Source organism: Saccoglossus kowalevskii, chromosome 5, assembly GCF_978046115.1.
Source record: "Saccoglossus kowalevskii chromosome 5, keSacKowa6.1, whole genome shotgun sequence".
In the NCBI taxonomy this organism is placed as follows: Eukaryota; Metazoa; Hemichordata; class Enteropneusta; family Harrimaniidae; genus Saccoglossus; species Saccoglossus kowalevskii.
In genome coordinates this window covers 6,292,181-6,499,190 of record NC_140645.1, presented here as the reverse complement: position 1 = coordinate 6,499,190, position 207,010 = coordinate 6,292,181, and the positions used below count along the sequence as shown (strand labels likewise).

General features: G+C 36.3%; 5 protein-coding genes and 2 long non-coding RNA genes across 15 annotated transcripts; 1 reads left to right on the top strand and 6 right to left on the bottom strand.

Annotated features, from left to right (window-relative positions):
- Positions 1–9,683: 9,683 nt before the first annotated feature.
- Positions 9,684–10,927, bottom strand: LOC144356795 (uncharacterized). The gene is made up of 2 exons (XR_013421530.2): positions 10,696–10,927; positions 9,684–9,717 (listed from the first exon to the last, which is right to left on the bottom strand). It is a non-coding gene; the product is annotated as an uncharacterized LOC144356795 (long non-coding RNA).
- A 26,284-nt stretch (positions 10,928–37,211) lies between these two features.
- Positions 37,212–138,377, bottom strand: LOC102803116 (neural cell adhesion molecule 2-like). Of its 9 annotated transcripts, none has more exons than XM_085499086.1 (21): positions 138,153–138,377; positions 78,784–78,945; positions 78,106–78,246; positions 77,579–77,716; positions 72,004–72,054; positions 69,026–69,163; positions 68,747–68,899; positions 67,900–68,162; positions 65,887–66,043; positions 65,172–65,356; positions 64,833–64,929; positions 63,113–63,280; positions 62,151–62,273; positions 51,823–51,950; positions 51,398–51,623; positions 46,802–47,024; positions 43,086–43,211; positions 42,252–42,332; positions 40,839–40,910; positions 39,812–39,898; positions 37,212–38,320 (listed from the first exon to the last, which is right to left on the bottom strand). In XM_085499086.1, exons 1-21 carry the CDS (start codon positions 138,208–138,210, stop codon positions 38,242–38,244), a joined length of 2,856 nt encoding a protein of 951 aa, XP_085355212.1. In that variant the 5' UTR covers positions 138,211–138,377; the 3' UTR covers positions 37,212–38,241. The 9 variants fall into 9 exon arrangements, with proteins under 9 accessions (XP_085355212.1, XP_085355213.1, XP_085355215.1 ...); XM_085499087.1 differs by having other exon boundaries at positions 46,802–47,003; XM_085499089.1 differs by lacking the exon at positions 40,839–40,910.
- Positions 138,378–154,594: 16,217 nt separating this feature from the next.
- LOC146745464 (uncharacterized) lies at positions 154,595–155,413 on the bottom strand. Its single transcript, XM_085499487.1, has one exon. The coding sequence runs from the start codon at positions 155,411–155,413 to the stop codon at positions 154,595–154,597; it is 819 nt and encodes a 272-aa protein (XP_085355613.1).
- A 7,020-nt stretch (positions 155,414–162,433) lies between these two features.
- Positions 162,434–166,186, bottom strand: LOC146745463 (uncharacterized). Its single transcript, XM_085499486.1, is given in 1 exon segment — positions 162,434–166,186. A coding segment is annotated over 1 exon segment (3,753 nt).
- A 31,552-nt stretch (positions 166,187–197,738) lies between these two features.
- On the bottom strand, positions 197,739–198,662 carry LOC102810090 (uncharacterized). The gene has a single exon (XM_006814455.2). It carries the CDS (start codon positions 198,660–198,662, stop codon positions 197,739–197,741), a length of 924 nt encoding a protein of 307 aa, XP_006814518.2.
- Positions 198,663–198,866: 204 nt separating this feature from the next.
- On the top strand, positions 198,867–199,964 carry LOC146745462 (uncharacterized). The gene is made up of 2 exons (XM_085499085.1): positions 198,867–199,503; positions 199,632–199,964. Exons 1-2 carry the CDS (start codon positions 199,422–199,424, stop codon positions 199,874–199,876), a joined length of 327 nt encoding a protein of 108 aa, XP_085355211.1. The 5' UTR covers positions 198,867–199,421; the 3' UTR covers positions 199,877–199,964.
- Positions 199,965–199,968: 4 nt separating this feature from the next.
- Positions 199,969–201,461, bottom strand: LOC146745461 (uncharacterized). Its single transcript, XR_014929401.1, has 3 exons — positions 201,350–201,461; positions 200,659–200,727; positions 199,969–200,195 (listed from the first exon to the last, which is right to left on the bottom strand). It is a non-coding gene; the product is annotated as an uncharacterized LOC146745461 (long non-coding RNA).
- Positions 201,462–207,010: the final 5,549 nt, after the last annotated feature.

The following is a 207,010-nucleotide window of genomic DNA, read 5'->3' as shown; positions in this document are numbered from 1 at the left end:
TTTAGCTTTAGGAACCACTTGCAGCATGATTTCATGCAAAAGTATTTTTGGAAAACCCTTTCATATGAACCTTGTATATTTTTATTGTTAGTAAGCAATTTACTAAAATTATTCCCACAGCAGTAGGGTCTACATGAAGTACCTTTAACACGGTACCCTGTTCTCAATGTGACCAGAAACACTATTTCATTTGTTACTTTGTAGCAGTTATGTAGCACTTTTGATGTACAATACATGTTTATGAAAAATGATAAAACATGACTCATTGTGCATGTATAACACAGAAAGAAATCATGCCTATTTGAAACTCTGTGATACTCACTGGCCAGGTTGTAGTGCACTGTGGAGGCTGTCGCATGTAGCATACATTTTCCCTCTCTGTAAGCATCTCTTGACAATTGCTACAGACACACCAGCTGGGTTTTTGAGAGTCTGGGGATGGATGAGATCCACCTGGATGTGGCACAACTGGTAACAAAAGATTAAACATCAAGCCTGGATGTACCTCCACCGCTTAAATCTTTAATTTTTTCCCCATGTCATTTCATCAATTATAGTCTGAAACACAAGTGAAAAAAACAACTTTTTAATTATATGCAAGACTTGAAAAACTGTAGGCAAAACCATTATTTTTATAGCCGCTGTTCTCATTTGCCAATGGCCTCTGTCACCTATTTAGAGAATGGAATGATCTGCTTATCAATAACCTGTCAATAGGTTTTCCTTCTCATTGTGAGCTAAAATTTTATCTCCTATGTCTGCATATCCACTGCTCAATGCTTTCATGTAACACTCAAACTATAGGAACACACAAATTGAAATCAAATCCTTTTTAACTATGGTTATTTTAAAATGTGTACATGTTTAAAAAACAATGCAGATGGCAGAGTGTCACACGCAACGTAATATTACCGTAATTGGTATAAAATGGCAACAGTAACAAAAAGACTTCCCTGGCGGCAATTATAAAATACGAACACGGAGCCAACAGATGATGTTTCAACTGGTACTGGTATTATTATACTCTGCAAACATCAAGTACAATAACGCGGTAAAACTCCACTACTCCAATAACTAGATACTTAAACTCCAATACAATTCAACGAGATCTCCCATCTGATCTCAGTGCTGAACAACTCCCCTATATATACCCACACTGTCCATAAATAGACCATTACTACAAATTTCTAGAATGTTCCATTACCTTCTATTGCCTCCTACAGTGTTCTATTACCTATTCAACCAGTTTCTAAAAATTCCACCCAGACACAGTACGGTTCTAGAACATTCTCAGTCACACGGAAGTGGTAAACAAGTCGTATGCGACACAGAGTAAACAAAAATTGTTAGCATATATTTTTGTTTGTACGGTTGTAGCTTGTACATGTGTTTCTGCCAGTTTTCTTGCCCCATGCTTGTTTGACCACTTAGCCTGTGCTACGAATGCTTAATTAATGTTGTACACAAGTTAGGTAATTTTCATAAATGAATAATCTTATGTTCAAGTTTTTTTTTTATGACTTTCTTTGATTGCTTGTTCACTCCTAAATGTTTACAGTTTTTATGTATTACTACACTGGGCTTTATGAAGGCGAACATTTATAAAACATTTATCCAGAAAGATCCTTGCACTTCATTCCAATTCAAAGAAGATGATTTCATGTGCTGTAGAAACCATTTGGTAATGCCAATACCCCTTGAATCTTGGCTATGAATGCAAAGTGCATTTCAAATCAAAATCAGTCTGCACTTTGTTGGGTTATTTTTTTATATTTTGTGGCAGCTTAAGTACACATTAAAATAGCATTTGCCAAATAAAATATATGTTTCTGTCTACGAAAATATACTCACTCGTATTCTGTTCTTTTTTTGAAGAAGAAGAAGCCTCAAAGCATCATGAGCATTTCTCACAGTTTGGCCTTGCCCTCTACAACGTCCACCTCTTCCCCTTCCACGGCTACGACCTTTATCTCTACGCCCCCTTCTACATGGAACTGGCTCACTTTCACCATTTGTTGTGTCCAGAGAACTGCTTGATGCCTGTAGAAAATGCAGTAGTAATTGTTTAAACTATCTGACCATTATTTGAGGTAATACTGAACAGATGATTCTCTGAAATCAAGCAGCCTGTCGGCTGAGACAGGTCCACTGCTAGCAATGCACATTTCAATTAAAGAACTTAAGATATCATTAGAAAATGAACAATATGTATAGTAGCAAAGCAATCGGACTTGCTGTTTTCAACAAGAAAATATCACTTTCCACCAAAACTGACAAAAATATTCATCAAAATTAGATAATTGAATATATCATCGTGAAATGAACAAATCTGAGAGAGGTCCACATGTAGTACCTATATGTGTATGATATCAAAGCAATTGGACTTGTGGTTTTTATCAAGAAGTCAAAAATATTTTTACGATGGACAATCACTAATATGATAAGCTTAGATAAGTTTACAGCTTAAAACCAGCGAATATGTTTTTCCCCATATTATACATTCAACTCATTAAGAATCAATGAAAATAAACTCCATACAAAAGCTTAAACACCCAGAACATATATATTTTTAGCGAAAACTAATTCCAGCTAAAATAAAGTATTTTACATCATAGCATTGTTAGGTGTGGGGATTTACAGTTTAATTTTCAGCCTCTTTTGTTCAGATCATCCTTATCTGTGTTGCATGTACAAATAATTTGGGGCCTGAATAGTAGGATTTGGCAGATAATGTAATTCATGCAGAATAGTGACCATGACCTTCACATAAAGTACATGGTTTATTTCATAATCAAGTAAACTTTCTGTCCATAAAATGTATGTACTAAATATAAATAAACCACGGTTCTTCTAGTAACCATGACTAAACAATGGAGTAGTATGGTAACGTATCATAACGATAGCAGTGAGTTATAATTGGTGACCACCGAACTCGGCCGGATTTCTACTCGGCCAGCATATATGTTAATGGTTTGTCAAAGGGTGTCGATCTCAGTGATGCAACAGCGAGCGCTGTATTACAGACTGCCAGTAGTAATCTTCAGTGGAAATGAAATACAAGAGTTTTGAAACTATGCCATGTTATTGTATATACAAACCGGTAGGCTGTTGGCGATCCACTCCACTCAAACAAGCAACATGTTGCCATGACGATCCGGTCCTGGTTTGGACGATTCAAAACAGATTGGGTATAAATTATATTCGATATGCGTTCATATTTAATGTTAATATATTAAATGCACAACGAATGTATGACCATCTTACTCACAGCTTATTTTTCGTCTTTTGCAGGGCATTTTCACGATTTAACACCATATTTTACACAATGCAGCAGATGTTTTTTTTATTTACTCGCCACCGCCTTTGTACTAGACACCGTGCAGTGGACCTGCGTGGCTCGCAGGCAGATAACTAGAATACACATCTAATACAAATCCGTTTCAGTCAGGGCTCGAATGCTCATTTATGGTTTGTCGCGTGATGAATTGAGAACGTTGAAGGAAAGAGGAAAAGAGTGTAGCAGTTTATGTAGGCAGACAAAATAGTCTGTATTGGTCTATCAGTGAATAAACAAATAAACTGTTTCTTTGCTCGTTGTGCTTCTGGTTGTTGAACAATACATTTCAGGGTTCGCATTTTTGTGGTTTGTTAGGATGTGTTTTCATGGGGAATTACGTGAATAAATTAAGAACTGAAGTCGGAATGTAACAATGTAGCAAGATGTCTCACTCTGTCGCCAAGTTAAATGCCCGACTTCTTGTACTTTATACGCTAAATTGCAAACAATGACCTTTCGGTTGGCGGCAGATCATTGTTTAAAGAAAAAAATTCACGGCTTAAAGTGCCTGTGCAATGCCCACTCTCACGTTTCCCATTTTAGATCTGTACCCCACTGAAATGGGCAGTTATTGATTTTTTTGCTGAAAATGATTACTCGTATCCAAGTAAATTCGGGATATTTCTCGTGTTGTAGCCACGCCCACCTATCCTGAAACGGTCGACTGTTACCGGATTTCCGACTCTCGCCGAAAGTGCGCCACCAAATGCCAAAATGTGAGAGGAAGTCATACCCTGCGCCGTAATAACACTGGTCATTCAGTATACTTTTTAACGATATACATTTTTTAGTCGGAGTTTTATTTCTTTCTTTTTTTGTCTATTTTCTTTTTTTTGAGAGAGAGAGTTTTTAGATGTTGTGTTGTGGGCAGTTGCAGTGAAACGTATAGTCATAGTGTAAGTATTCACACGTTTCTAATCGATTCGAAGGTGCGACATCAGTCATGGACCTTCCATGCATCAGTGGACGAAAGCCACTTAACCTCAGATACATTTTTTAGAAAAACTGTCCTCGCCCATAAAAAAACAACTAGGTTTAAAGAGAAACGCCGACAACATAAACCTGGCGCAACACTTTTGAAAGAAATAGATTCCGGACCAGCCCATGATGAGAGAGGGACGTCCTGCAAGTGTTTCAAATGAGTTGACTTTTTTGCGATCCTGATTATCGTTTTATAGAGACCATTTAGTCCCTGTTAAGTAAAAGGTAGCAATAATTTTGACAGTGACACGAAAACGGTGATCGGTGCGTAAAATACTTCATAGCTACAAGCGTGGGCATACTAACTTGTAATCGACAGACATGGATGAATAAACACCTCGTGCGAGGCGCGATTAATGTTAGAAGCTTTCCTTTGTTTTAATGTGACTGGTGGCATACGACAGGGGAGCTCTTCTTTAACAAGTCGGTAAAAGGTGTGACCACGTGTAGTTATCAACAGTATTTCCATTGTGATTTTTATGCCAAATATGTCCATTCTTTTATTGAAACACAACTTATTACTGCTGGTTTATATTTTATGGGTTGCGTCGATCTCTCAAGAAAACATTAAACACAAGCACTCATGATATTGCCAGGTTGTCCCGTGACTTTCAACTAAAATAGAATTTCCCCTATGTACAACAACTTGTACCTTATAAGCGCGGCGTAATTGCACTTATTTACCAATAACTCAAATCTTACAAGAACGATGTATTTGCACTTATTTACGAATAACTCGAATCTTACAAGAACGATGTATTTGCATTTATTTACCAATAACTCGTATCTTACAAGAACGATGTATTTGCATTTATTTACCAATAACTCGTATCTTACAAGAACGGTGTATTTGCATTTATTTACCAATTGCAGTGTTCAAATTTTCCCAAATAATACTATTTTTTTGAAAGTAACAAGTAGTGTAAAGGAGTTTTCATTCCTTGCAGAATTTGGCAAAGAATTATGCTTATGGCTATCCGCCGCTAGAGGGCGCAACCATGGCTGTGAACGTTCCAATAAAACCTGGACGCTTTGCCAAAATGTTTTTGTTATTCCTTGGAGGTATCTTATTAAATCCATGTTTTTTTCCAGCGATTAACCGTTATAATGTTCTTATTATTTTTATTTTCATTCATATATACTGCTCCCCCAGCTACAGACAATATATATGTGCGAGTGTAATCACACTGGGTGAGAAAAATGGTATAGATGATGTAATAATCTGGTAGTAACCGCGTTGTGTTTTTAAATATATAAGCAATGTATACATAGCTTGGTTCCGTGCATGAAGCATTGTAGCCTTTTCCTGTTTGCCAAGCACAGTGACAAGTTAAAAATAAAAAACTTTTGGTGAGTAAATCTTGCATAAATTTTGTTTAATAAACAACTACCCACTACAAAGCCATCCGTGAATCGATCTAAAACACTACTGCCTTAGTTCATTTAAACACACCATGGGTTAGGGCCGATTGTGAATCACACTTGTAGCCTTGTCAAATGGTTTATTATCACGGTGACATTAGTCAAGACGCATGTGAAACGTACTCGAGCATAGTCCATTATTATATATACTAGTAGTTTATTTTACCGTAAGTCACCTAGTCTACAGACATAGAATTGTACCACTATTCCTATTATAATGAAGGCCTACCACCACATGTCTACAAAATAATTACTACACCTACCTGCATATGATAGACCTGTAATAATTTCATAACCACTAGTATAATGTGTTCGCAGACAATAATCGCGCTCTCGTGGACCTAGTCTGCAGACATAGTAATGGTACCACTATTCCCATTAGAATGAAGGCCTATCATCACTACATGTCTACAAAGTAATTACTACACCTACTTGGATGTGATAGACCTGTAATAATTTCATAACCACTAGTATAATGTGTTCGCAGACAATAATCACGCTCTCGTGGACCAGGTCCAGAGTTTATCTATAACAGAAGTGATTTATTAAATGCAACTCGTAAATCTTCACAATATTTTGTAATGGATCTGAAAAATAAAATGTATTAAGGATCACACAATAAAATGTTGCGCCATACAAAACTGCTACAAATTGAAACATTAGTTTTAGTGTTTTTACATAGCAGAGCTTTTTCTTTAAAAACTTGCGTCACTGAAATCGACAACAGTCGAGGAAACAGGAGCGTTTCTTTTTTTGTGCGTTGTGTTGTTACACAGCGTAGCCAGACGGTCGCCGATGTGATGTCTGTGATTCCGATGTAATGTCTGTGTTTTTTTCTTTGAAAAGAAAATTTGCGTCACTGAAATCGACAATGTTCAGCCAATGTTGAAATCAACAACTTGAACCTGTCGGAGAACCAGTAGCGTTTGTGTGTGTATGTAAACTTGCGTTGTTGAAATCGACAATAAAACAGTCGCGGGAGTTAGTCAAAAACAGTCGGTGAAACGGATGCGTCACTGGGTGTGTTGTGTAGCATATAACATAAATAAAATGCCGCCACGGCAACTGACGTGAAAGAAGGTGACAATTGTTGACCAATGACCAGTTTACACCTCGACATTCACAACTGGCCGAGTTGTGCATTTTTTTTCTTGGCCGAGTTGAAATTTGGCCGAGTTCGGTTGTATTCTTATAATTCATCCTAGGCTGTTGCAGCATACTCAATTTCTATACTTCTATATACAATTCCATGTCTCCACCCCTTCCCATCGCTAGCTACACAGTGGCAGCGCAGCGACCAGTGAGCTAAATAACGAAAAAATTTTAGTCGACTTTCATTCCAATGCTTTTAATAAAAGTCACTAATGTCTACACATTATTATGTGATAACTCGCCGAGAAATTCAATTGTATGCACTGGTTTGTATACGCGTCATCTTAGGCAAACACAATCGGCGTACAGTGTGATCGGGGTCGCCAAAAAAAAACAGTGAAATAGGTCGAGTGAGAACAACATGGCAAGAGAAAATTCAACTACAATAAAAGTTGTGCCGGTTTTCCTTGGAAAACGCAGCGAAATAGGATGGTTTAACTTACCGCGGAATACACACTTGAGTCTTCCATTGTTTGGTAGTTCTTAGAGTGAGATGACGTCATTCAGAACTCTTAGGAATGTACGCCGCAAGTTGGCATTTAAATCGATGTCGCAATCGTCGGAAAACCATTTTTCGTTCGCGCACGGTGAACTTACGCTATTTTCGTCTTTATGTTCAGCATATTCTCATTTAACACAACCAACATATCATTTCAGCAAATTTCAGATGGATTTAAATTATAACAAAAAAGCTTGAAAATGCCGCTAATGGCCCTTTAACCCTTAACAATCTCAATTTCCTTATTTTCAAACTATGTTGTATGCATTTAAACTTATATAAATAAAATATATAAAATAAATACAATGTAGCATGTATACTAGTATTTTTCCCATGCACATAGTACATGCTAAACATAACCATGTCACATGCACATAGTACATGCTAAACATAACCATGTCACATGCACATAGTACATGCTAAACATAACCATGTCACATGCACATAGTACATGCTAAACATAACCATGTCACATGCACATAGTACATGCTAAACATAACCATGTCACGTGCACATAGTACATGCTAAACATAACCATGTCACGTGCACATAGTACATGCTAAACATAACCATGTCACATGCACATAGTACATGCTAAACATAACCATGTCACATGCACATAGTACATGCTAAACATAACCATGTCACATGCACATAGTACATGCTAAACATAACCATGTCACATGCACATAGTACATGCTTAACACATTGTAGACAGTAATAGTTTGGTGAGAATAACAAAATCCAACAAAAATGGCTACTGTTTAGAAATGTAATTTAAATTGATTGATCATAAATGTTTGTTCTATAAAAGTGTGTGTAGAAGCTGAATGAATATACGCTGATCGTGCCAGCAGGCAATTTGTGCAGTTTTTATCAATTAAAATATACTACAGCATTAAATTTGTTCTGCTCTTGTGCACGATACAGACAATTCATTTCTGGAAATGTGATTGTAGTTTCATTTGTCATGAACTAATTTAACAGGTCGATTTTTAAGTACAAATTAGGTGCCAGTAATTATAAAACAATTTGAATTAATGTAATTTGATATCTAGCAAATTAATATCAGCTTAACTACTTGTATTCTAGGGCATTCAGCTTCATGACCAAAATTCGTCAATTGGGTGAATGAAGTTGACAAGGAAATGTCTATTTCAAAAGCCATGAGATTGCCAGATGAGGCCATCTTTGACTCATCAATATGTGTAATAAACGAAAGTTTTCTCTTTGTGCATAATGTATGTCTATCGTGCAGCCGATGATCCGAGTCGATACACAATATACCTAATGATGAACGGAGACGATAACCATTATGCCATACACCATTACAAACATCGATAATTACAAACTGCACATATTACAGATTGGCATATTAACGGAATGTTGTTGGTGAACATAATTCGGCTCTTATGCACAAAAGGACAGCAATTGTAACAGCATGCTCTATTAAAATTTATAATAACAAAACAATCTAGAAATATTTTTGGGAAAAAATACTGTACATATGAACAACAAACGTTTAAAAATAGCACTAAACACGTACCTGCTTTGAAGAAAGTATTGGTGATGCTAAAAAATAAATAAAAAAAATGACCTTTCATCACTTTCAACGCAAAAATCACTTTTTCCTACTAGAAAATAAATCAAATGATGTATTTTCATAAAACATGCATGTTGTTAACGTCCTCGTGCAACAATATTGAATCTGGAAATCGTTTATAAAAGAAAAACGTTGAAAATATATAATAATATTTCACAAAGTGAGATATAACATTTATCAAACAAAAAGTCAATGTTCAGATTTGTTTATCAAATAAACATTTGTTGGCGAATATGACAGACAAATGATAAAGCTATCAAACTGACGAAACCCAATCGATTTTGAAGTTCGTCCAGTGAGAGCAACAGATAATAGACGTCTGCTCAGACAGTAATCACATCAAGTATCAAATCAATCGGCATGCTTGTTTGAATCTAGTTCATGGAATACCACGTTTTAACATAGCCAATAATATGCTCCAAATAATTACATGCATGTTTTGGCTACACTCTCTACATATATGGTGGTTTGAATTATATCTATAAATGGAAAATATTACATTATAGTAATAGATTGTATTTACTTATTCACTGTCTTGTATTTGTATTTAGTTTTTGTATTTAATATAACCATGTAGTATAACTTTTCAAATGGAGTTTTGAGCATTTCAATAATGTTACTTATATAAAGTATATGTGTATTGTTTACCTCCCATAGGCAGACCTGTGAACATATTGGGCATCCTAAACTTTTTCTTTTTTCGACTTCGACGGCGACCTGTAACTAAACATGAAGAGAATTGCAGCCTTGCCTGTGTATGGAATTAAGATGTGAGAGGCGAGATATTGTTCTACTTTTGTAAACTCAACACAGATTTACTGAAAATACATATATGACAAACTTCGCTATATGAATGATACAGTGATACAAGTTTTTATCTACATGAGGTTTTGGTAATGATGAAATTATTTTAGCTATGGTCACTGATATGTTTTTCCAAGCCAATTACAAACTAGCTTAGTCTCTTGGTAAACAAGGACTCGCTCATTGTTTATTTTGCATGCTCATTATAACACCGACCAATCCCTAAAACAACCGCTGGTACACGAGTGATCACGTACACATTTATGAACTCAGGAATTGTTGTCAATGAGTCGCACCCTAGTTATATTTAGCCTAAGAGAAATTTGGATGAATAAAATATATATTTTTCATATTATCTATAAAAAAATATATTTAAAATTCCTGTAAAGTATTACATTTATTGTCAGATTACCTAACTATATTCAGTATATAGAATCAGTTTATTTTCTCTAATTTATGACAATTCACGATTTAAGTCTGATAATTGAGTGGTATGTGATAGAACACACCCTATAAACATCCAGAGCTCACCCTAACCGCATGTACACAAAATAACACAAGATTGTCATCTCAAAAGCACATGAAATGTACATTTCTAAATGAACCGAAGATGAAGCTTATCCCAAAGATACCCAATTGAAGTACTTCCTTCTTTTACCTGAAACCACATCCACAAAACACGCCAAACACACCCGATTCGCACCCTAAAATCCAAAATTCCCGCTAAAAGCTTCTAAATTACACCTCAAACATACACCGATTTTTGTCCAGAATTGTTACTGAGGTTAGTGTTTCTTGTTCATGATTTGAATGTTACTTTAAATGTACGTGTTATGACAACACATGAAATCATGGATAACATTTAATTTCAAAAGATGCAATTAAAATTATGCTTACCTGGTACTGGTCCTTGTCGGTTGAGGTTTTCCATTTCCTGGGACCAAGCACCCAACCCCAAGGACGATCCCGCAACCCCCTCCCTGGCAGGTACCAACGAACCTCCATCCCTGACCCTCCCCCTCCCCGCATCAGGCCCACACCCATTACCACCCGCCCCACTAACACCATCAGTCTCAGTCTTCCCCCCCCCCTCCTCTCATGCCCACTCCCAGCCCCACTATCCCTCTCACTACTATTAATATTCTTTGCCTAAAAAACAAAATAAAAAATACAATAATTAATTATTTAAAAGCATCAATATACAATCATTATGGGCTTTGTGTTGCATATAGTTTTCTAATTTTGTATACATTCTTATACAATCAAAAATTAATAAAACACGCAAAAGAAATTGTGTATTACAACACATCCTACAAGAAACGTTTCCTTGAGTGACAAATGAATGAATGCAATTGAAGGTATTGCAGCATGATATACCAGTAAATAGTTCTGACTGCTAGGTCCGACTGCTAGGTCCGACTGCTAGGTCCGACTGCTAGTTGGCAATTTTTAATGAAATCACAAAATAGATGTACATGTATATCCCCTAAAAAATCGACAATCGTACGCAATCTATCATATTCTAACAACTGCACGCACACAAAGGAATGGACTTGTAGCGCCACAAAGCAAGTCCCAATAGAAAAGGAAATATCCGGTAATAAACCATCTATATAGTAAACCAGTAATTACCAGACATAACTGGAAAATTTGATAAACATGCTCAGTTTTAGGAGAGTCTTTAAATTGTAAATTCTAAACTACAAAAAAATGCAAATTATAATTCATGTCATTCCTGTATTAACAGATGCTCGAGTAATCCAGAATATTAAACTCAAACTGTCATCTTAAATGTTATTGTTTATACAATGTAAAAAATGAAGTTATTCATGCATAATAATTGAGGGAAAAGTAAATAAAAACATGTTATAAATATGTAGAATATTTCCCGCCACTCAACCAAGTTCAAACGAATCGCCCCTGACATCATGCATACACAAGCACGTAATTCACGGGCAAGCGATTGTGCGTTTTTTTTTTTTTTTTTTCAATTACGCCACGTTCTTTTTTTTTGAAAAACGGGGGCTCGGAAGCTTAATATAGCACCGACACGTCCTTTCATAACACAGTGTACTGGCTGTTGTAATTATAACTTTAGGGAAGCATGTTAATTAAAATGCGCTACAGCTGATACTGCAGTGACGTTGAAGAGACGAGCTATTCGCACCCACGCGACACAATGTAGCGAAACCAGGATTCTGTATTTTATGCTAATCTGAGGTTTCAAAATGACTCATAAAACGTATACTGTGATAGCTTGCAATTACGTGTGAAAATGTGTAGGAAAGTCAGAATAAATTCGTTTACGGAGAGAAAATAAAAGACGTCATGCTTACCGTAACTATAGATTTGTTTGTGGCGTCTGTATGTAAATTTTGATGAACTCAGCAGAAGAATTTACACGTGCCTTTGCACAGCTGACACAATGTGTGGTCGGAGATTGGCCGACTACTAAAGTAGCATTCATATAGTAGTAATAATTAACTCCAGGTGATGAATTCAGTGGACAATCGAGAGTTGTTCAGTATGCAGTAGTTTTAAAACAAATGTCGATGTGTGCATCACCATATTGACTGTCAGTGAGCAGTGAAAGCCCATTTCTATTTCACTGCCACATGGCAAATCAATATTGGTCACGTGTTCGCCACTTGTTGACACCATCTGACCAACGCTCGATTGCGACTTGTTGAGACTAAGTTAACCACAGGTTATAGTTAACACGTTCGGTAGTTGGTGTGTAATAAATACGTTTCGGGTTAGAGTTCACGTGAAATTGTCAATGCCACAGTTATTGCCAGTACCAAAACGAGCAACACTGTTTAGCAAATCCAATGCAAGGCAGTATAAAACGGTAGATTCGTCGGCCAACTTGAAGATTATGAATGTCTGTTATTAATACCATCTAGGTCAATGACAGAAACAGAATGATTTTCACGGTGGCGGTTTCGGTGGAAAATGCGTGTATATCGGTTTATTTGAAAAGCGGAATATATTCAACATTTGGAAGCGTTATTTTCAAAGTGGTAAGTGGCACACATCAGACAAACTCACACAAATCGAATGTTGAACGTTGAGTGGAATACCCGGCCCAGTAACCTCGGAAGCATGAAAACCCAGGAGATTTCAGAAAGTAGTTATGAAAACCTCTGAAACAATTTAAACTACAAATTTATAAAACATTTCTATTTCCTATGAATGGGCAGTGTATAAAACCGTTGTCTACTGATTCAAGCGACTGGATATATAAATAAAAGCGCCCTCTGCGTGCAGAAATGCTTTTTTTCCAATAAATGCGTGTGTATTGACAAATAAGCTTTGGTATGAAGTGGCTAGTTGGATCAATCACGCTGTCAACATATCAAAGTACCGGAAAATTAGTCACTAAAGGCCATGGTCACATCGGGCGGACTAACATACTTATTGACCTCTGCGCTGAAATTTGGCGGCGTCAATATTTAAAGGGGAACCGCTCAATCCCATGGATTGCACCAAAGAATCATGGGACACTACTGTTTATGTTGTTTACAAAGTTAATCTCTCTTTTGTTGTCCATTGTAATTTTAATCCAGAAAGTAAATTTGCGGTGAGATTAGACTCAACTGGAAGTGCCCCTTTAAAAATCATTCCGTTTTAATTCCGCAAAGTCATAAATCTCGTCTTTTTCTGATATCACCTAATTTTGTGAGCACGTTTTTCTATCCATGATGTATTAATTACGTCTTGCATTGGTAATATTCAACAACAACAAAATGGTGTAAATGTATACACAATGGTTATACGCTATATGTTTTGCTCAATATTATTAAATCTGTTTTGATAATTGTAAAAATATTTTCTCTCTCTTATTTGGTATTTATATTCCCGAGACTGTAGCATTAAATTAGCTTATATACCGCCCTCTACGTGCACAATCGACTTCTACTAAAATAAACATGTTTAACAAAATACACAATAAATAATCCATAGTATATACCGTCACACATAGCAATTGCGTCATTTCAAATTACGTCATATTTGACTAAATACACCGATATTCTACACATAGAAATGTGAGTATGTGCATTATTACATATGTACTGCAGTTTATTTTGATTCGTCCCTGAAATCAAAATCGGTATTTCCACAACCCATATGCAAATGAGGTCTGAGAGCAAACAAAGTAGTCCCTTCAGGAGTACAGTTTTTCGAAATAAACAATATTTAGAAGTACGATATTTTCCCCTTGTGGCACATGAATATACTTGCGGAGTGAAATGAAATTTGAACAGTAATGGTACTTTCAGGCAGTCACTTATTTTGGCCCAAACTAATTTGCATATCACCCATGCAATAATGTTTTCGGTATTTTCACGGTCGATATGCAAATGAACATGGTATTTTCATTGGCTACCGAACTATTTTTATTTTGTAAACACATTTTCGTCTGCTATTTTTATCCAGTTCAAATCGTTCAACAACATTTTTGGCATGTCAGGTGTACATTACATGGAATACTACGATTGGGAGAACTTAATGTATGTTGACCACCTGGAAACTGAGTTTTATAAACCTTGAAGGGCTCTCAGAAGATCCACCAGCAGTAAACTCAGCGATTACTATGCAGCCGCAACATCAGCATCGAGATACCAGGTTTCTGCTGGCGACGTTGCGGCGTTACTCAGTTCCAAATAAAAAATACCAACGCCAAAAGAGCAACATTTTAACCGGTAATCAAGACTCAGTCAATCCACGACCAGCAAGCAACATCACACACGAATTTGTAGCGTGCAGCTCAGCGACAACCGCTGTCGACGAAAGTCATCCCGTCAGTGGAGTACCGCAGTTGCACGGCATGTTTGTCAATGCACAATTCTGTGGCGGAACTTTTAACTTCAACATAAACTGTGTATCATAGTCGTCCAGTTCAAGTTCTGATTCTGCCGTGGTCCCAACTAAACGTCAACGAGTTATTTATTCGGACAGTGACTCAGATTTAAACGTCTGATTATTTTAATTTCAAACAAACAGTGACACGCGTTCTCCGGGCGCGTTCTACACTGACACGCGCTGCTAGGGCGTAACACTTATATTGGAACATATTAATGGGCAATGGGGTTCCCCAACCTAAATTCCATCCCGGTTTGCACGTTCTTTCTTTAATACGAAATAATCAAGTATGGAACATATGTAATAACAAGTAACCTGTAAAATACTGTGTGGGTAATTTTTTTTATATTGATTTTTGTTGCATTTGCAGCAAATAGTTACCAAACAATGAGAAATCTATAGGATTGAATATACCCCACAGCTGGCTTCACATGCATTGTTCATAGTTCATATGGTGCTTACACCAGGATTTAATTACAGCACCTAGGCGGTATGTGGTTACAGCTTAATGTTCCGAGTAATCGCAAGAAATTGACATGACAATAAAAATTCATTAAAGACTGGCACTCCCATGCAATTAACAGCGAGTGAAATTCCTGGGATTGAAACATATATTTTGAAGTCACTGATGTAGGCAACGAATAACTGCAAGTTGACATAAAGACGAGGTAGTTTATTTAATCAGTGGTCAACTAGAGGCTGAAATTATAATTAATTTGTTTATTTCAATTTCTCCTGACGTCAAATAGAATACACTGGTGAAACACGGTAGTAACTGTGGGTGAAAGGATGTTTTGGGGTGTATTTTACATTGTATATGGAGTGGTAGGGTCGGGTGTAATGTGTTCATTCCCAACTATTATGAAGTCACGTAGAATTTCACTTAATTTATTTTTGCTGACATGTTTTCAAGCATTACATGTGAATCCAATTTTCACTGCGCTGTTTCTCAATAGAGTATGAGGGAAATGGCATATTCACTGGAATTTATTTCAGGGGGAAAATGTTTTCAGTGATAATGAAGTATTATGACAGATACCCTCCCCGTGGCTTTTATTGCGTGTGGAAGTTATTTTCACGAGTGATGCGGTGTATCCTGCTGCCGTACTTTCACGAGCGAAGCCACGGGGAGGGTGTGGGGTTCTGTTATTATACATATGTCCCATATTTGATTATTTCATATTAAAAAAAGAACGTGCCATACGAGGCGCGGAATGTAAATTTATTATTTTTTGTATACTAGAAGAAAACGTACTAATAATTCAAAATTACGTACGTATTGGAGGCCGTGGCGTGTGTGTTTTAAAATGATGTGTGCATTTAAAAAAAACGGCGTGACTGTGCGTTTTAATGGTATGTGCTTTAAAAAAATCATGTGTGTATATTAAATGGCGTGGGTGTTTTAAAAAACGTGTGTTTTAAAAATGACGTGTGTGTTTTTAAAAATGGCGTGTGTTAAAAAACGACGTGTGTGTTTTTAAAAATGGCGTGTGTTTAAAAACGACGTGCGTGTTAAAAAATGACGTGTGTGTTTTTAAAAATGGCGTGTGTTAAAAATGACGTGTGTGTTTAAAAACGACGTGTGTGTTTTTAAAAATGACGTGTGTTTAAAAACGACGTGTGTGTTTTTAAAAATGGCGTGTGTTTAAAAACGACGTGCGTGTTAAAAAATGACGTGTGTGTTTTTAAAAATGGCGTGTGTTTAAAAATGACGTGTGTGTTTAAAAATGACGTGTGTGTTTTTAAAAATGACGTGTGTGTTAAAAACGACGTGTGTATTAAAAAATTACGTGTGTGTTTTTAAAAATGGCGTGTGTGAGGTCGAATGAAAATTTCGTGTGTGTAAAAAGAAAAAAAACGCGTGCATTAACTTATTTACGCCTGTGGGGGCGCTGTTTTGAATGATTTTTTTTTTCGTGTGTGTGTGCAAAAAAAACGCGTGCATTAATCTATTCACGCCTGTGGAGGCGTCGTCTCAAGTGGTAGTCATTTTCGTTTGTGGATTTCTATAGCGTCAATAAGATACGTAAAAAGGAACTTGTCCAGCACGAACGTTTTATTCATTTTGCCCTATAAATTTACCGACACTGTGTATAACTCAGAGACCTGGTGATTTATTTGTGTGGTTGGTTGCTGAAGACAATGTGTGGACGTCTGGTACAATGGGGCAGAAGAAAGTACTCATACTGGTCTCACAGGCGTTCGGAACGTTTCTTGGATAATAAAAAATGACCTAAAGTAGGCTCGGCATATTTAGTCAGTCGCCGGTACATTTGCCTACCACTCATATAAAAAAAGTCGATCGATTGTTTCTACCGATATCATGCTTGAGTTGTGTGAAGTTTCGAAATACAATTTTGAAAATCGTGTTATTTTCGGACAATTTCGGTGTCATGGTGTAAACGCTTTCCTACATTGTGTTATCATATGAGTAGTAGGCGAATGTACCGGCGACTGATTAACTATGCCGACCCTACTTTAGGTCATCCAAGAAACGTTCCGAGCGCCTGTGAGACCAGTATGAGTACTTTGTTCTGCCCCATTGTACCAGACGTCCAAGCATTGTCTTCAGCAACCAACCACACGAATAAATCACCAGGTCTCTGAGGTATACACAGTGTCGGTAAATTTATAGGGCAAAATGAATAAAACGTTCGTGCTGGACAAGTTCCTTTTTATTTCCTTATTGACGTTATAGAAATTTTATTTTCTTTATTGACGTTATAGAAATTTTCTTTTCTTTATTGACGTTATAAAAATTCACAAACGAAAATGGCTACCACTTGAGAGGACGCCTCCACAGGCGATTTTTTTAACACACAAACGAAATAAATCTCTCAAATAGCGCCCCCACAGGCGCAAAAGAGTTAACGCACGCGTTTATTTGCACACACACACGAAAAAAAAAATCTATTCAAAACAGCGCCCCCACAGGAGTAAATAAGTTAATGCACGCGTTTTTTTCTTTTTACACACACGAAATTTTCATTCGACCTCACACACGCCATTTTTAAAAACACACACGTCGTTTTTAACACACACGTCATTTTTAAAAACACACACGTCATTTTTAAACACACACGTCATTTTTAAACACACACGTCATTTTTAAACACACGCCATTTTTAAAAACACACACGTCATTTTTTTAACACACACGTCGTTTTTAAACACACGCCATTTTTAAAAACACACACGTCGTTTTTAAACACACGCATCGTTTTTACACACACGTTATGTTTTTGAACACACATTATTTTTAAAACACACATTATTTTTAAAATACACATGTCCTTTTAAACACACACGTTATTTTAAATACACTTAATTGTAAAACACACACGTCATTTTAAGACACACATCATTTTTAATTCACGCGTCATTTTTAAAACACACGTTTTTTAAAACACCCAAGCACATACCATTAAAACGCACAGTCACGCCGTTTTTTTTTAAATGCACACATCATTTTAAAACACACACGCCACGGCCTCCAATACGTACGTAATTTTGAATTATTAGTACGTTTTCTTCTAGTATACAAAAAATAATAAATGCCACAGACCGGGATAGAAATTTAGATCGGGGAACCCAATTGCCCATTAATATGCTCCAAGACAGTGCTGCGACCTAGCAACGCTTGTCAGTGTAGAACGCGAGTCGCTGTACGTGTGAAAATAAAATAATCAGACGTCTAATTTGAGTCATTGTCCGAATAAATAACTCGTAGATGTTTAAGCGCGGTGGTCGTAGCGCAGCGCGTGTTCGAATATCATGTAAATAAACAATGTATTTTACACGCGTTGTATACGTCGCTATGAGTCCCATATCGAACAGGACGCGACACGACGACTGTCGCCCTTTAGTTGGGACCACGACAGAACCAGAACTTAAACTTGGCGACTACGATACACAGTTTATGTTGAAGTTAAAAGTTCCTCCACAGATCTATGCATTGGCAAACATGCCGTGCAACTGCGGTACTCCACTGACGGAATGACTTTCGTTGAAATCGGTCGTCGCTGACTCGTGAGCTGCACACTACAACCTCGTTTGTGATGTTGCTTGCTGGTCGTGGATAGACTGAGTCTTGGTTACCGGTTAAATTTTGCTAATTTGGCGTTGGTAATCTTTATTTGGAACTGAGTAACGCCGCAACGTCGCCAGCAGAAACATCATGGTATATCGATGTTGATGGTTGCGGCTCCATATTAATCGGAGATTTTACTGCGGGTCCAGGCAGCGGGTGGATCTTCCGAGAGCCCTTCAAGATTTATAAAACTCAGTTTACAGGTGGTCAACAAACATTAAGTTCTCCCAATCCTAATATTCTATGTGATGTACATCTAACATGCCAACAATGCTGGTGAACGATTTGAACCTGACAAAAATACTTGAAATAGATACCAGGAAGGGGAGGGGGGTAAAAGAAAAGTTATATAACATTTTATTATTCAATAATTTATTAAAATACATAAGTTTGTCCAACTCCCTGTGATACAACACCTCAGACATAGCTCATTGTACTCGGCTTGAGTGTGGGCAAAAAGTTACTATTTGAATTTTTGATATCTTTTTTCATTAATGAGAAAGTTGACCCCGAAGTTAGAGTAACTGTTCAGCAGGAATGGCTTTTTAACTCTTCTGTGATTTTTTTGGCTTGGCTGATTGTGTTCATACTTGACAGGCAGGTCGTACCACCACTCATTGGAAAAACAATCCTGACCCACCGCTACCATGGCAACAGCCAAAATCTGTTTTTTGAATACTTTCGCCAAATTTATTGCCTCCTACCAGTCTTGTAGTAGCAGTGCCCAAATGATCATGCCTTTTATTTTGGCTACGTTGCGCACTGGTAAGAGATCACCGGCGCCGACATTGTTACCACTGTCAATGTAATCCCAACGCAGCTTTGAACTTTGAATAAAATGTAAATGCTGCCTCCAATCTAGAAAATACTATCGCAAAACGGTTGGAAATAATACATTTAACGGCTGAATACGTCCTAACAATAAAATAAAGTGACTTCTAATGACTGCCATGTTATTTTGCGAACCTCGTATAAGGTGCCCGGTTTTAGTTATAAACAGACGTTAGCTTCACGTTCATGTCCTTCCATGATAACAGCCGAAAACATATTGCTTGTTTTTTACCGGTTTTCATTGGCAACCGAAGTATTTTTATTTTGTAAACAAATTTTCGTCTGCTATTTTTATTCAGTTCAAATCGTTCAGCAACATTTTTGGCATATTAGGTGTACATCACATGGAAAACTACGATTGAGAGAACTTGATGTATGTTGACTGATTTTTATCATAGTACGAAGTACCAGGAAGTTACTCAGTTCCAAATAAAGATTACCAACGTCAAATGAGCAACATTTGACTGGTAATCAAGATTCATGTAATCCATGGCTAACAAGCAACATCACAAGCGAAGTTGTAGCATGCAGTACTAGTAAGTCATCCCGTCAGTGGAGTACCGCAGTAACACGGCATGTTTGCCATCAGCATTGTATTCAAACGAATCACGTGGTGTGCCGTTCTCGTTCAAACCCGGGATTCGATCAATAGGGGAGTCCCAGTAAAAAAAACAACATTGCAAATCATGCAAGTTCAACATTTTCAAACCAATATACTAAAACAGAAACGCTCAGAGATGCAAATGAAGGATAGATATTACTTTTCACTATACACATCTCTGTTGATACTATCCCTCACATATTCTACTCCCAATTACTCCTGCGTAAAATGGACTAGCCTCTTTTCATGTTGACATTCAGAGTAAAATCATGTGACAGGCTGTTAAAATTGGCTGTTGCATACTCTTTCGCCGGTCTGGAAAATGTGTTTAATTAGCTTACATTCAAGCAACAATGCAGATTTCCCAGTGGGAGTGAGACTATTCGACTCTGCCACTAAAAAATAGGGGTGTTTTCAGCAAAAAACGAATAACCCTGGAATACACACAATATACTGAATTTCGGAACAAATTGTGCATTACTTACAGCAGCAGAATACCACAGAAATATCAGACGAAACATGAAAACACTATATATTGTATTTCAGCCTGAACCCTCTATATTGCAATTCAAGGAATTAACCCCATATGTGCATCCATTTCCCACCTTGGTATCACCCACCCCTGAAAACAAACTCTTAATACCACGCTGAAGCGTTTGGTAATAACAGAACCCCACACCCTCCCTGTGGCTTTCGTTGCGTATGGAAGTTATTTTCACTCGAGATGCGGTGTATTCTGCGGCCGTACTTTCACGAGCGAAGCACTTTCACCGCATCTCGAGTGAAAATAACTTCCATACGCAACGAAAGCCACGGGGAGGGTGTGGGGTTCTGTCATATGCATTTATATTCTACATTTGTATACTCCAATACAATAATGTAACATCTCATAAAATGAACGAAAAATCCAAATTCCATCCATGGTTTATTCATTATCATAACGTGTAAAAACATGTACTTTTACTATTGTTACCCGAAATACATTTTTTTTTATCCAGAATTCATTTTTTGTTGAGTTAATTTTATTTTCACTTTTATAATTCCAACAATCATTTATAATTTTAATTTGTCAAAAATTAAAATGCAATTTTGGTTTTAACTGATCAAACATGTACTAAGCCTTACTACTAAGTTTTACACTAAATAACTTACACAAACTGAAAAAAATGAACAGTTTACCATTGATAGTCATAGTCATGGTTGGTTGAATTTCTTTATGAGTTTAAAATAATGGTATATGAGATGTCTTTAACGAGTTGCATGGATTTATGTACATGCTATATATAGATTTTTTTAAAGAATTGCACTGGCTGATATTTTTTTAATATTAACCATAAAGGTCAACTAGTATTGAGTGATTCAAAAGAACGCATCGACAGAATGGGTAGGGATGCAAGAAAATTGTTTTAGCAATGGAATTAAAACCTGATCAGTATACCTGACTATGTTAAATTACTCAACACTAAATATAGAATTCCCGCCATCTTATATAAACAAATACATGATGAACTGATATCATGGCATAAGAGCTCGACTACAAGAAGGACATGTTAAACATGCTTTAAATGCAAAAAAAATGCTAAAAATTACTCAATTTTTCAAATACGTCATATATGTTTTGTTTTGAAATTTAAGGATTTAAGAATGTGAACTTTCACACACTTATCCCACACTCAAAATAACGGTAAATAAAAACCAATAATTCACTTGCATTTTACTTTATCAACTAGAAGGAATATTGTGGGGGAAACTGCCACAACAGTATAGGATCTTTAAATCTCACCAGATAGACTGTAGATACATCAAGCAGTAGACGGTATACCAGTGTGCAATGTTCTAATGGTGAACACGCATTTATTCAGTCGTACAGCAACGAGATAGAGCTAGTTGAAAAACTACATACGCTAGGACGATTTGGAACAATGTATCACTTGGAGTACAAAGGATGAAGTCTGTCTTAATTAACACTCTTTGTCAATTTAAAGACAAGGGTGGATTCACACCTAGAATTTTAATCCTTGGCGTCAATTAATATGATTGGTTGTTTTAATTGAGCCAATCAGGGAGAACACACTTATGTAAACTGATAGAAATGGCTGAATACAGGCCAAAGTGTGTTTCTTTGCGTCACGAAAACAGCAATCAATCTATAGAAACTTTGACTACAACTACTCAATCTTGACAACATAACTGGAGATAACACTGATAATCACATACAACAATGAAATAAATCCGATAAAAAGAAGCGAAGTTATGGTTAAATAATATGAAAAATATATGTATCCACATGGTAATAACGATAAATATCCCATCAAAAGCACATGTGTACATAAAACCATGAAAAAGTTGAATAATTTAAAATCGTTAACAACTTCACGCTGATTAATCATTTATAAATTAAATCAGCAAATTTATCTCCGAAAACAATGAAAACAAGTCAAAATAATTATGAAATTATGTGAATGCGTAAACTAGCTGTTGAGTTCCTGATATGACGTCACAGTCATCAGTTTTTATAATTTGATCATTGTTGTTATGACAATGAATACTAACTCTAAGATGTATCGTTAAAACGTGTTTTTATTTTATATGAACTTCAAGAACATCAAAGTTTCAAAGAATAGGAATATTTATCGTCAACTAATACTTTTAGAAGGTCGCGTGGTTAGAATCACGTAATAAGGCCGCCAAACATTACTATTGTCCAAAAATCACAGAAACAAGCAACTGGAATATAAATGCTTCATTGTATAAGCCTAAAAGCCAAAACTAGCACAATTTATTATTTTCTGTTTGATTAAATGCTACTATTTCAAAATTAATGTTCGCATTATTTATTAATATTTCATAAACTTCATTACTAACTGGGATATTAATTAATTATTCAATATATTTCTTTTTTTATAATCTAATTTAAAACGTGGAGATCCCGGTACTGTAGTAGATTATAACTACTCAACTTATCCCGTGTTTATGGAATATGTTTTACGGTGACAATAACTTCTTAAACAGTCTGCATGTTCGTTACAAGGCACGTCATAGTGTTACCCCAGACCATTCGTCCCGGTGTTATCGCTATCGCCACACGAGACTCCAGCTTGTCTCCTATACAATTTTCCTTCCGCCCACTTAATTTTAATATTCATATGACCTTTGCACTGACATCGATAGCCATTCGCATTCGACCGCGGACGTCACTCTAAATAAACAACTGAATAAATTAATATACCATATTTGGAAGATAGCGGGTAAATTCAACGTTGTTGGTGTGTTCCTTCGGGTTCCGAAGTCGCACGAAACGAGTTCATGTTCCGTTATCTTTCGCAAGTAAAACAGGTCGATATGTATTAAACATGGCATTTGTTTTCTTGTTTTAACCCCCTTATTACGCAAGCTTCCGTCGAAGTGGTGTTTTTTTCGACGATTTGTGGCATGTTGCAAAACGAACGAAACATTGCGGCATTCTTAGCGGTGGATAAGGGATCGACTATGTCGTCACATTTATGTCTCGTTTGAAAGAGAATAAACAACCGCTCAGAAAAATATGTTGCTAATATTTAAGTGCGGTGCCTTGAAATCGCCTGTGTTGGACATCGTTGATCCATCTTGTAAAATACAAGGCTAGACAATGAATCGAAGTGATCTATGCGAGTACTTTATTAACAGATAACACTGAAGAACACAACGCAAGGAATTGTGGTACAACTCATTAATTATACATGACATCATCTCCTCAGCCAATCAGAAATCACATCTAGTATTATATGACGTGTACAAAGTGAACAAATTAAGTTTATCCTAACACCCCCTCTTAAACTTAAATTGGCTCTAAGTTCAAAACATTCAACTTGGCCTTTGATACTGGTTTAGTAAATACATCAGCTATATTATTACTGGTTTCAACATAAATAAGTTCAACATTATCATTTTGAACTTCAGATCTCAAAAAATGATACTTTATGTCTATGTGCTTTGATCGTTTATGACACACTGGGTTTTTAGCTAAAGCAATGGCACTCTGGTTATCAACAAACAAAACCGGCCTTCCGACTGACTGTCCACCCATGTCAGAAAACAACTGTTTCAAGAACTTTATTTCTTGAACAGCACTGGCCAATGCAATATATTCTGCTTCACAGGTGGATAAGGCAACACACTGCTGTTTACAGCTTTTCCATGAAATGAGTGGCCCGCTTTCACTTAACAAAAACCCATAGCCAGAAATACTTTTTCTGTCATCAGAGCCTGCCCAGTCTGAGTCACAGTATCCAAATAAACTTGGCTCAGAGTCTGAACGACTGTACCTTAGCCCTAAATGCTGTGTTCCCTTTAAGTACCTTAATACATGTTTAGCCATACACAAGTGTTTCTGTAAAGGCTTAGACATAAACTGAGACAACTTGGTAACAATAAATGAAATATCTGGTCTAGTTGCAGTCATCAAATAAATTAAACTGCCAACTATCTCTCGGTAAATTTTATCATTTGATAGTGGAGATGACTGTTCATTTATAGCTTTACAAGCTCCCATATCACATGGAGTGGGTTTTGGCTTACAATCACTCATGTCAAATCTGTCTAGCATGTTTTCCACATATTTTGTTTGTTTCATTGTTATAGTGTCCTCACGGCAATCAAATTCAATACCCAGAAACCATGACAAAACACCTAAATCCTTCATTTTAAACTTATGACTGAGTGATTGTTTGATGTTCATTAAAACAGTCTCACTATTTGCTGCTATTATAATGTCATCAACCCAAACAATCATTACCACTTTACAATCACCAATACATTTTGTATACACACAATAATCGACTAAAGATTGCTCAAAATCCTCACTCATCAAAAATGTATGCAACATCTGATTCCACATTCTCCCGCTTTGTTTCAAGCCATAGATAGACTTGTTGAGCTTAAGCACCAAATTTTCATTATTTTCACCTGTTACAATAAAACCCTCTGGTTGTTGCATATAAATAACACAATCAAGCGGGGCATGTAAATATGCTGTTTTTACATCCATCTGATGTATAATAAAATTCTCATACAATGCTAACTGCATTAACATTCGCACTGACGTCATACGTGCTGTTGGGGCAAAAGTCTCATGGTAATCAATGTCCTGCCTTTGGGAAAAACCTCTAGCAACATATCTGGCTTTATGTTTCTCAACACCATCTGGGCTCACCTTCAAATTAAAAACCCATTTACCACCAACTACATTTTGGCCTTTAGGTAAGGTAACCAAATCAAATGTATCATTTTCCTCAAGAGCTGACATTTCCTCTTTCATAGCCTTTTGCCACTTGCATTTGTCAGGCGATTCAATAGCTTCCTGATAAGTGTTTGGTACATTACAGACTCTATAACAATAGTCAACACAATTATTTTCATTGTCATCAGTGACTGTGACATAGTCCTTAAGATACTCTGGCCTTCTATACAATCGTTTTGGTCTAACTCTCACTTCCCCTTCACTTTTCGTGGCATTTTGCTCACATTCAAGCTCACCAGCTTGAGGTTCATTTTTATCATTTATAATATCATTTTTTCTGAGGAGAAAATCGTTATCATGAAGTACATCACTAGTGTTTACATCATGTTCAAACTCGTTTACAAATTTTACACATCTGACCCTTCTGATCTTATTAATTTCCTTGAAATACACCAAATAGGCGGGACTTTCCTTGTCATACCCTACAAATATACCCCTGGTACACCGAGGGTCAAGCTTTGTCTTTACCTGAACATAGGCGTAACACACAGATCCAAACATATTCAAGTTACTCAAGTTGGGTCTTTTCCCTGTTAAACATTGAAATGGAGTCTGATTTGTCCGTGGATTATAACATCTATTACGAGTGTAAGCCGAAGCCATAACTGCATAAGTCCAAAACTGTTTAGGTAGTTTGGACTCAAATAAAATACACCTGCCCATTTCAAACAATGTTCGCCAACTGCGCTCAACAGTGCCATTTTGATGGGGTGAGTATGGAGCTGAAAACTCTTGACTAATTTTATTTTTGATCATTAAGGACCTAAATTTCTCTGAGGTAAATTCAGTACCATTATCACATCTTAACCTCTTAATTACACCATAGGGTGCACTATCAGCCAAAAACCTTTCTGTTGCTGCAACAGTATCGCTCTTACTAACAAGAAAATATACAAAAACAGCACCTGAATAATCATCAGTAAAACAAATAGCATATTTAAAACAATCTCTAGCAATAGGCTCAATTGGCCCCGCTAGGTCACAGTGGACAAACTCCATTGGCTTTGTAGCCCGTTTATCAGCTTCTCTATTGAAGGTTTGAACCATTTCCCCCAAAATACAGGTGTCACAGTTGAAATCTTGTTTATCAGTTATTTTTAACCCATCAACTACACTCTCTAATTTAATAATATCTTTGACATTACAGTGTCCCAAAATTTTGTGCCACTCTTCTAATGTTTTGGAAACAGATGTACAGGAAACTTTGTTTAAAAAATATAATCTACCATCCTTTTCTACATCAAAAATTGTACCATCTCTGGCTTTCATATTGGCACCATTTGGATAAAAATTTACTGATACTCCTTTACTTGTAGCAGCCTGAACAGAAAAAATATCCTGCTTGTAAGATGGTACATATAGAGTATTTTCTAAAATAACATCATGAGCATGACCATTTACATCATATAATACAACACAGGCATTGCCCCTGCCATAAACTACATTTGTACGGCTGCCATCAGCCAGCTCTATCACATGGCTTTTCGTGTCAAAATCTCTATCAAAACTCACAAATTTTGCTTTATCATTTACAATGTGTGTAGTTGCCCCACAATCAACCAACAAGCTGTGCTGTTTAGTTACAGAGTTACAAAAATTATCATGACTGAGCGCAAAACAAAATGAGTGTTCATTTTCGTCATTACTGCTTTTGACCGCATCTTTTCGTCTGCACTCTTTTGTCACGTGAGTCGTGGATTTGCAGACGTCGCACCACTTCTTAGGCTTTGCCCAGCAATCTGCTATTTTATGCCCCATCTTGCCACATCGGTAACATTTTGTTCCCGTCTGTGAAGGAAACTGGCGTGCCCGCTCTCTGTTTGAAAAATTTTGGCTTTGCGTGACCTTCATCACACCATCTTGCACGGGTACGTTTTCCCGCTGCTGGCCGCATTTATCGGTCTCCTCGTAGCTCTTTAACGCTACTTTAAAATTTGAAAATGTTTGCTGCTTCTCCCTCTGAGTTATGACGGCAACAAATGTTCTGAATTGCGGGGGGAGTCCCTTCAACATCATGGCGATTAAAAGACTGTCACTGATCACCTCACCTGCAGCCTTGAGTGACGTAGCGGCACTTTCTGCTCTGATTATATAGTCGGTCACATCCTCGCTGTCTTTCATCAACAGTGTCGTCAGCTCATTGTATAAAGCGATAACTCGAGGTTTGCTTTGCCCAACGTAATGTTCGCGTAAAACTTTGAGAGCCTTTCGTCCGTCGTTGTGTGCTTCCCTTATAACTAACGATAAACTCTTATCATCGAGGCACTGCACAAGCTCGGCATACGCATCCTTATTTTTACCCGCTTCTGGTTCTTCGGCGCCATCTTGGGCTGGTGCAATCACTTCATCCAATTTTTGTAGGCGCATATGCCCGAGGAATTTCACCTCCCAAAGTTCATACTTCGATTCATCACCGTCAAACAGCAACCGCGTCCTGGGCCCATAACCTGTTGGACATCGTTGATCCATCTTGTAAAATACAAGGCTAGACAATGATCTATGCGAGTACTTTATTAACAGATAACACTGAAGAACACAACACAAGGAATTGTGGTACAACTCATTAATTATACATGACATCATCTCCTCAGCCAATCAGAAATCACATCTAGTATTATATGACGTGTACAAAGTGAACAAATTAAGTTTATCCTAACAGCCTGCCCGACGTCCAAATTTCAAAAGGATGTTCGATTTGCAATGACGACCGTTCATATGTACTAGGTGACGTTACTAATTACTACTAGGGTCGGTGTTTGCATTAAAAATTATAGAACAAAAGATCAGCAAAGCGGTGCTTTTTGTCGGCGATTTTGTCAAAGGGAATATTGATAAAATGTTGCAAAACAGAATCGCGAGTTGGGTGAAAAATTGCGCCGGCGACATTCTCAGCGATGGCGACACCCGAGAAACACCGTGTCACGGTGCATTCGTGCATCAGTACACCGAAGAAATACATACATATTGTTGCGGACGACTATTGTAGACTGTGTTCGTGTAGTCTTCGAGTTTGTGGACAGTTAAAGTCGTGTGTGAATTTATTCAAGCCAGGAAAAGCAGGAGGGATAACTTATGGAAATCGTCTTTCCAATTTGATCCAGTGCGACGTTGTGAAAGGAGCGACTCTGTCGTCTCATCTATGTCTAGTTTGTAAGAGAAAGATTGATAGCGCAGAAAAATCCGCCAATAATGTAAAACAGTGGCGTGAAATTGTCAGTCATTCTAATATCTCCCAACCTGTGAACGAAAGGGTTAAGCGTGCTGCCTTGAAATCGCCTGCCAAAACTAAAATGGCGCGTGTCACGTGACTTTGTTTACTAAAGATAGCGTGGGCGTTTGATTGACACTCAACTCATTAGTATTCCACCAATCACAGCTACATCTACTTTCTGGATGTGCGCAGTCAAATTGTATAGGAGACAAGCTGGAGTCTCGTGTGGCGATAGCGATAACACCGGGACGAATGGTCTGGGGTAGTCATAGTGTATGTGGTTATTCAATAAGATAGAGGCAAGGTTTGTATTAACATTATTTTCTTTCAAAGTTGCTTCTAAGATTGGGTTTTGGTTTTCACTGAATCTACATGAAATTACAATGATAACTGCAAATAACGTTTGCGCCAATCGCCGTTAAAAAGACGAAACAGAAACAGCGCTGCGCTCATCTAGAAAATAACAAAAAAAACATTGTCATTTTACACTCAGTGTAACCATCATTAGTTAGTGCAAGGAATCTAGCTTCTTGACAAATAGCTTTATCTATCTGCCATTTCAGATGGCCCGTGTTGTTTTACCATGAGATTGAACACACTGTTAGAACAACGGGTATATTGGTTGATATAGTCATGTCACTGTATAATTTTGTAGGTTCGATTTGAATCAGGACGCTTGCGTAGTCTCAAGCATAGTTCAGCGTGAATTGTCAATCTTGTTATGAACATGACCTTCGTGTTCGGGGAACTTGGTCTCTTGGTACTTGTGACAACAGTGGATGTGAACATGACCTTCGTGTTCGGGGAACTTGGTCTCTTGGTACTTTTGACAACAGTGGATGTACTTGAAATATTCTGAATACAACACATTACGTAAATGTGTGTTTACGTTCAACATTGGTAAATGGTCCGACAGTGAAGTCACTGTTTATTGTTTTAACCGCGTTATATGCCCCTTTTTAAAAACAATTTAGTTTTACGCAACAAAATCTTTCGAAAAATGTAATTCATCAAACATTATCGAAAATTTAGATTCTGCTATCAGTTGTATTGCACATCAAATAATGTTGTACTGACGAGACAAGAACAACCCTCCTGGTTTACAACGATAATGCCGAGTTGGGAGTTCAAGACTCCTTAGATTCTCCGGATGCCTGGAACTTGCCCCCATCCCCACACATATAAAGTAGGAAAACTTATTTTAAGCCAAGTGAAAGTCCCGTATATTACTAGATTGCCGTATGAACTGATCGTAATATGTTGGAACCACTCACAGTCGGAAAGCATGTCATTGCGTACATCTGTGTTCTGGTGGCATTACTCTTCTAGATTTTTTTTGTAATTATCAGTCAGTGGATCTTAGTGGTTTTATTTTATTATTCTTGGCGCATCAACGGCACTCCTTTATCTTTATAAATCTTTATAAATTTCGATGGCAGTTGAATCAAACCAGCCAATTAACGAGCACAGTGCGCAACGACGTCATTTCAAAACGTTCCACTGTTATTCAACCGGCCAATAGAAACTTCTGTTGTAGAAAAATTTCCTTTGCAAGTTTGTAAAAAAATCACTTAAATTCACACTTGTGTTCCCCCTGATTTTCTTAGTTAATATAATTTGTTACGGAAAAACTTTAAAATGTCAAAACACTTCTGATTCTGAAGCGAATATTCAAATTTCGAGTGAATCTCTAGAAAAATTTTAAACGTTAAAGTGCCTGTGAAATGGCTGCTATTTTCACGCCTAAAATTATCAATTGATACATAAATATTATTAATTTTTATGTTTCTAAGCATGAATTATTTGTTTTAAGTGAAAAAATGTGTTTTAAACTCAGTCTACGGCAACTTTATTTTTGTGTATTTTAAAACGAGGCTCCTTATTTAGCTTCTCATTTGCATACAAAAATTCCCCCTGTGACGTCAGAAGGGGAAGTCGCATGGCAGCTTGCATTGCCGATACGTGTAAATAAGGCAAATTTCTTGTGCAGTTTTCTCGTCTTTGACTATATTGTCACTTATTTACTTGTTCGTTGAGGAAGAATGCAGGCCCGTAGTTTTTTTAATTATCGTTGTTTAAATCACTTGACTCCGTGATGTAACTATCAGAGTGGTGTAATGAGTAATGCATAGTAATGAGCATTTAGGTGGCAACGAGCTTTAAATGTCAATCTTGAAGTTATGCTATCTCAACTCAACAGCAGCCAACCAAAACAGGTTGTTATAAATAGGCATCTTTTATTCGTTTTTTCCGCGATGGTGTAATGAAGATCGCGTTCAAGCACCTGATGTTAAATATTAAAACAACATTGAAACAATAATGTAATAGTATTCACTATCTGAATGATGTGGTGGTCCTGAATAGGGCAGTTTGTCTTGTGCTAATGTTCGCTCAGTTAGTAAAGTGTGGGGATCGAACGGGATTGACACGACAACACGACACTGAATGGACCATAATGAACACATAGTATCAATTTTTGTTGCATGGGGTTGAGTTAGATGCGAAATATGTCCGTTCTGGTGTAGCTGGTCACCGTGATCGTCACCGACACCGGCGCACGTTTGTACACTGTCGCTGGACAAAATAGAATTTGACGTCGGAATTATCTCGTTATTTAGCAGGTTACTAGGCACGTCACTACACTGTTTTATTTCATCGATCGTCTGAGTAAAACTTTCAAAATTAAAATAAAAGAGAACATATTTTGACATTCTAAACATTAGACCATGGTGATCACTATAAAATAATTTAAAAAACGACAAATAACAGTTACTAAATAAATGACAGCCGCGTGGAAATAAATTGACATTTTGTTGAAATAGGTGAACGCGTCGGGTCACGGCGAGGGCAAGTGCGTTAAAAGCGGCGTTTAATTGGATAACAAAAATAATCGAGATCGACACACATACAGATAAATTCAGAGTGGATTCGAGTTATCGTGATCCATGGCGTGATTGTCATAAAATCATATTAAAACTTTATTTGGTGGAAACACATTGACCAAGCCCGGATTCTTATTTCATAAATTATTACGCAGATCATGGAGCTAAGCTCCATGCGCAGATAAAGCTGCAAGCATGGAGGTAAAAAAGAACAGAGGTGTGAATTCGACATTCAACACCAATCACCAAACAATTCAGAAACTTTTATCCTTCGAAAATGAAAACAGTTAACAGTGTGTAAGGGCTGTGTAATTTCCGGTTTGTCTGACGCTTCGTTTTCGTGTCACTGTCAAAATTATTGCTACCTTTTACTTAACAGGGACTAAATGGTCTATATAAAACGATAATCAGGATCGCAAAAAAAGTCAACTGATTTGAAACACTTGCCGGACGTCTCTCTCTCTTCTGAAATCCGCCTCCGTGATCATGGGCTGGTCCGGAATCTATTTCTTTCAAAAGTGTTGCGCCAGGTTTACGTTGTCGACGTTTCTCTTTAAACCTAGTCGTTTTTTTTATGGACGAGGACAGTTTTTCCCCTAAAAAGAATCCAAGTGATGTCGCACCTTCGGATCGATTAGAAACGTGTGAATACATACACTATGGCTATACGTTTCACTGTAACTGCCCACAACACAACATCTAAAAACTCTCTCTCTCTCAAAAAAAAAAAAAAAAAAAAAAAAAATAGACAAAAAACAAGAAAAAACGCCGACCGAAAAATGTATATCGTTTAAAAGTATACGTAACGACCAGTGTTATTACGGCTCAGGGGTATGACTTCCTCTCAAATTTTGTCATTTGGTGGCGCACTTTCGGCGAGAGTCGGAAATCCGGAAAAAGTCGACCGTTTCAAGATAGGTGGGCGTGGCTACAACACGAGAAATATCCCAAATTTACTTGGATACGAGTAATCATTTTCAGCAAAAAAATCAATAACTACCCTTTTCAGTGGGACACAGATCTAAAAAGGGAAACGTAAGGGTGGGCATTGCACAGGCACTTTAAAGTAGAGACGCAATAGTTCGCAGAATCCATCAACAGCGAGGTGATTTACGGGCATGAAGATTGCAGGGTGGCGCACCACAAACTGTAGACAGCACAGCGCCATCTGCGGCGAAACACGCGACAGTTCAGTTGTCTGCAGTGACTTGCTCTAAGCATGCTGCCACAAAATTTCAATTTATATTTTTTTTAAATTAAAAATCCTATTTCAGTTTCTGTCTGGAAAAAATCTACATCAAGCACTTTCCACTCTTAACAAGTCATTGAAAATGACACAGTCCCCGTTAATTGTTTTAAAGTTCTCTTTGTGCTCGTCATATTAAAGCGGAGGGGTTGTCGCGAGCGTGTCCTTGAAACTTGAGTTCTAAGTGGCGTGTACAACAGATTATTTATTTACATCAAAACACGTGTTCTGTGTAGTAGTCATATGGCCAAAAATAAAAACGGCCGTTATTCGGCCATCTTTGATCTGACACTGATATGTATGATGTATGTGGCAAATACGAATGAAAATGGTACATAAATTGTGGAAATATAGTAGTAAGGTCAAAAAGTCAGATGGCTGTCAATCGGCCATCCTTGACCAGATTTTGAAACAAATTGTCATGGACATGCACCCTAACATGTATAAAGTACATGTATGTGCCAAATTTGAATGAAAACTGACAGAGCACGTCAAAGATGCCGCATAAAAAAACAAAAACAAGATGCCTGCCAGTCGACCATCTTTGATCCAATTGCGAAATAAATCGTCATGGACATGTATCCTAACATGTGTAATCTATGTACCATGTTTGAATGAAAACTGACAAAGCATGTCCAAAATACAACATTTTCAAAAAACAAGATGGCTGCCAGACGGCCATTTTTAATCAAATCGCTAAACCACTGCATGTGCATATGTCCTACATAAAGTACTAGGCACATGCAAAGAATAAACGAAATCGGTCCAAGGGATTCTGAGATGTGACTCCGGTCGCACGAATGGACGGTGACTGAATTATAAGTCCCTGTTTTCGGACTTCTGAACAGGGACTAATAATCATAAGAAATAAACAAAAACGATCTTTTACAGCGAGTCTCAGAAGTATTGGGGCAGTCAATTTGCAAACTTGCTAGCTCTTGCTTTTGACTTAATGTTACCCCGATTTGTAGGAAACTGTTTTTCAACTTTTTAGTTTCAATCAATGTTCAAGATGGCTACCCCATATAAATACAAGTGGATTAATCGCATTCATCATATTATCACATGTACGCCAGCTGACCAGGGAAACTGCTTTTTACATTATCACGCCTCACGTAACAAAGAAAATCATTCAGGGTAATCCAGAAATGTACCAGGCTACGTAAAAGCATTCTATGTCCCCTAATTCAATATAGACTCGCCCAGATTGGACACGAACACAAGTCTGCGGCAAAACCAAAGCAGTTAGCAAATTGACTGCCCCAATATTTCTGAGACTTGCTCTAACCACTGATGGGGGAAACAGCTTGTAACATACACCATATCTAGTTTGTATTTATTTTCACTGTCTGGAAAGAGGTTATGGTCTGGACTTGTATCATATTGTCTTGCATTCCACAGCAGCATAGAAGTAGTCAATTTAAGTTAGTCAACTTTAGTCAATGGTTGTAGTTTGGTGACCCCATGATATTTCCTTTAAACTTATTAAACCAGGTTTTGCAAATCGCAAGAACATGCATGTAAAGGTGGTACATTGCATGCACACACACATATTGTGACCTTTAACCTTGATTACACAAGAAACATGTGCACTAAGTTTGAAGGCAATTGAGTCTTTCCTTTCTCAATACATCACGAACACGCATACATCACTAGCTTGTGCAGGTAAACTCATTGATTAGTTCTGATCTTACTTTCACAAGCAAATTTTTGTGTTTTTACATTTTTATTTCATGAAAGAAAGATGACCAAAAAAAGTTGACAATGGCAGGAAAAGGAGTTAACAGTATTATACATCTCAATTAATTGTCATGCGGGGGCAGTATTTATCTCATAAAACAGAAGTCACTGAATCTCATCACTTTTACAAAAAAATCAGACTACTTTAATACATCTAGCATTATCTATAATTCAATGTACAGTTATTTTGAATACTTTTAAAGCTTTTTTTTTGATAAATTTCATTCATAAATCTTAATTGAGGGAAAACACTGAACGCAAATACAATACTGAATGGGATAACAAATGAACATCAATACTATTTGTACAGACCATGTAACACCACCTGCTCAAGTACAACAATATTTTTATATAAAAAAAACATTTACTTGACACCAAATGATGGAGTCTGTTGGGACTGCAGGTACATTCACAATCTGTACAAAAGCAATGCATTAACTGGAGACGCATACCAGAATTCTGTGTAGCGTTCATTAACTGGAGACGCATACCAGAATTCTGTGTAGTGTTCATTAACTCGCTTATTTACATGATACAAATAGAATGCAGTAATAAAAAAAATACAAATGCAAAAATACCCCCCTCCCCTGAGTGGTCAACAGAACACAAAACCATCACCTTAATATCTCAAAGTACATTAAAACAAAGAATTATACAACTAAGAAATCTATTTTTAAAGCCATGAAGCAATATATGCCCTCTGACACACGATGATACTAAATGTTGTTCAGATAATATTTTGCATGCATTAGTATGAGGAACAATGATTGAGATGAGAATAAATGTCAACCATTCATAGTCTCAAACAATTTCACCAAAGTCTCTAGTAGCGTTGATGTTGGGGGAGGGGGGCTGTTGTCTCTAGTAGCGTTGATGTTGGGGGAGGGGGGCTGTTGTCTCTAGTAGCGTTGATGTTGGGGGAGGGGGGCTGTTGTCTCTAGTAGCGTTGATGTTGGGGGAGGGGGGCTGTTGTCTCTAGTAGCGTTGATGTTGGGGGAGGGGGGCTGTTGTCTCTAGTAGCGTTGATGTTGGGGGAGGGGGGCTGTTGTCTCTAGTAGCGTTGATGTTGGGGGAGGGGGGCTGTTGTCTCTAGTAGCGTTGATGTTGGGGGAGGGGGGCTGTTGTCTCTAGTAGCGTTGATGTTGGGGGAGGGGGGGGGCTGTTGTCTCTAGTAGCGTTGATGTTGGGGGAGGGGGGGCTGTTGTCTCTAGTAGCGTTGATGTTGGGGGAGGGGGGCTGTTGTCTCTAGTAGCGTTGATGTTGGGGGAGGGGGGCTGTTGTCTAGTAGCGTTGATGTTGGGGGAGGGGGGCTGTTGTCTCTAGTAGCGTTGATGTTGGGGGAGGGGGGCTGTTGTCTAGTAGCGTTGATGTTGGGGGAGGGGGGCTGTTGTCTCTAGTAGCTTTGATGTTGGGGGAGGGGGGCTGTTGTCTCTAGTAGCGTTGATGTTGGGGGAGGGGGGCTGTTGTCTCTAGTAGCGTTGATGTTGGGGAAGGGGGGCTGTTGTTCAGAGTTTGGGTATTCAGATTTGTTATTTCTTGCAAGTTAACGATTCATATTCCATTCAAAAGTTTCCTTAAAATATACCACCAAGGGAGACATCTCCAATTCACTTTTATCATGCAGCGGTCATTACTTAAATATTTGTGTTCCAAGCCAAGTTTTCATATTGGCAGTGAATTGTATATGAAATATGTCTAGAAGGTTTACACAGCAGTGTCAATTTCATTTCTTGAAAAAAATCACAACTGAATTATATGACAGTTTAAATATATCAAATCAGAAACATGAAAATAAAAAAATCATATCTTATTATGCAAATGAAATTTAATTAAAAAACCTGACAAAAACTAATTGCAATTATAATGTAGCACCATCATTACATTTGAATAAAACACAGCAAAAAAACTTTGGTACTGAAAATGAGTGAGTCCATATATTTGGGTACAAATGAGGAAAACTTTCACACAAAAAAAAAGGGGGGGGGGAAGAAACTGGATTGTAACGCTTTGGTTGTGATCTTAGCTTACAAGCTACAGTTGAGGTAGTATGCATGCAACTAAACTTATATTCATATATATCATTGGTTTAAACACAGATTGCATCACAACTGTACTTTTTAAATCAAACAAACGTGAAATACAGTTTGAATATCAAGATATACTGCCAAGCTGACAAGTTAAAACGACTTACAAGATATCTCTCAGTGGCTTTTAAAAACCCCATAATCTCGGAAGACTGTATTAAGCCAATCAAATGCTGTGTAACAAACTACAATACAAACATGCCACTACTAAAACATAGCCATGTAGACAAATGCAATACGGTGATTTTTACAATTTCTATGAACACAAATAGTTATGAACTCCAGACATCTGTGACTATGACAGGAGTATAATACACTAATAATGTTAATTTTAATTCAGTCAGGAATATAATATTATTCTGCAGGGTTGGGCAGAAATAGTCTATTCCTTCATACTGAACACAGGGAGTTGGACAAACTTATGTATTTTAATAAATTATTAAATAATAAATGTTATACAACTTTTCTTTTACCCCCCTTCCTGGTATCGATTTCATATAACATTAGCGCGTAACAAAGTTGTGATAAAGGAAAGAGTGGTATAAACAAAAAGGGGGGGGGGGTAAAAGACCAGGAGGGGGTGGTAAAAGAAAAGTTATATAACATTTTATTATTTAATAATTTATTAAAATACATAAGTTTGTCCAACTCCCTGTGATACTGAATTAATTTTTTTAAAACAAAACCTACTTATTCTTATGTCATCAGAGATATGCAGATTTCACATGTCTTCCTGAGGACAATGATGTAAACTTGATTTAATAAATTTACCACAGACCAAATGGTCTTTGTTATCACAGTGCATTGTGGGTATTAGATATGAAGAACAGGGTGAAAGTACTTGATGCTGCTTAATTTGCATAATCTCACAGGACAAAATAAAGAGACTCAACAAACCACTCATGCTAACAAAATAAATAAGAACTGAAAAAAAAAATGTGACATATTGTAATCATCAAGTTAAAATAATTTTTTTAAAAAAAACTATAAATTGGGAAAAGTAAATAGAAACAAAATAATGAAATCAATAAATACAAAATGGTGGGATTAAGGCTATTTTTCGGAACAGCCTTTAAAAAAAGAACTTTTGGAGCATAATTCAATTTATAACCATGGGAATGCAATAAAAAGATTTTAAAAAATTATAAAAAAAATAACATATATACATGCGTCATATTGCAGGATGACAAAACAACGCCATTTTAAAAATTGTTGCTGCAAAATATACTGCATTACCACTGTACATAAACTATTAGAAATTCATGTTTACATTCAAAATTCATACTGCACTGCTATGTCTGTTGGAATAAAACAAAAGCTGCTTGATTCACAGCTAAGAGCTTAATATTTAAAAAAAAAAATCACTTCCCCAAAATATTGCAACGTTCTGAAAGAAGTCTGAACTTACAAATACAACATGAAAATCTCGAAACTGGTTGCCACGGAAACAGTCTGCATCATTACAGGACAGTATCCTACAATCGTGCTGGTCATGGTGACTATGGCAACACTTTTCAATGAACAGCCTCTTTCTAAAAATCGCTAGTATTCAATTTACGACGAGAGTAAACTTCTTTGGGGAGGGACAATAATTGTTCCAACAGCCAATGCACTCTAAGCTTGTACTTCTTTCTTGACGTCCATATCAATATCATTCAAATCGGCTTCTCGTGATACTTCATAATCTTCGGGCCTAAAAAGATAATTTTTTCCAGTTTTAGCATTGTTACATTTATTGATAATATTTATTTTATTTACAAAACCAACCTAGGAAAGATCAAGACAAAGTAATTAACACACACATTGTTATTTGACCCCCGTATCCAGCTGGTAATTATCTGGTGTATTGATTGAAAGGACCAGCTGGTAATTATCTGGTGTATTTATTGAAAGGACCAGCTGGTAATTATCTGGTCTATTTATTGAAAGGACTAGCTGGTAATTATCTGGTGTATTTATTGAAAGGACCAGCTGGTAATTATCTGGTGTATTTATTGAAAGGACCAGCTGTTTTACCTTAACATGCAAATTGATTTTACAACATGCAACACTGGGTGAAATTAGAGGGATAGGTACTGGAAACATTCAACATCACAAACATGTATATTCTATGACAAAAGAAATTAGGTTAAAACAGAAAGTAAGAAAGTATTTGTCATCAAAAATCATTAAGTTGACGTCATCACATTATGTATAGATTCAGAAGAACACTTAAAGTCATTGACCTTTTACACTCAGTGTGTTATCCCCCAACTTGTGTATGCATGGTGCTATGTACTATTATATTCAATGTTGCCATCCAGTGTGATTTTCTGAGTGATTTGCGAAATGTTTTCAAATGTAAAGTTCCCTCTAAAATAAGATCAAAGTCAATTTAAAGAAACAAATTTATGGTATTATAATAATACACAGTTTACTTACTTAACTGTATCATAATTCTAATGCAATATTCATTAAATTAACGAGCCATATAAATCTTTAATTTCTATTTAGAGATTGAACTTCTATTGCACTTTATAGTTTCAAATCTACTGTAACAGTCAGAAACCTAGACTCATCAACACGGGGGGATACAGTTAATAAGTGGAATGGCCCATCATCAGATTTTGGGAAAACACAATTATTAATTAAATTATTCTAAACATTACATCCATCCCAAAAAATATTCCACCCAAAGTATGTAAAGATGCTAAATGAACAGAGAAACTGTAACATTAATGCAATAATGTTTGAATGTAATTAAAAATACTGAAAAATACTGAGCTGAAATGCTTTTAAGACATCTGTTCAAATTACTGTGTGTCATTTTAATCAAATATTTCTTTGTTGGACTTTCTAGATCAAAGCAAAATGACAAGGCATAGCATAGAAGACATTAGTCTGGAATATTAAATCTAATCTGTTCACCTTACAAAATATACTACAACGGTCGTTATAACAATCATACTTATTAATATGGAGATGAGTCAAAGAAGACTATACAATAAAACTATGAAATTATATTTGACATGACTACAATTCGTAACATTGTTAATTTTCCAATCTTTAACCTAAAGGTCAAATCACACTGGTAGTTGGCATACGTTGAATTAATTTGCATAAATTAAAATATAAATTATGAAATAGAGGGTTGTTAAGGTTATTTGCAATCTGCAATCATTGATAGAGTGAAGAACACACAGACCCTTTCTTAGGTTCTTGATCAGGGGTCAAGGCAGGATTCTCTCGCTGTACTTCAGCTGGTTTGGCGTCGGGGTTATTCTGGTCCTTCCTGTTCATACACACACACACCATATGAACAACGTACAACAATGGTATGATCATGGTAGATGGGTGGAAGGAGAAAAAGTAGGAATGATAGAAAGAGAAATGAGTATCTAATAAAAAACTATGGTCGTCTTTTTAAAATATGCAGGCCCTCATAGGTTAATAAAGTTTAGACATAAATCCTTGTTGAACAATTATCCGCGATTGAAAAAACATTTACATGGTATCTTGGTAAAAAAACAATCACTGTAAATGTACAACATTATTAATCAGACAGAATCATATGATTATACACAAAGGTCTAAAAAAGCGAAATGACCAAACTTCATGTGGTCAATCATGGTTTTATAAAATGGAAATTATATTTTTAAATGTGCTCAAACCTATTAGTATTATAAATTATGTGAGTGACAAGTGAATAGTAGCAAGAAAATAACTGAGCACGACTACACAGACACATTTCACAAAATTGTCCACATTGTCACTTTTTATGCACTATAGATTTTTAGACAAAACTTAACAGCTGTGAAAATCACGATTGATTTTTAGGAGTGATATTAAATGCAGTACAATAATATCACAAAAACCAAAAACAAATTATAAATTAAATCAAATATTTTTTTAAATAATGTAGAAAAAGCCAGGCAAAACAGTATGCTCCATGTTTTTGCGACTGAAACATTCCGATAATATTTGACAAAGATTTATAGAATAGGAAATCAAATTTGAAAGTTTTATGAATTGTACATACAATAATAAACAATGCCAATGAGAGTACCTGTGAAAGAAAGTTTGATTCAAAAGTGATATTTTTGTCTTTCGAAAAGATTGATAGTGTCACTAATTTCTGTCTCAAAAATCTACAGTCACCAACAACACATTCATAGGATGGTAGTCACCAACAATACAAGGACACATTCATAGGATGGTACACAGTCACCAACCCTTTCAAGAGAGACTCCTTCTCATCATCCCCTGTCTCATTACTTTCTTTCCTCTCTTCCGGATTATCCTTACTGTCAATGGTTGTTGGGATGGTAACAGATAGAATGGATGCAAGGATGGATGGATGGAGAATGAGTGTACCATTAGTAACGTAACAACTTCAAAATAAGACAAGTATTCAATATTGCCATATATCTCAATGAGTACATCTAAAGGAAATTTAATGAGAATCTCAGCAAATGTTGTGAATATTACTATAATTGCGTACAAGTGTAATGTTGAAAAAAAACATGCACAGCACTTTTTCTTTTTTTAACTAATTTCAAATTGTTTTCTGTAATATGAGAAATTAGATTTAGCTCCAATTAACAAACAAATCAGTTTCTATTTTCTCAGACGAGTGTTATTTGCAAATATATACATGTATATTGGAAACAATAAACCCATGTATGTAACATGAACTAGTTTTGTTTTGTGAGAAGCATACAAGTTAATTTAAGAATACATCCCAATGTATTTAACTATTAGCTTTATGCATAACAAGTTGATGCGTCAGTACAGTGATGTTTCATATAACATTTTCATATTGAATAATTCCTTATATGGCAATATTGTTGACAGAATCAAAGATTTTGTTTAAATTTACTGCAAAGTTTTTAATGAGTTCATAGAACATGCAAGAATAAGCAAGAATGGAATCATTAGAAAGAAAGAAACAATGAGGGGGATGAAATGTCAGATGCAAATTATAAAATGAATATCTACCCCACCCTTATTGCTACCCTGAGGACTTGACATACAGTAGATATCATCAGATACAGTGCAGTACAACAATATCCAAAGTAGCGGGCAAAGATCCACATGTCTGACAGTGTTTTTGCCAAGACTTGGGAATGCAGCAGGTAACACAATTGAGGAACATTAATAAATTTCAGACTCCACTCCCCTATCACTCATCCAAATCAAGATCCCAGAAGAATTAATTATTACTTTCCAAATTATACCATTTTGAAGTAATTTTAATAACACAGCTCCCCTAATCACTCATGCCACTGTGTTCAGGAGAGCTGATTTTTATTTCCCAGGCCATATTCAAGGCCTGAAAAATTCATATGGAGAACAAGTTTAATGGACTCCAATACCTGCTTATTGCCCTTAACAAAAAAAAGTGTCTGACATGCACACCACACAGACGACACAGACATGACAGACTGCAGTACCAGTATATACACCAGGAAAGATACCTTAGTTTATAAAGAGGCAGGTAAGAATATTTATTTGACATCAAATATAATCAGTGCAGCAGTAGTTATTTGTGCAGCAAAAGAAAGGAATGTTGTTAGTGATTATTATGCCACACAATGCAAGCAAATTACACCTAGAAAAAGACGTAAAGCATTAATTGTACAAACTCTGTTAGCAGGTGGTCACTTTCCAATGGTTCTGGTTCCTCCTCTTTCAACTCCTCATAATTGTGAACATCCTCCTCTTTGCTATTATTGTCAAGCAGGATTAGAAATGAAACACCAAAAATAAATATTAGTACTCAACATTCAGCTTTCAAGCATGTGCTATGTATTAGGTTACAGTACAGGTTTGTTTTTATTTGACAGGAAACACAGTTATGGGGGAATTACACAATTAGGTAATGTGAGGGCACAAAAGTATTGTCTAGATTACACATTTGAGAACAGTGGGCACAAAAGAATTTCAAAGATCACAGACAAGAACAAAAACATTGAAAGTTTTAATTTTAAAAACAAAAGAACTTTATGATAACAGTTTGAGGGCGCTATTTGCGGCTTTACTCATGTTGATGTTTTCCCAACTATGTATGTGCAAACAAACTAATAAGCATCACACTTGGATGTCATGTGATCACAATCAAAATTTCCTGCTTTTTTTATCGTCTCTCACATCTATGGTCTCATAATAATTAAACAAGACATGCACATCATTAACAACATTTCAAAATTGAGCATATTACGCCCTAACACCTAAAAGGGTGTACATGTTATGACACGAACAGAAAATCCAAACTACCTTGTTGCACCAATCAAATGTTAAATAAACAAAAAGAGCAGGTGTATCAAGGTTTTTTTTCATGAACAAGAACGTCGACGAGGAGAGGGACAACAATAACCAAAGAAAATCCAAAAAGAAATGTACATAAATACATTGGTTTTGAAACAAATAGTAAAATAACAACCAAATACATGCAAACGTATATAAAAATTGAAACAAACCCCTCAGAATCAAAACTATCTTCCGGAGGTGGTTTTTCTGTGGAATCTCCGTCAGTTTCAATCTTTTCCATCGGCATGTCATCCCCCTTAACAGGAGTACCATCAGGTATCTGATCATCACTGGGTCTAGATAGAAAGCTTACACCAATAAACTTGTGCCATGGTTAAACATAAATACTTAACTTGACCAGAAAAGGATCAAAATCAAAGTATTTTATAAATAACTAATTAATTGCAGGATAATATTTAGTGTTATTTAGATTTATTTCCAAAGCTCCATCTTTATCAGAAATTCAAACATGTTCTAGAGCTGGAAGCTTTGATCAAAATAATTTAGAACATTTAAGACAAGCTTTGTGTCATCTCAGAATTGTTGTACATAAATTATGCACTGAGTGTGATAGAGGAATAAGAAAATCACCAAACTGATAGAATTTGTGTAAAATATAAAAGATGAATACCATATCTGTATTATTTGTCAAAAATATGCAGATCTTAAAAAATTCCACATTCCTAAGTACAAATACATAAACCCTATGAAAAGTTTTTCTCTTTAATGCAATCACAGGGTACAATTGTATTACTTAAAGCGAGGGAGTCATCAGATGGCCATAGCGTGTCATTGTTTACAAACAATTGTTGTTGATGTCGCTTGGGACTCGATTCCCACGTGTGCGCAGGTAACAACCCTCTCCCTTTAACTTGTCTAAATTTATTTTCTTTGTTATTAAAAACATGTTTGCATAAGCAGATGTGTTTGAATTTTGATTTGTTTTGATAATATGTATTTGAAATAAAATAAATTATATATTCTGTAATATAATATTTAAATGAGGTTGTTAAAGAATGGTTTCAATACTTGAGATGTAAAGTATATTGTATTTAATATTTATTTTTTTATTTAATGGTGATCAGTACCCACAAGACTTTTGAAGGTGTATCTTTGAAACTTGACGAAATTTATGAGTAGAAACAAGTTTTCAACAATTCAAATTTGAATTTTATTGAACGATAAATGTTATTACTTTCAGAGTCAGATACAAAATAATACCAGACATAAACTAATCAGGCCACAGCATTGTTTTCGTAAATGTGCAAAACAGGAAAGGCATCTACATTGATTAATATAAGTATTTTAAAATATATAAATCAATCAGAACACCAATGTTAAGGATATGGGCTAAAACACGAATAACTAATTATTTAATCATTTATTAATTAATCTTTCATCCTGGATATCAAGTCAATCTCCCAATCTCTCTTGTTCATTCCCAGTAAGCAATTGACAAAACATTTAAACATGAAGATATATTCTTATATATTCAGCATATTAAATTAGTCAGAGTTACCTAGATTTAGTTTCAGGGTGTAAAGTTATGCAAGGTACATAAAAAAAAGGTGCATTTTAAATTAACAGTCCAGGTTAGATAATCAACAATTGTCTACAGTAAACAAGATTCTTTGACCCAGGAGTTGCATTGCAAACTCCTTGCATAATGTCAAACCTCAAACAGTGTGGTGCTAAGTGTACACATACATATACTACACATATTGTCAAACCTCAAACAGTGTGGTGCTAAGTGTACACATACATATACTACACATGTCAAACCTCAAACAGTGTGGTGCTAAGTGTACACATACATATACTACACATAATGTCAAACCTCAAACAGTGTGGTGCTAAGTGTACACATACATATACTACACATAATGTCAAACCTCAAACAGTGTGGTGCTAAGTGTACACATACATATACTACACATAATGTCAAACCTCAAATAGTGTGGTGCTAAGTGTACACATACATATACTACACATAATGTCAAACCTCAAACAGTGTGGTGCTAAGTGTACACATACATATACTACACATGTCAAACCTCAAACAGTGTGGTGCTAAGTGTACACATACATATACTACACATGTCAAACCTCAAACAGTGTGGTGCTAAGTGTACACATACATATACTACACATAATGTCAAACCTCAAACAGTGTGGTGCTAAGTGTACACATACATATACTACACATAATGTCAAACCTCAAACAGTGTGGTGCTAAGTGTACACATACATATACTACACATGTCAAACCTCAAACAGTGTGGTGCTAAGTGTACACATACATATACTACACATAATGTCAAACCTCAAACAGTGTGGTGCTAAGTGTACACATACATATACTACACATAATGTCAAACCTCAAACAGTGTGGTGCTAAGTGTACACATACATATACTACACATAATGTCAAACCTCAAACAGTGTGGTGCTAAGTGTACACATACATATACTACACATAATGTCAAACCTCAAATAGTGTGGTGCTAAGTGTACACATACATATACTACACATAATGTCAAACCTCAAACAGTGTGGTGCTAAGTGTACACATACATATACTACACATAATGTCAAACCTCAAACAGTGTGGTGCTAAGTGTACACATACATATACTACACATAATGTCAAACCTCAAACAGTGTGGTGCTAAGTGTACACATACATATACTACACATAATGTCAAACCTCAAATAGTGTGGTGCTAAGTGTACACATACATATACTACACATAATGTCAAACCTCAAACAGTGTGGTGCTAAGTGTACACATACATATACTACACATAATGTCAAACCTCAAAGTGTAGTGCTAAGTGTACACATACATATACTACACATAATGTCAAACCTCAAACAGTGTGGTGCTAAGTGTACACATACATATACTACACATAATGTCAAACCTCAAACAGTGTGGTGCTAAGTGTACACATACATATACTACACATAAATTGAGTTATATAATTAGCATGCGTAGGGTGATAGAATGCACAGTGATGTGAGTATCATTTGCAGCATTGAACATTCCATGCACTGCATTGTTATTACTCTAATCCCAAGACACCTGCAAGTTACAACAAACACATGCATTATGAATACCATAATTGCTTTATTAGTAGCACATATATTTATGTAATTGACAAAATGGTCAAATAAGTCGTATTTTGATGTTTCTGTATATGTACACATGCTTCCAATGTAGCAATTATGGTAATATGTGCAATTCTAGCAAAAATATATGCTAATGTAATTCCATATCTTAGAACCTGATCTTTAAACAAAATAGTGCATTGATGAATATTTATAAATTTTCTCTTTAATTTATTTGTATTCTCCTTGGTTCTCAAAATTCAAGTTATTAGGTAAATTAAGCCATGGAGTTATTAATACACAAAATAATCAGGTACAGATGATCACTACATTTCGATATCAAGCAGTGACTATCAACTTTTATAGTTTGAAGTTGTATAATATTCTTGAAAGCATGTGAACTGAAACTAAATACTTTGTTAAAATTGAAAACTTTGCAAAATAGGAAGAAAAAACTGGTGATAACAAAATTGTCGTGGTTAGTGGAACGAGATGTGCATATGCTTACAATGTAAAAATAAAACAACAAAATTGTTGATAACAAAAAAGGCTTTACCTAAGAAAAAAACATGCAACATCAGATTACATTGATGTACCCTCTAGTGCAGATTAGTGTGCCCTCTAGAGGCAGAATTTAATACCATGCATATTCACTTAAACTGTGCAGTTAATAAATTAACCTCAATTCAGTTCAAAACAGTTCAATATTTCAAAAATCCCCTGATAACTGACAGCAAAGAACAATTTGTACTGAATCTCAAATTAAAACTTACGGTACTTTGGTGCGACCCTCCTCCATGTCCTTCTCTCCAACTGGCGTCTTGCCACACAGGTTGACACACAGACACATCAGGATACCACAGTCGTTCATACAATAGCAAGTGACGTCAACAATGATGAGAAGAAGAAAGAAAATCGCTATGACGATTCCAATGATAGCACCGGTAGTAAGTGCAGCTGTACCAATCTGTGGGCCTGGTTTTATCGTATAGTCAACTGATTACAACGAAAGGAAAAGCAGATTATGAGGTGACGTGGTTTTGGGTTGTTATTAAGAGATTATGAAATCTCTGCTTAAATCAAAATCAACAGCTATACATAGACTATAAGCTGTTGTACAAAGTCTACCATTATTAGTATTCATAGGGTTCATACGCCTCTAATGAAATAAAGTTTTTCTGTATTTCATCACAACTTTATTCAGTAGATTTTAATGCAAATTGTTCAATTTTCCAAGACTTTGCAAGACCCCTGTCAATTCCATGACCATCCAGGACTGTGTGAATCATGTACTCTGTAGAAATTTACAATCAGTGTATTTTACATTTCTACATTAACATACCAGTATCTTTAAAATGCAACAAACAATAACATTTATTTATTTCTATTCATAGTTTAGAGCATAGTATAAAGCACTATAAAATAGACAATCTAAAAAAACTACAGAGAATCTTTTCAAAAAGTTATGATCAGTCATGCTGAAAAATGTTAATAGCAAGCTAATAATATGTACTGAGCTGTTGTATTGAAGGACTATGTAATTTCTCAGGTTGAAATTGAAGCAAGTAGACTTTTAGACTTCAGACAACAGTTACTGCAGCTGTGTATGGATTTCATGTAAATGAACAACACATTAGACTGGCATGTGTATATATTGCTATGTGGTGTGTTCAGTCGTTGTGCATATAATTGATATGGTACATTCAGTCAAGGTGATTCATCCAATTGGGGTGACGTGTTCAGTCGCCCTGGTGCATTCAATTGGGGTGACGTGTTCAGTCGCCCTGGTGCGTTCAATTGGGGTGACGCGTTCAGTCGCCCTGGTGCATTCAATTAGGGTGACGTGTTCAGTCGCCCTGGTGCGTTCAATTGGGGTGACGTGTTCAGTCGCCCTGGTGCGTTCAATTGGGGTGGTGTGTTCAGTCGCCCTGGTGCGTTCAATTGGGGTGGTGTGTTCAGTCGCCCTGGTGCGTTCAATTGGGGTGACGTGTTCAGTCGCCCTGGTGCATTCAATTAGGGTGACGTGTTCAGTCGCCCTGGTGCGTTCAATTGGGGTGGTGTGTTCAGTCGCCCTGGTGCGTTCAATTGGGGTGGTGTGTTCAGTCGCCCTGGTGCGTTCAATTGGGGTGGTGTGTTCAGTCGCCCTGGTGCGTTCAATTGGGGTGACGTGTTCAGTCGCCCTGGTGCGTTCAATTAGGGTGGTGTGTTCAGTCACCCTGGTGCATTCAATTAGGGTGGTGTGTTCAGTCGCCCTGGTGCATTAAATTGGGTGGTGTGTTCAGTTGCCCTGGTGCATTAAATTGGGGTGGTGTTCAGTCGCCCTGGTGCATTAAATTGGGGTGGTGTGTTCAGTCGCCCTGGTGCATTAAATTGGGGTGGCGTGTTCAGTCGACCTGGTGTGTTCAATTGGAGTGGTGTGTTCAGTCGCCCTGGTGTGTTCAATTGGAGTGGTGTGCTCAGTCGACTTGGTGCATTAAATTGGGGTGGTGTGTTAAGTCGCCCTGGTGCATTAAATTGGGGTTGTGTGTTCAGTCGACCTGGTGTGTTCAATTGGAGTGGTGTGTTCAGTCGCCCTGGTGCGTTCAATTGAAGTGGTGTGTTCAGTCGCCCTGGTGCGTTCAATTGGGGTGGTGTTCAGTCGCCCTGGTGCATTAAATTGGGGTGGTGCGTTCAGTCAACGTGTTGCAATCAGTTGATATGGTGCGTTCTTTTGATGTGATGCATTCACTCGTTGTAGTGCATTCAGTCAGCTGGGCACATTTAGGTGACGTTGTGTATTAACTATCTATACAAGTAATAAACTCTTATTAAGCATCCTCTTTTCAGTATGCCTGGTAGACAAGAGAAAGACGAGTCATGAAGGTAGACCATTAGGTGCAGCGTGCAAGCGACAGTTTGAGTCTTGCACACAGTAAATATTTATTTTGATTTGAAATTTACTTTTGTAGCTACCATGACTTTTAATAAGTGCACTCTTAAATTAAGTTTAATCTGTGGACAATAGACCTCCAGTACTCTTGAAATAAAATGGGCTGGAAAAAGCAAAAACATAAAATATATTTGTTTAAGCTTGTTTTGAGTGTGTTTCATATATTTGTGTGAATGCAACTTTAATTATTTCAAACACAATGCTAGAAGAAAAAAAAATTAAATAATCTGTAATAATGAAATGGCAAGAATGTTAAAAGTTACTGTTGATATCATGCAATTGCTGACAGGAAGAACGAGATAGTGTCAGGCTATCAACTCATTTATTTAAAGTGCAAAAATCTCCTATGATTATGAACAGTGCCATCTAGTGTTCAAATATTAACTAATATTAAGAGAAAAATGACAAATTTATTTGGTGAGGATTGTGCTCATAGCGAGGGTTATTTGGTGAAGTTGATTTTGACAGTGAGGGGTGAGGACTTAAACATCAAATTTCGCAATAATAAATATGGTTTTTCATTTTCCATGACAGTATTTAAGGAAACTGAGAGTGCCCTACTTATGAAAAATGCCTATTGATACAGGGCGCTGCTAAAATGAAATTTATTTGGTTTACTTCTATTATGTTCTGAATGCAAATCATTTCACAGAGAGAAGCAGGGCTCAAGTTTTGTGGATTTTTACTTTATTCTTATTTTGTTTTTTCTTCTGTCCAACACTTTGTAAATCAAATCAGTAATGAACCCCACCCTAATGAGCCAACCGCTAACCAATTTTTGTCATGTCTTGTTTGAAAAAAAAATATAATCTTAACACAAACTCCCCTCAAAATAAGAACCCAGATAATTCACCAGTGTCCCCTCTAAGAAAACAATTTGCAGCCAAGTAGTCTTCAGACTTGGGACCTCATGAAATAAATACTTAACACTTAACACAAGGCCTGCTAATTTTTCAGTTTTTTCCCCACTCATTTTTTGCTTTCACCAAATGACACAAAAAAACCTGAATATAATGATACTCCTGGATACAAAGTAAGTTAGATATCTGAAAATATTTTCCATATACTATGATTTTTTTCTATAATTTCTAATTGGCAATAGGTCTTGAAGAACAGGTATAAAAAATGATGTGTGTTCATTTTGAATAAGTAAGAAAAAGATTACGAAGAGGAAACACTGGTGTTATATTTGAATTAAAACTATGGTGATAGATTGAAATGATTGACTTACACAAAATGTACACAGATGATAAGAGGAATGAGAAAGAGAAAATACATTGTTATGATTAGTGACAATAGAATGTGCGCCCTCTATAGTTTGAAAATCACAAATCTTTATATAGCCCCCTCTACAGGTACCTTTAATGTGTATTAGCCCCCTTCCCCAACCGAATAGGAAATGTGATTACAAGGCTATAATTGACAACATGCAGAACACCAAGTGACTATTTTCAATTGAAAGTTATCAAGAACAAGCAAGTCTTCTTACAAATCATTCATCATACGTACATCTCATTATTTTATGGATATGTGATATGGGAAGTGATTAAAACTGTTCACTAATTATTCTTTTAGGAAGCAGAGTAAAATAGAAAATTCAGGAGAATTTTGCATTTTCAAAATATCAAGGTAAAACCCTGCAGTATCCATTTTAAACTGATGAGCATGTGGACAACTTTTTTTAATTGACCTACTAAACATGCAAGAGAATATACAATGTTTACTAGGTGGAATGAAAGCATTACAGACAATTTCATCAGGTTATTTAGTTGCACTGCTGAACCATACAAAACAGAGGCCTGAGATCACTACCTGTTTGCAGGAACAATCCAAAGACCAACTAATAAATTGGTAGATATTATACAAAGGTGTTTGTATCAAGTTGCATAGATCACAAGAAATGTAATAGAAGTGTTTGATCTAAACAAATGTTCAAATGTGATATAAATAATCTGGAAAGTAAACAAAAATAGCTTTTTACCCAATGAATGCTAAATTCCTTTGTTTTTTTAATAATTTTTTTTCTGAGTGCAAATGTTTTTTTTTTACTCTCTGCTCCTTCATATATTTCCAAATCTTTACAAGAGACATACAAGGAGTTATAAAATTTCCTAAGAAAGTCTCGAACATTACAATATAGCGTGCAACTTTCTTATTGGCATTATTTCTTATTGGCCAATTAATTTTAAACTCATTAATTTTTGTCTCAGTCTGTTTTCATATTAAAACATTGTTGTGCCAATACAAAGGATTAAGTTGTGAATTATTCATACAAATCTTATATGCGGTCTTTTCAACTGTCTGGCAGAAAAGTTGCAAGTTCCATGTACGAATGTTGTTTGCACCTGCTATAATGTTAATACATCCCATCAGTACTAAGCAGAGGAATTAATGTGTAAACAGATAACAGTGCTAATGTTAATATGTAAATATTGCATACCTAATCTAGGCTTAGTAGGTCCTACAGTAGGAGCGGTCCTTCCAGTAGAAATGGTTAGAGCAGCAACATCACCTCTGCCTATTGAGTTAATAGCTAGCAATTCAACGTCATAGGAGGTTTCTGGTTTTAAGTCTTCTATTAAGTAGTCTGTTGAATAGTTAGGGATGCCACTCTTATCTTTCCAGAATCCACTGCCTTGTGGACTACCATCTTCGGCAAAGAACAACTGCAAAGAAAGATTCAAATGATGGTTGAAAATAATTTTACCAATCACAACAATGCAGCGAATGCATGACAGTTAATCAACCTACGATTGGAAGAAACCTGCAGAGACTCGTAGTTAATGGGGGTTACCAAATGGCTTCTAGCCAGTGAAAGCAAGAGTGGAGTTCCAGCATGATCAGGTCTTGATCATTTAAACATACCTCTCGATATTTTAACTCATAAAACCTGATTTCCATTCCACCGTCTTTAGGTGTAATCCACTGTAGGTTGTATTTGGTGCCCATCTGTGTAGTTGGAGCACTAGTGATGATGGGAGCATATGGGTGACCTGTTGGGTATAAAAATAACCAGTTACTATCAGACACAGACATAGAATAAATTCAAAGAGTCAAACAACCACTCAAGAATTAGGTAGCACATCATGTTTGTCATTTGCACTCCGAAATCATTGCTGAGGCTTTGTTTGTGTTCTGGGACTATGAAACATTTCATCGTTTGAATTTGTGTAAATTACAAAAAATTTGATAGTTGAATTTGTGTAAATAAAAAAAACAGATTTGATGGATTGAATTTATGCATATAAAAAAAAACAGATTTGATGGCTTGAATTTATGCAAATTACAAAAAACATTTGATATTTGAAATTGCATATTAAATTACTGGAAAAATTTGAATTTGTGAAAATTACAATAATTTGTGTGCATGCAAATGTACTTTTGGCTCTTCGTAGTCAATAAAATGCCAATAATTTATTAGAAGTTATCTCAGAATGTAACTTTCATAACTATTTCTATATAGAAATGTTTATGTTTTAAACAACATTTGTATATGTATCATCAGTATTCTCCTCAGCAGCTTATGTTCTGCTTGTTATGCTATGGTAATGAGACTTCAATTCAGTGTTGTGTGTTTATATTTTCATAACTGTTTTCACAATGTGACATACCGGTAGTAAACAACTGTTTAGAATGGCAAGGTGTTATAGCGTGGTAATGAGTGTTGTGTGTTTATATTTTCATAACTGTTTTCACAATGTGACATACCGGTAGTAAACAACTGTTTAGAATGGCAAGGTGTTATAGCGTGGTAATGAGTGTTGTGTGTTTATATTCTCATAACTGTTTTCACAATGTGACATACCGGTAGTAAACAACTGTTTAGAATGGCAAGGTGTTATAGCGTGGTAATGAGTGTTGTGTGTTTATATTTTCATAACTGTTTTCATAATGTGACATACCGGTAGTAAACAACTGTTTAGAATGGCAAGGTGTTATAGCGTGGTAATGAGTGTTGTGTGTTTATATTTTCATAACTGTTTTCATAATGTGACATACCGGTAGTAAACAACTGTTTAGAATGGCAAGGTGTTATAGCGTGGTAATGAGTGTTGTGTGTTTATATTTTCATAACTGTTTTCATAATGTGACATACCGGTAGTAAACAACTGTTTAGAATGGCAAGGTGTTATAGCGTGGTAATGAGTGTTGTGTGTTTATATTTTCATAACTGTTTTCATAATGTGACATACCGGTAGTAAACAACTGTTTAGAATGGCAAGGTGTTATAGCGTGGTAATGAGTGTTGTGTGTTTATATTTTCATAACTGTTTTCATAATGTGACATACCGGTAGTAAACAACTGTTTAGAATGGCAAGGTGTTATAGCGTGGTAATGAGTGTTGTGTGTTTATATTTTCATAACTGTTTTCATAATGTGACATACCGGTAGTAAACAACTGTTTAGAATGGCAAGGTGTTATAGCGTGGTAATGAGTGTTGTGTGTTTATATTTTCATAACTGTTTTCATAATGTGACATACCGGTAGTAAACAACTGTTTAGAATGGCAAGGTGTTATAGCGTGGTAATGAGTGTTGTGTATTTATATTTTCATAACTGTTTTCACAATGTGACATACCGGTAGTAAACCACTGTTTAGAATGGCAAGGTGTTATAGCGTGGTAATGAGTGTTGTGTGTTTATATTTTCATAACTGTTTTCACAATGTGACATACCGGTAGTAAACATCTGTTTAGAATGGCAAGGTGTATATAGCGTGGTAATGAGTGTTGTGTGTTTATATTTTCATAACTGTTTTCATAATGTGACATACCGGTAGTAAACAACTGTTTAGAATGGCAAGGTTTTATAGCGTGGTAATGAGTGTTGTGTATTTATATTTTCATAACTGTTTTCACAATGTGACATACCGGTAGTAAACATCTGTTTAGAATGGCAAGGTGTTATAGCATGGTAATGAGTGTTGTGTATTTATATTTTCATAACTGTTTTCACAATGTGACATACCGGTAGTAAACAACTGTTTAGAATGGCAAGGTGTTATAGCGTGGTAATGAGTGTTGTGTGTTTATATTTTCATAACTGTTTTCACAATGTGACATACCGGTAGTAAACATCTGTTTAGAATGGCAAGGTGTTATAGCGTGGTAATGAGTGTTGTGTGTTTATATTTTCATAACTGTTTTCATAATGTGACATACCGGTAGTAAACAACTGTTTAGAATGGCAAGGTGTTATAGCGTGGTAATGAGTGTTGTGTGTTTATATTTTCATAACTGTTTTCATAATGTAACATACCGGTAGTAAACAACTGTTTAGAATGGCAAGGTGTTATAGCGTGGTAATGAGTGTTGTGTGTTTATATTTTCATAACTGTTTTCATAATGTGACATACCGGTAGTAAACAACTGTTTAGAATGGCAAGGTGTTATAGCGTGGTAATGAGTGTTGTGTGTTTATATTTTCATAACTGTTTTCATAATGTGACATACCGGTAGTAAACAACTGTTTAGAATGGCAAGGTGTTATAGCGTGGTAATGAGTGTTGTGTGTTTATATTTTCATAACTGTTTTCATAATGTGACATACCGGTAGTAAACAACTGTTTAGAATGGCAAGGTGTTATAGCGTGGTAATGAGTGTTGTGTATTTATATTTTCATAACTGTTTTCACAATGTGACATACCGGTAGTAAACCACTGTTTAGAATGGCAAGGTGTTATAGCGTGGTAATGAGTGTTGTGTGTTTATATTTTCATAACTGTTTTCACAATGTGACATACCGGTAGTAAACATCTGTTTAGAATGGCAAGGTGTTATAGCGTGGTAATGAGTGTTGTGTGTTTATATTTTCATAACTGTTTTCATAATGTGACATACCGGTAGTAAACAACTGTTTAGAATGGCAAGGTGTTATAGCGTGGTAATGAGTGTTGTGTATTTATATTTTCATAACTGTTTTCACAGTGTGACATACCGGTAGTAAACATCTGTTTAGAATGGCAAGGTGTTATAGCGTGGTAATGAGTGTTGTGTGTTTATATTTTCATAACTGTTTTCACAATGTGACATACCGGTAGTAAACATCTGTTTAGAATGGCAAGGTGTTATAGCGTGGTAATGAGTGTTGTGTGTTTATATTTTCATAACTGTTTTCATAATGGGACATACCGGTAGTAAACAACTGTTTAGAATGGCAAGGTGTTATAGCGTGGTAATCAGTGTTCTCCCCAGAAAAATGTATCAGAGTGGCGGCTAATTTGCATATAATTTACATATCATTAGCATTTGTCTGAAGATAAAGAAAACAATAATGACAGGCTTGCATGGATGAAAATGTGTCTTTATTTTTTAACAAATTTATGTAGAAGATTAAATGAATCTGCTGCTGTGTGATTTCTATGTAATGTTGATTTTTCGGACTTTCATGGAAGCCCAGTGATCTGCAGCTTTTGAGAATGCCGTGATTTTCTTTGCTTCCCACTTCTATTAAATGACATGGCCTTCTTGTGCATCTCCGAGTGTGCGTGTTTATCGATAGCATATTTCGTAATAGTTATACATGGCATAGAATTCCATACCAAAGAACTATTTCTGGATGTTTTTAAGTTGAATTTTCCACATATGTGTCACAGCATTCCTAAAAGATAAGAAATAGGAGCGAATCAATACTTGTTTTTTAAAAAATATCGTCACGATCAACACGAAAATAAACAAATTGCCGCCATTTTGAAAAGTCGCTAAACTTAAAAATTGCCACGATAAACTTTACCCAACTATTTCAAAACACAATACTAGTATTAGTTACTTTGATAAATCGTAGCCAACAATTTTTGAACTTCCAGAAAGAAGGTCGTTTCCAAAAAAATGTTTCGACGATCGGCAAAAAATGAAGCCATACAAAAATTTACTAAACTAGGTCAAAACTCGCTTCCAAGTAAAACGCTACAAATAAATACTTTTTTTACCTTTGCCATCGGATGTTTCTCTCGGCCACGTATATTTTGTTGTCCATTGTGCATCAAATCTAGAGTTTATTTTTTTGCACTTTTCGTTGTAACATCATCTTGGACACGTTTAGTACCACTGCCGACAGGGGTACCGGTGACCGCGTTGCTGGTGGGTTTATCGCTCGCAACCAGGGGCCCAGCAGGGCGTTCTACGCGGAACCACAACGTAATATTTCTGCTGTTTGACATCGTTGCTTCTTCCAGCCAAATATGCTACTGAGAAAATACTCGCTATTACCCCAATTAAATAGGGCGAAAGTGTTTATTGTCGAAGTACGAAGCTGTATTAGTCCATTGTCTTTGCGTAATCACTGACATGTTTCCATTCACACCTGATTTGGCTCACAGTACCGGACGCTGATGACGCTGACTAACAGATTCGCACGTGTATTAACAAGCTAAAACAAAGAGTAACAGGAAATGCCACAGAGTAGCGGGCAATCTCTCAGAGTAGCGGCATAAATAATGGAGTAGCGGCCCCGCTACGCTAAAATGCTTTGGGGAGAACACTGGTGGTAATGAGTGTTGTGTGTTTATATTTTCATAACTGTTTTCACAATGTGACATACCGGTAGTAAACATCTGTTTAGAATGGCAAGGTGTTATAGCGTGGTAATGAGTGTTGTGTGTTTATATTTTCATAACTGTTTTCATAATGTGACATACCGGTAGTAAACAACTGTTTAGAATGGCAAGGTGTTATAGCGTGGTAATGAGTGTTGTGTGTTTATATTTTCATAACTGTTTTCATAATGTGACATACCGGTAGTAAACAACTGTTTAGAATGGCAAGGTGTTATAGCGTGGTAATGAGTGTTGTGTGTTTATATTTTCATAACTGTTTTCATAATGTGACATACCGGTAGTAAACAACTGTTTAGAATGGCAAGGTGTTATAGCGTGGTAATGAGTGTTGTGTGTTTATATTTTCATAACTGTTTTCATAATGTGACATACCGGTAGTAAACAACTGTTTAGAATGGCAAGGTGTTATAGCGTGGTAATGAGTGTTGTGTATTTATATTTTCATAACTGTTTTCACAATGTGACATACCGGTAGTAAACCACTGTTTAGAATGGCAAGGTGTTATAGCGTGGTAATGAGTGTTGTGTGTTTATATTTTCATAACTGTTTTCACAATGTGACATACCGGTAGTAAACATCTGTTTAGAATGGCAAGGTGTATATAGCGTGGTAATGAGTGTTGTGTGTTTATATTTTCATAACTGTTTTCATAATGTGACATACCGGTAGTAAACAACTGTTTAGAATGGCAAGGTTTTATAGCGTGGTAATGAGTGTTGTGTATTTATATTTTCATAACTGTTTTCACAATGTGACATACCGGTAGTAAACCACTGTTTAGAATGGCAAGGTGTTATAGCGTGGTAATGAGTGTTGTGTGTTTATATTTTCATAACTGTTTTCACAATGTGACATACCGGTAGTAAACATCTGTTTAGAATGGCAAGGTGTTATAGCGTGGTAATGAGTGTTGTGTGTTTATATTTTCATAACTGTTTTCATAATGTGACATACCGGTAGTAAACAACTGTTTAGAATGGCAAGGTGTTATAGCGTGGTAATGAGTGTTGTGTATTTATATTTTCATAACTGTTTTCACAGTGTGACATACCGGTAGTAAACATCTGTTTAGAATGGCAAGGTGTTATAGCGTGGTAATGAGTGTTGTGTGTTTATATTTTCATAACTGTTTTCATAATGGGACATACCGGTAGTAAACAACTGTTTAGAATGGCAAGGTGTTATAGCGTGGTAATGAGTGTTGTGTGTTTATATTTTCATAACTGTTTTCACAATGTGACATACCGGTAGTAAACATCTGTTTAGAATGGCAAGGTGTTATAGCGTGGTAATGAGTGTTGTGTGTTTATATTTTCATAACTGTTTTCACAGTGTGACATACCGGTAGTAAACATCTGTTTAGAATGGCAAGGTGTTATAGCGTGGTAATGAGTGTTGTGTGTTTATATTTTCATAACTGTTTTCACAATGTGACATACATGTACCGGTAGTAAACATCTGTTTAGAATGGCAAGGTGTTATAGCGTGGTAATGAGTGTTGTGTGTTTATATTTTCATAACTGTTTTCACAGTGTGACATACCGGTAGTAAACATCTGTTTAGAATGGCAAGGTGTTATAGCGTGGTAATGAGTGTTGTGTGTTTATATTTTCATAACTGTTTTCACAATGTGACATACCGGTAGTAAACATCTGTTTAGAATGGCAAGGTGTTATAGCGTGGTAATGAGTGTTGTGTGTTTATATTTTCATAACTGTTTTCACAATGTGGAGGTATGTAAATGTGTCGAAATGGGCGTAGTGCGAGTGGTTAGTGCTAGTAGCACTAATCCGAAATAGTACTAGATCTAGTGCTGAAATGGCACTAGATCTAGCGCTAAAATGGCACTAGATCTAGTGCTAATATGTACATAGTGCGAGTGGCATTGATATCGCATTGTCAACGACGTCAATACATCCCGTAATTGTCCGAAAATGAATTAATATTTATGTAAATTGTTGTATCTTTCATTCATTGGAAATGTGCTGCAGTGGGAAAATTGAGAATGTACATGAATGTCATTGTCCACGTTTGTCGTAATCACGGTTACTAAAAGAGACCTTTGAAACAACGCGATCGGCCGGGAAACTAGCTCCACGGACAGTGAAACTACAGGTCAAACTTCGCAATTTTTACAAATTGTGAATAGATACACTGTATGAAATCGTATTGTGTGGAAGTTTGTGTTTTCAGCTTCGGTGGATATAAACTTGTAACTTGTATGTAAATGGGGGAATTCAGCGTTGATTTTTTTTAAATCGCTGACGTGCCGTTTTATTTCTAGTCGGCGCCACATTTAATGAAAATAGATCTTCAATGAAATTATGATGCCATATATGAACTAAATAAAAAAATTGTATACTCCTAGTCTAAGTCCCGGGTCCCTGTAAAACTCGGTGGATTTTGTGTGTACGGCGACCTGTGAATGGGCATGTCGCTCAGTACCGCTGGGAACCAGACAGAAAATGAACCGTTGTCTGGTTGTCATGACATTGACCTTTGCGGACATAATCAACCAATGATAAAAGTGGATTCACACAATCCTGTTGTTACATTGTACCAAGGAGCATAGACCTTAGAATGTCTATGCAAGGAGGTACTAACGGAAGCAGCGACAACCCCTCTCAAGTGGCCATTTAAGCCTCTTAACTGACTTATTCCCCTTTGTTTCAACCCAAGTTAATCCTGACAAGGACACTGTCAAGCTCATCTTTACACAAGTAACCAGTTAGCGGAATATGATATAACCTCGCCGATTTTTTAACATGACCATATAATATATGTCTAGACACTTTCTCAGCAATAGTATTTTTTAGGAGTCCTATTATTTGTTCTAGACTCTCGAAATTTTGTTCTTGTTACAGTTGCTAATAATTAAAACATGCGAAATCTGTGAAGTTACAAGTTAGTCTGTGGAATTTCCGGTTGTGAAATGCGTATTTTAACCCTTCACAGCTAAACAAACCCAGTGCGCATACGTGATGACCGTAGTTTTGTATAGCGGCGATTTTTCGGCAGTTTTTAAATATTTTGGCGTAATTTTTTAGACATTTCAATCTTTCCGGACGCCTAAAATAGTCTATTTAAGCACTGTCCCTCAACACGGACGGTGATTTAAATTTTTATTCAAGAGCGTGTTTATTGTCACAAGCGTGAATGGGTAAGCTTCGTTTGGACAAAGAGCTGCTATCACTGTAAACAATATTAAATTATTCTTCTGATGCTCAGTTCATCTTTTGAAAACAACTATTTTTTGACTTGAAAAAAAAAATCATGCCATTTTCCCATCAAAATCCAAGCCAAAATATCGTACTACAACATCGGCAAATCTCTTCCGCGTTGCGTTCAACCTATTTAAATGAGCTATGGTGATTTGAACACATGGGCATCCTTCAGCATTTTGATTGGTTAATTAGCGATTTGACCTATTAGCTCAACTCATGCAAAAGAAACATGGCGGATACCCATACAGCATCGAACGTTTATATGCGATCGGAATCATTTGCTTACGATGAAACTAAGTGAATTTTATTTGAATTTCATAACAATTCAACGAATTTATTTTTTGTGCATTATTATAATCACTACTGAATAATATTCAACAATTGTGAGACGCAGCATGACCGGATTGCGCAACCATAATCATTTGCTACTACTACTGAGTACTACGCAATGCAGTTGTGTTCGTTTTTATTTGAAACTTCGTTGAGAATATACTTTCGTTACCAATAAAATAAAAACAAATGTATTTGAAAAATGACACTGGGCGATATTGTAATGAAATTGCAGGCGGTCTACTTTTTAATTCAACAAGAATTATTAATTATTATTGTTAACTCTGCAATAGTTTCTTTCGTCTTAGGTGGCCCAACTGACGGTGTTGAAAGTCTGCGTAGTTAGATACTTCAATGATGAAAATGGAAGTCCCCAAAAAATATTTGATGATTATTTTTTGAAATTCTGAGCCCAAAATAAGTGCCCACCAGCCGTGAAATCCCCAGGGAGATTTTCGGATGGCTAATTTACGACGGCATATAAAGAAAGTATTATTATGGATATCTCGCGTATATTGCCGATGTTTTATACTGTTTGTAGTTTGAATATGAAAGTGGTTGTTGATGCCCCTCCTATTATTCGACGTCGTTGACAATGCGATAACAATGCCACTCGCACTGTGCACATTTTAGCACTAGATCTAGTGCCATTTTAGCACTAGATCTAGTACTTTTTCGGATTAGTGCTACTAGCACTAACCACTCGCACTACGCCCATTTCGACACATTTACATACATGCAATGTGACATACCGGTAGTAAACATCTGTTTAGAATGGCAAGGTGTTATAGCGTGGTAATGAGTGTTGTGTGTTTATATTTTCATAACTGTTTTCACAATGTGACATACTGGTAGTAAACATCTGTTTAGAATGGCAAGGTGTTATAGCGTGGTAATGAGTGTTGTGTATTTATATTTTCATAACTGTTTTCACAATGTGACATACAGGTAGTAAACATCTGTTTAGAATGACAAGGTGTTATAGCGTGGTAATGAGTGTTGTGTATTTATATTTTCATAACTGTTTTCACAATGTGACATACCGGTAGTAAACATCTGTTTAGAATGGCAAGGTGTTATAGCGTGGTAATGAGTGTTGTGTATTTATATTTTCATAACTGTTTTCACAGTGTGACATACCGGTAGTAAACATCTGTTTAGAATGGCAAGGTGTTATAGCGTGGTAATGAGTGTTGTGTGTTTATATTTTCGTAACTGTTTTCACAATGTGACATACCGGTAGTAAACATCTGTTTAGAATGGCAAGGTGTTATAGCGTGGTAATGAGTGTTGAGAATTTATATTTTCATAACTGTTTTCACAGTGTGACGTACCGGTAGTAAACATCTGTTTAGAATGGCAAGGTGTTATAGCGTGGTAATGAGTGTTGTGTGTTTATATTTTCATAACTGTTTTCACAATGTGACATACCGGTAGTAAACATCTGTTTAGAATGGCAAGGTGTTATAGCGTGGTAATGAGTGTTGTGTATTTATATTTTCATAACTGTTTTCACAGTGTGACATACCGGTAGTAAACATCTGTTTAGAATGGCAAGGTGTTATAGCATGGTAATGAGTGTTGTATGTTTATATTTTCATAACTGTTTTCACAATGTGACATACCGGTAGTAAACATCTGTTTAGAATGGCAAGGTGTTATAGCATGGTAATGAGTGTTGTATGTTTATATTTTCATAACTGTTTTCACAATGTGACATACCGGTAGTAAACATCTGTTTAGAATGGCAAGGTGTTATAGCATGGTAATGAGTGTTGTATGTTTATATTTTCATAACTGTTTTCACAATGTGACATACCGGTAGTAAACATCTGTTTAGAATGGCAAGGTGTTATAGCATGGTAATGAGTGTTGTATGTTTATATTTTCATAACTGTATCTTTCATCTCATGCGACTACACTAATGTAAGTTACATCTCATTGCTATTCAAATTAAATGCTTCAATTTAATTTCACTCATCCACCATTACTTCTTGTTACACAAGTACTGATCTCCACAAAACAGTCATTTAAAATTTATGCTGCTTTCTGAATTGCAGAAACAAATATAGTGACATACGGTAATCCAGTGTTTCAAATATTATGGCTTCAGAGAAAAGACTGTAACCGACAGGATTATGACAAGACACCATGACTTGGTATGCAGTGTTTACTTTCAGTCCCTTCACATCAATGGTTTCACCTGAAAAAAAAAAAAAAAATCATTTTGGTAATTTAAAAGGCACTAACTTTAAAAAAAATTCACATATGAAATCAATGTGAATCGTCAAGCTTTGGATACTGATACATAATGACATACCAGTACAAACTCCTACCCCCCCCCCATGTCATTATTTGCTGGTATTTTTTTAATTCAATAAAAGTTTTTTCGATAACGGTAACTCCATAAAAAGAATTACATAGATATATGCAGCTGCCTGGAACTTATATTACAACTACTAAAAGTTACAAAGTAATAATATGATGGATACTGGTCTGTTTTCTGCAATGGACTTCAAGTTTACGTGATTCAGGAAAACTGGGTATGTGATTTGATCTCCTTCATCTCCGTGGTATAAATATACCTTTTTTCTGGAAAAGCAGATGGTTGTATAACACTGGTAGAGAGATGTCACCAAGTATAATTTCATCAATTGTTGGCTGTCTACACAATCCCACATCTTTTTTTATATCACACCAACTTCTATATTCCCCACTCTGCCGAGTCCTCTCATTATATTCAAACAACCATTGTCTAATGGTGTAGTCTTCTGATGTATTAGATTTCTTTTTTTCCTTTACATATTTCACTACTAGTGTTTATCCCTACATGTCCAGTCTTGTTAGCATTTCATTAACATTGTCTTTTCATTTTTCTTTCATTACAAGATTTGATACCAGATGAAGCTCTGACTTCAGAAATGTAACAACACAAATCTTAAAACAACAAGACTTTGTGATATGAATTTTTCCCAAGTTTATGTTACTTGTATGTTTCGCCAAATACAGTAGGAAGTAGCTTTCGGAATACTAGGTACTCACCTTTCACAAAAAATTGGTTTTCAATTTTTCCAAATTCTCCTTGGCGCACACCAACTTTATATCCATCTATGGGCCATCCTCCTGTATTCTCTGGATCCATCACACGCAGTATTATACTGTCTGGGAATATCTCTTGACTCTCCACTTTTTTGGGAACGTCAGGCACAACTAAAAGACACAATGTGTTGTGAGTTTAATAACTGCAACGCTTTGGAGAATGCAGAATATTATCTCATAAAATACTGGTGAACTAGATGTGTCACACACTAAGGTGGAAGCCACCTTTCTATCAGAACTGAAATCAAGTTAGCAAGCAAGTGCCAACCAACTTGACATGTGTAAAGATGTATAATACTAAATGAGGAAGGTGAAACTGACTAAACTCAACAACCATAATACAATAATATAATCATAATAGGAGTGTCATTGATTGTTGATGTACCGTTAAAGTCCTATTATAAACCGCGATTTATATTACAATGTATCAATTTAAAAATAGGGATCAAAAGCTCAAGTTCGGGGTGCGGTTTCTATTACGTACATATTGCAATCACTAAATGGGCGTGGTCATTTTTTGTCCACAACACATGCACAAAACAAACAATACACCGTACAATCTCTTGAATAGGCGTCGGGGAAGAGTGAAAGGCCTTATTTTGGTTCTAAAATAGGCGTTACGAAATGTTGAAAAATTACAGTCAATCAAAAAAAAATTCCACATGATACAAAAAATACTCAGTATTTTTAATGTAATATGCATTTATTTTTTTAATTTTCTTGGTAACGAAAAGTATATTCTAACAGAAGTTTCAAATAAAAACACGAATGCACTGCTTAGTAGCAAATGATCACATGTAGCTCGATCGGGCCATGCAACTTACTTGTTTTCGAAGTGTTGATATTGGTGATTATTATTTAGTAGTGATTACAATAACGCACGAAAAATAAATTCGTTGAATTGTTATAAAATGCAAGTAAAATTCAACTTAGTTTCCTCGTAAGCGAATGATTTCAGTCACATGTAAACAGCCGATACGATATCCGCCATGCTTTTGAATGCTCACGTGACGTATTATTGACCGGATAGGTCAAGTCGCTAATTAACCAATCAAAATGCTGGATTGTGCCCACGTGTCTAAATTACATCGCTCATTTAAATATGTTAATGACAGTTCAGCGACCTCATGGTGAACGCAACACGGAAGAGATTTACCGATAATGTAGTGCGATCTTTTGCCTTTGATTTCCATGGGAAAACGGCATGATTTTATTTTTAAATCAAGAAATTATTTGTTTTCGAAAGATAAATTATTCTTCAATGCTCAGTTTAACACTTTTACGGTGATAAAAGCTCATTGTCTAAAACTTACGAAACACAGACGTATTCAGAAAGAGTATTGACAGAGGTTGCCGCCAGAACAAAAGCAGTTTCATTGCCTGTCTGACATCTTATCACCGCTGAACAATAAATAGGTGTGAATATTTTTAGGCATGTTGTCGAAACAAATGAATAGGATTAGGAACAATGCCGTTTTGGAACAGCTGGTTGAAACAATGAAGTCAGTCACGGTCTTGTTGAATTGGGGTGCGGTTAGTAATAGGTACTTTTCATGTTTTCAATTTATGTTGAGAACTCTTTAACCCCGAAGCCGGAATTGGGGGTGCGGTTACTATTACATATACGGTTTATATTAGGACTTTAATGGTAGATGTTACTTACAAGTTTCTTCCAGTGTCACCACATAGCGGACATATCCCAGTCTGTTCTCTGCAGAGCATCTATAGTCTCCAAAGTCGTTGAATCGATCAGGTATAATCTAACAAAAGATATGGTACAATTTTCATTAATTAAAGACCAACTCTAAGTTGTACAATACAAATTTTGACCACTCTAAGATTTGAACTTTAAGAATACATTGAATGAAATTGTCATTACACCCAAAAACTCTGCTTTTGGTGTATTTTGATAATTATTCCCACATTACCAAGGTCATAATTACTAACAAACAAACATAAGTATGCCAAGTACCAGGATGTGAAACTGATTGTGAATACTTACAAAAAGTGATGTTTCAAACTGAGAGCTATAAACTCTATGGTCAGTTCTGTTCAACGGCCAAGGATTCCTATCCCATTTGTACTCTGCCGTTGGATTCGACATAATAACACATGTTATGTTGGTAGGATTGCGACGCCACGATTTCTGGACACTAAGAGTTTTTGTTTCTTCAATCACTGGTTCATCTGTAATTGTACACAAAATTTTTTAAATACAGCTGCATTTCAAGCTTATTAAGGCCAGACTTTTTATTTCTTGTTTCTCGAGTTGTTATAAGGCAATTTTTTTGAGGAGGGCATAAAAAAAATAAAATTAATTCTTTTTTCCCCATTAGATTTGTGTGATTCTCAAAGAATTGTAAGTGAGATTATTGATCGGAGAGAAGAAATGAAATAAAATTTTATTCCATGTATAACCTTGTTTCTCATCTGTGCAAGTGTGTGTATTTTGATCATGATACTCCCACGAAAATGCAACTTGGGGTTGTTATGCGGCTGGCAGAAAAAAAATGAAGATAAAAATATTTTTTTTAGCAATTTTTTGCACTTACAAGTGAGAAATTACGCTGAAATAAAATTTTATTTTTATTTCATTTTTGGCTCCTGTTCATTCGGCGGGTTCGTGAAACAAGGGATAATAAAAGTCTGGCCTAAATACTATCTATAAACTATATGTAAATTCTACGGAGTATAGTTCTGCTCTTATCGTTACTTACAATATACATCTAGAAGTGAATCTCTTTCATCTGTTCCAGCAACATTCTCTGCCTCACAGGTATACACACCAATATCAAATCTATTCAAATTATTTATGGTCAAGACCAACTCTTGATCCTGACTATTAAAATTCACGTTGATTCGGTTGTCATCCGGCTGCAAAAAACAACATTATTAATTATCATTATACATCTGTCATGTAACGTTACAGTGTGCCGTCCGTAACTTTGCATTGCACTGGGTATTTTCATCCTACCATATAAGAAAATGCAAATTCCAAATATGGAATGATTACGCACGTAAGCGTTTTCTAATAAAAAACAAACACAGACCTGACACAAAGAAGTTCACTAAATCTGTTCTAAAAGTTTTGGATTTCGGCATCCCATGATGTACCCTCGAAAGGAAAGGGTGCATAATAATAACTAAAGGTTAATACGAGGATACCTCAAAGTATGTACTCGGAAAGTACGCTGTCGGTCGATACTCCCACTGTACAGTCTTTGTGCAATACTTTTCGGCATCCTCATAATAACCTTATATTATTATTATTTGATTCAGGGCTTAAACTTAACAGAAGCATCAAATATAATTAATTGTCTTGATGCTCAATGAATCTGCCTTTAAATACTTTGAAAGATAAAGATATTTCAGAATGTTTCTATGAGTATATCTCAAGACAAATTAATCAAATTTGGCCTTGAAAGAGGATCAAAGACAATTGCCTTGATACCCAACAAGTTTAATATTGTTTTAATGAGCTAATTTAAATACAACAGTCATCATTACTATGTTAACAGGACATTGAAGCTGAACTACTGCTCCTCCGACCTATTAACAGGAGCTTATCTTCAATGTGTTTACACAGTCTAACGAGAGCCAAAATCTGCCAGAGTTCAAATCAGTTCAGAGTGCCCTCAAATAATTAGTAATTATAGCAATAATAATAATAACTTTATTGCATCCTTAGAAGTACAAATGTTCTATTGGTTTACAGCAATAAATATATAAGTGATTAAAATAATAAATAAGTATGATAACGTAAAAAATAGAAAAAATAATAGTAATGGTAATGATTTCTTTGGGGAATAAAATACTGGAAATAAAATCATTTCTATCTGTTTGATATCGTGAGCAAACTAAAAGAAAGTGTAATTCGTCTTCAACTTCCTGTAATGGGCATTGTTTACAAATTCTATTTTCTAATGGGGTTTTTGGATTGGTATGTCTTTTTCAATGGCTAGATTGTGACTACTTGTCCTGAATCTAGCCATTGATATTCTTTGATAATTATCCAAAACATTAATGTAATTTTCCAGATTGTAATTCATTTTAAATTTAATGTATGTTCTCAGTTTTGTTTCTTCATTTGTCATATTCTCTCTCAAGTATGCTATGTATTGTTGTTTAATAGTGCTGCTAATTTCCTTAATATTTTGATGTGATAGCTGTGATGTTTTAGAGAGGTCTGCATCTTTCAAGATATTTTTGACTCATGTTTCCCATTGTGCTTTTGACAAAGTCTGATCGCTTAACGCCATCTTTGTATAATTATGTTGTGACTTGTCTGTGACACGGGACCAAAACTTAATCATATTGATTTTCACTTCAGTTATCAATGGAAATGCTCCAATTTCACCCGCCATGTATTTACTAGTATTAAGCCCAAGTAGTTGTTTAATGAATTTTAGATGCACTTTTTCTGTTTTAGTTTTGTTCCAGTTAAAGTTACTCATATTTTCCATTCCCTAAATTTCAGATCCATACAGTAAAATTGGTTTGATACATATATTAAACTGATGAATGCATGTTTTACAGTCTGTTTCTTTTGGTAAAGACTGCTTTAGTGCATACATGGCTTTGATTGCTTTATCTGCTAGGTTACCTCTAGCTTCTGTAAATTTACCATTTGATTATTCCAAGATAATTATAGGAGTTGACACAGCAAAGTTAAAACAATTGGTATAAACGCTTGTATAAACGCTGAATGAAAATATAAACGCTGCCCTTACCTGTTCCCCTAGTTCGTAGTATTTTATCCCTCTTTTCCATCGAAGCGTTGGGAATGGAGTACCACGTATTACCATACACGTAAACGAAACAAAATCATCTTCATCTCTCGTCTCGTTTTGCGATGGTCCAAGCACAGGAATAACATTGACAGTAAGATGAGCACTATCTGTAACAAACGCCACTCTGTTTTCAGCCCGGCAATCATATTTACCACCATCAGATTCTTCCAAGTTCTGTATCGACAACGTCCGTCCATTTTCACCTAGGCAAGCAACAAAGACAACGTCGATTAATAATGCTGCCCTTTTTTAAAAAAAAACAGAAATCAGAAAGTGACAGGTTTTAGCATCTGACTCCTGTCATATACACATTTTTTAAATTAGACCCCCAAATAATTTACAGAAATTTTTCAAATAAAGATACTAAGAGGTTATTACAAAGATACCACAAAGTATTCACAAAGACAGTACAGTAGGAGTATCAACAGACGCGCAATGGAGGTGCACACTTTGCAGTTTCCTCAACCTTATTTATTATACATCTTTTCCTCTCAAGGATCATGGGAATGCTGAAATCCAAAAACTTTAGAACAGATTTTGCGAACTTCTTTTAGTGGGGTCTGGTAATCGTTCCATATTTAGAATTCACATGTATGAAAATATCCAGTGCAATATCACAAAATTATGGCAAGATTGTAACTTATGGCGTTGCGGTGACAGATATATAATAAAAAATTAATAGTAAGTTAGTAAAAAAACTTATTTTTGCAGCAAGGTTAGAGTAATCTACACATGAATCACTATATTTTCTGAAAAGTATAGCGCCATCTATGTCAGTTTGGCTCACCTATTTGATACTTGATGGGATTTTCTACAGGCGTATCATGGAAATACCAGACGACAACAGGAAGGGGGTCACCATCAGCGTGACATGTAAATCGTGCAGATTTTCCCTCATCCCCAGTCGTGTTTTGAGGTCCCTGTGTGATGACTGGAGGAACTGGAAAATAAAAATAAATCAATTGGACACTGTTTTTTGTATTTTTATCTGGAAAAAAAACTAATGAGGTAAAGTAAAATCATGACATTGCAGAAACACTCAATATTCTTATTCTCTAACCCTTACCCAAGACGTCCACAAATATTTCCACTTTCCTGGTATATCCCAACGTTGGCATTCGTGCACGACATGTGTAAGTGCCTTCGTCAGTCAAGGCAACATCAGTGATCCCAAGACCAGTCCCAGCCTTAGGAACGTATCTCGCTGCGACAGAAAGGGAATAAAACATTAAATCCATAAAAACAAAAACAAAAAGGGTTTCAATCTGTTTGCCTGGAATTCATTTTATATACTATTTGCATTTTGACTGATATCTAATAGTAAAAATATACAGAAAAGGATTTTCAATATTTTGTTGATTTCATGCGACCTTGAAAAATGCAAAAATAAATTCCAAGCACCTAGAGTACACAACAATTTATATGAGCAAGAGAATAGCATGTATCAACCGTGTTCAATCATTTTTTTTTTTATTTCTAATTGACATGCTAAAAAGTATGTATTACCCTCAAAATGCTTAAAGTAAATTCATTTAGCAGCCATTAAGGTTTTAATGCATTAATCCATTGTCACTACATTCTATTAGGTAATGAACACAATAAAACATTACACGCAAAGATGACGGCGGATGGCGACAGTTCCACTCAGGAGACATGAATGAATAAACAGGCGCACAGCTAATGTAATGTCTTCATTTAGAGGGTTGGGGAGATCTGAATGCGATTTTATATACATACATGTATGGATGTTTTTTAATGTTTGTTCGGTATGTTCTATTGTGTGCAAATTTCATTTAGAGGTGGGGGTGAGTGTTATTTTAATTATCCACAGCCCCTTATGAAGGATTGTGTATTTATTTAAGAATAATTTACAGACTAAATTTTGAATATATAGTCAGTTTTACTATTCATACAGGACATACCAGTATATGATAGAGTAACACAAGTTTTAACAGTGCATAACATTTCAGGACAGTCTAGTCCTTGACTTTCCAGATAGTGAAATTAAGAGTATTCTATTATAACATCATCAATCAACACATATTTAAAGCCAAATAACTGCAGATTCCTTTTGTAGAAGGAGACAATAGTTTGGCATCCAAATGTTAAAACATTTAGTACACATTGTATATACATATATACATTAAGGTGAAAATTATCCTTTCAATACCAATACTCTCTTTATTTTTTATAAATATCATAAATTTTACAATATAACTTTTGGGTGATGAAATGAAAATGGAATACAGTGGCCCCTCGCTAAGTCGCGGGTGTTGGGATCCAAGCAAAAACCGCGACTTATCGAGGGCCGCGACTTACCGAGGGACGTCGTGAAAGAGGGAGGTCGTGCATTTAAAAACATATAAAAAGCACATATAAACCCTCGGTTTAGTTAATTGATGTATCATCACATGTGTCAGGCAGTATTCGAATAAAATCATGATTATGTTTGCTGTAAACATTGCGTTGATTATTTTGTTTGGGTCTGATATTATGTGGGCCGCTTGCTGTTGCTTGCGACTTCGACGGTAACAGCTTCCAAAATAAACCAGTTTCATCGCAATTATAAACATGTTCGTCAAAATAACCACCTTCATAGATAATTTCTCTCAGTTTTTCGGGAAAAGTTCCGACAGCGTCAATGTTCCCAGATCGAGCTTCGTCTTGGATTGAGACTGCGTGTGTCGATAGCGTGTCTTCTGAGTTGTATGCTTTGCATTGGGTGATGGGACCAGATAGTGGAGTTCCGGCAGACCGTTCTTAAAGAAACGTAAACAGCTTTATCGGTGTCATCATTGTCGGACACTTTCGCTTGTTTTTCTGTTCAGTCCCGCCTCTTGGTCAACTTTGAAAACAAATTTACTTTTCATTTTTTACCCACCCACGAATAGTGGGCTCAACCACGTGCAACCCTTAACTTGGTTTGACACGGTCGATCGCCGTGAGTTTATGGCGTACGAACAGGCTGTATACATGTAGCTTTCGCTTTGACATGCTGCTCAATTGAGAAATAGAGATCAGAATTCTATGAATTCAACTCATTGTAGCGAGTTTTTGTAAAGGTATACCAAAATGGGACCGGCCAAGAAGTACGTACGGTCACTACTCGACACCCCTGTTGACACCTTGAGTAAGGCTGCCGTCACCCATTGCGTCTCAGCAATTGACGGACAGTAGGTGTTAAGTTGTCTCTTTAACGGTTAGTTAAAAATACTATGCCACGAAACATTAGTCTTTGTACTTCAAAACTGCTGTCAAAACACAATAGAAATTTTGGGAGCCATCCAAGTACCCGCGACTTAGCCGAATCGCGACTTACCGAGGCGCGACTTAGCGAGGGGCCACTGTATTTTCAAATGATGGGATTACAAAGAATCTTCATTTATTTGCAATTGAAAGTTTAATACAAATATTTATAAAGATGACCAGAATGTTGTGTCAAGATACAAATTTTGTGTTTGGGAGAGAGGCTAACCGATATCATTACATCTTATTTTCTTGTAATTGTTTATTCTTTATGAGTAAGTCTTATATAACATACACCAATTCATTTATTTCAGTCTCCATAGAAACTGACTTGCACCATTCAGCATCTATCAATATGGCCACTGCTATGAATTCAAAGCAAAACTAGAATGAGTCGTAACAAACAGCGCTATATAGCAATGAAAGCTCAATCTAGCAATAAAGAAGTTAGTCAGCACAATTATTTCAACTACTTGTTTCATATCACGCATAACAGCAAGGTCAAGATGCCCGAGTTTTAGTTACTAGTAACCATGTGAGTAAAATAAAAGGAAGATCACATAGTCTATTATTAACAATACAATAACACGTATAGCATGCTTAAATCAAACAGTTTCACCACCATCCACTGAGTTCATGACCTACAAGACCTACCACATCAGAAAAAACAGCTGCAAACTGCAGGTTTTCAATAAAGCAATATTAAAATTTACAAGAAACCATCAACTCTGTTTAGCATTTATTTATGATGTACTGGTATGGCAATGAAAAAGTGAAAATGTTGACATGCTAACATACTTGAAGGATCATCTGTAGTTTGCGGCTCCTCGTTCATCGGTGTGAAGCGACCTTCGAGTTGAGGCAGAGAGTGAAATTGAAATGAGAGGATGTGAAATGTTAGTTTAAGTGAGTGGAAGACGATAGAAACAGGTGTTGTCTCAGGAATCTGAGAGGTTAATAAAGTTGATAACTTATTATTAATTTCGTAAGACAAATTTTCATCAATTTCATCAGTCAAGAAAAATAGTTTCACTCAACAAGATAAGGGAATCACAGTGACTTTCGTGATATGCATACAGGCTTAACCTAAATCTTCAAATTGTGAAATTTTTTCGGGAAACAAATCTTTAACATTAAACATTGCCAGTTTAGAACAAAACAAATTCAAATTGCCTGGCCAATTCTATACACTGATAGCTATCAATAAAATATTAACTTTATTAACCTAAGAGGTACTTTTGTGTTTTTGAACAGTGACAGGAAATAAATGAAAGTTGACATGAATGAACATACAATAACACTTCTCATAACAGCCAATATTTAGGTCACATTTTGATATTTACATATTTACAATCTAAATAAAATAGAATTACAGAATTTTTGGCAGCTTTGTTGATTTTGATTATTCTCATAATTATTAGCGGCCAAGCAGGTACCAATAAATTGGTTTATGAGGATAACAGTTTCAGTACCTGCTGTTAACCTTTTCACCACCAGTTCCCTCTTTTCATCACAATTCACAAAATAGTCCGTTTATAGATTGGGACAAAAATAGCAAAATTTGTTTTGTCAGTTGGCTCCAAAGTTAGGGTTTATTTCCAGAAATATTGAAGAAAATACAAAAAAAAAAAAAGTGCAAAAAAATTGTGGTGAGAAAGTCTGGTGGTGAAAAGGTTGAGAAATATTAGTTAATTTCAAGAAACAGAGAGGCAGTAATGGTGAATATTGTGAGAAATTTAAATAGCTTGGTATATTCAAAGAAGAGCAGAATAAATCTATATAACTCCATAAGACATCACATAAACAAACATAGAATCGAAATAAAGAAAATACATCATACTGTATAGGCAGTTTGGGAGTTGAGGTGCTAGATTAATAAAATATAACTTAGTCCATAGAGAAGAAAACCAAGAAAATGATTAGTTATATTATTATTACTACATATACCATATTTACTCTATTGGAAGTACATTTTCAATAGAAGTGAACACAAACTAAAAACTACATTCACTGGATCATTAATATAAAACTTATTTTGTTCAAGTACATGTACTACTAATAGAGCAAATACAGTAATACTGCTACTGCTAACAAAAAAAATCGGGAAAGTATGAAGTATGTGGAAAATTGTTGGGAGAAAGTAAAATCAGATTTCATCAGTGAATCAACATTGGTGAAAACTGCCTGACTTGTCAAAATGTGGAGTGCAAATTGTCCTAAATTCAGCAATTTGGGGAAAGTAGATGAATTAATAACATGTACCAGCCTTCATTAACATACATTAGCCATATTTTGTGCAAACTCACGAGGGCAGTCAACCACGTGTGTACAGTACAGTTCTCGCGGAAGCTTTGGCTTTTGTGGCATCATTGTCGCATACGCATGGCTTCATTGTCGCCTCAGCATCGCATCATTGTGGCATCAGCTTCGCGTCATTGAAAATTGAAGCTGTGTTCGCCTCACTTATTTTGTGACATCATCGTGGCCTCAGCTTCACAGTCTCATGGCATCAACATGGCATCAGCTTCAAAGTATTGTGACATGAGTATGACCTCATTATTTTCACATGGAAAGGCAGTAGAGAAAAACAAATGTACAGAAGTTCGATATGTAATCGATTTGAAATTCAAAGCAGTAAGGGGTATAAAATAATATGACCAAGAGTAAAATGACATTTTAAAAAGATATCTTGTTTAATTATTTAATGTTGCGAGTATTGGGTACCAAAAACTATGTGAAGTACATTGCAATCTGCAAGGTGACGAGAGTCATATTGACTGCAAGGAAAGACGTGACAAATTTAAATCACACGATGCAATCGTCGTTCGGAAACAACACAATTTGCTATACGAAATGAAACTGTTCTTGTTATAAAATTACCTTATTTTCGTTCATTTTATTTGCTGGGAAGAGAACAGATTCAGATTCCTCATTTTGGTGGTACTTTTCTGTGTTTTGTTTAGTTTTAGCCGAGTCCGATCCCATGCCCGGACTACTAATACATGCAAAACACATGAACGCCGCCCGACGTTGTCGCCTGCCATCTTGATACAAAGTTCCAAAACAAGTGCGTACATTTCCAACTATGATTGGATGGTTGTGGTGGCGTCGGTCTGGTAAAATTTTACATCCAAATTAAGTCACGATCAGTGACCTGAGCTCGATCTATACGTACTTTAAAAGTATTCTCACAAAAAAAATATTTTCTAATAAAAACGAGCCACAGGCCTGGTAAAAAATCGAATAGCACTTGAAGTGCAGAAATAATTTATTGGGCTTCAGAAAAAAAGTGTTCATTTAGTTGTAGCCGTAAATATTTGGTGACCAGTCGATGAACAATTTGAAACTCGTTGTACACACGAAAGTCCTTCGATACTGAATATCATCGACCCCAATCTGGTTTACCTTATTTCCCAACTGATTTGTATCTCAGCCCAGTTTTCCTTTTTTCTTTTTTTGAACTGAGGTCAAATCCCAGTCGTTTGTCAAAATATACCGATGTTTTTCAGTGAATGATTGTAAAGCCTGTCACAGCACAGTGAATCGACGCCGGAGATTGGACAGTACGACGACCCTTCAATTAGCGTCAAATATGCTTTGTTACAACATCATTGATTTGCTGAAAGTTACCTGATCGGAGCACGACCTGGGTCACAGAACCATATTTGTCTGTATTATCAACGGGACTTTGCGAGAGAACCACACCCACATTTTCAACCATTTTTAGTGCGGAAGTTGCCAACAAATGTCGATAAACTCGTGAATTTTATGGATTTGAATAAAACAAGTCATTGTCAATGACACGTCCCCGTTCCGTTCATATTTGAGTGACATATACATTCAAAGCAGATCATGACCGAAATGCACCTGCATATGTACAACACATTGTGCTAAATCTGAACAAAATCCATCCATGCATGACTGAGATCCAGTTCTGGAATTGTGAAAATATGTGATTTTGATTCATTTTCGGCCTTAAAATGGCCATCATTCCGCTATTGTTAAGCAGATCATGAAACAAATGCACATATCTATTTGTGACATGATGTACCATGTGTGTGTGAAGTTTGAACTTGATCAATCCAGACATGTCTTGGATACGGATCCAGAACTGAATTCTTTAAAACAAAATGGCCGCCAGTCGGCCATTTCGAACTTGATCCAAAAAAAAAATGACGTGCATCAAGGTCCTATTATGTTTAATGTATGTACCAAATTTGAACAAAATCCGTCCATGCATAACTGAGATCCAGGTCCGGAATGGTGAAAATGTGCGATTTTGATGCATTTTCGGCCTTAAAATGGCCGCTATTCGGCTATCGTTAATGAGATCATGAAACAAATGCACATACATATTTGTGACATGATGTACCTTGTGTGTGTGAAGTTTGAACTTGATCAATCCAGACATGTCTCGGATACGGATCCAGAACTGAATTCTTTAAAACAAAATGGCCACCAGTCGGCTATTTCGAACTTGATCCGGAAAAAAAAATGACGTGCATCAAGGTCCTATTATGTTTAATGTATGTACCAAATTTGAATGAAATCCGTCCATGCATAACTGAGATCCGGGTCCGGAATGGTGAAAATGTGCGATTTCAATGCATTTTCGGCCTTAAAGCGGCCGCCATTTGGCTATCGTTAATGAGATCATGAAACAAATGCACATACATATTTGTGACATGATGTACCTTGTGTGTGTGAAGTTTGAACTCGATCAATCCAAGCATGTCTCAGATACGGATCCAGAACTGAATTCTTTAAAACAAAATGGCCGCCAGTCGGCCATTTCGAACCCGATCCAAAAAAAAAAATGACGTGCATCAAGGTCCTATTATGTTTAATGTATGTACCAAATTTGAACAAAATCCGTCCATGCATAACTGAGATCCGGGTCCGGAATGGTGAAAATGTGCGATTTTGATGCATTTTCGGCCTTAAAATGGCCGCTATTCGGCTATCGTTAATCGGATCATGAAAAAAATGCATGTGCATATGTCCCATATAAGGTGTGATGTATGAGTGAAGTTTGAACTTAATCGGTCCATGCATGTTCGAGATACAGGTGATCACGGACGCACGGACGCACACAGGGCAAAACATAAGTCCCCGTTTTCGGACTGCGTCCGAACGGGGACTAATAAAGCTAGCGATTGGTAAGACTGGTTAATAATATATCCCCGATGCCCTTCGAATTTTTTTAATTTTATTTCAAGGCGAGAAATGGATAATTGAAGTTCCATCGATTTCAAGGCGACTGTTTCACCGCGACAACTTTACGCTGTGTTGTAGTTTCACGAGGTAAAAAAATATATATAATAAATAGTACATGTTTAATTATTTGGTTTTACAGCCCGCAAATTACGGGACAAGATCCCCATGAATTACGATAAATAAATGCTGATTGTGTTGAATAATGGACGTCGGGACCGTTTGGAGAAACCAACGGGGATCGATATTCCAAACAGATTATTGGGACACAGTCGGTAGACATTTCAAACAAATGAAATTATTAACGAAAGACGAGATTTTTCCAGATATTTACGAACATACTGTCACAACAAATATATGCAAAATTGACAAATACACAAGGAGATATTAGGTTTTATTTTAACCTTAGAAATATTTTTTTTCACTCAGTCCATGCGTGGGACTTCTATTTAGCTTCATGGTCATTCAGCTTGTGTTCTCCTTGGGGGAAATAAAAATAATTATACAAATCGTAAACTCAACACAGTCAGGAGAAGAAACCCGGACAATCATGTCGTACTTCTGTTGAAATACATTTTGTAGCAGTGCGTCACGTCAGAATATTGTTTAAAATAAAATAGTTAATCTCAGCCAAATCTAGGTCAAAGGGTCAGATTGCGTGCATATAATTATAGATAGTTAAAACAAAAAGTATTTGAACTTTTGACGGTTGTTTAACATCTATGCACGGTTATTAAACTAGTAACCGTGATCTATGAAAACCAGAAAATTGTTAGTAGTCCGAATTTTTGCACAGTCGAAAATAAAGCGGAAATTCAACAAGTGGTCGCAAAAGCGAGCGATTGAAAAGCGGAAACGAGTTCTGTACTTCTTTGTTTGATGAAGCGATGCTGATGCCACATTGTCGCCATAATGAGGCCACAATGAAGCGAAGCGATAACCGCCTAACTTTTTAATGTCGTGACATTGAAGCGATGCTGAAGCCATAACAATGCCATAATGACGCGATGCTGAAGCGAAGGTGAAGCTGAAGTGAAGCCAAAGCTTCCGCGAGAACTGTACTGTAAGTGATTTTTTCACTTTTACAATGTGTGTTTGGCATCTTTATAGAAAAGTCTGGGGAAAATGACTTTCTAAAAATTCAGAGAGACTAACTTACCATCATTTGGCAGTTCTTCATCATTAAATTTCCACTGTACAGTAGGCATTGGGTTTCCTGTGACAACACAGGTTATAAACCCTTCCTCACCCACGGTAAGGAACTGCTCTTCTTCTGCATCTTCAAACTCTATACCTTCTACATGGGGAGACAAAAAATGGGATAAATGTGGAATTATCACTTTTTGAAACAGTGCCCTCTAGTGGTGATATAGTACCACCATACTGCCATGTGCATTTATTGATTAATTCGATCCCCTTGGTCAAAAACCAGCAACTGAAATCAGATATATATACCAGTAGATTTCACTAAACAAAGCAAATTATTTTTGCTCTTGTAATATTAACATAGTAACTGAACTAAACTAAAAACAAGAACAGTGAAAGGCAGTGAATAATTAAAACATTTAATCAAAGTTTTTTTTAATGTTTGTTCCATTTTTCTTTTTTTTTCTTTTTTAACGAAAAATTCACTGAAAACTAAAAAAAAAAACGATCACTATAAAATACAATGAGATGCAAACTTACTATAAATTTGTACACTAACTGTTTTTGAGAGACTACCAGCTCTACAAGAATACGATCCTGCATGGTTTTCTTGGATATTATCAAAAAATAATACGATGGCGAATTTACCGTCCTGCTCAGTATACCGCTCCTGACTACCGCCTGTAACGAACATCATTGTTAGATTGAACGGTTGTTGTGATAAGCAGAGCCACAAATCATGCAGTTGTAGGTATCCTTGAAAATAAGTTATTATTTGTAGATGCAAGAATCAAAATTAAGGCATGTCTAACTGTCTCAGACTTTAGCACAGGTGAATAAAGATGGATAAATTTGACCAAATTCTAATGTCCAGAAAATTTCTTTCAGAATTTTTAAGAATTTTTAAGAATTATGAAATGATGAGGCAATAATTGAATCTGAAGCTTAAGACCACATGTGTTTTTTTGCACTAATTTGTTTATTTTTCTCTAGCAATTCAACCATCCGGCTGGGAAGGCAAACATCAGAGAAGGGCTTAAATTTCAGTATTCTGACAACACCAAATTTCAAGACCAATATGGCTTCATTTTGGAGTGATATTTATACAATTGCCTTCATGAATTATGCATCCTGTTTGTGTTATCTGTGTTGATTCAGGTTTTACAGTTTCACATGATCAACTATTATGTGTACATTGATAAAGCTAGTTGTATTTACCTGAACCTCTGTCATATACTTGGTTTCCCTGTGGATCAATCCAGATAGGATATTCATATTTATTGGTGCCTATGCTTTCACATGTAAATGAAAATAATGATCCTTCTTCAAGATACTGGTCAGAACCCGGTATTATTTCTAATTGTTGTTGACTGTGGCATACTGAAAATGAGAAGAAGAAAAAAATATGAGGATACCGGAAAGTATGCACGAAGACAGTACAGATTAGAAGACAAGCTGGAATCGAAATTTTTGGAAGTCTGATGGGTTAACAGTTTTAAAAGTATATTATTATATGGTATTATTTGGTAGTCAATCTGGTTTTCAAGGTACTTTAGAGCCATGCAGAAGAACACAAATAGAAATAAATGTCATTTTGCTTGATTTGTGAATGATATCCGAAGTTTTGAAAACTAATAATTGGTTTATTTCAAAGTAGTCTAAGAGGGCTACTACATTTTAAAATGGTAGCCCCAGGACAAGTTTTACTAGTCTGAGTGTCTTCAGCTACTGTTAATTTAGAGCCCCGACAATAAAACATCTCTTTTGCCTGTAAAATTATTTGGTGTAAATTCACTATATATATTAAACACGGTAAACAGCAAAAAATGGAACTTAATTGGGCTACAGCGCCACCACCATCAAAATCTTGTATTAGATGATCCAAGTTTTAATTCTGCAGTCCATTTTAATCTTTGCGTTCTCACATAATCTCTTTGGGATTAAGTCAGAACAAAACTCTCTTCTCTCCACTCTGAATAAAACCCAATTTATTGCATATTCAGCAGTAATGTTAGTAAGAAAATACAATTATATATAAAATGTCAGTTATTGTTATTTCTGATTTCAAATATTTTGTATAAATATCCACTGGCTTGGATTATTAATATGTAATTGCAGTCATTAATAGTTGATTCTGAGATGTATTTTATTAACATATCCCAAGGTTTGGATAAAGTCATCGCTCATTTTTCACATTTCCTATGCAATAATGTGAGTAGGCAGATAAATTGGATTCTTTCACACAGACTACTTAGGTAGCTAAAGAGACATTAAGGACAAGAGTAGACAGCTATATTTAGTCATCAGACAGCTTCAGAGGAAACCATAGAATATTTGTGCTCAACTGCTAGAAATGTTATAACCTCATAGGAAATACTGATGCAGTAACCATAGTGACCATGATGTGCTGTAAACCATCTTAGTTGTACATTGAACACCAAAGTCAATTTGTATCACTTTACAAAAATATTGAAACCAGCAAACACAAATTCCTTATCATATTGCAGAATTTGTCCAGAATTAAACACAGAAATTATACACAAAAAATATAACCAACATTTGGGGGGTTGATGTTCAAAGGGTTTCAAAATCAATGAAAGGAAAAACACAGACTGTTGTATCCACTGAATTAGGTTAATATGATTAAATATTCAGATTATGTGTGGTTCAATGCAGTCTTTGCTATATAGAGATCAGTATCAGTGACTTTCACAGAACCACTCTTCAAGAGATTCTGAAACAACATAGACAGTAATAATTGCATATGCCCAAAATTTGTGTGAGTGAAAATTTATAAAATTTTATGAACTAGAATATTCTATAGGGAAATTACCCAAAGATTTATTTGTACGGATAGAATGAGTGCATAATCAAAGCCCTGCAACATAGTCAACACATTGCAAGATGCTGAATTGTAGGAGTTACAAACATTGACTTACAAAAACTAAAAGCAATGCAACATTTTGTTTGTTTGCTTTAAAATTAAGATTGAATTCCATGGAAATTACAGAAATGTGAACAAATTTACCCTTAATTGATCAACAACAAAAATTTTTGATCAAAAGGTTAAAAATACAAATTTCTAAAATTCATTTCTTAAAAATTAGGATTTAGAAAAATAAGTGTAAAAATATCCGTTTCAAGGTTGGAAGTTCATCTTATCCTTTAATAGCAAAAATCATCTTATTTGCCCAGATACAAATCGGCCTTGGTGACTGGGAAAGTTAGAGGAAACTTAGTAATTACTGAGACTTTTACTGAAATAAACATGAAGAGAAATTTACTCCATGGAGAGTGGCAGTGTGGTACTGAACTTGATCCTCAGAAAGTCAGTGCATAACAAATTGTTACCAGGCAGGGAAAAGTACTAAAGTAAACAAACACAGCAAGACATTTCAAATGGCATCTCCAGAGAGTTATGGTAATCACTATCAAACAGAAAACACTAGCTAAGGTCAAACATACCAAGTAATGTCAACATTTTTTCCACCAAAAGATTTGTTATCAATTTCTATTATTTTTATTTTTTACACCTTTTGTGAAATAAAGTTATAATTATTATTATTACTAAAACAACTAAAACATTGATTTTTTTTTTTGTAACCAAAGATTGAAAGATTGCTATCCCCACATGACTGACCCTCACAACCATTCATCAACCAGGGTTCCTAGTCATATTTCACATTAATTAATGAAGTTATTAAAACATGATAAAAATTCACAAAATAAACAGCAACTTTCAGTATTCTCACCACACATATTTTGCTGCATGATTTAATTTTTGTCCAAGTTTTTTTTTTACTCTCATGAAACAAATTGTCTCACAAAAGTGTAAGAAAATACAAGTGACAATTCATAGAACTGGATACACTGTCATCACTATATGGGGGACAATTTAAAATATTTCGTTTACTTCTCTAGTTCCACATGGATAGATAATTGTCTCATACTTTCTAAACTGATGGAACAAATTCTACCACACATTGTTTAATTCCTGATGAGAACACTGATTTACACACATCTCTTTGATAAATACAATAGACCAAGTATTCTTTTTAAAACACAATCAGAAGACAGCTTGCAAGAAACAAGTGTAGCAGATAAAATAATCAAATCCATACAGTAGGATGCAACTGATTATTATTATGAATATTAGTTTGAAACAAGTTACTTTTAATTGAATTCTCTGAATACCCAAGTCAGAATAAACAAGTCATTGTCAATGACACGTCCCCGTTCCGTTCATATTTGAGTGACATATACATTCAAAGCAGATCATGACCGAAATGCACCTGCATATGTACAACACATTGTACTAAATTTTTAAAACTAGCGCCGAAGGCGCATATTAGTTTTTATGTTTATATAAGAGATTGCATACTTACCTTTGGTTAATGAAATTTTAATTTCATAAACAAATGGGATAATTGCCAATTATCATATAATACTGGTTAAATAAAATCGAAATAACAGTGGATAGCTCCCGTAGGGGGCGTCCTTCCCCTGTCATCTGATTTGCATACTTCCAGATCTTTTTGACCACGATATTGATTCGTAGCTATTTATCTGGGGTGGTTTTGGGTGGGAAGGTAAGTATGCAATCTCTTATATAAACATAAAAACTAATATGCGCCTTCGGCGCTAGTTTTAAAAGTTTATTACAGAGTATTGCATACTAACCCCTTTGGTTAATGAAATTTTAATTTCATAAACAAATGGGACAGATTACCAGAGAATATCTCTTGGCAGATAAATACTACCCCACCTGATTATGGAATTGAAAAAATTCCATCCCCCCAACTGTATAACTCCCGCTAACTGAATAATTCTTGCAGTTGCGGAAAGTTACATGCCCTATTGTTTCGTTACAACTTGGCCTGTCACTAGGTAGCCTAACGAGTGTAGGCCCTGTGACTCGGCCGCTAGGTCTTTCAGGTAATAAGAGAGAAAAGTGTTGCTAGTTTTCCAGGACCCGGCTGCTAGCACCTGGGCTAAAGAAGCTCCGCTAGCAAATGCCAGTGTATTACCTATGCCTCTTAAGTCATGCATCTTGGCAGTGACTTTGCCTGCCTCTGTGCTCAAATACTTATCACTATAAGCGTGGTAAACTGTCTCTTTTACCCATCTCGCTAACGTGAATTTCGACGCCGCTGAGCTTTGTTTACCTTTTTGGTAACAAACGAACATTGACCTTTGACCCCTTCTGACCCCGGAAGTACGTTTCTTATAATAAGCTAGCGCACGTACCGGACAAAGAATTCTGTCTTGTTTTTCATTGGAAATATTGCTCAGTGCCGGGATAACGATCGGAGTCGCCGTCTCGTGCAGTTTCTGATTTTTTCCTCTGAATTTTACTGATGTCATTAAAATCGCTTTATCGGGATAAAACACCGTAAAATTGTCTTCAAATGACAGAGCGTGTATTTCGCTAACTCGCCTCCCTGAAGCGAGTGCTAGTAGAAAAACAGTCTTTTTCGTCCAGTCCTGTAGTGACGCCAATTCCTTCGGTTCGTATGGGAATTGTCGTAGCGCTTCAAGGACTACTGACAAGCTCCATGCAGGTGCTTTGTACCTCTCAATGGGGCCCGCCTGTGTAATAAAGCCCTTGAACAGATCGGAGATTGTCGGGTCATCCGAAATGTTTTTGTCTAGGCTTATGCAAGACACCAATTACGAAATTTTTCCCAGTGGTATTGATACAATCCATTTGAGGAATCCCTAAGCCCGGCCGTCGTTGTTTGCGACACTTGGCTTGAAAACCCTTGCGCAATTCTAAATTGCTGGATAGTTTCCACACGTGAAGTTGGTACAGCTCCGGGTTGGTTGGTGTATAACCGCCGGGTTGTGTCAACGTGATTTCTTGTGGCAGGCTTCTCGGATGGTCCGTTAGCAGAGACAGCAGTAACGGAAACCAAGTCTGAGACGGCCAGTTCGGTGCCACTAGAATCATGTGCGAGTTCTCCGATTGTTCCAGTTTTTGTAACGTTCGGTGGATCAATGGAAATGGTGGTAATGCGTAACTGAACATTCCGCCCCACTCCATCTGAAGTGCGTCCCACGTCAGTGACTGTTTGTCCGGATAACGCGTCACAAAAACGGGACGTTTTTTGTTTTCCGGTGTTGCAAACAGATCTACCTGGGGTTCCCCCAACATGTCGAACACTAGGTTTACTGCCGTCTGTGACAGCTCCCATTCTGTGTCGTCGTAGGGTTTCCCCCGGGATAGCGAGTCCGCTACACCGTTTTGGACTCCCGGTATATGTTTGCACATCAGCTCGACTTTGTTTTGTGCACACCACTTTAGCACTGCTACAGCATGGTCGTTTAACGACTGTGATTTCGTTCCCCCTTCCTTGTTGAGGTAAGCTACTACAGTCTGATTGTCGGATCTTATTAACACGGCCCGGTTTTTTACCGCTTTTTTGAAGGATTGCAGGGAGAACTGCTCCGCTAGCATTTCCAGTCGGTTTATGTGAAATTTCCTTTGTTTTTCGTTCCACTGACCGTGTGCAATCCCGTCCATGCAGTGCCCTCCCCAGCCCGTCATGGATGCGTCCGTCACCAACGTTACTGTCGGTTTCGCCTTGTCCATGGGAATCCCCGCCGTGAGGTTCTTGAGGTTGCCCCACCACGGAAGTGATTCCAGAAAGGCCGGTGTGAACAGTACCGGTTTTTCGTATTTTATCCCGTCCTTTGATAGTCGCATTTTTAACTGTGCGTCTAACACTAGGCGTTGGATCGGTCTGGACTGTAGCGCCGCTCTCGGTACTAAGCCCCTCATCGAAGTTAACATCCCCACGAGTCGCATTACCTGGCGTAGTGTGGCTTGTTTTTGTTTTAGAAATGATTGTATCATTTTTTGTACATTGTCGATTCTGTGCTGGGCTGGTCGGATCATGCCTTTCTCCGCATCCAGTTCCATGCCCAGAAAGACTATTTTCTGCGTCGGTATTAATTCTGATTTTTCCATATTTATCAGAAAACCTAGCTTTAACAGTAGACTGACAGTCCGCTCGGTTGATTGACAAATCAGGTTCCGATTTTGACTTTTTATCAGCCAGTCGTCTAAGTAGGGGTTGACGTCTGCTGCGTTCTTGTGCAGTAACGCCACCACTGTGCGTAGAACTTTTGTAAACAGAAGTGGGGCTGACGTCAGGCCGAAAGGTAGGACGGTGTACTGATACGTTACACCGTTCACCACGAATCGTAACAAGCGCCTGCTTTCTGTGTGTATTGGTATGTGCAGGTAAGCGTCGGTCAAGTCGAGGGACGTCATCCAGTCCCCTTTTTGAATTGACGCTCTCACTAGTGCCGGAGTTAACATTTTGAACGTTTCTTTCTTCACAAATTTGTTCAACTCCTTTAAATCCAGCACCAGCCTGTACCCACCGTTGGATTTCTTGACGGGAAATAACCTCGAGATGAAAGAATTTTTCGGGTTTTGTACCCGCTGAATTACCTTTTTTTCGAGTAGTATTTCCACGCTTTCTTTCAGTATTGTTGACTGAGTAGAGCCCGGTTTCCCCGAAATACATGTTCTTTTTTTTGCATTTCGGTTCTTTTATCAACGGTATTCGATACCCGTGTGTTATTATCGATATCACATACGGATCGTTTATAGTTTCTTTCCACCGGGGAATACATTTCTGCAGACGCAGTGCCACCGGCGTCGAGGGACTCACCAACCCTCGGTCGCTTGTGGCGGTATACATTGACATCGCCGATTTCTCCATTTCCCCCTGGAGTGAATGCGGCGTTATATCCCCGTTTAACGTCCTTCCCCCCCTTTTTTTCCAACCTGGAGGGGAGTAGGGACTCTGCCTTACGGGTTTCTGTTCTTTCACCGGTCTATGCGTCATTCTCCCTAGGTCCACGCATTCGGCCGGTTGTTTGTTTATACAATCGCCCACCGACCTGAGGTGCGGCCGACCGTGTTTTTGTTGTGCACGATTGAGTTCCCGCCATCCTGGGCACTGAACAAAATCGCTTAATGCACGATGTTTTGCACGACTTGGTTCCCGCCGACCTGGGCACTGGACCGAATCGTTTAATGCAAGTGGTATATGTGTAAGGGGATCTGTGGTTTGATTTGTTTGACAAAAATACTCGGAGACTTGAGTAATATTTGACATGTTTAATCGCACCTTGTTTTGATACATTACCATATTTGCTGACGTATAGTCAGGAAGACTTTTTAGTGTTACCAGTCTGTTTCGAGAATTGTTTATTCTGTCGCTGCTGGTTTTCACTTTTTCCTTTTGCCTGATTCGGGTTTGCCTTTGCGTTTCCCTTGGGCTGACCCGTAGTAGCTTGGTTAACTGGCTTCGCCTTGGTCGCGATGCTCTGTTTGTTATTAGCGGCTTGCTTGGCTTTAAAGGCGCCTTCGATCATCACACGGTTAACTTTTGCCGCTGCTTTCTCATTCAACTTAGAATTCACAGCGCTGAGTTTTCCGTCGAATAATTTGGTCCCTCTGAAATCGATCGTCGCCAATTCGTTCTTGATTTCAGCGTTGGCGGCTGTCTTTAGCATAGCGGACCAAATTGCTGCACGGCGAGAGTGTTGAATAGTCGCTCGTAACTGGAGGTGACTCTGTATTATGTCAGCGTCGACGACGTTAGTCGCGACCAACAGCGGCTCTAATGTGCTAAACAGTTCATCCTTGGTGATGTTGCCTGTTTTGAATTTCGCTAACTGAATTTGTGTAGTAGTAGTGAAAAATTCTCTATGGCTTAATGCAAGAGAAGTGTCCCAAACGTTGTTTTCCAATCTACATAGCGTTGACTGGGACAGGCAATACGGGATGTAAACTTGTGGTTTGCCGAGTGGATGTTTCGTTATACTTCCTTCGGCGACCATTTCCCGGACGCATGGCTCCAGTTCTGGTGGTTGTACGCCGAGAGGTCGTTCGTGCAGGCTGGCGTCGGTACCGACCGGTGTTTTCCACTCATCAGCGGGCGGTATGACTTTTTGGTAGCGTCTGCTCCAATCGTCCCGGTTAGTCCCCAAGAAGTCGTCCTTGGTGGCTGTAGCGGTTTTCTCGGTAACTTCACGATCCCATTTGCCTCCTCCGATCACGCGTTGTGTTATAGCAGCGCCCTGTGTCAGTCGGGGAGACCATGGTAGCATTGCTGAAGTCGTAAAAGTGTCCTTTTTCGGCAGTGTAGACAAACCGATCGAGAAACGTGGGGCGTCCGCCATCGGTGGAATCGGTAGAGGTAAGATTTTCTTGACCATAACCGCACCTTTCGTGATAGCATCGGAGCGGATTTTGAATTCGGGGTCCTCCTTGTCGGTACCACTCGCTGTTGTGGTTTTCGACGAGCCGGCCTCCCCCGCGTTGCTTGTAGCATCTTCAGTAGAAAAAATCACGCCTGCCTCAGCCAGTGCGTCTTCAACATTTTCTCGCACCACTGTTGTGTAGGATTTTTTCTTTTCCGCCTGGAGAGCGCTGACACTTAATGCTTTTGGTGGTACCTCTTCGTCTACTGGGTTTTCCAAAACTTTAATTTTTCTGGTCAGTAGATCCACCTTGTTCTGTAAATGAGCTATAACACTTTGCTCATTGTCAGTCTCCTTTGGACGTTTTTGGCTGGGTTCGTCTGCCAATAGTTCGTCCTCAGCGTTGGTAGGTACCGATGAAACCGAAGACTCCTCCAAATGACGTTTTTTTGGATTTCTTCTTTCCTGATTTTCCCGTTGACTTGCGTAGGCGGGAATCCCAGTTCCAAGTTTCTATCGGCCAGGCGAGGCAAACACCGCAGTTGATGTGCCCATTACATTTTCTGCCACATGGAATGCAAATACGGTGATCATCGTAAGTGAGCATCGATATATGGCACTCTTCACACTTTCGTCCGAAAGTGTTTGAATCCGAAGTGCTGGGGGATGAACGGTGTTCAACTCTCCGGTATCCATATTTTCCGCCATCTTGAAACTGAAGGCGGGCTTTTGAGTTTCGTTACTAAAACTACAATTTTTTACTCAAGGTGACTAAGTACGAAGTTCTTGATGTCCACAAGAGCTTCCTGACACACTAATAGTTCGGTGGCTGTGTTGATGGGTGGTAACAATGTATTTCCACCGCAAAAACAATGATATTTTGGCAAGCCCAAATTTCAACCGTGAATCAATCTCGTGGTTAAAAATGGAAGTATGCAAATCAGATGACAGGGGAAGGACGCCCCCTACGGGAGCTATCCACTGTTATTTTGATTTTATTTAACCAGTATTATATGATAATTGGCAATTATCCCATTTGTTTATGAAATTAAAATTTCATTAACCAAAGGGGTTAGTATGCAATACTCTGTAATAAACCTGAACAAAATCCATCCATGCATGACTGAGATCCGGTTCTGGAATTGTGAAAATACGTGATTTTGATGCATTTTCGGCCTTAAAATGGCCATCATTCCGCTATTGTTAAGCAGATCATGAAACAAATGCACATATCTATTTGTGACATGATGTACCATGTGTGTGTGAAGTTTGAACTTGATCAATCCAGACATGTCTTGGATACGGATCCAGAACTGAATTCTTTAACAAAATGGCCGCCAGTCGGCCATTTCGAACTTGATCCGGAAAAAAAAAAGACGTGCATCAAGGTCCTATTATGTTTAATGTATGTACCAAATTTGAACGAAATCCATCCATGCATAACTGAGATACGGGTCCGGAATGGTGAAAATGTGCGATTTCAATGCATTTTTGGCCTTAAAGCGGCCCCCATTTGGCTATCGTTAATGAGATCATGAAACAAATGCACATACGTATTTGTGACATGATGTACCTTGTGTGTGTGAAGTTTGAACATGATCAATCCAGACATGTCTCGGATACGGATCCAGAACTGAATTCTTTAAAACAAAATGGCCGCCAGTCGGCTATTTCGAACTTGATCCGAAAAAAAAAATGACGTGCATCAAGGTCCTATTATGTTTAATGTATGTACCAAATTTGAATGAAATCCGTCCATGCATAACTGAGATCCGGGTCCGGAATGGTGAAAATGTGCGATTTCAATGCATTTTCGGCCTTAAAGCGGCCGCCATTTGGCTATCGTTAATGAGATCATGAAACAAATGCACATACATATTTGTGACATGATGTACCTTGTGTGTGTGAAGTTTGAACTCGATCAATCCAAGCATGTCTCAGATACGGATCCAGAACTGAATTCTTTAAAACAAAATGGCCGCCAGTCGGCCATTTCGAACCCGATCCAAAAAAAAAAATGACGTGCATCAAGGTCCTATTATGTTTAATGTATGTACCAAATTTGAACAAAATCCGTCCATGCATAACTGAGATCCGGGTCCGGAATGGTGAAAATGTGCGATTTTGATGCATTTTCAGCCTTAAAATGGCCGCTATTCGGCTATCGTTAATCGGATCATGAAAAAAATGCATGTGCATATGTCCCATATAATGTGTGATGTATGAGTGAAGTTTGAACTTAATCGTCCATGCATGTTCGAGATACAGGTGATCACGGACGCACGAACGGACGCACACAGGGCAAAACATAAGTCCCCGTTTTCGGACTGCGTCCGAACGGGGACTAAAAAAATAAGGCAGAGGAAAAAAGTAATCCTATGTTTACAGTAATAGGGTAACAAAATATTGGGTAGGCAAAGTACAGTTAGGATTTTATTTACTTATTTACTACCACCTTTGTAATAAACAGGTTATTTCTATCACAACCATTTATTAATACCAAATTAAAACAGAATTACAACAAAGTTTGTCATTATATATAATGGATTTTTTTAATCATGTTTTTGGTCATCCACTACATCAAAAGAAGTAAATGAACAGTCATATTTTTGAGTAGAATGTTTAATTTGCATAAAAACAAAATAAAAATTGACTAACATGCATAAAATAAAAATTGGAATTTCACCAAAAATAAGGGTAGGTATGGTTATCAGAAACACCCTGCCCTCCCTTGCTCTAGTAAACCTGCATCATGTTTTCCATTATGGCTCTTTTGTCAAAAGATGATTAGGCCAGACTTTTTTTATTCCTTGTTTCTCGAGTTTTAATAAGGCAATTTTTTTGAGGAGGGCGGAAAAAAAATAAAATTAATTCCTTTTTTCCATTAGATTTGTGTGATTCTCAAAGAATTGTAAGTGAGATCATTGATCAGAGCGAAGAAATGAAATAAAATTTTATTCCGTGTATAACCTTGTCTCACATCTGTGCGAGACTTCGGTACTTTGATCATGATACTCCCACGAAAATGCAATTTAGGTTTGATATGCAGCAGGCGGAAAAAAAATAATCAAAAAAAGCTTAGAAAGAACTCCCATGTGCTGAGAGTATTGGAGACACATTAAATATAATTCAAAATTACTTAGCTGAAAACTAATTATGCAAATCAGAAAATTAATATGACTAGATTTGAGTGTAAAACTAATATGGTCTGCGCAATGTAACAGAAAATCTATGTCTCCAAGTTTAATTGAAATGTGATTAGAACCAAAAAATTATGAATTATTATGCTTATTAGGGAATTAATATAAACAGATTTTTACCCAAAACTAATTAGGTTTGTACATTGTCCTAGAGCATCTTTGTAGTAAGTTTCATTGAAATGGAATAATTAGTACTTTAGATATCAGTGTGAAAGCTTAAAATTGGTTAATTATGCAAATTAGGTAATTAATATGTACCGATTTAACCCACAATTATTCAAGTCTGTCTATTGTCCTACAGCATCCATGTACATTCATTGATATGTGATGTATAGTACCTGAGATATCAGTGTGAAAGTTGGTTAATTATGCAAATTAGGTGATTAATATGCACAAATATTTACCGAAAACTAATTGGGTCTGCATAATTCTAGATTCATTGAAATGTGATGATTAGTACTTTAGATATCAGTAGAAAAGCTGAAAATTAATTATGCAAATTAGGTAATTAATATGCACAATTATTTACCCTAAAACTAATCAGGTCTCTGCATATTCCTAAAGGATCTATGTACCAAGTTTCATTGAAATGCGATGATTAGTACTTGAGATACCCGTGGAAAAGCTGAAAATTAACTAATTATGCAAATTAGGTGATTAATATGCACAAATATTTATCAAAAACAATCAATCTCTGCATAGTCCTTGAGTATGTAAGTATCAAGTTTCATTGAATTGTAATGCTCACTACTTATATCAAATGCTGAAAATTAATTAATTATGCAAATTAGGTACTGATATTACCATAAAAACTATCAGGTCTGTGCAGTGTCATATGACATCTATGTACCAAGTTTCATTGAAATGTCATGATCAGTACTTATATCAAATGCTGAAAATTAATTAATTATGCAAATTAGGTAATTAATATGTACTGATATTACCATAAAAACTATCAGGTCTGTGCAGTGTCATATAACATCTATGTACCAAGTTTCATTGAAATGTGATGATTAGTACTTATATCAAATGCTGAAAATTAATTAATTATGAAAATTAGGTAATTAATATGAACTGATATTAAAATAAAAACTATCAGGTCTGTGCAGTTTCATATGACATCTATGTACCAAGTTTCATTGAAATGTGATAATTAGTACTTGAGATATCAGTGGAAAAAACGAAAATTTACTAATCATTATGCAAATTAGGTAATTAGTATCCACAGATTATTACCAAAAACTCAAATTCTAGCATTAGTTCAGAGCATGTATGTACAAAGTTTCATCAAAATCCAATGAGTGGTTGTTTAGATATCAGTGAAACAATCATGGAACAGCTTAAAATCAGCTAATTAACATGCAAATTAGGTAATTAATATGCACGGATTTTTACCAAAAACTAATCAAATCTGCGCATATGTTCAGAGCATCTATGTACCAAGTTTCATCAAAATCCAATGAGTGGTTCTTTAGATATCAGTGGAACAGTCATAGAACAGCTAAAAATTAGCTAATTATCATGCAAATTAGGTAATTAACGAGCATGGATTTTTACCAAAAGCTAATCAAATCTGCGCATTGGCCCAGAGCATCTATGCACTAAGTTTCATCAAAAACCGATGTATGGTTCTTGAGATAGCAGTGGAACAGTCTGACACACAAACACACACACAGACACACTAACTGCAAAGACTCCCTCCCATTATGTGCTCCGCACATGGGAGTCAAAAATAAAAATAAGTTTCTTTTAGCAATCTTTTGCACTTACAAGTGAAATTACGCTGAAATAAAATTTAATTTTTATTTCATTTTCGGCTTCTGTTAATTCGGCAGGTTCGCGAAACAAGGTATAATAAAAGTCTGGCCTAATTGTGAATAATTTACAGACATTCTCGTATGGAATAGAAGAAAACACATAAGAACATGCAACATCATTTCATCTAAGATGATTTCGTAACAATCGCATAAAAAGAGCAATTACATAAATACCAGCAACTGCTGTCAACTAATCATTCAGAAATAATATTAAAATCAAAGAAAGCTTAGAAAGAGAGTGCTGAGAGTTTTGGAGACACATTAAAAAATAATTCAAAATTACTTATACTTGAGATATTGATGGAATAGCTGAAAACTAATTATGCAAATAAGGTAACTAATATGAACAGATTTAGGTGTAAAACTAATAAGGTCTGCACAATGTACCAAGTTTCATTGGAATGTGATTAGAACCCAAAAAATATTAATTATTATGCTAATTAGAGAATTAATATGAACAGATTTTAACCCAAAATTAATCAGACTGTTTATTGTCCTAGAGCATTTATGTACCAAGTTTTATTCAAATGTGATGATCAATACTTGAGATATCAGTATTAATTAATTATGTTAATTAGGTGATTAAGAAGCATAAATATTTACCAAAAACTAATATGGTGCATAGTCTTAGGTTCATTGAAATGTGATGGGTATTCTTTAAAAGTTTCATTGAAATCCAATGAGTGGTTTTTAGACATCAGTGCAACAGCCATAGAACAGCAAAAAATTAACTAATTATGCAAATTAGGTAATTAATAGGCACAATTTTTTATCTCAAAATTAATCAGGTCTCTGCATAATCCTAGAATATCTATGTCGCAAGTCTCATTGAAATGTGATGATTAGTACTTGAGATATCAGGTGAAAAGCTGAAAATTAACTAATTATGCTAATAAGGTGATTAATATGCACAAATATTTACCAAAAAACTAATTAGGTCTCTGCACAGTCCTCAAGTAACTATGTACCAAGTTTCATTGAAACGTGATCATTACTACTCAAAATATCAAAAGCTAAAGTTAATTAATTATGCAAATTAGGTAATTAATATGTACTGATATTACCCTAAAAACCATCAGGTCTGTGCAGTGTCATAGGACACCTATGTACCAAGTTTTATTGAAATGTTATGATTAGTACTTGAGATATCAGTGGAAAAGCTGAAAATTGATTAATCATTATATAAATTAGGTAATTAATAATATTAACAGATTTTTACCAAAAAACTAATCAAATCTGTGCATTAGTTCAGAGCATCCATGTGCCAAGTTTCATTGAAATCCAATGAGTGGTTCTTCAAAAATCAGTGGAAAAGTCATAGAACAGCTTAAAATCAGCTAATTATCATGCAAATTAGGTAATTAATATTCATAGATTTTTACCCAAAACTAATCAAATCTGCGCACTAGTTCAGAACATCCATGTGCCAAATTTCATCAAAATCCAATGAGTTGTTCTTCAGATATCAGTGGAACAGTCTTGGGACAGCTAAAAATCAGCTAATTATCATGCAAATTAGGTAATTAATATTCATAGATTTTTACCAACACCTAATCAACTCTGCGCATTATCCCAGAGCATCTATGTACCAAGTTTCATCAAAATTTGATTAGTGGTTCTTGAGATAACGGTGGAACAAAAAAAGTGACATACATACATACATACAGACATACAGACAGGGTAACTGCAAAGACTCCCTTTTGTGCTTCGCACACGGGAGTCAATACCTATTTGTAATCATATTTGTAAAACTAATTATAATCGAACAAATTGATTTTTCTTCAAATTATTACATATTTTATTGTTTTATAATTACCAGTCATTGGTTGAAAATGGGTCATTTCCTGTGAATAGAGTCATTTGTGACCTTAATCTATTTTCAACTATAGTATTACTCTACCTGTGTTAAAGCAAATGTAGACTGGATAGACAGAAGTGAGGCGTTCAAGGAGTTTTTTCACATATGTCATCAAAATTTTTAGTGGAATTTATTTTTATCACTAGTAAATGGGTTTTGAAAACAATGACACATATTACAGAACGACGGTGACACGCATGCAAGATATATGGGTTTTTATATAAACAAAGATGGTGGCATAGATCAAGGAATACAAACTAAGATGTTAGCAAGCTTTGATTAGGTATTTTTAGGCAATTTGAAGATATCGAATGAGTCACCGGTGATAATTGTTGCAAGTCGCACCCAGGTCAAGCCTTGTACTTGTCATTTTGCATCGGATTGGGGGAAAATCAAATGTCGCACATGTGCGGAGCAACAACCACCACCCTTTGACTAGACCATGATTCAAACGGTAGCTGAGATCATGTGGAGAACGAGATGACCAAGAGCCATGTTTATATCTCAAATAGTGTTCCAATTCCCCCCATTACCATGAGAACTGTTCTTATTTTTATAATTTTGTCAAGGAAACAGTTGGTGACTAGAGAGAATAACTTGTGAGTCAGTGGACATTTGCATACAAGGTCTTTTGCGTAAAATGATTTATTTTCATTGGACTTTTAAATATTGAATATCATAATAATAAATAACAAAGAATTACATTACATTTTGTCAAATAGATGATAATAAATCTTAAACAAAAGGTCTTTCAAAGGAGCGCATTAGGTACTTAGTGGAACAAGAAATTTATTTGTAAGTGATAGTTAAAGTACGTTATTTCTCAAGGTAAGATTTACAAATTTTGTGTTAATGTTATTTTCATGCCTTAGACGCATATTAAATACACGCTGATGTTGGTTTGATATTTATAATGAATTAATTTATTTTGGAATATTTTATGTTAATTTCTTGTTTTTTCTTGGTCAAATGAAAAATTGCTAACTTAGACTGATAAAATCTGTGGCATATTCATTTAATTATTTTGATATTTGGTGATATAATGGAACCCAGGAGATGTGCTTTTAGTAAAGCAAACAAGTCAACATGGCACACGCATTAGAGTTGAACAAAACAGGTCAGATCAAATGCTACTGTTGAAGAGCATGAAATATTAGGGTTGTACAAACCCTTTTGTTTACCTAATCATACCTACCAGAAAGTCCGTGGAAATAATAAATTCCATTTATTACTAGTTAGGCTTAACTACAGATTACAGCCCCGAATGAAAACTATTATGGAATATACCCTGTTCACAAAGAACACCTTAGGGTATCATTCCCTATAGAAAAAAGGCCTCTCCTGAGGGGTCACCCTCAGGGCACTTCAGGCGCGCGAGGCCAGATTTGTTCATTATCAGACCATAAATAAAATTTGGACAAACATTATGACAAGATAATGCACTAATCATGCAGAGATAACTGTACCATAAGCAGACCACTGTAAGAACTTGATTAAATGTTTACTAATATTCATGGTGTGAAATAATGTACTAAACGAGAGATCAGATATAATTCAGTAAACATTATTCACACATGGGTGTGCACCCATGTGTGTGCATGCCGAGGGAGATTTATTCTGATTGCAATAATACTTATGAAACTAATTATGAAAACTGTATCTGATTAGAAGCACATCTCAAATATAAAAGCAAATGTAACATAAGCCAAAAATTGCATTTATTGTAAACTGGATTATTACAATACGCCTCATTTAAACTGTTGACATGCCTCTGTTATTTAGGTAAACATACTGATAGAGCAGTTTACTTAAATTTGTAATTTGATTGATTATTCAGACTTCATTTGATTTCAGAGTGGGTGTGGCACTCCAGAGACTTGCAATGTGCTGCCACATATCAGATACAGTTTCCTGGAGTCACAGTAATTGAGAATACAGACATTTCTCTCATCAACAATGACAGGGCTCTAATGAATCATTACACATTACTGTGACAGATGTGTGTGAAATATTAATGCAACAACATGTGTAGATAAATATTTACTTAAATACTGCCAGGTAAGGATAAAAAGCAATGCAGGATATGGTGGGAATCAGCAAGCCAAATTAGAAGTGTTTCGTCTTGTGGAGAAATTTAGTGCCACGCCCATTCCTACAAGTATGTGCACAATAATCAAGGCTATGTTTTTCAAACTATCAGGTTTTACCAACTTTTCCTGAACAGATAAATTAACATGCACTGTATAATTCTAAAAAACCTCACATTATTTTAAATAACTTTGAAATTATAAATGCAGTCAGTCCAGTTAATTTACCATGACTAGTAGTATGACTTGTACTTCACTAGGATGAACAATGTGCATATTAAGTGACGAGCCATAAAAGGAAGGAATCAAGAAAAGCAATTAATTTTTGAAAAATGCAACTGATAGTATACTTCATATATACATGTATAGTGTGTGTGTGTGGAGCGCACATCAAATAAAAATAAAAAACAAGAATAAAGATTTCATTTCATCATTAAAGAATATGAATTGATGGCAATCGCTAATTATTTTACAATGAGGTAGTGGTTTTGATGGGAGGGGGTAAATATTTAATAGTGCAGATTAAATCAATTCTTCACTACATGCACTGGCAAAACAAGTGAGAGGAAAGGATGCACAATTTTTGTTAACATGTAGCTAAGAACATTTTTCAATAGTTGATTAGAAATGCTTAGTGATCCATACGTCTAACTATTCTCTGGTTACATCAATATTTCATACAAGTAGTTGAGAATTGACTACTATTCTTTATTCATAATTTGAAAAAAGTAGGACAATTTGATTGGTTATCACCACCTGCCTACATGTCATTATGGACAGGCACAAATTGATTTGACAATTTGATTGGTTATCACCACCTGCCTACATGTCATTATGGACAGGCACAAATTGATTTGACAATTTGATTGGTTATCACCACCTGCCTACATGTCATTATGGACAGGCACAAATTGATTTGACAATTTGATTGGTTATCACCACCTGCCTACATGTCATTATGGACAGGCACAAATTGATTTGACAATTTGATTGGTTATCACCACCTGCCTACATGTCATTATGGACAGGCACAAATTGATTTGACAATTTGATTGGTTATCACCACCTGCCTACATGTCATTATGGACAGGCACAAATTGATTTGACAATTTGATTGGTTATCACCACCTGCCTACATGTCATTATGGACAGGCACAAATTGATTTGACAATTTGATTGGTTATCACCACCTGCCTACATGTCATTATGGACAGGCACAAATTGATTTGACAATTTGATTGGTTATCACCACCTGTCTACATGTCATTATGGACAGGCACAAATTGATTTGACAATTTGATTGGTTATCACCACCTGCCTACATGTCATTATGGACAGGCACAAATTGATTTGACAAGCTAAATTTCTTCAAACCTGTCAACTTTTGAATATAAATAAGTCTGTGGCTACAACACAATCTTGTGATTAAATATAGTTATTTGACAGTCACTTTTTGTGGCTATAACTTTGTTTTGATTGTTCTATGTGCATTTCTATTAAAACTGACGCCACATTGGAAATAAATATCGGTAATATAACTAGCCGAACTTGATGTCTATTTAGGATTCTGCTTACAAATAATTTAGCCAATCATAGTACGTTAATTTTAGCCAATAAAACAACCTCATTAATAGTTATTCACCTATCAGCTCGTCTCCCTATTACCCAATCATGTACAAGGCCAAAGTCACTTTCCACCAAAATGCAAGGAATGTAAACTTGTGTATATAAGTGGGTGCTTTGACACATCACGGCAGGAGTTTCAATAAAGTCATCTGTTATAGTGTACACCAGTTAGTCTCTTGTTATCCACCCCTGAACCTTATCTTAACAATTACACACAATTAACCCTGATAGCTAAACAAGCAGCCTGTCAGCTGAGATAGCTCTGCTGTTAGCAATGCACATGGCAATTAAAGAACAGAAGATATCATTAGAAAATGAACAAATCGAAGAGAGGTCCATATGTAGTAGCTATATGTATAATATATCAAAGCAATTGGACTTGCGGTTTTCAACAAGAAGTAGAGAAAATCACTTTTTACCAAAAATTACAAAAATATTCACCAAAATTAGAGAATTAATGATATCATTACAAAATGAACAAATCTGAGAAAGGTCTACATGTAGTACCTATATATGTAATATCAAAGCAATTGGACTTGCGGTTTTTAACAAGAAGTCAAAAGTATCACTTTTTACCAAAATGACAAAAATATTCCCCAAAATTAGAGAATTGAAGATATGATCATAAAATGAACAAATTTGAGAGAGGTCTACCCAAGGTACATATACACCAAGTATCAAAGCATTCAGACTTGTAGTTTTCAAGAAGAAGTCGACGACGGACGATCACTCATATGATAAGCTCCGCTCGACAAAGTCGACAGCGGAGCTAAAAAAATCCCATATTCGATTTGACAGGTGCAAGCAGGCCCGATGAAGAAGGAATGTTTTTCTGACTTATCCACTCCATAAGATGTCAACCCATATATAGAGGCATGTTACTTTACAGAGTTTTAAGTACCGTTAAAGTCCTAATATAAACCGCATACGTAATAGTAACCGCACCAGCAATTCCGGCTTCGGGGTTAAAGAGTTCTTAACAAAAATTGAAAACTTGAAAAGTACCTATTACTAACCGCACCCCCAATTCAACAAGACTGTGACTGACTTCATTGTTTCAACCAGCTGTTCCAAAACGGCATTGTTCCTAATCCTATTCATTTGTTTCGACAACATGCCTAAAGATATTCACACCTATTTATTGTTCAGCGGTGATAAGATGTCAGACAGGCAATGAAACTGCTTTTGTTCTGGTGGCGACCTCTGTCAATACTCTATCTGAATACGTCTGTGTTTCGTAAGTTTTAGACAATGAGCTTTTATCACCGTAAAAGTGTTAAACTGAGCATTGAAGAATAATTTATCTTTCGAAAACAAATAATTTCTTGATTTAAAAAAAAAAAAATCGCACTACATTATCGGTAAATCTCTTCCGTGTTGCGATCACCATGAGGTCGCTGAACTGTCATTAACATATTTAAATGAGCTATGTAATTTAGACACGTGGGCACCATCCAGCATTTTGATTGGTTAATTAGCGACTTGACCTATCCGGTCAATGATACGTCACGTGAGCATTCAAAAACATGGCAGATATCGTATCGGCTTTTTACATGTGACTGAAATCATTCGCTTACGGGGAAACTAAGTTGAATTTTACTTGCATTTTATAACAATTCAACGAATTTATTTTTCGTGCATTATTGTAATCACTACTAAATAATCACCAATATCAACACTTCGAAAACAAGTAAGTTATTCACTTGTGACCCGCAGCATGGCCGGATCGAGCTACCGTTATGTGATCATTTGCTACTAAGCAGTGCATTCGTGTTTTTATTTGAAACTTCTGTTAGAATATACTTTTCGTTACCAAGAAAATTAAAAAAATAAATGCATATTACATTAAAAATACTGAGTATTTTTTGTATCATGTGGAATTTTTTTTTGATTGACTGTAATTTTTCAACATTTCGTAACGCCTATTTTAGAACCAAAATAAGGCCTTTCACTCTTCCCCGACGCCTATTCAAAAGATTGTACGGTGTATTGTTTGTTTTGTGCATGTTTTGTGGGGAAAAAATGACCACACCCATTTAATGATTGCAATATGTACTTAATAGAAACCGCACCTTGAACTTGAGCTTTTGATCCCAATTTTTAAATTGATACATTATAATATAAACCTCGGTTTATAATAGGACTTTAACGATACAGAGTTGAGAAAGCACTCATCTACATGTATCATCACCAAATGAAAGGGTCTTTGCAAGCACAAAAGTTTTCGTAAATGTCAGAAGTGTGTCATATTTTTATGCTTCACTATACAATAAAAAATATTTTTTCATTCATTTATGCTTTTTAGAGATGCACTTCTAATAGAGATCAAAGAAAGCTTAGAAAGAACTCCCGTGTGCTGAGAGTTTTGGAGACACATTAAAAATTAATTCAAAATTACTTATACTTGAGATATTGATGGAATAGCTGAAAACTAATTATGCAAATAAGGTAACTAATATGAACAGATTTAAGTGTAAAACTAACAAGTCATTGTCAATGACACGTCCCCGTTCCGTTCATATTTGAGTGACATATACATTCAAAGCAGATCATGACCGAAATGCACCTGCATATGTACAACACATTGTGCTAAATCTGAACAAAATCCATCCATGCATGACTGAGATCCGGTTCTGGAATTGTGAAAATACGTGATTTTGATGCACTTTTGGCCTTAAAATGGCCATCATTCCGCTATTGTTAAGCAGATCATGAAACAAATGCACATATCTATTTGTGACATGATGTACCATGTGTGTGTGAAGTTTGAACTTGATCAATCCAGACATGTCTTGGATACGGATCCAGAACTGAATTCTTTAACAAAATGGCCGCCAGTCGGCCATTTCGAACTTGATCAGAGAAAAAAAAAGACGTGCATCAAGGTCCTATTATGTTTAATGTATGTACCAAATTTGAACAAAATCCATCCATGCATAACTGAGATACGGGTCCGGAATGGTGAAAATGTGCGATTTCAATGCATTTTCGGCCTTAAAGCGGCCCCCATTTGGCTATCGTTAATGAGATCATGAAACAAATGCACATACATATTTGTGACATGATGTACCTTGTGTGTGTGAAGTTTGAACTTGATCAATCCAGACATGTCTCGGATACAGATCCAGAACTGAATTCTTTAAAACAAAATGGCCGCCAGTCGGCTATTTCGAACTTGATCCGAAAAAAAAAATGACGTGCATCAAGGTCCTATTATGTTTAATGTATGTACCAAATTTGAATGAAATCCGTCCATGCATAACTGAGATCTGGGTCCGGAATGGTGAAAATGTGCGATTTCAATGCATTTTCGGCCTTAAAGCGGCCCCCATTTGGCTATCGTTAATGAGATCATGAAACAAATGCACATACATATTTGTGACATGATGTACCTTGTGTGTGTGAAGTTTGAACTTGATCAATCCAGACATGTCTCGGATACGGATCCAGAACTGAATTCTTTAAAACAAAATGGCCGCCAGTCGGCTATTTCGAACTTGATCCGAAAAAAAAAATAACGTGCATCAAGGTCCTATTATGTTTAATGTATGTACCAAATTTGAATGAAATCCGTCCATGCATAACTGAGATCCGGGTCTGGAATGGTGAAAATGTGCGATTTCAATGCATTTTCGGCCTTAAAGTGGCCGCCATTTGGCTATCGTTAATGAGATCATGAAACAAGAGCACATACATATTTGTGACATGATGTACCTTGTGTGTGTGAAGTTTGAACTTGATCAATCCAGACAAGTCTCTGATACGGATCCAGAACTGAATTCTTTAAAACAAAATGGCCGCCAGTCGGCTATTTCGAACTTGATCCGAAAAAAAAAATGACGTGCATCAAGGTCCTATTATGTTTAATGTATGTACCAAATTTGAATGAAATCCGTCCATGCATAACTGAGATCCGGGTCTGGAATGGTGAAAATGTGCGATTTCAATGCATTTTCGGCCTTAAAGTGGCCGCCATTTGGCTATCGTTAATGAGATCATGAAACAAATGCACATACATATTTGTGACATGATGTACCTTGTGTGTGTGAAGTTTGAACTCGATCAATCCAAGCATGTCTCAGATACGGATCCAGAACTGAATTCTTTAAAACAAAATGGCCGCCAGTCGGCCATTTCGAACCCGATCCCCCAAAAAAAATGACGTGCATCAAGGTCCTATTATGTTTAATGTATGTACCAAATTTGAACAAAATCCGTCCATGCATAACTGAGATCTGGGTCCGGAATGGTGAAAATGTGCGATTTTGATGCATTTTCGGCCTTAAAATGGCCGCTATTCGGCTATCGTTAATCGGATCATGAAAACAATGCATGTGCATATGTCCCATATAATGTGTGATGTATGAGTGAAGTTTGAACTTAATCGGTCCATGCATGTTCGAGATACAGGTGATCACGGACGCACGGACGGACGGACGCACACAGGGCAAAACATAAGTCCCCGTTTTCTGACTGCGTCCGAACGGGGACTAATAAGGTCTGCACAATGTACCAAGTTTCATTGAAATGTGATTAGAACCAAAAAAATATTAATTATTATGCTAATTAGAGAATTAATATGAACAGATTTCAACCCAAAATTAATCAGACTGTTTATTGTCCTAGAGCATTTATGTACCAAGTTTTATTCAAATGTGATGATCAATACTTGAGATATCAGTATTAATTATGTTAATTAGGTGATTAAGAAGCATAAATATTTACCAAAAACTAATATGGTGCATAGTCTTAGGTTCATTGAAATGTGACAGGTACTCTTTAAAAGTTTCATTGAAATCCAATGAGTGGTTTTTAGACATCATAGAACAGCAAAAAATTAACTAATTATGCAAATTAGGTAATTAATAGGCACAATTATTTATCCCAAAATTAATTAGGTCTCTGCATAGTCCTAGAATATCTATGTCGCAAGTCTCATTGAAATGTGATGATTAGTACTTGAGATACATGTATCAGGTGAAAAGCTGAAAATTAACTATTTATGCTAATAAGGTGATTAATATGCACAAATATTTACCCAAAAACTAATTAGGTCTCTGCACAATCCTCAAGTAACTATGTACTAAGTTTCATTGAAACGTGATCATTACTACTCAAAATATCAAAAGCTGAAAATTAATTAATTATGCAAATTAGGTAATTAATATGTACTGATATTACCCTAAAAACTATCAGGTATGTGCAGTGTCATATGACACCTATGTACCAAGTTTTATTGACATGTTATGATTAGTACTTGAGATATCAGTGGAAAAGCCGAAAATTGATTAATCATTATGTAAATTAGGTAATTAATAATATTAACAGATTTTTACATAAAACTAATCAAATCTGCGCATTAGTTCAGAGCATCCATGTGCCAAGTTTCATTGAAATCCAATAAGTGGTTCTTCAAAAATCAGTGGAACAGTCATAGAACAGCTTAAAATCAGTTAATTATCATGCAAATTAGGTAATTAATATTCATAGATTTTTACCCAAAACTAATCAAATCTGCGCACTAGTTCAGAGCATCCATGTGCCAAATTTCATCAAAATCCAATGAGTGGTTCTTCAGATATCAGTGGAACAGTCTTGGAACAGCTAAAAATCAGCTAATTATCATGCAAATTAGGTAATTAATATTCATAGATTTTTACCAAAACCTAATCAACTCTACGCATTATCCCAGAGCATCTATGTACCAAGTTTCACCAAAATTTGATTAGTGGTTCTTGAGATAACGGTGGAACAAAAAAAGTTACATACATACATACATAGATACATACATACAGACAAACACACAGGGTAACTGCAAAGACTCCCTTTTGTGCTTCGCACACGGGAGTCAAAAATATAGTAAAAATAATATAGGGAATATCTGAACATTTTTTTAAAGTTGGCAAAACAAAATTAACTAAATGACAACCAAACAGGTAAAAATACTAATAGGAATTTCGGGATGTATTTAAACAGAGAATATTGATTATTACTGAGCCATGTATACTGTCAGTACTGTATTCCCTGTAGACATCAATATGCATCACTAGTCATTTCAGGTATTTTTCGCAAGGACTTCACGTATCTGTGTCTGATTTACCATTCAATCCCAGTGAAACGTGCAAAATGAAGGTCACTTTGGCCTTTTAATATATACGACATGCAGGGGCTGGAATTAAAAATTATGGCTGTCCAAGGACAACTGAAATGGCTGGAGAATGAATTAAAAGTGTGTGTCCTTAGCAAGGTAAAGCTAAGACATTATTGGAAATTAAGCATTCATTCTAGGCTCTCTAAAAGCAATTTTATGGACAGCAGCAGCTTTTGGTCACCCTCATTCATTAACATGTGCCATCTAAAACCTGTGTCTGTGACAGGTGAACTTGGCTTAATTTACCTCAATTCACAATTAACCAAGAAATGAAGATAATATATATTTGATTGAAATGACCCTTGGGCTCAAAGAAACTGGATACATTCCCATCAAAGCTTACTCTATGATGCAAGCTATACTTCAAGGAAAACCCAAGTACAACAAGAACAGTGGATAAAACTGATAATTGTCTGGTTGTCAACCAACTTTGTCATGGGGCAACCAAATATGAAAATTACTTGCCTGTTGAGACAACCATGAACATAAATTCAGAAATTAAATAATTTAGTACTATCAAGGAACAATTTACCTACAGTTTTGATGAAAAAGACATCATTGAGCAGTTGTTTAAAACCAGTCATTAAATTCTCAAATGCAAGCTCAGCACAATGTAGTGTTTGAACTTAAAGTGACTTCAAAAAATTCAAATATTTCCAATATGCTTGTATTGTACGATAATTTTATAGGACAAAAGCTACATGCTTATATATAGAGCTAATTATTTGAAAAATGATCACCATTTTATTACTTTAATGTTTACAGTGTTCTCTGGAATCAAAAGGGGCCAGGACATAAAATTCCTTTCAATGAATACTGTAAATGCATTAATTATTCACTGGGTTTTAATTTAATAATTTTTGTTGATAAAAAAAATTCTGCTATATTAAATCTATATGAACATGTAAAAATAATAATAAACCTAATTGTTTTAGTGGCAAATTCATTAACTTGAAACACAATGAATATGCTCGTAATAGTAAAATTAAATTACAGTGAAAATAAAGGATTCTACAGTAAACATCAGCAGTATATATGTTGAAAGGCATTTATTTTATTTTACATAAAGAAACTTTCAATTGTCATTTGAATGGTTATAAGATATAAACTAAAATAATTTTTTTTCAATGATGTTTTCTCAAGATAGAAGAGCTAAGTACTTGTGAATGCACTTGTCCTTTTCAATTTGACTTGGTAACAGCCATTAAAACTCTTCAGATCAATACTCCCAACTTGACATCAGTTGACCTATGATTGACCTGAGAATTATGCATCCCATAATATTCCCCTTCTTCATTGTTACTTAGGGGTCTAATAACAGATAGGTCATTGCTGATAGTTAAAAATAGCCATCACAAGTATTCATGGAGGATTTAATTTGTGGTATGGCAGGTGCAGATGAAAGCAAGGAAAGGGATGTTACAACTAAAACATTGGGGATTTATCATCAAAGTTTTATATTTTATGTGGAGGACGTAGGGAACGCTGGTTCAGAATGCCAGAAATGATGAAGCATGCAGATAAGAAAAATTAATACAGTTTTTTGCATTTTTGTCATTATTCATCTAAAGTTAAAGGATCATATTACAACCTTGTCATATGACCCTCAATGTGTAAACAGTATTAATAGTACTGTCATGTTACAGGGTATTAAAATAGCATGCGAACAGCTGAATATAAGTGTTTATTCAAACAAAAATTAATTTTTTCCAGGTGTGGTATTTTGGTATTTGTATTCATGTTCAATGGTAAAAATAATGTTATCTTCAGCAGCAGATCAGAATTAAAGTATGCATTGTCAGTGATAATGAAGAACAGTGTTTCTATGAACAAGATTTATAATGTTATATTTATGTTAACTTGACTTTTACAAGTTCACCTCCATTGGCATAGGTTGTAAACCTAAATATTGTTTATTTTTTACTACAATTGGCCCATCAATCAATGTCACTGAGAGACTACACAACCAGAATTTTTGGAGGTACTCTGCCATAACAGAATTCAAAAGTCAGTCATCTCATCATTTTATGGATATAACTGATTAATAAACATTACAAAGAAATGAACATGCCCTAAAATTGTATAATCCAATCAGCTATCAGAGCTAGTTTCTTGATCTGAATTCATTCCACATGTGATTTTATTGCGTTCAAATATGTTTTATTTTAAGTTTACTATGGATAGAGAAATTTAATCTTTCAACAAATGTTATACAGGCTTGATTTTGTGCAAAATGTAATAAATTATGAATAACAATAATATTCTAAATATTACTAAATATTTCACTGTCATATGTAATTTAAAAGCAACGTAAAATGTGTAAAAAAAAATGAAATATCTACTTCATATATAAATAGGTGTTTTGGGGGGAAATAATAAAGTAATATTTTAATGATTCAGTATTAAACATGTTCCAGTTTTGGTTTATAAGCGATAAAGCAAAGGGATATTTTAGAACATAATAGACAGTGTCCTATGATGATATAACTAGGCCTCCAACTCCATACACTAAATTTTAGCGATTAAAATTAATACCTCCACATAAATACAAGTATACATATGACATTTGCAAACACACAAATGGAGGACCATATTTACCTAAGTCTCATTTTTAATTTTGTAATGATCCAGTATATAATAAATGCAATTTTTTGTCTATATTTGTCTATTACTAGAGATGCACCTTTAATAGAGAAATATGAAGCAATTTTCATAAAACCGGAGTCATAGACTGAAAATGCATATAATAATTTGATTTATAAAGTGAAATTCTATTATACAGCCCACTCAATACTGCATTATCTCAAAGATTTTCTCAACAAAGAAAACTAACAGGTGAAAAACATAACAATTTTTTAAAACTAGCGCCGAAGGCGCATATTAGTTTTTATGTTTATATAAGAGATTGCATACTTACCTTTGGTTAATGAAATTTTAATTTCATAAACAAATGGGATAATTGCCAATTATCATATAATACTGGTTAAATAAAATCGAAATAACAGTGGATAGCTCCCGTAGGGGGCGTCCTTCCCCTGTCATCTGATTTGCATACTTCCAGATCTTTTTGACCACGATATTGATTCGTAGCTATTTATCTGGGGTGGTTTTGGGTGGGAAGGTAAGTATGCAATCTCTTATATAAACATAAAAACTAATATGCGCCTTCGGCGCTAGTTTTAAAAGTTTATTACAGAGTATTGCATACTAACCCCTTTGGTTAATGAAATTTTAATTTCATAAACAAATGGGACAGATTACCAGAGAATATCTCTTGGCAGATAAATACTACCCCACCTGATTATGGAATTGAAAAAATTCCATCCCCCCAACTGTATAACTCCCGCTAACTGAATAATTCTTGCAGTTGCGGAAAGTTACATGCCCTATTGTTTCGTTACAACTTGGCCTGTCACTAGGTAGCCTAACGAGTGTAGGCCCTGTGACTCGGCCGCTAGGTCTTTCAGGTAATAAGAGAGAAAAGTGTTGCTAGTTTTCCAGGACCCGGCTGCTAGCACCTGGGCTAAAGAAGCTCCGCTAGCAAATGCCAGTGTATTACCTATGCCTCTTAAGTCATGCATCTTGGCAGTGACTTTGCCTGCCTCTGTGCTCAAATACTTATCACTATAAGCGTGGTAAACCGTCTCTTTTACCCATCTCGCTAACGTGAATTTCGACGCCGCTGAGCTTTGTTTACCTTTTTGGTAACAAACGAACATCGACCTTTGACCCCTTCTGACCCCGGAAGTACGTTTCTTATAATAAGCTAGCGCACGTACCGGACAAAGAATTCTGTCTTGTTTTTCATTGGAAATATTGCTCAGTGCCGGGATAACGATCGGAGTCGCAGTCTGGTGCAGTTTCTGATTTTTTCCTCTGAATTTTACTGATGTCATTAAAATCGCTTTATCGGGATAAAACACCGTAAAATTGTCTTCAAATGACAGAGCGTGTATTTCGCTAACTCGCCTCCCTGAAGCGAGTGCTAGTAGAAAAACAGTCTTTTTCGTCCAGTCCTGTAGTGACGCCAATTCCTTCGGTTCGTATGGGAATTGTCGTAGCGCTTCAAGGACTACTGACAAGCTCCATGCAGGTGCTTTGTACCTCTCAATGGGGCCCACCTGTGTAATCAAGCCCTTGAACAGATCGGAGATTGTCGGGTCATCCGAAATGTTTTTGTCTAGGCTTAGTTTGAGTACAGAGTTGATCGCCGATTTATAGTTTTCTACTGTCCCCGGTTTCAACTTTTTTTCGTTGATCAAATAAGAAAAAAACTCCGCTACTTGGGGCAAAGAGGGATAGAGTGGATGTATATCCCCTGCAAGACACCAATTACGAAATTTTTCCCAGTGGTATTGATACAATCCATTTGAGGAATCCCTAAGCCCGGCCGTCGTTGTTTGCGACACTTGGCTTGAAAACCCTTGCGCAATTCTAAATTGCTGGATAGTTTCCACACGTGAAGTTGGTACAGCTCCGGGTTGGTTGGTGTATAACCGCCGGGTTGTGTCAACGTGATTTCTTGTGGCAGGCTTCTCGGATGGTCCGTTAGCAGAGACAGCAGTAACGGAAACCAAGTCTGAGACGGCCAGTTCGGTGCCACTAGAATCATGTGCGAGTTCTCCGATTGTTCCAGTTTTTGTAACGTTCGGTGGATCAATGGAAATGGTGGGAATGCGTAACTGAACATTCCGCCCCACTCCATCTGAAGTGCGTCCCACGTCAGTGACTGTTTGTTCGGATCACGCGTCACAAAAACGGGACGTTTTTTGTTTTCCGGTGTTGCAAACAGATCTATCTGGGGTTCCCCCCACATGTCGAACACTAGGTTTACTGCCGTCTGTGACAGCTCCCATTCTGTGTCGTCGTAGGGTTTCCCCCGGGATAGCGAGTCCGCTACACCGTTTTGGACTCCCGGTATATGTTTGCACATCAGCTCGACTTTGTTTTGTGCACACTACTTTAGCACTGCTACAACTTGGTCGTTTAACGACTGTGATTTCGTTCCCCCTTCCTTGTTGAGGTAAGCTACTACAGTCTGATTGTCGGATCTTATTAACACGGCCCGGTTTTTTACCGCTTTTTTGAAGGATTGCAGGGAGAACTGCACCGCTAGCATTTCCAGTCGGTTTATGTGAAATTTCCTTTGTTTTTCGTTCCACTGACCGTGTGCAATCCCGTCCATGCAGTGCCCTCCCCAGCCCGTCATGGATGCGTCCGTCACCAACGTTACTGTCGGTTTCGCCTTGTCCATGGGAATCCCCGCCGTGAGGTTCTTGAGGTTGCCCCACCACGGAAGTGATTCCAGAAAGGCCGGTGTGAACAGTACCGGTTTTTCGTATTTTATCCCGTCCTTTGATAGTCGCATTTTTAACTGTGCGTCTAACACTAGGCGTTGGATCGGTCTGGACTGTAGCGCCGCTCTCGGTACTAAGCCCCTCATCGAAGTTAACATCCCCACTAGTCGCATTACCTGGCGTAGTGTGGCTTGTTTTTGTTTTAGAAATGATTGTTTCCCCGAAATACATGTTCTTTTTTTGCATTTCGGTTCTTTTATCAACGGTATTCGATACCCGTGTGTTATTATCGATATCACATACGGATCGTTTATAGTTTCTTTCCACCGGGGAATACATTTCTGCAGACGCAGTGCCACCGGCGTCGAGGGACTCACCAACCCTCGGTCGCTTGTGGCGGTATACATTGACATCGCCGATTTCTCCATTTCCCCCTGGAGTGAATGCGGCGTTATATCCCCGTTTAACGTCCTTCCCCCCCTTTTTTTCCAACCTGGAGGGGAGTAGGGACTCTGCCTTACGGGTTTCTGTTTTTTCACCGGTCGATGCGTCATTCTCCCTAGGTCCACGCATTCGGCCGGTTGTTTGTTTATACGATCGCCCACCGACCTGAGGTGCGGCCGACCGTGTTTTTGTTGTGCACGATTGAGTTCCCGCCATCCTGGGCACTGAACAAAATCGCTTAATGCACGATGTTTTGCACGACTTGGTTCCCGCCGACCTGGGCACTGAACCGAATCGTTTAAGCAAGTGGTATATGTGTAAGGGGATCTGTGGTTTGATTTGTTTGACAAAAATACTCGGAGACTTGAGTAATATTTGACATGTTTAATCGCACCATGTTTTGATACATTACCATATTTGCTGACGTATAGTCAGGAAGACTTTTTAGTGTTACCAGTCTGTTTCGAGAATTGTTTATTCTGTCGCTGCTGGTTTTCACTTTTTCCTTTTGCCTGATTCGGGTTTGCCTTTGCGTTTCCCTTGGGCTGACCCGTAGTAGCTTGGTTAACTGGCTTCGCCTTGGTCGCGATGCTCTGTTTGTTATTAGCGGCTTGCTAGGCTTTAAAGGCGCCTTCGATCATCACACGGTTAACTTTTGCCGCTGCTTTCTCATTCAACTTAGAATTCACAGCGCTGAGTTTTCCGTCGAATAATTTGGTCCCTCTGAAATCGATCGTCGCCAATTCGTTCTTGATTTCAGCGTTGGCGGCTGTCTTTAGCATAGCGGACCAAACTGCTGCACGGCGAGAGTGTTGAATAGTCGCTCGTAACTGGAGGTGACTCTGTATTATGTCAGCGTCGACGACGTTAGTCGCGACCAACAGCGGCTCTAATGTGCTAAACAGTTCATCCTTGGTGATGTTGCCCGTTTTGAATTTCGCTAACTGAATTTGTGTAGTAGTAGTGAAAAATTCTCTATGGCTTAATGCAAGAGAAGTGTCCCAAACGTTGTTTTCCAATCTACATAGCGTTGACTGGGACAGGCAATACGGGATGTAAACTTGTGGTTTGCCGAGTGGATGTTTCGTTATACTTCCTTCGGCGACCATTTCCCGGACGCATGGCTCCAGTTCTGGTGGTTGTACGCCGAGAGGTCGTTCGTGCAGGCTGGCGTCGGTACCGACCGGTGTTTTCCACTCATCAGCGGGCGGTATGACTTTTTGGTAGCGTCTGCTCCAATCGTCCCGGTTAGTCCCCAAGAAGTCGTCCTTGGTGGCTGTAGCGGTTTTCTCGGTAACTTCACGATCCCATTTGCCTCCTCCGATCACGCGTTGTGTTATAGCAGCGCCCTGTGTCAGTCGGGGAGACCATGGTAGCATTGCTGAAGTCGTAAAAGTGTCCTTTTTCGGCAGTGTAGACAAACCGATCGAGAAACGTGGGGCGTCCGCCATCGGTGGAATCGGTAGAGGTAAGATTTTCTTGACCATAACCGCACCTTTCGTGATAGCATCGGAGCGGATTTTGAATTCGGGGTCCTCCTTGTCGGTACCACTCGCTGTTGTGGTTTTCGACGAGCCGGCCTCCCCCGCGTTGCTTGTAGCATCTTCAGTAGAAAAAATCACGCCTGCCTCAGCCAGTGCGTCTTCAACATTTTCTCGCACCACTGTTGTGTAGGATTTTTTCTTTTCCGCCTGGAGAGCGCTGACACTCCATGCTTTTGGTGGTACCTCTTCGTCTACTGGGTTTTCCAAAACTTTAATTTTTCTGGTCAGTAGATCCACCTTGTTCTGTAAATGAGCTATAACACTTTGCTCATTGTCAGTCTCCTTTGGACGTTTTTGGCTGGGTTCGTCTGCCAATAGTTCGTCCTCAGCGTTGGTTGGTACCGATGAAACCGAAGACTCCTCCAAATGACGTTTTTTGGATTTCTTCTTTCCTGATTTTCCCGTTGACTTGCGTAGGCGGGAATCCCAGTTCCAAGTTTCTATCGGCCAGGCGAGGCAAACACCGCAGTTGATGTGCCTATTACATTTTCTGCCACATGGAATGCAAATACGGTGATCATCGTAAGTGAGCATCGATATATGGCACTCTTCACACTTTCGTCCGAAAGTGTTTGAATCCGAAGTGCTGGGATGAACGGTGTTCAACTCTCCGGTATCCATATTTTCCGCCATCTTGAAGCTGAAGGCGGGCTTTTGAGTTTCGTTACTAAAACTACAATTTTTTACTCAAGGTGACTAAGTACGAAGTTCTTGATGTCCACAAGAGCTTCCTGACACACTAATAGTTCGGTGGCTGTGTTGATGGGTGGTAACAATGTATTTCCACCGCAAAAACAATGATATTTTGGCAAGCCCAAATTTCAACCGTGAATCAATCTCGTGGTTAAAAATGGAAGTATGCAAATCAGATGACAGGGGAAGGACGCCCCCTACGGGAGCTATCCACTGTTATTTCGATTTTATTTAACCAGTATTATATGATAATTGGCAATTATCCCATTTGTTTATGAAATTAAAATTTCATTAACCAAAGGGGTTAGTATGCAATACTCTGTAATAAACGTATGATAATGATTCTAACCGGAATGAATTTAAAAATTATTAACAAATTTAGAGACAAATTTGACTTAAATAATTCATATCTACTGCCATGACAGACACTAGGGCTTTTTAAAAAGTCAGTCACATAAATTCAGATTAATTATTAACGACATTGATGTATCCACTAACTAGCACTGAAAAAGAGCTGATGAAAACACCTAAGGTTGTCAAGTATTAGTAACCAGACACTATAGCTTTCATCCCAGGAACTATTGCTCCTAGCACCAATTAACAGGAGATTATTTGTTGTGTGTTTATACAGTTAGGGATGAACGAAAGCAGAATTTGTCAGAACCACATGGAACACTCCCTTTATATATTTTTAATATTTGGAAATCTGTTTTAAATATGTAAAGCAACATCTATTGGGTTTTCAGTCATGACAAACATTCCTTGAGAAACAGGTATGCTTGTAGAAGATGAGTAAGAAAGTAGCAATTTAATTACATGTATGACAAAGATTTCATTTTGCCAATTGCCACAAATGAACATTTTCATGATCGAGGGGGTTGCAATTTGGTCATCTACAGTTTCATAGAAATTACTGATATTGACTGCTGAGAAGGCGGCAATGGAGAGTGCGTTTTCAGCCCTGATCTGTTTACACCGTCAGGGTCATGCCGTTGGCATTTGATAAAACGCTGTGTCAGGTGAATGAGGCAAGTAATACATGGTCAGAGTCGGAGTCAATTATAAATTGAACATACTACACATGAATTTCAAACAGTCTGCGAAGGATGTCTCCTATAATAAGGAAATTTGTAATTGGAAGTAAAGATTAAGCAGTTTTCTGATTGATTGAACTGGAGCCATGGATATCACTATGACAGAGACAAATAGACAATAATTTTATAAGAAATGCTACAACAACAAAATGTTGCAGTCATTCTTAAAACAACAGGAGACCAGAAATTAAAACCCTGATTAAGAGGGCGAACCAGTTGAGAATTGGGGTTGAAAAATATTATTGGAAGGAGAACTAAGTACATTTACTGAAGATACTCTCTCCTATAGGAAAGAAAACTCTGAGGTTAGAGTGCCACGCCCACTTTTATGTCAGGATTATTTTAGAAGAGGAAACAGAGATGTTCTCTCCTGCTTTTATTCAAGAAGAGCTTCCTAGAAACATTCTAAAAATAATTATATAATGCACATTTACAATTTACAAATATAAATAAATAAAAATGCAATTTATAACTATGTATAAAGATGTTCTTTGAAATAAGAGTCATTTTATATGTGAAAGCAACGAGACAGGAGTTAATCAGAATGTCATCTAAAGCAACGAGACAGGAGTTAGTCAGAATGCTATCTATAACGATTCTAACACGTTCTATGCAAAAAATAAACCTAATTTAACTCCACAGTATAAGTTGTGGTAAGGATTGTACATGATGCATGCAATCAGTATAAATACCACTGAAACCGATCTATCTAAACTGACAAAGAAAACTATCTTAATCAGTCTCATCATCAAATGACCTATTTAATACACATGAATAATGCAAATAGTGGCCAGGAAAAAAAATCTGTTTCTTGTCTTAAATTAGATGCATCCATCATCTTCCCTGAACAAAAACAAACTACCTCCCCAATTTTAAATTCCAAACAATTTTTTTCTTCTTCTGGCAGTACATTTTTTTTAATTGATGACTCAGGGGATTCAGAGCTTTGAATGATTATTTGTCACTACTAAGATTGCAATCAACACATCCAACTGTGGGATTACAAACCAATTAATTTCTACCACTTCCCTGACACACATGTGTACATAAAATTGATAAAGATAAATTACCATATTTATTTCTTGCACATTTTTTTAATATGAACCACATACATATATGATATTTCAGCTGTAATTTATTATGACTGACGACCACAGTTAGATATCTCGGAATTTAGGACTAAAGAAACATTTGTTGTCAGCAATTTTCTGTATCATTGGCATTAAACTTTACACGATGAAAATATATGACAAGATGAAGAAAATTACATAATAAATAAGAGGTGAAGTTCTGTTCACTATCAGATTTTGTGTATTAAGTGGAGAGTATTTAAATAATTAAAATCATATATAATCAAGCACATATATATTCAGGTTATGAGCAAAATCAAACATAAATGCAGAACAAAGGTCATACTGGCTTCAAAATATCATGTGACCTTTGACACGCATGAAAACTTAGTAGGTATTTTTATGCTTAAGCATTTCCACCACCATTTCCCTCTTTTCATTAAAAAATCACAAAATAGTCCCATTCATAGTCTGCACTTTTCTTCAGAAGATTAGACAAAAATAGCCAAATTTGTTGATGTTGCCAATTTTGATGAAGTGAGGGCATCTCAATGCCATGTCCCACTTTTTAAGATCAACATTGGACATTGAGCTATGAAAAAAAAAATTAACTTAATATCAAAACGTTCAATTTTTGCAGCAGTGTTTAATGCATTATGGGAAATCGCGAAGTGAACAGTAAATCATTTATCGGCTCAGAAATGTTCAATTTGCGGAGCACTAATTGCTTCAGTCAATTGCAATAAGAAGTAATATATATTTTGATTCACTAGAATGGTGCATATTAATTTTAGAAAAGAGTTAAACCATGGACAAATACAAAAAGACAAGTATAGTAATTATTACAGGAAATGGGAATAACAAGTCATGATTTAGTTGCATATGACCTGTCAAACATATCAGTGACTACTGTTGGACTAAACCATTTATAGGAAAGGGTGTAAAAACCCTCATTTTACGCTACCTGGTACCTCTGACAATACTAACATTTTTTTTTCACCAGTCAGTCATTTTACAATATTTAGAATGATCAATGTGTCAGTAATTCTATATTTTATATAAACTTTTCTCTAAAAAAAAATGTATCAAAAATGGCAGTAATTTTATCTGCTGAAATTTTCACCTAGTTTCAATCACTTTTGCATTTGTTTTTGTTATTTTTTGCCAATAAAAATGCTGGTCTAGAAATCACTGCTTAAAAGCAGCTGGTGATAATAACAAACTCCAGGGAGGAAAGAAAGACAAATTTCAGACCCTGTCGGGTTAATAATTTATTACTCTTTCCTATTTCGCTACTAGAAAATGTATAATTACTGAAAAGGCAGATCAACACCACTAGAGTTTGTAGGGAATTCTAGTCAAAAACATGTAATTGAATCAAAATTTTTATTTTTCGTATGCATGCAATCCTCTCCTCCCTGTTCTCATTCCCTCAACACAGTACCAACTGAATAATCCATTCATAGTTTCACTAATGACAAATCCCTATTATTACAGCAAGAATAAACATGTCTATACTGTTTGTTTTCACTGGGACACACATCCATCAACATTTCATTATTTTTACAATGCCTACAGACATAGCATAAAAGTGACCCAGTTTTCTTGGGAAATAGGTTCTGCTTCTAGTCATCTTATTAGGTCAGTTTAAAACCTGTGCCTTGCTCATAGTTTTGTCAATTTTACATTTCGGTGTCGCATATGAGAGAATGACAATTCAAACCTTTTCACCAATACTTTCTTACCCCAAATTTTTCTGCACCTTTCCCTTAAAATTTTCAATGTTTCTGAAAATGAACCGAAATTTTAGTGCCAACAGACAAAGTTTGAGTCAATTTTCAGTTTTTGTCCCAATCTTCTGAAGCAAAGTGTAGACTATAAACAGGACTATTTTGTGAATTTCTGATGAAAAAAGGGAATTGGTGGTGAAAAGGTTAATACTTTTATTCAAAAGCAATAATTAACAAATGTCAAACGTTAAATATGCATCTTGGTACGGTATTAATTTAATGATCTTAATACAAGAATTACACAAAATATCAAAACTGCCTTATTTTTTTTTAATTTTACATAGGACGAGAAGCAAAATCTTTTTTTTTTTTGTCTCATCACCTCTTCCCTCACCCCCACCACCATGTTGAGATTGGGGAGAGAGCAACTGGACTGTTGAGGATTTTATATGTAGACACATAGAAAGGATTTTATGCAGAAAAGGAAGGGAGGACGCTGCGAACATCTAGTCCGTCACTGTCATCACCTCCTGGAACATTTACCACAGTTTTAAAGAAATTATCTTTAATTTTATGAAAATTCAATGTTAATTTTTGAATCATTTAAATAGAGTTGTGATGGAAGAGACTTGATTGATGGAAAGATTTCAAATCAAGAATAAAACCAAGTACTCACATCCCAACGAAGATAATTTTAAATAGGTTAATTTTATGAAAACATTCACAATGGCAATGAGATTTGTTTTGAAGTGAATATAAATAAAATATTTCTCTATAATACGAATAATAGTCCATATCAATCAAAATAGCATTTATTGTATTCTAACCATGGACACGTGCACATCTGTCAATTAATAATTGCAAGCACATGTGCTACAATATGCCTAGTAACAGAAATACCAGAATCGCTTTCAACAGAGTTGGATCTAATCGTTTGATGATGAACATATGCATCTAACAGAAAAGTGACATCATTACTCTATGCTGATTAATGATAGGAATGTTGCAAGAGGCTTTGTCAACATAACGCAAACTCTTAGAAGATGGGAAACATTCTCAGGAATGCTTTCATCTACAGCTCTTAAAAGAAAAACCATTAATAGAGTCTTGAATGTAAATTTTATTGCATAATAATTTGATATTTATGGCGACCTTGTTCCCAGATGTTCTCATTTAAGGAGAATACAGGGCACATGAAACTTTTAAAGAATTTATTCCTTTACGCGAAGGACATTTCCCAATCTATTTCCACCAAGCCACTGACAGGCACTTAGGCAGGCCATGTTCTAGCAATTATTAATAAACGTTCCTAAGTACTGCATTTGCCTTATCAGTGGCACAGGCTCTTACATAAATCACAACAGGCTCTATAGACAAAGTAGGTCATATTTTAATGATTCAGTGTACGAAAACACAAGATTTATAGTTCATAAGCAATTGGAGATGCGCTTTTAATAGAACAAATATGGTACATAAATTAAACTATGCAACAATATTCAATATAAAGTATAGAATTCTGTTTCCAAAAGATAACAAATTTTACAGATAAAACAATAATCTAACAATCTTGCCAGAGAATACTATTCACCACTGAATCATTTGACAGGAATTAAAACAGTACATCTCGCAAACAATTTCTTCTCAGTACACATGATATAGCAGAAAATTGAAATACAGACCCAACCAATAGTAGTTGCCATAGTAATAACATTTAAATGCCACAATTTATTGTATTAGACTTTTGTGATTCAAGTGACTACTATAAATGTCATCACAATTGTTTTGTATTATGCAAGCATCATTGCCATAGCAACGACATATGCCATTATCACATTGTTGAGTTACACTGGATGCCCCGTTCACTCAGAAAACCACAGGGCTTCCCTTTATCCAGTTTCTGTGTTAAGAACATATCAGATCACACTAGCTATATATGTATGGTCTGAAAAGTGCACACCCTTCCGCCTCATGTGACTTTTAAGTTTTGTAGCTATATACCCCAAAGGTCTGTTACAAGGTCAATAAGCGAACAAAGTTAATCTTGAATAACCTATACAAAGGCAAGTAGACATTGTTATACACATTCAATTAAAATATACCGGTAGAATAAAATACCATATTCTATTATACCAATTCATCTTGCATGTACAGATTGACATTTTGGTTCAATCAAAGAAAGCTTAGAAAGAACTCCCATGTGCTGAGAGTATTGGAGACACATTAAATATAATTCGAAATTACTTAGCTGAAAACTAATTATGCAAATCAGAAAATTAATATGACCAGATTTGAGTGTAAAACTAATGAGGTCTGCGCAATGTAACAGAAAATCTATGTCTCCAAGTTTAATTGAAATGTGATTAGAACCAAAAAATTATGAATTATTATGCTTATTAGGGAATTAATATGAACAGATTTTTACCCCAAACTAATTAGGTTTGTACATTGTCCTAGAGCATCTTTGTACTAAGTTTCATTGAAATGGAATAATTAGTACCGTGAAAACTCCAAAATTTCAACCCCTCTAAAAATTCGACCGCCTATTTATTTGCCGGGTTTCGGTGTTTTATTTACCTCCAAATTTTCGACTCCACTAAAAATTGCCGACTCATTCTTATTCGAAAATTGCGACCAGTTTTAGTTTTCCCCCAAACGAAAAAAAACCCGATGTGAGCGTTCAAACGGGACCTTCCTCAAAGGCATGAATTCGGGTTTCTGATTGACTGAAAGATTTTTATTTTATTGGTAACGAAAATATATTCTAAATAAACGAAGTTTCAAATAAAAATGAACACAAAAATCTCGGCATGCTGCGTTTCTGAATTGTTGATTATTACTGTACTCAGTAGTGATTATAATAATGTACACAAAATAAATTTGTTGAATGGTTATGAAATACAAATAAAAGTCAACTTAGTTTCATCGTAAGCGAATGATTCCGGTCTCGCATAAACGTTTGATGCTGTAGGATATCCGCCATGTTCTCTTAGGTCAAATAGGTCAAATCGCTAATTAACCAATCAAAAAGCTGGATGATGCCAACGTGTTCAAATTACCATAGCTTATTTAAATATGTTAATGTTATTGAACGCAATGCGGAAGAGATTGATGTTGTAGTACGATATTTTGGCTTGGATTTTGATGCGAAAACGGCATGATTTTTTTTAAATAAAAAAATTAGTTGTTTTTAAAAAATAAACTGGTCATCTGAAGAATAATTTAACATTGTTCACAGTGATAACAGCTCATTCTCGAAAGGAAGCTTACCCGCTCACGCTTGTCACGATAAAAATCATACACGTGTACTCTTGAATAGACAGACGTCAATGACTACGGTAAAACTTAGACTCTATTTTAGCCGGCAGGATTGATTGAAATGTCCGAAAAATGACGCCAAAATACACCTTAAAAGTCCCATTTTATTTTCTTAAATCCCATTTTAATTTTTAATCCAAGGGCGAATTTACGGCAGAATTTGGTCCCTCAAATAAGGGACACGTGAGCTTTGATTCTAACCGGATACATTGCACTGGGTCGGGGAGATCGTTTGCTAAACTTCCATGTATCTTTTGTCCAATGGGTACCTGTACTTCGAACATTCGCAAGTTTTCCTAGGTAGTGCGAGACAGCTTTGTCTTTTGACCTATTAGTTTTGTGCTGACCTCTTCTCCGCGTCTTGATGTTTTGTTTTGCTTGTCATAATACTCACTGATTGATGACTTTGTTTAGATTTTGAGTTACAACTCGGCCACGACCTTTGCTTTTACCGTGAAACATGAGGAAGTTTACGTCAATTGACGGACATTGCATTTTTTAAAAACTAATGAAGCACACTGTCTATCATCCCCATTTTTTTTTGCTGATTTCTATTCTGAAAAATTCGACCGTCCGAAAATGCACCTTAATTTTGACTCTAAAAACACGTCACATTTCTAACACCAATTATTTAAAACCGGTCGAAATTTTTGAGTTTTTACGGTACTTTAGATATCAGTGTGAAAGCTTAAAATTGGTTAATTATGCAAATTAGGTAATTAATATGTACAGATTTTAACCCACAATTATTCAGGTCTGTCTATTGTCCTACAGCATCCATGTACATTCATTGATATGTGATGTATAGTACCTGAGATATCAGTGTGAAAGTTGGTTAATTATGCAAATTAGGTGATTAATATGCACAAATATTTACCGGAAACTAATTGGGTCTGCATAATTCTAGATTCATTGAAATGTGATGATTAGTACTTTAGATATCAGTAGAAAAGCTGAAAATTAATTATGCAAATTAGGTAATTAATATGCACAATTATTTACCCTAAAACTAATCAGGTCTCTGCATAGTCCTAAAGGATCTATGTACCAAGTTTCATTGAAATGCGATGATTAGTACTTGAGATACCCGTGGAAAAGCTGAAAATTAACTAATTATGCAAATTAGGTGATTAATATGCACAAATATTTATCGAAAACAATCAATCTCTGCATAGTCCTTGAGTATGTAAGTACCAAGTTTCATTGAAATGTAATGCTAACTACTTATATCAAATGCTGAAAATTAATTAATTATGCAAATTAGGTAATTAATATGTACTGATATTACCATAAAAACTATCAGGTCTGTGCAGTGTCGTATGATATCTATGTACCAAGTTTCATTGAAATGTGATGATTAGTACTTGAGATATCAGTGGAAAAACCGAAAATTGACTAATCATTATGCAAATTAGGTAATTAGTATCCACGGATTATTACCAAAAACTAATCAAAACCTAGCATTAGTTCAGAGCATCTATGTACCAAGTTTCATCAAAATCCAATGAGTGGTTGTTTAGATATCAGTGGAACAGTCATGGAACCACTAAAAAATAGCTAATTATCATGCAAATTAGGTAATTAATATGCACGGATTTTTACCAAAAATTAATCAAATCTGCGCATATGTTCAGAGCATCTATGTACCAAGTTTCATCAAAATCCAATGAGTGGTTCTTTAGATATCAGTGGAACAGTCATAGAACAGCTAAAAATTAGCTAATTATCATGCAAATTAGGTAATTAACGAGCATGGATTTTTACCAAAACCTAATCAAATCTGCGCATTGGCCCAGAGCATCTATGCACCAAGTTTCATCAAAAACCGATGTATGGTTCTTGAGATAGCAGTGGAACAGTCGGACACACATACACACATACACACACACATACACACATACAGACACACTAACTGCAAAGACTCCCATTTTGTGCTTCGCACATGGGAGTCAAAAATGAAGAATTTCATGTACAGCTGCAAAGTGCATATATTCACCTTGGCCATAAAAAAAATTACAGGGTTGACCTGGAAATTTTAGGCAAGAGTGGGTTGCCTGAAACTTATTTTTTTTGTTATTTGGCCTCATTCATCATTTTGAAATGTCTTTGTATTGTCAAGTGGCATAACATAATGAAAAGAAATACATTTATTTTGCTTATCAAACTAAAATTGATTGCCATGGAATGTCATTAATTTTGTCTCAGTCTGTCATCTTGATTGGCAACTATTTCAATTTTGACAGGCAACATTCGATTATTTTTTTCTTGTCAATTTTGTAAAATATAATGCCCAAAATTATCCTGTCGCACATTTTTGATGGGCACTTTCAAATTCTTGGCTAATACTCAAAAGTGAAATTATGCATAATTAGTACATAATTGTTGGTCAGTCACAAAAGAAAACATTTCAAGAAATATTAAAACTTGTACTGTATGATTTGATATCGTTTTGCTTTTGACTAACAACAGTTATAAGATAACATGGTTTTCATTGTTGATAAACTAGATTTAATTGAAGATATTTTGCTTCATTACCTACTGTCCATACCTATCATAGTTTCCATCAACAGGCTGTCTATGCTGCAGACAATAAGGGCGTGTCATAGCCATTGTTATGACAGCTTAGACTGCCTCTCATCCATGTTGGCTTTGGTTCAATAATTATAGCAGTCATTTTATGCAGTAAACACAAGATGACAGCGATTGAAATATTTACTAGCATTCACTTGGTTGGCTTAGAGGATTACATGTACCAGCACTAAGACAGTGGAACATGTACTAAATACTATTACAATCCATCTTTATTAACACTTAACTCAATCCCAAGAGAAAACAAATCAGAACAAAAAAAAGAACATCAAGAGACAATGAACATGAAGCAAAACTAAAAAAAACAAGCCATGCATGGCACATGTCAGGAAAATGATTTTTTAATATTAAAATGATTGACATTTGTATCTGATCGTCAAACAAGTACTTGTCCATATTGAGAGATACTGCTCTGGAACAGCATTCAAAATCAGCCATTTTGAATACATATATATATAACATGATGTATAACGAATATATAAAATTTGAATATAATCAGTCAAAGCATTTAGGAGATATGGCTCTAGAAGCTCAATCATTAAAACAAAATGGTCGCCAGTCAGCCATTTATTTTTGAAAAATAAAATGACGTGCATCAGGAACCCGTAATGTCTAATGTATGTACCAAGTTTGAACGAAATCCATCCATAAATGCAAGAAATGCTTGATATTTGATGATTTTCTAGCACAAAAATGACCACTTTTCGGCCATTTTGAATAGGATCGTCAAACCAATATTTCTGTTTATCTATGACATGATGTATAATGAATATTTAAAATTCGAATACAATCAGTCAAAACAAGTCAGAGATATGGGTCTAGAAGCCCATTCATTAAAACAAAATGGCCACCAGACAGCCATTTTGAATCCGATCTGAAAAATAAATGCTATGCATCAGGAACCTGTAATGTCTAATATATGTACCAAGTTTGAACAAAATCCATCCATAAAGGCCAGAAATGCTTGATATCTGATGATTTTTTAGCACAAAAATGGCCACCATTTGGCCATTTTGAATAGGATTGTCAAACCAATATATCTGTCTATCTATGACATGATGTATAATGAACATTTAAAATTTGAACATAATCAGTGAAAGCAAGTCAGAGATATGGCACGAGAACCACATTCATTAAAACAAAATGGCCACCAGTCGGCCATTTTAATCTTATCTGAAAAACAAAATTATTTGCATCAAGGCCCTATAATGTCTAATGTATATACCAAGTTTGAACAAAATCCATCTGTAAACAGCCGAGAAATGCTTGATTTTTAGGATTTTTTAGCACAAAAATGGCCGCCATTCGGCCATCTTGAATCAGATTGTGAAACAAATTGACGTGCATATGTATAATATCATGTATGATGTATGTGTGAAGTTTCATTGTGATAGGTCCAGGCATTTCTAAGATACATGTCCGCATGCACACACGCAGGAACACACGGAGGTCAAAACATAAGTCCCCGTTTTCGGACTGCGTCCAAATGGGGACTAAAAAAAAATTCCCATACCATGCCATTACTGACCTACTGTGCTACACCAATTAAATTTTTATTATTAAGAAGAACACAGAATTGTTCTTTTGTATACCTGTTGAACTATTGCCAAGGTTTTCTATGTGTTTACTTATCTCTAAAATACTATAACTTTTTTGGCAGCTAGAATTTGCAGTATTTTTTATTAATCATGGAATGTATTCAAAATTTTGCACATGCATAAAACGCACACAAGGTTTCAAATCTACATGCACAGGGTGAAAAATAACAACCATGCAAGATATGACCAAGATTAAAAGAGATGCCACAAAGATTTGACTAAGGACATAAACAGATTCAGTCAAGGTTGATATTTTCTTATCAGATATACATGTATGATGTTACCACAAGGCATTTAGCCAGCCACTTGCAAACATGTCATTGTAGACAGACACTCAACATTTTAGACACATGACAAATTTCATTTGACAGGCAACATTTCTACAAACCTGTCCAATTTTGATTAACAATTACCCGTAAATAGCTGCAGACTGCTATTTTCCATTTTGATAACGGTTTTAGACAAGCACTTTCTATTTTTTGGCTATAACTCTGGTTACCTCTCATTTCCTGAATTAGTAATTTATTTGTTCAGTTGCAAATATTTTATATTACAGCACATACACCAACTATGCATAGCCCTTAGATTAAATTTAATGATGAAGAATAAAAAAAAAAATATCTAGGTCAAGTATCTAGGACAAAACTTAATGTAACATAAAAGACTACAGCTTGTAAGCAGACACACTAATCTTGTTATAAATAATGAACACTTTTTTTTTTTATATAATGAACACAAACAAACGCAAGGTATTATGTGATTCATTATAGTGAACACTTCACTATAACAAACCCAATGCATTATGTGCTTCATTATAGTGAACACTTCACTATAACAAACCCAATGCATTATGTGCTTCATTATAGTGAACACTTCACTATAACAAACCCAATGCATTATGTGCTTCATTATAGTGAACACTTCACTATAACAAACCCAATGCATTATGTGCTTCATTATAGTGAACACTTCACTATAACGAACACAATGTATTATGTGCTACATTATAGTGAACACTTCACTATAACAAACCCAATGTATTATGTGCTTCATTATAGTGAACACTTCACTATAACAAACACAATGCATTGTGTACTTCATTATAGTAAACACTTCACTATAACAAACCCAATGTATTATGTGTTTCATTATAGTGAACGCTTCACTATAACAACAATTGTGTAAAATACACTTTGGGAGATATACAAGTGTTCGCTATAACAAATTTGTCTCCCAAGTAGTTTGCATTGACAAACCCCTCACAGCAACATTAATTAGCAAATTAGAACAATAAAAACCCTGTCAACTTCTTCAATACAAAAACACTAACAATGCTATCAGCAGAGTTCAGATTTGATTGGTCAAGTGTCATATGACATCATATATCAGGAATGGTGTATCATTAGTGGGTGGGGGTCATGACCTTTACAATCTGATAACAACTCTAGTTTCTACTCAGCAAGATTACAGTACCATAACATACTACTCTGGATTTCAAAGCAATGTTTTATTCTTAGAAGCTTTGATTGGCTCAGTAAAAAGCATACATGAAAATTGTATTTTATTTTTGAATAGTATTTGAAAAATAGATGATAAGACCTAACATTAGAGATGAGAACAGATGGTTAAATTGATGCCTCTCAGATAAAACAGAAGCCTTTGTCTGAGTAAGGGAAGAGTAGGAAATCAAACGGGCGGTGCACCGCGGTCATTACTGCGGTGTACCGCAGAACGCCGAGGAGAGCCGCGGACTGCTTATAATTAGGGGTCTCTACCGCTGTACTGGTCTCTACCGCGGTCCTCGGTAATGTGTGAAATACGTACTTAACAGTTTCTTTGTGATTCCACGAGTCATTGTTTTAAAATCCGATGCTGTAAATGAATACGATATGTGCGCTTGTTTAGTATTTAGTACATGTATTTAGCGTAAATTTCCAAAGTGATGCGATACAATTTTTCATGGTACATGTAGGTATACCTTTATTACACTGGAATAAAGTTTACAATTGAAAAGAGGACGATTTACAAAGTTTCAGCGTATCCAAGCCGTATGGTTCTTGATTGATTTGGCAGTATCATGTTCCCCATTTGTGTCACACTCCAGAAAAAATGGCCAGCAAACGAGAAACGGACGAACTAATCAAAACAGGTCAGGCTGTCTGCATTGCACTGACAATGACATGATTATTTTCTGTTTCGTTTCATAAATCTTGCCTTGCGCATGTATTCTTGGTTGACAGAATCTTTTTTAAACAAAAGACATTATTTTTCTGTTACATGTTCGTGTTCCATGGTACTCGTAAGTGTGAAAGGCATTTTGAATAAATAATTATTGAGTTTATGATACCGTACGATAACGCTAGCTGGCTCGATTAGAATTTCATTGCGTGTGAACCGCTGAGGTCATTGCCCGTTACTGTGCCAACCGCACGTAGTTCAAAAGCACCTGACGTTGTTTTGTTTTTTTTCACTCGAAATTTAAGCGATCGAATACTCTGCATTCAAAGTACACTGCCCCGAGTTTGAAATTACAGTAAATTGTAACGCATGGATTTTATTTATATGAAATTTAGTTTATTTCAAAATGATATAGATGTCAAACCATAATTATTATTATTTGAAATGTTGTTTCTTGACTTGACTTTTCTGGCTTTAATGTTTTGTGTGTGCGTGTTTGTTTACAATATCATTATCAACAACAGTTATTCAGTGGCCCCGTCTCTGAGGCAGAAAGTCGCGGTTTCGACTAAGTCGCGTAGTTCGATGGCTCCGGACGATTGTATTGTGTTTTGCCGTCAGTTTTAAAGTAGAAAAACTAAGTCTGGTATTATCGCGTATTTAATTGCCCGCTCAATCAGTTGGAGGTGACAACTTAACACCTACAGACCGTCAATTACTGAAATAAAAATGGTGATAGCAGCCTGACTCGAGGTGTCGACAGGGGTATAAAAAATAAGTTTGCGTCATTATTGCAAAGGCAACGCATTATCAAGTCGGCAAAGTTGAAATATTCACAGCCAGTACGTAAACAATGAAAAACAAGTTTGCGCAATTATTACGAAGCCAAGGCATTATCAAGTCGGCAAAGTTGAAATATTCACAGCCAGTACGTAAACAATGGAAAATAAGTTTGCGTAATTATTACGAAGGCAACGCATTATCACGTCGGCAATGGTGAAATATTCACAACCAGAACGGTAACAATTTTTACGTAGACAACGCAGAGCCAGTAAAAATTTGCGTAATGGGATGTGTATAATAAAAAGGTCAACGCGCGGAGCGCAAATGGTCACCAAGGTAACAACCCACTTGTTCAGCGCGTGACTTGGGGTTAAACTTGGGCCAAGGTTTATTAGATTAGTCAGTTTCGCCAAGAAGTGCACTATTTTTTTCGCTGAACACCCAGTTATTGTAGTATATATTGTAGCACCAAGTGTGTGACACTCCCTCTTCGACTTCGGCTTGCTTTTCCTACTTAGTGCATGGTCTCGAGGTAACGTAAACTGCGGCCTCTCATCGAGTATTTTACACTTGGAATTTATACTTCGCCCGATTATATTGGCATACGCGAAACATTAATCTTTTAAAATAAATCCTGAGACTATACATGATGTAAATTCAAAATAATGTGATATTATTTTACATTATGTGGGGTCTACATTATTCTGGGTTGCTTTGCGATGTTATACCAAGACTCGTGAAAATAAAATAGTGTTCTTCTGCGAACTAACAGAGACGATTTTTCCAATCTTCTGGTACCACTCGATTTTTATTATTTGAACTTGGCGGCAAGTAACCTTTAGTTTCCCAGTCTATTGTGTCCATTCATAGTCTTAACAATAGGGTGTAAATTGCCATGCGAGCCTACCGCACACGACCGCGGTAAACCGGAGTCCTGGAATCTATGCATAAATTTGCATAAAATGCGGTCGACCGGCGAGCACCCACCACCACCGCGGTCTGTCAAAACAAACACCTACTTTTAATTAACACATCAACTAGTTTTGTGTTAGGGACCACCTATAGTTATATCAAATTTTTTCTACTCAATTGAAAACAAAATTACATCTACACTAATTATACCCTTGTTATAAGCAATACTGCAAATATATCCAGCAGATTAAAATGAAGATTCAACTGTCTTCATATAGCATGTCACAAGCTGCTTTGTCTGAATTCACATAAATAATCTCAAGCATTTATATAACACCTGGAATTAAAGAAAAAGCTTTTTGCAAATTTCACTTGTGAGACACAAAGATAGACATTGATGCTGAATGCAGGGATTTATTTCTTTGCTTCGTCACAAAAACAGTTGCCTTAAGGTAGCTCACAACTAATCACAATAAATCATGCAAAAAATGTTGTGTAATTCTTCACATACACGTCATTTATATTTAAACTTTTTCCCGAGAAAGAAGGAAGTGTTTCCAAGAAAACATTAGCAAAATAATCTAAAAAGTGGCTGGAAACATTTTACATAGGATTCCATGTAAACATACTATTTCATGAAGAGCATTCTCCCATTTTTTTTGACAGCTATTTGTAGCCCTCCTAGCACTATACATATCATTTTTTTACCATAGGTCACTAAACAAAATTTTTGAGATATGATGTAATGTTTTTCTCATTGGAACTAGTTGTAAATTATTCAAAATTATTCGTAACCCAAGCCCTTAAATTCTTGCTGGATTTAGAGGATTCCTGAAGATTTTTTTAAATAGTAACAAAGTACCTTGCTTGTCAGTTCACTGGTTACCATCATTTAATGGATATACATTACATAACATTACCCTGGATAAGGTTATATATTCCACAATTGTTATTATGGTTGTTTATGTAACGGCAAGCCAATAAAGTAGATAAAGACATAAATTTAAATTCATGGGGTTTATAAATGCTTTTCTGTCAAACGTAAACATCATCCAGAGACACACAAATGTCAATCATGTCCCAGGACAGTCAGTATATTGACGCCAGTAAACCCATCCCCAACAAGACACTCATTCCCCATACATTTCATCATAGACTTGGCTACTTGCCAAAGACTTGGTACACTAGCAACATAGAAATCTATAATAGTATATACGCTGAATTTTATTTTCAATGAATCATTCCTTCAAGTGAAAAATAGCGAAAATAAAGTATTTTACAGTATATAATAAAAAAAATGTATAGGTAAAGTGTCTGTCGAATTAGTGAGCTAACTTTCTCAAGCAAATTTTATGTTTACATAAATTTAGCCATTTACTCACTAAAATTATTACGTAAGACTTCACCTGTCAACAGGGAAGAAATAATTTCTAAACTCATAGTTGCTGTCGACATAGGAAGTAAAGTAAGCAAATAACACCAAATAAACGGCAAGGTAAAGACTATGTCTAATTATAGTAAATACGTACTGCGTGCGTGACTCGAACCGGCGAGTCACGTACGCAGTACGTATTTACTATAATTAGACATAGTCTTTACCTTGCCGTTTATTCGGTGTTATTTGCTTACTTAACAGGGAAGAAAATTTGTGCAACCACCTGTCCATAGTAAAATAATGACCCTGCCATAACAAATTATACCGTATATAAGTGAATTAATTGAAACTCTATAAAAGGATTGTATTCTCATCAATGCAGCTACACTGTAATAACTATCCCATTTTTGAGCTTATCCAGATTTATTTTATAATGCAGGAATAAATAAGACCTCTAATCAGACAGTCTGACTGGATAAATCGCAGCTGATAATCAGTTTGAACAGACTCTATACCCCTTATAATACACACTTCAGTGATTTTAAATATCAGTTACATTCCATTCATGGGACACACAATGTGGTAAAATCAACTACCACAGTCTGGTCAATTGTTGGTTTTAACCACAGAATAACCCTGCGGCTGTAATTATTAACCAATCAGTTGTCAGCTCTCATATAAGCCAGTCTATAAGCCAATATTATGCTATCCTGAAGTCTTGTAATCGTAGCTGGGAGCACTGTGACATTTACTGGTTGGTATTAAACTGTCCTGCACGCATAATAGCACAATAACAAAGCACATGTTTGGATTGGAGGCAAGTGAACATGTATGCTATTGACATATACTACGAAAACAAATTGAGATTTGGGATCTGTAGACCACCATTTTAGTCGTGATACACGTGCGATGAAGACCACAAACGAGAGGGCACAATATACACATATAGACTTCACAAATTGAGATTTGGAATCTGTGGATCGGCATTGTATTTATGATAAAAGTTGTGATAAAGGCCACACGTGGGAGATCCCAATTACATGCCAGGACACCCCCTATAATGAACAGATTATGTAGATTTCATTCATGCACAAGTGAATAGCGCTTCAATTTTTTTTAAATTGGTCTTGTCACATAGGAATAACACAGAAAACCTTTGAAGGACACCAAGGCAAACAGTGACACTAGTAGGACATCTTGGTAACGCTTTAAATACTTCTGTGCACCTTGGACCTTCAGGGGGGGTCGTAATTTACACCTACCAACATGTCCAAAATAGGCAAAATTTGGCTGGGACAGGTAAATGTACAAATTGTCCACAGGTGAATAATGTTTTACTAACTGGTCAAATGGGGTGGTCCAAAGTTGCTAATATCTCAAAAATTGCTTTCAAAAGTTTTAGGACTTGAAATGATGATGACGAGTCAATAATTAAAAGTTCATTTTAAATAATTTCTTCATTCATCTTGCAAAGGACATGTACATCATGGGAAGGTACTTTTATTCACCAACCTGCCCGATGAACAGGCAATATAATTTTTAATTTCATCACAAGACCATGAACTAACAATGACTTATTGCCCTCAATAATATTCCAGTACTTCAAACATATGATAATGAATGTCAAGGTGATCCTTCATAAAATAAACAATTTTATTTACCAATCTTATCATGAATGTTGTGCCCTCAACCATGATAGAATAAAGTCTCATACCAGTTTGCTTTGAAAGGCAGGCTGGCGTTTGGATAAACCTTCCAACTAGAATCTGTGCAATGTTGAGTAGTTTTATTTTTAAACTGAAATTAAAAAGCTGTGATAATGTTGGCTAAGCATTTTTAAAATATTATGGTGTGCTAATAGAAGAAATAGTCACAGAATGAATTCAGTACAACTTACTCTAGTTAGATGCTAAATACAAAAGTAGACTAAGTATTTAAAGTAACTTTGGAATTTCACTGAAAAAAACTTTGACAGATTCAGTCCTTTGTAATCTCTCTTGATAAAAAATAACATGAAGTCAGTCAGCTATAATCCCTTCTAGTAATCTTAAACCTGAATACGGAAACTTTACAGCTAAAGGCTTAGCAAAAACAGTCAAATTGCATTCAGACACTCAGTGACGCTCTGGAATTAATAACTAACAAATTATTAAATTTGTTTTTACTGCCTCTGGGGAAAGCATGAGAGTTGTCCAGCCATTACTTGCCATATAGTGAGCACACAAATGTTTCCTGAAAAATTTAAATGAAAGGCCATTACAAATAACAGTATGGTAGATACCATTTTCTAATGGTCAACCTCAAAATAGCCATTAGGCTGGTAACTTAGTTTTTTCATGTTCATGGGGATATACCTCACAAATAATGAATCTGACTAGAAACAATCATGCTGAACGACAATCCAAACTCTCACATAAGGACAATAAATTCATAAAACATTGTCACTATATTCAACATTCTATTCCACTACGTAATCAAAGCACAGTATCCTAACTAACACTCCAAGATTTTCAGTAATTTTCTGTCATCTTTGGTTGGACCTATCACTGACATTAATTCAAGAATATATATTTGTAATAGATTGGCAAATTGACAGTATCATTGATTCTGTTATTACAACTCCAAATGTACATGCCTATCAAAGTCAAGTCCCTGTTTACACTCGAATACCAACATTCATACCACCAACTGTTAATGTTGTTGTTCTTAGCTGTAATTTAATAATTACCTATTTGTTCTTCAAATAATTACAGTACTGTAATATTATAAACATTTTTTAACCATAATTTGGGGAATTGGCAACATTAAGCAGAAACCACAATTTATTTTGGAGTTATCTACATATATATCATAATCGATAATTCTGTATTTCCAAAAATCAACATAATTTATAATGCTTGTAAATTGAGGTCAATTTTTTAGATTGAAAAACAAAAATTATATAACTAGTGATAAAAGTTGCTAGCCAAAAGTCAAAATCCAGTTACAGTGCATCATAAGAACAGTTGCCAAACATAAAACCAGAACTCTGCTATGCCTAATGAAGAGGAAAACCCCATTGTTGAAACCATAAAAGTTGTCATAGCTGAGTGATCTAGCAAGGGTCAGTGGAGCTGTCACACTGTAAGATATATTTCCACCCATATTTAACACTATAAACCACACACATAAAGAAAACCAAATGGTTCATTTCACAGCTCTGTGTAACTGTACACCACTAGATGTTTACAACGTGCATGACTTCAGCTATAATTCTTTCTCTAATGTTTACAACTATAGGGAAATCTTTTCATATCAAACTTCACATTTTGAAATCCTTTCTCACTTTATGTTGCTGGATTGTGTCTCAAAATAAATAATGATTGCTATGTATTTAGTATTAGATTGCCAGGAATGCATTTCTAGAGATTCTGAACATTTTAATCCCATCTAAGGGGTTAATGAAGACGAGAGCATGCAGCTTCTGTTGTAGAATGTACTGCTGGTCCTAGTATATTATATTACCAATGGATTTCAGAATGCACAAAACAAATGTCATTCCACTTAGATGAAACGACTCTGGTAATGATTTTCTACACCTGTTTGTCCATTATGACACATCCGTAAGCAGTACTAGTCTGACGAATGACGGTACTACATGTACTATTAGATTACCTGGTGTTGGTTAGATATTGGGTTATACTGACATGGTCACATTGTAATTACTGTAAAATACTTTATTTCACCTGGAAATAATTTTCGCTGAAAAAACTTTACTGCTGTTTCGTATGGAATTTATTTTCACTGATTTTTGATGAGTTGAATGTAAAATATAAGAAAAGTATATTCGCTAGATTTTATTTTCACTGAATCATTCCTTTAGCAAAAATAGCGAAAATTAGTTCCAAGCGAAAATAAAGTATTTTACAGTACTATAATTACTACACATTCATAGAGATTTGAGGAGAGGAGGGGGACTTATTGACAACAGAGCTTATTCAAAGTTGATAATTACAGACAATTTTTCAATGGACTCTCAAATCGCACGTCTATTGAACTATCGTTTCACATGCCTATTCTACAATTCTCCATCAAAGCAAATTATAATCCCCAATCACCCTCAGTATCAAACTGCCATTTCTCACGTACACAGACAAACTTCGTCTATGATGAAAGCTGTTGCCTTGATATCAGTTGCTGAAAGTAACAAAGTGACTAACGACAGTAATTACCTCATTAATCTGAATGCATTACACTGGTTAAATCTGCATGTCTGCACACACACACACACACTCTCCCAATCACATACATGCGACTAAAACAAATAAATCACACCATGTACAAGACGCAGGCAATGCTATCTGATAGAGTACAGTAAATCTTATTCTAATCACATTGGGGAGTTAACCTATCTTGGGAATGTACAAAACTCTAAACACTCAGCTTAACTCTCAGAAACACTGTTATATATATATATATTCACATCGGCAACTGCCTTGAACACATACCTAGCTGACACTGTTATATATATATATATATTCACATCGGCAACCGTCTTGAACACATACCTAGCTGACACTGTTATATATATATTCACATCGGCAACTGTCTTGAACACATACCTAGCTGACACTGTTATATATATATTCACATCGGCAACTGTCTTGAACACATACCTAGCTGACACTGTTATATATATATTCACATCGGCAACTGTCTTGAACACATACCTAGCTGACACTGTTATATATATATATATATTCACATCGGCAACTGTCTTGAACACATACCTAGCTGACACTGTTATATATATATATATATTCACATCGGCAACTGCCTTGAACACATACCTAGCTGACACTGTTATATATATATATATATTCACATCGGCAACCGTCTTGAACACATACCTAGCTGACACTGTTATATATATATTCACATCGGCAACTGTCTTGAACACATACCTAGCTGACACTGTTATATATATATTCACATCGGCAACTGCCTTGAACACATACCTAGCTGACACTGTTATATATATATATTCACATCGGCAACTGTCTTGAACACATACCTAGCTGACACTGTTATATATATATTCACATCGGCAACTGTCTTGAACACATACCTAGCTGACACTGTTATATATATATTCACATCGGCAACTGCCTTGAACACATACCTAGCTGACACTGTTATATATATATATTCACATCGGCAACTGTCTTGAACACATACCTAGCTGACACTGTTATATATATATATTCACATCGGCAACTGCCTTGAACACATACCTAGCTGACACTGTTATATATATATTCACATCGGCAACTGTCTTGAACACATACCTAGCTGACACTGTTATATATATTCACATCGGCAACTGTCTTGAACACATACCTAGCTGACACTGTTATATATATTCACATCGGCAACTGTCTTGAACACATACCTAGCTGACACTGTTATATATATTCACATCGGCAACTGTCTTGAACACATACCTAGCTGACACTGTTATATATATTCACATCGGCAACTGTCTTGAACACATACCTAGCTGACACTGTTATATATATTCACATCGGCAACTGTCTTGAACACATACCTAGCTGACACTGTTATATATATATTCACATCGGCAACTGTCTTGAACACATACCTAGCTGACACTGTTATATATATTCACATCGGCAACTGTCTTGAACACATACCTAGCTGACACTTATATATATTCACATCGGCAACTGTCTTGAACACATACCTAGCTGACACTGTTATATATATATTCACATCGGCAACTGCCTTGAACACATACCTAGCTGACACTGTTATATATATATATATTCACATCGGCAACTGCCTTGAACACATACCTAGCTGACACTGTTATATATATATTCACATCGGCAACTGCCTTGAACACATACCTAGCTGACACTGTTATATATATATATATTCACATCGGCAACTGCCTTGAACACATACCTAGCTGACACTGTTATATATATATATATTCACATCGGCAACTGTCTTGAACACATACCTAGCTGACACTGTTATATATATATTCACATCAGCAACTGCCTTGAACACATACCTAGCTGACACTGTTATATATATATTCACATCGGCAACTGTCTTGAACACATACCTAGCTGACACTGTTATATATATTCACATCGGCAACTGTCTTGAACACATACCTAGCTGACACTGTTATATATATATTCACATCGGCAACTGCCTTGAACACATACCTAGCTGACACTGTTATATAAATTCATATCGGCCACTATCCAATGAGAAGTTCAAGGTGCTTAGGTAGCAGTAAAAGATATGTTTTCACATGTGCTGAATGTTGTTTTTACTAATTATGGAAAAGCAGTTATGAATACCTATATGACCATATTTGCTCTTTTAGTGGCGTATGTGCTGATGTCAATGGTGTGTCTATGGCCAAAAAAACAAATTGATCAATTGAATGATCTATTGATCTATACAATTAGTTGTTTACATGCACTTTTATTAGATACACTTCTAATAGAGCAAATACGGTAAAGATCAAAAACATTCACAACAATTTATAACCCCGAGAAAGTTTTTACATCCATTCGCTAAATCCTGGAGATCCATAGCTGTCACGACTTCATGTTTAATTTCCCATTGAAACGGATCAGAGCGTGCACTGTTGTATTTGATTTGAACAGTGAATATAGTTTTATAGTGGGAAGGTATAATCGCAAAGTGATGGCCTAATTAATTAACCTTGGCTGGCAAAGATGTTTACACCCAGAACCAGATGTTCTTTGTTTTTAATTTAATTTGGTTCATGTTCTCATTGGGTGTAATTTCTATATCAGTCACTGACCGGACAAAGACCTGTGAGGCTGAATACGTGGATGCTGGTAATATTCCCCCATAGTTTGAGTATTTAGAATAACATAATGTCTGTGTGAGTACAGAAGGTTAATTACAAGACATTACACTTTCTAGGCCTAACTATTTTACAGTTGCTGAAATTCCTCTTGAGTACATAGATATGTTCAAGGGGCTAAAAGGGAAAGGTTTTACTGGAATTAAATAAATACAAGGACAGGTTTAAATCCATGTCTTTTGAATATCTTGTCCCGAGTCAGTCAAATTTTTCACACAAAGTAAGATTTTTGTAATCTTCAACCAAGTCCCAGATACTATATTAGTATTTCTATCAGTTTAAATCAAATTACAGTAGTGCAGTGAGTTACCATTTGTTGTATACAGAAAACACAATGACTAACTAAGGCACTTTAAACTGAAAACAGTAAGCAATATCAGGGCTCCCACCATCTATTCTCCAATAACAAAAATTATTGGTGCCTGACTAAACATTGTCTATTTAGATTAAATATTTTTTTGGTAATATGGTAGGATTAGATTTTCTTCATGAGATGCAAGCTTTGTGAGCAATTTGATTGAAACATTTTTCAACTTACAGAAGGCCATGAAAATTCTATAAATTTGTTAAAAAATTAATATTAATTTAAAATTACGGATATTATTTTCAATGATTTTTGAAAAACTAAAACTGCTCAAGTTTTGTTTTATTACTCCCAACATTGACAAGTGAGAAACTCTCACCCACCTTACCATAACAAATCGTGTTTGTGAATTAAACTATCTGCCCTAAATATTAAAATAAAATGAGCTGCGAATTAAGAATCAAAACAAAAATCAGTAATCAGACAAGTACTGAAAAGACATTCAGTTTTGCGAATAACATTAAATTCAAATCTCATAGCTAATGTATTCTATTTTAATAAATTGATATTCAAATTTATATTAAAAGGATAGAAGCACATCGTGCAGTACGTGTTCTAATTTTACATGCGTTTTGTACATCATTATGAGTCCCATATCAAACGCAACACATTGACCATCGCCCTTTTAAAAGATTCAGAAAACAGGACATTAGTAATTTGCAAGTAAAATCATTCACATGCATTCAAGCATTTTTTCAAAAGATCATTTTTTTGAAAAAAAAGGGCAAGTAAAACATGGTGACTATTGATCTCAATTTTCCAGATATTTTCAATATAACACAGATAAAAAAAAAGTCTTCCATCATGAATGTAGGCGTTTATACTAATATAAACTATGTTATATCAAGCATAAATTACAAATATTTTAATAATAAATATATTTTGAAGAAATGTTGACATAAATATTTCTCGCATTTCATTTTTTTGTGAGATGATTCCATGTTGACCAAATCCTGCAATTAACACTCAAGCAAAATCAAGAATTTTATAAACAAATTCATAGTTATCCTGAATTTTCATTCTATTTATAGGAACTTAGGTAGTGAATTATTTTGTAAGTTCATTAATGGTACCATATTTGCTCTATTGATATTGTATACGCTTATGTAAATGTCAGAGAAAAGGTGTGTCTATGGTCAAAAGATTGTATTTTAGTGATTTACCATACAATAAATATTATTTTTTATGTTTATGCACTTCTATAGCAAACATGGTATGTTACGAACCAATTAGCTTTGGATTTAGAGTGGGTTATTTCACATTTTTAATTTTTTTCAGACTTGGACATTGTCGATTGTCCATTTTTACAGCTTTCCCCCTTTTTTGCCTCAGTTCATGTCATGTCTCTGGACACAACAGATGAATAAAACCTCAGATACTCCTACAAACTACATGATTTTCAGTCCAAGTAAAAATCCAGCAAATAATTTTTAAATCTGGAAGTACTGAGTTATTGCTAGGCGAATTATTATCACATTCTTGTGAAATAAAACAACCGCTACTTAACCTATATCTGGTCAAGTCAATGTAAAAGTACATGGGCTGGCCGGATAGGAGTTAAAGTATTTTTACAATTGGTCATTGATTGAGAACACAAGTATCCCCTTCTTCTAACTGTGGTATCATGCAGTTTGGAGATGTGAACCACAGCTATACTAACCCCCCCCCCCCCCGATTTCAAAACAAATTGTAAGCAAGCAAGTTTCATTAGAAACTGTCAATTGAGTCAATTAGTTGTGAACTTTCTTTAAGGACGACCATTGTCTACAGTTTAGTTTACAAAGCTGTGTTACTAAATGACATAACATTTTTTCATTTATTTCAATGTACACTTGGAGAGTGTTTTCTTTTTGACTGTAATCTCAGAAGTGCTTTGTTCAATGAAAAGACGTGTAAACACAGTGATTCAAAAAACCACACAAACAATTAACATTGTCCCAATCGCTGGTGGGCAGCGAGTTTTCTCTCGGGAGAGTCAAGATTCGAATAACAGCAGGGCCCATCTGCTGTCCTGTGGAGATGAGAAAACGAAATAACATATGTGCAGCCATCGATGTATCAAGACGCTGTCAAGACGTTCACAGCAAACTGACAGCTCACACGTAAAACTAATAAACATCGATTTTACGACAAAACCGACAGAGGCGGAATTGTAAATAAGATTTGTCTGACAGTCCCGATAACAGAAGTGAAAGCCTTGAAAATACAGATAAAAATTAAAAATTTCAACGCAATAAATAATTTTGGATTTTGGCGGGAGTTTTTCACTGCAACAATTTTGAAATAGATACGAGTTCAAGTTAGTCATGTTGTATGATAAGATTCGTGACATTTCACAAAGATGGGCTTGACATCATCTATGTGACCATCCTAAGGTAAGAGATAGATGATGTTATCACCATCGCATTATGCAGGATAGATGTGAATGAAGAATAAATTGATGTGACTTCTTAGGCCGTGCTACACCCAAGATCGACGATGTCCGTATAACTAATTACATAAATTACCTGTTTATTTCTTTCGAAAAATACAGCTATTTTAAAGAGAGGCGAGATACAATCATATTATAACTCAGGACCCACTGAGCTATGAAAATGTATATTTTCAAAATTGAAATCAGAAGAAAAAATGAAAAATATCTTGAAAACGGCATGAAATTCGTAACATAACGGCGACATTTCACTAGAGTTATTCTTCAACACACGGGACGGAAATATGACTTACCCGCAATAACAGCGGCAAATATAACCACAGTCGACCACGACCGCAAAGAGATATTCATCCTAGTCCTAGTCTATGATAATCCTTCCAAATGCTCAAAAGTCCAGAAAGAAAAAAATCCGACAGATTCTCAAATTTTAATAGAGTAATCAAGATCCCAACAGCCTCCGTCGTCGCTGAAAACAGATCATGTAGAACGACGAATTTCCCTCCAGCCTCTGAAACACACAGCGTAGATATCACTCCGCACCGGTGATTTCGAGCATTTTCAAGGTCAGATAAAATCGCTTTGAATCAGTTCAACTTTCAGAAGTCGAAAATTGACACAATATTTATGTTGCTTTTCAGTCAGAATCGTGCGGGTGGTATTTATTATTTTGGAACTCAGAAGCACTATTTTCATTGAGATCGGCAGCGCGTTGAAATACTATCGTCATCGATTAATTATTAATTTATGCAATTTATTCACGTGTTTTCGAGGCTACGCTAGAGTGGACTTAAATACTTAAAGTAAACAAAGGCGTGTTACATTTCTCATTTCATGAACAGGTACAAATTTAACATGTACACCTGATCTAAAAATAAACATGAGCGAAGTGGTATCCTCTCTGCTTTTTTTCTTTCAGCGAAACTCCTTTGACAGGCACTGTTGGGTTAACACAGTTATGAGCAAGTAAGTGTAGCAATGCAATACGTTGTATAAATATGGACTAAAAGTTCGGATATGAAATATAATTCAAATACGAAATTAAAGTGATGATAAATATTGTGATTAAAATAACATGGGTACATTGTTTCTGTCATCACTGACAGAGACGAACAATTTCGAATCACTGTGATGGGTTTGGAACAGAACAATTCTAGGCACCTTGAACGACTACTGAATAATGTTACTGTGTTACAACCGAGTTAATTTCAAAATAATAATAATATAAGCTAAAATGGACTTGCACAGCGACAGAGTAGGTTAGTTGTTTCTCAACATCCACTCTCCCCTCTACCAATTACCCCCTCACGAAATAATGAATTGTCTATATTATCAGTGTCTGTACCAATATGCAAAAAAAAAAAAAAAAAAAAAAAAAAAAAACGTAACTAGTTTGTATTTCATCTTGCAAGGTAAACGAAACAAGGTTAAATGTTCAGATATCACTTGGGCTGGAAAGTTTGCTGAAACGAAAATGTAATTATTACGAACAAATCGATCGCGACAAAGAAGGAAATTACCTATAACACAAATAAAGTCAATTATTCAAGCAGATCGTATTTGAACATGGTGCAATGAACTTGTCATGGTCGACTTAAAAATGCTTCAAGTATTTACAAATGAATGTATGCAGTGTGTGTTTAACAATGACTACCAGCTGCCAGTGAGGGGCTTCTGTCGATGTTTTCTTAACTGTGCACCAGTGAAGTGTGTGTGCTCGGTTACCCTTTATATACATTGTCATGTTTAGAGGGTGCAGGAAACAAAAACAAGAAAGCCCACGGGGTAATAATCATTACTGATGGGTGAATAAACGGTATTATTAGAAAAGTCGCCGAATATCACACACATAGCTACTTCCCATATTGGTAAATGATGTTTTGCAGAGCGAAATTTAAAGTGGACGGGGATCGCTCTTCCCGGTGGGATGGGGGATACTCACAGGAAAAGTATACGTTATGTGCCTCCCAAATGGGTTTCCTTTTCTCGAAAACTCAGAAAACAGAAAAACTAACAAAAATTACCGGTATGCTTTTTCAGGAAATGACGTAATTTTACTAAAAACTGTCCTTTTCTTACCGTAATTTTTATAAGGCTTTGTCAAGTTCAGACTAAAACATTTCATCATTTTTCAGACCAAAAAAGTCCTTTTTGCGTGAATGCGGCTTCGCCCGACACATATTTTCGAATAGATTCTCCTTAGGGCTGACCAGACGAAATTCGCTCTAAATATGTTGGTTTGTGTTTTACGTACACGTCAGTTTCGTGATCACGGTTTGAATTGGTTTGATATGGCACTCGATTATTCTCGTCTACTTTACATGCGCAGAGAAACACTCTTTTTAAATAGGATTGTCTCTCGGTTAGAGCAATGTTTCTTAACCAATGATCATTTCATCCGTGATTTTTTTTTCGCGTTTCCCTACATTCTGGAACTGCACAAAAATTATCCTGAAATATTCATATGTAGTACCATGATTATATCACCATGGTTAAATATTACAAATGAAGTTCAGTTGCTTTTATAGCGATTAATATTCAGTGAGTGTAAAACAAATTAAACTTTAGTGTTATGCCCATATGTGCTACCACATATGCACAGATAGTCTTCACTTGTGATTTGTGTATTTTGGAAAAGACTTATGATTTTTAAAAATATTTTTGACGACAATATTTGATTATAATCTCAATCTTTTACATTATGCAGGCGTACATTTTTATTTGCTTTCTGTTCAGTTTATGAACGTTAACACAAAACCCACCATCTCCCAGTATTCAAACGCTAATAGCTCGATTCCGACTTTCGGTACATACGTCAACAACAGTGAAAATAAGTCATGTGACCAAATCCTGTTACGTCATTGGATAAAAGTATAAAAGTATTACAACCAATCAGGCACCTCGTTTCATCGACGACCTACACAGTTTCAAAAGAACTATAAATTTGAGCGTTCGGGTATTAGATCTGAGCCGATATATATATGTTATTTATGACAGTCGTATTTGGGGAAGTCGAGAAGTGGATGACGTAAATATGACGTCTTTTTACCGAAAATTTATATCGATTGACTTAAGGTGTCAATTGATTGACTTAAGATGTTATAGACAAAAAATCCCTTAATCTGAATCCAATGCGACGGCGACAGTCGTGTTACTGTTGCCGTCGCATTGAATTCAGATATGGGCAGACAGGAAAATAAAACGACGTGTCCCTTATGCAAAACAAATGCAACGAATTTGAGAACGTGGGAACGATGTACTGAAAAATACTTTATTTTAGCTGGAATTAATTTTCGCTGAAAAGACTTTTTGGGTGTTTTGTGTTGAATTTATTTTCACTGATCTTGGGGTTATTGTGAATAAAAAAATCTGAACATATCTGACGTGCACGATCCGATTAAAATCTTGACTTGAGGAAAGACTCAGTTCGCCGGACTTCCGCGAAACCGCTCGTTTGAATTGTCAGATACCAACAAATGCGTCGAGTCGGCTAGCGGACTAGAGAAATATTCCTAATATTCCTGAAGAAAATTATCAAACAAACAACACCAGCTCACAAAGTACCCATTTTTACCCCACGTTGGGTAAATGGGAAATGTCTATGTTTTAAAGAATGTGAAAAAAGGATGAAGAAATTACACATCGGTAAAATCATCGGATCAAATTCAAAATGCAGAAGACAAATTCGAATCTACCGGTGTGGTACATATTATTTTTAAATTTTTGGATTGACCATTACATTACTATGTGGCGGGTATGTTAAATTTTGCTTTCATCTATAAATATGGATCAATTTTTTAGATCAATATTTATATTTTTCATGCAGTTTAAAGTGTTTTTCTCAGTATTTCCTTCGTTTAAATATCAGAAACCCTTTCTTTTTCAAAATCACCGCCTACGTTTAAAAGGACAACGCCTTCAATTTACATAATGTTTGACCCAGAGTTCACTTGTCAATGTGGCGAACACTAATCCTGTAAAGGTAAGAGTACTCCTAGCCGTATTCCCGTGATCTAAGCGCTCGTGATGCATGTGTCAACGCAGCTAGTCCTTGTCTTATAAAAGGTCAGCATACTTTAGAGGTCGCGCATCAACAACTAAGTAGTTGATTAGGTATCACATAGTAAGTCAAAACGGTTTCAGAGGATGGTTTCTTCTTCTATGATATCGTAGGCACCTGGCATGGGACAACCCATTTGAAATCTGGGGGAGTGGGGGGGGTGATTTTTGGAAAAAAATAATGGTCACTGAAAAAAAAAAATTCCAGAGGCTCATTAGTAAGAAAAAAAAAATAACAGTTATTAGGCAAAAAATACTGTTGAAACATGCTTTTAAGGGAAAATAACCTGCCACAGAAGTATGCAATTGACCATTTTTTCCAGCTTCCCTCCGGGCCCCAGAATTCATGATCATCGCTAAGGGCTTGTCCATTTGAAATATATGTCTGGCGGTGGGGTATTATTTTATACAATATTCTGCAGAGGGAAAAATATTCACTGAAGTTACTTTTACCAGATTTAGTGTTGCTTAACAGGTTTGTGAAGAAATCAATGTATTTTTATTAACTTTGTTTAATAACTGGGTTTTAATTTAGCAAATTTGCTATCAGCAACGTAAGCGAAAATAAAATTCTGTGAATACTTAAGCCATATACAGTATATGTCCAATTTAGGATTTACAAATTGAGCGTATGTAAGCGATGTAATATGTGATGAAGATCTCACGAGAACTGACGAAGATTGAGTCATAGGAATTGTGATATAATCAAAAAATTGCAAGGAAAATATACATGTCTAGAAATACTAATACAAACGAGTGTGTCCAGTCTGTGAAATAATCTGTTAGTGTTTGTCTCAGCCTGTCTGGCTATGTATGGGTTTGTGATGATTACTCTCATTTCTCTATACACAAACCTATCCAAGCATTCACTGCATTTTGTGAATGAAAATAACAAAATTGCACATATACCTTATTTTATAGATCCTTGATTAAATGCATTTGTAAGTAAAATGATAATAAATATACTCCATTTAAGAGGGTTCAAACTGAATGGAAGATTATATGTAATTTTCATCATATTTTCTTTATTGTGAATATATACCATTAGAATACTGAAAAGTAAAAAAACAAAAAATGGACAACACCAGACAATTTTTTGAGATACTGGAGTCTATAATGTCATGACAAAATGTTAGAAACTTGTATTTTAACACTGGTTCCTATTTCAAGATTATTTCTATATCTCAAAATATTGCTTAGTGACATAGAATGAAAAAGACTTATTATTGACATGAATTATAATATTGTGAAAACATTTCAGAAAAGTGCTAATATAATTTATTAATTTGTTAATGGTTTTCCATTACCCAGTATATATACCATAATTGGAGTTTATTTCCCATAATTCATAGTATCTATGTGAACGAATATGCTCAGTAGTATTACAAATTGAATTTCACTCAAACTGCATTAAAAATTGGTAAAATTCAGCAGGATTTGTGTGTCTATGAATGAAACCATAATGAATTATGGGATTGCATGATAATTACAATTATTATACAACTGTCACTGTAACGTCATAAGTTATTACAGCCTGTTGAAATTGTAGCGGTATTTGTATCCTATCTTATCATATTGTGAATGGAACGATTTCACACATAAGCGTCCTCTAATAATAAAAACAAACATGGCAGCACTTAGGGTTTGACCAAACCCCACACAAAGAAGTTCGCTAAATTTGCTCTAAGCTTTTTGTATTTCGGCATTCCCATGATGTATCCTTATACATATAATAATAAGGTTATTACGAGTACACCGCAAAGTATGCACTCAGACAGTACACAATCGCATGGACTTCCACTGCGTGTAGGTCTGTACTCTCTCTGTACTGTCTTTGTGTATACTGTAATAACCTCATATTTTACTTGCTATTAACTATTGATTGTAGGGATTCCAATGTAGAATTGAATGTCTGTAATATATCATTAAATACTATTTATTTTAGAGCATTTGATGTTTACTTTCCATTAAAAAATGATATGGAGTTTCATATATGGGTCCCATGAGCTGGTTGTATTCCAGGATTGAAATGATATATGTATATATTTTTTGAAGGGATTTTTATTTGAAATTCACAATATTTGTAACTGTATGCTTGATGTAACATAGTTTATATTGCATACAAATAACGCCTACATTGATAATATTGATAGTTGTATTTTTTAAGGTAGAAGCCCACTCATAAATGAAAATATCTAGAATTTATTCATTTTGGTATAAATTGTACTCCAGGGCAGTATAAGTGTATTGACTTAAAAAAGTTATGGGTCACCGAGTTAATAATGCTTTTACCTTAAGTTCCTATGGCAGAGATATTATGCCATATCTCAAATTGTAATCTGGTGACATAGGTTTATTTTCCTGAATTATTTAGCAAATCCTGGTTTTAAAAACTGTTGAAAAATGAAATTTTTTTTAACATTGTGATCTATAGAACTGTTCTAAAAAAGCAATTTTTAGCTTACAATATATATACTTATTATGCAAGTCTCAGACAATTGACAAGGAAATAAATCATAAGCAGATCAAGACTCAGATTTGATGATTTTATTAATCATCTAAATTGCATAAGTGGTTTACGAATTTGATGCACCCATTGTTGACCTTTGTAAAATTATTCGATGTGATTGGAAGCATTTATAGAATATGTAGCCAATCATAGATAGGGATCATAGAACAAAATGGCAGATGTTAAATTATCGAAGATACATAGGCACTATCAGTACAATGTTCAGCTGATGGTCGAGTAAGGTCTTAGATAACAGAGATTTTAACGGTTTCTTTTCAGATATTGAAGTTATTTGATGTTATAATGCTGTGATCAGAAATTGATTGGTACTTGTGAAAACCATTATGAATACTTGCGATAACACAAATTTTTGTTAGACACCCATAGTGTTTCCATTTGATAATCAATGGTGAGAAATTACTTTGTGAATTAATTTGTAGTAGTCCAGTTGGGGAGTCTATGGGCTCTATTCCATTTCTAGTTTTTTTTTGCTGTTTTTCATCTACTTTCTGTATAATATGTCAATCGCCATAACTACCATGATACGATACTGAGAAAATATAGCTAATTGCAAATAAAGAGTTTTGTGTGTTAAAACCAATAAAAAATAGAACCATATTATGATATTGAAATTCCTATGAGTTAAGATCCATTTATTTTACCAGTGAGTGGTAATGATGTAAGTACTATAAATTACCTAATTTTTGTGGGAAGAAAACTAATTTGATTGTTTTAATGATATTTATGAAGACAAAATTTTGCAAAATTTTATGATTTTTAACTTACTCTCATGAAATTTTGTCTCATAGGAAAATAGGATGTTTGATTTGGTGTTGCAAAAGGAGAACAAAAAACTGCTAACTTTATTCATCAATGTTTTGCTGTAATTATTATTTACCATGACTAAATATTGATTTTGAAGTTAAAATATTCAGAGCAAGTGGTAACGAAATGTGTTTTGTAACCTTTTCTCTTAGTTACCACCTGTTGTGTATCTGATATGTATTCAATGATTGGATTACATCCCACAGACAAAACAAACTCTGTCTTCAATTTGAATGTTTATTACAAAATTCTTCATTTAAGGGATGGTAAATACAATGTATGGGGGGAGGGGTTTACACTGTGGTACATTTAATATATTATCTTCTTAGGAGATGCGGTGTATTCTGCTGTACTTTCACTCGCTTCGCTCGTGAAAGTACGGCCGCAGGATACACCGCATCACTCTTGAAAATAACTTCCATACGCAACAAAAGCCATGGGGAGGGTATGGGGTTCTGTCATAATATATTATGTCATCTTAGGGGGTACACTGAGGTCTATTATTCTAATCTTAAGGGTATATATATGTATAGTATCACCTTATGGTATTCCTGTGTACATTTTATTATCATCTTAGGGGTACACAGAAGTACTTTATATTATCATCTAAGGGGGTATATTGAAATACATTATTATCATCTTAGGGGTTACACTAAGTTATAGTATTCCTGTGTTGGGGGTACATTTTATTATCATCTTAGGGGTACACAGAAGTACTTTATATTATCATCTAAGGGGGTACATTGAAATACATTATTATCATCTTAGGGGTTACACTAAGTTATAGTATTCCTGTGTTGGGGGGTACATTTTATGATCGTCTTAGGGATACACAGAAGTACTTTATATTATCATCTTAGGGGGTACATTGAAATACATTATTATCATCTTAGGGGTTACACTAAGTTATAGTATTCCTGTGTTGGGGGGTACATTTTATTATCATCTTAGGGGTACACAGAAGTACTTTATATTATCATCTTAGGGGGTACATTGAAATACATTATTATCATCTTAGGGGTTACACTAAGTTATAGTATTCCTGTGTTGGGGGGTACATTTTATTATCATCTTAGGGGTACACAGAAGTACTTTATATTATCATCTTAGGGGGTACACTGAAATACATTATTATCATCTTAGGAGTTACACTAAGTTATAGTATTCCTGTGTTGGGGGGTACATTTTATTATCATCTTAGGGGTACACAGAAGTACTTTATATTATCATCTTAGGGGGTACATTGAAATACATTATTATCATCTTAGGGGTTACACTAAGTTATAGTATTCCTGTGTTGGGGGGTACATTTTATTATCATCTTAGGGGTACACAGAAGTACTTTATATTATCATCTTAGGGGGTACACTGAAATACATTATTATCATCTTAGGAGTTACACTAAGTTATAGTATTCCTGTGTTGGGGGGTACATTTTATTATCATCTTAGGGGTACACAGAAGTACTTTATATTATCATCTAAGGGGGTACATTGAAATACATTATTATCATCTTAGGGGTTACACTAAGTTATAGTATTCCTGTGTTGGGGGTACATTTTATTATCATCTTAGGGGTACACAGAAGTACTTTATATTATCATCTAAGGGGGTACATTGAAATACATTATTATCATCTTAGGGGTTACACTAAGTTATAGTATTCCTGTGTTGGGGGGTACATTTTATGATCGTCTTAGGGATACACAGAAGTACTTTATATTATCATCTTAGGGGGTACATTGAAATACATTATTATCATCTTAGGGGTTACACTAAGTTATAGTATTCCTGTGTTGGGGGGTACATTTTATTATCATCTTAGGGGTACACAGAAGTACTTTATATTATCATCTTAGGGGGTACATTGAAATACATTATTATCATCTTAGGGGTTACACTAAGTTATAGTATTCCTGTGTTGGGGGGTACATTTTATTATCATCTTAGGGGTACACAGAAGTACTTTATATTATCATCTTAGGGGGTACACTGAAATACATTATTATCATCTTAGGAGTTACACTAAGTTATAGTATTCCTGTGTTGGGGGGTACATTTTATTATCATCTTAGGGGTACACAGAAGTACTTTATATTATCATCTTAGGGGGTACATTGAAATACATTATTATCATCTTAGGGGTTACACTAAGTTATAGTATTCCTGTGTTGGGGGGTACATTTTATTATCATCTTAGGGGTACACAGAAGTACTTTATATTATCATCTAAGGGGGTACATTGAAATACATTATTATCATCTTAGGGGTTACACTAAGTTATAGTATTCCTGTGTTGGGGGGTACATTTTATGATCGTCTTAGGGATACACAGAAGTACTTTATATTATCATCTTAGGGGGTACATTGAAATACATTATTATCATCTTAGGGGTTACACTAAGTTATAGTATTCCTGTGTTGGGGGGTACATTTTATTATCATCTTAGGGGTACACAGAAGTACTTTATATTATCATCTTAGGGGATACACTGAAATACATTATTATCATCTTAGGGGTCAAATTAAGATATAGTATTCCTGTGTTGGGGTACATTTTATTATCATCTTAGGGATACACAGAAGTACTTTATATTATCATCTTAGGGGATACACTGAAATACATTATTATCATCTTAGGGGTTACACTAAGTTATAGTATTCCTGTGTTGGGGGGTACATTTTATTATCATCTTAGGGGTACACAGAAGTACTTTATATTATCATCTTAGGGGTTACACTGAAATACATTATTATCATCTTAGGGGTTACACTAAATTATAGTATTCCTGTGTTGGGGGGTACATTTTATTATCATCTTAGGGGTACACAGAAGTACTTTATATTATCATCTTAGGGGTACACAGAAGTACATTATTACCATCTTAGGAGTTACACTAAGTTATAGTATTCCTGTGTTGGGGGTACATTTTATTATCATCTTAGGGGTACACAGAAGTGCTATATATTATCATCTTAGAGGATACACTGAAATACATTATTATCATCTTAGGGGTTACACTAAGTTATAGTATTCCTGTGTTGGGGGGTACATTTTATGATCGTCTTAGGGTGTACACTAAGATATAGTATTCCTGTGTTGGGGGTAGATTTTATGATCGTCTTAGGGATACACAGAAGTACTATATATTATCATCTTAGGGGGTACACAGGTGTATTATTCCTGTGTTAGGAATGCACCAAGGTACAATATATAAATATAATGAATAATACCAGAGGTACATTACTTGGGGTTTGCAACACGCATAGTACTGTATGGTGTATGGTCATATCGTGAGCAGCTATTTTGATACACCTGGACATCCAAGTATTCGAGTTACCTTGAGCATGCGCATTCACATTTTTCTGAGTTAGAACGCTTACGCGAGAGCAAGATTAAAACGGGGTCTTGGTATCATGTCACCGTAGTTACAAACCCCAAGTAATGTCCCTCTGATAATACATTATACTGTCATCTTAGGGGATGCACTAAATTACAATATATTATCAACTTAGGGGGTACACTGAGGTATTGTATTCCACTCTTAAGGGTGCAATGAGATATAGTATTCCAGTGTTGGGGGGGGGGGGTTACACTAAGGTACATATTAATTTCATCTTAGGGTGTACACAGGTTTACTATTTCTGTGTTAGGAATATACTAAGGTACAATATATAAATATATGAATATTTTCAATTTAGGGGATACATTGAATTATAATTTATGTTGCGAGAGGAGGGTTTTAGTGATAAGATATTTTAATTTGAGTCTGAGGAAATATTGAAAATATGTTTGAACAGACTTGTTTGTCACATTTCTTCATACATTAAAAATGATCAATATCTTTATATAATGTTTGCCCTAATTAGTAAGCACATCATGTGCATAATTTATCGTATTGTCATTAAAAGGTCGATAGTAAATGCGCATGAATAACTTTTATCCATGAAACAATGAATTTTCACTTCACTGTCGCCTTAATGTATTTTTTCAATAATGCATGATTTATTTAACATCGATCACAAAACCATTATTTTCTATTTTTACAGGAAAAGGAGAATTTTCAGGAAAATTTATGGTGAATCTGTCCTCATCTTTGGAAAAAATTTTTGTTTCAGCTGAATTATGTTAACACTCATACATGTATGAGGAAAAAACCCAAAAACATTCAATCTATTTAAAACTCAAATTATTATTATTATTTATAAATTCAAATAATAGTTAAAAAACAACTTGTACAGTTGGATATACCCTGTCCATATATAGTACTATTTGTGTGGTAAATCAGCCAAAGATTGGAAAAAATCTGCAAAGGCTCATGGGTAATGGGGTCAGTAGCCAATGAAAGTGTATTCTTTGGATTTGAATGAAATTTTTAATGTGCAAATCATTTTTGCATTTTTGGTTGGAAAAAAAAGTCCATTTGAACTTCAATATTTCCTATTATCGTACTTGGTCACATGGCACTGTACTCCACGAAGTAATATATCAATAGCTGAAAGTGTTTTCTAGGACAACTCAATTGTCACATTGTTAGTACATGATGTAACCATTGGAATGAACTAGTGCCGATTAAAATACTGTAGAGTAACACTAGATGGAAATATGTCTGTCTGTCTGTCTACATATTCCCCTAGTAACCTGGCACTGAAATCTAGAGACAAGATAATGTCATGTAGCATTACATAATATGTAGTACAGTATTTACACTATTTAAATAACTCATCCTGGTTTTTTAATGATGGTATATGTTAAGCTATTGATTCCTGTCGTGTATTATATTGCAGCTTTTAAAAATAGCAAGTTGCTCATGGCCATTCTTATCCTATTCATCATCAGTTTCGTCTTTTTATCACAAATTCACAAAATAGTCCCATTAATAGCCCTTTCCTTCAGATTGGAACATTTTTTTGAGTAAAAACTGAATATTGACTCAAATTTTGTCTGTTGGCTCCAAAATTAGGGTACATTTCCAGAAATATTGTAGAATATAAGGAAAAAGTGCAGAAAATTTGGGCAAGAAAGTCTGGTGTTGAAAAGATTAATGATTATTTGCAAACTACCGGTATAATTGAAGAGTATACTGCGAAAGTTTATAGAATCAAACATATCAATTTCAATGTTGAATTTAGTAGTGATACAATAATTAACAATGAAATGTCTTTCCTGGCATGGAGCCAAATATATAAATATGTTATTTAATATGATTTTTTCATTTATGAATATTTAAATAGTAGAATTATTCATTGAGAAATAGACTGCCTTGGCAGCAAAAATAAAAAGTTGTTTATTTTTAAAAATTAACAGAACAAATAAGAAAAAAAACATTCAGACATTATTTGCAAAACAAACCTGAAATACTGCAAACTGAACTGAACATGAAAAGTGACTGTGATTAATGTTTGAAAAATAATTAAAATGGTTGTGATGAAAAAGTTGATACAAAGAGACATGATCAGCTAATGAAGTGAGCAAGGCAGTGAATTTTAGAAACTGAGCATGCCCGATGTGACAACATATTACACATAAACAGAAATACGAAAGCTATTAATGTGATATGAAACCAAAAATAATGGGAAAAAAAATGATGAATAATTACAATTTTTGAAATTCTTATGAAATATTTAGTTCCTAAACCATACAAGTGTAAGTTAAATCCAAAATGTTAACATTTTTTATTTAATTATTTTTAATATATGGTAGAAATAATGTTTATTGAATTAAAATGATTGCAAACAATGATATGCTAATTATGAATTGATATCTTTTTAAAATTATTGATGTCTTTTTTTGATAATGTACAATGATTTATTTATTTGCCAAGAATTGCGTATTACTGTATAAGCATTAATTTTTTACTGGGTTTTAACTCGCTATTTTTGCTGATAAGTAAAATTTGGTAAATAATTAAAACCCATCTGAAATTGTAAAATAACAATAAAACTCATTGTTTCCTTAACAAATTCATGAAATTTAAGCATAGTTAATATGATCAAAATAGTGAAATTAAATAAATAAATAAATAAATTTTTCATTATTTTACAGTATTTACTTCATTCTGAGATCATTCCCATAAAGTTATATTCGCATGTTTTTTGGACACTTGATGTGAAATATTTGATTGCCTCTATTGCATGAATTGTAGGAAACATGTGATGAACATTTAAAATTAATGGTTACTTTTGTTTATCCATTTGATTAGTATTCTTAAATTATGTAAATTCAACAAGATTTCTTTCTGTTCAGAATTACTGCAGATCAGTGTTATTTAGAATGAGGGCAAATCCAAAAAAACATCAAATTTTTTTTTCTAATTTGTGAAAATACCACTAAAAGTATCACATAATACAAAAGTAGCCAAACGAATCTATAGAAATGATCTCAGTGTTTGAACTCAATGTCTAACCTCACTCAGATAATACTGGTAATAACATTCCTTGACATGCAAACAGGTTTTTTAAGTTTCCTGGATGGAGTAGCTGTCATCATCGCGCAAGCTAAAACAAAAACCATGCTTAATCTTTTCACCACCAGTTCCCTCTTTTCATCATAAATTCACAGTATCCTCGGGGGCGGACATCCGGGCATTTTCACCACCTGGCAACCCTCACGGTGAAAACAAAGGCCAAAAACTCGCAGAAAACGGTACTTGGGGATGGTTGTTGAGACTCCCCTGAACAGTGTAACAAGATTAGCCCTACGTGTGTAACATATATAAATTTGGTTGTTCAGGATTACTTCAAAGTTGAGTTTGTGTTGTTTTCTCTAATTTTCACGCGTCTTAGCAACGTGGAACGTCTGTGACGTAGCTCCGCCCCCGAGGATAGTTCTGTTTATAGTCTGCACTTTATTTCAAATGAGTAAAAACTGAAAATTTAGTGAAATTTTTTCAGCTACAAAATTAGGGTTCATTTCCAGAAATATTGAAGAATATAAGAAAAAAATGCTGAAAAATTGGGGCAAGAAAGTTTGGTGGTGGAAAGGTTGACCTAGTTTTACTCACAACATTGAAATATTCTATGAAATATAACCAGTGGTGCATATTGGGTTTGACTTTCATACGACACTGACAGTATTCTTCGGATAACCATTTCTTTGTTTGCTGGCAACACACCAGTTTATTTCAAGACATTATAAGAAAATTATATAAAGTATACACCAAGTAGTTTTAAATTTAACAGAATAATCAGGTTTATGTTACCATGTAAAGTAAATTATTCACTGGCAAAGAACGAACCCGACTCAAGCGAATTGGCGGCAAAATAAAATAAAAAGTTAGTTTAATTCTGTTGAATCTAAAATTACATTTCTGGCATACAGTGAAATACAGCATTAAAAGGCAAAAACAGAACTGTGACAAAACGATAAAAAGCACTCAAAAACAAGAAGGAAACAAAACAAAGCGTGATACTAATGCAAAATGATAGAAAAGCGAGCTGGCATGACTGCGAGAAAAAATGGGTGGGTGGGTGGGTGAAAATAACCCGAACAGAAATGACTGGGCACGAACAGCGTGCGATGTAAACAGTGCATGTAAACAGAACGAAGCGAATTGGCTACGAGAATCATGCGCAGTGGAGGAATTAAACAAACAAACGAAGCTATGCAAATGAAAAGTATGCAAATGAACTGCCTACGAAATACAACGATTATTCACAGGCAAAGAACGAACCCGACTCAAGCGAATTGGCGGCAAAAGAAAATAAAAAGTTAGTTTAATTCTGTTGAATCTAAAATTACATTTCTGGCATACAGTGAAATACAGCATTAAAAGGCCAAAAATGAAAGCCGCCAAAAGCAAATGTTCAAAGTGTCAGATCGACTTGGCCAGACCTGATAGCAGCGCGAATGCATGATGCCGTCCTGAGGCGACGACCGAATGAAGATTCCATGTAGAGCAGGTAAGCTTGTGAGCGCCAGTCGCCTTGCGCTTTAATTGCTTCAGGGTCTGCACCCGACTGAAATGCGAAGGAGGCACCTCCGCGACAAAAGCTGTGACCGGAGTAGCTGTTTGGGTCCAGCCCTGTGGAGCTGAGCAATGATCGCAGATGTCGAACAAAAGACTGGTAGGTCAAAGGATGCAGTCTGCCGGTAGATGACGGCGCAAGGAACAAGGGAGCTTCTGAAGGTGCTGGCAACATATCCACCAACTGCTTGTAGGCCGATACTGAGCAGAGCGCGGAGCCAGGGATAGCTAGGATGGGAATGTGCAGAACTCGTTCGCCGAACTAAATGGACCATGTGATACGGATGATCAAACCTGTGGTGTTGTATCCGACGCTGCCCCGCGAGAGATGAATGCGGGCGTCATAAGCTGTATCTGAAGGGGGCACCAGGTTGGACTTACGCAGGAACGAAAAAAATGCGATGAGGAAAGCGGACCACAGCGTAACGTGCAGCGGGCGTGTAAAGTCCAAGAGACGATGAATTCGAAGAAGGATATCCGGTGTGATAGGCAACTTGCAGCGAGGCTGGTGCGCTGTTATACGCTGTATTCCCCGGAGGACAAGGCGCAGTTCGAATGAGTCGAGTGAAGGTGGGGTCTCTGAGACGAAAAGATGCAGCAGCCGAACGCCGTTGAGGTAGTTGCGGATAGATGCCGTGCATGAAAACGAGCGGGCGAGGAACTTTGTGTAGCGAATAATCGTTTGTGTTGTGGCCGGAACTGGCTGGATGCAAAAGAAACGGCAGAAGAGGAAGAATGCACGCCATTGAGTTGTAATGTTGCGCAATGAACCAGAAGCAAAAGCTGAGTGGAGTGAGCGGGACGCCTGGCGGTCCAGATCGGCGAGCGGAGCTTGACAACCTGCAGGAGCGAAAAAGAAAATGCTACAAGTTACCAAGGATGAATAAACTGGAACGCTTCCTGAGGTACAACAACTTCTGAGATGCCAAAGTTTGACTGTAACTCTTCCACACGAGACTTCTAAATGCCAGCAAAATGTGAACGGCTTGGAGCGTCTGCAACGTTGCTCCGACCGGGGATGTGTACAGCCCAGAGATTGAATTCAAAACGTGCTTGGAAGTATGCAATCTCCCGCAAACAGCTGAGTTCGAAATCTGAATGGGTACGATGAGAGTTGATCAATGCAACCGTTGTAGTGTTGTCAGAGGTTATTTGCAAGCGAAGCCCGCGCCAAGTATGGGATCAGAGCTTGAGTGCGACCACGACTGCAAGCAATTCCAATGCATTGATAGACAAACCCATGTTGATGATGTGTTGTGGGAAAGGAGAGCGGAAGAACTGGGTAACTGAGATGCCGCCGCAGCCTGAAAGGCATGCGTCTGTACACACGACAGTATCTGGCGGGAACCAAGGTTGGGTGTGTATGATAGAAACGCCGTTATAGTCCTGTAAAAACGTCTTCCACCATAAGAGGTCTTTGCGAATCTCTGTCGATGCGGGTGCGGGAATATTTAGCAGAGAATGTGCGAAGCGTGGACAGCATGCGGGAAATAAACAAGCGACCCGGGCGGACGCAATTTGAGACATAGGACATGAGACCGATGAGACTTTGTAATTCTGTGCGGGAACAAGAGGAGCAATTGTCCCAGTTGGATAGTTCTTCATGAATTTGAGTGAGTTTCGCGGCGGGTACGGCAATGGTCATGTTGACTGTGTCAAATTCAGAACCGAGAAAAGTCATACTAGTAGCAGGAGCACATGCTTTAGCCACGGATTCTTGAAGGCCGAGCTTGTTTAGCAGATTCCCTAGATACTCAAAAGCCGCAGTAGCGTTGATTGGTAACTCGGCTCCGCCGAAATCGTCGATATAATTAATCACCTCGTGCCCTTGGTTGCGTAGGATGTGACGCACTGCGTTGGTTGACCGTTGACACATTAAGGCCGCTGTGCGTAACCCGAAAGGTGGTGAAACGTCAAAGTAGTATTTCCCTTTCCAAGAATAGCCGAGAAGGTGGTAGTCTCTCGGATCCACGCGAAGTTGACGGTATGCCCTGCTGAGGTCGCGTTTGTAAAGGAGGCAACCGGAACCAAGTGTACGGATGCGATCTAACATGGAGTCAACTGTAGGATATCTGAGCTTATAATCATCCCCGATGTAACTGTCCCCTGGGATGCCGTCGTTGACCGAGTAGCCTTCTGGAAAACTTAAGTCCACGACCACGCGACGGGAAGATGAGCCCTTCTTAGCCACGGTCATTAATGGTGAGGTAATGAGCGGGTGTGACAATGGCGGAGTGTCGAACGGTCCAACAGATGCGCCGAGAGATAGCTCTGATTCCAGAAAACTGTCCACGACTGCTCAGCAAAATGTAAAGCCGAGGTGTGATTCGTTGCGTGCGAAGTAGGAAGAAAGTCGCGCGAGTAGTTGATGGGCCAACCGAATTCTAAGAAGTCGCAGATGTCATCATCGTAATTGCGTAGAAGATGGCACCAAGACTGAATGTTCAGACCGGAAGAGATTGGGATGCGACAACCTTGAAAGTTATAAAGGCCTGAAGCGGAGATTCTGCGATGTAAATCAATGTAATGTTGTGCAATACTGCCGTCAATGTTAGAAATAATGTGATCTGGCGGCACAGAGTTTCTGGGCGACAGTGACGAATGATCAGCTGATGGTGGAGAAGTTGTTGTTGTTGTTGTAGTTGATGATGATGTCAATGACGAGTGCGTAGCCCTCGACCTGCTTGTGTTGTGATGAGGTGCGGGGTCGAAGTTCATGTCGCTGAGGACCGCCTGCGATGTTGGCGCTTTGATCATGCTTGATGTCAGTGTGGTTGTTGACTGACCGGCGAGAGCGAGGGATTCGAACTTGTTATTATCGATGAAGACTGTGGTGCTGAGCTTGGGTAATGCCGTGTGCGTAAGTGACAACGGTGATGTAGCTGCTGGTGACTTGCTTGGCGTAGGTGTGGAGCCCCCTGACACACTTGTGATGACTGAAAGTGTTGGGTCGGACCCGGTGATGTTGTTGCTAACCGAATCGAGCGAGATAACACTATCGTCCAGAGATACGTGTATAGGCGTTGATCTAACGGGGAGGTTACAGGTCGTTGACGTGATGTCTGAGGGCTGCGCATGGAGTCACGAGGAGATTGGTTTGTCGCAGTGCAGAGATGACATGGACGTGCCTGACTTCTGTTTGCAGTCCTTTTCGCTGTGATTATTAAAGCGATTGCGGGTGACATAGCAATGATTGCAAATGTGTTTAAATTTGCACGGATCAAATGAGCAAGAACCTTTCTCGTTGAAAGCTGTGCACACTAATACGGGCGAACCGTCTGGGTTGGAGGTATTTCTGTTGCCGTTGTTTGTTGTCCGTTTCTGGGTGACTGATTTCAACTTGTCGGCTGAGAAATCGAAAAACAGATCTTTCACGTCTGAGTAATCGCTGTCCCATGTACGTCTGTTATCATCGATTAAACGAGCCACTGCCGCGTGATAGCTCCGGACAATGGGCCATTTGTACAATGGTAGTTTAACAAACAAATCGTGCAGAAGACGTAACCGGCCCTTTTGTTCTGCTCTGGGCATGGATGGGTCCTGCAGTAAGAGCGTGTAGCCCTGTAGAAATTGTTCAAGTGATAAGTCGTCGTATTTCAGTTCATGTGAAGAAAAGAATGATGGAACAAACTGTTCTGGAGATTTCAAACCAGGCAAATTTTTCCCGGCGTGATGCCCGGGGGAATTAATGAGACTGTTGCGAATAATGTACTCACCAGCTGGTCCTTTGTTCTCAGCCTCGTGTCCTTTGTTCGCTCCAATGGCGTCGAAGTATGGGGACAAATCGTGATCAACCTGCGATCGGAGATTCGTCATTTTGCGAAGTTCCGCTAGTGAAATGTCAGAGATTTGGTGATCAGAAGGCGATGTGCCCTGTTGGCGCGTGGATGATAGGCCTGTGGTTGGTGGATGTGCGTTCAAGGAACAACTTTTGAATTCCATTTCTATTCTAGCTGGGAGATTTCCGCTTGTAATTTTTGCTTCGCGATTCTCGCCAACAAGGATTGTTTCCGGCGCTGCAAAATAGCTAACTCGGCTTGGTCGTCTTCATCCCCGTCTGAAAACTCGTCAAAATATCTATGTGGTTCCGCGTGTGAATTGGCTACGAGAATCATGCGCAGTGGAGGAATTAAACAAACAAACGAAGCTATGCAAATGAAAAGTATGCAAATGATAATTAACAATTTTGAACTGCCTACAAAATACAACCATTAAAGGACCATAGTCATCAAGCTGTCCATGTGCGAATTTTTTGTTGATAAACATTGATTTACCAACAATCCAATGCGCTCTTCTAATGGGAAACACAAACATGAGACTTGACTTGGGCGTGAATTTCACTAATTACCACCGGTGAACCCTTAGATACCTCCCAGCTATCTAAAAATACCCCATTAAAGCTCAGTTTGTATACTTTGTTTATATGAGACTTACATGTATATGTGTGGCACGACGACTACCACCTTTAACACAATTTCCGTAAACACAATGCAACACTGTTTCACTTTGTTATTTTTACTTCTGCATAATTTCATACTTGTACTCTATCCAAACTTAAAAACATGTTTCTATGTAAACACATACTAGGAATGGCAATTTATCAACAAGTCATCGTGTCATTAAGTCCCTAGTTAATCAATGGTGAGACTGAAATGAGTCAACTATGCATTTTAAAAAAAGAATATGATCAAAACAAACATATATCAGTATGTGTGACTTGATGTATAATGTAGTTGTAAAGTTTGATTGGAATATGTCAATGCATGATATGTTAATATAAAATGTCCACCAGTCGGCCATTTAGAATTCGGCCTGAAAAACCAAATATGATTGAAGGTGATTATGTGCAATGTATGTACATGTAACAACATCTGGTTCTGGAATGGTAGACATTCCTGATTTTGATGACCACTATTTTACCATTGAATTGTTTCAAGAAACAAATGGACATGCATACATCTTTCAAGGTATACATGTATGTGTATAGTTTCATTGTGATTAGTCCAGACATATGCAAATACAAATAGGAACAAGAGAACTGGTGATGGTTGTAGAACCATAACTGCCTCAGCTCAAAGATTGTTATGTAATACGGGGGAATGTGAAGGGAAATGTATTGTAATGTTACCTCTGTGTAATTTACAATATATCTGCATTAACCTTCACTGTGAAGGACAATATGGGAGTTCACTTAAATGACTGGTAAAAAAGCAAGGCTGGTCAAATTCTGCGAAATAGTAGTTAGAATTTCCAGATACGCAATCGACACATTGTGAGATATCAAAATATGGATGATAAACAGCAAGTGATATTCCAGAGATGTAGTTGGAATTGAAGCAAAGGAGTGACCTATTAATCCATGAAACATACTCACACATATCCGTACATATCATCTTGTCTTATTGTGTATGGGCAAAGCTGTCATGCACACAATCGGAAAAATATGTTATTACTGTAAATAATTATGAACAATAAAACTGAAAATAAAAACTATGAACAGTTAATAAGGAAAATATGTGATTTGCTATGCAGTTTCCAGAAAATTATTACAAGTCCCAGAAGTGCATATACCAGGCGTCAAAACATACATTTTGGTTACAGAACCCAAATGGGAAGTCTGAAGTCACGACGAATACTCTCTAGCGAGTCACCCCTCTAAAAACTTCATTACTGTGCCAATGACATTGAACTTTGCTCTTCCATAAAGCAGCAGTTTCCATCTTCAAATAATCAAAATAAACTTGATACCCTGGGGAAGCATGTCTATTGTTTCACAACGACTGTCCCAGGGGATTTTCGTCTTCCCAATTTCTCAAGATAAACGTCCCAGGATTGTTTTGTGTACTAGAATGACATGTTTATTGGCAGCATTTCTTTCCATTGCACAAAAAAAGAAGAAGCAAATACTGTTACTGAAGCACAGAATTTGCATGAATTTTTCTCCCCGGCCATTCACGCAAACTGCAAACGAAGTCTTTTACCTCATCCATAGTTGTTGACACTTAGTAATCGCCTTGAGAGATGTATTGTGACGTATTTTGTCCCCAGATTCTGACCTTGCGTTCCGGCTACATGTACTGCCCTTTCATACCAGTTCAATTTCCTTTCATTATTACATCCAAATGTCATGATATTTTATATTTAAAACCAACCTTTATTTCACAGTCACTTTAGTTTTCACTTTTCTAAAATCATTTTACTGATCAAAAGACTTTTCACTCCCATCATGCAATCTCCCAACATATCTACAAATAACCTCACTCTCAGGAGCTGAGAAATCAGATTCACGCGCCAAGTAGCACTTGTTTTTTATTATCGGTTATATGTTCATTTCAGAAATGTACATGCTCTCGTCTTATATTACTCATCTGATTACTCAGAACAATAACAAATGACGTAAATAATATAAGACAATTTATGATTGACGCGATCAGTATATAAACTAAATATATATATATTACCAATTGAAAAATTAAGATACCAAAAAATACCCTCAGAGGAAAGATTTTGCACACTGTGTTCTGATCAGTCTGTTGGTGAAGAACTGCATGCTCTTTTTGACTGCAAACTTGATGAAATTGTAAATGCACTAGCAACTTTTGGAATACTCGATCATTGTACAATGATAATTTTTTTAAATTACCAAAAGAAGATATGTTTGAGCATATTATGGGAATAAAAGATTCATTGCTAACAGTCTAGGAAAGTTTATCAACATAATTTTACTTTATAGTTGTTAGTGTTATCTGTTTTATTTTTTTTATATCTGTATTTCGGGTTATTGTATTTTTTGTGTATGATTATTGACCATGGTTAATGTATTTCCGAGTCTTTTACCTCATCCATAGTTGTTGACACTTTGCAATCGCCTTGATGGATGTATTGTGACGTATTTTGACCCCGGATTCTGACCTTGCATTCCGGCTACATGTACTGCCCTTTCATACCAGTTCAATTTCCTTTCATTTTTACATCCAAATGTCATGATATTTAATATTTAAAACCCACCTTCATTTCACAGTCACTTTAGTTTTCACTTTTCTAAAATTATTTTACTGATCAAAAGACTTTTCACTCCATCATACAATCTCCCATAGTACTTCCGCAGACACAGCGGCGATCGCCAACATACATGTATCTACAAATAACCTCGCTCTCAGAAGCTGAGGAGTCAAAAGACTTTCCACTCCCATCATGCAATCCCCCATAGTACTTCTGGAAACACAGAGGCGATCACCAGCATATCTACAAATAACCTCGCTCTCAGAAGCTGAGGAGTCAAAAGACTTTCCACTCCCATCATGCAATCCCCCATAGTACTTCTGGAAACACAGTGGCGATCACCAACATATCTACAAATAACCTCGCTCTCATGAGCTGAGGAATAAACACACACACGGTCGTACAGGTCACATAATCAATAAGTCTGGTTTGTGTACTGCATTTGACTGGAAATACTAAAAAAATCTGATACATCATTTAGATTGTTCTTATGTTTTCAAATATTCTGAGTGTGTCTCCTTAAAATAGTTCAGCTATGGTTTGTATATAACTGCCTGGAATATATATTAGACCCCCTAGGTTACTAATTAATAACCAGCTGTGTTTGTTACCTCGATTTAAATGATATTCAAACATGTCTGAGTTGAATTATTTTAAGTGCAGTTCAGAAATTGTGAAGGGATAATATACAGTTTGTACATGATAGCTTGCTGGTTGTATGGAGGCTTATGTCAGACTTTTTTTATTCCTTGTTTCTCTAGTTTTTATAAGTCAATTTTTTTGAGGAGGGCGGGAAAAAAATAAAATTAATTCTTTTTTTCCATTAAATTTATGTGATTCTCAAAGAATTGTAAGTGAGATCATGGATCGGAGGAAAGAAATGAAATACAATTTTATTCCATTTATAACCTTGTTTCTCATCTGTGCGAGACTTCGGTACTTTGATCATGATACTCCCACGAAAATGCAACTTGGGTTTGTTATGCGGCGGGCGAAAAAGAAATGAAGATAAAAATAATTTTTTTAGCAATTATTTGCACATACAAGTGAGAAATTACGCTGAAATAATATTTTATTTTTATTTTATTTTCAGCTTCTGTTCATTCGGCAGGTTCGCGAAACAAGAGATAATAAAAGTTGGGCCTTAAGCTCAGAACTAGACTGGCCCAAGCATGGCAATTTTATAATTCTTTCCCAAAATGTTTGGTGTGAAATTACCACAACTGGTCTATTCTGACATGTATTCATTGCCTAATTGATTATTAATTAATTAATTAATTCATGATATGCAGTGATGTTATGAAACCCAGGAGTAGAACACTTACAAAAGAGAAAAGTAGGTGTATGTTTGCACAAAAGATTCTATGCGTCAGACATTGCGTCATTATAATAATAATAATAATAATAATAATAATCTTTATTACCATCGTAAAGAAAATTTGACATTTCTGTTTTTGTTTACACATTACATGTAATTAATTATTTTTATTTTCACAATACAACAAAATATGTTATAATAATAAAATGTCTAATACATATGCTATCGACTTAAAATTTAAAATGTAGATAATAATAAAGATTTAATCTGCAAGAAATTTTTCTTTTTTCCAATGCTGTTTGTATGTAGTGTATTACTCCAAGTATACATACCTTATTTGTGTTTGTTTATAATGTATATGAACTTTTGTGTACTGCTAACTGAATCAAATTTCTCCATATGAGAAAACAAGGAGTACAGTTACTATAGTTGCATAGAACAGGTCAGACCAAAAACTGCCTTTCTTATTGGTTGGCAGTTTATAAGTCATACTACTCATTAGCATATTTATCACCAAAAAACATGGTGACAACCATAGAGAACAGAACAGACCAGTCATGGAAATTTTGCATCAATGTAAGAGATTTTAGAAACACGTTCTTTATCATAGCGCCAGTAATGATACAAACACCGGTGAACGATAAGAAACAGCTTTATTGAAAAGCAACAACAATGGCGGAGGACACCCGTCATGCACAGCGCTACTAAAGGAGCGCACACAACTATAAATACAAGCCGCTGGTGAACTATAAATACTAGCCACTGGCGTGACCTCTTTCTTTCTTTTTCGAAGAAAATCATCGTAAACGAAAACGAGAAAACACGAAAATTCATTGCGTAAGTGGTAATGGCATAACAAGCAAAATGATCCAATACATGTCACAAAAAGTACATTGATTATGTTACATAATCTTCTAGATACTTAGGAGGTTTACGATGCCGTTGAGGTCTAGTTATTGGAGGGGAACTAGGCAAAGACTCAATATTCTCAGTGTTTTTCTCTGTCTCACTACTGACTACATTGTCTACAAGATAAGAATTGTCATCGATTGTGGGGAGACATATTTCGATTGGTGTCTCAGGCGAAATCGGACCGGGAGGAAAGCTGGATACTTGGTGATCATCGGCTTCTGTATCACTGTTGTCTTGAACAGGTGTTTTGTTGTAAGTAGTGGTGTCAAAGTACTGGTCAGGTACTTTGTAACATTCGTTGCATTTGACCTTGTATGAAGTAGCACGTAGCTGCGAGCCAGTGAACTTCCTAATGAAGCACCACTCCCCATCGATACTGACAACGAGGAATCTACTGCGAGCGTGTGACTTGTTGCGGTCAGACCGTAAGTAGACTAAGTCACCGACCTTGATGTTGTTGACTGTACTGTCGCGATATTTTGTCTTAGACTTTTGACTGTATGGATGATTAATAGTGCGTGACTCGTGTTGTTGTGTGATTAGCTCACGGTCGACGAGTGGTATTTGCTCATTAGTGAATTGGTCACGTTGTATCCACATTTCGCGAGCTGATAGTCCACGATTGCGAATGCGAGAGTTTAATCGTGCGGTTGCTATAGCTAGTTTTACAGCAGTAACTGGGTCACCACTTGGGTCTTGCCGGAGGAGCTCTTCTTCCAGTTCACGAATGGCTTTTTCGGCTACGGGATTCTTATTGATGTTTTTAATGCGACCAATCTCAACATTGATACGGTACTGTTCAAGCATACTATCATTACGTAGTGCTATGAAACCAGGAGCAGGATCGACACGGACCACGGCAAATGGGCCGTCGAGTGCACGCATTTCAATGACTAAACGGGTTATACCATCACGTAGTGCGGTTTGGTTCTAACTATCGATAATAGTGGATGACGTGTAAGACGTAGCGGTTTCCCTTAGGACGAGTATGAGTTGGCGATTGCGTTTGATTACATCAGCTGCGAAAGATACTCCGACTGAGTGTGGTGGGTCCTCTGATGTTTGTTCTATTAGCGTATCAGGCAGCTTACTAAGTGACGTACAGACATGACATTGTTGTGACACTAACTCAATGGATTTGTCCAGGTCGAGAGCGTAGAAGTTGCGTTTAAAGACTTGCTTTAGCTGGTGTTTAGTTGGGTGATCGAGTTTGATGTGAAGTGCAGTTAAAAGTCTGTTAAGAACAGCACGTGGAATGATGATTAGATCAGATGACACTTGGAAGGGTTCGTTGTGTTTAACGACGAGGAGACCATCTCTTGCGATAGTAGCGATAGCAAGATACCGTTTCACATCCCGGATTGAGGTGAGTTTCCTTGATGGTCTTGTTCCTTGTTTTAGGTGAGCGTGTGCACGTCGTAAATCTGGACACTGTGATTGTGTACTTAGCCACGCTGATCTGTTGGTAAACGGGAGGCGTAGTTTGCCGTTAATGATGTCTGAAATAGTGGATCCCCTTACAACCGCGTCCTCAGTGCGCTGGATGAATTGGCAAATTTGGCAATTTGGTTCGTCACACTCGGGTGGGTTGCGACTCGCAAAATCGGAGGGCACGTTGGCTGAACCTGCAAGGTGGCGCAATGCAACTTGGTACCTACTTACAGTAGAAAGAAAGGAAGTGACACGTGGGCTTGATGAGAATTCCCCACGGCAGAGTTTGTCAACTGCCTGTACACATGGCTTGCTGTCAGTTAGAACGCAGGTTTGGTGCTCTGATTGGATAATAAACGGACTGAAGTGCTTAACTGATGCCGCAATACATAGTGCTTCGATTTCACATGGTAGCCATGTAACTTGGTGTTTGCGTAGTTTGGCACTGAAGAATCCTGCTAGTGAAGTTTTGTCATTGCGCGTTACGTAGAAGGTTGCGCCAATGCCATGCTTGGTTACTGAGCCATCGGTTACAATCCATAGGTGATCTGAGGGACGAGGAAGAGCAATTGATTTGTTCTGTGCGAGTGAAGTTTGTGCTGTTTTAAAGCTATGTAGTAAGCTCTCTGACCACTGAATTTTGTCTGGTGATGACAGGCCTGCAAGTGCTGACTCAAATGGAGCGATTATAGCTGCACAACCTTTTATGACACGGCTCAATACTTTATAGGCGCCGATGAATGAGCGTAGTCCACGGACAGTGTCAGGAGGTGGACATGATGAAAGAGTTGCAATGCGATGAGGACTCGCTGAAAGTTGGCCCTCTCGCCAAATCCAACCCAAAATGGTTGTGGACTTTGGGCAGATCGTTGTTTTGCTGGCTGACAAGTGAATGTTACACTTACTTAATGCTTGTAGAACGTTTTCCCAGTTTTGGAGTAGCTCAAGTGGGGTGTTCCCTCCGCAGTATAGGTCATCTGCAAGCTTTGCGACACACCCTTCTTGTATATAGTCACCTAATATGCGACACATTAGCTCCTCAAGAGCAGTTTCTGACCCGGGCATGCCCATGGCCGAACGCGTATATACTCTCACACCACGAAAGGGTGTTGCGACACCGCAATATTTCATCGAGGCCTTTGCTAATGGGATTTGGTAGAAAGCACTGGTTAGATCAGTCTTGAGCATGTATTTCCAGCATGCGATGGTTCGTAGCGTTGAATCGACATCCGGCATTAGCAAAGGTTGTGGTTTGCTGTAACGACCGACGTCGGCGAATGCAGTAACAAGTCTATAACCGCCGTTTGGCTTTTTGACCAGGAATGATGGATTTAGATACTCTACGGTAACTCCAACGTCTTCAGGTCGACGGAATACCCCCAATTTCTCGAGGTCATCAAACTTTTTCTGAAGCTCTACGAGCTTATCCCGAGCGTATTGAGGGACGCGCCCCTTTCTTTGAGGAGGCTCAACAGGGCCCATGTTGACAGACGTTTCAAATTTACCATATGCACCGTTGTAACCGGAAATTGATGGATTGAAGACATCGTCGTAAGTACGAAGTAGACTTCGAAATTGGGAGCGCTCATCGATCGTCAATATTGCGTCAGGGTCAAGGTCAACACCATCCGAGTGCATTGTTGGTGAGCGTGGACGAGATTTGTCAAGAGTGTCCTTGACTGGTGTACTAGATGCTGCTGATGGTGGTGAAGTGGTATGACGAATTTGGCAAAAGTGGTCATTGCGCCGTATTACTTTTGGTGACATTGAGTTGTTACAGATGCGAATTTTGCCTGCGACTGATTCAATGATACCTGGCTGAGGCCATCTATGTGACGGTTTGAGGTTACGCATGCTGGGTGAATCATGACGCGACTCAATAGCGAAAGTTTCATCTTCATCGATATTAGGTGGTAGTTTAATTTCTAGAAATTCTCCAGGCCAAATAACAGATGAGGCCGATGGGGAACGCAATACCAATGCCTGTGTGCGACGTACTTTGTGTGAATGGAGTGTGTCGTCTTCGATTCCATACCTAACAACATGTGTGCCTTTGATAGTTATTTGCTGCATAGCTGGGCGTACGGAAATGTCATTGACTGTCATGAACGGTGTGCCAGCTAAAATGTCGACATCCAATTCTTCGATGACGAGTGCGTCGAGTATAAGATCAATGCCATTTCTACTAAGTATGATATGAGTCTCACCGATAACTCGAAGTGGTGTCAGCCCATCGGCCTGGAGTGCTTTTTGCGAACTATTTTGAATAGTAGCTCCTATATATTTAGCGAGTGAAGACCTAATCATGTTGGTTTCCGCCCCGGTGTCTAGTGTTAATTGCAGAGGGTGATGGTGGTAGAAAGCCTTAAAGAATGGTGACTGCTTTGTGTTAACTCTGCAAGTGCGAACACTATTTTTTGATGGTTGGTCACTGTAGTTATCAGTGGTGATGTCTTCACCGTCACTGTCAGACTCATCATCCTGGCAACTTATTTGCCGAGATTTGCTAATGTATAAGCGATCTTCTGTCGGTAAATATTTACAATTGCTTAGGAAATGTTGGTATTTAGGACGACCAGCTTGTTTACACAATGGGCATGATTTAGTGCTCTGGCGCTTGGTTGATGTTGTAGTCGGTTTTGGAGGATCCTTGGTGTGTATATACTGATTGGCAACGGAGCGCAAAACCTTTGCGTCAGCTGAAGCATGAACCTCCTCCATAAGCGAATCTAATGCCTGAGAAATTTCTGGTTTTAGAGTAGCAAGCGTCTTTGAGCGTAACTCAGTGCCATACCGTTGTTTCACTAAGCTTGGTAGCTGTGGGTGTAATAGGCGTAACCATGTGAGCACAATGATGTTTTCTAAGGAAGGTGTGAGTTCTTCGTCAATGGTGGTGGTTTCCCCATGATGTTTTATGTCACTGTCACGATGTAACAAATTGTCCTCAATAAATGAAACCAGGCGTTGGTATAGGTCTTCTGGGCGCTCGTCAGCTTCTAATTTAATATTATTAAAATCCAGGAAATGTGAACCCGAGGTCTGGAAGCCATAGTGTAAACGAATTGCTTGCCAAATTGATGACATGGATGTGGACGACTTTAAGATGGTGTTGCGTGAAATTACAGGACAATAATTGGCAATTTGACCCAGCATTAATTCGAGATACATGACCTTTTGTTGAGCGGTTCGACGTTTCGGTTCTTCGACACCTTCATCATCGTCGGTAAAACCATGCAGTGGCGTGGCATTAGACTTCTTATTCCATGTATAATCAGTGGCAAGAAATATAGCAAAATTTGGATCCAGTGACAAAATATACTGCAGATTTTGTCGCCAGGCTTCGAACGACGTTATTGACTCGTGTTTGGTCAAACTCCACTGTTTTGGCGCCCGTACATTATAGGCCATGATGACAGTTCAATATACAGCGACACACTAACTTAAAGTGGACTTCTTACCGCTATAGTAGAAGCAAGTTCACTGGTGATTGCTTGAGTGAATGGCCGGACTTCTTAGGGACGATATTTAGCGTCGATTTCGTATCCCGACGCTGCCACCACGCCAGTAATGATACAAACACCGGTGAACGATAAGAAACAGCTTTATTGAAAAGCAACAACAATGGCGGAGGACACCCGTCATGCACAGCGCTACTAAAGGAGCGCACACAACTATAAATACAAGCCGCTGGTGAACTATAAATACTAGCCACTGGCGTAGGAATTATCATATTAACAATATAAATTGTCACTATTAGACCAGTCTAGCTTAGAACACTAGGAAAAGAAATACAAAGTAACTTCAATGTTGAACAAGCCGGTAGGCTGGTTGGCGATCCGCTCCGCTCAAAAACAAGCACCATGTTTTTGGCTGTTTCCATGGTGTGACATAAACGTGAAGCTAACGTCGGTTTATAACTAATACGAAGTTCGCAAACACCATTCAGTTTTTGGAAGTCACTTAGTTTATTACTAGGACCACAATCACTCTCCTAGTCGAGTGACTGTGCTAGGACGTATTCTGCTGTTACATTTATTATTTCCAACAGTTTTGCAATAGCATTTTCTAGAATGAAGCGTTTCCTGTAAATGCTGGAAAGCGAAATAATGAAATAACGAGATGGTAAATATTTACCTAAAGTACAGTGTGTTGACCTTCATAAAAATATACTTCATAATGCAAAACATTAGTCACGGTGAGTTATTTAAATATATGACTCCTAATCGAAAAATATGACCACAGTCCAGAATTTCAGATGGATATTAAGAAACCTAAGAGCATATCAAAAGCATTTACTCTAAAATATAAAAAAGAACTGCAGTCAAAAGTCAAGAATGCCAGCAAATAAAGGACTCTGTCCCACAATCCTTTGTGCGCGTTATTACGGACACGCGCAAAAAACTGTACCACGCTTGTCAAATCTGGGTCAAATATACAGTACGCTACTATCTTGCCACAGTGGAGTGTTCGGTGACCATTGAATTAGCCTGTGATTCATATTTTATGTGTATTAATTTATTCATCAATTTTTGTGACTGACAGTACTGCCCAAATTTTAGCCAAAAAAACGCAACTGGTGAAACGGAAGAGCATTGCCAGGCGATGGACGCGGGGCTCTTTGGCGACGACCGCATAGAGGTCAAAATACGCGTTCTATTTTTACGCGTTAAATATGGCTCTTCCATTTCGCCCCCTCCGGAATGTTCTACTTTCACAGCCTAATCGCAGGTTTTTCGAAAAATGTCGAAAAAACACAAGAATTAGTAGAAATGTTCCTGTTTTGGGCGGATTATTGATGGAGAATAATGTCTTTATTACAAAAATGCTGAAAAACCGTGAGTTGTTGCCTTAGTTATTTTTTTTTATTGGCGAAAAACTGCGAACTCGGCAAATTTAGTTGCACAACTTCCCTTTATCATATACACCCAGCGACACCGATAAAACTGGTAGGAGGTAATACATTTGGGGCAAAAGTATTCAAAAATCAGTTTTTGGATGTTGCAATGGCAATGGTGGGCCAGGATTGTTTTCCAATTAGTGACGGCACAACCTACCTGTGAAGTATGAACAAAACCGGCCGAGCCGAAACAATCACAGAGGAGTTAAAAGCCGTTGCTGGTGAAAAGTTACCCCAACTTTAGGGTCAAATTTCTCGGTAATGAAAACAGATATCAAAAATTCAAATGGTAACTTTGTGCCCACACTCAAGCTGAGTAGAATGAGCTATGTCTGAAGTGTTTTATCCCAAATTTGTAGGAGGAGATACATTTGGCGCGAAGCTATCCAAAAATCAGTTTTTTGGCTGTTGCTATGGCAACGGTAGGCCAAAAAAAATTTTCAGATTTTTCCTTATAACTAGGGTTAAGGTGTGACCTACCTGCCAAGTTTGAACGAAATCGGCCAAGCCAAAAAAATCACAGAAGAAATAATAGTGAACACTGGAAATGTACACACACAGACACAAAACGACAAAAGTGATTATAAGGGCAATCCTAGCAAAGCGGATCGCCAATATAGATATCTCAAGTGTTGAGTACAGGTGTACTGGCAACACATAATAACAGCTGTGTGGTTTAACTTACATAATAGATAACAAACTGTTAACTATTTTTAAAATATAATAAATATTGAGAAATAAATAATGTCTATTGCACTAAATATGTAAACCATTTTACATTTGTTATTTAAACTTTGTGAAGTTGATGGCCTTAGAGAATTTAGTATTTGCATTCTGGTATAATGCATGATACTAGTGATCCCCATTACATTTTATTTTGGAAAAAATATTTTTTAGCTTGTGAAAACCTATTTTTATTTTTGTCTAATACATACTGATTTGAAATATATTGAGACAAGTCATATAAAAGAAAAATGTTGTCCAAATTATGGTATTTCATTATTAGGAAAACAGACACTTGAAAAGAAACTATATGATTCTCACTAAAAACACCTAAAATGTGCATTATACGGAGCAGTTCTTCAAACATAGATCATATCATGTCTGTCTTTAGAATTTGCAAGATCTCTCATGAACATCTGCTGGAAAAATTGGATGATTTGATTTTGAACATGAATTTTTTTTTGCAGTTTTTGTAGGAAAAGATGGTAAAAATGGCTAGCTAAATTGCGTTGATATTTTATATGTGGATACCTTAGTCAGATTTGTTAATTTTGCAAAGACACTTTAAATTTTCATGAATATTTTTGGTAGAAATGCTATTTTGACTTCTTTTTGAAAACAGTTAGTCCAACTGCTTCATTATTTTATATACAGACACCTTGAGTGGACTTCTGAATAGACATCTTAAAAAAGGTTAATTTTTTAATTTTAGTGAATATTTTTGTCATTTTTGGTAAAAAATGTTGTTTGTAACTACAGTGTATACAGCAGACTATATCAGCCAATAGACTTGCTTGTTACAGTATAATGCAGGATTCTGTAGTGAAGAGAAAATGATCTATTCACAATTATTGCTGCATCGTCATAACACTTGGCATCTGTTGATATGTATGTATATAATTTCATATCTTGTTATTTCAATTCAACTAGAGCTTATATCTGCCAACAACACATGTTATATCTTATTACATTTCCATTTTTTCAGATTGTCTCATATTACTGCTTATGTGTCTGTTTACATATTAGTAGAAATATTTTTCACTAGGGTCACCATAACTGACCTGATGTAAAGGAGTTTATTCACCTCGTTGTTTGTCTGTTTATGTCCACGGACTGAGAACACTATACCCCTGCTGATTGCCTGGTGAGAACTTCCAACTGTCAAATTCCATACCACTACTGCTTTCTTGCAATTACGATAAATTTGTGGGGGTTAATTCATATTTAATCTAATCTCTCTACGTGCATTGTTGGAAATTATTATTTTCAGTTGTTCCAATTGTCACTAATATGTAATATATACATACTTGTCATATTAAATCCATAAATTCCAGCAACACAGAATTTGGCAAATCCACAGAAAAATTCCTAGTATTTCTTGTCTGAATCTGAGCAGAATCAGGATAAGATTTAGGTGGGGATGGGACAGAGTGGGTAATGTATAAACAGGAATTCCGAGCAGGACTTTAGCACTTTGGCACTTTAGCTAAATTGAGATTCATGCATTGAATCAAAATCACTCTGATAGCATGTGACTATTTTGTTGTATTTTACAGTAACATAATATGCACCAATTAATGTCCATCTAAGCAGGTTTAACACTGAGAAATGATAAGATTTCAGAAAAACACACAACAACCTTTAATATTGGGATATTTAAATACACAAGATACAGGAAAAAAGGGAATGTTTTTTGAATTAAAATGAGAAACTTGGATTTCTAACTCAGAGGGAATACATGCTAACTCAGGGGGAATACATGCTAACTCAGGGGAACACATGCTAACTCAGGGGAATACATGCTAACTCAGGGGGAATACATGCTAACTCAGGGGGACACATGCTAACTCAGGGGGACACATGCTAACTCAGGGGAATACATGCTAACTCAGGGGAATACATGCTAACTCAGGGGAACACATGCTAACTCAGGGGAATACATGCTAACTCAGGGGGAATACATGCTAACTCAGGAGGACACATGCTAACTCAGGGGGACACATGCTAACTCAGGGGAATAAATGCTAACTCAGGGGGAATACATGCTAACTCAGGGGACTCATGCTAATTCAGGGGGGACACATGCTAACTCAGGGGAATACATGCTAACTCAGGGGGACTCATGCTAACTCAGGGGGGACACGTGCTAACTCAGTGGAAATACATGCTAAGTCAGGGGAATACATGCATGCTGACTCAGGGGAATACATGCTAACTCAGGGGGAATACATGCTAACTCAGGAGGACACATGCTAACTCAGGGGGACACATGCTAACTCAGAGAGAATACATGCTAACTCAGGGGGAATACATGCTAACCCAGGGGAACACATGCTAACTCAGGGGAATACATGCTAACTCAGAGGGAATTCATGCAATCATCCTCAATTTATCTTAGCCCTACTCAAAGTGTTACATATTAAATTATCAAATTAATTTAAAACTTTTTTTTCATAATAAAACAAGGATGTTTGCATTAGTGAATAACTCCACATATTTTTCAATATCTTATCTTATTTTTTTAAGCATATTAACGATGAAAGTAGACAATGTATAACCCATAATGCAATGGGGTTATTACCCACTGTGCACTGTGTAAATTCTTCCACTTTTCCTCACGACCTCTGAGTCAGTGTAATAGCAGTATGCCTATAACCCTATCACTAACCTTGTCAACTTTGTAACCTTTCGCAAAATAGTTCAATATATTATCTTCTCATTTTCATGATAAATTATTAAATAATTTAATTATGATTATTCAATAATATCAAGTTCTTCCCATTAAATTCCAAATAGAGAAATGTTGTGGAAACTTTTCACTGCATGTTTTGTGGAAAAATATCTAGTGGTGAATTCATGGGCAAGTTTCTTTTGAATTAAAATATGATTTATCAGTGGGATGATACAAAAAAACTATATATATTTGTTAATAATAATAATAATAATAATAATAATAATAATAATAGATAATAATAATAATAATAATGATAATAGTTATTATTATCATTAAAATAATAATACAAATTTTCGATGTTCACTGCATCACACCGATGTACAAAACATAAATACGAATCACATTAAGAAAAAAATTAACAGTATCATAAATAAAAAGTTTAAACACTTTAAAAATAACATTACCATTAAAATCAGATTTAAATAAAGAACAAATGAGTTTTCAGACTTCTTTTAAAAATATTGATACTGATTGATGGACGAATGGAGAGTGGAAGTTCATTCCACAAAAGGGGGGGGGGGCATAATTGCTAAAAGAACGCCAACCATATGGTTTTGTGGTACATTTTGAATCTTGTCTTTTCAATAACAAATGATCATTATTGTAATTTTATAAACAATACTTAGAACTATAATGATTTGATATGTTAGTGGAATATTTTCCCATATTTCTTTTCATCACGTGATGTTTTACCTAAATATATAACTGTTGGTCATAGCAACATGACGATCACAGTTGAATTCTAATAATTGTTACGTTGTAAAAATCCCATCTGAGTGCCTTGTCTTTGCATTGTTGGTTTCACACCACAATTTGAAAATGAATTGCTGACATACACAGTCGATATGGCATGTTGCATTAATTCTAAAATAATATCACATACATGAAGAACAACTGATTTTTATTTGTTGTCCCCAAAAATATAATTAAAAGGCGATGGTTGTCACGCCACGCATGCACGAGATATGAGTCTCGTATAAACAAAGATGGCAACTTTGACTGTTGTGCACACCAACAAGTACAAACTGAGATGTAACTTAGCTTTAATTAGATATTTTTTAGGTGATTGAAAAATATGGAAGGAGTCATCGGTGGTAATTAGCAAAGAGTCATTGGCGGTAATTAGCAAGGAGTCATCGGCGGTAATTAGCAAGGAGTCGTCTCTCTGGGTATGAGAGTTAGGATTTTTGAAATAAAATTGCTGTCGTATAATTAATGTACAATGTATTTTTGACATTTGCTCTTTTTTGAGCACATATGTACATGTATAAGCTGTTTTCAAGAAAATGTGACAAAATTATTCACAAAAAATAAAAAATTCAAGATATTGTCATGAAATGAATTGGTGTGGTTTTATCAATAAGGAAATTATGTGCTAAATTTAAAAACTTGGATGATCTTTATCAACTTGGTTTTAAATTTAATCACCTACTTTTGTGGCAGGGAATTATCGCTGCTCTCCCAGATAATTGTAAAACGTCAGGAATTTGATGTTTTAAAAGCTGGTGCAACTTTTCATGTGAAAACAAAAGTATGCAATTTTTTTTTCTTGTCAATATAAGAACATTATATTGTATTGTATTATAAAAAAACAAGATTACAGAACAGAAATTAAAGAAAAACAATCAAAACACAACGTATATCTCTGCTCGCCACGTTCTGTATAATTTTTTGTTTTCAATTTTACGTCCGTGCCAAAATCACGGAGTACATTTTTACATCCATAGGCTGTAGATTGAAATATCTTTTTTTACCGAAACATCATACCAGTCGTTATTTTTTCCATGGTCTCAGCATCTTGAATGTCCGAACGGAACAACGGAACACCGTACAGGCGAACGATGTGGTCTCAGTAAGGGTTGGACCATTTGATTTTTGAGAGGGGGGGGGGGGGTCAGAAACGAAAAAAAAAAAATTGCAAAGTGAAGGATTCTTCAAAAAAAAAAATTGCTGCTTCACCAGTGTAAAAAAAAAAATATTTGTCACTATATGACTTTGGGAAAAAAAATGTTTCCATCAGCTGTTGTCGTGTCATCTCTGAACACGGTAGATTCACTTGAATTACTGCGTCATAAAAATATGGCAATTCTTCCTGCCAAGATAAGGGGGCACATAGTACAAAAAGAAACTAGGTCATATATAAATGCATGTCAATAATTCTAGTTTGTGGATTAATTAATAGCAGAGGGAAAATTAATATCTGTATTTCAATATTAATTTCAAAAACAATTTCACTCTGGTTGCATTTAGATTGTATACCATACATGCTCTATTAGAAGAGCATCTCCAATAGAAGCACATGTACGGCAACAATTGCATTGATTGTATACTGATTTATTAAAATATGATGTATTTTGACCATAGAAATACCTCTGTTATTTACACAAGGGCATGCGCTACTAATAGAGCAAATGCGGTATTGCATGCAACATCTCTGACAATTTAGCTGTTTTAGTTTAAATACATTTACAGACTAAAACAGAAACATTATTAGAAAAGTTGCTACTGTAAAATACTTTATTTTCTCAGAAATTTATTTTCGCTGAAAACAGCTTTCTGGCATTGTGTGGATCTAATTTTCACTATGTTGTATTAAGGCTCAATGCAACGTATAGAGAAAGCTGCATTTTCACTGGAATTTATTTTGCAGGAAATTGACTACAGGTAAAACAGGGAAAATATCTTGAATGAACCATCTTGAATGACGCATAAAACGCATAAAACATATCGTATTTATTTTATTATCACGTGTGCGCCAGCTGACTGTGTATATATGTACCAAGATTCATTAAATTAAGATAAGTACTGTCACAGACCATCTATGTACGAAGTTTCATTGAAATGTGATTATAATCAAAAATTATGATTTATTATGCAAATTAAGTAATTAATATGATCTTAACCCAAAACTAATCAGGTCTGTGTATTGTCCTAGAACATCTATGTACCAAGATTCATTGAAAAGAAATGAAGTCATAGTACTTGAAATATCAAAAGCTAAAAATTGAGTGATTACGCAAATTAGGTAATTAGTATATCTCATATTTGTCTGTGCATCATCCTATGTATCTATGCAAGTTTCATTGAAATGTGATGATTAGTACCTGAGATATAAGTGGAAAAGCGAAAATTGACTAATGAAAACCTAATCAAATCTGCGTAGTAGCCCAGAGCAAGTTTCATTAAAAACCAACATACTGTTCTTGAGATATCAGATCACACATACAGACAGGGTAACTGCAAAGACTCCCATTGTGTGCTTCGCACACGGGAGTCAAAAATAAATAAAATGTAATAAAATAAATATTAAAATAAATGAGAAAATATTTTGTCAGCAAATGTTTTACATCACACTCTTACAGAGCAATCTCGTTCTGACCTACAATCCGACTCTCACCACCCACCTCACTTTCACCACTCACCTCACTCACACCTACTATCTCATTCTCACCACCCAACCCACATTTACCAACCATTCCACTCTCACCACCCTCCTCACTTTCACAACCATTCCACTTTCACCACCCACCTCACTCACACCTACTATCTCATTCTCACCACCCAACCCACATTCACCAACCATTCCACTCTCACCACCCACCTCACTTTCACCAATCATTCCACTATCACCACCCACCTCACTCACACCTACATGTACCATCTCATTCTCACCACCCACCTCACTCATACCTACCATCTCATTCTCACCACCCAACCCACATTCACCAACCACTCCACTCTTACCACCCACCTCACTTGCACCAACCATTCCACTGTCATCAGCCACTTTAGTACATGTAGCAGTCACCTGCATTTTAGCCCTTTTTGTTACAATGTCAGTGATCTTTTGTTGCTTTGTAACAGGATGTGGGGATGATGCACACTTTCTCTTCTTATTTTTCTTTTTGTTTTCGGACTACCGACGAACCTTTTTAGTCCCAGTTCGAACGAAGTCCGAAAACGATTCCGTCCGTCCTTCTGGATCCATTTATCGGACAGCCTTTGACCGATCTCGTTCAAACTTGGTATACAGACAATCTATAATGACCTACATATGGCAATTTTCGTTACGATTCAATTAAATATGGCTGACTGGCAGCCATTTTGTCCCTCAAATTTGCTAAATTCTGATATTTAAACGTGAACAGGGCGATTTCAATCAAACTTTGTATGATGACTCACAGCCATTTCATTTTTTTTTTATTTTTGTGCTGATTCCTCTGAAAGATATCGCCTGATTCACTTGAAAGTTTGTACATAGGTACTATACTTCAAGACAATACAACATCATGTTTTGTTTTGAGATTTGATCAAATTTGTCGAAATGGCGGCCATTCTGTTTAATATCTTAAATTCACAGTCTGTAACGTGTCTGGAACTGTTTCCCAAAGCTGAATAGGGTGATTTCAATCAAACTTTATATGATGATCATGTATATTGGGTTACACATGCACGTCATATTTTTTTTCACTGTTGAAGATAATGAAAAAAAAATGTTGGATATGATAAACTCCTAAAAAAAAAATTTGCAAGCAAACCTACTGATAAAAAAAAAAATGTCCAAACACATAAAAAAAAATAAAAAAAAATTTGCATTTCACTGAGCTGACCTCCCCCCCTCAAAAATCAAATGGTCCAACCCTAACCGCTTTTACTAATCGTTGCAAAATGTTACGACTTTATGTGGAGAAATGAAATTCGCACAAATACAAAAAGGTCAAAGTGCATGGACTTCGCGCGCGAACTTGTATCGTCTCCTCGCGCACCGGGCCTTGTCAAACGCACGTTGAAAAGGCTGTCACTTTTCACAGATAAAAATATAATATAAATATATATTAATTTTACTGAGCTAAATATGTTTTGTTTGTGTGAGTCTATGCTGGCCGTAATCGCAATGTCGATTTTGCGTATTTTATTCAGAATGACACAATCCAAGGTCATCTGCTGCTTGCATGTCATGATGCGTTACCGATTCGATCGATCTTTTATAAATTAAGGTAGCGAGAAGGTTTTGTGACGTTTTTAAATAAAACATTCTCTGTCTGTTGTCTCGTTCAGAACAGTAATTTAGGTTATATATATCAAAAGACTAAGTATAGAGGTGCAAGTTTGCACAAACTGGACAGACATTGTTTACATAATTATCACGTGACATCAAAAATGGCGAACCTTGTAAAAATGACTAAGTACGCGATTGCGAGAGCACACTGCGGAATTTCCTGGTGAAATTTAAGTTATGCATTGTCCGTAATCAAGTCCATTGAAATGCATCTCCGATAATCAAAAGACCTATTATTCCGATTTCTATGCAGGTTTGTTTTTTTGTCCCCAAATTATTTCATACTTGGCACCTTTAACAGACTATTATTCTGTGACAAAGCATTTCACGGCAAATGTGATATCCCAGAGTTCAATGCGTTTTGTACCATCCAATATACACTTTATCTCCGCACGAGGGCGCAATTTCAAATTGAAAGAAAAACTAGCATACACGCTATTACCATTCTATGACCTCAATTGACCCACCAGCCTCATTCCCAACTTGATACTGGAATTCTCATTTTTTTGATGTATTTAAAGTTTTTTACCCGGATCGTTCTAACCATTTCAATAAATAGTTATAGACTATAATTGATTATGCGAAATTACTGCATTTTTGGTGGTTTTTGGCCTACTCCTCTCACTGTTATGTTAGAATTACCGCGAGAGTGCCTCCTATGGATTGTCAACATGGCGGCTCACAAAGTTACGTTCGATAAGTCCTTTTTTTACGTTTTACACAAGAAAAAAGCAATTTTTAGAAAATAACGTTCGATTTCTTCAATTGTTGGCGCCTTTTTTGTTGCAAAAATGCTGGTCGTGAAAATGAAAAACGTAATTTTGTTGGGGATTTCGAGAGCTTTACAACGATATGTAGATCGACCATATACACGTTATGTCCCTCATAGGAGTAGTGAATAAAGTGTCATAATGTATTTTGTCATTAATTTGCATACCATATATTCACTATTGAGATAATATATACACTATTGAGATACTATGGGTATAGGGATAAAATGAACATTTTCCATGTATCTGTTTTTGATACCAATGCATTTCATTCGTTTCTCTCAATATTATTTTCTGACATATTATTCATAATAAATTATGTAATATTAAAGTGAGAATATACTAAATATAGTTAATAACAAATGATTTTCAAAAAAAATGTGCCACGCCCCCTCCACTTGCCCCATTTCTCCAGTAAACGTGACACACATTGATGTGTTTTGAAGTTGAAGAATTAATACCTAGAAAATAGTGTCATTACAAATTTGACAATTTAGGCTGACTTTAGAATAGTTTTACCAAGTGTAAATAATAATTTATTATTATGACAGATTTTTTATATTAAATATTGAGATTAGTTTAATAACAAATGATTTTCAAAGAAAATGTGCCAGGCCCCCTCCACATGCCCCATTTTTTACAGTCAAAGACTTCATAGAAAATAGTGTCATTACAAATTTGACAATTTAGGCTGACTTTGGAATAGTTTTACCAAGTGTAAATAATAATTTATTATTATGACAGATTTTTGATATTAAATATTGAGATTAGTAATGCATCTTGTGTTTTGTTTCAGATCTTTTGTGCTGAACTTACCATGGACAGTTTGCATGTGACGAGTGATACCTGGCTTGATTTTATATACAACATGGAGATGTGATGCACATAGTGTGCATTTGTATTCCTTGTGTGTGCCAAATAAAATTTCAAAATGTGATTCAGCAGAATCCAACAAATTCACTTCAATGTGTTCAGTGTATTTAATTTCAAATGCTAGTGAAGCTGCTTCAAGTTTCTTATCAAGTTTGTTAAGATCATCCTTTTTAGTAACTTGAAGTAACTTTGCTGAATGATTTGCTTCATTAATTTCAACCTTGGTATCAAATTGGTCGACCAGTTTTGTTTCATATTGCTTCACATCATGTTTTTGATCTTCAGATAACTTTGCAAACTTTTGTATAAATTCCAGTTGTTGGTCGATCTTTTGAGCCTCGTTGAAGAGCTTGTCAATTAGTTTACCCACGTTTCTCAATTTAGCATGAAGGTGATCGATCCATAGTGTATTCATTTATGGGGTCATACTTTATAAGAGGATGATTACTCTGACCATTACTTTTTCCTTCTGCCCATGAATTCATATCCGCAAGAGTGATAGACATATCCCATTCATGATTTGGATTGTGACATTTATGAAATGTAGCCAAACATAAATTGCAGAAAAAACTGGTATTCTTTCCCTGCAAGACCAAACTTTTATACTTTTCATCTCGTTCCAGTTTTCTACAGTATTTCATCCCCTTTATACCATGTTGGGCAAATTTTTCAGTGCATGCCAGAACAGGAAGAATATCAACTTCTATCAGTGCATCACTCTGGGGCATTTATAATGGCAAATGGAATGCGGCTTGCATCAGAAGACTGGATTTGGATTTCTCCATACTTCATTACCATTATATTTTATCAGACGTATAGCACCACTGATGGCAAATACTTTGAAATTTTGGGACACTCCCTTGAAATCTTGGAAAGTGTGGCCACCCTCACCTACAACTATTTCTAACTTCTGTCTCTCATTTTCATCATCAAGGTCATAATCCAATTTCTTTTCAGTCAATATGTTGAGGACACTTCTCCAAACCAGGCCTTCAATATCATGAACAAACCAGCCCTTTTTATCTTGAGAGGCAGTTTCTGACACCATAGTGTGGAACCGTTTCAAATTATTTGAAAATTCTTGAAACATTTTCTTGTGTTCTCAGAGATTTCTCTAAACCATCATTGTCAGATTCAGATAGACCACCCCCTAGATGGATAAATATGTGTTCTGCTTCAGAATCATTCCATAATTTAGCGTCATTTGTAGTCTGATCTAATTTCTGGGAAGATGGTGCTGCTAATAAAGCCAATTTAACAGAAGGAGGCAGAATATCTGATGTAATGGCTTCCTTGAAAAATGATACAGATAATACTGATTTGGCAAATGTTTTATCTTTATTTAATCGTAATTGCCAAAGGGCACTCTCATCAAATCCAGACAACTTTTCACCTACTGCCTGGTGCTGATTTAAGATTTTACTGATGTAGGCTCGACTCCCAGTGGCTTTCTTAGAAATTGCTGATCTTTTCGTGCTAAATAGAACTGCAAGAGAGACTTCCAAATATTTCTTTGAATCATCCCATTCGTGACCCTTTAAATTTTCCAGCAAATTTCTCACCACTTGTCTTACTTGAGATGGCCCTTTTTGAATGATCAAATCGGAAAGTTGCCCTATTTCATTAGCAACGAGCGATCTCGCCTTCATCAGCTTAAATCTGTGAAAAGCACGGCTGGCAATATAGCTGCAGTTCTGTAGCTCGCTTGGTTTCGCTGTCGGATATTTTGTTGGTCGTGGTGTTAACGCGAAACCAGGGAGCTACAGTTCCATCCTATGCGAGTTACCATATTTTACCGACCTGAAATTAGGTCGGGCCGTAACAGCCGGGTTTTTTTTCATTATTTTCGCCTCAAGTTTCTACTTTTCTACTGTCGATGGGTCCCGAAACTATTTCATCAATTATTTTGAGGGCGATGGTCCGAAATTGGTCGATTTCACGACGAAAACCGCGGAAAACTTCAGCGAAATCCCCTCGTTTGTCGCCATCTTGAATAAGTTATCGTGACGTCACAAGGCGTCACAGTTTTCCCATTTCACGCAGTTTTCGTCGTGAAAACGACCAATTTCGGACAATCGCCCGCAAAATAATTGATGAAATGGTTTCGGGACCCATCGACAGTAGAAAAGTAGAAACTTGAGGCGAAAATAATGAAAAAAAACGGCTGTTACGGCCCGACCTGATTTCAGTTCGGTAAAATATGGTAACTCGCATAGGATGGAACTGTAGCTCCCTGGTTTCGCGTTAACACCACGACGAACAAAATAACCGACAGCGAAACCGAGCGAGCTACAGAACTGCAGCAACTGGCAATAGAGCTTGCCGTCATTCCCATAACGAACAAATCATTCGACGCGATAGCATAAAATCGCCTACAAACCATTCGAAGTGAGCACATCGTTTTAACTTTCTCGAACTGTGAACTATAGTCATCACTGTCATTAAAACAGCAACAAAACCCGAATATTCGAGTCAAAATCTCGGAAGAAAGATCAGAAAGCGAACGACCTTGTGTGCCGACGGTGCCGACGGACAACATCGGCGATCGAGTGAGCAGTTGAAGCCAATTTCCCACGTAATTTTGCGGCTAAACTTGCCTGCTTGACTCTTTTGGATACTCTTAGCATGATTGTGTAGGAATACGTCCAGAAAATGTGATATTGGTACAATAAATCGCACGATAAGCACATGGAAGGCTAACCCGGAAACAACTCAAACGCTAAAAACGATTTTTGCGCAGAACGATGCCAGAATTTCAGTTCTGCGCATAGCAATATGCGTTGGTACAGAACGTGTTGAATTCTGGGTAAAACCTCGTACCGTGCATTTTCTATAAAAACCCAGACATATTTCGCACCATCATTATCTTTTGATCGATAACTGCGAGTTTGAATGTCCTAGTCCGAACGCACTTGATTTGGCGGCGGTCCCAATGAGTCGTTCTCGATCAAAACTTCAACTCGAGAAAAACGCGAAAAACAGTTTTGGTTAATAAAACACTGTAGATTTGCTGCATTATTATAAATATACACTAAAAATGGCCAAACATATTAACCACTGATATCATAGAACTCATAAAGAGTGTCAGATAATGAATAATTTCACGCTCGAGCGCGAAAAATGAAGAAAACTGCTGGCATTTGAGTCCGTACTCCAGGAACGTTCGGGTTTTCCATTGTTATGCAAACGAACAACGAGGGATAATCCTCTGACAAACATTACTGTCCCACTGTACACGCTGACAGTATACAAACAAGCTAATCCTTCAAGTATCTCAGATAAGACATCTAATAAAACGGTTTTCATGGTGAAACAAAATGGCCGATGTTTGAAAAAAAATTGCTGTGTCAGAGTGCGACACTGAGTGGCAGATTTTTCTTTGCCTCGTCTGTCAACGCTTTCTTTCTTTTCTTCGCCATTGCGTTAGAAAAAAAAGTATTAGTAAACTAGAATATTGACTTGGAAAATAAAACGATTTAAAAGAAAGTTGTGCAAAGTTACAGTACTCCTTTCGCACAACCTCCCGCCCGCTTCCGCTTTCCAATCACCTTTTTCTCTCGCTTTTGCGACCGCTTGTTGAATTCGACCGGACAATTTCCGCTTTATTTTCGACCGCGCAAACCACGAAATATCACCGCCCAACTGCTCGCTCGCGCGCATTTAAAATTCGGACTAACAGAATAATTTCCGAGGTTCACATTGTCTTATAATTGTCTGTCTGGTTTTTATAGATGTTGAACAGCTGACAAAAGTTCAAATACTTTTTGTTTTAACTATATATTTTAATTATATGCACGCAACCTGACCCTTTGACCTCGATTTGGCTTGGACTGAATATTTTATTTTAAACAATATTCTGACGTGAAATACAAAATGTATTTCAACACAAGTACAACAGGGTTGTCTGGGGTTTCTTTTCTGATTGTTGAGTCTTCGCAATGTGTTTTGTATAATTATTGTTGTTTTCCCCCGATGCTGAAGGACCGTAAAGCTAAATGGCAGTTACATGCATGGGCTGAGTGAAAGAAAATATTCCTAAGCCTAAAATAAAACCTAATATTACACCTCTTTGTGTATTTGTTAATTTTACATATGTTTGTCATGACAGTATGTTTGTAAATATCTAGAAAAATCTCGTCTTTCGTTGATAATTTCGATTGTTTGTTTGGAATGTCGATCCCCGTTGGTTTCTCCATACTGAGTTTAGGAAGGGCGTCGATCAACACCGTGACAATCGGCCGAGAGAAGACAAACATTGACCGTAATTCATGGAGATCATGTCCGTAATTTGTGGGCTGAAACCCCAAATAATTAATCAAGTATTATTATTTTAATATATATTTTATTTTACATCGCAAAACTAAACCATGCCCAAAACAGAGCTAGAGTTGTTCGCGGTGAAACAACCGCATTGAAGACGATGCAACTTCAGCTAGCCATTTCTTACCTTGAAATAAAAAAAATAAAAATTCGAAGACCATCGGGGAAAATATTAATAATCATCCTTATCAATCGCTTGCTTTATTTTATTCATATCCATGAAATTCACGATTTTTTTTACATTTGTTGGCAACTTCCGCGCTAAAAATGATTGAAAATGTGGGTGTGGTTATTTTGCAAAGTCCTGTTGATAATACGGACAAATATGGTTCTGTGACCCAGTTCGTGCTCCGATCAGGTGACTCTCAGCCAATCAATGATGTTGTAACAAAGCATATTTGACGCTAATTGAAGGGTCGTCGTACAATCCAATCACTGGCGTCGATTCACATAGTTGTTTGTGCTGTGACAGGCTTCAAAATTATTCGCTGAAAAACATATATTTTGACAAACTGATGGAATTTGACCTTAGTTCAAAAAGAAAATACTAGGCTAAGATACATTAGAGCTCACGCGAATCAGTTTTCTCTGCAAGTTGTGAAATAAAGTAAACCAGAGTAGCGTCGATGATTTTCAGCCCTGAAGGACTTTGAATTGTTCATCGACTGGCCACCAAATAGTTATGGCTATAACTAAATTTGACACGTTTTTCATTTAAGCCCAATAAATTATTCATACATGTCAAGCTCTGTTCGATTTTTTCAGGGCATGTGGCCGTTTTTAGTCGAAAATATTTTTTGTGGGAGCACTTTTGCGGTACGTATACGGTATAGACCGAGCTCATTCAATGATCGTGACTTAATTTTAAAAATTGAATGTCAAATTTTACCAGACGTGGACCGATGTGGATTCGATATCGTTATTTTTGGAATTAATCACTAACATTTCCTCGTTTCTCTGCTCTGTCAAAAGGAGTTACCTAGGCTTTTTTTCACGTAACTGTCTCATTAAAATAAAAATATTACATCTAGAACAAGCACCCAAAACACGTAACAAAAAGTCCCAGTTCAGTTGCTTTCACAATACAAGTGTAATACAGCTAATAGATTTGAAGTGTCGTTCAGAATGTAATAATAGTTAATACTAGTTGTATGTTCACACTTTACTATCAAAACCACCATTTCGACCACCCATGTGCCAGTTTTCAGTGTTTGGGCGAGCGGTCAATGTTTTCAATGAGCGAGCGAGCGAAAAAAAAACGCGATTAAAATGCGGTCGGTTTCCGGTCGGACAAGACAGCTGGTCGGAAATTAAGCGATAAGCGGTCGATGTAAAAGCGGAAGGTTGGGCGAAATGAGTACTGTATGACCATGTTTCTCCGACGAAGTCACGATCTCGACTGACAATAGTGCTGACAATGGACGTTAGATAAACACGCATTGTTTGCAACTGGAAGCTTATCATCCGTTATATCAGAATCGTCAACAACAGAGTATACAGATAAGATGTTATCATTTAATTCCTTCCAAAGATAAACACTATGCAAATATCCACGAAACGGCAGTTGTAGTCTTTTCTGCTAGTGTTTTAAAACACTAATTTGAGCAACGTTATTTCGCAATTTCGATCTTTTGTAAACCTGGGGTAATGTATCAAGGTTTAAAGTAACCGTTTTATCAATTTTTGAAAAATCAAGAAAAAAGTGAAAATTTCCCTTCTCGCTACCATAACATTAAAATCTTGTTGAATATTGACCAATGTTCAGTTTAATTTCCGTGATTTTGGCGAACAATTCAGTTGAATACAGTAGGAATAATGTAGCCAAACAATATCCGAATACACGTCGTCAAAACGAAATTTACAAATTCAAGAACACAAAACAAATGACTGACAAACCAGAAGGTCAAATCCGGGAAATTATATCTATCCCACAGCTCATATCTTGTCTCTTGTTCACACTAACTCATTTCTCACTGTGTATTGTAACTTACTATGTGTTGTGTTTCTAAACATCAAAAGTGGCAAAACAGGTCATTTTCTTGGCTCTTCAAAAGTTGTCATTTTCTCCTGTGTACAACAATGTACATCTAATTGCAATTGATAATAGAATATTTGTGAGTGACTTTTGTCTTGAACCACAACCAATTGATTAATTTTTGTTTTTCTTTTTCAGTGTTTGGCATAAACAAATTACACATGTCAATGTCGTACACATGTCAACGTGTAAGTTATCAGTGTCTTTGGGCCGTGTAATGAGAGAATTCAACCAATCTATATTTTCAAGCTCTGCCGATGTGGAATGTTATGATGGTTATCCAGTGTTATCTTGCAGTGTTTGTATGGTCCTGGAAAATCTTTCTAAATTCACAGCAATGTCATAATTTTTCTGATTTTTAACTGGATGGTTAAAAATAGGTTGCAGAGAAAGTCCTGGATTTTTTTTAGAGGGTTAAGTGTATGAAACTTCGTCTTGTATTCCAATTGCTTTGTTAGTCCCTTTTCAGACATACCACCGGTACTTGTAGACTAAAACAGACCTTACATATTTATGGTTTCTCAATGTTAATGTCACAAAGCTTGAATGTGTCTTGACAGTTATTTTTCATGATTGGACAACTTCAGTTTTCTTATTTTAAACTTTATGTTTAAAAATGACAATATCTACTTATTTTTCAAAATTATTATACTTTAGTATTAAAAGATAATATGTCTTGTAATCCAATTGCTTTTTTAAGCCTTGTTCAGACTTGTAGGGTGAAACAGACCTGACATATTTATCGTTCCTCAGTGATTATGTCACAGAGTGGGGATGTTTCATTTGTATTCACTGAGTGGATCTCTCACATTTTGTGAAGTTACCTTCAGTTCTGTTATTTTATATTTTATGTTTAAAAAATGATATTATCTATCATTATTTTTCAAAATTATTATTAGACTTTACTATCAAAAATAATATTTTGCACTTTGCAAATCCTGTAAATCACCACTAGTTTAATAAGGCAATTAAAATTTGTTGCTTCACTCAGAATAAATCCATTGTTTGATTTTGTGTTTGTGTTGGTGGGGTTTTGTGTGTGGTGGCAGTGCATGGTGGTTGTGGGGGTGGGGGGATGTGCCTACCTATATTTCCTTGCCACAAGCAGTTTTCAGGCAACTGTGCCACAAGCTGGATTCTGGCAGTTTACAAGAATTTGTGGCATACATGCCGCAAACTTTGTGGCAACCTTGCCACATTAGTTGCCACAAGTGCTAATTTGCATGCGAAAATATGCATATGCTGCAAGTGTGCTGCAAATCACTTGTGGTACACACGCCACAAAGTTGTGGCAAGCTTGCCACAAGTATGTGCCAGAAGCCTTGTATTTCCGTAAGGGTAGCACTTGTAGTATTTAATGTCAAATTCTGTTTGTTATTATTTATTTCTGTATTAATATGAAATTATTACGAGGATACTGAAACGTATACACAAAGACAGAACAGTGGGAGTTTCGGCCGACGTGCAGTGGAGGTCAATGCGACCGAAATTCCAAAAGTGAACTTCTTTGTGTGGAGTCTGGTCAAACTCTGATGGCAGCCATGTTTGTTTTTATTATTAGAGGACGCTTACGCGCGTAATCATTCCATATTTGGAATTCGCATTTCCTTATATGTTAGGATGAAAATACTTCATAAAATACCACAAAATTACGGCACGCTGTAACTTATGCTGTTACGGTGACAGATGTATAATAATTAACAGTAATATATTTGCTTTATTAGAAGTACATGTAACCCTACAATTGCTTGTGTTGTATATTAGATCATTTCACTAATAGAACAAATATGGTATACTCTCATTATTATCCCTCATGACCATAACAGCCAATCAGACTACTGTATTAGAGGTTAACATTTTTATATGTCTACCTTTTGCCATAATTGTATGTTAACCTCCATCTGGGTACCTTCCTCCTCAATTTACCTGATTTACGCTGATAACTTGTCAGGGGAACATGATAGGCGGCAATATTCGTGAACTGATTGGTTTTCCATGTTGACGTTCACTATTTGACTATCTTATTGGAAAGAAAAACTAGGATTTTGTAGCGATTTCGCATGATTTTTAGTCAAGCTTGTCGTGCGTTCGCCAGCACGCTCAGCATTCGATCTGCGATTGCGTAGTTCGTCAACCTAAACAATCTGAGAGTTGAAGGCTGCATCATTTTGTTATGTATTTTGCGTGTTTTGACAGTATATTGACATATTATGTACAGTGTATTTGTTGAAAGAGAATGGTGTTGACAAAAACCTATACTCAAGCAGTATGCAGCTCGTTTCAGTGTTCTATATGTAATGCGAACTGTAACGCAATGTAGCGTATAGCTGTGCACAGGATGGCGCAGGATGTTGTTGCAAAAATCAATTCTTTGTCAGGCTGAAGCTGTTGAAATTAAGTTTATCAAAACTACCATGAAAGTAAAAAGGCGTCCATAATAATACTTAATAAAATATAATCACTGTTCTTGAACTCTTTCAACTTGTATACTTGTGTTCATACATGCATTCAGATCTACAAGCTTAAACTTAAGTTTGCCATGATTGAGTGCCAAAATTTTTGTTTTAAGATTTATTCGGTATAATAATATAAATGTACACCCCAACAGCAGTGGACATACAGTTTCAGAGACCCTTTCACCACTCGCATATTTCAGTCCATTCTCATTTATACCATAATCCTTTATACCACCCTTATTTTTATCATACACATATTTCAATCCATTCTCATTTATGCCATACTCATTTATACCACACTTATTTTTACCACTCACATATTTCAATCCATTCTCATTTATGCCATACTCATTTATATCACACTTATTTTTACCACTCACATATTTCAATCCATTCTCATTTATGCCATACTCATTTATATCACACTTATTTTTACCACTCACATATTTCAATCCATTCTCATTTATACCATACTCATTTATACCACACTTATTTTTACCACTCACATATTTCAATCCATTCTCATTTATACCATAATCTTTTATACCACACTTATTTTTACACTCACATATTTCAATCCATTCTCATTTACACCATACTCATTTCTACTACACTTATTTTTACCACTCGCATATTTCAACCCATTCTCATTTACGCCATACTCATTTATACCATACTCATTTATACCATACTTATTTTTACCACTCACATATTTCAATTCATTTTCATTTATACTACACTTATTTTTACCACTCACATATTTCAATCCATTCTCATTTATACCATATTCATTTATACCACACTTATTTTTACCACTCACATATTTCAATCTATTCTCATTTACACCATACTCATTTATACTACATTTATTTCTACAACTCCCATATTTCAATCCATTCTCATTTATACCATACTCATTTATACTACACTTATTTTTACCACTCACATATTTAAATCCATTCTCATTTACACCATACTCATTTATACTACACATATTTTTACCACTAACATATTTCAATCCATTCTCATTTATACCATACCCATTTATACCACACTTACTTTTACCATATACTATTTTGTTCCATTCTCATTGCTTCCATATTCATTTATACTGCACATAATTTATATCACTCTTACTTATAAAATACTCATTTATACCGCATTCTCATTTTTACCAACTTATTGTATACCACTTTTATTTATACCATAAACATTATACCACGCTATATCACTGTTTGTACCACTGAATAATAAAATAGATTGAATGTAAGCAACTATGCATTATGATGTATCAGATGACAATGTCATGGTGTTGTGTTGTTATGGTTGCCATATGTGTTAACATCATATTTATTATATGCATGTGTAATGCACCCATTTGTTATTATTGGTTTATTATTATAAAGGTCAAAAGTTAAAGTTCAAAATCACTCATAAATGAAAATTTTCATTTGACTATAAATAATCCAGAGCAATATCAGGATATTGGCTTAAAAAAGTTGTGCATCACCAGTCTAATTTTCAAAAAATAATGTATTTTCGTGTATAGTTGTCATTTTGTCAGTATCATAATGCTTTTACCTTAGTTTCCCATGGCAGAGATAATATGCCATATCTTAAATTGCAGCCTGGTGGCATAGACTGAAAAAATTATATATTTTAATGATGGGTTACTTTTTGTTGTTCTGAATTAATTAAAAAAATTGGGTTGCAATTTTTCTTTAACATTGTGTTCTATGGAATTATTCTGAAAATAGCAATTTTATTAGGACAAGTACCGGGTATTAGGACATGTTTCTCAAAACATGTCACTGTAACACACAAAAGAATGCAATTTTATGGTGCCATGGAACAATAACTTAATGATTTTACATAATAGACCAATGAACACACTCATGCGAGTTATGACCAACTTTCTCAAACATGAGTAGGCTTCTACCTTAAGGTGTCTTCATATTTTAGTCGCAATATTTCATACCAAAATCAGTCCAATCATTTAGTATTTACAACAATGTGCAGACTTTTTAGTTTGCTGTTAATTTGTTTTTAAAAAATACTGTGAATATACATGTATGTAAAAGAAATTAAAAATGCACCATAAATAATGTTGATTTGTTTTATTTCTAGACATAAAAATGTCACTCAAGACACTTAATATATATCACTTATTCATTGTGAGTCACTGAGCACAATTTTAAGATATCAAGATATATTCTCACCATAAAAAAATGACATAAAACAAAACAAAAAACATCAAATTGTGTGAGTTAAGTATTCTGTGTTGACATACAATGGTTCTCTCTAACTGTATCACACCTTTGTTAAAATTTTTTGTAATATAAATGAAAATATTTGTTTTCACCATAATGGTTGCCATGCAGTGAAAATGCCCGGAGATGGCGATTCGAATGACCAAATTCGATGTTATAGTGACAGTATCTAATTTTAACAAACCTCACAAACACACTTTTCCGACTTGAGCTATTATTTTATTAATATTGAGGTGGAAGTTAAAAATAGTGCCCAATGCTGTTTTAATGGATGTTCTGTTTATTTTGATTAAACTTAGATCGTGTTTTAACACATACACTACGTTCGATACGTTTTTTGCGGCCCTGACAGAATGGATGGCTGCGTCGATGTCTCTGTTTCCGTAGCCTTCTTTCGTGCATTCAGCAGCAACATTCTCTGGGCCCTCTTGCAATATATCATTCCAATCGATATCGAAATCGACAAAATCCTCGTAGTTTTCCCACATTTCGGTAAATAATGTACCGTCTCTCGCGTTGTGCCAAAAATTGAAACGAAATGTATACGCATGCGTAGATGTGATTCTAGAAGGCTTCTGTTGTCATATGTCATACCATATGCTAATTTTATGGTAATAGAAAAGTAGGCTTGCGTTCACTTGGGTTAACCATGGAGGTAAAAAGAGACCTCCATCATCAGTAGGGTAAAACTAACCTGTCTCACGACGGTCTAACCCAGCTCACGTTCCCTGTTGGTGGGTGAACAATCCAACGCTTGACGATAATCATCAATGATTATCGAGACAGTTACTTGATAAAGACAACGCTAACTCCCTAGGACAAAGAAACGAAGAAAATATCGATTTGTTTTCCCAAAAATAATGATGCCAAAACCACGAATTAAAATGCGCGCAGTGGTCGATATTTTCAAAATAAAGCGGAAATTAGACAGGTTGGGTTAAAATAATACTGTGCACTCGGTTGGTATAAACAGATCCTTAAATACGTAAAAATACGACCGGACAATATCTATCATTCTGAAATATGCCAAAGACAGAAACAAATGCAGCACGTTTTTTAGGAGCCAAAATAAACAAAACAAAAATTCTACGAACGAAACAGACCCTGTTTGCAATGTTTATTTACACCGCGGCATCTCTTAAACACATTCTCAAAATTTGCGATGTTAATTTTACAAACGTTTAAAACATTGTTATTCTGATATTTTTTGGTCAGCATATAAAATAAAAAAATCTTTTGTTCAAAGGGCGGTGGTCATCGCGTCCTAAACATGTACGCCGAAATAACGGAATAGACTACTAGTATGTTTTAATATTTTTGTAAACTGAATGACGACATCATTTCTGTGAACAACTGATCACCGATATCACGTAATTGACTATGTATTAAATATTTCTGTGAACAACTGATCACTTATATCGTGTAATAGACAACAACTGTAACAACCAGTCTTCTCGGTCATTATTATGTTCAGTATTATGTAAATTAGATAATGAAACGTTCTTATTTGTATTGTTGTTTTATTTGCGAAGAATAATTAGAATGTACTGTATACACGTAATTTCTATTGCATGTTCAAGGGTACCGAATATCCCGCCGTTTAGCGCCCCAACCACAGCTTGACCCTAATGTGATACCATGGAGGTAAAAGTCTTTTTTACCTCCATGGTGATACCAAGTGAAACGTATATTTTTACTATCGCATTTTACAAAAGTCGAAACTGGGTGTATCATGGTACAACACACGCTGCGACAACTGAGTGATCAGCGACATCTTTGTTGGGCGATTTTTCAATGGTGAATTAGTTTATTTGAAATGAAGTGAATATGAACTCTATTACAACGTGTTTGAATTATGTGCAGCAATGGGCAATGACCTCCAGAGTTCACGCATTAATATCTAATTAAATTCGCTTAACTCTGTTTTTAATAAACATGTCGCACGTGAAAAGCAGGAGATATTTTAGATTAGTTTTATGTTTACCGATCTTCAACTTTTTAGAATAAATGATAGCTACCGTTGTCGAATCAATCAAGAGGCTCGAATCCGGAAGGCTTGGCTATTTTAAACTTCGTAAATAGCATTCTTTTCAAGAGGTGACTTCATTCAAGTTTAATGAACGTAAGTGAAATGTATGGAAGAGTCACGATTCTTGAAATTGGTCATAAATACATGTAAAAAATACAAGCATATACCATTTTTTCAATGGCACAAAAATCGTACTTATTGTTTGAAATACTAGTAACTGATACCTACGCATATAACGATAGGTGCGAATTTCAAATATTGAAACCCTTGGTCGAAACGTCCGTCCACCGGAACGCCCAAACCCAATTTTCTGTCATTTTAAATATAATTACTCAGTAAAGTAACAAGGAAGGTATATATGTACGATTTATAGTTATAAATCGTGCACGGTACGAGGTTTTACCCAGAATTCAACACGTTCTGTACCAACGCATATTGCTATGCGCAGAACTGAAATTCTGGCATCGTTCTGCGCAAAAATCGTTTTTAGCGTTTGAGTTGTTTCCGGGTTAGCCTTCCATGTGCTTATCGTGCGATTTATTGTACCAATATCACATTTTCTGGACGTATTCCTACACAATCATGCTAAGAGTATCCAAAAGAGTCAAGCAGGCAAGTTTAGCCGCAAAATTACGTGGGAAATTGGCTTCAACTGCTCACTCGATCGCCGATGTTGTCCGTCGGCACCGTCGGCACACAAGGTCGTTCGCTTTCTGATCTTTCTTCCGAGATTTTGACTCGAATATTCGGGTTTTGTTGCTGTTTTAATGACAGTGATGACTATAGTTCACAGTTCGAGAAAGTTAAAACGATGTGCTCACTTCGAATGGTTTGTAGGCGATTTTATGCTATCGCGTCGAATGATTTGTTCGTTATGGGAATGACGGCAAGCTCTATTGCCAGTTGCTGCAGTTCTGTAGCTCGCTCGGTTTCGCTGTCGGTTATTTTGTTCGTCGTGGTGTTAACGCGAAACCAGGGAGCTACAGTTACATCCTATGCGAGTTACCATATTTTACCGAACTAAAATCAGGTCGGGCCGTAACAGCCGTTTTTTTTTCATTATTTTCGCCTCAAGTTTCTACTTTTCTACTGTCGATGGGTCCCGAAACCATTTCATCAATTATTTTGCGGGCGATTGTCCGAAATTGGTCGTTTTCACGACGAAAACTGCGTGAAATGGGAAAACTGTGACGCCTTGTGACGTCACGATAACTTATTCAAGATGGCGACAAACGAGGGGATTTCGCTGAAGTTTTCCGCGGTTTTCGTCGTGAAATCGACCAATTTCGGACCATCGCCCTCAAAATAATTGATGAAATAGTTTCGGGACCCATCGACAGTAGAAAAGTAGAAACTTGAGGCGAAAATAATGAAAAAAAACCCGGCTGTTACGGCCCGACCTAATTTCAGGTCGGTAAAATATGGTAACTCGCATAGGATGGAACTGTAGCTCCCTGGTTTCGCGTTAACACCACGACCAACAAAATATCCGACAGCGAAACCAAGCGAGCTACAGAACTGCAGCTATATTGCCAGCCGTGCTTTTCACAGATTTAAGCTGATGAAGGCGAGATCGCTCGTTGCTAATGAAATAGGGCAACTTTCCGATTTGATCATTCAAAAAGGGCCATCTCAAGTAAGACAAGTGGTGAGAAATTTGCTGGAAAATTTAAAGGGTCACGAATGGGATGATTCAAAGAAATATTTGGAAGTCTCTCTTGCAGTTCTATTTAGCACGAAAAGATCAGCAATTTCTAAGAAAGCCACTGGGAGTCGAGCCTACATCAGTAAAATCTTAAATCAGCACCAGGCAGTAGGTGAAAAGTTGTCTGGATTTGATGAGAGTGCCCTTTGGCAATTACGATTAAATAAGGATAAAACATTTGCCAAATCAGTATTATCTGTATCATTTTTCAAGGAAGCCATTACATCAGATATTCTGCCTCCTTCTGTTAAATTGGCTTTATTAGCAGCACCATCTTCCCAGAAATTAGATCAGACTACAAATGACGCTAAATTATGGAATGATTCTGAAGCAGAACACATATTTATCCATCTAGGGGGTGGTCTATCTGAATCTGACAATGATGGTTTAGAGAAATCTCTGAGAACACAAGAAAATGTTTCAAGAATTTTCAAATAATTTGAAACGGTTCCACACTATGGTGTCAGAAACTGCCTCTCAAGATAAAAAGGGCTGGTTTGTTCATGATATTGAAGGCCTGGTTTGGAGAAGTGTCCTCAACATATTGACTGAAAAGAAATTGGATTATGACCTTGATGATGAAAATGAGAGACAGAAGTTAGAAATAGTTGTAGGTGAGGGTGGCCACACTTTCCAAGATTTCAAGGGAGTGTCCCAAAATTTCAAAGTATTTGCCATCAGTGGTGCTATACGTCTGATAAAATATAATGGTAATGAAGTATGGAGAAATCCAAATCCAGTCTTCTGATGCAAGCCGCATTCCATTTGCCATTATAAATGCCCCAGAGTGATGCACTGATAGAAGTTGATATTCTTCCTGTTCTGGCATGCACTGAAAAATTTGCCCAACATGGTATAAAGGGGTGAAATACTGTAGAAAACTGGAACGAGATGAAAAGTATAAAAGTTTGGTCTTGCAGGGAAAGAATACCAGTTTTTTCTGCAATTTATGTTTGGCTACATTTCATAAATGTCACAATCCAAATCATGAATGGGATATGTCTATCACTCTTGCGGATATGAATTCATGGGCAGAAGGAAAAAGGAATGGTCAGAGTAATCATCCTCTTATAAAGTATGACCCCATAAATGAATACACTATGGATCGATCACCTTCATGCTAAATTGAGAAACGTGGGTAAACTAATTGACAAGCTCTTCAACGAGGCTCAAAAGATCGACCAACAACTGGAATTTATACAAAAGTTTGCAAAGTTATCTGAAGATCAAAAACATGATGTGAAGCAATATGAAACAAAACTGGTCGACCAATTTGATACCAAGGTTGAAATTAATGAAGCAAATCATTCAGCAAAGTTACTTCAAGTTACTAAAAAGGATGATCTTAACAAACTTGATAAGAAACTTGAAGCAGCTTCACTAGCATTTGAAATTAAATACACTGAACACATTGAAGTGAATTTGTTGGATTCTGCTGAATCACATTTTGAAATTTTATTTGGCACACACAAGGAATACAAATGCACACTATGTGCATCACATCTCCATGTTGTATATAAAATCAAGCCAGGTATCACTCGTCACATGCAAACTGTCCATGGTAAGTTCAGCACAAAAGATCTGAAACAAAACACAAGATGCATTACTAATCTCAATATTTAATATCAAAAATCTGTCATAATAATAAATTATTATTTACACTTGGTAAAACTATTCCAAAGTCAGCCTAAATTGTCAAATTTGTAATGACACTATTTTCTATGAAGTCTTTGACTGTAAAAAATGGGGCATGTGGAGGGGGCCTGGCACATTTTCTTTGAAAATCATTTGTTATTAAACTAATCTCAATATTTAATATAAAAAATCTGTCATAATAATAAATTATTATTTACACTTGGTAAAACTATTCTAAAGTCAGCCTAAATTGTCAAATTTGTAATGACACTATTTTCTAGGTATTAATTCTTCAACTTCAAACACATCAATGTGTGTCACGTTTACTGGAGAAATGGGGCAAGTGGAGGGGGCGTGGCACATTTTTTTTGAAAATCATTTGTTATTAACTATATTTAGTATATTCTCACTTTAATATTACATAATTTATTATGAATAATATGTCAGAAAATAATATTGAGAGAAACGAATGAAATGCATTGGTATCAAAAACAGATACATGGAAAATGTTCATTTTATCCCTATACCCATAGTATCTCAATAGTGTATATATTATCTCAATAGTGAATATATGGTATGCAAATTAATGACAAAATACATTATGACACTTTATTCACTACTCCTATGAGGGACATAACGTGTATATGGTCGATCTACATATCGTTGTAAAGCTCTCGAAATCCCCAACAAAATTACGTTTTTCATTTTCACGACCAGCATTTTTGCAACAAAAAAGGCGCCAACAATTGAAGAAATCGAACGTTATTTTCTAAAAATTGCTTTTTTCTTGTGTAAAACGTAAAAAAAGGACTTATCGAACGTAACTTTGTGAGCCGCCATGTTGACAATCCATAGGAGGCACTCTCGCGGTAATTCTAACATAACAGTGAGAGGAGTAGGCCAAAAACCACCAAAAATGCAGTAATTTCGCATAATCAATTATAGTCTATAACTATTTATTGAAATGGTTAGAACGATCCGGGTAAAAAACTTTAAATACATCAAAAAAATGAGAATTCCAGTATCAAGTTGGGAATGAGGCTGGTGGGTCAATTGAGGTCATAGAATGGTAATAGCGTGTATGCTAGTTTTTCTTTCAATTTGAAATTGCGCCCTCGTGCGGAGATAAAGTGTATATTGGATGGTACAAAACGCATTGAACTCTGGGATATCACATTTGCCGTGTATTGTCTTAGGGGGGATTAGCAATAAACATCCAGTGAGAGCGTGTAGCGGTTGTTGGCGTCGCATAGTCACGTGACAGTATAGTGTCGCTTTCCATTTTGGACAACGTATGATCGAGGGCTCCGTATTTTATTCCTTGCTCTTAGCTGTAAAATTTCATATATTTAACAACTTTTTGTTATTACCGAAGCGAAATACCATTAGTTAACAGGTGAGTTATTATCCATTCTTTCATTTCGAATATTTCGTAGTTTTTTCGATCTTGAAAATTTGACCTCGATTTTCTGACCTCCATTTTGTCAAAAAGTTCATCGCTCAAAACATGTCGGTAGTTTTTCGGTTCCCTTTTCTCGCTTGATATGCTAGCAAAATCTTCAACTCGCATCGTTTTGGCGGGTGGAAGTGTATTTGCTTCGAGTGGTAGTGTTTATATCTTATTATTTTTTGTCGAATTCTTGAAAACTGTGATCTTGGTTATTCACATACGACCAAACATCCTGTGGAGTAGGTTTCTTCGGATGATGGCAAGATACAGAAACGACACCAGCTATTGACAGTTGAACAGATTTATTGAAACACTATTGAGACACTACAAAGACAACACTTATATACATTCTTAATTTTGGCGGGAAGGGTATCTATTACACCGTTATCATTGGTCAGTAAGGATGCGCTATGACTGGCTGTTTTTTACATCCGGCCATATGGGATTGGTCACATCGGGGAGACATATGATTGGGTAAGAGGTTGAAGGTCGCTGAAGGCCGAATCCTAAACTGTCACCAAGCTCGGTGATTTTGATTTCCAACATTCTCCCGGGCCTCGAAATTAAACGGAAAATCAAGCTAGAAACAATCAAATAAATCAAAATTGTCGAGTAAATTGTAGAATTAAATGAAACTAAAGTACATAAGCGTTGAAAATAATCATTGTAGATATATATGAATCATCGTAGTCATGGAAAACAAAGCATACTAAATATAAAGGATACATGCAGTAAATCGATAGGAAATGAATGCATTGAACGTTATAGTAATGCAAATATCGAAAGTCACGAGATAATTAAAAGTTCAGTAACAATGATAAATAAGAGTTCCTATAAATACAAATAACATAGTGTTCACACGTCATGTAACAGTTTGTTACAAAGAATTGTAGAAGAGTTCATTTAGACTTGGTTCATGTCCGAGATACGGTATCGTGCAACAACAATGTTGTTACCCGAAGTTCGAGGATCAGCAGGTAAATCCAAATGCGTTGTGTCTATATTTACACAAGGTATATCCATGGTTGTGACGTCGGCGTTCATTTCTAGTGGATATAATTTGTTGATAGGTCTGTTTGTACGTCCATTCTTTGTTCTAATAAACGCTGATCGTACGAGTTTGTCTCTTCCGTAGACGAGTTCCTCGACAACTGCCATCGGCCATTTAATGCGATGGTCAATATCATTGTGGACGAGGACGACGTCTCCGACCTTGATTATATTGTCTGTTTTGCCGGTTAACTTGTGATTCTCGCGTAGTGCAGGTAAATACTCCGCTGTCCAGCGTTTCCAGAAATGCGCGAGTAACCTAGCGAGATGTGCGTATCGTTTGTTTACGTCGTCATGGTTACTGAAGGTCGGGTCGTTGAGTTCATCGTCGCTTATTTCCGGGTAAGGTAATATTGTCATTTGACGTCCATGTAATAAATGAGATGGAGTTAATGGCGTAGCATCGTCGATATCACCGGAAACATACGTGATTGGACGGTCATTTAGAGTCGTTTCAATTTCGGTTAGTACAGTTCGTAATTCTTCAAACGAGATATAGGATCGCCCTAATACCTTTTTGATCGCGTTTTTTGTCATTCCGATGAGCCGTTCCCAGAAACCTCCATACCATGGTGCACGTTTAGGAATGAAGTGCCAGTGTATGCGTTTGTTAGCTAGATATTGTTTCACGTCCGGAGAGTCGAATAATTGATTCAGTTCATTAGCGGCTGATAAGTACGTGGATGCATTGTCCGATATTAGTTTTCCTGGCAACGAGCGTCTGGCGACAAAACGGCGAAACGCGAGAAGAAAACTTCGTGTTGATAGATTGGGCATAAGTTCTAAATGTACGGCTCTCGTCACTGCACATGTGAATAAGCATACGTATGATTTCGTTTCTTTAGCTGTCTCAGGAGATTTCACGTGTAGAGCACCAGTGAAGTCTACCCCAGTCACGGTAAAGGGCGAAGTTATATTCACTCGACACGATTGAAGCGGTGCTTGTAATGGGTCGTGTTTTTTAAAGCAGATATTCTTACGTTATGATCACTAAATTCACTATTTTATGTGCTGTTGAAGGTGCCATTCACGGTAAAAGATGTTCTGTGCTGCCAACATTTTTTTTGTGTCCCGAAAAATAGATTTTCTGTGTGTGTTTTTCGAAACTCGTGGTTCAACTCGACGCCATTTTAGATACCGAACTGTGCGTAAATACATCAACGAGAGTTTCTCGTTTCGGTTCCTTTTTTGAGAATAATACAAATCCGGTGTAGATAATAATACCCAATACTGGTTGTTATGAAGATTAACAAATGAGTTGTGGGGTTAAGGTATATTTGGGTATCTGCTGTTTCGTTATATTCGGTGAAATATCTTTGTTTACATTTCTATTTTATTTTTATATTGTCAGACAAGAACGTGCAGCTGTTGAAGCCATACAAGCTCTTAACAACCATGCCTCGTAAGAAGAACAGTTTTCGGAGGCCCAAGAGTTACTACAAGCAATTTGAAAAAAAAGTCCAGTGAATGTGATGACTTTTCACAATCGCATGTCACCATTGCTAATGATGCTACAATGCAACAGGTAAGAATTAAATGTGGAAGTTATTATATTCTCAAAGTGCTGGAAATGCTATGTGTCTTAGTAAACAAACGGTTGATGAATTGAAAATGACTGGTGAGTTGAGTCGCACTTATTTTTATTTTATGTGAAATTGTTATTCACTGTAAAGTTTTCCAGAAATTGGTAATATGCTAGTAATTTAAAATTTATCTTACGAGTTATTTTTGTTTTGTTTTTCCCAGTGCATTCTTTTGTAGAAGTATCTAAATACCTACTAAACCATGGAGTGGATTTTATATTGAGTGAGAGGTTCTGTCAAAACCCACTACAAGCCCACTTCAGTAAGCATCGGCACAGAGGAGGAGCAAATAACCACCCAACAGTTATGGCTTTTGGGTATCAAGAGAATGTCATCAGACTTCAAAAATCTTATCACATGCAATACAGGGAGACACAAGAGAAGGCCCTTACAGCATATAGTAGATGATACTCCTCCTCTTCTCTTCCCAAACAGAAGTGTTAGTATTTCTGTTTTTGAAAACAATGTAAAATAGTAAAAAAACAAGATATACTAATATATTGCTGTTTTTTGTATTTATTGTTAGATGTAAATAAGTTATAAATAAATACAAATTTTAATTAATTTTGCTTTTGTGCTTTCATTGCCATTTTCTTTAAGTTGTAGGGAATGTAATCAGCAAAATATCTGAGTGCCTGCTCTTCCTCAATACTTAGTTCACTTGTGCTTGCTGCTTCAACTGTTTCAGACTGGTAGTCCATGGTGTCCCTTCGGGTTCTTGCCAACACTGCAAAGTTAAAAATGCATGTTCTGAACAGTTGATCTATATCTGTGTCACTGGGCCGAAAATCCATAAATACATTAATTATGTCATCTGTGGTTTTTCTGTCTACCCACATATTAAAAAAAGCATGCCAAACCATCTTGTGGTGTAAGGCCTTTGCAACAACAATTTGTTATGCACTGCTGGGTCTGGTAAAACCTGAAACGGAAAAACTTAATTATTGCACATGGTAATTGCATTTTTTAAATTACTATATTTTTATTTTAGGATATTACAATGCTCTTCCTTCATGGATACTAGATGGCTAGTAATAATTCATATTCAGTACATTTGAGTTGAAAAAAATACTTATTAAGCTTATCTAAAAAAAATAATCAGGCCCACAAAAAAATTCTTTGAGCCTATCTTAAAAAAAATTATAACGTGGCTCTATGGAGATTAAACCTGTAATAAAAAAAATATCTACCTGATCTGCTGTGTTCTTCACTGGACCTTTTCACAGATTGAATATTGCCAGTTTGCTAGTGTTCAGGAACTGAAAACAATGTAATATAACCATGAAATATACAGATTTCCATAGATAGAAACTAAAACTTATAAATAAATATATTCATAATAAATCATTCATATTTTCATATTCGTCAAGACATCGTGAGGATTTTCGGTCAACAATACTCATTCACACTTTCACAAGAGGCGACAAGTTGGTAGTGATGTCGACTTCATGTTATCGTGTCTGCCCAGTTTGATTCATACACGGCGAGTCTGCCGACCCAAATAAAAAGCAATAGGCTCTTTTTCGTATAATTATTGTACTCAAATTTATTGCCTCCTCCTTGCCCAAGATATTGTCACAGGAGCGCCGTGAAACGGAAGTACATGCAATCTCAGACAACTAATAATCGTTGGAGATGCAACCAGCTGCCTAGCTGTGGGTCCATAGCTCTGCTTGTGTCGATCTGATGTTATAATAAACGTACTTGAAATTTGTATGGTATTGTCGACACAGTAGAGCTATGGTGACAGCCATAGAGTACCGTCCATGTTGACGCCGCAATGAAACCATTGCGCAAATAAACGATTAAAAATCATGCAATGTCTTGTGAAAAACGACTCCAAACAAAGTTCGATAGATTGTACATTTATTAAATACTTACCACAGCAGGGATTGAAACTTAATAATTTCAAATAAAGCCCATTCACCCGAGTATTCTTGGACGGTCACGCTAAAACACAGCTTGTTGCCATCTTACACACACTGGACGAGGTCGGTACCACATGATCAATATGACGTCACGTTGTTGTCATTACGTAATGCGGTTAAGGATTCCCCAAAAATACTTGCGTAAGAAAGGAACCCTTTCATGTTAGACTTGTCGGTACACCCGATAAACTATATGTAATGGCAACATTAAATGATATAGTTTGTTCATGGAAGAACACGTTCAATCACAGGCGCTCGGAACGTTTCTTGGATAATAAAAAATGACTTAAAGTAATATCGGCATAGTTAGTCAGTCGCCGGCACATTCCCCTACCACTCATATACTCATATAGGAGAGCTCAACAAACTTCGCACCTACAGGAAGTTTAAAACAAACTTCAAAATGGAAATGTATTTGATGGATGTGAATAATTCAAAATATAGAAAATATATTTGTAAATTAAGAATTAGTGACTAGACCAAAAACAAAACTGGAACACATGCAGAATCTGCACAAGATGTGACAATAACTCAGTTGAGGATGAGTACCATTACGTTATGGACTGCACACAGCACAATGAAATGAGGCAGATACTTTGTACAGACTTACGTAAGAATAATCCTAATTTTACTTCAATGGATCATCCCGATAAATTTATTTACATTATGACAAACTGCCACATTAAGCTTGGTGTGTTTATAATGCAAACAGGTGTGTATTAATAAAACACCTGATTCTGTACTACCTTGTAATTGCCTTTTAATTAATCTGTTATTTAAATTTGTTGATTATCCTTTTTTTTTATTTCACTTGACTATGTTCATCTTCTATAGAAAGAATAATGTCAATAAAGTTATCTTATTTTATAATAACACAAGGTAGGGAAGTGTTGACACCATGACATCGAAATTTTCCAAAAATAACACGATTTTCGAAATTATATTTCGATCCGCTTCACATAACTCAAGCATGATATCAGTAGAAACTATCGATCGACTTACATTACCTTTATTCGAATTAAAACTGGTTAAATCCTGTGAAAATCAAAACCCCAGAGCAAAAAGGACAAATCCATCTACGCGGATATTTTGAAGCAGCATGCGCACGTTTCTACGTCATCTTCAATATCATTGGCCCCATCTGGGCTCATTGAAACAGAGTCGCCATCGGATCCGTTAGTTGATTTGGTATGATCGCTCACTGCCGATTCGTCAAACTCTGAGGTCAAGGAAGAATGTACGCTATCGTCGGTGTGCACACTGATGTCACAGTTTGCAGAGAGTTCATGCTAAAGAAAATATGGATAATAAGAGTGATGTTACTGGTGATAAGAGGGGCGTACTGTAACACAAAAACCAGGCAGTACTAACATACGAAACTAAGACTATAATTATAAAAAGACGAAAACACAAACCTGAATATGTTGTTTCCAGATCATTATTTCACTATCAAATCTTTTACGTAAACGGTCAACAGAGTTTCTTGTGGCATGTACCCCAATGCTCAGTCCAATCTTGTTAAACCATTTAAAAATCTGCGCAAAAGATGTTATGAACACAATTTCATTGATTCAAATAGTATTGCGTACTATATGTACTTCGCAATGTAACACTCAGAAACATTGATATTGTATTATTACGAATAAAAAGTTGGTATACTGTTGAATGATTCGGAACATCTCAACTTGATGACTGAATATTAATACAAAAAACGGAAAGTGTATATTATGTGAAACTGTAATATTTGCTACTATTATTTTGTTTAGCAACTAACCTTTTGATTGCAGCCATATCGGTACATTTGAAGTGCGTTAATATTTTGTAGAAAATTAAATTTCCTGGGTTTTTGCAAGTTTAGTATGGTACCAATTGTAAAACCTAAGCCTTGAACTAAGGAGCCACACTTCCCATCATCGTCACTGGTAAAAAGAATCAATAAAAAGTCACTATATTCGTACATCTGAATTGTGTCAAACTGAATTTGAAAACATATCAGGAATCCAAATACATATTTCACTATTTATGATTATTCATTATGATTATGCAAATTCGATTGTTTTGAAAAAAAATTACACATAGAATAATATAATATTCGCTCATTAGGTTGACACTTATCCTAACAGGTATAAATTCAATATTACAAAACCGTATGTACATTCATGGGTTTAAAGGGCATTATTTGAAATGTTTTTCGTGAATACGAACATTTTTATATTTGTATCAGGATTTCGAAGATATTTAGATAATTATTTAAATTACTCACATACAAATCTTATCAGCGGACAATCGGTTTGACAGGGAACCTTCAATTACAGCATGTAATATTGGCAGGTGCTTCCTAGTTTCATTTAGAAAGCGAAACCATTGAAACTTCTTTATGTTTTCAATTGTGGTTTCTTGGGACGGTATTCGACTTTTTTCCAATAAAACGAAACTTCCTGTCGAGATTCATGTACCAGAAGACGGTGATAAACATCTCTAAATTTACGACTGTTTTTCAGATGATGTTTAATTCCCGACCAATAATTATATTTCTTGATGTGATTGATAGCAACATCTATAAAAGTAGACTTCTGTAAATGATGAAATAATATTAAAATTAGAAGATGAACCAAGTATGCAATATTTTTCAATATGAAAAATTTTGAATGAGAAAATAATCATGGCTTTGAATATAGGTTGATAAATGTAAATTAGAACTATATAAAGAATTATCTAAATACATACCTCTGCGTCTGTTTTCTCTACTAGCGGTTGCATTGATGCCTTTTGGTGGAAGTTGAAAAACCACTTGTTTGGCAGACGTTGCCCCTGAAGCCTCTTCTTCGCTGGATTTTCTTTTAAATCCAACACAGGGAGAAAAACATCGTTCGCTGAGCTCGTCTTTAACACATTGAGCCTTTTCTCTTAGTTTGCCAAACCTACAGATTAGACTGTAACATGTTTGGCAAACAAAACCACCATGTTATGGTTCCTTGGACAATTCAACTAGATTGTCATTAACAGTGAAATTGGCACAAACATTTGTGCCAATTCCATATCGTTTCAAACCTTTATTTCGTTTCTGAAAAGGTTGGTTGCAATGAACACACGTTATTTACGCAATGCCGGACATGTTGTGTACATTCTTGGGGAATCCCTAACCGCATTACGTAATGACAACAACGTGACGTCATATTGATCATGTGATACCGACCTCGTCCAGTGTGTGTAAGATGGCAACAAGCTGTGTTTTAGCGTGACCGTCCAAGAATACTCGGGTGAATGGGCTTTATTTGAAAATTATTAAGTTTCAATTCCTCCTGTGGTGAGTATTTAATAAATGTACAATCTATCGACATTAGTTTGGAGTCGTTTTTCACAAGACATTGCATGATTTTTAATCGTTTATTTGCGCAATGGTTTCATTGCGGCGTCAACATGGATGGTACTCTGTGGCTGTCACCATAGCTCTACTGTGTCGACAATACCATACACATTTCAAGTACGTTTATTATAACATCAGATCGACACAAGCAGAGCTATGGACCCACAGCTACCAGCTGCCTGATGCAACTGTGCTAAAAATATGAAAAAAAATTCGAACAACATTTAGACCAAATATTTACTAATTCTCCTAGATCAGACAGCAATAGTAACGGACATACCTTTGACGTTTGTATCATGAACATTTTTCATGTGCCCCTTGAAGCCACTTAAACTTTTGTACTGCTTGTCGCAAGTCGGGCAGACGTAGACGAAATTTCTCCGTTTAGCAGATTCGCGTACATGTACTTTCATATCGTCTGGAACATCGGCAGCATTAGAGGGGAAAAAGTCTTCCTGTCCCATCACAAAATCCCATTCGATATCTTCGTCCTCGAAGCCAACAAAATCATTTCCGTACTTCCACGACATGCTGCTCAAAAATTGACTTCCAATGTTTTGATTCTGGTTCTGAAAACTTCTGCGCAACCGCACAATTTTTTTCGCAAAACATGTCGGGTAAATCATTAATGGTAATGATATGCGGGTCAACTTGAAGATGACCCCTGACAAGTTGCGTCAACTGCGGATTACGTATAGGTGTCAATGGTTTATTTACCCGCTACGCGCAATAGGACAATAGGACAGCGGCCGTTTCGAGACCGGTGATAGAGGGACTGTGCTTAAATTGAAGTCTCTGCTTTATGTTTCTACAATGCTGTCTTTGGAATAACCATTGAGAAATTAGTTTTCCTTTAATATATACCAACCATTGGTTTTGTTTCCTCGGCAAGCTAATTGACATCTCTCACAGCCATCCTGGTTGCAATTGTAAAAACAAATTTCACGAACCTAATTTAGTCAATGCATGGAGGTATCTGTTTATACCTCCATGGTCAATGATAGTTGCGGTTACGCAATCTAGCGTTTGATCATGCTGTAGTTAGGTCACCCATGGAGGCTCTTTTTACCTCCATGGGCCACCTAACCTTGGGATTAAAATGCAATGGTTGTCACGCCGCGTCGTGTTTGATATGGACTCATAGCGACGTATACAACACGTTGTTTACTTACATAAAATTCAAACACGCACTGAGCAAAGACCACCGTCCTTTCATCAAAGGCCTCTTCTAAGCTATGATTTATTTATACCGCCCGAATATTTTGATTCGAAATTGAGTTAAGCCACAGCCCCTCCACAAAAGCCTCCATTATTTTACAATGTGAAACCACCTTATTATCGATATCCAACAACATTTATTATCTTGAATATTACATTTAAGCCCAAATAATAAACGTCAACGATATTTGTAAATGCTAGAACAATCTCAATTATGACTTCTAAGTAGGAAGACTGAATATACGTGATGTCACAGCGTCAAGCGTAGTGCTTGTCATGATTACAATATCCTAAAGCGGAAGTGATGCAATCGTAGAACGATTTTTAGCCCTTGAAAGAGAAGCAACGTCACAACAGTTATAAATACGCCTGTCGCTGTGTTGGCTGTTGGTTCACCCGCTTCAAGTTGTCTGAATATAACGCCTCGTTAATTACTACTTAATGCTAAGTGGTGTTGTTTGAAATAACGCTATTTTACAGAGTGGGTTGCGTGGAACGAATTGTCGTATGTTTTAAAATTACGTCAATTAGTCGCGTGAATCCGGGCCAGAATCCCAGATCCGACCTGCCGTTCACAAAAAACACTCCTGCAGATTCGTGTGCTACAGTAACTCATGAGTAGACATCATCTTCAAAAAAAAAGATCATAAAATTTTCCCCTGAAAATTACATGGTCATCAAGTATTGCAATACACTACATAGTAATATAGCATTTTGTTTAAAAATTGTAATATAAGTGATGATATAGAAAACATTCCATGTAGACACAATCAGAGTAGAACAAACTCCCAGACAGTACATCGCATGGAGACAATGGCATTTAATGTGAGCGTACCATAATCCGCTAATTGTTAAACCACCTATTTTTTAGCTGTATATTATATATTATATATTATATATTATGATTTATAAAGCAACAATAGGACTATTTGTATTTTAAAATAAAGATTGAAATTGGTGACCTTTTAGATCTACTGTGAAATACTTTATTTTCGCGAATATACCTTTTTCCTATATGTCACATTCAAC

Coding starts and splice junctions, on each gene's coding strand:
- LOC102810090 (XM_006814455.2), bottom strand. CDS start 198,662: ATGCCCAATCTATCAACACGAAGTTTTCTTCTCGCGTTTCGCCGTTTT.
- LOC102803116 (XM_085499086.1), bottom strand. CDS start 138,210: ATGAATATCTCTTTGCGGTCGTGGTCGACTGTGGTTATATTTGCCGCT. Junction 66,044..67,899: donor ACTACGAACTAGGGGAACAG/GTAAGGGCAGCG, acceptor TGTTTTTTGCAG/CCGGATGACAACCGAATCAA. Junction 63,281..64,832: donor GGTGACACTGGAAGAAACTT/GTAAGTAACATC, acceptor TGTGTCTTTTAG/TTGTGCCTGACGTTCCCAAA.
- LOC146745462 (XM_085499085.1), top strand. CDS start 199,422: ATGTGGAAGTTATTATATTCTCAAAGTGCTGGAAATGCTATGTGTCTT. Junction 199,504..199,631: donor TGATGAATTGAAAATGACTG/GTGAGTTGAGTC, acceptor TGTTTTTCCCAG/TGCATTCTTTTGTAGAAGTA.
- LOC146745464 (XM_085499487.1), bottom strand. CDS start 155,413: ATGACCGTGGCTAAGAAGGGCTCATCTTCCCGTCGCGTGGTCGTGGAC.